This window comes from Bubalus bubalis, chromosome 9 (assembly GCF_019923935.1).
Source record: "Bubalus bubalis isolate 160015118507 breed Murrah chromosome 9, NDDB_SH_1, whole genome shotgun sequence".
Taxonomy (NCBI): Eukaryota; Metazoa; Chordata; class Mammalia; order Artiodactyla; family Bovidae; genus Bubalus; species Bubalus bubalis.
The window spans coordinates 7,602,377-7,890,734 of record NC_059165.1 but is presented as its reverse complement, the minus strand read 5'-3'; the positions used below and the strand labels follow the sequence as shown (position 1 = coordinate 7,890,734).

The following is a 288,358-nucleotide window of genomic DNA, read 5'->3' as shown; positions in this document are numbered from 1 at the left end:
TACATGTTCAATTATTTTTTTTTACATATTGTGGATGAATTTATACAACATTTCTTTCATATTTTATACCTTCTCCTCATTTTCACTTTATATGCAATATTGTGGTAGACACTATTTTTTTTAATGTTCTCAAGTTGAACTGTAGTGATTTATCTTCATAAATAGGCCAAAGTCATAAAGGCATGATTTAATACATTTTCTAAATAACATATGACATTGTATAGTTATATCTGAAGTAAGTTAATGCATAAATAGTGTGATTCTTGTGTGTTACAGAGTCTTTTATGTAAAACAATGCAATAAAGACTTATTAAAATCTATATAGTTTAGTTTGGTTCCAAGTGTCTTAAAGCCCAACATTTATTTTACAGTAAATATACTTAAGATATTACTTTTGAAAGAAATTTAGACATACTTAATATTCCAAATAGTATCCAGAGTTGGAAAACAGGTGTTTGAAGTTTGGGGATTGTTGAAGTCTTGAAACAAGACTTAACACACACTTGGGCACACAAATTCCACTGTCTCATGCTCCTTATTTTATGACAGATGATTTATTTGTACTGGGGATGTTTATCACGTGCCGCTCTAATAAAGGATAGACAGTATAGGGAATAATTAGAGGGAATGCTTTTCTTGTGGAAAGGAATTATTAGGGGGAAGTATGTTGATAGTATATCAAAAGGTTCCTATTATTTTTGGTGAAGTTAGATTTGAAAATAACATATATATCTTGGATTTAGAGCTTACCTTGCATGTTTGGATTTACAAATAAAATAGATTATATCCTCATCATAGACAACAAAATTAGAGTTGTGTTCCTCAGTTTCATTTAATTCATGCTTCCCCTTATTGTCTGTGTTCCCCATTTATGATCATATAATTCTGATCCACCAGATTCTGCTACACCCGTCCAACCTATCTTGTGAAATACTAATTTAGAATGTGACTCTGAAAACAGTGACTCAGTTTTTCTTTTGGGAACCACCTTTCCTTCTTTTACTTTATGCAGTTTAGCTGATTTGAATCTAACCTAGCGAGTCAGGAGCGGCTCATGTGGGTTTATTATTCCTCATTGCAGTTCAGAGATTGGTACATGAAGATGGTGGATGCACACAATTCAGTTCCAGGAAGAACTCTGCCATGAACTAGAATGAAGAAGCTGTTTTATTTATTTATTTTTGTGGGATTGCTTTTCACAGGGATAATGCAAGACTAGAAGTGTCAGTACTCGGACAATATAGAAAGGTCATGCTTAAATTACTGCCACCTCGAAGCAAAACTGAGTCGAGAGAGGAAAATGATGAACTACTGATCATATCGTTTGAGCCTCTGGGTCCAACCATGCCTGAAGCTAACATCTACTCTGAAATTTTCAGTCACAGAAAATTGCAAATTAGTGCCTCCTCCATTTTTTTCTTAGGTTCAGGAACTGAGTTGACTTTCTTTCCATTGCAAGCAAAAACATCCTAATACAGAAATGACTTGTGGGAATATGCACATTCCACTAATTAATTATTTACTTATCATGTGGGTATAAAATGCAATATAATTTTCCTCCAGCTCGTTACATCTCTTATCCACAAATGCCCTAGCACCATGAATACTGATTACATATTCAGTAACCATAATATAAATTATACTTGGAGTACAAACAATCACTTGCTTCAGGTTGGATGCTAATAGTCATGAACTCTTCAACCAGTGTAGTTAGCTTATTACCCTGTTCACCTGCAGCCTCTTTATCATTGAAGCTGGCACTGTTCTTTGTGCTGTTTATGTTTCTCCTTTTAATTAATAGTGTAACTGTGGCTTGACTATTTTATTCCTTATTCTTGCTCTCTCTTTTTTACAACTGGGTTTCTGATTTTGATGTGTTTTTTTTTTTTTTTTTTTTTTTTTTTTTGCTTATAGCTCCCTTTCTTATATCCACTGTAGCCCTCACTGGAAAAAGTGAAAGAAAATGTCACCGCTGCACTTTTCTGATCTCCTTCCTCCTTTTTCTTTTTCCCTCAACCGGTCTTGAAGCATCTATAAGGAGACACATGTATTGAAGGAGTTTTGTGCATTAGGCATGTTTGAATTTCCTAGCATGGTCAGCTGGAGAAGGCAATGGCACCCCACTCCAGAACTCTTACCTGGAAAATCCCATGGATGGAGGAGCCTGGGAGGCTGCAGTCCATGGGGTCGCTGAGGGTAGGATACAGCTGAGCGACTTCACTTTTACTTTTCCCTTTCATGCATTGGAGAAGGAAATGTCAACCCACTCCAGTGTTCTTGCCTGGAGAATCCCAGGGACGGGGGAGCCTGGTGGGCTTCCGTCTATGGGGTCGCACAGAGTTGGACACAACTGAAGTGACTTAGCAGCAGCAGCAGCAGCAGCAGCATGGTCAGCACACAGTAGACATTCAGTGAATGTTATTGAGTTGGTATAAACTAGGCTTCCCTGGTTGCTCAGAGGTTAAAGCGTCTGCCTCCAATGCTGGAGACCCGGGTTCAATCCCTGAGTTGGGTAGATTCCCTGGAGAAGGAAATGGCAACCCACTCCAGTATTCTTGCCTGGAGAATCCCATGGACGGAGGAGCCTGGTAGGCTACAGACCACGGGGTCGCAAAGAGTCGGACACAACTGAGCGGCTTCACTTTCACTTTACCTTATTAAAATAGCATTGTAGAGTTCTACGACAGTTAAAGCTGTGTCATAGCTGCCTGATTTATGCCCAGAAGGCAGATTAGACAAGGAGAGAACTGAGTTAATAATCTTACCTGTAGCATATTGTGAGTTTTGATGCCTGTTAATTACTCACTACTGTTTGGAAGGTAGCAGACACGTCTCTTTTTTAGCGAGGTTAGGTCTCCTAACAAATGCTCTACGAGCTAAAAAGTGAGACTCCAAATGGTGGTAAGCAGTTGTTTATGTTTCAGTACAAGTCCCTGTATTATTTCATTCATTTTTTAGAGTTTACATGACTCTGGGGAGATTATTAAGAAGAAAAGGCAGCCAGCCCCTTGTATGGTAAGATGCCTGCGCTCGGTGTTTTAGATCCTCTCCCCCACTGTTGACTGGGTTCTGTCCTAACACCTCTGATGGCCCAGCTTCTCATTTCCCTCAGTCACTGTTCATTCTGCCTGCACTTCAGTCCTGGCTCAGGTGAGAATTTTGATCAATCACCTTTATACAGTCCTAATACCCTAGCTTCCATTGTACGTTAAAACCTATAGCCAGATCTGCTGTGTCTGGATCAACCCCTGGCTGATTTATTGTGTTTTATGCTCCCAGGCTAGCAAACAGCTGTGTTGATTTGACTTGCTGCGGCCTCTCATTTACCTTTAAACTCATCATGAATACCAAGACTTTTTATTCATGTATCACTTTTCTAACCAGACTTTTCAGCAGTTTCTGTTGCTTCAGTCCTTTCAACTCATTTCAGACCCAATCCTGTCAGATAATCTTACCCGCAAGTTTCACAAGAAGGACAGAGGTCACCACTTTAGCCACGACTTTGCCCGTCTACCCTCCTTCCTGCTCATCTTTCTTCCTTGCATCCTCCCTTGTCTGTTTGAGGAAGATGTGCTCTGTCTTCTTTTTTTAGGGCTAGTGACAATGCATTTGCTCCACAGAGACCCTGCTCACTTATGATCTAGGGCAGCAGTCCCCAACCTTTTTGACACCCAGGACCAATTTTGTGGAAGACAGTGTTTCCATGGACCAGGGGCTAGGGGAATGGTTTAGAAATGATTCAAGTACAGTACTTTTATTGTGTACTTTATTTCTAATCTACTGCTGCTGCTGACCTGACCGGAGGTATCCACCAGTCTGTGGTCTGGAGGCTGGGGACACCTAACCTATAGCATCTTCAATCTTTCTACCTCCGAACTTTTCTTCCCTATAACCACAAATGTACAAAGGTCTCACCTCCCTTTCACCATTGCCAAAATTTGGGATTCAGAATTAGCAACCATTGTCTCTTCATACTTACAGTTAGTACTCTAAGCCCCTGTTTATTTAGCTTCACTATATTGAGCCTACTGAAACCCTTTCCTTAATTTGCTGACAGGAATCCTGTGCTCCTTCAACTAATTTGCTCACTTTGCTAAGGTAGTTCCCATGGTTAGAATTCCTTTTCATCACCTAAAATTTCTGTGACTGGCTAAAGATACCCAAAAGCTTCTGCTAAAATTTCCAAGCACCTGTGAGGAACAGAAATATTAACTCATTCCTGCCTCCTTTAAAAAATTTCCTGCCTTTGAAGGGGTAAAGGTGATATTCATTAACTTCTAGATGACATATAACCAGTGTATTGGTTTGTGCTATTGAATATTTAAAGTGTGTCAGAACTGAACTAGGCTGAGGCATCGCCTTAATGAAAAACTGTGTCTGTTCAAAAGGTCTCACAGCTAGCCTGTGCATTAGGGCATTAAACTGAGCTTCAGCTCATATCTGAAAACTTTAGTTTGAATTTGGTTACTTTTTTAAAAAAAATTAAAATACTCCTACTCATGAAAGTTAAGTAGTTGTTTTATTAGTATTTTAAAAATCATGGCAAGCATTTTTTTTTAAACCAAAATCACTGACTTGTGACTCAGCATGTGATATTTAATCATTTTCCAGATGTGTTGTTCCTTATCTAATTCTAGAATATGGAAAAATTCATGTTAGTGAGTTTATAATTACCGTATGCCTTACTAATATACTCAATCAAAATCATATGCATTCCTATTTAAAGGTTTTCAATAAGAGAATCATGTATGCTATAAGGAAAATATGTTAGATAAATATTTATTTACCCTAAGCCTGATGAAAGTGCAAAACACATAGGATCCTTCAGGTGAAGTGTGTTTATCCAAATGTACAGTTATCCTGTTTCTATATCTTTAATAGATTATTGTTGGTTACAGGTATTATAGTAGGTTAAATATGTAATAATATCATATTCAGGGCAGCATATTCATGGAAAAACAGGAACACTAACTGTGTATGCACCAGACACTGGACTTTTGTTATAAATGCCACGTCTTGTATACCTGTTTAAAATATGTATGTGCTGTCATTTATGAGTTCTCCATATATTGTAGTTTATAACCAACACTAAAATAATTACAGTGAATAGAGAGACAAATTTAATTTTTCCCCTTGTAATTCAGCTACACTTAACTTTGTGAAGAATTATTAGTAATTTATCTGTTTACTTTAGTTGATTTAAAAAGCTATTTTTGGTATAATAATATTTTATACACAACAAACTAGCTGTCCTAAATTTTCTTGCATTCAAGCAGGGATATGAAAATACTGTTTTTATATATTATATATTTAAACATATATGTCTATATAATTTGCTTTCTCTTATATTACTCTTTAAAGTTATGACCAACATAAACAGCATATTAAAAAGCAGAGACATTGCTATGTTAACAAAGGTCCATCTAGTCAAGGCTATGGTTTTTCTTGTGGTCATGTATGGATATGAGAGTTGGACTATAAAGAAAGCTGAGCGCCAAAGAATTGATACTTTTGAACTGTGGTGTTGGAGAAGACTCTTGAGAGTCCTTGGACTGCAAGGAGATCCAATCAATCCATCCTAAAGGAGATCAGCCCTGGGTATTCATTGGAAGGACTGATGTTGAAGCTGAAACTCCAATACTTTGTCCACCTGATGCAAAGAGCTGACTCATTGGAAAAGACCCTGATGCTGGGAAAGATTGGGGGTAGGTGGAGAAGGGGACGGCAGAGGATGAGATGATTGGATGGCCTCACCCACTCAATGGACATGAGTTTGAGTAAACTCCGGGAGTTGGTGATGGACAGGGGGGCCTGGCATGTTGCAGTCCATGGGGTTGCAAAGAGTTGGACATGACTGAGTGACTGAACTGAAAAATTGTCAAAGTTAGTTTTAATTTTTTAAAGTATTCATATATTGATTAGCTGTGTTGATCTTAGTTGCGAGGTATGTGGGATCTTCCGTTGTGGCTCATGTGGGCTTCTCTCTGGTTGTGGCTCTTGAGATACGTGGTTGAGACATGCAGGCTTAGTTGCCCTGCAGCATGTGGGATCCTAGTTCGCTGACCAGTGATGGAACCCATGTTCCCTGTATTAGGAGGCAGATTCTTAACCACTGGACCATCAGGGAAGTCCCTCTAAGTTAGTTTTAAATGAACTATGTTCTCCCATAGGAGAGTTTAAGAATATTAGTCTGTTTTGTAACTCAACTGAAACACTTTCCATAATAACCCCAAAATGAATAAAATTTGAAGAGTTACAATATTATGGATCCTAAAGAATCCAAAATATGGGTTCTTCTTATTTCATACTCTTTTGAGAGTGATGTGCGTTAACGTACAAGTCACAAAGCTTCTCCATGGTTAGGATTCTTTATTACCACTTAGTGAGAATGTTTGTGGGAATAATGAAGTCATATCTTCCACAAAAATCTTCCACTGGTGTTCATTTTAAGATTGTGAGGCGTTGTCATTGTGGTTGGGTTTGGACTTGGAACACATGCGAACTGTGGCCTTTATCAAGTCTAAGGTTTCAGTACTTAAGCCTTCTTTACTAGTCCGCGGTCCTCTGGGGTATAAACCTGACTTCAAAAATAGTTTGGCACAGGAGTAAGGCAAAGTCTTTATGTACTGCAATAGTAACTCTTGCCTGGATGTCTCTGCCTCCCTAGAAATCTGATTACTTGCCTTGCATAGTACAGAAATGTTTTTTAAAAATTTTAACTGAGTCACTTTCCTTTGAACTCCTTTGGACAACGAGTCCTCTAAACTAAACCCTAATGTCATGTTTTGTATGTTTAGGGGTCGAATGAGGCACTTCCAAGATGTCTGAAAAATCCCTAGCCACATAGCATCTTTGGAAATACTGTTTCTCCCAGTATGACTATACGATTGCAAAGGCTGGTCCAGTCTTTGAGATATCTAAATGTATATGGAGGGTCGGTAAGAAAGTGGTTTTCAAGGCAAACTCTGCATTCTTCCTTGTGCGCTTAACCGGTTCACCAGGATAGCAAGCGCTCTCCATTCTGTTCACAGCATGCCGTCCTCTGCCCAGGGTTTGCAGAGCAGGGAGCGCTAACAGTCTGCTGACCTGCTCGGCTCGTCTGGTGTGTTTGTACTGTTCCACTATCAGCTGGCTTATATGCTTACCACAGTGTATTCCCAAACCAGTTGTGTCAATGATTATTATAATTACATAATTTGCTTGATAATCTGTGAATTAATGTAGTCTGAGTGTGAAAAGAGGTGTTTCCTTGATAACTAATTAGAATGCTCTGGGAAAGGCTTGATAAAGGTAAATTGCTAAAAATACTGTGTCTGCCATCAAATGAGGTATGAGCAAACCAAATATAAACAATTGGAGTAAAGTTATTATAATGTAGGCTTTTCTGATGGCATTTATAAATTCCTGTCTGAGAGACACTAAGGAATCACATATTATGGTTTATATGCTTGAGTAGTGGAAGAAGAAAGATGGGGGATTAGAATCAGACCCATGCTTTATTAAGAAAAAACCTTGTCCTATATCAAAAGTAGTAGATAATGATTGTGTCTTATGTGGCATAAAGTGAAATATTTAAGGTATTACGTGCGTTTTCCTTGATTTCCTACTTTTTCAGTTATCTGACCTATCACTGTTGTAGATAACTAACATAAGACCCTGTCTCCTGTAACTGCTTTGGTCCAAACACCTGTTTTTTTGCTGCTTATTTAACCTTGGAATCCCCAAATCCCTACAGTAGAAAGTAGATTTTTTGCTCAGTCAAGTTGAATTTCCTTAGTGTTCTGAACCCTTCCGAGTGGAGCTTCTACTCTCTTCACAGCATCATCCTTTCTCCGTACGTCTGAAGCTGCAGCCGCATCTGACGTCTGACTGTTTGCTAATCATGTCATGGACTTTTTGTCTCTGAACACACTGTTTGGGATTCCCTCAGGCTCTTCATTCACCTCATCCGTCTGCTTTGTCCACTAGCAAAGTCCTTCTCAAATATTCCAGCTCCTGTAATCACATGTGCTGTATAATCATCCCCACAGAGAGCTCCCTGAACTCTACTCCTCTAAGAGTGAGTACTTCGCTTTAGCACTTACCACTCCCATTGCAAGACGATTTTGTATGCAGCACGTGTCTCAGCCAGAGTCTAAGCTCCTTAAAGGGGAAAAGAAACCATGCATTGATTGCTCCTGTGTCCTCAAATCCTAGCAAATACTAGGTGTTTGGTAATGTGTGTAGAATGAAGTAACAAAGAGATCGAATTTGTATCAAATTGAACTAACACCTAGAAGTTTCTGAGAATAAGGCCTCCCTCAGAAACCAGTCAACTCCTTGGTCTTTCTACCCTAAATTACCTTTTCTTCTTTTCCCCTCGTTTTACCATAGAATTTATTGTCTCAACTTCTATACCTCTCATTAATCTTAAACGTGCTGTATTTCAATTTCAGTCCCTACAAATTTATGGGTGATTTTTAAGAAAATAGTAAACAACTACTGACAGGGAATTCCAGAAGGAATTAAACTATCAGATGGTGAGCTGGACCAGTTAAATTTAAGGTTCCCTCTTGCCCTGATATTCTGTGAGTTATCTTTCAGCAGGTATTCGCTCCCTCACAAATAATGATGCCCTTCACATTCCACCATATGGGCTGTCGTCTCTTCTGCTCAGTAACCAGGAGCCTCTTTTGGAGCCTCTCTTTCATCATCTCATTAGTGGTAAACAAGAGCAAATGAGTGAAGTGTCCACTTACCATTCCACCTAGCTCTTAAATCCGCAGCCAATGGGACTGGCTCTGCGGAATTGGAAGTTGACTGGGCTGAGGGCTGGGCTTGCCTATATATTTGCATGTCGTGCTCTGTTGTCTTAGATTAGCAGAATGATAAAATTGTGTGTTTGTGTGTGTGTGTGTGTGCACATGTGCATTTCTGCCTTGCAGCCATATATATATACACTTCTCTATGTATAAAGGAAATAGCAGGAAGGAAGATTCTAGAGACAGATTCAAATACTAGGTCATGTGCTACTGTCCAATGTATTCAGATGGACCGGGCTGAAGATGGTCATGCATCCATCCCAGTTATTCCTGAGCACAAAAACTGGCAATACAGGTCTGATGCGGTGAGCAGTTCTCTGGGCTTCCCAGGTGACGCAGTGGGAAAGAATCCCCCTGCCATCGCAGGAAATGCAGGTTTGATCTCTGGGTCGGGAAGATCCCCTGGAGCAGGAAATGACTGCCCGCTCCAGTATTCTTGCCTGGAAAATTGGATGGACAGAGGAGCCTGGTGGGCTACAGTCCACGGGGTCGCAAAGAGTCCGACACGATTAAGCACACAGGCATGCCCACATGAGCAGTTCTCTTGGACTAGGTAGGAATGGGAACTGTAGAATATGAAGAACTACACATTTTTTAAGGTAGTTGCTCATTCCTGTCCGACTCTGCAACCCCATGGACTGTAGCCCACCAGGATCCTTTGCCCATGGAATTCTCCAGGCAAGTATACTGGATTGGGTAGGCATTCCCTTCTCCAGAGGATCTTCCTGACCCAGGGATCCGACATGGGTCTGCCGCATTGCTGGCAGATTCTTTATCGTCTGCGCCGCCAGGAAAGCCCTAAGAGCTCAAGGAGAAAGTCCATTTCTGCCACAAGTACTGCAACAAACTCAGAGGTTTCCTTATTAGCAAAGAGTAGCAGCTTTTTTCGAGGGGTGGGCGGCCATTTAATAGGACTACTGAAATCATAGAAATTACCTATATCCCAGTATTTTTAACAATAGTACTCAGTGTCATAATGCTCCATAGAGAATTCTGCTAGTTCTGGTCAATGGGTGGATCATTTCATTTTTTTTTTGTCAATTATTTCCTGCCGCTGCTGCTAAGTCGCTTCAGTCGTGTCCGACTCTGCGCGACCCCATGTTATTTCCTGAGGACATACCGTATGATAATATTGTACCACAAATGGTTAAAAACTCTGAATTCTTATTTTTTGTGTGTCTGATTATACGTAGCTGACAAGTTTATTTCTCTAAAGTCATTTCAATTAAATGGGAGTGGTTTGGTTTAAGATTCTAGGGCAAAAGTGGGAATTTAGCCATATGATTTTCTATTATATTTACAGGAAAACAAAGTTACTAAATTACTTTATGCTGGGTTCTGAAATTTTACTCTTAGTGGGACTGTTGCCCAAATCTTGGCTCCCTGTCTACTGATGCCAAATAGAAATATGAAGACAGAGTGTGGAGGAAATAGAAAGATGACTTTATTCCTCTGCCAGGTGTGGGGGGAAGACATCGCAGTCCAGCGCTTCAAGAGCTGTGCCCCCCTCCACGGGGAAATGGAGGGAAGCGCATAGGCGGGGCTCGCAACCTGGGATATTTGATGAGGAGCAAAGTACTGAGTCTTGTGTTCTTTTCTTGCGTTATTTCAAGACAGTCAGAGCTGGTGTCAGGTAGTAGGGTTATTGGGTCTGTTTCTTGTTTATCAACCTGTGACTTTCTTTCTGAAATTAAAAAGCTACAAGGGCTGTCTGTTACAAGGGAGTGCAGGGAATGTAAGCACCAGGTACAGGATGTATTTTGCATGAAGTTAAGGGACAGTAGGTGCAGGATGTCATTTACATAGTGTCAGGGAGTGATAATTAAACCAAGGAGTACAAGTCCACTTACAGACTCTACAGATTAGTAACCAGTAAAATAAGTGATTAATTCTTTTAGACCCATTTATGTTTCCTCTCTTGCCTGTTCACTGCTTCCTTTACTTTCTTTGTTGGTAGTAGAGGAAAAACCTAATTTTAATTTTTGCTGTAATGGGGCTAGAAAATAAACATTTTTTTTTTTTTTTGAAAATAAACATTTTGAAGTAGTTTTCTGGAAATCTGTTTAATGTGATCATCACAAATTGTGTGTGTGTGTGTGTGTGTGTGTGTGTGTGTGTGTGAAGGGGGAGATATAAAAAGAAACAAAATGTAGTAGGTGAACCATCTACAAAGTGAAACAGGAGCACTTTCAAAACTTAATAAAAGACCCAATTGAGAGTATGTGGGCTAGAGGTACAGTTATATCTTTTAACCCCATGAAGTTGCATTTCATTTCAAGTTCTTGTCTAACAAGGCTACATATATCAGACACTTAAAAAATGATGCTAGCAGCAGCTGTTGGGTGAAGGTATGAAACCATCCTTCTTGTTAAGTTTGGCTGTTAGCTATGTCTATAACCTGCAGTTAACTGTGAGTGATTCAGTGTCCTTGAGTTAAGAGACTGAAACACCCTGGTAGGTAAAATTATTTGATTAAATTTAGGTTCACGATTTAATGCACCAAAAAATAAGTCACAGGGAAGATAGAAATTAATATACATTTATAATGAAATTACCCCTTGGCTCATTGATGGCAGGGAGCAAAATAATTCTGGAATCAAGGGGAATTCAGGTTAGAGCTGAGGGAATTTGCCAGTTACACAATTATCGTGTGGCCTCGAGGGGCCCGTGTCTTGCCCTAGGCAATACTGTCACTCTCAAGTATTCGAAAGCCCTAAGCGGCTCTCTCAGTTCTCTCCCCAAATTGTATGCGTAGATGATAATCCGGGGGAACTGGAGATCTCCAGATGCCCTATGATTAATTTCTGGCATACAATATTTCATTCATAAAGTAATGACTTTGGTTCCTTGGACCCTCAGCAAGAAAGTAAAACAAATGTGACTACACTTTATACTAAGTGACAAATGTCTCCATGCTCCCTTTTGGTATTCACTGTGATGTCATTAATCAGTGCTGAGCTCCTGATAATAAATCTTGACGTTCCAAGAATGCAAAAGTGCATTATACCTCTGTTGTCCAGTATTCTTTGTTAAAATCAACCCGGAGGTTCTAGGAAAAACATTTAGTAAAAACTCAGATATTCAACTATTTCACTTTAGACACCATCATGATTACCTTGGGATCTCATTAAGAACTACGAAGATTGCCTTGTTGTTTGTTTGTCCCTGGAAGGAAAATAAAATTCTTTCTTTTAGATTTTGAACCTGTAGTCTAGCAATATTTACTTTTTCAATCTATGTGTTATGAATATAACACATTCTACTATCTATTGCAGATGATGGACATAAAAAGGGAGAAAAAATTATGTCCATTTGATCCACTTCCTAATGGAAACATTATCCATCTGTTCTTAATAAACTGTAATCAGCTCTGCTTATTTTCGATTTTTTTTCCGAAAGGAAACTGACAAAGACAAAATAAAAGATGCATTTAGGATTTGAGAAAAATAGCTTCCTCATTATGAATCTCTACTAGATCAAATTTGTACAATGGCACAGATCACATCATGAAAGCAGTATCAACAGATTAAAATAACACTTGCACAATCAGCAATCAAAGCAGGAGCACTTGGTATTTAATGTCTAACACTCATATTTACCAAGTGTATTTTTAAATCTAAATAACAGAAACATCTACTTGCTAAAAAAAAGTCAAATGGGTTTATAAAATAGAGTTTAGAATGAGTTGTCTCTTGTACCACACCCCAAATCTTGTTTTAAGAGAAACTACGTTCAGTTCTTCTAGCTGGTTTTATTCTAAAGTATCACCCCATATTACTTAATTAAATGGATGTGTACATATATGTTCTTTTTCTTTTAATATTGTCCCAGCAAAACTATATCATGGTATTTGATGTGACTAATATTCAGTCTTCACTTTAATGATTACATAAATACTGTTAACCTACACGCCAAGTAACACACTCTACTTGTACATTCTTGTTGTTCAGCTGCTCTGTTTCCGACTCTTTGGGACTCCATGGACTGCAGCACGTCAGGCTTCCCTGTCCTTCATCCTCTCCCGCAGTTTACTCAAACTCATGTCCATTGAGTCGGTGATGCCATCCAACCATCTCATCCTTTGTCGTCCCCTTCTCCTCCTGCCTTCAATCTTTCCCAGCATCAGGGTCTTTTCAAATGAGTCAGCTCTTTGCATCAGGTGGCCAAAATATTAGAGTTTCATCTTCACCACCAGTCTTTCCAATGAACACCCAGGACTGATCTCCTTTAGGATGGGTGAGTTGGATCTCCTTGCAGTCCAAGGGACTCTCAAGAGTCTTCTCTCTTCACCAGCACCACAGTTCAAAAGCATCAATTCTTCTGTGCTCAGTCTTCTTTATGGTCCAACTCTCATATCCATACATGACTACTGGAGAAGCCATAGCTTTGACTAGATGGACCTTTGTCAGCAAAATAATGTCTTTGCTTTTTAATGTGCCATCTAGGTTTGTCACAGCTATTCTTCCAAGGAGCAAGTGTCTTTTTATTGTACATGGTGCTCACCTTTCCAGCAATACACATATTCTTGGTTTTCCTAGAGTTGAAAATTGCCTCACTTTGAAAGCTTTCTTTCTAATGATCACTAATTCCTTACAGACTCTTTCGTGGAACTGTGAAACACCATTGGGTACTTTTTTCTTTATGGTAAGATCAGATCAGATAAGATCAGATCAGTCGCTCAGTCATGTCCGACTCTTTGCGACCCCATGAATCGCAGCACGCCAGGCCTCCCTGTCCATCACCAACTCCCGGAGTTCACTCAGACTCACATCCATCGAGTCGGTGATGCCATCCAGCCATCGCATCCTCTGTCGTCCCCTTCTCCTCTTGCCCCCAATCCCTCCCAGCATCAGAGTCTTTTCATAATTTTAATCAGTTTCTTTCTTTCTTCTTTTGACCAGGAGGCATTTTATTTGGAGCCCTTCCAAGCTTACTGATGCACAAGGTGACTTGTATCACAAACCTCCAGGTTTGCATTTCCACTGAGTGTGATGTAAAAGGTATCCGTTGCCCCCATTCCAACCAAAGTGGACAATGCAGTAACTCTCAGTTCTCTTGTATACTTTATTATTGTTCCAAATTACAATAGCTGTTCTTTAGGCCTGAAGCACGACTCACGGGGGTCTTCTCTTTGTCTTTATTCTGAATTTTCCCTGTATCTCTCAGTAGTTGTCCTGTTTCCTCAATTTTAGACTGTCCTCATTCTTGGTTATCTGCCTCATTTTAGTGAACATTTTAGGAATCATGTAAAGACTGTAAAGCTTGCATGCTTAACAATACTTTCATTCTACTCTCAGACTTGCTTGATAGTTTGATTGGTTATATACTTATAATTTGTATTGCTTTCTTCAGAATTTGATGGCATTTCTCCCTGTTGTTGCTGAGAATTGCTATGTCATATTGTATATTGTGTCATCCTCTGTGTATATTCCTTTAAGTTTTTCTATAGAAGCCTATTATACCCAGTTTTTTAGACCTTTATGATAATATAACTTAGCGTGGGCCTTTTTTCAATTCATTGCACTTGGTATTCAGTGGTCCCTTTCAATGTGGTTTTTCCCTGGTGGCTCAGAGCTTAAAGCGTCTGCCTGTAATGCAGGAGACCTGGGTTCGATCCCTGGGTCGGGAAGATCCCCTGGAGAAGGAAATGGCAACCCACTCCAGTATTCTTGCCTGGAGAATCCCATGGGTGGAGGAGCCTGGTGGGCTACAGTCACAGGGTAGCAAAGAGTTGGACACGACTTCACTTTCACTTTCACTTTCAATGTGGTAACTAACCTCCAGTTGTTGGAAGTATTATTTTTTGTTGTTGTTGTTTTTAACTTAGAACATTGGTTAGGTGAGTATTTCACTTCCTGCTCTGATCTTCTAATTTTCCTATCCTTTCTTCCTATTTTCCCACTCTTTTCTTCATTTTTTTTCTCTTTCCCCAAATTTTATTTATTTATTTTTTAATATAAATTTATTTATTTTAATTGGAGGTTAGTTACAATATTGTATTGGTTTATACTAAAGCACATATATGGAATTTAGAAATATGGTAATCATAACCTTGTATGTGAGACAGCAAAAGAGACACAGATGTATCAGATCAGATCAGATCACATCAGTCGCTCAGTCGTGTCCGACTCTTTGCGACCCCATGAATCGCAGCACGCCAGGCCTCCCTGTCCATCACCAACTCCCAGAGTTTACCCAGACTCACATTCATTGAGTCAGTGATGCCATCCAGCCATCTCATCCTCTGTCGCCCCTTCTTCTCCTGCCCCCAATCCCTCCCAGCATCCGAGTCTGTTCCAGTGAGTCAACTCTTCACATGAGGTGGCCAAAGTACTGGAGTTTCAGCTTTAGCATCATTCCTTCCAAAGAACACCCAGGGCTGATCTCCCATTAAAAAAAAAACAACAAAAAAAAAAACAAAAAAACTGTACCTTGTTTTTTTGTTTTGAGGATAAATTAACTTCTTTTCTATCTCATAAAATATTTTTTGTCTATTTGGTGAACTTTCTTTAATCTGTCTTTTTTGCATGCTGAAGGCCTTTTTTAAAATCTCTTTTGGTTCTTGGCAGCCATTCAAGTTTCAAAGTGAGGACTAAAGACTGATGGGGAACTTTATGGTGTGTGTGTGTGGAGTAGATTTTATTTATACAAAATGAGTCTAACAGACATTCAGAAGATTCATTCTGGGATCCCTGAATGTCTTGTTGGCTTTTCGTCTGATCTTTTTCTCCACAGATTAATTTATTCCACTGTTAGAGTATGTGACTTCTAGCATAATGAGAATTTAGGTGGGAGAGAAGGCTGGAAACTCATTCTTCAATACATAGAATTTAACTTTATTATCCTCTGCACTGCCTCCCCGAGTTTTTATCCTGTCTAGTTAATTTCTTTAAAGACTAAAGCTCTCCATCTCTTTCCAAAGGTAGTTGTTCCTTGTTTACCTGTAGTAGGAGTCTGGGTTTGTCTGAGGGGAGGTTTGTTGTGATGGTTACTTCTGCTTCTAGCCTACCATTCACCAGGTTCTTCACTTGGGGAGGTGTTTATAAGGCTTCCTGCCTTCATCTCACGGGTGTGCCCCACTGCACATGCTGACATTTTCGCTTTCTCTGCACATCTAAGTGCGTTACAACTTATTCACTTCCTTTCCATATCCTGACATTTGTTGACATGGATTGCCCACTTTTTTTTTTTCTCATTTCCCTTGTGGTTTAAAACTATATTATCTTGTTATCATTTTTATAAGGAGGTAAAACATAAATACATACATATGTAAAATGTGTCATTTGGAACAGAAGATTCTCTAAGAGAATGCAATGTATCAAAGAAATTGCCCTATTGAAAATATCTATTTGTTTATGAAAATAGGAAAGTGTTAGTTGCTCAGTTGTGTCCGACTCCTTGCGACCCCATGGACTGTAGTCCACCAGACTCCTTCATCCATGGGATTTCCCAGGCAAGAATACTGGAGTGGGTAGCCTTTCCCTTCTCCAGGGGATCTTCCCAACCCAGGGATCAAACCTGGGTCTCCTGCATTGCAGGCAGATTCTTTACCATCTGAGCCACTAGGGAAGTCCATCTGTTTATATACAGAGTACTTTTATCACCCTAAAAATCCTCTGTGCTCCGTCTATTCATCTCTCCCCATCCAAACTCCTGGAAACCATTGATCTTTTTACTGTCTCCTTTTCTGTGTCGTAAGACCCAGTATTGCAAAAGGAAAGTGGTTTTGACAAAGAGTGGCCCAGAACGGGGTGATTAGAGCATGCTCAGTTCTTTTTAAGCATATCAGGTTGATAAAGTAGTGACAGTTAGTTGCATAGAGTTGTAAACTTAAAGTCTATGGAAATATGAGGCGTGAGAGAGAGTTATCCCCTAGTAGTTTTTATTGAAGCGGGAATGTGACAGTTATTCCCACCTTACACTCACTATTCAGTATTGTATTGGAGAACCTGGACAATGCACTAAGATATCAAAAATAAATGAGGTTTAAAGAATTTAAAAAAAAAAGCGACAAAGAACTTTTCTTATTTTCAGATAATAAAATTATCTAAATGCAAAATCAACAAAAGTCTGTAAAGTGTCAGAACTTTTAAGATAACTCCACAAAGTTGTTGGATATAATACTGACATTTGAAAAAAAATGGAAGAGACTTGTAAAAAGGCATGAAAGAAAATTTGATAAGTAGAGAAATATATTATGTTTATTAATGAGATTGTGAATTTTCCAGGATGGGTGTGTTTTCTGGGTTAATGAAAAATATAAATAGTATACTGGCTTGAAGTGAATCCTAGGAATTGTCATTTTGTAGTTCAAAGAATAAGTATAAAGAGAGATGTTGTGGTAAGCAGAATAATGGCTTCCCAATGATGCATATGTCCTGTTACACGAAATCCGTGCATATATACTATGCTGCATGGCAAGTGGGAATTAAGAATACAGAAGGAATTAAGGTGGCTCATCAGTTAGACTGCCTTTGATTACCCAGTAGGCTCAAGGTAATCACAGGAGTCCTGTAAACTCTCGGAAGGAAGCAGAAGGGGAGTCAGAGTCAGAGAGACTGTTGAAGATGCTGTGCTGCTGGTCGTAAAGATGGAGGCAGGCTGTAGTCAAGGACTGATGGCAGCCTGTTAAAGCTAGAAAAGGAAAAGAAACGGTTCTCCCCTGGAGCCTCTCTAAGGAATGCAGCTCTGTCAGCATCCCGAGTTTAGCCCAGAGACCCTTTTCAGACTTCTAACCTTCAGAACTTAAAGATAATAAATCTTTGTGGTCTTAAACCATTATGCAGAGAAGGCAATGGCACCCCACTCCCGTGTTCTTGCCTGGAAAATCCCATGGATGGAGGAGCCTGGTGGGCTGCCATCTATGGGGTCAGACACGAGTGAAGCGACTTAGCAGCATCAGCCAACCATTATGTTTCTGGTAAGTTTCTATAGCAATAATAGGAAACCAATGCAGACATATAATTCACGTAACACGAAAGATTTTTAATTCTCAGGCTACAGTTTCTCTCTTCCAAGATACTGTGTTGGCTTGGTAGTTTGCCTTTGAGCCATTTTTTGGGGCTTATTATATGTGAGTACTTTGCTACTAAGTGCTTTATGTATTTCAATCTTATTTCTTCCCCAATCAATTAGGTCAGTTATTATTATACTCTCTTTATGTAAGAGACTGAACATCAGAGAAATGAATCGGTTTGCCCGTTTTTGAAAAGCGAAATAGATCTATCTGAATTTAAAAGTTCTTAAGTATCATATTATACTTTATTTTCATTAATGCAAATACCTGATGTGTGAAATATGCACACAGTTAAAACGAGGTAAGTAACTTTTTAGTGAGGAGGAACAAGTGGTTCTTAAGAGTCGGAAGGTTAAAGAAAGCAATGGGAGAACCCCGAGTTAAGAAAAGTTTGCTTGTATCATTTATAATATTAGTGCCTGGGTAGACATTTTTAAAGAGATATTTTACATATTTTCTGATATGCTAGTGCTAAAAGAGAAATATTTTACATGGACTCAAAGTTGTGACTTCTCTTGCTTCATGCTAATGTTGGCATTTTGCTACACATTTAAAAATTTGTTTGATATTAATTCAAGTTGTGACCTTAACTTATGTTGGTTGTACTTTGGGGCCTGATAAAAGTATGAATCATGAACATGACTCTAGATGTAATATTGTTAGAAGAGAAATTGATAAGTGTTCTAAGCAGTTCAGAGGAGTAGCCATCATATTGTCCCAAATGAAATAAAAGTTACATTTGACCAACCTTAATTGTGTTATCAGGGCTTGCTCATGGAACAAAAAATGTGGTACAATCTGCTTTACTAGTTAATTCTAAAAGTCTCTGATAGTATATTTTTACTTTGTGTTATTCTATTCAAGTTTATTTTGAAACAATCAGGGACCACAAATAGAATGTCTTCTGTGTTATTTTTTGCCTTATCTCCTTTTTGAAGATAATCCCTTTGAGTACTGGAAATATGTCCCATCAACTCTGTCAGGAAAGAAGATGAGCCTTTCTTCCTCCTGTTAGACTCTGCTCTTATTGCAGGGCATGAGAACTCTCTCTTTTGGTCTCCTGACTCCATCTAGCTAAGGTTTAAATATTTGTGTGTGTGTGTGTGTGTGTGTGTATTATGTCAATGATCATGTAAAGGACATCATATCACAGGAAGCAGGGATAGATACTTGGCTACAAAGCCAACAAATAATAATAGATCTTAGTTTTCTCAACCTTGCTTTGCAACCTAAATGTCTAAGTGACAGAAAGCAGTCATACTTCATTATTTTGACAACTGGCACTGCATACTCTCTTTGTATGGTTAAAGTAAGTTGAGTTTAGTATTTCCTTTGAGGATTATCCAAGTGACGTGACCTTCCCAAGAATAAAAGGAACACTACTGCCATCGGCTCAAATGAAACTAGTTCTCTATGATTAAGTGAGAAGTTGCTGAGCAGTGTCCATTCCAAAAGCAGATTGTATTGAAAGATGACGCACAGAATTAAAGTAGCTGTTGATTTTAGATTCTAGTTTCAGTTATAAGAAAGAACTTAACTAACTTCACTTTAGGTAGATAGCAGAAGAGAACATCCACTTTCTTGATCTACAGGGAGTTAAAAATCAAAGTTTTGAGCTGTTAAAATAGAAGGGCTGGGAATCCTGACTGAACTTTATAGCAGAGGAACAAATGTAAGAGTCTTTTGTATTACTTTTCCAGAGCTCCCGAGGTGACTAGCTTGAGTTTTTTTGGACTGGCTTGACGGTAGAGTGGGTTGGTTATTAATCAAGTAAAACCCTAAACATGTTCAGCTTTATGTATAAGTGCCATGTCATTTAAAATTATGAGTGACCGTCTTAGAAAAAGATGTGAGGAAATCAAGTTTAGTCACTTAGGTGACCAAGAAAGTATATGTACTCACTAAAGTGAACTCTTAATCAATTTTTTTTCAATGACAATGACATTGGAATCCAAGGAAATGAATCTCACTTACTACTCATCCTACTAATTGGATGAGTAAGCTTTTGGTGCTCTGATGTGCTTAGCTCTCTGGTTTGACTTCTAATCCAGAGAACTCATTGATATGGCAACACACTTCACTGAGAGTTCAGCTAGCTAAGAGAAAAATGATACACAATGTATAAGACACTCCTCTGTAATCCAGTTCAGTGAAAAACAGCGTCTGAGGCTGCCTGAATGAATTACAGCAGGGAAGATACTGCTATAAAAGCAGCAAAACCATTAGCATAGACAGTAGAGATGCTAGGTTGGAATGCTTTTATATGCCAATTTAATGTTTGTGATTATGCTACACAGATTCAGTCCTTCATAAACCCATTTCTATGGCAACAGGGAAATGTTGAAAGCCCATAGTGTATAACTAAGACTTTTGAAAATTCTGACTAGTCTAAAGAATACATTATCTTCTTTTAATGCACAAATTTTGAGAAATTGAAAATTACTGAATAACACATGAAGCAGAAGATCTGACATCTTATAGTTAAGCCTGCTGAAAGCCTTATTTGATAGTTTATTAAATGCAGCTGGTATGTTTAAAAGTATGACTAGAGGGGGGAAAAAAGAGATGAGTCTGTAAAATGCTTTAGTCCAAATAGGCCTTCAACACTTTGGTGATAGTAAAGAAATGCAACCAATCTTTCTGCTGGAATTTACTTTCAGGATTCCCTTACTGGTTTTGAATGGAATATTGTGAGATGTAACACAGAGATCTCAACAGCAAATAGAAGATAACCCATGGAAACTTTTAATAATGTGATAGCCTTGTAAATGCTTTCTTCAGAAATTAACTTTGGGGACTTTGACATTTATTTTCTTATAACAAGGGTGAATCGATTATTGAATGGTTGAAAGTACACAGTGCATATTGATTTGTTCGTGCGTAGCCACTCTCTCCCAGTAGGCACCTTGCTGCCTGAAACATATTTTTAAAGAGGATTGCTGCTCATTAAATTACAATGACCTGAGGCAATGGTCAACAAAATGAGATTGCCTCAGTTCATCATGGTTTGGAGCATTACCATGGACTCTATGTGGCTTGCTTTTCCTCGTGGAACTTGACCTGAAGAATATACATGGTTCACTGCTTTGATGTCTAGGATTTAGTTACTCTAAACCCCTTGGACTGCAAGGAGATCCAACCAGTCCATTCTGAAGGAGATCAGCCCTGGGATTTCTTTGGAAGGAATGATGCTGAAGCTGAAACTCCAGTACTTTGGCCACCTCATGCAAAGTGTTGACTCATTGGAAAAGACTCTGATGCTAGGAGGGATTTGGGGCAGGAGGAGAAGGGGATGACAGAGGATGAGATGGCTGGATGGCATCACTGACTCGATGGACGTGAGTCTGAGTGAACTCCGGAAGTTGGTGATGGACAGGGAGGCCTGGTGTGCTGTGATTCATGGGGTCGCAAAGAGTCGGACACGACTGAGTGACTGAACTGAACTGAACTGAAACCCCAAATATGTGCCAGTGACTGCAACTTAAGTATGGCCAAAGTTTCATATCATTATGAAATGTAGTTTTATGGAATCTTTATTAAACATGACACATTAATCAAATTGCTGATGTTTTGTATAGCAATCTATGGGATACTGATGCAAGAGATGGAAGTTTAATTTAAGGAAAAATTTTCCCTTATGTTTTTTGCTTCTTTGAAATGGTGGTTGTTGTTCAGTTGCCAAGTCGTGTCTGATTCTTTGTGACCCCATGGACTGTAGCACATGCAGCCTCACTGTCCCGCCATTAAAATGTTCCTGCCAAAATGGTCAAGCATAATATATTATCACTTTAAAAGGATGTTAATGGAAGTGTCCAGATTAGATGATTGTAGGAGGATGGGAAGAGATATGATGTGGACGTATAAACGTCTTCCCCCAAGTTGTGTATTATAAGTCATTCTTGACCATTAGAAAGAAAGATAAGTGCCTCATTATTCTCCTTCTGTCTGTATATTATTATTCCATGATTTAACCTATATTTATACTTTATACTCTAGCTCATAACTTCTGTCTTATCAATTCATTTTCTGATACATGGGCACTTGGTATATGTATCAAATCTTTCTCTGAGAAATTCTGAGAAATTTAGGGCCCAGGATATGACAAAAAATTTGGGGAGTCCAAGGCTTTCTTTCAGCTATCTTGTAACCCTATATCTACCAGGCCTCCCCATTATATACATTTAGGCTTTGAGGGTTTGCTCTTGGTATAAAACTCGTGTAATCTCTTCATTTCCTCTGAGAAATTGGGGCCAAGACCCCAAAGCACCTGCAGCAAAGTGTTGGGACCAGAAGATCAGTCAGACGCGCTGAATTTGCCTTCCTTTTAGGCATTGTGTATAGCTGCTGTTTACACTTCCACATTTAATTATAGGTCTACTGTCTCTCTTAAATTCCGTTTCTTGCCAGATGTCTTTATTCTGGCCTGGCCCTGACTGTTTTATATCTTCTTCAACTATGGTGACTCTGGAAATTCAGCGATGTCTTCACAATTTAGTTAATCCCTTGGGGCTTTAGGCTTGGATGGTTAGAAGGTTAGAGTTCCATGATGTCTTACTTTCCAGGCATGGTCTTAGTGTTTGCATCTTGTCTCTGTATCCAAATTATTGCTTTATACTCACTACCTCTGGGGTTCCATAATACTACCCCAAGGATCATCCTGTATAGATTGGCCACTTCTCGCTCCATTGCCCAGCCCACTCCAGTATTCTTGCCTGGAAAAATCCCATGGATGGCAGAGCCTGGTAGGCTACTGTCCATGGGGTCACAAAGAGTCGGACACGACTGAGTGACTTCACTTCACTTCACTTCATTTCTCCCACATTGCAGGCAGATGCTTTACTGTCTGAGCCACCAGGGAAGCCCCTATAAAAACTTTATCTTTTAATTATTTTCTCTCTTTTTCTCTTTAGTCGCTAAGTCGTGTCTGACTCTTCAACCCCATGGACTGTAGCATACAGGCTCCTCTTCCATAGAATTGTCCAGGCAAGAATACTGGAGTGCGTTGCCATTTCCTTCTCCAGGGGATCTTCCTGATCCAGGAATCGAACCCAGGTCTCCTGCATTGCAGGCAGATTCTTTACCAACTAGGCTATAATTATTTTAGCTGAACAGTTTCATGTTTGTACCAGTTCTCCCATTCTGATAATTTAGCTCTGCATTAACAGATAATGTCTTCCTTCCAAAGAAACAGGAATAAGTGAAAGAGGAAAACTTGTTTCTAAAGAGAAAGATGTCCTTTTGGAGAGTTGTGTTAGGTAACACAAGTGACTAGGAATAATAGCTTTGCCTTATTCCTGTGCTGAATTCACTTCTCTTCTCCAGTGGTGTAAGTATTGTTTAGGTACAAAATATCAAGACCTTGATAATGTAATATTTAGAAAACTTAAAAAAAAAAAGAAAACTTAGCATTTTTTTTAACCATAAATCCCAGGAGAAACTAACTCCTGGCAGTAGGTCCCATGCAGACTCTCTGCTGAGTAAATAAATAACATAATCACTTATCAGAAAGAACTGTCACCATAAAAGGGGGATCATTGCTCAGTCAGGGTGAATTTAAGGACTGGAATTTAAAATGCAACAAATAACATCAGCTGTTTAGAAATAATTGGTCAAATGGAACATTCAGTCTCACATGAACGATTTTAGATTATGAGACACGATTTTATCTCAGAAGTTAAATATTGCAAATCTCTGTGAATTTTAAAGTCTGGTAAATAAATCTTAAAAAAGGAAAACTAAGCTGGTTAGAGTATAAAAAGATGTAAAAAATTAAAGTTCACTTAAGGATATGAGCAGAAATAACATTCTGGAAAATATCTGGACTTGATTTTTCATTCCTCTATGCTAATCATCATTTCCTTCTAGGAATTGTGTTGTTGTTCTTCTTGGAATTTGTCCATCCCAAATTTTTTTTATTCAAGTCATACATACTGAGGGTCTTGTCTAGGACACCTTCTGTGTCAGAATTTATGCTGAGAAATCTCTTCTATAAAATCTGGGAGACTTATTTACATGTCAGACCTCGAAGACTGTAGTTATTTCATTCCTCAATAGGATTGTAAGTAACTCGGGGGCACCTTTTCTTTCTCCTTCCTTGGTTTTCCTTCCTCCTCCTCTATTTTATTACGTTTATTGAAATGCAGTTGACTTATGCTTCCTTCTCCTCTTTTTCTTTTGTTTTCTTCTTCTATTTCATGTAACTGTTGACCTAGATAGAGTTCAATATGTTTTCTGTTTTAAGGTGCTTAATACAGTTTGGGAAACGTGGTAAAGTCAAAAGGTTTTGAGGCAGACAGACTTGGCTCTTAATTTTCTGCCACCTGCTAGCTCCTTGACCTTTGGCTAGGTTCTTCTCTTTGTTCTTCAGTGACCTCTTTAAAACAATATACCTTTTAGTGTCATTGTGAAAATTAATCTTGATAATATATGCAACCTGTCTGTCGTATAGAATGTGCCCAACCACATACTATCTCTTCGCGTCATTAGCTTTACTCATTTGACCTTGAAATGACCCTAATCATTTGTTTGGGTCATGTAAACGTCCATGGAGATTCTAAAGGAGAATTTTCTGTCTGATCAGTGTGGTGCTTTCTAAAGGTGTTTGGAGAAGTGGAAGATAAAAAGAAATAATATTGTCAAATGAATGGTTTTCTGGAGGATATGAAATGTTTTTATTTCTTTCTAGTTTCTTTTTTTCACCTCCCTTCTTTATTTTTTTCTTCTTTCCTCATTTTTTTTCTTGCCTTCCTTTCAAAAGTATAACATTTATAATTCAGGGTTAAAAAGCATGTAAAATCTTTAATATAGTAGTTTGTAAAGGTGAAATAATTATACAAATTAATACAATTTTATGATATCTTATACCAAATAAGTGATGATATTTCCTCTCTTCAATCCCTTCCTTTAGTGTGGCAAAGAGTAGTCAGTATACACATAATAAATTCTTTGACTGAAAAAGTATATTTCTTAGAAATTCAGGTTTGTGAATTTGAAACTGTACTTGGTGCTTATTATGTGTATCTTGCGATCATCTCAAATTTTTATCTAGTTCTAGTGCTTCAACTTGGCATTTATTTCTTACATTTCCTGCTGATTGTTTACATTTCAGATAATGTGCAATATTAAATTTCATTTTTCTGGATTGAATATAATTTTATTTATTGCCCATATTTCTTTTCACTTAGGTCCATTTGTCTAGTTTCTCTGTCCTTACTAGATTTTGCAACACTATCGAATTTATCATGAACTGGAAGTTTAATAATCTTTCTTCCAAATAATTATTTGATAGTATTAAATAAGACAGATTAATTTTCAGTCTTTTAATTTCTTCCTCAGTAGACTCTGTATAGAGCTTCTCCATCTTTGGCTGCAAAGAATATAATCAATCTGATTTCAGTACTGACCATCTGGTGATGTCCATGTGTAGAGTCATCTCTTGTGTTGTTGGAAGATGGTGTTTGCTATGACCAGTGCATTCTCTTGGGAAAACTCTTAGCAAATCCCCTGGTTTACTTTGTACTCCAAGGCAAAACTTGCCTGTTACTCCAGGTATCTCTTGACTTCCCACTCTTGCATTCCAGTTCCCATTGATAAAAAGGACATCTTTTTTTGGTGTTAGTTCTAGGACGTCTTGTAGGTCCTCGTAGAACCGTTCAACTTCAGCTTCTTCAGCATTCACCGGTTGGGGCATAGACTTGTATAAATCATAGATTTGTATAAATTTGAAATGTATTTTATTATATATTATAATATTTTTTGGAGAAGGCAATGGCACCCGACTCCAGTACTCTTGCCTGGAAAATCCCATGGATGGAGGAGCCTGGTGGGCTGCAGTCCACGGGGTCACTAAGAGTTCGACACGACTGAGCGACTTCACTTTCACTTTTCCCTTTCATGCATTGGAGAAGGAATGTTGTTGAATGATGTTGAATGGTTTGCCTTGGAAATGAACCAATGTCATTTTTGAGATTGCACCCAAGTACTCTATTTCAGACTCTTTTGACTCTGACGGCTACTCCATTCCTTCTAATAGATTCTTGCCCACAGTAGTAGATATAATGATCATCTGAATTAAATTCACTCATTCCAGTCCAGTTTAGTTCACTGATTCCTAAAATGTCAATGTTCACTCTTGCCATCTCCTGTTTGAGCACTTCCAATTTACCTGATTCATGGACCTAACATTCTAGGTTCCTATGCAATATTGTTCTTTATAGCATCGGACTTTACTTTCACTACCAACAAATGGGTGTTGTTTCTGCTTTCGCTCAGCCTTTCTGTAGCTATCTCTCGGCTCTACTCCAGTAGAATATTGGGTACCTACGACCTCAGGGGTTCACCTTTCACTGTCATATCTTTTTACCTTTCCATCCCATTAATAAAATTCTCAAGGCAAGACTACTGAAGCTGTTTGCCATTCCCTTGTCCAGTTGGCCATGTTTTGTCAGGCCCTAACTAGCAGGGACATGCCCTTCAGCCACTCAGCATAGTTGGATGACATGCCCGCTGCCCTGGCTGTCCCACTGCTGGTCCTCGTTGAGCACTTAAACCTTCACTGGCCTCTGGGTGTCGGTCAACCTGTGTCCAGGGCTCGAGGCAAAGGCCCTGCTGGAGTGGCTGGGAAGGGGGTCCCGGGAAGGCTGGGACTGATGCTGGGTGATGCCCAGGAGCGGAGTGCACTGCAGCCTCTTATTTATATTATTCTTTCCTTTTTTTAGTAGTCCTCGAAATATATTTTATTATATATTATAATATTTTTTGGAGAAGGCAATGGCACCCGACTCCAGTACTCTTGCCTGGAAAATCCCATGGATGGAGGAGCCTGGTGGGCTGCAGTCCACGGGATCGCTAAGAGTCGGACACGACTGAGCGACTTCACTTTCACTTTTCCCTTTCATGCATTGGAGAAGGAAATGGTAACCCACTCCAGTGTTCTTGCCTGGAGAATCCCAGGGACGGGGGAGCCTGGTAGGCTGCCGTCTATGGGGTTGCACAGAGTCAGACAAGACTGAAGTGACTTAGCAGCAGAAATAATATTTTTTGGAGGCCAATTTAAATTAATTTTTGATTAAATTCCATGATGCACAAATAAAATGTTACTAGAATTGGAATGTGCTATATTTCCCTTACTCTTTTTTTAAACAAAATTAAAATATGAAGAAATTGCAGATTTCTTTCATAATGGATCAGTGTTGCTTTGTCTTTTTATAAAAATAATTAATATTTTTCATTTTTTCTTTTGCTTTTCATTTGATCACTCCAGAAATGAAAAGTTTTGTACACCAGAAAGTATGGATAGGATTAGCCTAGCTTTATTTCAGTCTTCAGCAATATGTTTAATACTATGTTTCTTGAGAAAAATTTACTTGGTTGATTTTAAGAATAACTACTTGAGTATGAGAGAGAAAGCCCTGTACTTTTGGGACCCTAAAATAACCTTGGATAATTTAGAAACAGTGTTTCTAATTACTGAACTTTTGTAACTTTGACCATAATGCTTATATTTCTAAACTTTCTTCATATTCATATGAACATATTTGTGTTTATTATTGATCCTGTGACCTAATTTTTCTCTCTGGGCCATTATTTTCCATTAGAAAGAAGATGCATTTTCAAAATACCTAATGACCAGAATAAATTAAAAAAATATTTCCAGCATTACAATTTTAGTTGCAGCTGCAGTCACCTTTCTTTTGGACCAAATGTTTGGAATAATCTTGCCTAAAGCAAACTCTTTTTTATTGCTTTCTTACTTGGTACTTAAAAAATATTGCCATCTGAAACTGGCATCCTTCCTTCAGACTTAATGTACGTGCTTAAGAGTAACTGTAAAATCTCAGTTTAAAGTAATTGGGGATCTGCTTCCTACACCAACAAACTCTAATGGAAATGAAAACATTTGAAAGGGGGCATACCCAAGAATGATTTAAATATAAAGATTTATAGTTTATATGAAATACTCTGTATTTATCATTTTAATTGCTGTATGGTAGATTTCAACCACTCTTTGCCAATACTGATTATTTTTTCATTTGGCTTCTTTTGGTACCAATTTAAGAAAGGTTTTCTAAGAAGTAAATCACTTTTAGGATATTGTGCTTTTTAATGATAAGGACAACAAGTATTCAATCACAGACTTATAGTCAGAGATTACTTTCAATTTTTTAGTGCCTTACTATAAATGGGTACTTGCTTTTATTTAATAAAGCTTCTATTTCCATTGCTGAGAGCTAGTCTTTTCAGAATTTAAAATTAAACCAAGTTTTCTTTAAGATGTCTATCCTCTATTTAAATTATTCCTTTTGGATGTTTAACAACTTAGTAACCAGCTACTAGGAGTGTTCATCTCTTGTATTCAGTAAATCTGGGAAAGATTCTAGATTGCTCCAAAATTTTCCTTTCTGCAAGAGTAAGACTTTCTTGTGTTATCTTCCTTTGGTTACTTGAACCCTAACTATAGTAGATTGTGTTAAATTATGTGACCTGACTTATACTAATGTATAAACTAGCCAATATATTGTAAATTTCTAAAGAGTTCTTCTGGTGTCTTACCAATAGGGAGAATTACAGAAAATGTGATTTAATGGTAAAAGAGGTAAATTTGGCCATATTTATATATATCACATCTCCCATATCATAACATCTTTATCTGCCATTTTTCCCATAAGTAAAATCAGTTCTATTGAGTAGATTTCTGTATTAGGGGCTCATCTGGGTTAACTCAACCTGATCATGTTTATCTCATGAGATTTTAATTGGTTTTATGTAAGTATGATGCATTATGCATTCAGTCCAAAGTTAATGACAATCTATCTATGGAGTACAGTATAGTTATTGATTGACTTTATTATGTTTTATACCAGAAACTCAATAACTATTTCTAAAATTTTAAAATTTAAAATTTAATATAGTTTGAATAGGGAATCATTTACATGGCTCAGACATTCAAAAACTGTAAAATAAAAGCAGTGAAAGTTGTCTTTAAACCAGTGTTTCTCAGCCATCTGATTTTCCTCCATACAGGCAACCAGAGTTATTGCTTTGTTCATATCCATACAGAAACATTATATGCATATATAGACAAGCGTATAAATACACACACTTCCTTGTTTATCTTTTTAAAACAAAGGGCATTCAGAGAATATTAGAGTCATTTGTATCAGAGATCGTTATTTCATATTAGTACAAAAAGATCTTGGTTATCTTTTTACTATGGACGCAACGTTTAAATGTACCACAGTTTATTTAATTAGTCCCCTATTAATGGATATTTAAGTTTTTTCCTAAACATGCTAATACAAATAATCCTTTGTTGGATAATCCTGTATGTAACTTATTTTTACCCATCTGAGTTGAAATAAGAGGCTGTTGAATGAATGGTGTTCTGTTTGATGTCTTGCCTTATTTAGTTAAGTTCAGTTTCCTCTTAACTGAGTCAGATTTTTAAGCATTTCCAGTTAAAACAACTTTTTGTCACTAAAAACAATGGGAAGTTATACTTTTTCTGAACTGCCTTTTAGAGAATGAAGTGTTAAGTGGTTGATTTAGTTAAATTGAAGAATAAGGAAAACTCATTTGATGTTGATTTTACCAATTAAACAAGTGTAGCATGAAAAAATTAAAACACAAGAGATTTCCAGGGCAGTTTTCTGTAGTAAACCAGAGAATCAATGAATGGGGAATAAAAACTTTTCTTCTTTGTTCTCAATCCAATTATAGTAGTTGTGAGTCTGAATGCGGCAAAGTTTCTGGTTTTCTTGCTTCCCCGATTCGGTGTGTATTATGAGAAGGAATAGGAGGAGCCCATTTGGGGTTGATCACTTTATGGATATAGGGACAGAATCGCAGCATTTCTCTTCCTGTGATCACATTTTCACCTCCTCATGCGGTGCACACCTGTGCCTTGTTGGCAGTTGTACTCAATGGGAAGTCACACATCACCTACTTTCAGTAAGGGAGGAAATTAGTTTTTTGCGATGTGTGTCCTTTCAGATGACACTGGGTGTTTCTTACTGAAGATTTGCAAAGTAAATAAATAAAAAGTCAGAAGAGAGGCTTTGAACAGATTTCAGTGCAAAGAGAGTCTGGCATGATGGGTACAGATTTGCATGCCGTGGGTGATGGAGTCATAATGACTTCAGTAAATGCTCATGTCTCAGTTTATTTAAAATTTAATAGCAATTCAAGGAAGAAAGCGTTAGAATAAAATTATGTGTACTCACTCTGCACTTTACACGAATTTTGAGGCTGGCTCAGCTGAACAATAGGCTGTGGCTGTGCATTCGTTTGCCACATGAGTTCAACATTGCCTTCCCCCACCCACCCCCTGCCCAGCCTGCTGTGAAAATGTTTTGCAGCTGTGTGACTTTTCCATTGTTGGACTCTGTCTGCATTCCTCCTCTGTTGATTTTATCTTGGATTCTTGAAACTCTTCTTTTCCCTGATATATTTCAGCTTCCTAGATATTTAGTATTTTTTTCACTTTGTCTTAAAAATTATTATCAGCTACATTCCATATTGTGGCATACCACTGAGCAATAAAAAGGAACAAATGTGATTCATGCAAAATTTGGATGAATATTTAGAAAATTGGGCTGAATAAAAAGAGCTAATGTCAAAAGTCATATGATTCCATTTGTATAACATTTGTGAAAGGGTGAAATAATAGAAATGGAAAATAAATGAGTGATTGCTTTGAGCTGAGAATGGGAGTGCATGTGAAAAGTGAGTTTGGCTGTAACAGGACAGGAGGAGGGGTCTTTGTAGTGACGGAAATGCTCTGCATCTTGACTGTGTTAATATCAATATCCTGGATGTTGTATTATCCTGGCGTTTCATAACATGTAACTATTAGGGAAATAGGGTAAAGGGTATACGGGACCTCTTAATTGCTTACAACCTCAGTAAATCTACAGTTATCTCAAAACTAAAAAAATTATAGGAAATGAATTTCTGTGTCCATAAATAATGGATAGTACCTTGTTTAGGATTTTTTTTCTTTCAACAAATACTTATTAAACAACTATTATTCTAGGGGAATAAATAGTAAACATACAAAGCAAACAAATAAACAAGATAATTTCAAATAATAAAAATTGTTGTGAAGAAAACAAAAACCAGTGTGAGAAGATAGGGAGGGATAATATGGATGGTTGGACTCAGACCTGTCAGACAGATATTCTATCTGTGGAAGGGACTGCTTCACGGTGCCGCCTATGGGAAGGTAGGAGAAAATCCTGGGGAAGAGCATATCAAGCCTTTTTTCTAGCAATTACTCAAGGCCCAAGTTGCTGTCTGCTTATAAAGTTTAGCTTGATTGAACCCAGGAACGTGGCTAGTGTGGCTGGTGTATGAGATGAAATTAAAGAGGTTACAGAGGCCAGGTCAAATGGGGCCTCATAGGCCCTGATGACCTTGAGTTTAGATTTTACCATAAATGCAGATAAACCATTGGAAGGCTTTAAGCAGAGGAACAGAATTAACTCATTTACGTTTTTAAAAGATCACGTCGACTGCTTTATGGAGAAATGGAAAATTTAAAGCCAAAAAATTAGCAAAGTCACTCTTGTAATAATTTGAACAAGAGATGGTGATGTCTACCCATACCTCTTCAAACTGAATTAATTAAAAGTGCATGTTAAGCGGATAAAGGGATAGAATATTGAAAGTAAGTGTTGGAAGTGGTTGCTTATTTCAGAAATTCTCTGTGGAAACAGAAACTTAAGTCATGGAGTCTTAGCTCATAGTCGTTTCATCTGCTGAGGTCTGAGTATCCTGGGAAATCAAAAGGAGAGAAAGGTTCACGCTAGCGTCAAATATCAAGGTTTGCTTCCAGCGTAGTATGGTGTGTGGTGTGTAGTATACTTACCAGTCAGGGTTCTCTAGAGAAACAGAGTCAATAGGATATATATTCATATTTATATTCATAGTCATCTTCATACCTAGAGAGATATGGAGAGAAAGAGATTGATTTATTTTAAGAAATTGGTTTACAGAATTGTGGAGGCTGGCAGGTTCAACTCTGCAGGGTGAGTGGGCTTCAGGCTGTAAACTCAGGGAAGAGTTGTTGCCGTAGCTTAAGTCTAAAGGAAAATGGCAAGCCGCCTTCCTTCTTACTCAGGAAAGGTCAGTCTTTGTTTTATGGCCTTCAACTGATTGGACGAAGCCCACCCACATTATAATGCTGATTTAAATGCTTATCTCATTTAGAAAAGTACCTTCACAGAAACATCCAGATGTATTTGACCAAATATCTGTGTACTCTGGCCTAGCCAAGTTGACACATAAAAGTAAGCATCATAGACCAGTTGGATTCTACATAACACTTCCTTGAAAAGAAGGTGTATGCCATGCATAAGAACCTCAGCAGTAATCAGTTCAGTTCAGTTGCTCAGTCGTGTCCAACTCTTTATGACCCCATGGGCTGCAGCATGCCAGGCCTCCCTGTCCATCACCAACTCCCGAAGCTTACTCAAACTCATGTTTACTGAGTCAGTGATGCCATCCAACCATCGCATCCTCTGTCGTCCCCTTCTCCTCCCAGCTTCAATATTTCCCAGCATAAGGGTCTTTTCAAATGAGTCAGTTCTTTGCGTCAGGTGATCAAAGTATTGGAGGTTCAGCTTCAGCATCAGTCCTTCCAATGAATATTCAGGACTGATTTCCTTTAGGATGGACTGGTTGGGTCTCCTTGCTGTTCAAGGGACTCTCAAGAGTCTCCTCCAGCACCACAGGGATTGAACCCAGGGCTCCCGCATTGCAGATGATTCTTTACTAGCTGAGCCACAGGCAAGCCCTCAGCAGTAATAGGTGGAGACAAATAAAAATGATCAGGGTAACGCAGCTTGTCTATGGGGCTCCACAAGTCTTGCCACAACCTTTCTTAAGGTTATGGATAGAGCCTTGGAAATAACTAAGACTAGATTTATCAACTGCCTGGAAAGATGAAGGCTTATAATTGGCCTTAAGTTGATTCGGAGCAAATAAGGAAATGTGATTCATTTTCTAAAATCAACTTTGTGGACTAAGTGTTAAACATTATGCACAATGCCAAAGAGAGTAAGACTAGTTCACAAGTTAGGTTTTAATTTTATGAGAAAATGCCCATTTACAAAGGCACAAGTAATACCTCTATTATTTGTCCTGACAGAATTAGGGTGTGTGGAGGTCTCTTGTTGCTAATTCTAGTCAACTTGGTTCCTATTTCTCCTCTGAGACTTAGGGCACTTGAGAATCAGAAAATAAAGAAAATGATTCTGAGTTTTTTCTGATTGTCAGAGTTCTCACCGCAACAACTATGCATGGACCTTCACTATTCGTACAACACTGGGCTAAGAAAGCGTGCAGGGCAGCACAGAGAGATAGTTTCTGCTCTGGAGGAATTAACGCCATAGGTGGGAGGTGAAAAAGCAGGCAGTGTAGCTTTTCACCACTTTGACTTTTAGGTCAGACCAATAGGGGTTACAATTGCCCACTTTAACTAATTGCTAGCTATATGTCCTTGGGCAGATAATTTATGCTCTTTGAGACCATTTTCTGACCTGTAAAATGGTAATAATACAGTGGATCCACATGTTACACTGAGTTACTTTCTAAAGTAAAAGGTAGGATGATAACCCCATATATAATCAACATTATGCTTGAAAATATCCCATCGCTTATGAAATACTACACCCCCAATTTTGCATGTATATATACGTATATATTATATGGCTGTATGATACCTCTTATACACTAAAATTTGACAGTCATTAAACTGGAGTAAATGAAGAATTAAAAGAAGGCCTGTATGCAAATGTTTGGCATTCAGCCATTTATTATTTTTTTTAAATGACTATGAGTTCAGTACAGTCACTCAGTCGTGTCTCACTCTTTGCGACCCCATGAACCGCAGCACGCCAGGCCTCCTGCTCTATCACCAACTCCCAGAGTTTTACTCCAACTCATGTCCATTGAGTCAGTGATGCCATCCAACCATCTCATCCTCTGTCGTCCCCTTCTCCTCCTGCCTTCAATCATTCCCAGCATCAGGATCTTTTCCAGTGAGTCAGCTGTCCGCACCGGGTGGCCAAAGTATTGGAGTTTCAGCTTCAACATCAGTCCTTCCAATGAACACCCAGGACTGATCTCCTTTAGGATGGACTGGTTGGATCTCCTTGCAGTCCAAGGCACTCTCAAGAGTCTTCTCCAACACCTCAGTTCAAAAGCATAAATTCTTCAGAGTTCAGCTTTCTTTATAGTCCAACTCTCACATCCATACATGACGACTGGAAAAACCATAGCCTTGACTAGATGTACCTTTGTTGACAAAGTAATGTCTCTGCTTTTTAATATGCTATCTATGTTGGTCATAACTTTCCTTCCAAGGAGTAAGTATCTTTTAATTTCATGGCTGCAGTCACCATCTGCAGTGATTTTGGAGCCCAGAAAAATAAAGTCAGTGACTGTTTCCACTGTTTCCCCTCTATTTGCCATGAAGTGACAGGACTGGATGCCATGATCTTCGTTTTCTGAATGTTGAGCTTTAAGCCAACTTTTTCACTCTCCTCTTTCACTTTCATCAAGAGGCTCTTTAGTTCTTCTTCACCTTCTGCCTTAAGGGTGGTGTCATCTGCATATCTGAGGTTATTGATGTTTCTCCCAGCAATCTTGATTCCAGCTTGTGCTTCTTCCAGTCCAGCATTTCTCATGATGTACTCTGCATAGAAGTTAAATAAGCAGGGTGACAACATACAGCCTTGACGTACTCCTTTTCCTATTTGGAACCAGTCTCCTGTTCCATGTCCAGTTCTAACTATTTCTTTCTGACCTGTATACAGGTTTCTCAAGAGGCAGGTCCGGTGGTCTGATATTCCCATCTCTTTCAGAATTTTCACAGTTTATTGTGATCCACACAGTCAAAGGCTTTGGCATAGTCAATAAAGCAGAAATAGATGTTTTTCTGGAACTCTCTTGCTTTTACCATGATCCAACAGATGTTGGCAATTTGGTCTCTTGTTCCTCTGCCTTTTCTAAAACCAGCTTGAACATCTGGAAGTTCACGGTTCATGTATTGCTGAAGCCTGGCTTGGAGAATTTTGAGCATTACTTTACTAGCGTGTGAGATGAGTGCAATTGTGTGGTAGTTTGAGCATTCTTTGGTATTGCCTTTCTTTGGGATTGGAATGAAAACTGACCTTTTTCAGTCCTGTGGCCACTGCTGAGTTTTCCAAATTTGCTGGCATATTGAGTGCAGCACTTTCACAGCATCATCTTTCAGGATTTGAAATAGCTCAACTGGAATTCTATCACCTCCACTAGCTTTGTTCGTAGTGATGCGTCCTAAGGCCACTTGACTTCACATTCCAGGATGTCTGGCTCTAGTTGAGTTATCACACCATCATGATTATCTGAGTCGTGAAGTTCTTTTTTGTACAGTTCTTCTGTGTATTCTTGCCACCTCTTCTTAATATCTTCTTCTTCTTTTAGGTCCATTCCATTTCTGTCCTTTACTGAGCCCATGTTTGCATGAAATTTTCCCTTGTTATCACTGCTTTTCTTCAAGAGATCTCTAGTCTTTCCCATTCTATTGTTTTCCTCTATTTCTTTGCATTGATCGCTGAGGAAAGCTTTCTTATCTCTCCTTGCTATTCTTTGGAACTCTGCATTCAGAGTTCCAAAAGTCTTTCCTTTTCTCTTTTGCTTTTATTCTTTTCACAGCTATTTGTAAGGCCTCCTCAGACAGCCGTTTTGCTTTTTTGCCTTTCTTTTTCTTGGGGATGGTCTTGATCCCTGTCTCCTGTACAATGTCATGAACTTCCATCCATAGTTCATCAGGCACTCTATCTATCAGATCTAGTCCCTTAAATCTATTTCTCACTTCCACTGTATAATCATAAGGGATTTGATTTAGGATGACTATCAATTCCCAGTAATAAAGGGAAAGTTAGAGAATTATTAAAGTTGCTGCTTGATTCAAGTATTTTCTCCATATTAAGTCTTTTTACTTATATATTTGTACTTATAGATTTGTTTTTATTGTGAGAATTAAATGAATAGTAGAATAGCTACTTTTATTAAGAGGTTGAAGGAAAAGAGGTTTGTGAGGAATATGTTCTGAATCAAGGTGAATTACATTGTCAGTATTGTATGACTGTTATACAGAGTAAATAAAATACTTAGATGAATCACCTATTATCACATCTGACACAGGATGAGCACTCAGATGGTAACTTTTTTATTAATTAATTTTTTGTTGTAAAAGTAATTTGATCATCCCAAGGCTAGTTGGACATGTTTATAGCCCCATTCACCCTTAAATTCTCTTATTTTAAACATTCTGAATGTATCACACATGATATATTTTGTCAGTTTCTACGGTTTATAGAGTATTCTGAAAAAGGAAAAAAAAAATAATTCCTGGTTTGGAAGTCAGGAAGGACCTCATGGCAGAGGGAGTGTTTGACATGAACCCTTGAAGAGCTAGTGATTTTTTGATAGATACAGAGAATGATTTTGGGAGCCAGCTTTTGTGGTATAGTTACTCCTCTCCTCAATCTAGCACTTCCCCACTTTTGCAAATCAGAAGCAGAAACCTGATTCCCAGATCAGGAGCCCACTTCCCCAACTTTCCTTGCAGCTAGGTATAGACATGTGACACAATCCTGTCCAATGAACTGCTGAGTGACTTCTAGGAGCTCTTTCCTTCCAGATTATAAGAGAGGAAGGAGAAGGAAGGAAGGAGAGAGGGAGAGGGGGAAGAGAGAGAAAGGAAGATACTAGCTTTCCCCATGAGCACAAAAATAATAGAAAGTATTTATGTAATGCTATTTGCTAGGTTCTATTTTAAGATTTTTGCAATTTTTCATATTAAAATAGTAAATCTTCACTTTGTGTATATTAAGTCATTAAATCCTATATACTATTTTTACCTACATGTTATAGATGAAAAAACTAAAGCTCAGAGAAATTATATACATTCTGAGCATCGTAAAACAGAACTAGATTTTTGAACTCAGTCTAATCCCGGTAGCTGCTTCATTTGCTATTATTTTCTCCCATTCTGAAGGCTGTCTTTTCACCTCGCTTGCAAACAACTAATCTCAAAAGTATACAAGCAACTCCTGCAGCTCAATTCCAGAAGAATAAATGACCCAATCAAAAAATGGGCCAAAGATCTAAATAGACATTTATCCAAAGAAGACATACAGATGGCTAACAAACACATGAAAAGATGCTCAACATCACTCATTATCAGAGAAATGCAAATCAAAACCACAATGAGGTACCATTTCACGCCAGTCAGAATGGCTGCAATCCAAAAGTCTACAAGCAATAAATGCTGGAGAGGATGTGGAGAAAAGGGAACCCTCTCACACTGTTGGTGGGAATGCAAACTAGTACAGCCACTATGGAGAACAGTTTGGAGATTCCTTAAAAAACTGGAAATAGAACTGCCATACGACCCAGCAATCCCACTGCTGGGCATACACACCAAGGAAACCAGAATTGAAAGAGACACCTGTACCCCAATGTTCATCGCAGCACTGTTTATAATAGCCAGGACATGGAAGCAACCTAGATGTCCATCAGCAGATGAATGTATAAGAAAGCTGTGGTACATATACACAATGGAGTATTACTCAGCCATTAAAAAGAATACATTTGAATCAGTTCTAATGAGGTGGATGAAACTGGAGTCTATTATACAGAGTGAAGTAAGCCAGAAAGAAGAATACCAATACAGTATACTAACACATATATATGGAATTTAGAAAGATGGTAACGACAACCCTGTATGCAAGACAGCAAAAGAGACATAGATGTATAGAACAGTCTTATGGATTCTGTGGGAGAGGGAAGGGGGGGATGATTTGGGAGAATGGCATTAGAACATGTATAATATCATATAAGAAACAAATCGCCAGTCCAGGTTCGATGCAGGATATAGGAAGCTTGGGGCTGGGGCACAGGGATGACCCAGAGGGATGGTATGGGGAGGGAGGTGGGAGTGGGGTTCAGGATGGGGAACACGTGTACACCCGTGGCGGATGCATGTTGATGTATGGCAAAACCAAGAGTTGGACTGCGAAGAAGGCTGAGTGCCGAAGAATTGATGCTTTTGAACTGTGGTATTGGAGAAGACTCTTGAGAGTCCCTTGAACTGCAAGGAGATCCAACCAGTCCATTCTGAAGGAGATCAGCCCTGGGATTTCTTTGGAAGGAATGATGCTAAAGCTGAAATTCCAGTACTTTGGCCACCTCACGCGAAGAGTTGACTCATTGGAAACGACTCTGATGCTGGGAGGGATTGGGGGCAGGAGGAGAAGGGGATGACAGAGGATGAGATGGCTGGATGGCATCACTGACTCGATGGACGTGAGACTGAGTGAACTCCAGGAGTTGGTGATGGACAGGGAGGCCTGGCGTGCTGCGATTCATGGGGTCACAAAGAGTCGGACATGACTGAGTGACTGAACTGAACTGAATACAATATTGTAAAGTAAAAAAAAAAAGAAAAAAAAAATCCCAGTACTGTGTTCTTAACTATTACACTATGTAATGAACCCCATTGGTGATGATGTAACTGAAAGAAGTAAAACACTAGCTCCTTGAAAATTTTTGTGTCAGAAAATTAACCAAAATGTGAAGCTGAGTTCCTCTGCATTTATAGAATTTTGGAGTGTTTAAGGTCTTTATTGTTTAGCTCACTGTTAGGGGTGGATTTTCTATTAAATGCAAGTGATGAAAGATTACTTCAGGATTGAGAAAGGAGTATGTCAGGGCTGTCTGCTCTCACCCTGTTTGTTTAACTTATGTGCTTAGCACATCATGAGAAATGCTGGGCTGGACGAGCTATAAGCTGGAATCAAGACATCAGGAGAAACATCAACAACCTCAGATATGCAGATGATACCACTCTAATTGTAGAAAGCAAAGAGGAAGTAAAGAGCCTCTTTTTTTTAAACTTATCTAGCTATGTTTATTTTTAATTTTTTACTGAAGGATAATTGGTTTAGAATTTTGTTGTTTTCTGTCAAACCTCAACTTGAATCAGCCATAGGTATACATATATTCCTTCCCTCCCTTTTGAACCTCCCTCCCCATCCCACCCCTCTAGGTTGATAAGAGCCTCTTGGTGAGGGTGAAGGAGGAGAGTGAAAAAGCCGGCTTAAAACTAAATATTAAAAAATCCAAGATCATGGCATCTAGGCCCACTTTTCATGGCAAATAGAGAAAAGGTGGAAGTAGTGACAGATTTCCTCTTAATGGGCTTTAAAACCACTGCGGATGGTGACTGCAGCCATGAAATCAGAAGATGTTTGCTTCTTGACAGGAAAGCTACAACAAACCTAGATAGTATTCTGATAAGCAGAAACATTACTCTGCTGACAAAAGTCCGTATAGTCAAGGCTGTGGTCTTCCCAGTGGTCACGTACAGTCGTGGACTGTAAAGAAGGCAGAACGCCAAGGAATTGATGCCTTTGAACTGTGGTGCTGGAGAAGACTCCTGAGAGTCACTTGGACTGCAAGGAGATCCAACCAGGGATATCAACTCTGAATACTCATTGGGAGGATTGATGCTGAAGTTGAAACTCCAGTATTTTGGTCATATGATGCAAATAGCTGATTCATTGGAAAAGTCCCTGATGCTGGGAAAGATTGAGGGCCAAAGAAGAGGGTATCAGAGGATGAGATGGCTGGATGGCATCACTGATGCAATGGACATGAACTTGGGCAAACATTGGGAGCTGGTGAGGGACAGAGAGGCCTGGTGTGCTGCAGTTCATGGGGTCACGGAGTTGGACACGGCTGGGTGATTGAACAATAGCAACAGATTATAATCTTGGGATTTCTTAACCACTGTTGGTGGTTTTGGAGTTAGAAATGAACATTTTAGTCAGGGAGAACAGCATGAACAGATTCAAGGATGGGTTGTGTTTAGAGGATAGCTATTAGCCTCTTTGTTGGACCAGTGTCCATGTGATAGAGTTGTAGGCTTTGAGTCCTGAAATACAGAAAGAACCCTAAGGTAACAACTTTTCATCCCAGTTTTCACTAATTTTAGGCAGAATTTCTCTTTAAGATCATTGATCTTGAGAAAAATAAACTTAGAACATTGCTTTAAGAAAAGCAACCAGTTAATACAGAAGGTTTCTCCTCCTAGGGGTATGGACAAACTGAAAATTACATTTCATAAATGTGGCCAGAAAGAAATTTGTATGGCATCTATAACTGAAGAATTATCTCTGGCTTTGAATTCTAGTTACAGCTTTGCAAATCTCTAAGGAAAAAAAAAGTATATTAGGAATATGTGGTATCCATTATGTTTACATGGAGATGTTTGATTTCTCACTATTAGCTCTTTAATCTGCTGCAAAATATTTTACAGCAAAGTTGCTTCCATTTTCAAGTTCTCAAATCGTTTTTTTCTGAGAAACTGTGTAAAGCACTGCTTCATAGGACCCTGTCTAATGAAACACGACAGAAAAGACTCTATATCGAACCCATGCTTTACTTCGGTCAACCTTTTTTGGGAGGACTGAAAGACAGAGCACATGTATCATCACAATCGGCTGTTTTCTCTTTTTAACATTGCTTCTCTTCTCCTGAACATTCTTCTAATGCCAGAGGTAGTGTAGTGTGAGGATTAAAGTAGAGGATTTGATTTAAACAGAACTCGTTTCTAATCTAGCTCTAACTTTTCTAGTATATGTCCTTGGATAAATTCTATTTAGGCACTCCAATCTTCAGTTTTTTTATTTATAACATGGAAATAACAACCCTACCCTTGTGGGGCTTGTGAGGAATAAATGAGATAATGCACATGTTCAGTAAATGCTGGACTTTTCCCATTTTCTGAATCCTAATGAAAAAGCAGAGGTAATTACTAGGGTATTTTGGAAAATATCCTTGTAATCTAAAACAGAATTATTTAGAAAAAAAGGAACCGAGTCATGTTGAGGCTCTTTAAATGTTATTTTTGACTATGTTTCAGCATCAAGTGTTTGCTTCTTTTGAAAATCTTTGTGTCTTTAAAATTCTTATATTATGTTGATTTTAAAAAAGCTTAACCCATAGTTTTTATTTCCAAAAAAATAACTGTTTCTGCTATATTCTTCTGCTGCCAAGACAGCCACCATCAAATGGTAGCAAAATGGAAAACCACATAAAACATGGAAGACTTTCGTTGTGTTCCATCAGTACTTATTAGTTCTTTGAAAATCAAAGATTTCATTATAAGTCCTCAAGCAGATTCTTACTAAATTTGAGTTTATGTCTACAGATTGATAATATCAAATTTCTACCTTCTTTGGATGAAAAGCAACCACGACATTTAACAGTGATCCACCTGAGAGAGGATCACACAGACATGGAGCAATTGATGAGATGAAAATTAGTCATTGAGTCAAATATAAATCAGATTTACTGTGATACTTAGCTTTCATTTAATTTTCATGAGTATCTTTATGTCTGGAATTTCCAAATGTATCTCCTGAAAGCCTATGCTTTAACAGTTCTAAACTTAAGATATTCTAAGCATGAAAGTTCTGGAACTAGGGAGAACCATAGGCGAAGTTATGAGATAAATAAATGTACCTAGGAATGTACTTACTAATGTACTATTTTCATAGGACTGATAACTTCTAAAGAGAGGAGCAAAACTAAAATTAATCTTTGGAAATTTAAAGCTGTGTCATAATTTCCTGCTAAATAGATGTTAATAATAATTTTGACATTGGGTGTCTAAAATTGGTTTCACCATGTCTCATTCACTACTAAATTCAATACTAAAATCAGATTGATTATATTCATTGCAGTCAAAGATGGAGAAGCTCTATACAGTCAGCAAAAACAAGACTTGGAGCTGATTGTGGCTCATATCATGAGCTCCTTATTGCAAAATTCAGACTTAAATTGAAGAAAGTAGAGAAAACCTCTAAGACATTCAGATATGACCTAAATCAAATCCCTTATGATTATACAGTGGAAGGGACACATAGATAGATTCAAGGGATTAGATCCTATAGAGTGACTGAAGAACTATGGATAGAGGTTTTAATATTCTACAGGAGGTGGTGACTAAAAGATTCTAAAGAAAAAGAAATGCAATAAAACAAAGTGGTTATCTGAGGACCCCTTACTGAGAGAAAAAGAAGCAAAAGCCAAAGGACAGAGGGAAAGATATACCCCACTGAATGCAGAGCTCCAGAGAAAAGCAAGGAGACAGAAGAAAGCATTTTCAAGTGAACAGTGCAAAGAAACAGAGGAAAACAATAGAATGGGAAAGAAGAGAGATCTCTTCAAGAAAATTAGAGATACCAAGCGAACATTTCATGCAAAGATGGGCTCAATAAAGGAAAGAAACGGCAAGCACCTAAGAGAAGCGGAAGATACTAAGAAGAGGTGGCAAGAATACACAGAAGAACTGTATGGAAAAGCTCTTAATGACCCTGATAACCACGATGGTGTGGTCACTCACTTAGAGCCAAACATCCTGGAATATGAAGTCAAGTGGGCCTTAGGAAGCATTACCATGAATAAAGCTAGTGGAGGTGATGAAATTCCGACTGAGGCATTTAAAATCCTTAAAGACGATGCTTTAAAGTGCTGCACTTCATGTGCCAGCAAATTTGGAAAACTCAGCAGTGGCCGTATAACTGGAAAAAGGTCAATTTTCATTTCAGTCCTAAAGAAAGGCAATGCCAAAGAATGCTCAAACTACTGCACAATTGCACTGATTTCACATGCTAGCAAAGTAATGCTCAAATTCCCCATGCTAGGCCTCAACAGTACCAAGAAGTTCCATACATACAAGCTGGATTTAGAAAAGGCAGAAGAACCAGAGATCAAATTGTCAATATCTGTTGGATCATCAGAAAAGCAAGAGAGTTCCAGAAAAACATCTACTTCTGCTTTATTAACTATGCCAAAGCCTTTGACTGTGTGGATCACAACAAACTGTGGAAAATTCTTAAAGAGATAGGAATACCAGACCACCTGACCTGCCTCCTGAGAAATCTTTATGCAGGTCAGGAAGCAACAGTTAGAACTGAACATGGAATAACAGACTGGTTCAAAATTGGGAAAGGAGTATGATAAGCCTGTATATTGTCACCTGTTTATTTAACTTATATTCAGGGTACATCATACAAAATGCTGTGTTGTATGAAACACGAGCTGGATTCAAGATTGCCAGGAGAAATATCAACAATCTCAGATAGGCAAATGTGTGCTTAGTAGCTCAATTGTGTCCGACTCTTTGCGACTCCATGGACTGCAGCCCGCCAAGTTCATCTGACCATGGGGATTCTCCAGGCAAGAATACTGGAGTGGGTTGCCATTTCCTCTTCCAGGGGATCTTCCCAACCCAGGGATTGAACCCAGGTCTCCCACATTTTTGGGATTTTTTTACTGACTGAGCCACCAGGGAAGCCCCAAATATGCAGATACTACTACTCTAACGGCAGAAAGTGAAGAGGAGCTAAAGGACCTCATGATGAATCTCGGGGATAAATCCCCACTTGATCATGCAGTATGATTCCTTTAATGCATTGTTGCATTTGGTACTGGTGTTCTGCTGAAGTCTTTTGCTTGTGTTCATCAGTGATATTGGCATATAATTGTCTTGTTTTGTGCTGTCTTTGCTGATTTTGGTATCAGAATTATGGTGGTCATATAGAATGGGTTTGTAAGTGTTCCTTCCTTTGCAGATTTTTGGAGTAGTTTCAGAAAGATAGACATTAACTCTTCTCTAAGTGTTCTGTAGGATTCATCTGTGAAGCCATCTTGTTCTGGACTTTTGCTTGTTGGGAGCTTTTTAATTACTGTTTCAATGACGTTACTTGTGATTGTTCTGTTCATATCTTTTATTTCTTTCTGGTTCAGTCTTGGGAGAGTGTCCCTTTCTAAAGATTGTCTGTTTATTCTAGGTTGTCCACTTTATTGCTGTACAGTTGCTTGCGGTAGGCTCTTAGGACCCTTTGTGTTTCTCTGTGTGTCGGTTGTACCTTCTCCTTAATTTCTGATTTTATTCATTTGAGCCCTCTCCTTTTTTTTTTCTTGATGAGTCTGTTTAAAGGTTTATTAATCTTTTCAAATGACCAGCTTTTACTTCTGTTGATCTTTTCTATTGTCTTTATTCATTTCTATTTCACTTTTTTTCAGCTCCAATCCTCATGATTTCTTTTATTTTACTAACTTTGGGTTTTGCTTGCTCTTTTTTCTCTAATTGCTTTAGGTGTAAGGCTAGGTTACTTGGGACTTTGCTTGTTTCCTGATGTAAGTTTGCATTTTGCTGTCAGCTTCCCTCTTATCACTACTTTAGCTATACCCCATAGGTCTGGGATTGTCATGTTTTCATTTTCATTTTTCTCTAGCTTTTTCTTTTTTTTAATTTCCTCTTTGGTGAAAAGCATTTTAGATTCAGCAAATAGCAGAGTTTGAAAGGGATTGACTTACCCTACTCCTTTCACAGAAACAGAGACTGAGTTCGCCACAATACCAAGTATTATAAAGGTTGTCCAAATTAGATAAGCAATCACTGGCATCAAATTAGTTACGTATGAACATCAATTATAGGGAGAAACTTGATGATAATGCTTTTTTTCAAATAGTTAACACAGAAAAGACAAGAAATGAGAATGTAAAGAGAGAAGGATGGTTGGCAAATAAGCATATGAAACGATGCCACACATCATATATCATCAGAAAATGTAAAGTAAAACAGCAATGAGATACCGCCACACACCTATTAGAAGGCCCCAAATTCAGACCACTGATGACACCAAGTGCTGGAGAGGATACGGGGCAACAGGAACTGCCATTTGTTGCGGATGAGAATACAGAATGGCACAGCCATTTTGAAGACAGGTTGGCAGCTTAGAAAACTAATCATATACTTACCATGTGATTCAGCAATTGCACACTTTGGCATTTCCCCCGAAGAGCTGAAAGCTCACATTTCCACTAAAACATGCACACAGATATTTTTAGCAGTTTTATCCATAGTTGCCAAAACATGAAGCACCATGAGTCTTTCAGTAGATAAATGGATAAACAAACTAGGATCCATTCAGATGATGGAGAATTATTCAACACTAAAGAGAGGTGAGCTATCAGACTGTGAAAGGACATGCAGAAATCTTAGATGAATATTACTAAGAGAAAGAAACCAACCTGAAAAGCCTGCATACTGTTTAATTCCAATTATATGACATTCCAGAAAGGGCAAATCTATGGAGACAGTAAAACCCAGACTGCCCAAGGTTTGTGGGTGGGGTGGCGTGGAGGATGGGAGGGTGAATAGGCTGAGCACAGAGAAACTTTAAGGCACTGAAAATACTGTCTATGTATGATACTGTAATAATGGGTATATGTCATTAGACATGTCTCCAAGCTCATAAAATGTGCAATAACAAGAGTAAGCCCTAAAGTAAACTATGGGCTTTGAGTTATTCTGTGTTAATGTAAGTTCATCAGTTGTTAACAAATATACCTCTCTGCTGGGGGATGTTGATAACAGGGGAGGCTTTCAGGTGTAGGGGCAGGGAGTATATGGAAAATCAGGAAATTGCCCCTCACTTCCATTTTTTGCTGTGGACCTAAGCCTGCTCTAGGGCTTCCCTGATGGCTCAGCTGGTAAAGAATCTGCCTGTAATGCAGGAGACCCCTGTTCGATTCCTGGGTCGGGAAGATCCTCTGGGGAAGGGGAGTGGGAATACCCACTCCAGTATTCTTGGACTTCCTCCGGGGCTCAGCTGGTAAAGAATCTGCCCGCAATGCGGGGGACCTGGATTCGATCCCTGGGTTGGGAAGATCCCCTGGAGAAGGGAAAGGCTACCCACTCCAGTATTCTGGCCTGGAGAATAACATGGACTGTGTAGTCCATGGGGTCACAAAGAGTCAGACACAACTGAGTGACTTGCACTTCACTTAAGCCTGCTCTAAAATATAATCTCCATTAAAAAAAAAAAAAAAGGCTAGAAAAGTTTGAGAGAGGTTGTCAGGGATTGTTAATCTGATCCAGATTGTCTTGGTGGAGTTCAGTGAGCTCAATTCAAAGGGTCAGTATCTTCACTCCTATAATGTGCTGAAGAAAAATTGCCCTGGACAAGGTAAACTGGCACAGAAGATTTTATTCAAGGCTATTGTGGGTGTGCTTACTGCAGTAGGGGAGAGACTGAGTTCAGTTCTGCTAAAACAAAAGGTGGAAAGCTTTTAAGGATTGGGGTGAATTAATGGAAAAGCTCTGGAGGACATTGGCAAAGGTGACGAGACCATCCGTGCTAAGTATTGCTTATCGGAGTCCAGCTTCTGCCTTCTCACAGAGGCTTGGGGATGGGGCACTATCTTTCTTGACGATCACATCTTGAAAGGATGTGTCCCAGGGCCTAGAGGAAAACTTTCTTGGGTTTTAGCACAGAGAAGATTTAGTTCCCAAAGGGGTGGAGAAAAAGCTTACCATTGAAACTTTTCTAAAGGAAACACTCTAAGGAAAGAAAGATCAGGCATATAGTCAGGAAGACCCTTAGCTGTTCAAGCTGAGGAGAAAGTTAAGGCTGTCTTGGCCTGTTTCTGCTCCTTTAGAGGTAACTTTTTGTCTATATTCACACATACGTTTTACAGTTGTTTAGATGAGTTATGTGATCCTTATAAGAGCTTCCCTGATAGCTCAGTTGGTAAAGGATCCGCCTGCAATGCAGATGATCCTGGTTCGATTCCTAGGTCAGGAAGACTGAGAAGGGATAGGCTTGTTGCCATCAATTTGCCATGAAGAATGGGACATTCAGGGAAGTAACTGTTTACCCAGAGTTCTAAAATAAGGACTTGAATGGGGGTTACATTTAAGTTTTTGGCTGTTAGACAACTAGACTCATTCTCCCATTTAGTTATTTCTTTTAAATAACAACTAATATTTGGGTAATATTTACAGTTTCTACATCACTTTCATGTAGATTATGCAGTTTGCATTTCACACCACGGAAGAAGTAGAAAGACTATTTTCAGTTTTAAACTCTGAGAAATTAAATGACTTTCCAGATAATGAGATTGGATCTCAAATCTCATTTCAAATAATAAGATCCAATCTCCTGGTCACAATAACTAATTAATTAGACATGTATTTAGACAAATACACAATATATGTTCAGATTCTATGTCAAGAGCTAGGGATTCAAAAGGAAGCAAGGTCTCTGCCCTCATGGAGCTTGAAGCCTAATGACAAAAAGAGTGAAAAGAAAGCAGCGTAAGAATGAGATAACCATGGAGCAGTGATGACACGGAGAGAAATTGTCACCTGTCAGAGTGGGTGGTTTGCTTTGGATGAGGTATTTGGGAAAGGCTGCTCTTAGCAGTAGACATTTGAGCTCAGTACCGGCATAATATGGCTTCTCAGGGGGTGCTAGTGGTAAAGAATCTGCCCGCCAGTGCAGGAGATGTAAGAGACGTGGATTCCATCGCTGGGTTGGAAAGATCCCCTGGAGAAGGGAAAGGCTATGCACTCCAATATTCTGGCCTGGAGAATTCCATGGACTGTATAGTCCATGGGGTCTCAAAGAGTCTGACAAGACTGAGGGGCTTTCACATTCATATGCATATATATATATATATATATATATATATATATATGGTCCATTAGTTTTTACAGTTTCAAGCATCCACTGGGGATCTCAGAGTGTACCCTTCATGGATAAGGGGGAACTTTTTGTACAGATAAAGCTGATGTGGAAGAGGGGCACTGGAGTCAGACCCCTCAAGGTTTCTGAGCCGTTAGAGGGAGCTGAGATTTTACTCTACAATCCATGAAAATTCACTATAGTATTTTCAGCTGGAATCTATAAGATGTGACTTACCTACACCTTCTGGCCTTTTTCCTCCTAATGTTTGATATTCATAATTAGGAATTGCTTCTGTGGCCTGCTACCATCAACCTTCTACCTATGAAAATAGATGAAGGGAGAGAGGAGACGAGCATGGTTAGGAAGTCTGGGACTGAAGCTATCCCACTCATTGTTATATGGAAACACTCCTTGTTATGTGGAAACACTCCTTCAGAATGCCGGGGGAATGTGATACAGCATCAGTATTGACAGATGTCTGTGTCCTGCCAACAGGGGAGATCCACATGGGATATAAACACCACTGGTACCTTGCTATTCAAAGTTGTTGGCATGTTGCCCTGCAAATTTATTTCTTTTTTGAGAGATCATGTTTATTATTAGTGTGTCAAGGTAGTATATCAAGACCAGATTACAAGTGAAAACAGCCAACATCCTGCACAGGAGATTCAGGAGGAAAGTGGTGATTCTTTCTTGAGTCTGAGCACATGGAGTCTTAGATTTAAATTTAAGATGCACTTGGGGAAGAATGTGATGAATATATCGAAAGTTAATGGGAATAAAAAAATAAAAGGTGTATGACCCACAGTATTACAAATGGATTTTTAAAACATTTTTTCAGCAATTTGTATCATAGATTTTTTAATCCCTTTAACATCTTGAAAACAGAACTTTCACAGAGATTGAGTGACTTTCAAGTCAAGCAAATTAGTAGATGAAAGGTGATCATACAAGAATATTTTTTCTGATGGGAAAGGCTGAGATGAATAAAGACCCTTAAGATCAAAATGCTAAAACGATTAAGCCAATTGAGTAGCAATCAGCATACTTTTCTGTATACAGAAGAGTATTTTCAGCAGTGTTCAATGAGATTAAAAAAAAATGCTATCTGAATGATGAAGTGACTATGCAACTATTAGAATATGGGAAGGAAAGCTGATGGCACTTCTGTCCCCCGTGATTTGCAGCACTTCCTTCTGTACGGTTGGTGGTCTTGTTACAGGCAGAAGGGCCCACTCAGCACCTCCAGTGTTAGATATTTCCTACTTAAAAAGTAACATCTGGGAAAGATCAGCGATGAATGTGTCAAGAGCTCCTAGTGTCGCAGGATGACGCTCACGTGAGTACAAGTGCGAACATGTTTTTTTCCTGGGAGTAAACAGCCTTTTCCTTTTCTCCCTAGACTTTAATAGAGTATATTCTCATGAACATCTAGATGAGTTCTGTCCTTGCTTCACAAACCCTGCTTCTAGGCTGTCTCTTTGGTAGATGCTCACAGAATCTTCATCCTGCCAGGCACGTGCGGCTGTTTTTGATTGTCAGCTATGAAAGGTACCTCCTGACCCTTGCCTATGAGGGTAGCTTTGGCAGAATTGTAAAGAAGGAAGAGAAGGTGATTCTGTGATGTAGCAACATTTTAATTGATACAGTTCCTTTCCTGCTCATGTAGGTCTTAAAACTCTGCTGGTGAGTCTTCCCTGGGGAAGTCTTGGGCATTTATTCTCTAGAAGTTCTTGGGGCTCTGGTATATTCATTTGACACTGTTTCTCTTTGGTGTGATTTTATGTTTATAAATTAATGGGTATTTTTTCCCTTTGTAATGAGGCACAGGACCAGTTACTAGGGAAGAAAGGAGAATAATTTGTGGGGAAAGAGAAATACAACAAAACTTTCTAGTTTCCGTGGAGCACTGGGATCCACTGCCATGATGTGGAAGCATTTTGTGAATCTGCAAAGATCTTCAAGACTAACTGTAGTTTACCATGGTTGTTTCTTAATGATTTTCAGCAATTTCAAATGCTTGAGGCTTAGCTTAGCATGCATTTCTGGATTTTTAAAATTAGGTCTGTATATATCAGTCTAATGGATTGATGGAACTTTTATGACTGGTTTTAAGATTTAGGCAAAGGAAAAAGTACTTTATCCTTTTATTTGGTAGTCATTTTCTTGATGGAGAATGAGGTGAATACAAGGGAAATGTTTACTGCTAGGGTATTTTGAATATTTTTGAACTTCTTTGTAGTACTGGGCTTTGAAGACTTAGATTCCACTGTAAGAGTTAGATCTTGACATTTTCTTTATCCAGTGTAAAAATAAACTTCATGAAATAAAGAAAAGTTAAGATTTTATGTTGTTTTAGAAGAAATGTATGCGTTTTTCACTTAATTTTATCTGCTGATAATTTGGTTACTAAGAGGTCCATAAATTCTCCTTTTATAAACTGGAAAATTATATTGCCAGTGAGTCTTCTCTGTGGAAGTCTTGGGCATTTATTCTCTAGAAGTTCTTGGTGATCTGGTATATTCATTTGAATATATATGAAATATATTAAAATTATAGGATGATTTACTGAGGGCAATATATTTGGAACAACATCCAAAGGTTTTATAATCTCTACCTCTTCAGTGAGAAATATGGTTTAACATCCTCCACCTGGATAATTTTGTTTCCTGTATCAATCAGACATGTCATCTTGTTTCCACTCTCATTGTTTTTTTTTTTTTTTTCAAAGTTTTGCGCTTTTAATGCAACTGAGAAACATTTCATAAAATTTTTAACTTAATATGCCTTAACACATCCCCACTTTCATTGTTTTCCTCTGGGATGCATTTAAACCCTCCCTGACTTGTCTCTTCACCTTTCTCAAATGCCACACCCAGCTCACTGCTCATTTCAGGAGAAGGCCAGCTGCGCTTTGGTGAAGACTTGGCCCTGAGTCTGGTTTTTGCAAATAACACTGTGATTATGGTGAATTACTTTGCTAATAGTCTTTCCTCTACATGTCTCAGAGAGTTTGTGATGGGGAGAGGAGATACAATACCCTGAGGTGCTTTTCAGGATAAAGTACCATGTAGAAGTAAAAGCATCATGATTTCTGAAGGACAGAATGTATTATATCATCCCCTTCCCTCTTTTTTTGGCTGTGCCACAAGGCATGTGGGATTTTAGTTCCCCAACCAGGGATCGAACGTGTGCCCCTGCAATGGAAGCACAGAGTCAACCACTGGACCACCAGGGAAGCCCCATGTCGTTCTCTTACTCCAAAAAAATATTCATTTATTCATTACTTAAATAATCAATTTAAAGTTTCCTATGTTTCAAGGACTCCAGTGTCCTGCCTTAACATAGTCCTCACTTACCTTTCTGATCCTGTTTCCCCTTTCGCTTTCTCATGCTCTCTTGATTCCAGTGACGTTTTTCAAATTCTAAGGTTTATGGGGGTCCTTCCCCAGATATTCAAATGAACTGTTTCATTTATGAGGTCTTTCATGGCACCATTCTTCTACATACGGAAGCAATCTCTCATATATTTGAAAAATGATATCTGTTTTTCTTTATTTCTTCACTTTCTACCTTTTTTATAGACAGGCCTTATCTCCTATACTATACGGATAGTATAGTATAGTTCCTGAATCAGGTCTTCTTATCCCCAAATGCCTAGAACATCCCTTTGCACATTCTAGCTGCTCTGTAAATACTGGAATAACTATTTTTAAAAAAGCCTCTTGTTTTTCTTTGAAAAAAAAAAAATCTTTTCTAACTTCACTGGGGTATAACTGACAAGATTTTAAGATACCGAATATTGACAGTGGTTTTCCAGGTGGCACAGTGGTAAGGAATCTGCCTGCCAGTGCAGGAGACACAGGGGATGGGAGTTTGATCCCTGGGTCAGGGAGATCCCCTGGAGGAGGAAATGGCAACGCACTCTAGTCTTCTTGCCTAGAAAATGCCATGGACAGAGGAGCCTGGCAGGCTACAGCCCGTACCTTTGGGGTCAGTCATAACTGAGCGACTGAGCAGGCCGCACGATTTGATGTACTTACCCTCTTTGTGAAGACGCCTACCGTTGAATTAATGAACACATCTGCCACCTGACACATTTACCCTTTTGTGTGTATGTGTGACACATTTTAAGTTCTATTATGAAATTTCAGATACGTGATACAGTACTGTCAACTATAGTCCTTGAAAGATCCTTGGATCTTTTGTTACACTTGAAAGTTTGTACCTTTCTAGCAACATCCCCCTGTTTCCCTGTCCTCAACCCCTGACCCTGTCATCTTTTAACTGAAGGTTTGTTCCCCTGTAGCAGCACCCTTCTAGAAATCTTCTCCCATTGCCCCCCAGCCCCAGCCCCTGGCAATTACTCTTTTACTTTCTTTCTAGGAGTTTGACTTTGCTGTTTTTTAAGATTCTACATGCAAGTGATATCATGCAGTAGTTGTCTGGGTCTGGCTTGTTTCACCTAGCATAATGCCCTCCATTTTTATCTATAATGTCATAAATGATAGGATTTCCTTTTTTAAAGGTTGGATGATATTCTTGTCTGTGTGTGTGTAAAAACATATTCTTGATCCATTCATCTTTTACAAAAACTTAGTTGGTGTCCATACCTTGGCTATTTGAGGAATACTGGCACCCCACTCCAGTACTCTTGCCTGGAAAATCCCATGGATGGAGGAGCCTGGTGGGCTGCAGTCCATGGGGTCGCGAAGAGTCAGACATGACTGAGCGACTTCACTTTCACTTTTCACTTTCATGCATTGGAGAAGGAAATGGCAACCCACTCCAGTGTTCTTGCCTGGAGAATCCCAGGGACGGGGGAGCCTGGTGGGCTGCCGTCTATGGGGTCGCACAAAGTCAGACACGATTGAAGCGACTTAGCAGCAGCAGCATCAGTGAGCATGGAAATACAGATATCTCTGCAAGATAATTTTTTCATTTCCTTTGAGTATACCCAGAAGTGGTATTGCTGGATCTTGTCGTAGTTTTATTTTAATGTTTTCAGGAAGCTTCTTACTGTTTTCCAGAGTGACTGAAATAATAGTTTGCATTCCTATCGGCTGTGTACCAGGGTTCCCTTTTCTCTACGTTCCTGCCAACATTATCTCTCACCATTTTTTTATACCAGCTATCCCAACAGGTATCAGGTTATATCTCATTGTGGTTTTAACTTGTGTTTCCAGGATGATAACTGATGTTGAGCACCCTTTCATGTACCTATTGTCATTTGTATGTCTTCTTTGGAAAAATTTCTATTCAGTTTCTTTGTCCACTTATTGTTAATAATTTGGTTATTTGCTTCTTTTGCTGTTGGGTTGAGTGAGTTACTTCCGTGCTTTGTGTATTAACCTCTTGCCGGTTGCATGGTTTGCAAATAATTCTACCATTTCATGGGTTGTCTTTTCTTCTTGTTAATGTCTTCCTTTGCTGAGCAGAGCATTTTAGTTTGACTTAGTCCAACTTTTTAATTTACTTTTTTTTCCTTTGTTTTTAGTATCAAAAAAAAAAAAAAATCTTGCCAAGACCAGGGTCCAAGGAGCTGACCCATATGTTTTCTTTTAGGAGTTTATGGTTTCATGTCTTACATTCAGATTTTTAATCTACTTGGAGTTGATTTTTATGTATAGTGTAAAGATAGGGGTTCACTTTCATTCTTTTGTATGTGGCAATCCAACTTTCCTATCATGGTGTATTTCAGAGACTATCTTCTTCCCATTGTATATTTTTGGCTTTGTCATAAATTAATTGACCATAAATGTGTCGGTTTGTTTCCGGGCTCTGTAATCCATTCTTTTGTTTCACATGTCTGTTTTTATGCCAGTACCATAGTTTTGATTATAGTAGTTTTGTAATACAGTTTGAAGTCAAGCAGTATGATGTCTCCAGTTGGTTTTTTTTTTTTTTTTTTTTCCTGTCTCAAGATTGCTTTGACTCTTAGGGTCCTTTTGATTTCTTACAGATTTTAGGATTGTTTTGTCTATTTATGTGAAAAATGTCATTAGAATTTTGATACAGCTTTCTTTGAATATGTAAGACACTTTGGATAATATGGGCATTTTAACAATATTGATTCTTTTAATCCACGAGCATGGGATGTCTTTCCATTTATTTTATCTTATTCAATTTGGTTCATCACTGTCTTTCACTTTTCAGTGTATAAATCTTTCACTTTCTTAGTTAAATTTATTCCTACATATTTTACTCTTTTTGATGCTATAGTATTGGATTGTTTTCTTAATTTTTCTTTTTGAAAGAGAAATTTATTTTCTCATTCCCTTGAGTTCTTTTTAAGAGGTTTTTGTGCTTTATTAGTTCAGATCAGTTCAGTTCAGTTCATTTCAGTTCACTCAGGCATGTCTGACTCTTTGTGACCCCATGAATCACAGCACGCCAGGCCTCCCTGTTCATCACCAACTCCTGGAGTTCACCCAAACTCATGTGCATCGAGTCGGTGATGCCATCCAGCCATCTCATCCTCTGTCGTCCCCTTCTCCTCCTGCCCCCAATCCTTCCCAGCATCAGGGTCTTTTCCAATGAGTCAACTATTGGCATGAGGTGGCCACAGTCTTGGAGTTTCAACCTCAGCATCAGTCCTTCCAATGAACACCCAGGACTGGTCTCCTTTAGGATGGACTGGTTGGATCTCCTCGCAGTCCAAGGGACTCTCAAGAGTCTTCTCCAACACCACAGTTCAAAAGCATCAATTCTTCGCTGCTCAGCTTTCTTCACAGTCCAGCTCTCACATCCATACATGACCACTGGAAAAACCATAGCCTTGACTAGACGGACCTTTGTTGGCAATGTAATGTCTCTGCTTTTGAATATGCTATCTAGGTTGGTCATAACTTTCCTTCCAAGGAGTAAGCATCTTTTAATTTCATGGCTGCAATCACCATCTGCAGTGATTTTGGAGCCCCCAAAAATAAAGTCTGACACTGTTTCCACTGTTTTTCCATCTATTTGCCATGAAGTGATGGGATCAGATGCCATGATCTTCGCTTTCTGAATGTTGAGTTTTAAGCCAACTTTTTCACTCTCCACTTTCACTTTCATCAAGAGGCATTTTAGTTCCTTTGTGCTTTATAGGTCCTAAAAAATCTTTCTGTTACTATGATAACAGTGGCAAGTATGTAAAGATAGCAAAAATATACAAATTTGATTAGATGTCAACCTTCTTTTTTTAATTGAAAGCTAAGTACTGAGCAAATCCTTCATTTAAAACTATTCTTCCTTTCTGTGAGGAGATTTTCCAGTGAAGGTTATCAATTTCCTTTGACAATCCCCTCAAGTTAGTAATTTGTCTCGCTTGGAGTTTGTCAGGGACAAAGTGCTGTAATGTTGGAGATGAGAGGTGAAGAATAAGAGAGGTGATCTGGCTTGTTATTTGTTTAATCCCTTGGCCATATTAGAATTAATGTGTATGTGTTTGTAGGGGTGGAGATGAAAGTGTCCCAGGAAAAGTGGGCAAAGGATAGATCTTTAGAACTTAATTGGGAAAATTTTGCAAGTTTTTCATTTGATCTTTCTGACAGTTCAGAGTATTTAATAGCCATCATATCTTTGTGTGTTTGGTGGGACATGATATTCTCTTATTTCATTAAAAGAATCTAATCTGATATAGAAGTGTTCCACCATTCCCAAAAGATAATAAAGATGGAGGGAAGAGTCAGATTCATTAAATGGAACATTTTCTACAAGTTCAGTCTGTACTTCTCGTATGTAGGTTTTTCAGTTCCTGTAGTTGTGTAATAAAACATCCTGAAAATTAATAGCACAAAACATCATTTATTATATTCACAGTTTTATGGGCTTGTCTCTGCTCCACAATTTCCATGGCCTAAGCTAGAAAGTTTGAAGGCTGGAGCTGGATTATTTGAAGGGTTCTTTGGGTGCCTCCCTCTGCCTGTGTGGTCTCTATATGTGAACTTGCCAAATTTGGGGCAAGACCCTAGGGTAACTGAAGTCTTATAAATTGGCAGAGTGCTGCTCCCAAGGCTCATGCCCAGAAACAGATGGAAAGCCAGTGAAAGCCAAACTGCCTCTTTTGACCTAATCTTAGAAGTCACGCAGCATCTCTTCTTGTGTTGTTCGTCAAGGTGATCACAGTGTCCTACCCAATTTCCGGAGGAGTGAAAATAGACCACACTTTTTGGTGGGAGAGAGGCAAGGATCTGGGAAGCTAAGTGGGACCATAAATTTTATCATGACCGTTTTTTGGAAAATCCTACCAGTGCCTGTCCTAAAATTTCAACTTAAACTCTGATTTAGGAATAAAATTTAACTTAAATTGCAGTGCTAAGTCATGGGTTGAGAATCTAAGTCTATTTCAGATATTACTATTCTAGCTTTATTGTTACTTTTTGAAGGAACTGGAATTTAAAAATTTTTTTCCTTGGTGAGTTGCCCCAGGATTGCTCATATGCTTGAGAGCAAGAAACAAAATTAAATGGACATACTTAAACAAGTATATGCTCCTGGAATAATTTCCCCAGAAGTAATGACCATTTTGAAATAATTAGAATTTCAAATTGTGTTAAAATGGGTTTCATTTTGCTGACCTGCTTCAGCAGATGCTAACCAAGCTTGGGAGGACTGCTCTAATTTCAGCATATGATATCCAGAAATGTGAGCATGGACGACATCATGACCTTGAGGGATGGAATCATGCCCTTTCTAGCAGAGCCTTTTATTTCTAAAATGTGTTCTACTTCCAGCAGACCTGACTCATTAGTGCCTGTCCCCTTTCCATGTTGTTCTGGATGGCCAAAGCATCATTACTGAGAACCTCTCCTTTGTGCAGGGCACACTTTTCCCCTAATTGCTTTGCATAGAGATGAGTGCTTTTTTAAGGTTGAAGGCTTTGGATCAGATAAAGACTGCTATTGAGCTAATCAGAGCATGTGTGGGAGGGTAAAGGGGTCAATGTTTGTCTCAAAACAGAAATTTTTCTCTGCTTTTTTCTCTTTTCAAATACGGATCTATTCTACAAACCTGAACATTTGCTTATTGTTGTTTTGCTTTATTCCCTTCTGCATATTTGCTTCCTCTTTCACACGAATACCTCTTAAACACACATATGCATGCATGCACACTCTCACACACATTAATTTTAAGAAATAATAAGTCAGTATCTTTATGATATGGGCTGTCTTTTAGAAAATGATTTATTTTGCAAGGTTGTAAATACTGCAATCATTTGGTATATTTCTGTTAACCCACTCTAAATTTATACTTTACAGAGCTGAAATCAGAGAATATATACTTTGTCGTGCAACTTTATGTTTCTGGAATAGTCATGCTTCTAAAATATATCATAATTTATTAGAGCATAATGATCGGCCCCTTTTTAACAGATTTTACTGATAGGTTGATAGCTTAAGCTTATACTTTAAGTGCCATTTTATTATCCACTATAGTTGTTTTTGTGATTTTGATTTAACTTATTATATTTTTGCCTTGAGATAATTCATGCAAAAAATGCCATTCAGGAAAGTAGACTACAAACCTGTATAATTCTTTATGCATTTCTTTTTATATAGATGAGGAGAACTAAAGTGCAAATGAATCAATACTGTAAATTTAATTTGTTTTTTTTGCAATCTTCTATTTCTCTTAATGTTATTTCCTTTCAGAATCTAAGGCTCTGAAGACATAGGCATCTTTCTCTGAGTGTTTTGAACTTTCTTCTGAAGTCTAGGCTATATCAAACATTTAGTTGTTTGCTATGAAATTTAGGTGACTTAATAATCTTTTTATATTCGACAGTAATATCAACAAAATGTTAACTATCTGCTCTGAACCTAAAATGCTACCATATATATGAAAAACAGGTAATTTCTACTTTATTATATATATAGTAAAACTTTGTTTCAAAAAATGATTTTTAATGGGCAGACTCCAAACCACATCTTCTTCATAAAAACTCTGTTTTTTTTTGTTTTTTTTTTTTCCCATACTGTCCTGTCAGTTCTGTTGGTCAGAATTAAGTCATAAAATTTAGAATAATAGTATTTTTATTGTGACTTCTGCTTAGTTCAGTTCAGTTCAGTTGCTCAGTCGTGTCTGACTCTTTGCGACCCCATGGATCTTTCCCAGCATCAGGGTCTTTTCAAATGAGTCAGTCCTTCGCATCAGTGGCCAAAGTATTGGAATTTCAGCTTCAGCATCTGTCCTTCCAATGAATAATCAGGACTGATTTCCTTTAGGATGGACTGGTTTGATCTCCTTGCAGCCCAAGGGACTCTCAAGAGTCTTCTCCAACTCCACAGTTCAAAAGCATCAATTCTTTGGCGCTCAACTTTCTTTATAGTCCAATTCTCATATCCATACATAACCACTGGAAAAACCATAGCCCTGACTAGATGGACCTTTATTGGCAAAGTAATATCTCTGCTTTTTCATATGCTGTCCTGGTTGGTCATAGCTTTTCTAATAGCATAGAAGCATAGCATCTTCTAATTTCATGGCTGCAGTCACCATCTGCAGTGATTTTTGGAGCCACCCAAAATAAAGTCTGTCATTGTTTCCCCATCTATTTCCCATGGAGTGATGGGACCAGATGCCATGATCTTAGTTTTCTGAATGTTGAGCTTTAAGCCAACTTTTTCACTCTCCTCTTTCACTTTAATCAAGAGTCTTTTTAGTTCTTTGCTTTCTGCCATAAAGGTGGTGCTGCTTCCAGCCATAAGCGTGGTGTCAAGACTTCTGCATAACAAGAGATAAAATTATATGTAACTCTGGACAAATTTTTAGAAGCCATTCCTTTGTAAGTTGAAAAAGGCTTGAGCTTGTGTTCAGATAGTTGTTCAGTGCTGTTATGCTTTTCATTTGGTTCAGTTTTGTCATCTCTGTTAGAAACTATCATCTACATCCTTTGCCTCACTAGCCATGCTGTAGTGAAAAAGGCCTTTGAGAAGAGTACATTACAGATCAGAAGTTTATGATATAAGCAAAATCAAGTGGGAATTTAATGGTTACTTTAACATGGATAGCAAACAGGTTGTAACCCATGTGTTTCCTGCTTCTCCCATCCTCTGCCTTTACCAACCATTTGTATTTCACACGGGCCCTGTCCTCCCACTCTCACTACTCAGTTGTCAAAATCCCACTCAATGCTGAAGACCTAATTCAAATGCAGCTTTGTTTCCAAAGTTTTCCCTAATACCTCTCCTGCTTCTCCAAATGAAGGAACAGTATTCTATTTTCTGTTTTCCTGTAACACTTTGCTTGACTCTTATAACACAAGAGTAAGTTATAGTTGATTAGTTGTTTGCTACTTACAAAGTCTCTTATCTGTCTTTTAAGAATAGCCTTAGTATCCTCCTAGTATCCTGGTGACTGCAGCCATGAAATTAAAAGACGCTTACTCCTTGGAAGGAAGGTTATGACCAACCTAGACAGCATATTAAAAAGTAGAGACATTACTTTGCCAACAAAGTTCCATCTAATCAAGGCTGTGGTTTTTCCAGTGGTCATGTATGGATGTGAGAGTTGGACTGTAAAGAAAACTGAGAGCCGAAGAATTGATGCTTTTGAACTGTGGTGTTGGAGAAGACCCTTGAGAGTCCCTTGGACTGCAAGGAGATCCAACCGATCCATCCTAAAGGACATCGGTCCTGAGTGTTCATTGGAAGGACTGATGTTGAAGCTGAAACCCCAATACTTTGACCACCTGATGCAAAGAACAGACTCATTGGAAAATACCCTGATGCTGGCAAAAACTACCACACAATAGCACTCATCTCACAGGCTGGTAAAGTAATGCTCCAAGCCAGGCTATAGCAGTACACGAACCGTGAACTTCCAGATCTTCAAGCTGGTTTTAGAAAAGGCAGAGGAACCAGAGATCAAATTGCCAACATCTGTTGGGTCATCAAAAAAGCAAAAGAGTTCCAGAAAAACATGTATTTCTGCTTTACTGACAATGCCAAAGCCTTTGTCTGTGTGGATCACAATAAACTGTGGAAAATTCTGAAAGAGATGGGAATACCAGACCACCTGACCTGCCTCTTGAGAAATCTGCATTCAGGTCAGGAAGCAACAGTTAGAACTGGACATGGAACAGGAGACTGGTTCCAAATAGGAAAAGGAGTATGTCAAGGCTGTATATTGTCACCCTGCTTATTTAACTTATATGCAGAGTACATCATGAGAAATGCTGTGCTGGAATCAAGATTGCTGGGAGAAATATTAATAACCTCAGGCATGCAGATGACACAACCCTTATGGCAGAAAGTGAAGAAGAACTAAAGAGCCTCTTGATGAAAGTGAAAGTGGAGAGTGAAAAAGTTGGCTTAAAGCTCAACATTCAGAAAACGAAGATCATGGCATTTGATCTCATCACTTCATGGCAAATAGATGCAGAAACAGTGGCAGACTTTATTTTTCTGGGCTCCAAAATCACTGCAGATGGTGACTGCAGCAATGAAATTAAAAGATGCTTACTCCTTGGAAGGAAAGTTATGACCAACCTAGACAGAATGTTAAAAGGCAGAGACATTACTTTGCCAACAAAGGTCCGTCTAGTCAAGGCTATGGTTTTTCCAGTGGTCATGTATGGATGTGAGAGGTGGACTATAAAGACAGCTGAGCACCGAAGAATTTATACTTTTGAGCTGTGGTGTTGGAAAAGACTCTTGAGAGTCCCTTGGACTGCAAGGAGATTCAACCAGTCCATTCTGAAGGAGATCAGACCTGAATGTTCATTGGAAGGATTGATGTTGAAGCTGAAACGCCAATACTTTGGCCACCTGATGCGAAGAGCTGACTCATTTGAAAAGACCCTGACACTGGGAAAGATTGAAGGCTGGAGGAGAAGGGGACAACAGAGGATGAGATGGCTGAATGGCATCACTGACTCAATGGACATAGGTTTGGATGGACTCCGGGAGTTGGTGATGGACAGGGAGGCCTGGTGTGCTTCGGTCCTTGGGGTTACAAAGAGTCAGACAAGCCTTAGTGGCTGAACTGAACTGAACTTAAATATCCTCCCTAGGTGGGCCAGGGAGGAGGGGACTTGCTTACTGCTTGATCCTTAACAGCATTTCAACAAGAAAAAAATGCTGGAGAACCTAAATAAACATTGCCATTTCTGTGTGACTTCCTTCTCATCCTCATGTAGTCATTTAATTATGTTTTATTGGTGTGGAAATAGCAAATAGCTGATTTGCATTTTTAGCATGTGCTTTGTACATCAGCAGAAGAATATTTTAGAGAAAATTTATTGATGGAAAGTTTGAAAAATAGTACAAGTAGTCATTTTGGGAAAAAAAAATCCATCTCTAGAATAATTCTTCATATCAAATTTATAATTATTTGTGAATAGCATATGTATAAGAGTGCAAGTGAGGGTTGGGGATGAGACCTTTTATGCTTCTAAAACTACTAACTCCTCCCTGATTTCCGTTCACGGATTCGCAAGCGTCCATTTAGTTTATCTCACCGTCAGACCACTCACTCTCTCTCCTGTTTGATTTTCGTGTGGGTTTTCTCCCTCTGCACCGTGAACAAAATAAATGACTTTATTCAGTGAATCCTTGTCCTGTGACATGGCGTTTATTTCCATGTGTTAATCTTTACAGCTGGCTTTGTCCAATGCCAGGGTGCCGGGCGGTTAGATGTAGTTTGGTTCTCTAGCATAGAACTGAAGTGGCCCTGTTGCTGAGGCAGACACGTGGAATGACCTGGTACAGAACTTGTGGGTGTTCTCGCAGGGAGGCAAGTCCTTCAAGGGTGTACCATCTTCTCTCTAGTGTAGGCCCTGCGCTTGCTATTTGAATCTTGCCACACAGCAGTTATTCTTTTAAACATATTGATATTTACCATAACTCTTGTATTTTTGAGAAAGACTGACAAATATTTCTGTCTTCTATAGTATGTTTAGTTATAATTTTAGTAGGGAAAATACCTTAAATAATTTAATTTGGGATACACAGAAACTAAATGAGTAGGGACAGAGTTTGAAAGGAAAGTGGAGAGCTGCTATATTGGGTCTTTATTCTTTACGAAGTTGACTGTTGACATGTGTGTGAGAGAGAATGTGTTAGGATCCCCTGGTGCCTATTAAGGGCTTTCTAAGTAACAACCTGACTTCACTGGTCACTGAGTGCTCAGGGTGGATAGATGGCTAAAGCTCAGATTCAAATGCTACTCCTGCCTGAGGCCCTGGTGTTTTGAAATACTGAGATAGTTTGTAAATTCACTGAATGCAAGGGAGGGAGAAAGTGACTGCTATTCACCAATTAAAATCTTTCCTCCCAGTGGGGAAATCAATCCTGTACTTTAGTCAATGGGGGCAATAAAACTCTAGGACAGCAACCAGCTGTGGTGGCCGAAGGAAATGCAACGAGAATTTAGAGGCAGTAGCCATGCTTGGCTAAAACAGGGGAGGAAAATGGGCTCAAATTGGCATTGGTGTTTGCTCAAGGGCATGTATACTCCATCCTTGGCATAAACGGATAGAATCGAAATAGACCACATGGGGCAAGGAGCTGACTTGAAAAATCAGTTCAGACAGATGGGTTGCCTCCTAGAGATGTGAAGGAGCTTTCTGTGGTCACATCCCAAGGGTGGACAGAATGCAAGTCAGTCCTCACGTTGCTGGCAGTGACTGATAAAGAAAGGAGTGACTGATAAAGGAGATGGCTGTTGGAGTAATGAAACGGGCATATTATGGGTGAGTGGTGGCCAGTGGACTGGGAACATTGTGAACTGAATGCAAAGTGCAATAGAATGAATAACCAAGGCAGTGATTATAACTGAGTGAGATTAAATTGGAAAGTTTTCAGGGACAGTGACTAAAGCATCACATTGCCCACTGGGCTAGAAGAGAGCATAAGTGTAAATTCATTGAGCAAATGTAGGCTAGAACATCTTTGATCACAACATCTGTATTTCAGAAATGGTCTTTATGGACAATTACATCTTTTGTGGATGCTTCTCCATTATTGGTGATAGAAAGAATTCTTTCCCTGTTCATTAGCGGAAAAAAAAAAAGCAACCCAGGAGTATTGCAATAGTGAATTGACTCTGGAATTTTTCCAATGTCCAGTTTCCCTTTTTGCTGGAACTCTGCCTTATGGAAATGGGAGCTGTGATTTATCCCTGCCATGGAACGTGATGGCTCTAGGTCCTCCATTGGAACTGAGCAATCTCTGATGGTCTTGTCTCAGTCTCAGTGTGCTTGCCCATGGATTGGTAGGTCTTTCTGGGTCAGCAGTAGGAAAAAAGCAATCCCAGAAATTCCTCCTTTTAAAATGGTATTCTTAGGAAAATCCAATGTTTTCAGTATTTTACATCAAAGGCCAGTGCAAGAATAGCTCACAGGATTGCAGCCTTGAAGAAGCATGGGGCTGAAGCTTCAGAGGCCCCCGGCTTACTTTGAGTCCTTTTTTGTAAGGCTCTGAATAAGCCGTACACAGGGAACATCACAGTGGTAACGGTGGCTTAGTGATCACAATTTCCTACTTTGTATTTTTGAAAAGTTTTACTTCTCAAAGGACCGAGATCAGTAAGGCCTTTAGATCAGACTTGAGCAGAGTTTTTGAAACTTCATTTAACCACAGAAATTGAAAGTTGTCAATGACAGTGGTATGTGCATTATCTCAAAATGAATTGTTTCACATGTTGCACGTTGGAGGAGAAAAATAGTTTTCTCTATACCCATTTAGGTTCTTGACTGAGACACACCCTCCCTCTGTAAGACAGAATAAAATAAATGCTTTAGGAGGCTAAAGATTAGTGATCACCAGTTGCTTTTCCCTCAGGCATATGGAACAGAAGTGAATTACTGCCCTTCCCTGGATCTGAGTGCTGAAAATTTATCAGGCCAAGGACACATTCCAGGAATTCCAGACAGAGGGTATAGGTCTAGGTTAATGGAGCGACATGTTTACTGAAAACAAGACCGAAGTCTCAGAGTCCTAAACTGACTGCCTAGCAATTTCTACCTCAACCCCTTAGGCTGTAGTCGGCCAGGCTCCTCTGTCCATGGGATTTCCCAGGCAAGAAAGCTGGAGTGGGTAGCCATTTCCTTCTCTAGGAGGTCTTCATGATTCAGGGATTGAACCTGTTTCTCCTGCATTGCAGGCAGATTCTTTACCACTGAGCTACTGGGGAAGCCAGTACTTTATACATATTTATTGATAAAAACATCCATGTGTAAATAGACTCACACAGATTATCCACATCATCTACCTTTAATATTAAAGGGGAACAGAATTTGCCTTCCCTTAATAGACATGTTTGGAATACGAATTATCTTGAGCTCATTATTTTTAGGAAGCTGCAGACCCAGGGGAATTCTGGAAGCTGAAGGGAAGTTACCTTTCTATAAGAGGAATTCACGTTTATTAGGAATCTCTATTTGTCAGGGTGTCTCCCTTGCAGTTCCAGGAAGAGGCAGATAGCCGAAACTCATTATCACTGGAGCAGGCAACTGGCTTAAATCTGTGTAACAACCATACCTTTGTTTGCTGTGCTTTTCTTCATAGCCTCCTGTAACGGGCTCCCCACCTCACAAAATCTCTTTTGTCTTTAACTGGAGATGGTATGTAAGGTGGTGGCTTCAGCCTTTTGGAAGAGTTACTCACTTTTCCTGGGTGTCTCCCATGTGCATTGGAGATATACATACTATTAAGTTTCTGTTAGTTTTTCTCCTGTTATTTCAAGGGGTTTCTTAACCGAGAATCTAGAAGGGTAGAGGAAAAATTATTTTTCCCTTTTCCTGCATATAATCTTTCATTCATTCCATTCAAAATTCAAAGCCCAGCTCTCCTTCGCATCTTCCTTCCCTCTCTCTTCCCCTTCCTTCCTTCCTTTCTTTTATCACCCCCATTGCCTTGCTTTCCTTACTTAGGTTGAAAATAGAATAATAATGAAAATAACCTTATCAATAAAAATAATCCTTTTTTTTTTTTTTTTACTGCCCTTCATTTTGCTTGTTTCTTCTTTACGTGTACCTCTGCAAACAGGCTTGTGCTCAGGAGGCTTGTAACTGTGAAGCAGGTTGCATCAGGAGTCACATAGTTGACTATGATCATCTGTTCCTTCTTACTTATTTCTTAGGCTTCTAAGCATCATGGTCGTACCTGAAAACTGGGTTTGCCTCTTAGTGGGTGTGGAGCCAAAAGATACAATCAAGTCAAAGAGCAAGAGAAGAACCAATTTATTACTTGCAGCAAGTAACGGTGAACACCGTTGATAGATCTTTCCTAAAGCAATGTTTCCCCAAACAGCAAAACTGCTAAGTTTTAAGCTAAGGGTATATGCATATTTATTAGGTGGCTTAAACAGAGGAGAATTCGGCAGTAGAACTGGGGCAGAGGTTGACAGAGTTCACACTCTAGTTAAAGTCATAAGGATTAGAAAAGGTCGACAATAAACAGTCTACAATCTTAGGTTCCAGTTGATCTGGTGGTTGAGTATTCCAAGAGTCTGAATTCTGTGAAATAGCTCAAGAATGTCCTTCAGGCTGATCTTCACTATAGAAACAGAACTGGGAGTCTTTATAACTAATTTATTATCTTTGTTATTATTAAATTATCTCCTTAGCCTGATAATAACTGTTTTTATCTTCTTTTGGCAGATCATAAACCACGGGGACCTATTCTTCTGCAAGGGCAAGCACTGTGGCCAGGTTTAATTACCTATTTATTTATTGGCTGTGCTGTGTGGCATGTGAGCTCTTAGTTCCCTGACCAGGGATCAAACCTGTGCCCCTTTGCAGTGGAAGCCCAGAGTCCTAATCTCTGGGCTGCCAGAGAATTACTTGTGGCCAGATTTAGATCACAGAATGGCTTAGACCTAAAATGGCTCCTTTTATGTTAAAAAAGTTATGTCTGGTCCTCTTCCTCTGGGGTCTCCTTACCTTATCTGCTTACAGTGGCAAAAAAATAAAAAGAAAACCTGATATGTAATTTATTCCCTTCCTTGGACATAAAGCCCCTGTTGCAGTAACACAGATTTGATTGTCTCTAAATCATTCAAGATTACTGGATGTGAAAATTGTTTCCAAATTTTATTTTGTGTTTTAATTTCCTTTAATTTTTTTGACATGCATGCTGTTAAAAAAATTTGTATAACTGCACAAATACATACACATAAATGTTTATTTTCCTTTCTTATTTACTTAAGTTCTTGCCCTTTCTGAAATCAATTATATAAGTCCTTATTTTTCTGATAGTGCTTTTTATTCCCTTCACCTCAGATTCATCTGAGATTTGTATTGCAGTAGGCTTATAGTGGGGCTTCCTTGGTGGCTCAGGGTACAGAATACGCCTGCAAAGGAGAAGATGCAGGAGACATGGTTTCCATCCCTGGATTGGGAAGATCCTTTGGAGGAGGGCATGGCAACCCACTTCAGTGTTCTTGCCTGGAGAATTCCATGGACAGAGGAGCCTGGTGGGCTACAGTCCATAGGGTCTCAAGTAGTCGGATACAACTGAAGAGACAGCAGGCATGCACACGTGCTCTGTAGTGGGGCTTACCGGGGGCACAGTGGTAAGCAAAGAATCCACTTCTCAGTGCAGGAGATGCGAGACATGGATTCCATCCCTGGGTCGGGGAGACACCCTCGAGTGGGAAATGGCAACCCACTCCAGTATTCTTGCCTGGGAAATTTCATGGGCGGCGGAGCCTCATGGGCCATGGTGTTGCTGAGTCAGACACCACCGAGTACACACACAGACTGCAGATGCTATATTCTGCAAACAAGAATTTTTTTTTTATAAATAATTAAATGTTCCTACCTTATCTTGAATAATTTATCACTTTATTATTGGTCTCCATGGTCCTTTGTATCACATATTAAATTCTTTTTTATACAAAGATCTGTTTCAGGAATAGCTTTTTTTTAATGTATGTAAATTTTCCTGCCAATATAACATTTTCTTATAAATGTAGATTTCTAATTGTAAGGGAGGATAATTTATACCCTTAAAATGCATCTCTGGCATATTAATTGTTTTAAGCTGGTTATTTTTCTAAGAAATAGCAGGCAGGGGGAAACTCTGAAAACCAAGTAGGGATGTTACCTTTTTTTTAAGAGAGATTTATCTTTATAAGGGAAATTTCCATTTGCTAAGGTGTCAGCTTCCCTGGTGACTCAGACTAAAGAATTTGCCTACAGTGCAGGAGTCCTGGGTCCTCTGGAGAAGAATAGTTACCCTCTCCAGTATTCTTGCCTAGAGAATTTCATGGACAGAGGAGCCTGGCTACAGTCCATGGGGTTGCAAAGAATTGACATGACTGAGCAACTAACGCACACTTCTTTAAACTAATAGAAGAAGATGACCAAATCTCTAGAAACTCTTAACAATGGAGAAGACAATGGCTTAATTATGCATAACAATCTTATCCTTGTTCACTGTGCTTTTCCTGGTAACCTCTCATAACCACTTTTGATTTTAGCTGTGGATGGTATAAAAGTGAGGGCTTCTGTCATTTCAGTGAGTCACTTGGTTTTCCTTGTTCTTTCCTGTGTATACGTATTATCAGGCTTTTGTTTGATTTCCTTCTGTTAGTTTTTCTCAAATCAGTTTAATCCTTAGACTAACCAGATGAACCTAGAAGGGTAGAGGACCTTTCCTTCCTGCCTGACATAATATATGTCTTAGTATTTAACACAACAAATTTTTCTCTATTATTTTTCTTTATCAAAAATATATTACCTGTTAGATATGTTAACTCTTGTAAACTTGAGTCATTCTTCTAACTTCAGAAATTATCCATCTGAGTTTTGTTGGCGTGGCATTAAACTTAGATATTAGTTTGGAAGAATCTGCATTTTTATGTAAATCATCTTCATGATTTATAGAAATGGAATGGCTCATGATTTACTCAAATCTTAATATTTTATATGTTTTTCATAAATATATGAAATACTTAAATTGTGTTTCCTATATGATTGCATTTTTTAAGTTATAGTTTATAGTTTAGCAGAGCAGAATTTGCCACCCTGCAATATGTCACTTTTGCATATTTTTTTATTAAATTTATTTATTTTTAATTGAAGTATTACTGCTTTACAGTATTTGGCATATTGTTTTAAGCTGGTTATTTTCTGAGAAATAGACATGGAAGGGCTCTAAAAACCATATAGCAGTTGCCCTTTTGTAAGAGACATTTGTAAGGGGAATCTCCATTTGTAAGGTTTTTCCTTCTCTATACCTGGAAGTGGAGGATGACCAAAACTCTAGAAACATCTGTGGAGAAGGTAGTAACTCAAACCTGCGTGCCTCATAGTCACCTTGCTCACCGTGCTTTCCCGGCATCACCCTTAACTGACGCTCTCCACCCTCAAGTCCGCTTCTGTCTCTGGCTAAGTTGTGGTCTCTAAGACGTTGTCCTTTTGATGAGTTCCTTAGTTTTCTTGTATCTCTCCTGGGTGTTCACGCAAGTTCGTGTGCCTGACGCACAGTGAGGCCCAACAAATGAAACGGAGTTTGGAGCAGAGAAAGGTTTATTGCAAGGCCATGCAAGGAGATGAGGTGATGCATTGCCCTCAAAAGCTCGAGCCCGCCCCCCTCAAAGGGTTACAGCAAAGCATTTAAAAAAGCCAGATGAAGGAGGGGGCCCACAGGGAATGTGATCAGACCGTGCACAGTTCTCTGATTGGCTGATGATGAAGGAAGAGGATGGTGTCACAAGGGATAACTACATAGGTCCTTAGACTCCAGGAGGCCTGGGGCTATGTGCTCATGGTCATCAAGTAGGAAACTTCTTCCATTTGGGGGAGGGGAGGTTTATATCTGCAAAACAACTCACGAAATTTGTATCCAATACTGTTATCTAGGGGCTTCCCAGGTGGTGCTACTGATAAAGAACCCACCTGCTGCTGCTGCTAAGTCGCATCAGTCGTGTCCGACTCTATGCGACCCCATAGATGGCAACCCACCAGGCTCCCCCATCCCTGGGATTCTCCAGGGAGGAACACTGGAGTGGGTTGCCATTTTCTTCTCCAATGCATGAAAGTGAAAAGTGAAAGTGAAGTCTCTCAGTCTTGTCCGACTCTGACCCCATGGACTGCAGCCTACCAGGCTCCTCCGCCCATGGGATTTGCCAGGCAAGAGTACTGGAGTGGGTTGAAAGAACCCACCTACCAATGCAGAAAGCATGAGGGATGCAGATTTGATCCCTGGGTTGGGAAGATCCCCTGGAGGAGGGCATGGCAACCCACTCCAGTGTTCTTGCCTGGAGAATCCCCATGGACAGAGGAGCCTGGTGGGCTACGATTCAGAGGGTTGCAAAGAGTTGGACATGACTGAAGTGACTTAGCATGCACACACTGTTATCTAGGTACTTCAGAGAGAAGCTAAAACAGGGGATATGGGGGAACCTGTCCACGGAAGGCCCCATAGGTCCTGCTGGGTTACATGTGTATGCTTCTTATTCAATTTTTATTTGATTTTCTTCTGTTAATTTGCCTTACATCAGTTTAATTCTTAGACCAACCAGGAAAACCTAGACAGGAAGAGGAAAATTGTTTTCCTCCGACAGTGATAACTAATTATTTGCTTTTACTACTTTTCTTATAAGGCTACCCTGCTTAACTTAATTATTGATTATAGTTAATTTGGGCTTCCCTGGTAGCTCAGCGGTAAAAAATCACCTGCAGAAAATGTGAGTTCGATCCCTGGGTCGGGAAGATCCCCTGCAGGAGGGCATGGCAACCCACTCCAGTATTCTTGCCTGGAGAATCCCTTGGACAGAGGAGCCTGGTGGGCTACAGTCCATAGGGTCGCATGTTGGACACAACTGAAGCAATTTAGCATGCACACATAATTAATTTTCTGCTATGTTTTAACGATGTTACCAATAAAGAATAATGCCAATGAGAATATTTGTTTCCTCCTTTCCAATTGCTATATTTTTCTTTCTGTGCTACAGATTTATGTATAACACTCAGAAAAATGTTAAATAGTATTGGGAAAGCAGTATTCTAGTCTCCTTAATAAAACTTTTAGAATTTAACTGCCAAAAATACTGTTTTTGATACATAATGGTGAATTTCTCATTTCTTAAAATATGTATAAGAAATAAGTATTGATTATCACGTGCTTTTGAAGTGTATCAAAATTGTAAAAAGTGTTCTCTTATTTGAATACATTTCTGTTAAAAGAGATTTCCTATGATTATAAAATTTTTGTATTCCTAAATTAAAACCAACTTGATCATGATAGATGCACTGTTGAGTTTAATTTGCTTATGTCTTATTTATAAATATTCATGTCTCCATTCATAAGTGAATTTCCTCTAAGCCTATTTTCATGTATCAATATGTAATATTAATCAAATTGAGGGTAAATTTAAAACTGACTCGTAAGTGAGCATAGAACACTGGCGCATTTCAGACTCCTCCTGTGCCTTTCTCTGCTAGGCATCTGACTGTGCTCATCTCAAGGTAGAATAGCTTTGAAAAGTCACACGTTTGCACAATATCTTTCCTGTTGTTCCTTTGTTCTTTCAGTTGTACCTAACTAATTGACTTGCAAGGTTTTTCCCCCCAATTCCTCCCACTGGTAACATTAAGGTAAATGAGGCTCTTCAAAGTTAGAATCAGGGACTTGATAGTAATGGTGTACATCCTGGAACGTCCAAGAGCAAGGCCAAAGACTGCTAAGAAACATAACATCAAAAACTTCCTCCCACCACCCCTTTGGTTAATGTCTGTTCTGATTAGAAAGGAATAGGGAGGGATGATGAAACTTTGACATCTGTACCCTGGTGCTGAATTGGATCTCAGAGACAGAATTTTGGGTGAAAAGAATAACTTTATTGCTTTGCCAGGCAAAGGGGCACATGGTGGGCTAGTGCCCTCAAAAACTCTATGTCCCAACCCACGGATTTCGTGAGAAGTTCCGTAACAGTGGTTCAAGGGCAGGGGTGCTGATAAGGGTTGGGACGTGTGCAGGGCCTTCACTGCTTTCCTCTGGCCTCGGGTGGTCTCTAGGTGAGCTTCTCTGGTCCTCAAGATTATCAGATTGTGACCCTCTCTGAAACGAAGAATGCTTCATCAAGTGGTTAACATCTTCCATTTGTGGGGGTTTAGTACTGTAGAAGAGCTCAAAGACATTGTCCTGTGTATCCCTTGAGAAGGGGCCAGGACCTTACCCCAAGGCTGCACTGGTATTTTTTGACTGCTGCATCCTTTTCCCTATATTACCTCTTTTCCCCAGTCAACAACTTTTTGAACCTATCCTTTGGACTTCCCTGGTGGCTCAGATGGGAAAGCGTCTGTCTACAATGCGGGAGACCTGGGTTCAATCCCTGGGTCAGGAAGATCCCCTGGAGAAGGAAATGGCAATCCACTCCAGTACTATTGTCTGGAAAATCCCATGGACAGAGGAGCCTGGTAGGCTACAGTCCGTGGGGTCGCAAAGAGTCGGACATGACTGAGCGACTTCACTTTCACTTTTCACTTTCTTTGGAACCTAGGAAAGGTCATGGAGGCCGAAGCCTATTTGCTAAAAACTAGAAACAGGACAGAAAAAGGCTTCTGTGCCCAAGAGCCCCACCGGGTCCTCGTTGGTTTCAGGAGGGAACCAGGAAAAAGGCGATATTGCTGCTAACAAAATCTTAAGGGAAGGTATTCCTTCGAGAATGGGTTTGGATGAGGACACTAATTTTCACAAGGAAGTGACATCAGACCATCAACAAACTCTCGTAAGATTCTTCCATCCAAAGTGGCTCTTTCCTGTGCCTTTAATGTGTTTATACCAGTTATCTGTTCCTTGAGGATGTGGAAGAAGTTTCTGATAAAATTTTCTGAGACTGAGGGAGAGTTCAGGGCAAACTGAACTCTCTAAGATGTGCTGCTCTGGCATGTGGATTATTTAGAGCTGAAAAGAAGCAGGACATAAAAGACTCAGGAAGAACCTTTGAACTTTACCCTCACCGCCTAAAAAAAACTTAGGGTAGAAAACCTGCTCCAGGAAGGAGTTATCACTGTGGATAACTATATTAAAGCATCGAACTGAGTGTGTTAAACAGGGATGGACCTAGCAACGCCCATTTGATCAAAGTCCTCTCTGCGTTCTAGCGTCTCTAGGTGGCCCAGCAAGCATCTGTTTATGAAACATTAGTTATTTTCATCTTTCTGTGGATTACTGTATTTCCCTTTGAAGTCACAGACCACTACCTTCTTCTTCTTAGTCCAGAATAGTATATATAACCTCATCTTGCCTTACTATCTTTGAGATTCTTCATGTTTATGTAGATTCCCCAAATCTAAAAAATAAATTTATTTTTCTCTTGTTAATCCACTTTGTGTCACTTTAATTGCCAGCTAAGAGGGAAGAGGGGCAAATTGTGATTTTTTTTTTTTACCACAATTATTTTTTTTTTCCCTATAACTTTTGGTTTCTTCAGGTTTTCTCCTTCTATTTGAACTAAATATAACTATTCCCCCCCCCCTTTTTTTTTCTGCCATTGGGGTGGTGTCATCTGTGTATCTAAAGTTATTGATATTTCTCCCTCCAATCTTGATTCCAGCTTGTGCTTCATCCAGCATTTTGCATGATGTACTCTGCATATAAATTAAACAAGCAGGGTGACAATATACAGCCTTGACATACTCCTTTCCCGATTTGGAACCAGTCTGTTGTTCCATGTCCAGTTCTAACTGTTGCTTCTTGACCTGCATACAGATTTCTCAGGACACAGGTAAGGTGGTCTAGTATTCCCGTTTCTTGAAGAATTTTCCGCAGTTTGTTGTGATCCACACAGTCAAAGGCTTTGAAGTAGTTAATAACGTAGAAGTAGATGTTTTTCTGGAATACTCTTGCATTTCTATGAGCCAAAAATAGAGCCTCTTGATGAAAGTGAAAGAAGAGAGTAAAAAAGTTGGCTTAAAACTCAACATTCAGAAAATGAAGATCATAGCATCTGGTTCCATCACTTCATGGCAAATAGATGGGGAAACAATAGAAACAGTGAGAGACTTTATTTTCTTGGGCTCCAAAATCACTGCAGATGGTGACTGCAGCCATAAAATTAAAAGATGCTTGGTCCTTGGAAGAAAAGCTATGACCAACCTAGACAGCATATTAAAAAGCAGAGACATTACTTTGTCAACAAAGGTCCGTCTAGTCAAAGCTATGGTTTTTCGAGTAGTTGTGTGTGGATGTGAGAGTTGGACTATAAAGAAAGCTGAGCACCGAAGAATTGATGCTTTTGAACTGTGGTATTGGAGAAGACTCTTGAGAGTCCCTTGGACAGCAAGGAGATCTAACCAGTCCATCTTAAAGGAAATCATCCTGACTATTCTTTGAAAAGACTGAAGCTGAAACTCCAATACTTTGGCCCCTGATGTGAAGAACTGACTCATTGGAAAAGACCCTGATGCTGGGAGGAATTGGGGGCAGGAGGAGAAGGGGATGGCAGAGGATAAGATGGTTGGATGGCATCACAGACTTGATGGACTTGAGTTTGAGCAAGCTCTGGGAGTTGGTGATGGACAAGGAAGCCTGGCATGCTGCAGTCCATGGGGGTCGCAAAAGTCGGACATGACTGAGTGGCTGCATTGGACTCAACTGAACTGAACTGAAATATTTCCCCAGAAAAGAGTGCCTCTCATTGATGCTTTCACATTTATCATTGTAGAATTTTTCATACATAATTAAAAAATCTTCTTGGTTTTTGCTTGCATAGGTCCTTTGAGAATTAATCATTAATTTGGTAAATCATTTCAGGTGGCTCCCTTTGGGCTGTTTTTCTACTCTGAAGGTTTTGTTGAGATTTTTTTCCGTTAATTTCTAATTACAACGTTGGAATTAAGTTCTTTTTGTGATTTTTCTTGTGCTATATATGGCAGTTATAATTTGGTACCCTTTTTATCTCGCTTGAATTTCTGTGTCTGGCCGCTGTGTGGGCACGTATCTTTTCTTCATTCTGAGTTCTAAATTTGCCCTTAGCTGTGAGCTGTCTGTGTTTTATGACATGCTGATCTACGAGCTATGTCTCTCCTTTGTCTGTTGCTATAAACAAACCTGAGCTGACTAGGAGTATTTCTCTAGTGAATCAGTAGTCTGCTTAACATTCTACAGTTTCCAGCACGACAGAATAAGAGACTCATAAATACCCTGGTTGTCTCGCCTCATCCTCGACTTTCAGGAAATCATATTTAATTTCATATCTTTACTTGGGAATGAAACTTTGGAGGTCTTCTGAGAAGGCTGAAAACAATTTCACTGAAAAATGGTGAGATTCTTTGTATTAGCCAGTAATGCACGTGAAACATGTCTGTTTGTCTTCTACTTTTCGATGTTCTTAATATGTACCTTTATTGGATATGAGATTTAATTCCCTCTGTCTCCCTAGTGCATACGGTAAATGATTAAGAACCAGTGATTTCATGAATTTTGGAAAGAGATCATCTGGAAATGAGAACTATTTTTTTCTTTAATGTAATGATTGTCTTAAGCTGCCTTTCCCCCTTATTATCAAAGGCATGGATCCACCAAGGGGCTCATCTCTCTCTTCCAAAAGAGCTTTTCTCTCCCAACTGGTGATTAAAACCTGATTGATTGCTTCCTCTTGAATGGTTCTTTAGTTTACATGTGTAGACATTTTCTCTCTCAGTTTAATGTATTTAAAATAACCCTACTCATTGTTACACTTTTATTTTTTTGATATACTTCTTCAGTGACTGAAGTAATTTTTATCCAAATTTAAATTTATGAATTCTACCAAGATACAAGCTACGTGACAGCAGTGGCTTGCTTATCTTTGTTGTTGTTCAGTTGCTAAGTCAGTTATGTCTGATTCTTTGCAACCCCGTGAACTGCAGCACACGTAGCTTCCCTGTCCTTCACTGTCTCCTTAAGTTTGCTCAAACTGACATCCATTGAATCAGTGATGCCATCCAACCATCTCATCCTCTGTTGCCCCCTTCTCCTCTTGCTCTCAATCTTTCCCAGCATCAGGTGGGAAGTGAGTCAGCCAATGAGTCAGCTCTTCACACCAGGTGGCCAAAGTATTGGAGCTTCAGCTTCAGTACCAGTCCTTCCAATGACTATTCAGGGTTGATTTCCTTTAGGATGGACTGGTTTGATCTCTTTTCTGTCCAAGAGACTCTCAAGAGTCTTCTCCAACACCACAGTTAGAAAGCATCAATTCTTTGGTGCTCAGCCTTCTTTATGGTCCAACTCTCACATCCATACATGACTACTAGAAAAACCATAGGTTTGATTATACAGGCTTTTGTCAGCAAAGTAATGTCTCTGCTTTTTAATATGCTATTTAGGTTTGTTATCCCTATTTCAAGGAGCAAGCATCATCTAATTGTGTGGCTTCAGTCACCGTCTGCATTGATTTTTGAGCCCAAGAAAATGAAATCTGTCACTGTTTCCATTGTTTCCCCATCTGTTTGCCATGAAGTGATGGGACTGGATGCCATGATCTTTGTCTTTTGAATGTTGAGTTTTAAGCCAGCTTTTTCACTCACCTCTTTCACCTTCATCAAGAGACTCTTTAGTTCCATTTAGCATTCTGCCATTAAAGTGGTATCATCTGCATATCTGAGGTTGTGGACCTGATCCACCACCCAGAAGTCAGTCTGCCCTGGGGCCTATCCACTGCCAGCTCCATGCTGGGAACTGGGGCCTCTGTCACTACCTGTGTCTCTGGGGAGATCTTTGCAAAGCTGCTTCCCAGGCCACCAACACCTCTTCAGGCTGCCATGGCCCAATATTGTTTATCTTACTTACCATATCTCTGTTGCCTAGACGTGCCCAGCAATCAGGAGTAAATATTTCCAAATTTTCTGACGTACTTGCCCTTTTTATTGGTATGTATTACTATTGGGCTTCTCTGGTGGCTGAGAGGGTAAAGAGTCTGCTGTAATGCAGGAGACCCAGGTTCGATACCTGGGTCGGGAAGATCCCCTGGAGAAGGAAATGGCAACCCACTCCAGTACTCTTGCCTGGAAAATCTCATGGATGGAGGAGCCTGGTAGGCTCCATGGGGTCGCAAAGAGTCAGACATGACTGAGGGACTTCTCTTTCCTTTCCTTTTCCTTACTATTTATATTTTAAATTGAACAGTCACACTTATATGTATGTAAAGCTATAAGCTACCTTAAATGTTTTAAAAAACATAGCAGAGTATCTATAAATAATAAATAAAAAGCCAACCAACATAATGTAATTGCAGATAAAGTTTGAATTTTCTTTTCTTAAATTATGTTGTTACTTAAATGATGTCAAGAGAGAGGGGAGATAGATACTCACATGAGCATGTGAATTGGTGTAATTTTTTAAAGGGAGATTTGGTAGTATATATAGCCCAGTATATCGAGCTTCCCTGGTAGCTCAGCTGGTAAAGAATCTGCCTGCAATGCAGGAGACCCTGGTTCAACTCCTGGGTTAGGAAGATCTCCTGGAGAAGGGATAGGCTACCCACTCCAGTATTCATGGACTTCCTTGTGGCTCAGACAGTAAAGAATTTGCCTTCCCATCTCTGGGTTCAGAAGATGCCCTGAAGGAGGGCATGACAGCCTACTCCAGTATTCTTGCCTAGAGAATCCCCATGACAGAGGAATCTGGCTGGTTACAGTCCATGGGTTCACAAAGAGTCAGACATGACTGAGCAACAAAGCACAGCACAGTATACAACAGTGACATCTTGTCATCAATGTGAGAAATTCCTCGAGTCATGCCAGTGTACAAAGGTTTTTATAAATGAATATGTATTTCAGTTTGATTTTAGTAACAAACAAAATACAGAAAAGTGATCCCCCTAACCCCATGGACTATACAGTCCATTGAATTCCCCAGGCCATAATAGTGGAGTGGGTAGCCTTTCCCTTCTCCAGCTGATCTTCCCAACCCAGGAATCAAACCATGGTCTCCTGCATTGCAGGCAGATTCTTTACCAGCTGAGCTACCAGGGAAGCCCTTAGTAACAAACAAAATAAAGAACAGTCCCCCTCCCAAAAATCTGGAGAAAAAAATCTGATGATTAAGATCCAGTGAAAATGATCGTGGGCTATCATATGATATAATACTATGCACTTGTTTAAAAGGTTTTTGTTTTCATAGGTATGTAAGAATAGTTTACTAACAGCAGTACCAAAGTAGCTATATTCTGTGTTTTAAAATGATCAAGACTCAGTTTGTCAGAAATATAAGCCCATTGAAAATACATGAAGAGTGTGATGACTTCACTTTGGATGAGTGTATCACAGAATTGCAGATGATCTGCAGGTGAGGATCTCAGAAATCATCCAGTGCAGTGGATGGGAGCTTGACTCAGGGGCTGTAGACAGGGCTGATGTCTAGCTCCGACCTTTGCTCACTATTGCCTTAGGGTTGTTACTCAAGTTCTTTGAGTCCCACTTTTCTAACCTATAAATTAAATCTAATAAGAATAGTTCACGTGCGTTAAGTATTTATTGTATGATTGGATACCTTTTCTGATTTAAACCCCACACTGCTAAGCCCATAAGGAAAGTAATATTATTTCTATCTTACAGTTGAAGAAACCAAGACACTGACAAATTAAGTAACTTGCTCAAATTATATGATTAAGGAAGTACTAGCCTTGACATTCCAAACCCAGCAGACTGATTCTGCTTCCTAACCACTAAACCAGCACTCCATACTGCTTCTTGTCCGTGTTAATAGCTTGGTTTTCTAGAAAAATGAGTAGTGTAACTGACTATCATAGCAGAAAACCTGACATTCTGTTAGTCACTCAGTCGTGTCTGACTGTTTGTGACCCCATGGACTATAGCCTGCCAGGCTTCTTTGTCCATGGAATTCTCCAGGCAAGAACACTGGAGTGGGTAGCATTTCTTCTCCAACGGATCTTCTCAACCCAGGGATCAAATCCGGGTCTCCCAAATTGCAGGCAGGTTCTTTACCTTCCGAGCCACCAAGAAAGGCCAGTAAGGTCTCACTAAATGTAGTTATTATTTTCCTTTCCCAGGGATTATTATACTATATTTCACTGCTAGAGAGCAGTCAACATCCAGGCTTCTGTTTAAAATATTGGACTTGGCCTCGGATTCCTTTAAACGTATGGTTGAAAATAAAATTGTACACAACAAGAAGGCTGCGAAAGTAAAGTTGAAAACAAGGATTTACATGTTATGACTGAAGGAAAAATTTGACACCCAGGCAGGTAAGCTTTCTCCCATAATTAACCAGGTGAAGACAGAGCTTTTCCTTCCTTCCTTCCTCCCCTCCCTCCTTCCTTCCTTTCCTTTTTTCTTTCCTCCTTATCCTTTTCCCTTCCTTCTTCTTTCTTTCTTTCAGCATATAGGGATGTTAGGATGGTATATACCCACAACAAGGGTATATGCTACCTTTAACATTAAAATTAAAACACCTAAGTTTATGAACTGTTATTGAAGCTGCTGCAAGTTTGGTGAACCAGTAAAAATAACAACATGATTTTGATTTTGAGCTTGGTCATAGATAGCTGGAGGGGTTTCCTGATGACTCAGATGATAAAGAATCTGCCTCCAAAGCAGGAGACCTGGGTTCCATTCCTAGGTCAGAAAGATCCCCTGGAGAAGGCAGTGGCAACCCACTCCAGTATTCTTGCCTGGAGAATTCCATGGACAGAGGAGCCTGGCGGGCTACAGTCCATGGGGTCACAAAGAGTCAGACATGACTGAGTGACTAACACTTATAGACAGCTGGAGGTGAAGATCTGAGTGTAGAGAAACATCACTATATGGCTGCCAACTAGATAACTGTACATCTATGATGAAGCTGAGTGCCCAGTAAGCTAAGATGCAATCCTGGTAGTCAGGGGTGGGAGATAGAACAAATCCCGAACTAGAAATGCACAGTTTAGAGACGGTTACACATTGACGGTAAACTTAAAGTTGATGGTGGCATGTGAGACGGCAGTGTGTTATGGTTATCATACCTCATGACTAAAGGAGGTTAGCAGAGCTGTCTTGCACTGGTTTAAGGATGGAACATCGTAACTACTGGGGATAGAGTTTCTAACAGCCCTATGCTAACATAAGCTATTATGTAATAAAAAGTAACTCTGAGAACCCATGCTCGTTCTTAAACTTTGCCCAGTAGGAGAGGTGAATGACTTCTTGGAGTCCTTCAAAAATGCCTTAAGAATTCTCCAGCATGCAGGAGAGTGGTCAGTGGTCAGAACATGGGGTAGTTAACATGGTGACTCTCACATGGTCAGTGCTGGACCGGAGCAATCGGACTTTATGTTCTGATTCTTATGAAGCAGATGGATGATTGTGCACAACTTCGTGTGACGGTGTGGTAAGCCTAAATGATGTTTTATTTCAGTTTGGTCCTCTCAGTCTTCAAAACCTTGATATTGTATTATTCCTTTGCCCATGGTTTTCCATTATTTTACTTTTTTGTAATGTTAATACTACTTATGCTTCAGTTCAGTTCAGTTCAGTCTCTCAGTCGTGTCCGACTCTTTGCGACCCCATGAATTGCAGCACGCCAGGCTGCCTTGTCCATCACCAAATCCTGGAGTTCACTCAGACTCATGTCCATCGAGTCAGTGATGCCATCCAGCCATCTCATCCTCTGCTGTCCCCTTTTCCTCCTTCCCCCAATCCCTCCCAGCATCAGAGTCTTTTCCAATGAGTCAACTCTTCACATAAGGTGGCCAAAGTACTGGAGGTGCAGCTTTAGCATCATTCCTTCCAAAGAAATCCCAGGGCTGATCTCCTTCAGAATGGACTGGTTGGATCTCTTTACAGTCCAAGGGACTCTCAAGAGTCTTTTCCAACACCACAGTTCAAAATCATCAATTCTTTGGCGCTCAGCTTTCTTCACAGTCTAACTCTCACATCCATACATGGCCACTGGAAAAACCATAGCCTTGACTAGACGGACCTTTGTTGGCAAAGTAATGTCTCTGGTTTTGAATATGCTATCTAGGTTGGTCATAACTTTCCTTCTAAGGAGTAAGCGTCTTTTAATTTCATGGCTGCAATCACCATCTGCAGTGATTTTGGAGCCGCCCAAAATAAAGTCTGACGCTGTTTCCACTGTTTCCCCATCTATTTCCCATGAAGTGATGGGACCAGATGCCATGATCTTCGTTTTCTGAATGTTGACCTGTAAGCCAACTTTTCCACTCTCCTCTTTCACTTTCATCAAGAGGCTTTTGAGTGCCTCTTCACTTTCTGCCATAAGGGTGGTGTCATCTGCATATCTGAGGTTATTGATATTTCTCCCGGCAATCTTGATTCCAGCTTGTGCTTCTTCCAGTCCAGCGTTTCTCATGATGTACTCTGCATATAAGTTAAATAAGCAGGGTGACAATATACAGCCTTGACATACTCCTACTTATGCTTAGATGTGTATTTTCAGCAAATTGTTAACTGTAAATTATATATATTTCCTTTGAATCTTTGTAGGATGCATTTTGAGTTTTTTAGGTATATTTTGGTTGTTGTTAAATCATTGTCAAAAGTATTACCAAACTGTCAAACCAATTTGTACTTAAAAAAATTCCAACAAAAAATAAAAAACACAGAAAAACCAAGGTAGTAATAGTTGTTTGTTTTAGTAGAAAAAGTTTTAAAATACCTGATTTGTAATTGAATATTTTAATGCAGTTTAGAACACTAATTAGCTTAGTCTGTGGGCTGTTGCTCAGGTATCAAGAGTAAATGTTTCCAAACACCAGGATAAAATAAAATATTGCATATTTGCATTAGAATTCATTTTATTATAGGCTTAATTTCTGTGCAACTTCTTTTTTTCAGAAAGGCATAATAATTTGCTTAGCTGATGATGGAAGGCTTGCTGTGCTTGTTTTCCTTATGTGACTTAATTTTTGAGTTGTGTAGGAAAACAGTAAAGCTTTAATATATCTATTTCAGCTTTTTAAAATTGAAATAACATAAAAATAGTTTCCTAAATATTACAAGATTCAGTCTCTTCCAAGCACAGGTGGGTTATCAGACTTTTACAGTAGATTCTTTTGTTCCTGAGGTTTCTAATGAAGACTGGACAAAGTCTCCTTTACCCAGGTGAGGCTGAATGCTATTTCTAAATAAAACATCTGCTTCCTAGTGCCTAAGGGTCCAAAGGTCTAAAGGTATCATGTTAACTGATGAAAAGTATAGAAGAATTAAAGCTAAAAGCTATGCAAATGCAGCAGGATGCCTCTTGTTTGAAGTAAAACTAATATATTAAACAATTAGCGAACACGAATAGAATCCTCTCCCAAATTAAATGTTTACCTAAATTTTAGTATCAACCATGTTGACATCATGAAGAGCTGTCAAGAGAGCTGACATTCTTAGAAGACAGATCTTCACCTGTAACCTTTAAAGAAAGCTGCTTTGTGAAAGCCCCGAAGGCAGAGTGGTCAGACTGGCATTTGTATAGTGTGGTGGGAGATGTTAAAATAGCAACGCACAGAACCCTTTCAAGCAATTTTTATGTCATAGAGAGACTTTTGGAAAGAAATCTATAAGTAGTCATTTGTCACCGCTTATGTAAAGTGGAATAATTTCAGACTTTTTTTTTTCCCCCCAGATCAGAAAGTGCTATACCCAAAGTGAATAATAAATCAAATTTGAATCTTTTCGTCTTGATATATACATCTCTGAGGATATTATTTTCAGAGCTAACATTTATTTCTTCATTCTCCGTAGAACTGAAGTCCAATTTTATAACTTTGCAAATTTTTTTCAATCACTTTCTTTGGTGTAACAATTACAAGTGCAACATATTTGTAATAAAACTGTCAACCACGGTTCAATTCAAGATGTATCATGGGGAAGTCAGACTTCTGAAGGGGGAAACATGTCTGGTACTTTTCTTTGAGAAACAGTAAAGGTGGACTCTCGGGATGCTTAAGAATCAAATAGTAATTTCTCCCACATCAAGGAAGTTTGGAATCCAACTTTTTATAATTCTAAAACAAAATCTGAGGGTACTTCTAAACTGTTGTCTCCCCCTTTTAGAGCCAACATTAGTGTGCAACTTCTTTTCCTAACTGTTGTCTACCCTGAAAAAAAATATTAGTTACTGCATGCTGGAGAAAGCAGTATTTAACCCTAAATCAGTTGTGGTTTTCTCATCAGTGGGCCTTTTGAGATCATTGTGATTCTTATGGTTATTTTTGTATGTGTGTTTGTGAAATATAAAAATGAGCCTATCTCCCCACCATCCAAAATATGTCTGGAAGATTTGTAAGTCCTCTATTTTTATATACTTAATAATTCTGAATATGCACTATAATTATTTACTGAGACTGCCCTCTTGAGCTTATACATCAGAGGTTTAACCTTGTTGGGGTCCTGGATAGGCCAACCCAAAGTATTTCTCAATGGCATATTGATTGTTGTGAATTAAAATTACTTAAGGAACAGTGGGTGCAAGAGGAACACTTTTGATTCTTCTCTGTCTTCCTAAAAGCAGCAAATAAATCCCTTATATTTAAAGTTTCCTCCCACACGAGGTACAAGGGTGCCCTATGGCCAGAGAGTGGGAATTTGGGCTGAGAAATCTGTACATGCAAAATCACCTTGTTACTTCTGTAATTTACTATCCAAAGCCCAAGCTCTGTTTTGGGTCTTCAGGAATTATTAATTAATTAATTATTTTCACTTGAAGCCCAAGTTATTTTGTCTTGTTAATTGTTCACGAATTTTTTCTTTGTCCAGAAGTATAAATGCTGCCCACTCTGCCATGTCTTCTGTTCTATTTCTGTGCGATCTTTGTGTGCATGCATTAAACTTCGTTTCTTTATTGCCTTTCAATCTTTCTTGTGTCAGTTTTATTATTATTCCAGCCACAAGGTCTCTAGATAGGTAGAGGGAAATTCCCACCTGCCCCACCCCTGCCCATCAATCTCATTGCCCAAGTTTTTGATTTTGTTTATGGGAGTCAAGATTTCCATGATCCATAAGTAAATGTTTGATGATCTGTAGTGTTCATCTTGTTCAATGCTTTCATCCCAGTAACACTTTATAATGTAATTTGAGGAGATATTGTCTCAGAGGTTTCAGTTTTCTAAGAGTCAACATTTTATAAGAGGAAAGCAGTCTGAAATTACTGATGATCCTTTTCTACGTAAGCCAGCAAAATATTGTACTTGAATACCCTTAAGGTTAAAAAAAATTATGAAGAATTTCGGATACAGTAATTTAATAATGCATATTGGCTAGGGTTGCAATCATTGTTTACTTAATATATGGATAAAGGTTTACTGTTTGAATGCTGTCTCTTAAAACAAGCTTATATTTATAATTTTCACATTTATGTCTTCTCTTAATTACATTTTAATTCCTAGAAGGGTAAAGGTCTTATTTTCTGCATGCTTGAATAATTCTTAAAACAGGTTTTGTTTTTTTTTTTTTTAATGTAGTAGGCATTCAATTGCCAAAGTAAAGCTCTGCTTCTCTAGTGATTCTGAAGGTTAACTAAGTCATAGTGTGGGTATTTTGGTAGGGTATTTGGAATTCCAGAGTTTAAATGTCAGGATAGTATGAGATTAATTGTAATGACCTCATGCCTTCTGAAGCAGCCAGGTGGTGGTGACCCCATGTAGAGATTTCCCTGGTTGAAAAATCTGTCCATGGAGTAGAAGTTTAATTACTGATTCTTCTTTGCCACTTTGATCAGTCTAAACCTCTGACTTACATGTAATTTGTTATGAAGATATATTATCTAGGAAGTTTCACAGATTCATCTTTAAAGAACTGAACTTTTTAGTATATGATTCTGTCGATTATCTTCTTATGTTGGAAATCAGCAGTATATTAGTGCTAAAAAAATAGCGTGAACATTATTTTATATTGAAATCCTTTAAGAATCATATTGCGACTTCTTTTAAGTGAAAAGTATGAAAAATACTGTGTTTTCTATTTCTAACTAATGTTTTATTAAAGGAAATTTATTTATTGATCTTAAGTCTTTAGTTCCAATAAGGGATTCTGTTTCCTAATAGCAACATAATGCTTTGAAACATACATTAAATCACCTTATGTATTTCCACAACTAGCTTGTTCAACATCAAAAATAAATCATTACATATTAGGAAATTCTTTCTCCTCCAAGGTTGGAATAATGTAGAATGTCATCTCATTCTGAGATAATGGTGACAGAACTCTGATCCTTTTAGTTTTCTTGGCAGAAGGAAAAAATCTATTCTGGAGTTTACACATTAGTGAAGTTACTTTTCTGAGATAGGATTATGTAACAAAGAACAGCCTTTACTTGAGATATTTTAGGCAATGCCTTCTTCTTACAAGTAAGAAATAGACACGTGTGTGTGTGTGTGTGTGCATGCATGGGCATTACTTTAGAAAGTATGTATGGAAACTGTGGCAAACTTTTAATTCACTGAGTTACTTGATTGGTGAAGTTCATTATGACCATCCTGTGTAAGAGAGAGTGATTGTTCATAACTGACTTGGAGATGGCCATATCCTTTTTGGGGGCATGGGAATTAAATATGAAACTTAGTGAGAACCAACTGGTCTGATATGCTTTGATGTTTTGTATTCTAGATCTCAGTCTTTCAAACCATAAACCTTTGATCTGATCACTATTTCTGGTATATCTGGACATACTTCAGGCATTTAGTTGCATTTCAATAATTCTAATTATTGCAAACAGTGCTGTTTTCCTCCAAAAGAGGGGTACTTAGCCAAGAGCAATTTGTTTGGTCAACACAATGCTTTGTTAGAAAATAAATATTCCTAGTTCCAGGGTTTTTTCAGGCTTAAAAAAAATTTGTATTTCATATTCTTCCTTTAATTATTTACTTTTATCTTATACTCATTTTGATACTGAAATGTTGTGGTTCTGAAATATACAAATGGACTAATTGGAAAAATTTATTGGAAAAAGAGTAGATGCAAATATTTCATATTAAGAAAAATATCCTGAAGAATGTGACTTGTGTGTGTGTATGTGCATAGAAGGTGGTAACATGGCTGGATGGCATCACCGACTCGATGGACGTGAGTCTGAGTGAACTCCGGGAGTTGGTGATGGACAGGGAGGCCTGGCATGCTGCGATTCATGGGGTCGCAGAGTCAGACACGACTGAGCGACTGAACTGAACTGAACTGAAGTTAGAGGAGTTATGGTTGTTGGTTGTAGACTTTCGTACTTCCTTGCGCAGGGGCCATGCTAATGTTCTCTGTATCATTCCAGTTTGTGCATAGGTGCTGCTGAAGCTAGCTGCTTATCTGTAATTCTTGATTTCTCTTGAAGGAGCCTATCTTGTTTTCGTAAAGTGAACTCTGCTTCCATTTCTTATGTCTCAAGAAAAAGAGGGTCTAGTTCTAAACTTTGTAAGATATGTAAAATGAGAGTTGAAAGACAGAACTGGGCCTAAGAAAGAGACTGAAAAATACCACAGGAAAAATGCCAGTGGGCAGGTTACACAGATGTGAGCACATGTGCGTATATGTCCATGTACCCACACATACACACAGAGTTTTCTTTTCTCAGTTACTATTCTGATCACATATTAAACGAAACAGGTGCTTTGAGGAAAAGACTTGACTAATAACACTGAAATGCCCTATAAATATTCACAATGGGCTGCAAGCTAGGTGCTGGTCCATTCCGCCTAGTATTTTATTCCCCCTGTGACTCCTTTTCAGTGCAAGGAAAAAGATACTTGACTGAACAGACAGGATCAGCATGATACAGGTTCTGGTAAGAGATGCATAAAAGAGTGTTGCCTTGAGAACAAAGTCATACCTCATTGCAATTTCAAAATATTTTTAAACATTCTGTAATTTTGGTCAGTGTGTGGTTTCATATTTGCAGTTATAAAGCATTATATTTATGCATAATTTGGAGACTCAACATTTAATGAGACTGTGGCTTATCTTAAGACATCGACAGCATTGTAGAAAGCGTATGTGTGTGAAAGCTTATGTGTGTGTAGGGAGCAAGCACATTTAAGGGATGGGTTTCTGAAGACCTAGCATAGTTTAAAATTATCATAATTCAAGAGAATTTCTTAGAAGAATAAATATAAGTAGTGGATGCCTCCTTCAAATGCACATATATTCACGTTTCTAGCATATTTTAAAAATCATTTTTCTTTTCTCAGAATTTTTTCTAAGATATTTGCTGTGATATAATATTAACATTATGGACAATCAGGATGGTTCAGTCATAGTTTATATCAGTTAGAGTCCATTTGGAAGGCAAAATCCACTGAGTGATTTGAACAAGGAAAGCTGTAATAAAGAATTAGCCATGACAAGGGACTATAGTTACTAAGAGTTGGCTAATAGAAAATTCTAAAGAATATAGGATCAGATGATGTAAAGAGGAACCCCTATCCCTAGGGGTGAGATAAAGCACCCAAAGAGGAACTGCCTCTTCAAAGCTGAGATGCAGGTCTTAAAAGACACAGCCCAGCTGTGGCTTGCTGAATGACAGATAAATCGTTGTGTTGAGGCTCTGGAGGAATTTGTTAGAAATCTGTCCCTTGGAACTTGTCAGGCACCTCCCTCCGAGGGGGCTGGGGAGTGCTCTCGCCATGATGTCTTCAGTTACAGACGCCTCAGGCAGATGACCGCGGAAGCTTCTGGACTCCGGGTGCAGCCCCTACCACACTTGCACGTGAAGCAGCCAGGTGTTCTGGAAGCTTCTGTGCTGCCAGGGCAAGTTCGTGCCCCTGGAGAAGCTGCCTGTGCTGCAGGAGCCAGCCTGGGAGCACCCCAGAACCAAGAAGGAAAGGCTTTTTCCCATGCTGTGTCCTTCCTGTAGTCTCTCGACAAATGTTCACATCATGCCAGCTAGCAAAGGAAGAAGTACTTAAAGGGTCCTTCTGTTTTTCACGGAGCAGGTGATGCAGGATGCATTTGAATCCAGCAGACAATAAGTTGGTAACAGGCACAGCCTTTGTCTCAATATTTTATTGCCTTAAAATTTTACGACCAAATAATTGATTCCAGGATTTTTTTTTGTAACTCCCTAGTACTAAGCACCATTATGGCCACTTAATCACTTGAAAAATAAAGACTATAAGAAGATTTTAAATCATGTTGATGGTAAACGTTAAAATGATGATATAACATGCACCCTGAATCACATATGTATACAAAACATAAAAATGTGTTTCTCACATAGGAAGAGTATTTACCGATTCAAGGAGGTGGGAGGGAGGTTCAAGAGGAGGGGACATAGGTATACCTATGCCCAATTCATGTCGATATATGGAAGAAACCAGCACAATATTGTAAAGCAATTACCCTTCAATTAAAACTAAATTAAAAAAAGGAGTATTTAATGATTCAAATGAATTTATAATTCAGCCAGCTCATCATCATCTTAGAAATTAAGCAATTTGTGAGGTGTTTAATTTTTTATATTCATATTATTTTCTACTTTGCATAAAATGAGTTATAAATATATTTTTAATCACATTATTTCAAAATTTCTAAGTCAAGTTCATGTAAACTGTGCTTGGTTGAACCATGATCTTACTTTTTGCTATAGGGAGAACAGACAGCGCAGAATGATCGCTTTAAAGCTGTCACCGCTATAAGGGAAAAAAATTTGCTCATTCTTCCAGTGATGATTCAGTCATTTTCCAGCATCCTAAAATTGTTCATTCAACCTGTGCTTGACTCATTCTCAATGCAGAGTTAAAATTATATTTTGAGGGGAATTTCCTCAACATTTTAGCCATTTCATTTTTCAGAGTTGTACATTATTTTTAGAGAACAGTAATTTGGTGTTCTGGTCCCAGAGCCCAGCATCTATATCCAAACCTCTAATTTGAATTAGTCACTCTGTAAAATTCTGCATGTCGTTTAAGTCTTCTCTTTATCTTCTCAACCTCTGAATAAGAGGCACCATTTTCACTGATCATGCGGAAACCAATATCACTATTTTTAAAAAATGTTTTCACAGCTAGGCAAAATAGGCTTAAGTGGTATTTTGTGAGCATTTTTCTTCAAGTTGAGTTTTCCTTCCGTAAAACCAGTGCTAATCCTACAAGGAGAAAAGCATTTTCCAAGATGGGCACTCAGTCGACATTCCTGGCTTGCGAAAAACAATGATTTCATGTAAGAGGCTGCCAGGTATGCCGTTGGGCTTTATATTAATTTGTGAGACATTCCTTTCATTATGTTCCCTGTTCAAAAATTATACACATTTGAATCAAAGCCCAATGACAGTGTCTAGTAACTGGAAAATATTTATTTCTCCTTGGAAATCTTACCTGCTTAATTACCCAATCTTTTGGGAACACAGCCAAAGCCTGGAGTGAGTCTTTTGTTGTAGGAAGAAAAGAGGAGAATAATTTGGTGCCGAGGGGAAGCAGGTCCCTTACAGCTCTCGTGGGCCCTCTTGTCATGTTTGGAGTTCCCTTGCAAGGCGGCCGTTGTCATGCGGTTCTGTGTCATTAGAGTTCACATCATAGGATAATCCCCAGATAAATCCCCTGTACTACCCTACTTTTTTTTCTTCTGCTCGCAGATATTCATCTCCAACTTGTTCTGACTTGTTCATATTCTGGGAGTAATGGGGTGAAGTTAATATAAGACAGTTAACTCTCTCAATTACTCAGAGGCTAATTATCCAGGCTATTGATTGCACAGTCCAGCCTCTGCTTTTCCTGCCTTTTAAAGGGTAGTTGACTGCCCCTTAGCACTGAAACCAGACAAGAGTAGGGGGTGGAGAGGTAAAGTCATAAAATTCAAATCTATCTATTTTGCAGCTTATTAGCACTAGCTAAGAGCTTAGGTGATTGGCAAAAGTGTGGTTTGGAGACACCTGTATATTTAATTTAGCTTTACTTTTCTTTGTCATCTCTTACCATGGATAATTGAGTTGGCCACATTACCTTATGTTCACATGGTTAATTCTCAGAAGTTGGGTTTTTATTGCTTTGGAGCAGTGACTTAATTGGTACTTAAGACATCTGAAGGAGGTAGGGTTAGCTATACAAATTTCGTTTGTTTTTTTTTAATAAAGACACCGAGACTAAGTATTCAAACTGAAAAATGGCAGTTGGAATTGTGGGCTAGAGGTAGAATTGTGGGCTAGAGTGCTTTTTTACTCTTTGGTCTGAGTTCACAGATATACAGATATGGAAGAACCACCTCTTGATAAGTCTTCTTATCTAGTGGTTCCCAGCAGTGGTTTGTGAGTCTAGTATAATACAGCCATGAGGAGTTATGGTTTCAGAGTTGGCTTGGGATGTCTCTCAGTTGTGCTACTTAGGGCTGGTAGAGCTTGATATATATATTTCACTTCGCCAAATGTATGAAATACAGTAAATGCTCAATAAAGAGCCTTGGACTACAAAGAAGGCTGAGTACTGAATAATTGATGCTTTAGAACTTTGGTGCTGGAGAAGACTCTTGAGAGTCCCTTGGACAGCAAAGAGATCGCACCAGTCAATCTGAAAGGAAATCAACCCTGAATATTCATTGGAAGGACATCAACATTCATTCGTGGCTGAAGCTCCAATACAGCACCTGATGAGAAGAGCCAACTCATGGGAAAAGACTCTGATGCTGGGAAAGACTGAAGGCAAAAGGGGAAGGAAGCAGCAGAGGATGAGATGGTTGGATGGCATCACCGATTCAATGGACATGAGTTTGAGCAAACTTTGGAAGATAGTGAAGGACAGGGAAGCCTGGCATTTTGTAGTCTATGGAGTTGCAAGGGGTTGGACACAATTTAGCGATTGAACAGCAACAATACAGATTATCTGTCTGTTCGTGCTGCTCAACAACAACAATAAGGAGCCATTTTAATTCAATTTGTAGTAAATATAGTTTTACTGGGAAGAGTACAAATAATAAAATCTCTGAGTTATTTTTAATATTCCAAGAATAAATGGAACTATACATTTACCATTGGTAAGACCATGAGTTGATTCATTAATGCAGGCTTATGTCGTAATTTTGGAGAAGGCAATGGCACCCCTACTCCAGTACTCTTGCCTGTTGGAGGAACCTGGTAGGCTGCAGTTCATGGGGTCGCTGAGGGTCGGATACGGCTGAGCGACTTCACTTTACTTTTCACTTTCATGCATTGGAGAAGGAAATGGCAACCCACTCCAGTGTTCTTGCCTGGAGAATCCCAGGGACGGGGGAGCCTGGTGGGCTGCCATCTATGGGGTCACACAGAGTCAGACACGACTCAAGCGACTTAGCAGCAGCAGCATGTAGTAATTTAATCTCAAATTATGGTTTATGAGGTTGTCCCTAGTACAGTTCCCTTACTTTATAACTGCAAAAACATAGGCTCAAAGAGCAAAACTGTTTTTTATTTTTTGAGTTTACCCAACAGTTAAGGGAAGAGATGCCAATGGGATAAAGACGTAGAACCAGTGGCTCCCAGCTCAACCTTTTCCCCACAATTGTACTGATGTTAGATCATCAATGACTTGATCCCTAGGATCAGGAAGTGACCTCCACTTGCCTTTCCCTCACTGTCCTACTCAGTCCTCAGTGCCTGTGTTCTTAATTTCTGAATAGAAAATGGGACACAAGAGTAGCTTTTGTGAATTTTATGAGCTAAGGGACCTGGGAGAAAAAGTGCTGGCAGGAAATCCTTAGGCTGTAGTCAAACAAAATGCAGTGGAATGGAGCAGAAATAACGTGAGGCAAGCCTTTTAAAAATAGGTACGCCATCTCCATATTCTTTCTTTTTCTACTGGCTGGGTAGAGAATCGCAAAGCCCTTTGGGGTAGAAGACCTACAAAGTAGGTGGATCCTGAATCCCTGAATCACTGCATGGAAGAAAGCAGCTCTCTGCACAGGATTATCAGCATTGAATTGCAAAGTGAATGAGAAACTTCTGTCATTATAAGCTAATGGCATTTGGGGGCATACTAGTGTGACTCTGAATAATATTTGCATTGTTTTTCATAATAAATGTAATAAACTGTCCATCTCTGAACCATAATATATATGTACATAGGTATTATGCTGCTAAGTCACTTCAGTCGTGTCCGACTCTGTGCGACCCCATAGACGGCAGCCCATCAGGCTCCCCCGTCCCTGGGATTCTCCAGGCAAGAACACTGGAGTGGGTTGCCATTTCCTTCTCCAATGCATGAAAGTAAAAAGTGAAAGTGAAGTCGCTCAGTCATGTCCGACTCTCAGCGACCCCGTGAACTGCAGCCTACCAGGCTCCTCCATCCATGGGATTTTCCAGGCAAGAGTACTGGAGTGGGGTGCCATTGCCTTCTCCGACATAGGTATTATATTTTCTTACAAAAAAGAAATCTCAGTTTGGCATAAATATTTATTTTGAAGAGGCTTCTTATAGTTGATTGATAAAGAACTCATGTTAATACTATCAGTAGAATTGAAATATACATTTTCATTCTTCCTAAATAATGTAATGTCAAACAAAACAAATTACATTTCAATTATTTGGGCTAAAAACAATAGTGAGCAGAGCATGCAGCAGCGCTCATACTAATGCAAGAATGCATAAAGTCAAACAGGCAGCAATAATCTAGCATACTTCTAATAAGTATAATATCTTTTATTTGACACAGCAAAAGGCCATCAGTGCTATGAAATTTATGTGGATTTCTGTAACTAATATTTCTTTTTCATAGTGAAATCAAATTTGTGATTTCCTCTTTTCTCTATCACTTGATCAGTGTTTTAAAACTGTGTTAATGTTTGCAGTTCCTCCTATTACCAGTCACGATCTAATCATCATCTATTCACACTCAGAGATGTGAGTAAACTTTACAAGAAAAAGTTCTTCATTTGACTGTCAGCATACTCTGGATCCCCACGCATTTGTCTTCAGCGCTTTAGCTGAAACCTAATGCCAGCGCTTCATGACTCTCTCTTCCTGCCATCTTATTTATTCCCTGCCATGCTGCTTTTCATTTCAGAGATTCTTTACGATCATCACCAGGGGCTCCTTTCCCAGAAGTTCCAGTCTTAAAGGACTGAGGTGTGGAGCTGACTTGAGCTAAGAGTCTCTGTGTCAAGAGCTGATGGGTGCTCCTGTTAAATCATTCTGCTAAATTGAGACTGACAAACCAATTCTTAGCAGGGTGGCTTTCGGATTCCTTGGCCATAAGTGAACAATTGTGTCAGTCGCTCTGCCCAGTAAAGTTGCATGCAGCATAATCTGAGACGGTATTCTACTTTCACTCAGAGTCAGCTGCAGCTTGCCCCTCGTAGTGGGCAGTAATCCGCCTGCGCAACTGGAGGGAGCAAAACAGCTCTGGATCTGTGTTGAATTTAGTGAACTGACATCAATGAACAGAATTCTTGATGGTAGATTTTATGTGATTTTCAGCATATAAGCAGACTTGAGCACCTAAATTCTGAGTAAGACATGGGCATTAGAGTCCCCTAGGATGGGAATAAACAGACGATGTTTGCATGTGCTTTCTTAGGTCCATAGCCCCTTGCGGGGGATCCTTTTTCTTCCCCTCCCTCTTTCCCTTTCTCTCCATTCCTCCATTCCTTTTTTCCTTTTGAATGGGAGCAGCTGAATAAGGCTTGTGGAATTGTGAGAATACGTGGGTGGACCTACCTCATGTTGATTCTTTCTGTACACAGTTTCCTTCCATTTCTCTGATACAACAGAACATGCTTGCCTTCAAAACTGATTCTGAGAGGTGGCCAGTACAATTTTTTGGCGAAATAAAAGGTTCCCTCTTGAGCTTCTTCCCAAATGTATCTTGTTCCCCCTCTCAGTTTTATCTTTTTTCATTGAACGCTATCTTTTACCTCCCCCCACCCTCTCACTGGAGATGTTTTTTAGATCTCACAAACAGAAGTTTAGATTAAAATGCAAATATCTCAGGGAAAGTCATCTCAACTTAGAATCATTTTTGTTGGGAGTCAGAAATTGCTGTCAGCCTTTGACCTGAAGCAAAGAGCTAGGTGAGTTTGAGGTATGTGCCTATGTTTTAATGTGTGTGGTGGTTGGATGGGGTTGTGGAGTCTGGGGGTAATTCATAATTTAGGAGGAATTAGACAACACAGAAAGAAGCTGGGCTTAGATTTCCAGCTTCATCTTTTTGCCCAAGGTCAGCTCTGTTCCTCAACTATGTGGATGCAAATAAAAAAGAGAGGCATTGAAAATAAGCTATTGGTGCAATTTACTTTTCCATATGCCTGTGTGATGTGGTTCTCTATCAAGTTACAGGTCTAATGAGAAATTGCCTCTGCAACTATGGAGTGTGTACCAGTGTTTTGGAATAATCCTGCTGAGAATGCAAGAAAGATACAAGCAATGGACAAGAGTGTTGCAAATCAACTCCTCTGAGTTTTCTATTGTGGGTGGGGGAGGCAAGCCTACTCCATTCCTGCTGACAGGACTCTGGCTCAGAAATAATTATTGACAACATCCCTTTTGTATCAAATACAATGAATAATTTTTTTTCAGTATAAATGCCATAATAAACTTGCTCCGTGAAGAAAGAACAGAGATGAATAAAGCTTGGCGTTCCCTGGTTTATACTCAGAGAACAGCCATTCATTGTGTTTTCATTCTCCTGCTGCAAAGTTAAATATGCAAGTTTATCTTTTAAAATTGCTCAGGAAATGACAGTGAATTGCAAAAGATAGCACAAAAACATGGAGGGGAGCAAATAGAGGAAATACTATTTTTTACTAATCAACCGAAATGTCTTGTTTCCCCCCATTGGAAACAAACTAAAATATATAAAATTTTTCCTTGACATAAACCTTTATTAATGATCAATAATTTGATACCTTGTCTGTTTGTGTTTTTAATGCTCAATTCAATTTCTGGTAGTTTTGCCATCCTAAGTCTGAGCCTGTTGTCGTCATTCAACTAAGGTGGTGGAAGATAGAGTTTTGCTTTGCCCATGGGTCTAACAAACCTTCCTTCCCTAGTTTTCTATCAAAAGACTAAAGACAATCAGTGGCTTTTTTGTTTGTTTGTTATTGAGAAAAATTTGTAATGGGAAAAGTGACAATTCTGGAAAGAACAATTAATATATTTACTACTTTATTCAATTAGACCTACTGTTTTCTGATGGACACCCATGATATGTATTAACACTCTAAAATTAACATCAAAGACACACAAGACCCCCAAGACATAGTTTCTGCAACAACAAAAGCAAGAAAAAAATGAGCAAAGAAGCAAAATGTGACCTAAGGAGACCCCTTAGTTTGAGACTAGTATGTTAGGAGTATGAAAGTGAAAGTGAAGTAGCTCAATCGTGTCCGACTCTTTGCGACCCCGTGGACTGTAGCCCACCAGGCTTCTCCGTCCATGGGATTCTCCAGGCAAGAATACTGGGGTGGGTTGCCATTTCCTTCTCCAGGGTATCTTCCCGACCCCAGGGTATCTTCCCGACCCAGGGATCGAAGCCAGGGATCGGACCCGGGTCTCCCGCATTGGAGGCAGACGCTTTAACCTCTGAGCCACCAGGGAAGCCCTATGTTAGGAGTGTGTCCAGTTTCAAATCATACGAGGTAGGATATGTACAGAATTCCACTGGTAGAACATCATCCAAACTGAACTTTAGCACTCTGCTTATTCTTTCTCTCTGAAATGCAGTACGAATGGACTCATCTTTGTTATACTCTTTAAATAATTATTAGGCTTAATTGCCACAGTTCATAGAAATTTTAAAATTAGCAAGTGGTGCTTATCTCTCTGCTGTGCTCAGTGTTAATAAAACATGCTGCTCCATAAACACATTTCACATCATATTTGTCCATGATTATTTCATTGTTTTTCCAAGTACAGATGCCAAGAGACAAAGTGTTGCCGAATTCCTGTAATTACCAGCATTTCTCTCCATTTGGGGCCTCGAAGTATGTAGTCAATCTCTATTGTCTTCTGCCTTCGTTTTGAATCTGTCCCCAGTGCAGGAATGTCAAAAACACCATTTAGCTACACAGCCTGCTCAATTTAAAAAAGGGAAAATCACATTCGAGCTACTAATTAAGAAAAGAAGAGAAGTGAGCTATGAATAAAAAGAACTGCCTTCTAAAAAGGCTTTAAAAGGGAACGAGCAACTATGCTGCATTCAGAAAAGGAACGATTCTTAGTTATCAAAGCTAAATTCTAATACAGCAGTTAGAAGCACAATTTTACTAACTCCTTAATATTTTAAAAGCATCCAAGTGAATGAGAATTCAGGTAATGTTCATTCCTTTTCTACCTTTAAAGGGGAGCTTAATTAATTTTTTTTCAGTTATCAGACACTTCTTTTCTAGAAGCTGCTTCTAGCCCTTTAAGATCATTTTGACAGTTTTAAAAAATATGCATTCCTTTGAAAAAAACTGTACCAGTGTCCTTTGACGCACAGATGTTTGGCAATATTGTTAATAGAATTGTCTCTGTGGTATAATAATTCTTCCAAATGATTTATTTCAGCGGCTGCTTAGAACTATTTAGAATAAACTGTGATTGAGTACCATAGACATAGGGCGAATGATTTAGGTGGTTGGGTAAGTGGCAAGCAGTGAAAAAGCCTCCCTTCATTTAATGTTATTCTACAGAACTGTTCCTACAAGCAGGTGATTAAAAATGCCAGGTGTAAATATGGAATAGAATCTAAGTCGGCTGAATAACTGCATCTGCCTCGAGAACAGAAAATGCGTCATATGCTGCTCTCTCACAATTCTTCATTACTCTAATATCTATATATTGATTGATCAAGAATATGAAAAGATCAATATGTTCAGCCATACTTTACAGATTCTTGCCTAACTGTGCAGGAAGAAATACAGTTATACAAAACTCTTTGGACATCTTATGTTCCTTTGTGTTCCCCCCACAAGGCTTTGAACATGGTGGTCTAGACAGTTGCCCTCTTCCCACTCCTATTCTCCCAGAAATAAGACACCCATTAAAGTCCATCAGTAGTTCACCATGTTTATTTAGGATCTCACTTTTTTCTATCTCAGGACCTAGGTCTGGGGGCACTTACATAGGCAGACCACTAGATGCTGCTAGTATTCTTTTTATTGTTCAGTATTCTGCAAAGAAGTCTTCTTCCCAGGGTGAGAGTCAAATTGGAGCCATTTGGCTTCCAGTGAGGAGGAGCTTCAGACTCTTTCTTATCTTGGGTAGGAGAAATTTGAGAAGGTTCAGTTTTTGACACCATCAAATGACCTTACAGAGTATTATCCCAAGACTTAGTCCTTACCCAAATTCTGTGTTTCCCTCACGCCTGCATTTCTGCCTTGGGCCTAATGCAGCGTCCCTGAAGAACTGGATTCTGGGCACTTTTCGCTCTCTCTTTTTCCTTTGCCCCTGAAAGACAAGAGTTTTACTTCTCAGCTTGATTTTGACCACTGGGTCCCAGCCACCTTTTGAGAAATTGCTCTGCCTTTCAGTTGCTGATAAGTATTTGAATTTCCTGGTGGTTAAATTACATGTTCTATGCACACATTCAAAGTTAGTTCAGATGGAAAGGCATTATGGCTTCTCTTTGGTGTCCAAAGCAATACACGAGTTTCAAGTGTTAATCTGGCTACCTGGGAGAGTGTCCTTTTCTTTTCTATAACCACTGCTTACCCTCTACCAACCTATTTAATAGAAAAAATAGAATGAGGCAATGTTCTTAGATATAGGAGATTGTTCTTTGCTCAAGGTTATATAAGAAGTATCCCCCTTTCTTATAAAAACATTAAAATTTTTATTTTGGGTCTTACTTGAGTGAGTTATGTTCCCTCAAAATTAAAACTTTAGTGTGTTTCTTAAAATAAGATATTATCTTCTAAAATAGTAACATTTTGAGGTTATTTTAGTTAATGTATTTTGTTTTTGAAACTTCAAAAAGAAATTGAAATAAAGATAACTCCAAAACTTCAATTATCTTTGTTATTGTATGATACTTTTATTTTTAAAATATCTAGACCTTTTAATTATGTACCTGTACTCTACTAAACCATTGATAAGCAGTATCTCTTTTAAACCGCATTACCTTATTAGGTAGGAACAATTATTTACTTTATCTTTCAGTTGAGAAAATACAGTGGTTACCTTTGTTGCCCTGTGTCTTGCAGTTGTTAAGTAGTGGGTCATGAATTCAAATATAGGTTTGATATTGGAGTTCAGTCTGATAATGTGATATATACCCCTTATTCTACTTTATTGATCAAATTTGTTTGGAAGAATTAGAATAGGTCATAACCCTTTATTTAAATATATTTCTGTGAAAAATTATGAAAAATGAGCTTTGTTGAATTATATTCTTTAAATATAAACTTATTCTTTCTGTGTGGGGTCAGGCCGTTACACAGTCTCTTCTCATACATTTTTCATTGGAACTACTTGCTATGAAATGTCTATGAAGTTCCTAAAGCAAAAATCCATCTTTAAAGAAATGTTCGTATGATGTTGGCAAAGTTGTTTTTCCACATTGGATTTCTGACTTCCTCAGGGATCTGAGTTTTGTTTAGATGAGTGGTGGAGCTTCAATCAGGCAGATTGATCACCTTTCACGTGTGATGCTTGCTGTCTGTCATTTGGGGGAGATACACAGATCCATTTTGTTCAACGTGGTCTCTAAAGGACAAGTTTGATATGGAAAACACTGAAAAATAATTGGGTGTAGTAATATTTATGGCTTTTAAAATTGTATTCTCTGTAATAGTTGGGTTTGATCTAAAGAGCGCATAGAGAGGGTTTTCCCCCTAATTCTGATGATAATGATTATTTTTATACTTGTTTAGTTAAGAGGAAAGATAAATCAAGTTCTTACAGCTCAAAAAAAATAATGATAACTTTGAAATGTATTTTGTATCTGTGCAACAGCTCCATGGGCTATGAAGATAGGAGCACATCCTTTTGCAGCAAATGCTGAGTTTTATTGGGTGGAAAGGGATTGCCTCATATCACTGGTTGGAGAAAGATGACTCAGATGTGGGTGCTACTCTTAAGAATCTTTTTTTCTTTTTTGAGTAAAAGAGGCAAGCCATACATAGAATTTGAGGCAGAAAAATGCTATGTTCCATGATACTTAACATACTGTGGTGTCAGAAAAAGAAGACATATTTCCTACCTGAGATGATTTTGCAAAATGTATCAGTGGTTTTGGACAAGGCTTTAATAATCCCCTCTTCGTCAATGGAAGGCTTCCCGTGGTGGACATCCCCACTTCAAGGAAAAGACTTTCTCCAAGTCTGTAAATATCTTTGACAACAATCACATGCGATGTTTCTTCTTCATCTGATGACATCTACCAACCCTAAAATGGACTGGTGCAACACTTTGTACTTTAACTATGGACATAATGTGACTTTTAATTTCGATTTTAACTTGTTTTAATGACTATGTTGCCTACATCTGTAATTGTATAACTGGATTTGTTCTAGCCGCATGAAAGCTTTTAAGTTACAAATGGTTGCTCAAACTCCTGCTACTGCTGTAGCTTCCTCCAGCTACTATTTGGGGCCCCTGGATCAGATATCCTCAATATGAGGATTAGGAGAATATGTTGCCTCACCAATTTAGGGACAACGCCCCTTGTCAGCTCGGAAGCAGTTATGGAATGAGAATGACGCCCCTTTTCCCTAGGCAACATAATTCTCCTAAAAGAAAAGGGGGGAATGAGAGAGTCAGTTCCTAGGCAAGTTGATAGGGAGTCTAGTGGTCCCCAAGGAGAGAGGGGTCTGGAATTCTCAAGGAGGAAGAAAGGACAGTCTTTGGATTCAACCTTTTGTTATCTTAAAATGTTAATTATGGGAGTAGACCTGGTCTTTACAAGGATGTATCCTGCCTAAGGACAGTCTTTGGATTCAACCTTTTGTTATCTTAAAATGTTAATTATGGGAGTAGACCTGGTCTTTACAAGGATGTATCTTGCCTGAGGACAGTGTTACCTTAAGATGTAAATTATGGGAGTGGGTCTCCTTTTGTTATCTTAAAATGTTAATTATGGGAGTAGACCTGGTCTTTACAAGGATGTATCTTGCCTGAGGACAGTGTTACCTTAAGATGTAAATTATGTGAGTGGGTCTGATGAAGTCTTTACAACCTCCAGACCTTCTTTGGATTATATAACCTCATTGTTAACACTAGCAAGCGGGTACTCTTTCTGCCCCCTTCTGATGCCTATGTCAGAAGCTTTCTCTATCTCCTTTATACTTTAATAAAACTTTATTACACAAAAAAAAAAAAAAAAAAAAAAAAAATAAAATAAAATGCATGCATCTTTGTTGCAAAGAACTTAGAGAAAAAATATCATACATAGCAGGCACTATGGTGATAGATTTTAAAGACTGATGATGTATTTCAGTATTTCTGTCTTATTTGGTGAAATCTGAGCCTGATTTCTTAAATTTGTATTAATCAATGTAGCTTGGTTGTCCACAGTAGATATCAAGAATCAGGCTCTATGTTTCGACTTAACGTTAACTTATTATAATGTTGTTAATGATCTTTGTGTCTCAGTTATTTTATTTCTAGATGTGGGATACAGTTATTCCTCAATATCTCAGAGAGAAAATTGTGACACTTTCTAGGCAAAAGTTAAGATGAATTGTTCACATGGGAAGAAAATCTACCAGGGAAGAATGTTTAGGAAGTGAGTGGAAGGGCAAAAAGAGAAGTAAGGTGATTAAAACAAACGGTTGGAATAGATAGACAAAGAGGGCAGAATAAAAGTTGTTCTCAGAAGAATTAAAGAGGAAAGGGAAAAGTTAGAGTTTCTTAGGGGTGGAAGACAGATCCCATCTTTCAAAGGACAATCAGTTAGGATATGACCAATAAAATATATGCAGTTCCTACATGAGTATCATGTTTTAGAGGCCTTGACTATGAAGTTAAGAGGATGACCCTGGAGTTTTCAGTGATTCAAATACCAAATGTAAAAACCATAACTTTAGTCAAAATTATATGAATTATTACTTTCAAATTGATGCCTGGAAAAAATATTAAAGCACTATTTATTTAAGGGACTACTTTTAAGCAGACAAAGAAAGAAATAAAAAAATACGTTTATAAATTATATGATTTCTAGACATCTTTTAATTGTTATAAAGACAGTAAATATTTTACAGTTTTCTAAATATAAAAGTGGTTGATTTCAAATGTTCAAGACTTAGCTCCCACATATATAGTGAGGCTCTTCCATTTAAAAAGAAAGAGAGCAAAGAAGATAGTCAGTTTACATATTGAGATAAAGCATTTGAAAAAATAAGTAATACATACTTTAGGAAAGAAGCTGGTCACAGTATAACAAAAGGATTGTCAGAGAATACTTACGATAGGTCAAATCCATTTCACAAGAAGCAAATAAGACACTTTGCTGATACTGATAAAAGCCTGGTAAGAGGAAAGGATCCTTGGTTTCTAATTGTGGCCACCTAGCTGAATCATGACAAGCATTCCCTTCATCCCTCTGAGTCATCTCTAAGGGGGAAGGGCAAGAGGATATTAACCTCAAATATTTGGTTAGAAAGCTTGCTACTCAAAAGATGTCCTCTAAATGGAAGGAAGGCAGTCTGTAAATATAGCAGCAATACTGCTGAAATTTGCCATTACTTTTCAAAAACATCTTTGTTAAAATATAACTCGTATATCATACAATTGACCAACTTATACATTGTGTTGTTTAGTATAGTCACAGACTTATGCAACCATCTCCATCATAGCTTTTAGAACACTCCTTATTTTCTAGCCACCCTCTCTTTCAATGCCATACCTGGGCGGCCACTATTATCTTTCTGTTGTTTTGGTTATTTTGAGCATTTTATGTGGATGGAATCCCGCAACATTTGGTCTTTGGTGACTGGCTTCTCTAACCTAGCAAAATGTTTTCAGCGTTCAGCTCTTATGTGGCATGCAGCAGTAGGTATTCCTTTTTTGTACGGAGGCCACATTTTGTTCCTTCATCCATTGATGGATGTTCAATTAGTTTCTACTTCTTGGCTATTATGAACAATGCTTCAATGAACATTCCTGTCCAAATTTTTTGCATGTAAATATGATTTTATTTTCATAATTACTTTTTATATTAGAATTTTAAGAATTATCTGACTAGCTTAAGTCAGATAGATTAAAAAGTAGGACAAAGATGAAGAAAGGTGATAAACAGTCTACATTTACATTTAAGAATTATCTGGTTCCTACATTGTCCTTTAAGAAAAATAGTTTCTCCAGAAAAAAATTTACAAAGACATGAAATAGTTATAAATGTAGGCATTTTTGGGGACTACTTAAAGGTTAGATATTACTCTAAGTTTATGGTATTTGTTATTGTGACTCTGGACTGGAAAATGATGTTGAGGTTGAATTCTATCATGGAGGGGACAGGTAGTATAATTAAAAAGTGTTTTGCCAGTAAAGGAAAACTTCTGTCTGATTCGAGAGCATTTGAATTTGTTACACTCGATAGTCTCTGTTGTAGAGCTCATCTTGTAGAGATCATCTGGCATTGTGTCTTTTAGGGAAATTTGGTCTCCCCAACACGAGGTGAATTTTCAACATATGGTACCTCCCTTTGGAGCAAATTAACTGGGAGTAGAAAGCTGTGGGCACGTATTTTCTTGTCACTGAGTGATTAGTGAACATATACAGGGTAGTGATTGCTATAAATAAAAATAATAAAAATAAATAGCCATATTCTGTTTAGATGTGGAAGACATATTGTTAGAAAAAGGTTAAAAAGATGATTTATATAGCTAAGGATATACTTAATAAATGGATTACTAAATTTATGACTTTTTAAAGTCAAGGAAATAACTGTTCTAATTCCAACATGAATCCAGCTTGAACTTAAAGCTAAATGCTGTGATGCTTGGAAAATCTCTGAAAAAAAATTTTTTTTAAACCCTCATTTAGGAAAAAAATATTGGTCTTACCTTTTCATGCTTCTTGCAGATTTAGGCTTTGTTTCCAGATAATTATAATCACACAAAATTCACTAGCATGCTGAGAACTTCCTGGAGAAGTCCTAATAAACCAATAAACACATTTGAATGTAAAGCAAAACTATGAAAGGCACCGGAAGTCAAATTTGGAAGATCTAAATGCTTTTAATGGAACTGGGTTTTGAGTAGGTAAATTTACTGTAACTTTTGTAATTCTAAGCACGAGGTAATTTAATTGTCTTTGGCCTTCATTTGTCAACTGTTCTCAGACATAGAAAGTATTTAGATAATAATGATTGTTTCTTAGCAATTCATTTTTCCTTAATATTTTTTTTTTCAGGGGGGAGGAAGTATGGAGCTGTTTGCAGCAAATCAGTAAGGAATGCATGGAATGACACAATTTGTTATATTTTAGAGCTTTGATAGAGTATGTAAGTCTAATAAAAATAATAAATAGTAGTTTGCATACTGGTTTCTTTTACCAAGTAAGTTCAGTTCAGTTCAGTCACTCAGTCGTGTCTGACTCTTTCCAACCCCATGGACTGCAGCCACACCAGGCTTCCCTGTCCATCACCAACTCCTAGAGCTTACTCAAACTCATGTCCATCAAGTTGGTGATGCCATCCAACCATCTCATCCTCTGTCGTCCCCTTCTCCTCCTGCCCTCAATCTTTCCCAGCATCAGGGTCTTTTCAGATGAGTCAGTTCCTCTCATCAGATGGCAAAAGGATTGATTTTCAGCTTCAGCATCAGGCCTTCCAATGAATATTCAGGACTGATCTCCTTTAGGATGGACTGGTTGGATCTCCTTGCAGTCCAAGGGACTCTCAAGAGTCTTCTCCAACACCACAGTTCAAAAGCATCAATTCTTTGGCTCTCAGACTTGTTTATGGTCCAACTCTCAAATCCATACATGACTACTGAAAAAACCATAGTTTTGACTAGATGAACCTTTGTTGGCAAAGTGATGTCTCTGCTTTTTAATATGCTGTCTAGGTTGGTCATAGCTTTTCTTCCAAGGAGCAGGCATCTTTTAATTTCATGGCTGCCATCACCATCTGCAGTGATTTTGGAGCCCCCCAAAATAAAATATTCACTATTTCCATTGTTTACCCATTTATTTGCCCTGTAGTGATGGGACTAGATGCCATGATGTTAGTTTTTTGAATATTGAATTTTAAGCCAACTTTTTCACTCTTCTCCTTCACTTTTCCTCAAGAAGCTCTTTAGTTCCTCTTCATATTCTGCCATAAGGGTGGTGTCATCTGCATATGAGCATAAAATAAGCATATAATCTTATTTTTTCACTTTTTAAATTTTCACTTTTTATTTTGATTGCCTGATTTTATGGATTTATATTCTAGTGATGTATCTAACTTGTTCCATATGCGTTAGTATAATGATAATCATAGCTGGAATTTCTACCTTGTGTTGACTACAAGTTTGGCACTAAGTACTTTCAAATATATTATTACAATGCTTATCATCAAAACAAGCTATAATGGAGATTGGTTTTTCTCATATAAGGAACTGAAGACACAGAAAAGTTAATCATCATAGAGTATTGTCAGAATATTGAACTCAGGTAGTGTGATTTCAGAGTTAATATGTTAAAAATTTGTATATGCATTTGGTTTTGTGTATGTTAATATAATAAGCAGTCTTGATTGTTTTGTGGGTATAAAAACTAACCTTAAATATAGATTCACTTATTTGCCACATTTGCATGCTTGTGCATGTAACGCACCTTTTCCTTAAAATTATTTACCTATTTGAAAAATAACAGGCATTAAGGTCACCTGTAAAGTACATGGTTATTCTGATTTTACCTGAGGCAGAGGAAACCACTAAAGGAAAATGCACAATTCTATACCAGCCTTGCCAGCACCAAAGTTGGATCTGGGAGTGAATTTAATACTCCCAGTCCTGTTCAAAACATGGCACTTCCTTCTAGGAATTAAATACAGCATCCTTTAAATTTGTCAAATCTATAGTTATGTTGTCCACATCTTCTAGGAAAATACTAACCTTCATGAGGCAGAGAAAACAAAGATGTGTCATTTAAAAGAATAGGTATTACAATATTTTAAATACAACATAAATGTCATGTCAACATTTTTGAAGGAATAAGGCAAAAATAAATCATTAATTAGGTAAATTCTCCATAGTACTTCGGCATCAATGTCCTTTAAGTACATTTTTTGTTAAAAGCTCTTCTGAAGAAAATGTCTTTCATGGCTTCAGTGTGTAGCTTAATATTAAACATTATCCCTCCTAATATGAAATTCCTTTTAAAATTATATCGGGAATTCAGATTTCATTTTGTTTTCTTTTATTCCAGGTCAGGATGTAGTGACTTTAGCAATGACGAGAAGAATGTGGCAAGAGGCTGAGTTATACTGTTTGCTTCCGCCTTTGCTGGTCTGATCACACAGGTTAAGCAGGCCCCTTTATGGCATCCCACTCCAGTACTCTTGCCTGGTAAATCCCATGGACGGAGGAGCCTGGTGGGCTGCAGTCCATGGGGTCAGGAGTCAGACACGGCTGAGCGACTTCACTTTCACTTTTCACTTTCATGCATTGGAGAAGGAAATGGCAACCCACTCCAGTGTTCTTGCCTGGAGAATCCCAGGGACGGGGAAGCCTGGTGGGCTGCCGTCTTTGGGGTCGCACAGAGTCGGACATGACTGAAGCGACTTACCAGTACTTACCAGTTAGGTAACCAAGACTCCTAACAATAAGGTTTGGTGATTATATGAATTCAGCAGAATCAGTGTCAAGTCATAATTATAATACGGTGCTGTTTTTAACTCTTCAAGGCATTTTCCTCCCTCTTTTAGGAAAAAAAAAAAAGACTTTGATGTGTTGTGATAGACTACTGGGTATTGATTCAATCTTGAAAGAAACAAGCCTACTTTAAAATAGAAAGATACCCAGCTGTAACAAAACAACAACGAAGAGAAAACGAGAAAGCAGGTTAATTTAGTCACTCGCCTATATCTATTTAGGAACCTGTCAAGATGACTTTTTTTTTTTTACAATTTTATTTTATTTTTAAACTTTACATAACTGTATTAGTTTTGCCAAATATCAAAATGAATCCGCCACAGGTCTTTTTAAAATCCAGTAATTAGGAATAAATCCTCTATCTATATAAAATATACAGTGAGTAAATATTTACACTTAGAGCAGTGAATGGAGTATGCCCAGAAACCTGGGAACAGTTTTCTCAATTGTGATTTGGGATTTAGTGATGATGCTGTAGGAAATATTTTTTTGTGGGACTGGGTGCACCAGTGTGGGGTTTCTCCAGGAATCTTGGTCAAGGAGTTTGATTATGCCATCTGAGACTTCACCAGTGTGTTGTGAATATGCAGCCATCTTGCTGTGCATTGAAATGTTGCCATTGAGGTGGATGATCATGGTTCTTAGCATAGCCATACCATGGAACCAGTTTGCGTTTTACCAAAAATAATAATAATAAAAGTTGAAAATTAAAAACATGATATTTTTATTAAAAACGACTGGAATATAAGGTCTCAGGACAAAGGGATTATGACTTGAAACGGTGTTTTGTATAGTTTTGAAAAAAATGTAACTACTCAAATGCAAATATGTGACTGATGTGGTAATTCTTTTATCTGTATTTATGCTCTTTTTCTCTCATAATGCTTTTAATATTCTGCTCTTTGACACAGCAGGCAGCTGAATTGCAAGAACTTTGTCAAAAGCACTTTGAATATTATTCTGACAACCTTGGTGGCTAGATTTTTTTTTTTTGGCATTTTAAGAAGACAGGTGAGTAACCTAGAGAGTTAAGGGGGAAAGAAACCCTTTTAGGCAATAGAAGCTACAAGTTGCCAGTCACAAATACCACAATACGTATGCACATTACTTAACCAAAAGTAACTAAGAAAGGAAGAAAGAGAGAAAGGGAGAGAAAATATTTGAATTTGATTCTAATCTCCTATAAACCAGATGACATGCTTTTTAAGGACGGTGAGATCCACAGCTTTGCAGTTCATCTGAATAACAAATATCAATTAGGAGTGCTTCATGAATAATACATTCGTGTATTTAAGGTATACAGTGTTAGGAAGCAAGATGTCTGTAGAGGTAGCTGGCAGGTGTTTCTGGTATGTGTGAAGTTACTTAAAATTGGGCTGTTGGAAAACATTATTCTTTTGTAACTATTGATACATCATTATTAGGAATTTACTATGTTGTCTGAACAACTTCCCAACGTGTAAGTTATGTGGCAAAACTTAGATGTGGTCAAAGATAAGATGGATTTGAAGGAGACTTTATATCTTTAAAAGAGAAAGATGTTCAATTGTATTGTCAAAGGAGCTATACTTATTTGAATTAACGGTTGCTAACTTTTGCCTGGGTTTTTTTTTCCCAGATGTCAACTGATAGGATAAACATAATCCTCAGTTATTCTCCTTGCATCTGCCAAGCACCCAGGCCAAGTTCAGGTGAATAGCACAGGAGGCTGAGGGGAAAGGAGTCCTGCGGTCCCTTCACCATTCCTGGAAAGCACAACTGAAGTGAAGTGGCTCAGCCATGTCCGACTCTTTGCAGTCCCATGAACTGTAGTCTGCCCGGCTCCTCTGCCCATGGGATTTCGCAGGAAGAGTACTGGAGTGGGCTGCCATTTCCTTCTCCAGGAAAGCACAGTTAGTGTCATGCTAATTGAAATGGTTTCATTTTGTTTAGAGTGTTTCTTGAAAATTCTGGCACTAGGAAATATCTATTGTTATGCTTTAGTTGAAAATGGATTTTAAAAAGTATTTTAAATAGTGTTGTATTGATCTTTTTAAAATGACAGCCGAGTACACTGCCCTAAATAACAAACATAACAAAACTCCAGTTTTTATCCATTGAAATTTTAGAGCCCAGTGAGGATGAAGCATCAGGATTCCTTGGTCACTCTTTTGAGAGTGCTCTGGGGAAGCAAATGACAGGAGGAAGGGTAGTGTCTTTCTAACAGTGTGGTACCTGATACTGGCATGATAATGTAATAACATGGACCGAGCATCAGGCTTCACAGGTGTCAGTTACCATTTGTGAAACAGAGAAGTGTTAAGGTCCTTTCAGGCCCTTTCTGGCAGGTCTCTTCACCACCCGAGAGGGCCACATCTCTGCAGGTTCAATCCTACTCTAAATCTGGGTGATGTTTGTGGATTTTGCAAGAAAATGGTTGAATAAACTCCCTTCCCAAGTGAAAGAAGAAATACCTTCAGTTCATTTTTCCTTTTTACTGCTCTTACTGAAGTGTGTTCTCCTTTGCCCCTCCCTCCCTTTCTTCATCCTTCTGTGTCCTTCCTTCATCTCTTCCTTTCTTTTCTCTTTGCTCCCTCGTTCCCTGGCTTCCTTTTACCTTTATTTCTGTTTTTGGTCTCAGATGCTTATTAAAATCAATAAAAACTACCGAAACATCTGTTTGAGTTAAGATGCTTATTGGTTTACTTAAAAGTTCAGGTGTATTCTGGGTTCAGCTGGTAGTTGATCAAAGACACCCTGAGTAGCTAGTTTCTTTCCATTTCTCTACTTTACCTTCTGCAAAGTCACTTCTGAATCCTGACCTGTCTTTAAAGATTATCTTTTTGATAGCTTTCATGGGAAATTAGGAAAAGCTTTTGTTCCAGAATTCATCCTTTCTCATAGCCAGAATGGAACCTGACACAAAGCTGAAATCATTGTTATCCAAGGAAATGGAGTTTGTGATTTGCTGAGGCCAAGGAATTTCAGTTTGGGCTCAGTACCAACCCCATTTTAGGCATGGCCTAAAAAGAGGAATGTGATTCACTAGAACGAATATGCCTGCTAAACTTATTCTCTAGGGAATTTCACTTGGTCCTGAGACTTTAAATTTAACTAAACACTAGTGACTGTATTTTATATTACATAATATATAATAACCAGTAAATTATATATATGTGTGTGTTTATCTCCTGCTGTGTATATGCATATGTGTATGCATATATGTGTGTATGTATGTGCTGCTGATGCTAAGTCACTTCAGTCGTGTCCGACTCTGTGTGACCCCATGGAGGGCAGTCCACCAGGCTCCTCTGTCTTTGGGATTTTCCAGGCAAGAGTACTGGAGTGGGGTGCCATTGCCTTCTCCAGTGTATGTTTGTGTGTGTATGTGTGTGTGTATATATATATATATGTAGGTATGTATGCATGTGTATATGTATGTATGTATATATATACATGTATCTCCAGTGTGGGACACTCCTCTTTTATTTTATTTTTTTTTGTGTGTGTGTGTGCATCCAGTTTCCTATTCAGCACTTCTACTCTGACGTCTAATTGTTGTCCTTGTTCAGTCGCTAAGTTGTGGCCAACTCTTTGTGACCTCATGGACTCCAGCACGCCAAGCTCCTCTGTCCTCCACTAGCTCCTGGAGTTTGCTCAAGTTCATGTCCATTGGGTTGGTGATGAAATCCAACCATCTCATCCTCTGCTGTCCTCTAATCCTTTTGTCTTCAATCTTCCTTAGCATCAAGGTCTTTTCCAGTGAGTCACTTCTTCTCATCAGGTCGCCAAAGTATTGGAGTTTCAGCTTTAGCATCAGTCCTTCCAATGACTATTCAGGGTTGATTTCCTTTAAGATTGACTGGTTGGATCTCCCTGTAGTCCACGGGACTCTCAAGTCTTCTCTGGCACCACAGGTTAAAAGCATCAGTTCTTTGGTGCTCAACCTTCTTTATGGTCCAACTCTCACATCCATACATGAAAACCATATAGCTTTGACTATATGGACCTTTGACATCGAACAGACCCTTACAGTTTAGCATGTCTCAAACCAAACTCCTGAATCCTGCCCACTGTAGGCTATTTTTCCCTTCTATTCTTTCCTATCAGTAACAGCTTACCCAGTTGCTCAGTGCCAACAGTGAGGAGCCATCTTCTTTTCCCTCCTACTTCGGGTCTCTGGCTCCACACTCACTGAGTATCCTGCATTTCCCTCCCTGCACTGCTCTCGTGAAGCTGCCATCATTTATTTCTGTAATGACCTGGTGACTCTTCTTAGGGCTTCAGCTCTCACCCCCTTACTCTATTCTATTCTGTCTATAAACAGTGATGCTTTAAAAGCATTAGTCAGATTTTCTGAGACTCGCTAGTGACATCCTATCACACTGAGAATAATTTCCAAATTTCTCAGTATGACATGAAAGGTCCTTCATAATCTGACCCTTGGATATCTCACTACCTTCATGTTTTTCCCACTAATAATCTGCTCCAGACACATGCCTTTCTGGCAGTTCCGCACCCACATTAAGCGCTTCTACTGTTCTGAGCTTCTTCATTTGCTCTGCCTGAAATGCTCTTCCCTAAAGTCGTGTCATAATTCAGCCTAATTCCTCACTTCTTTTTCTTGGTTTGCAACTCAGATTTTACTGTTGGAAAGAAAACTTTGCTGACACTGCCACTGCCACCTAAAATTTCGTACGCTCTCAGTATCTCTAAGTATCCTCTTATCCCACTTTTGCTTATAAAAATAATTTTTCAACTTTTCCCCAAGTTCTACCTAGTATTATGTGTATGTATGTGTATCTTATATCCTGTCCCAGCCCATCTTACCCCACTGTATCATCACTTATCACACTTGCATGTAGCCTCTGTGAATTCAGAAACTTCATTTTGGTCACTTCTGTATCCATAGTACATGGAACATTGGTTGGAGCATAATGAGTGCTCAGTAAATATATAATGAATAAAAGTCTATAATGTAAGTTTTCAAACTAAATTCTCATTTGAACTGCAGTTTGAAAGATCAGTGGCTGAAAAAGTATTTTCTAACATTTCCGCCCCCCCACCCCGCCCTGTATAATAGCTAAAATACTTGTTACCCATTCTGGGCACCGCTATTCATTCTTCTTTTTCTCTTCTTTTCTTTGAGTGTTTGTGTGTGTGTGTGTGTGTGTGTGTGTGTGTGGCTTGTCTTTAGCTCTTCAGTGAGTGCATAAGAAAAACAATGATTAGAAGAAAATAAGAAATTATGTATTTGGGAGACTCTTTGTAATGATTAAGCATCCATTCTTCTGTTAAAGATAAACTCTTTTTCTTCTTTGGGTGAAGTAGTGTTTTCTGAGCAGAAATGAGAGTCTGCCTAAGTTGTAGGTGTTCACGTTCGTGTCAATGCATTGCTTTTGCTGGATGCCTGTGTTTTATGTAAGAAATAGTGGGCTGATGCATTTTGTACTTCAGCTATTGCACCTTTTCTGGTTGCTATGTTAAACATGTTCAGTCCTGGTGTTGGGAAGATCCCCTGGAGAAGGGAATGGCAACCCATCCCAGTATTCTTGCCTGGAGAATCCCATGAAGAGAGGAGCCTGGGGAGGGGGCTACAGTCCATGGCGTCACAAAGAGTTGGATACGACTGAGCAACATGACACTTTCACTAAACATATCCCAGTTTGTGGGACTTTGTCATTTGTCTTTGAAACAGAAATGTGTCTGTGGGAAAGCACTTTTAAAAGGCCTCATTATGCATCATTTGTTTGTTATGTTTTACCAGTACTTTACTGGGCCTTGTCTGTTGATAAAGGATAAGTAACTATAGGCAAAGTCCAGATTTGGGGATTCTTTCATCTACCATTAGAATAAGAACTTGCATGCACACCATTAATTATATAGATTCCAAAGCATGGCTAAAATATGACCTTGTTAGGATATTATCTTATTATGTACAATAAGAAATGCATGGTTTAGGGAAAGTTTATATTCTTTCTTTTCTCTTTTGGGAACACAATTTTTAGAATGATTACAAATTTATTAAAAGAAACAAACTAATGCTCTCTGATGGATTAAGTTTTAATATTTTTTCCCTCTTTCAAGAGGTTAGAGTAGTTGGATTTGGGTGAAAAAGTGGAAATAAGTTTTTCTGAAATTCGTCCAAATCCTTCAAATTAAAATATGCAGGGCTTACTGAAATTGCCTTTTGTATGTCTGTCCCTGTATGTAGCACAGAGGGACCACCACATAAGGACACAGTGGAAAGGTGGCCACCTGCAAGCCAAGGAGAGAGTCCTCAGGAGAAAACAAACCTGCCTTGAGCTTCCAGCTTCCAAAAATGTGAGACAATACATTTCCATTATGTGATTGACTGAGTCTGTGAGATCTGGCAGCCCTGGCAAACTAAACACTTTTTATCCTGTGTATCTTTTTAAAAATTAGTATCTCTTCACATGACTAATTGTCTTAGTGAAAGGTGATCCAAATTATTTTTAAGCATTTTAGTTCAGTCCACTCTTAAGGCAAAGAGAACGGAGCTTTACCTTTTGAAGGTAGGATTATCAAAGAATTCACAGTCATATTTTTAAACTGCAATATTTTTGGAGAGAAGGGAGGAAATAGTTACTGGGAAGGAACCTGGAGTGAGGCTTTTGTAGGATACTCTATAATCTATTTCTTGATTGAGTATTGCTTCCATGGATATATTTCTTTTGTGATAATTCCCTGTGCTCTATCTACACTTTTGTGAATTTTTCCATATGTGTGTTATATTACCATGCTGCTGCTAGGTCGCTTCAGTCGTGTCCGACTCTGTGTGACCCCTGAGATGGCAGCCCACCAGGCTCCCCCGTCCCTGGGATTCTCCAGGCAAGAATACTGGAGTGGGTTGCCATTGCCTAAGAGTTAAAATGCTTAATGCTAATTTTGATCATCTTTCACTAAAACATTTAGCCATTTGAAGAGATACTTTTAAAGAAGATACACAGGATTCAAATGTTGTTAAGTGTAAACAGGCTAATTAATCATGTAGATGTGCCATTTCTCTGTTGCAGCAAATGGTGTACAATAAGTTGATATTTTCTACATCTACCAGAACACCAAATATCCTAGCATAAACTATCATAATATATGATGGCTCAGGGTACCTCTAGTACTTAGAATTCATGAAGGCAGTCAATTTTTTTTCTGTACTCAATTCCGACTAGTTGTAAGATTAAATATTTTTTGTTAAAGTCATGGTTATGTGGCTTCTCAGGACAAAGACAGATCCTGCAGAGAAGGTGAGTGCTGTGCACCATTTGTACTGAAAGGTTGTGGCATTGTCGCAAATATTGGAGATGCAGGTGTACCTTGGATTTACTAAAGGATTGCATTCTCCATTGCATTTGACTCTGTGTTAAATGCTGCTATGAAAAAGGAACAGATAAGTAAGAGATTCTCTTGGGTGTATGGGAAGGGGCATCTCAATCAATTCATTGATCATTGTTAATGTCAAACCCCTCAATCTCACTGAAACGAGGCTAACACACATGTTTTAAAGACGTAAAGATAAATCCTGCGTCTTTAAGGCTCACTCACTGCTTTTTTAAACCTCTGAAATTACTTCCGTGATGATGAATTCTGGTTCTACTGATAGGTGACATTAGAAAAGTGAGAGGGGACCCTTGATAATTATGGCAGAGTGTGCTTTGGAGAGGTCCCGTTTTCTATATGTAAAAGCCACCAGGTTCACTCTTTATATAATTCTGAACTGAAATGAAAATTAATATATGGTAATCAGAGTTCACCTCTTGAGAATACTTACCTTGAGAATACCACTTTTATCTAAGTGTTCATTAGCAAAGGTAATAAATCTAATATTCTCTCCCAAATAATCATGCATTAAAAAGCTATTTCCAGAGCCAGAGTATAAATGTGCACCATCTGAATTAACAAAGAACAATTTTAAAGAAACTTAAAGATGAGTTTTAAGCAGGTGCTGGGATTTTATTAACTATTTTTTTGTGTGCCACAAAAGAGAGCCATCTCTCTTTGTCAATCAAGGCTCCTAGGCTTCATTTAGAATTTTTGACATTTGTAGATATAAATAGAGCATCTGAATAAGAGCAGGATATTTAGGTGACCTTTTAGCCGAGTTCTGAAGGATGGGGTTATACACACTAATAATGTGATTATCAAAATTGTTTTTGATGAAGTACAGGATTAAAAAATGGATCTGATGATTTCTTAGTCTGCACTCTACCTAAGGGAAATGGAAATAGATGAAAAGATGTACAGCAGTTAAAAAGATCAGAATACTGAAAGAGCAGTTATTATTATTACAGTAAATTTGGTCTGGAACATTTGAAGATGAGCCTGAGCCCTTGGTTGATAACCATTGCCCTGAAGAAACCTAGAAATTATTTCCCTTGGAAGTAGGCTAAGGAGGATAATTCCAAAAGGACCTTCTTGATTACAGTTAATAAGCTTTCAGCCTGTAGTGATGTTCATGCACACAGAATGAACAAAATTTCTGATGTGGGCTTCTGAATACTGGGGCCTTCAGGATTTTGGTTAGAAAAAAGTAGTTCTTTGTTTGTGCGTCTTAGCAGTGGCGGTCTCTATGTGTAGGTTCATTTGTACGTGGAAATTGGAATTCACATGGATGGTCTATCTAGAGAATATGCATTCTCACGTTCATGAATGCTCCGTTATTTGCAGCGTGGGTGTCTGGGAGGTTAGATATTATCCAGTGGGAGTGGCATAGTAATTCTCATTTCATTTACATTGAACACTTTTGTAGGAGTGTCGCTTCACGTGTAGTACTTATAACTCAGAAACAACTCCATTTTAAACCTGCACTTGTGAGTATATATGTGTTTGGTAGGTTTCTATTTTAAGAATATAAAGGTGCTTCTCTTCACCTGAACAGTGTTTTTCAAATGGGGTATTGTGTGGGGCAGCCTAGGTCAGAGAAGAATATGAATGCCATGGTAACGGAAGAGGAGAGGAAGGCTTTGGAGCAAGACAGCTTGACTCTGAATCCTGCTCTCAGTACTTTAGTCCCTAGCTTCTTTATCTGTAAAATAATGGTAATAATACCCTACCTCATAAGATATTTTAAAATTAAATGAGCTAAAGAATGAAAAGCGCCTGTATGTTATTTGAAATACACTGAACCATGAGTAGCCAGCAGACATTATCGCATTTCTTTCTAGATCAGTGAACTTCATGAAAGGGTGGTGATTGTGGTAGAACTGCCTTCTGTTGTGTTTCCAGCACAACCAGCTGTCTCACCATTATGTGCTGTGGGCCACAGGAGCAAAGAGACTACAGATGGCCTGGAACAAGCCATTCCCTCTGCCTGAGACATGATTTAGAGTGAATTCTGAGGTTCAGTCTTCACAATTCATCAATAGTCTATCATTTAATAGACAGAATTAGAAGGCCAAAAGAGGAACAGCACATTTTAAGGCTTCAAAATTTGGTATTCCAGGGCAGTTTGGAAGAATTTATTCAAGATAGATGTATGTGCCAGGATTGAAGAATAAAAATTAAGGGCAGAGTTATTTAGAGTACATTCACCATTCCAAAAGGCAATCTAGGTAATTCATAGCAGATAGTGGCAGCTTTATAAGACATCATCATCAATAAACATTTATAAGCATCCACCAGGGCCAAGACCATACCTGGCACTAGAAATTACTGAATAATTGCTTAACTCCAAGTTTCAATTTGGTTCTGGAGACATGGTCATGCATTGGTGCATAAGGCAGTGTTCATGATGGTGATGATCACAGTAAGATTCTATCATCACTATTGAAAAGCATGCCACATATGATTTCCAATTTTTGATGGAAGCAACAAAAATATGGTATGTTCAAATATGTCATATTATGAAGACTTTATTTAATGTATAAGTTATTCCAATGAAAATTTTAAAAGCCTTGTAAATAACACTTTCTTTGATGCTTTTTCTTTTATCACTTTGTACTAGTCAATTTTTTGATGGTTTTACAACCATTGACACATACTCCTGAACACAGTGAAACCTCACACGAAGGGAATTCTCTCAGAAAAAAAAATGTTTAAAGATTGGAATTTTATTTCAGGCCACAGCAGAATGCTTTAGAGTAGATAGAGATCTAATGAGTTATCCATTGGCACCAAGACTCTAAACTCTGTCTTACAAATGGACTTGATCTAATTCGTGTTAGCCTGGCACGAACAAATTAATAATGGGAAGTGTGGGCTCGCTCATATATTGTGCTGGTTTATTGACATTAGTGTACCTTGTTAGATAAATCTACACATTTCATCATCGGAGGCTCTACAAATGACATTAACATTATCTTTGAGTTTCAGAAAGGAGTCCTTAATTACTACATAGTTACATCTGTCTTTAATAAAATGCCCCCCCCCTTTTTTTTCCTTTTGTAGAAGAGAAACTAAGAGAGAAATGCCTTCGACCAGAGGGCTCCTCAGATTCTGTTAGATACATCACAGGGATTCATTCTCTTAAAATGCGGATTCTGATTCATTAGGTTTGGGAGAGATCTGAAAAATTTGCATTTCTAACAACTCCCAGCTGATACTTTTGCATGTAGTTCATGCACCACATTTTAGGTAGCAGAACCTGAGCTAACTCATTGGCATGACTTCATTTTAAATGGAAATAGCTGAACTCTAGGGGAAAATGTGCTTTGGTTATTACTGGAATTTGGTTGCTTTGAGTTCCAGCCACATTGAGGAAAGACATTCTAATCATCGCCTATGAACCTGTGACAGCAAATTTTGTATCCCAGGATACTCCTTGTTTTATGTAAGAGTCCTTTCAGATTTTCTAACCTGTGCCAATAGTGAAGCCGCAGTTTTGTTTCTGTTGTAAATTTATGAAGATAGCATATCAGGAAACCTTCCTTCCGTAAACAAAGTCTGAAATCTTTTATTTCTATTCCTTTGCAAATTAACATAGAAGATTGTTTTCAATCTTGGATGTTATGACCTATTATCTTGTTTTAGTGTCTCATTTATTATGTATTGGTTTAAAATTTTAAAAGAGTATCAGATATAGTTTACCTTTTCTTTATTCTTTACATACTGGAGCATTTCTCCCAATAAAACTAATTTGAGAAAGTGAGGAATATTGCCCATTGAAAGAAATGCAGAAGTAATCTTAAGGGAATGAATAGTCAAATTCTTGGGTTTTTGAGCTCCCAGATAGACTTTAAAAAATCTACTGCAAAGTCAGTCATCTGAAAGTCAAAGCTCTTTTGAGTTGGAATGGGTCTGAATATCAAGAGCAAAACCTGGAGGTCTCCGGGCAGAGGTTTTATGCGGTGACCTCAGAATGGGGACGAGTATATGAATGACATGAAAGCATTGTGCCCACTGGAATGGAGCTGGCTTTGTTTTGATCGGTGATTAGAAGATCAGAGGGACTGTAGTCTCAGAGGCTGCCTGGGATCACGGTCTGGGTACAGGGGAAGGTAATGGGGTGGAGAGTACGTATAAAACACAGATCTGTTTAGGGCATCATGGGAGCAGGGAGAGAAACATGCCCTGCCTTGCAGAGTACAGTTGCTGAGACTAGAATCCTCCCTGGAACACTTGTGTCTAGTGGGTTTTGGAGGGATAGAGCAGCAAAGACTGAGAGGAATACCTCCGACACTTGGCCTTGGCGGGCTCTCTTAAAGTCCTGTCCTCCTAAGTGAGGAAGGAGACCTTTCTGCCTGGATCAGAGTGAGGAGTAGATACATGCTTGGACTGGGTATGACTGAGGCCTTCAGAAGAAAATGGCAGTATCTGATGAAGGAGCCTAGACGAGATGAGTTACATGCAACGTGGAGAGTTCAGAGTCCTGGGCCAGATGTCCAGCAATACAAACAACCCTTTAGAACATAGCTTACTGGAAAATCTCCAGTAAGAGAGGAAGGGGAAGTCAGATGGGGATGGGAGTGCTGGAAGAATCCTAAGGAGTGAATGCAGTTGAACTAAACAGAGATCAACTTAAAGAAGTGACTCTGCTTAACTTGAATTGCAAAGTCTGAGTTATTCTTTCACTGTTGAGGCTCATGAAGTAAATTAAATATAACAGTCGAAAATGGGGAAAAAAAAAAAAAAAGCACAACCTTAAAGTTGAGAGTTATGTTTTATTCAGTGGGCGAAACTGAGGGATTAAGCCCAGGACACAGCATCTCAGATAATTCTGAGAGACTTCTACAAAGAGGAAGAGGGGGAATATAGGAGTTTCCATAACAAAACCAGGTCTTTGGAACATCAAAAGATTGCTGTTACTAAAAGAAGACCGGATATCTCAAGTTAAGGCATTTAGCACTTCTCTGTGTATGAGAAGATGCAAGAGTCGGAGTTCACTGAGACCATTCCCTTCCAGAGGCCCCTGAGCTGGCGGGGGCCAGCCCTCTGTGCTTTCGCACCCAGAGTCTTTTCAGGGTATGGCAGTTGACTGAGGGGGCGGGCACTGTCTGTTTCCACCCTGAGTTCTCTGGGCTCGCTGCTGGGGCAGCTGTAATGTGATGGCTTGATGGCGGCAACACCCTTTGTTCATGACAGGCAATATTTTAGTTCTGAAGTGTAGTAATTCAGTTACAGTTTATCCATCTGAGTTCTGTGCCTGTGCCAACTCATAATCTCTGCAGAAAGATGATGATAATAATGCCAGCCCTGCTTACTTTAATTTTAAATAATAGAAAAAACAAAATTCCTATAGAATTTTTAGAGTATTAACTTCAGGGTTAATTAAATCACGTCATCGCCCTTCTTACATTATTTGAACTCATCTCCTTGTTCCCGGAACAAAGCCCTGCACCCTTCCCCTGGCCTGAGAGACCCACCGTGTCTTGCTGCTCACCAGCTCTGCAGCCCAGGCTTGTTCTGTTGCCCCATAACAATGTTTGTTCCAACTTCACGTTCTTAGAATTCCTTAAACTTGACTTGCACTTTTCCACCTCAAGGCATTTTCAGATGTTATTCTGTCTCCTTGGAAGACCCTCCCACCGGTAGGTCAAGTTTCCTTGCCAAATACTTTTATCACATACTGCTTCTTTACAGTCTTGATCACAGTTGAAATAGATTTTTGTTGCTGTTGTGGATAATGTCAATCTTCCCTCACAGGTCTAAGCTTCAGTAGTCCAGTTGAGTTCAGTTCAGTTCAGTCACTTAGTCGTGTCCGACTCTTTGTGACCCCATGAATCGCAGCACGCCAGGCCTCCCTGTCTATCACCAACTCCCCGAGTTCACTCAAACTCACGTCCATCGAGTCAGTGATGCCATCCAGCCATCTCATCCTCTGTCGTCCCCTTCTCCTCCTGCCCCCAGCCCCTCCCAGACTCCCTCAGAGTCTTTTCCAATGAGTCAACTCTTCGCATGAGGTGGCCAAAGTACTGGAGTTTCAGCTTTAGCATCATTCCTCTCAAAGAAATCCCAGGGCTGATATCCTTCAGAATGGACTGGTTGGATCTCCCTGCAGTCCAAGGGACTCTCGAGAGTCTTCTCTAACAGAGGCCGTGTCTGTCTGCTGATGTAGCCCCAGTGTATAGGATAACCCAACATGTGATACTCCTTAATATTTGGGGGAACACTCAAAATGAATGAGTAAATGATATGATCTGATACTCTCATTCTACCTAAGATGTAGGGTCTGATGAAAGTGAGTTTTCTCCTTGCTTAATGATAATCAAAGTTGTTTTTAATGATAGAGGATGGGAAAAAAAATTCAGATATACTAAAAATACATTTAAGAATATTGTCTCATTTAAGAAATCATTAATTACCCCACTCCTTGGTGTTCTAGTCTTTTTAATATATATTATGTTTATTTATGAAACCTTCTCTTAAAAGAATCATTGGTTGTACTTCTATTGTATTTCAGATAGGAGGTTATGGTTAGACCATCACACTATCTTATTTATTAAAAGAAACTTGGTCACTTTGCCTAGCTTTTTAAGTTCTGTGTTTTTTTTTTTTTTTTTTAATGAATAACCATGGTTGGCCCCTGTAGATATTTTTTCCCTATGTTAACTGGAAAGCCATATGATATTTTGAAAAGATGTTTGCTGTATCTGCAGGAGTGAAACAGTAAAGACCAATGAGACAGCCAAGACAGTCAAAAATGTCACCAGATAAATGAATCCCAGCTTGTATTCTTTTATACAAGATTACACAATTTTAAATTGCACTAAAATGGTACTAATTTGGCAATCTTGTCTTTGATATGCTTCGAGTCTTAAAATTCTACTAACTGTAGACTTGAGGGGCCCTCACCCCAGGTTTGAATGAAATGTATTTACAGCACAGTGGGAGAAAATTTTATTTTATTCCTGGTTTTCTCTATGCTTCTTAGTGCAGAACCAGTGGAGCCAACAAAACCGTATCAATATTTAGCATCTCTTCTTTAAAAACGACAAGCTTTAGAAAAATAATTCAATATCAAGGTTAATAACCATAGCTCTGACTGCCCAGGTATGTTTTAAACACTATTTGAGGAAAGAGAATATTTCTCCTAAGAAAACTGTATGAATGTCAGACAACTATTTTTTCCATAAGACCTTATAAATAATAACTAATATTGTACGAGGACAATAGAGGATTTTCTCAATATCCTCTGGGTGCCAGGTAGAATACTGGCTGTTAGCTCGCATTTATGACAAAGTATTATTTTTCTGCTAAAACAGATGGATTTTGAATTGACATTTTGGCATCACAGGAAAATACATGCTGTCCTTTCAAACACCCCTCTCGGATACATCAGGAAAGCAACTATTAAGTGAAATGTAGGACAGCAGGACTTCATTCTACTTTTCTTATTTGAGTGTTTATTTGTTTGAATTGGCCACAGATAGGTTCCTAAGAATTGGAACTGTATCAGAAGTGATTTGATTAAAGTCAAACAACAAGCAGAGTTATACCTTATCAAATGACTTCCCAAATGACTTTTTTGTGGGAGGGCCACCTTCATGGGCAAAATGTGGCAAGTTCAGAAAAGCTTTTCTGGGCATTGTTTCATTTGCAAGATGTAGTTAAAGCTGGAAAATGACAGGAATATTTGCCAAATACCGATAATTTCCACTCCCATAAGTGTGGAAGTATTTAGCATTGAGTCCTGTGTGACAACTTGAAAATAACATATAAATATTACTGAATAGAGATATTTCCAGAATAATTCTGTATATCTGTAAATGTAGACTAACAGAAATGTTAAAGTTGTGATTATAGAAATGTTTACTCAGGGAAATTATCATGGTGATGATTTTATTGTAATTTTATGTTTGAGATTGTGCATGCATGCTGCGTGCTCAGTCGTGTCCCACTTTTTTGTAGCCCACCAGGCTCCTCTGTCCCTGGGACTCTTCAGGCAAGAATACTGAAGTGGGTTGTCATTTCCTACTCCAGGGGATTTTCCCAACCCATCTTCCCAACCCATTTTCCCAACCAATCCTTTCCCAAAGATTGAACAAGCATCTCTTGTATTGGCAGGTGAATTCTTTACCACTGAGTCACCTGGGAAGCCGGTATGTGAGATCGGGTCAATAAAGTAAGACTTACTGATTATTGCATTTTTTTTGTTGTTTTTGTTTAGTTGCTAAGTTGTGCCCAACTCTTTTGTGACCCCATGGACTTTACCTCGTCACACTCTTCTGTCCACGGAATTTCCCAGGCAAGATTATTGGAACGGGTTGCCATTTCCCTCTACAGAGTATCTTTCTGATCCAGGGATTGAATGCATATCTCTTGCATTGCAGGCAGATTCTTTATCACTGAATCACAGTCAGAGGTGGATTTTACTAGGTAAAATTAGTTATGTGCAGTGGAATATTCAAATATATTTTATTTTTATATGAGCATTTTCTTTTTTCCTTCAGCTTCTTTAAGTGTTCACACATTTGATAGATCAGATTTGTTTTTTGAGCCACTTAATTGCTTTCCATTCAAATATGTGACTGTTTCCAATATAAAGCTATACCAGGAGCATTTTGACAACTCAGCTGAAGACTTTCCTTCAGTCATGCTAGCCTTTGAGGGCAGGAGGAGAAGGGGATGACAGAGGATGAGATGGTTGGATGCCATCACCGACTCAATGGACATGGATTTGGGTGGACTCTGGGAGTTGGTGATGAACAGGGAGGCCTGATGTGCTGCGGTTCATGGGGTCGCAAAGAGTTGGACACAACTGAGCGACTGAACTGACCTATACACACTTAACCCTGCTCATGTGAACCATTTTAGTAAGCTACAGATAGTTGTGCCTTTACTTCACTTCCTGTAACATAATTTTCAATCGTTTTGATGAAAGCTGTCAGTTTATTCCTTATTCATTTCTATCTTTCAAAAAGACTCGGAAGGCACTGCATTGTCATCTGCATGTCCAGTCGTTCCGTTCAGTCCTGAGTTATTCTTAGCAGTGCATTTGCTTCTCCACCATGAACTTCAGACTGTAAAATGATACTGTATTGTTGAGACTATCAGTAAATATCTTTATATGCAAAATATTATTATTATTAACATTCCAGACATTTAGTTGTGATTTTTTTTTTACTAACAACTTAATTTGTAAAGCTGTTTAAAAATTATGTTTAGTTTATATTAGCCTTAGCCATTAAAAATCATGTTTCTAAAACTTGTGGTTAATACACTAGTAGAAGAATGTTTTGAGGTACCTTTTCCTTTATATGAGACCAGTTCAATTAGCAGAGGGAAAGAGCATTGCCTTCTTCTTAGAGTTCTCATTATCTGAATGATCTAGTTTTTGCTGTAGTGATCACAGTGAATCACTTGAAAATGAATATGCCAAGGGAAGTATATGTTCTAGAAACTTTCGGTATGTTTAAATTGCCTATTCATATAATTTAGACTTCAAATTCATATGAAGCTTATAATTTAATCAAAAGGATGATGTTGTCAAGCAATTATTTTGAATTCCTAAAGTATGCCAGATACAAACAGTTTGTCATTTCAATCATACAGATGGAGAGGACTCCACACACATGAAGACACTGATGCTCAGGAAGGTTGAATAACTTGCCTAGAGTTCAGTTTAGTTCAGTTGTTCAGCTGTGTCCAACTCTTTGTGACCCCATGGACCACTGCACGCCAGGCCTCCCTGTCCGTCACCAACTCCCGGAGCCTACTCAAACTCATGTCCATTGAGTCGGTGATGCCATCCAACCATCTCATCCTCTGTCATCCCCTTCTCCTCCTGCCTTCAATCTTTCCCAGCATCAGGGTCTTTCCCAGTGAGTCAGGTCTTTGAATCAGGTGGCCAGAGCATTGGAGTTTCAGCTTTAGCAGGAGTTCTATTCAGGACTGGTTTCCTTTAGGATGGACTGGTTACACCAGTCAATTGACTGGATTGCCTAGTGTTACACCTCTGAAAATGGCAGAGTGGGAGTCAGATCTGAGTCCTTCTGATTCCAGAGATGGTGATCCACTTAATCACTGGATTAGTGTCTTTCATGTTTGCTTCTCTTGCCTACAATGCTAAAGATATTCCTTCAGACTCTTGGCTAGTGAATCTGTCTTGGATAGGGTTTTCTTTTCTTCTTCAGCTGCATTTTAAAATGGTTTAATAAGAGAAATAGTATCGTTGAAACTTAAAATTTAAGATGAGACTCAACATTTCTGAATTTCAAAATTCACACCTTGTCCCCATCACAAGAAACTATCTCTCTTTTAAGTTTAGTTTTTATTGATGTATAGTCCTGGAATGTGAAGTCAAGTGGGCCTTAGAAACCATCACTATGAACAAAGCTAGTGGAGGTGATGGAATTCCAGTTGAGCTATTCCAAATCCTGAAAGATGATGCTGTGAAAGAGCTGCACTGAATATGCCAGCAAATTTGGAAAACTCAGCAGTGGCCACAGGACTGGAAAAGGTCAGTTTTCATTCCAATCCCAAAGAAAGGCAATGCCAAAGAATGCTCAAACTACTGCACAATTGCACTCATCTCACACGCTAGTGTCTATGGGGTCACACAGAGTCGGACACGACTGAAGTGACTTAACAGCAGCAGCAGCACATGCTAGTAAAGTAATGCTCAAAATTCTCCAAGCCAGGCTTCAGCAATATGTGAACCGTGAACTTCCTGATGTTCAAGCCGGTTTTAGAAAAGGCAGAGGAACCAGAGATCAAATTGCCAACATCCGCTGGATCATGGAAAAAGCAAGAGAGTTCCAGAAAAACATCTATTTCTGCTTTATTGACTATGCCAAAGCCTTTGACTGTGTGGATCACAATCAACTGTGGAAAATTCTGAAAGAGATGGGAATACCAGACACCTGATCTGCCTCTTGAGAAATTTGTATGCAGGTCAGGAAGCAACAGTTAGAACTGGACATGGAACAACAGACTGGTTCCAAATAGGAAAAGGAGTACGTCAAGGCTGTATATTGTCACCCTGTTTATTTAACTTCTATGCAGAATACCTCATGAGAAACGCTGGACTGGAAGAAACACAGCTGGAATCAAGATTGCCAGGAGAAACATCAATAACCTCAGATATGCAGATGACACCACCCTTATGGCAGAAAGTGAAGAGGAACTAAAAAGCCTCTTGATGAAAGTGAAAGTGGAGAGTGAAAAAAAAGCTCAACATTCAGAAAACGAAGATCATGGCATCCAGTCCCATCACTTCATGGGAAATAGATGGGGAAACAGTGGAAACAGTGTCAGACTTTATTTTTGGGGGCTCCAAAATCACTGCAGATGGTGACTGCAGCCATGAAATTAAAAGACGCTTACTCCTTGGAAGGAAAGTTATGACCAACCTAGATAGCATATTCAAAAGCAGAGACATTACTTGGCCAATAAAGGTTTGTCTAGTCAAGGCGATAGTTTTTCCTGTGGTCATGTATGGATGTGAGAGTTGGACTGTGAAGAAGGCTGAGTGCCGAAGAATTGATGCTTTTGAACTGTGGTGTTGGAGAAGACTCTTGAGAGTCCCTTGGACTGTAAGGAGATCCAACTAGTCTATTCTGAAGGAGATCAGCCCTGGGATTTCTTTGGAAGGAATGATGCTAAAGCTGAAACTCCAGTACTTTGGCCACCTCATGGGAAGAGTTGACTCATTGGAAAAGACTCTGATGCTGGGAGGGATTGGGGGCAGGAGGAGAAGGGGACGCCAGAGGATCAGATGGCTGGATGGCATCACTGACTCGATGGACGTGAGTCTCAGTGAACTCTGGGAGCTGGTGATGGACAGGGAGGCCTGGTGTGCTGTGATTCATGGGGTCGCAAAGAGTCGGACATGACTGAGCATCTGATCTGAGATGATCTGATCTGATAGTTGATATACAGTGTTGCGCTAACTTCTGTTGTACAGCAAAGTGACTCAGTTATACACATATATTCCTTCCTTTTTGAAATATTCCTTTCCATCATGGTTTATTGCAGGATATTAACTATAGTTCCTTGTGCTATACAGTGGGACTTGATTGCTTATCCATGAAAATATCTCTTAATAGGCCATGGTATTTGAAGATAGCATTTAGAGAATCTCAGTTTCTCAAGTTACAGACACATTTTACATGATTATTAATTCTTTAAATATTTTACTAACAATTTAACTGTTTGGTTTACTCCTCCCACTTGTAAGGAGAAGCTGTGAATAGCTATCTTGTGGCATGTCCTGGTTACTTTGCTCTTTTTCTCAGGGAGCAATTTTGTGATAGTGGCTAGAGTTTGTTCTGAATTTCAGATGATGATTAAAAGTGAAATAATAATTAATAGTTGTAGAATTTCCATAAGGTATGTGGTGAAGATGGTGAAAAAAGGAACACACGTCAAGATATTTGCTAATATACAGATGGCCTGTTCAGATCCGACTTGTATCATCGAGTGATAGAGGTCAGTGAGTGTGAAGAGTAACCATCCTTCTCTTGGTTGAGGAGAGTGAACTCTAAAGGAATGATTAATTGATCTTAGAGTCGGGAAAAAGCCTGTCTCTTCAGAGTCCATCAGCAAGGGGGCCGTGATCTGAACTCAGGCTGTTTGATGCTCTGTCCTGTCCTGTCGGGCAGCCCAGCGGGTCTGGGTGTTTCTCTGGGAGGCCGCAGAGGCAGAGGCCTGGATCACACAGGTCCTTCCAGAGGTCATCGGGTCTCTCAGGCAGAGGTTGGGTAAGAGTCGGCCCCCGGGATGAGCTCGTGTGGTGTCCACCATCGTTGTTGAATTAGCTGCCTTGACACGCACAGCCCCTCCGCCAGCACTGGCCGGTAGTCTGGGCTGCTTCTGCAGAGTCACTGGCTGGGACATCCAGCCCAGGACTACCGTGCCTGCTTGTGGAAGCTCTGTGCAGGCAAGTGCGAGTTTCTCCTCCTTGATAAGTTCCTGTCTTTCCCCAGGGGTCGCAAGATCCCTACAAGGTCCGTGCCACACCTGGTCAGGTACCAGGTTCAGGGTTTTCCCTTTTTCTACAGCTTCACACGAGGCAGAGATTGTGAGACTCCTGGGAAATATTTGATGAGGACAGAGAAAGGAAGGGGCTTGCTTGCTTTCATACTGTTAATATTTTAGAGAAGCCATGAGTTACATTGATAAAGGGATTTAAACCAAAGGGCCATCCACAAAGCAGGGTCAGATGGAAACCCCACAGGTAGAAAGAGTGTGTTAAGGATAAGGTCCCCGAGACTGAGACTTAGAGGCCTGACAGATAGAGAGAGTGGGATGTAAGGGGATGTGAAATCAAATGTGCCTATTCAGCTGCTGATCAGAAAATGACAGATGGATTCACTCAGCAAGCTGAAGAGGCACGCACCCCAGAAGAAAACAATACTATTATTTAAGATAATGGGGACATTCTTCACGGATTGTTTCTGGAAAAACCAGCAGGTAAGTTTATCCCTTGATTGAGGCACTGACTTCTTCTCAATCAAAGCACACTGAGTTGACTGTACAAAACTTTTAAAGCAAAAGTAAAGAAAAACAGGAGACATTATAAGCAGCGAGCATTTTACCTCTGTGCAGTTGGCTGTGCCGTTGAGCAATCACATTAGCCATCTCAAAGCAGTGCTTCTCCGTGTCCTTTCAAGGGGTTCCGTGAGGTCAGACGTTTTTTGGAATAATGCAAAAATATTATTTGCCTTTACTGCTAAAGGCATGGGTATACATTAAAGCATTTCCAGAGGTTACATGTGATATCATAACAAATCGAATGCAGAAGCAGATATGTGAAAGTAAGTAGCTGTCTTCTGTTTAATAAAGATTTCCAAAAATAATAATTAAAAAATACCACTTCTCAAATATTTTTTGTTTCATTTGGACATATATTTTTCGCTAAAAATTATGCTAAAATATGATGGATGTATTACTTTTCTCTTAAAATGAATTGATATATTTTAAAATTCTCAGCTTTAATTTCAAATGTTAATAGACAAAACCAATATCAAAAATAGCTCTTAGGGGGAAAAAAAAGCTCTGAAGGGACTCTATTAGGTTTCCCAGGTGACTCAGTGGTAAAGAATCCACCTGCCAATGCAGGAGATGCAAGAGATGCGGGTTTGATCCCTGGGTTGGGCAGATCCCCTGGAGCATGGCACGGCACTGTATTCTGGCATTCTTGCCTGAAAATTCCCCTGGGCAGAGGAGCCTGGAAGGCTTAGTCCAGGGGGACGCAGAGTCAGACAGGACTGAGCCCAGGACACACACGTACACACATGCATACTCACAGCCCTCTATAATTTATGAGTATATAGAGATCCTGAAAGTGACAAGTTCAGAACCTTTGTCTTTAGGGATATGAGAACGTTTCTTCTGAAAAGTGCCTGAGGATGACACTGTAAAGGATCATTGTGTCCATTTCTTTTTTTCCTTTGGGAAGCCTGGGAGGCATACACCTCCTCGTAGCCCTGCGATAGGGCCAGCCTGTGTTACTAGTTCTGGCGGTGTGTTGTGGGTGGCAATGACTGTGTCACTGTCTGTCCCAACGTTTGATATCGGATAAGAGATTCTTAAGAACTCTGCTCTCCTGCTGTTGTGACTGTGGAAGCGTGTGTTGACATGACGGTGTCAGAGACTACGGCAGCTGGAGTACTGAGCCAACTCTGAGCGGAAAGCCACTCTGGAGAGCCACCGGGACTGGCAGTGGGCCTAGCAAGAGCTCGAGGCAGATGTTATTGCTGATACATCTCTGGGACTTGAAGGCTGGAGACCACTCTTGCATAAACTAGTCTTTTCTGGCTTGTACATGACTTTTCATGGGAAAACCAGCATGGGCGGACAGTTTTTGGGGTTATACACTGAGAGCTAAGGGAAAGTCCTCATACTATTAGAATAAAAGGTGATTCTGAATAGTTTTTTTTTTTTTAATGTCATTTGGTATTTTTCAAGAGGTGATTATCCTAAAAAATGACATCAGGCTCTGTGTATCTAATATGTCCAATATGGATAATATGTACATCCTTACTCTGGAGGAATACGTGACCTAAATAGTCTTCTGTTATATTATTACCTCTTATATTTACAGAGAGCAGTGTTCCCCCATGTATTTATTAACTCTTTGGATAATAGTTATTAAATGACAACTATGCTGTGTGTTGTTTGTTGGGAATGGTGCAGTGATAAAGACAGTCTTCAGCGTCACCACTTAATTTATAGGCAAGAAATTGAGGGAAGGCTAAGGGCAAAGTCGCCATGCCTGGTGGGTTGGCACATTTCAAGGACTTTCCAGGAAGTCCCTCCAAAGACTTAGGCTTACATCTTGTTGAGCTCTCTGAGCTGCGAGGGAAGCTGGAAATCAGAGTTTGTTTTTTTTTTTTTTTTTTCCTCTCGGGCACATGGACAGCCTGAAGAAAATAGGTTCTTGTTAACAGGGTGGAAGAGTCAATAGATATTGAGGAGACAGTCAGACATGTCTTCCACACTGGCCCTCGGTCCTTTTGAGAATCTCTCCACCTCAGTCACACCATGACCATCTGGACTCACATGCATTGCCAAGGCATGAAGTCCTGAGTCCCCAGTGCTCCGAAATATCCCTGAGTCACCTGCCAATCTGCCCCAGTGGGGATTTCAGGTCCAGCAGCACTCTGCCTCTTGTGTTACTTTTGGGGTAAGGCTGTCTGAAAACTGCAGACACGTACCACACAGTTATTCAGCCTCCTGGACTCTGCTCTGGGAGCCAACCCAAGTCCTCTCTGCTCTTGGCCCATAGATCTCTGTTCTCTAACCCCTCCCTGCCCCCATGATGGAATATTTTCTTTCTGTTAGCAGGGAAATCTGTTTTCCTTCATGATACAAACCTAGTTATTTTGCCTCCACCTAGAAATCCCCTCCATCCTTTGGAAGTCAGAAGATTCATGGAATATTTTTCCTGTCTACTCTGATGCAAATGGCAACCCACTCCAGTATTCTTGCCTGGAGAGTCCCATGGACAGAGGAGTCTGGTGGGCTATGGTGCATGGGGTCACAAAGAGTCAGACACAACTGAGCAACTTAACACACACACACACACACACTCTGATGCATCTCTCCCTGAAGCACCATTTACATCACCAACTACCTATTTGAATTAAAGAGAGGGAGAAGAAAATTCAAGTTAATATCATAAAGTATCATTCTATCATCTAAGTGATTGTGTTTTCAATATAATGTAAGATTTCTCATATGCATACACACAATATGTGCTGGGAAGCCCTAGAAGCCAGTTCCAGGGAGTCTCAGGCATCCCTGCAAAAGGTGGTGTCTAAATTGAAAAGTTAGTAGAATTTACCCAGCTGAAAATAAAAGAGGCAGGGAAGAGAAGAGGGAGTAAGGGGAGAATGAGAAGTACTTCAAAAAAAGGAAATGGTACATGTAGAAGTAATAAAAAGTATGACGAAGTCAGGGGATTGTCAGTAGCTCAGTGTATGGCTTGAAAGTACAATGTGAAATAGAGAGAGATGTGATGGCGAAGAGGAGAGAGGAGAAAATAGCTTGTTTGGACGTTATGCAGACGGACCTGAGCGCCCTAACAATTGTGCATTAGTAAGCTCTCTCTCGCTGCAGTATGAAAAATAAATTCAAGCTGTGCAAGACTGGGGCTAGGGAGACCTTTTAGAGGTTTGTTGTAATTATTCTGGCAAAAGATAATGTCAGGCTGACCTAATGTCATAGCAGTGGGAAGGAAACAATTGAATGAATTGGAGAGTTATTATGGATATAGAATAATTGCAACATTGAACAGCAGTCTTTGTCTTTGGATTGGTGGTTGAGTGTGTGTTGGTGACATTCTGAGACCACAAACACAGAAAGAGGATCCAATTCTTCAAGACGACCCCACTGTCTAAAACTCCTCCCCGTTTCCTGCTCTGATTTTTTTAGAATTTATATTATCAGGTATATTTCATTTTCTCCTACTTTGTGCATATGCAATAGAATATAAACTCCTTGTGTAAGACATTTGTGAAAATTTTTTTCTCTATCATATAGCCAACTTCTAGAACAATGCCAAGCGCATAGTAGCCACTGAGTAAATCTTGGGTAAATAATTGTCCAAATGAGTAAGAATTGGCCAGTAGTAAAATAAATAAGGTCAGTATTTGGACCTGCTGAGTGTGAGTTGCCTTTGGGATGTGTAGTAGACTTTAGAGATATACATATGAGGTTCAATTGAAGTCTGATTCAGAAATAAACTTTGGGAAGTCTGCAGAATATAGCCAGCCTTTGAAATTATGAGAGTGAATGCAATGTTCACCCTGTAATTAAGATCTTGATTAAAGAAAATGCCCTGTCAGTAGATATTCTTCTTTGCAGCTACAGTTGCTCCTGATGTGAATTTCTTTTATTCTCAATGAGGACATGAACGATTTGTCTTTGTGGTCACCTTCCCTATACTTCACTCCTTTAATCACTTCCTCAGCAGGAATGCAGTCCCTTCATTGAGATGTAACAATTCTTTTAATTTATAACTTACAAATCATCTTCTCTCTCAGGGCTTAGGTTACTTGGTACCTCTGGAACCTTATAAAAGTTGGTGATTGATAATCAGGTAGTTCCCAGAGGCAAAGGATACTTATCTTCCATTCTTTGCAATCTTATGAAAATACTCTTGAAAAAAGTTATACTCACCTAAGTATTTTCTTAACACTTTCCATTTTCTTTCTTTCTAATTATTCCTCTTTATGTTACTTTGGCCACTTGATGCGAAGAACTGACTCATAGAAAAGAGCCTGATGCTGGGAAAGATTAAAGGCAGAAGGAGAAGGGGACGACAGAGGATGAGATGGTTGGATGGCATCACTGACTCAATGGACATGAGTTTGAGCAAGCTCCGGGAATTTGTAATGGACAGGGAGGCCTGGCGTGCTGCAGTCCATGGGGTTGCAAAGAGTCAGACATGACTGAGCAACTGAACCGAACCGAACCTTCTTTAAATGACCTATACCTAAATGATTTTTCTCAGAACAAATTTATGATATTAGACAAATATTTTTTTTTCCTCTTTTGCTGTGAGCATGCATATAAGTTGCTTCAGTCCTGTCCAACTCTTTGTGACCCTATGAAATATAGTCCACCAGACTCCTCTGCCCATGGGATTCTCCAGGCAAGAGTCCTGGGTTGGGTTGCCATTTCCTACTCCAGGAGATCTTCCCAACCCAGGGATCAAACCCGGGTCTCCTGCATTGCAGGCAGCTTCATTACCGTCTGAGCCACTTTTGCTGTGTAGCTGGCCTCTGGTTTGCCATCATTTGTAATAATAGGGAATACAAACATCTGCCCACTAGTCAGAGACAGAGCCAGATTTTGTGAATGAGTCCTGTAAGGTAGAGTTTAGTGGCAGTTCTCTGTAATGGTTGTTTTGGAAATGGCTTAAATTTTTTTTTTTTTTCCTTCTTTAGGGTAAATATGAGAGGAGTTCTGAGATACGGGAGAAGTGATGATGCTCATAAAAGCAGGGTGTGTGGCTGAGAAACTGGTGGGGGGCAGGAATCACTAGTGTATTGTAATATTTTTGTTCCAGGCAACAAGCTGCACCACAGGGGTCTTAGGAGGCTCGGGGGAGGGGGGTATCAAATTGGTGATTTTGGTACCAGAAGACGTATTTCCAGATTTCATACAATAGAGTAATTGCTTTCTTATAACTTGGAGTTAGTTGAAACCTGTTTCTCTGTAAGCTCTTAAAAGAGCTTAAGGGTGAGGAATGTGAAAAGGCAACTATTTGCCTAGTACTGTCTTTCTCAAGAAACTAGGTCATGTCAGGCTGAGCTTCCTTGAAAGTCACCCGGCCTCCTGTTTCTGCTCGTGCAGTGTGAGGGGCGGCTGTGAGGCTGTTAGGAAATGGTTCGTGGTCCATCTGTAAATGACTCTGGAAACCTGAGTGAAGCCATTAAAAACTTGGTTTTGGCTTTACCATATATATTGTGACAGAAAGATCCCCTGGAGAAGGGAAAGGCTACCCGCTCCAGTATTCTGGCCTGGAGAATTCCATGGACTGTAGAGTCCATGGGGTCGCAAAGAGTCGGACACGACTGAGCAAGTTTCACTCTCACTTTTCTGTATATTGTGGCATTTGTGAAGTCAGGGACTATGCATTCTCAAAAAGAAAAATTATTCATCGTGTATCATAGTGCTCTGTATACATAAAGAAATTATGTTGATCATTCATTTAGTAATTATACAAGTAATTTAAAATTGTGCTTTAATATACGATTTTTTGGTAGAAACTCAGCATTTACTATATGCCAGGTATTCATTTTTAGTGTTTAAGTACCTAACTTGAACATCTTATAAGTAAAAAATTGAGGTACAGTGTACATCACCCAGAAAATTATCAGTTGAGTTTTAAATAAAACCAAGGATATTATACTCTCTGTCTTTGCTTTAGACAATAGAAATGATTCTTAAAATGTGTTCTCCTTGTGATTAGAATAATCTTGCCTTTACAGAATCAATTATTCTGCAACTGCAAAATGAATGGTTTTCTCCTCTTCTCTTAAAAGCTCTTTAGAGATCGGCAGGTTTTCATTAAGAGGAAGTTCTGGGGATGGAACATGGATCCACCCATTTCTAATTCAGTTCGTAATAGTTGCTTGAATCTCTCTATACTCCACATCTTACCCTCCTTATCATAAGAAATTCTGACATAGTTATAAAAAGCTTTTAAAGAAACAATTTAATCTTCTCATACCTTTGGGGATAGGTAATGATGAAGTAATTATTGTGTGTAGAAACAATACCAGCTTTTCGTTGAAAATCCAGTGACAAATTGCAAATGAAGCCTAATAAACATCATTTATTACCTTCCAGTTTAAAAGTCCCATGAGTTCCAAAGGCAGATTGTTCTTTAATCCCTATTTGTAAAACATTTTTTTTTTTTTTTTTTTATCCCTAGCACCAGTCCCTACTTTGAATAACATGATTTTAGATTCAAACCCATTTCCTACCTCAGGCTTAACATTGAAAATCACAATTTTAATAGAATAATTCATTTCAGAGAGGTATGCAGCCAAGCAATCATGTTAGCTACTGCTATTTATTAATAATAAATGTAAAATACTAAGAGAAAATATACATTCTAAAGTTAATCAGACAATGTGGCTTTAGGAATTACAATGCAAAATCTTTCAACTGTTTCTTGAAAACATTGGAGCATCAAGTTCAATACTGATTGAAAAAAAATCTGTAAGCACAGGCATGGAATACACAATGAATTCTCTTTGTAGGGTCTACTCAGTGAATGCATTTTATGTCAATGTATGTACATGTATGGTACAAGGAATCTGTATCCAGGAAAGTTGGACTTGTGCTTAAGGACTTGCTCGAGTGAGCTAAATTACTTTCAAGTACCTGGCTCTCAGTAATGCCATAAGATTTAATGTTGCTCCTCCTGATCCATTCACTTCTATGTGACAGAAACTTCTAAGGAAGGTCAGTGTTCTATCTAAGAGATTATGACAGCTGAGTTATGGTTTCAAACAGGTTTGGCTTTTACACTACCTTAGAAAATGAAATAGCTTTTGATTTATAGTCATTTTACATTAATATGCATTTCTCTCCTGTATTTCATTTGAAATTGGGCAGGCCAGGTTTATACATTCCTCATTACTTCTTGAGGTGCCTACTGAATTACCTGTTTTAAACAAATCATTCTGACTGAGTTGACACCAGGGGCAAACAGTGAGAGAATAAGTAAGAGGTTCTGAATTTCCTGGCTATTAATAGCAATGTTAACGGCATGGAGATCTCTGCACAACACGCTAGTCCAGGTATATTTCTTTGTTAATAATATTGCACCCAAAAAAGTTTTAAAAAGTATGCCAGATTAGAGATTCTATGATATCAGATATGGGATTTTTTTTCCCCTAAACTATGATTAAGTAGGGAGATAAAATTTTCAAGTTTCTGGGTCTTTGGTGGCAGGAAACCAAATCCCCCATTTTATAAACATATCAGTTGTAGAAAAAGAATGCATTTTCTTCTACATACTAAAATGTACTATGTCCATATCTGGGTGATCTTGTGATTTTAATTATTTTCAAAATTATGCATGGTTTACTGGATAAAAACTTCACATCCCTCTGTACCCTCTTATACTCTGGAATATTTTTAAGGACACTGTAGTCCAGGATTTAGAGGGATAGGAAGAATGTCAACTGATAGTCTTGGCATTGTGGTTGACTGCAACTTTTGAGCTGATAGAGTATTCTACTCTGGATTATCTGAAGTCTAGGTTATTGAGTGAAAAAAAATAATATGTTTTATAACAAGAAGACTAACGTACATTGACTTTTATTGTATCCTTCACCGTCTCCTGGAGCTTGCTCAAACTCATGTCCGTTGAGTCAGTGATGCCATCCAACCATCTCATCCTCTGTCGTCCCCTTCTCCTCCCACCTTCTATCTTTCCCAGCATCAGGGTCTTTTCCAATGAGTCAGTTCTTCCCATCGGGTGGTCAAACTATTGCAGTTTCAGCTTCAGCATCAGTCCTTCCAATGAATCTTCAGGATTGATTTCCTTTAGGATGGACTGGTTTGATCTCCTTGCAGTCCAAGGGACTCTCGAGAGTCTTTTCCAACACCACAGGACAAAAGCATCTATTCATCTGGGCTCAGCCTTCTTTATGGTCCAACTCTCACATCCACACATAACTACTGCAAAAACCATAGCTTTGACTGGATGGACCTTTGCTGGCAAAGGAATATGTCTGCTTTTTAATATGCTGTCTTGGTTGGTCATAACTTTTCTTCCAAGGAGCAAGCATCTTTTAATTTCGTGGTTGCAGTCACCATCTGCAGTGATTTTGGAGCCCAAGAAAGTAAAGTCTGGGGTGGGGGAGGGGGAAAAAAAAAAAAAAAGAAAGTAAAGTCTGTCTGTTTCCATTGCTTCCCCATCTATTTGCCATGAAGTGATGGGACTGGATGCCATGATCTTAGTTTTCTGAATGTTGAGCTTTAAGCCAACTTTTTCACTCTCCTCTTTCACTTTTGTCAAGAGGCTCTTCAGTTCTTCTTCACTTTCTGCCGTAAGAGTGGTGTCATCTGCATATCTGAGGTGATTGATATTTCTCCCGGCAATCTTGGTTCCCACCTGTGCTTCATCCAGGCTGGCATTTCTTATGTGCACTCTGCATATAAATTAAATCACCAGGGTAACAATATAAAGCCTTGATGTACTCCTTTCCCAATTTGGAACCAGTCCTTTGTTCCATGGCTGGTTCTAAATGTTGCTTCTTGACATGCATACAGATTTCTCAGGAGGCAGGTGAGGTGGTCTGGTATTCCCATCTCTTTCAGAATTTTCCACAGTTTCTTGTGATCCACACAGTCAAAGTCTTTAGCATCATCAATGAAGCAGAAGTAGATGTTTTCCTGGAATTTTCTTGCTTTTTCTATTATCCAGTGGATGTTGGCAATTTGATCTCTGGTTCCTCTGCCTTTTCTAAATCCAACTTGAACATCTTGAAATTTTTGGTTCACATACTGTTGAAGGCTGGCTTGGAGAATTTTGAGCATTACTTTGCTTTGCCTCATTCTGTTTATTCTAAAGAAGAGTAGATCTAATATTATTAATTCATGGGTTTATTTAACAAATATTTGTCATGTGACTGGTTTTCTAGACCAGTCTTGTTCCAGAATTTGGGGATACACAGGTGATTACAGCAATGTCCATGACTTTATAATGCTAACCTTTTGCTACCTGTTTAATATGTTATTGGTATTATATATTGAATTAGACTCCAAAATTTGAGTTTCTGTTAACAGGTGAAATCCTCCAATTTCTTATTCATAAAAAGAAAGGAACGTTAGGCAAGAAGGAATAGTTTTATGTGTGAATAATAGTAGATGAAAGGAAGGGAGAATGTCCTCAGGAAGCACTTGCTCATGCTTCATTCATCATGAATGGGCTCTCCTTGATGCAGGGATGTTTTTTCTTAAATTTTAGTTCAGAGAGGGACTCATTACTCACTAAACCTCATGCCTGATATAATTATTTAAATTATGCGGAGTAAACCATTTTTTTATAGTATTCAGAATGCTTAGGTTAAAGGAATTATTTTAAAGGACACAGAAAAATTATGTGGTTTTACAGAGGAAAGAGATATGAGACTCTAATAATGATAAAATGACCTGTAATAAAGTTAGTTCACCTTTTAAAATTTCATGAAAATATTCTCACAATCACCTGAAAATATTTAAATGCAACGTAGTTCTTTTTTAAATAGAAAGCTTATAGTTACATTGGTGTGTTAGAAGCTTTTGATCTTAGAGGAATGACAACCAGAAGCTTGTGATCCCCTTTTCAGGAAGCATTTCCTCTACAGTTTTATGCCTGAATACAGGAAGCAGTTTGTTCTGCTAGAATGGATGATCCTCTCATCATTCTTGTCTCTTCAGCCAAGTCTTCCTTAAAGATCAGGGATATACAGGCCTCCATGGGTTGTTGATTGAATCCTGATTGATCTCCCAGCTCAACCTGTACTTCTCTATATATTTCTTCTTCTTTTTTTTAATTGGAAGCTAAACACTTTACAATATTGTGGTTGTTTTTTGCCACACATTCTATCTTCATCATCATCATTGATACTTTGGACTATGTTATATGCTTCCCTAAACATTGCTCTGTGTCTGCCATGTGTTTGAATCCACAAGTTGTAGGCAAATAAGCAAGAAAAGCTCTTTGGCACTGAGGAGTTTATGGTTTAGCTCAGTTAGTCTTAGCTCTTGATGAGCACTTTACTTGAGGACTTCACAAAAATATATAGACAGTTATTCCTCACCAAGACTGGATGGCAATGATATCAGTAACTTACAAACTTTCTCCGTGTGATTATAATGCATATTTGCAGTTGATATCTTGAAAGTGGAAGTTTTGGTCTTGACAACCAGTAATCATAGAAGAATGCAACAAATATCATTGTCCAAGTACCATAAACAGTGAAGTTACAGATGAGAGAGTGCCTAGCTTTGTGTGCACAGGTCACCTCACTGAGGAAGTAACGTTTGAGCTTAAAGATGATTAGAATTATTGAGTGAAGCAGATGTAGAAGTTCAATATATGCAAAATGCAGAGAGGCATAAAGTAACTCATACTATAACTATTTTAACGTATAGAAAAATTCCAGGAGTAGGATAATGAATACATATATTATCTCCACCTGTATTCAAAAATTGTTGGCATTCTAAAATAACCTTTTGAAAAAACAAACCAAATCAGAACCAAAACCAAACCAAACCAAACAACAACAAACCTTTAATTTCTTTATAATGCACATGTCTGGGAGATAAGGCAGTTGATGTCTCAGTCATGATTTTTTGATTCATAAATAATAGGCTTATTAAAAATTAATATTCCCCTACCTAAAATAATCTTGTTGTCTGTAGGAAAAAACAGTCTAGTTTATCTGCTCACTTTCTTCTAATCCTAAAAGTTTGATTCTGTGTGCATATGAGGGGGGATATGTTTTGCCAACAAAATACAATAAACATATGGTTTGCTTTGCGTGAATGAGTGAGTGAAAGTCTCTCAGTCGTGTCCGACTCTTTGTGACCCCATGGACTATACAGTCCATGGAATTCTCCAGACCAGAATACTGGAGTGGGTAGCCTTTTCCTTCTCCAGGGGATCTTCCTAACCCAGGGACTGAACCCAGGTCTCCCCCATTGCAGGCGGATTCTTTACCAGCTGAGCCACAAGGGAAGGCCAAGAATACTGGAGTGGGGAGCCTATCTCTTCTCCAGGGGATCTTCCTGACCCAGGAATCGAACCAGGTCTCCTGCATTGCAGGCGGATTGTTTACCAACTGAGCTATCAGGGAAGCTTTTGCTCTATATAAATATATCTATTTTAAGATAATGCTTTATGCAAACCTCTCATACTCACAGCAGTCCCAGACTGTGACAATATGTTGCCATATTTCTTTGGAAAACCATTTGATAAATTCTAGTACTGAGCTGCATGCTTGTGCTCTGTGAAGACCTATGGTGACACTGAAGATGGAAAAAGAGGATTAGCAGGGAGGTATTTGAGATGCAAATATACAGCAGTACGTTTCCCATTAGAAGTTTGGAAATTAGAGACTATTGGAAAAAAAGACCCAGAGTTAATGTTCAAAGTGAGTTGTTTTTTTTTTTCTGGTCCCCCAAAAATGAAATGTCAAAAGTAGACAGTGTGTTAGCTTTCATAACCTTTTTTTATAGCCATATATTTCTGATATTCAGGAGCCTGCTGATTATTGTCCAGACCCAATCTTGTTTTCTGGGTTGACTTGTCTGAACTATGCAATATACATTATTAGAGCATTGAGAATCTAATGAAATAATGTTTGGGCAAAGATGTTTCTCAGTTACCTTCTAAGAAATATGTATGTAACATGCTTTGGAAGTTGTATCAAAATATCATCTCTGTTCATAAATAAAATGATTTAAAGTTTTGGGGAATTATTTAAACTTGTTCATTGATTTTTCACTATATAAGAATTATTTATTAAACAATGCAGAATATACATTAAAGATAATGCTCATATCATAAAGATTTATTTGCACTTAGACAATTATATTAATTTGGAAAATATATAAGTTGTTGGGACCACTGATATGGAATTTAGAGTTTTACTTGGTGTTAAGCATTATTAGTCATCACATTAAACTGAAGCTATTTGATTCTTTTCTTGGTGGTTTATTTTTGCTCAGAACAGATAGTGCTTCATGAAGGTAGGTATATGAAACTTCTACAACACTAAATGCTACCAGGGTTTAATGTTTATGACTGTCAGATCAAAACTATCTGATGCAAGTTTCTCTCAGGTGCTCATGCAGTCAGAACTTACTTTCAGGATTTTCATGCTAGTCTGAAGCATGAATGAAACGATATCTGAGGTGATCCTTCTTTTCTTCCTTGGGCCAGGACATAATGACTATCTCCACAGTATACTATGGTGACTCACCAGATGTATAAATATAGTTTGATTTGTGACTCTAGACACAAATAAATAGATTGTTGGTCCCACAGGCACTCAGACTGCTGGTGGTAAACAAAGACATTCATAAACATTATCACTTGAGGGGGGCACTTGTCCCAGATTTTCAGTGTATCCTTTGCTGTCTAGGTATTGGGAAATTTTAATAATGTATACATTTTCTTGTATGTATGATAATAGGCATATTTGCAAAGTGAAGCACTTAGAATAATAGGGAAAATTTGAGGGCAAAAGGAAAAGGGGTGACGGAGGATGAGATGGTTGGATGGCATCACTGACTCAGTGGACACGAGTTTGAGCAAACTCAGGGAGATAGAGAGGGGCAGGGAAGCCTGGCGTGCGGCAGTTCGTGGGGTCACAAGGAGTCGAACATGACTTCACAACTGAACAAACAGTAGTAGTAATAAAATGCATTTTTTTTCCCTTTCATGATCAACACTAGGAAGTTTGACTAGAGGGGGATAGGTTTTATGTTTTTACTGTCCAGAATCAATTTCCATTTCTTGTCAATACCTTCACTTTTTTTTTGAAAGGTGATCTCTCTGCTATTGTATGTAGTCTGGAAGGTGGAATCAGTTAGTTTTTTTGTTTTTGTTTTTGACGTACTGAAGCTGAAGGGATTTCCACATCTGAATTCACAGTTACAATCAAGGGGTATGTGTGAAACCTAAGTTTATCCAGAAAGATCCTCTCTTTTAGAATTTTAAATCTCCAGTGGAATGAAACTGGATGGAATAAATAACTGGAACTCAATTATTTCAGCGGTATTTTCAGTTTTTCAGAAAAGCAGTTCCAATGCGTTCTTGCTTTGATTCTAATCCTGGTTTTTCCAGGATTGGAATGCATCCATTTACTAACACCCTGACAGCCTTCTAATAAATTTCTTTTTATTAAGTTGTCTAGAATAGATTTCTGTGGTTTGCAAACAAATAACTCTAATGTAGGATACACTAAAGTTAAGTTGCATTGGTAACTGACATGAGCAACTTCAGCAAGGAAATAATATGCCTTTTAAGCTGCTAGTCCAGACTTTTTTACCGGTGTCTGGAGTCTATCAATTAGCTGCCACCTTTTTTGAATCTTTTTTAAACTTTGAAAAGTTCTTTTGCTCTTGACCTTCAGAAATGAACAATTCTAATAAAATATTAAAAGATATGGACCTGATTTATTTTAACAGAATGAAAATGAGAAGAGAGAGGTTTTGTTTTTTTTTTCAAGCGTGACAATATCGATGTCTGCTTGCCTCAAATTTTAACGCAGAAGCTGCCAGTGTACATTAGAGACAACTCAGTACATCTTTACAGAGAAGAGACATTGAAAAATATTCTCCTGATTATTTATTTCCCTCTTGAGCCCAGAGCTACACTGCACAAGATATACAGTATGTCTCAACCAAAATGGAAAATATAGCTAATTACCATTTGAGTCAAAGGGATTTTGGGGGAAAAAAAAGGTGAATATGGCCTCTTTCTAATTATCCAGAGCAAGAAACTTGAGTCTGTGAGTGATGCATTTTCCTATAGCTTCTTCTTATCTTCGTCACTCTTCTCTGTTTTTGTCTTCCTGTCATTTGTATCTCTGTGTATGCATGTTACACGCACATGTGTGTGTGTGTTATGACCTATTTTAATTTTTCTGTTGCTCATTTGCCACACAAAAAGAATGCATGAGAAGGATTTGCAGCCCACAGTACTTTTGTAAAGGGTAGGTGGAAAGAAATCCCTTTAGTTGAAATCATGGCTGTTTTACTAATTTCCCTGATACACATACTTACAGAAATAAGCTAGGAAAAGTCTTTACCATTCCAGTGGTTTTTCACTATTGTGGAAGAGTTTGATCCTGGCAAGCATTGCAGCTGCTTACTGTCCATATGATGTTGAAAACACATAACCTGAAGAGGTGTTTTTCAGGACTTGCTTTTTATGCTGTTTGATGAAATGCTTACGTGATATCTAAGGACTTTCCCCCTAAAATGAGAATAGTAGATATTCTTGCACGTTATTGTTAATATACGCATCCCTAGGAACAATTTCTTCAGCAGAATGAAGTCAAATTCCGGTAACTACTTTTCTGTGGAAAAAGCCAACAATAAAAATTGTGTATAATTTGCTGTATTTCCCCTGTGTTCATTTTAGGTTCTGATAGAGAGTCTCTTCACCATGCAATGCAGTCCTTACTTAAAATATCCCATAAACAGGATGACTCATCTAGTTTTAGAATTAGATCTTGCTGGCCAAAATATAGAGGGCTTCCCTGATAGCTCAGTTGGTAAAGAATCCGCCTGCAAAGCAGGAGACCTCAGTTCGATTCCTGGGTCGGAAAGATCCCCTGGAGAAGGGATAGGCTACCCACTCCAGTATTCTTGGGCTTCCCTTGTGGCTCAGCTGGTAAAGAATATGCCTGCAATGCAGGAGACCTGGGTTTGATCCATGGATTGGGGCCAAAACATGGTATTTGAATCACATACTCTTGAGTTTTAACTTGAAATTGAAGGCTTATAAGTTTGCTGTTGCTTTTGAATAGTGTATGAACTTGGATATAGGACATTTATATTCTGTCTCCATGTAGAAAGCATTTTACAACATAGACACTATATGGTTTATTTCTCAATTTAATACAAAATTCTATTTGTCTCAGAATAAGTTTAATTTGACAAACATTTACTGAGTGCCAAGCATGGTGGAAGATGATGAAGGTACAAAACAAAATTATTGCTATCTTATACCATAGTAAGTTATGAGTCTACTTACTGAATATATCCTTTCGTTAAATTTAAGAGAACTCTTAGTTCCTTAATTCTCTAATTTTCTGTTTTTCCGTCCTGATTTCATTTTCCTCTGCATTTAATCTTGAAACTGTGAAACTTTCCCTTCGTCCTTTTCCTTCATGTCTTTCTATATAGCTGCACTCAGAGGCCCAGTTGTCAACTTGGAGCATCGTTTACTGTGACCAGGCAACTGAATACTGGTAAAGGAAATCACATTACTATGGGAGTGTTGGAGAGTGCTCCCTGACTCAGGTTTGAACCTGGGTCTCCTGCATTGCAGGCAGATTCTTTACCACCTGAGCCACCGGGGAAGCCCATTAGAGAGAGCAGATTTACAGCTTCTAGCTTCGATTGGGTACTTAAATCTTCCTAGAATTCTTATAAGCTTTTCATCAGTCTCCTGTGCATTATTATTCTAAGTGCCCACAATTCTTCTCAGATTCCCTAAGCTACTCGTATTCTTTGACTCCCAGAAGTAGACTGTGGCTTGGAATTAATAAGAGAAAACAGACTAGACTAGGAGGAGTCTTCTAGTTTCTCAGCCTTTCACCTGCAAGATATCTGCATTCACTCGAGTAGCCTTTTATCCACTCTTCTCATAAGAAGCAGTCACTTTTTTTCTGAAAAAATATCCTCCTACTTTGCCATGAATCCCACATCATCCCCATTTCCTCAGGTACTTCATCAAGTATCATGGCTGAATCTCCTAACTTGAATGTTTCTTTCTATACTGACTCCTTTTAACAAATTTCTACCTCTCCAACCTAATACAATTAATAAATCCAGAACTTAATCTTGTATACTGTTGCAGGCATTACATCATATCATTCTGTCCATTAACAACCAAAAAGTAAGAAAAGAATATCCTTGGTTCTTATTCTTGCCTCGTATACGTAGCTTATTGTAATTAGAATTCCACTCTTGGAAATCAATGAAAGGACTTTTGCCAAAGTTTTGCAAAACTTCTAATTGTAAAATTGAGTTTTTATGGTTCTTGTATGATTAACTTCTGAGTAGTATTTGATAGTCGACTTGACTCTTTCATTTTTTTCCTCATTGAGATGCTCTCCTCTCCCGGCGTCTTCATTTTCCATTTTCTGAGCTGTCTTTCTTAGCCGCCTCTTCAGACCTGTATCTTCCACCATCCTCCATGTTTCTGTCTTTTCCATGGTTCCATCCAAAGCCCTACTGTCTCCTAAAAAATATACTGAGTGACCAATATGTGAATTCTCCCAGATTTTCTGTCACCTCAATATGGCCTTTAGATACCTCTGTGATCTCCCCTGCCTCAGAAAGGAGAAACTGGGAACTGTGTTTCTGAGGAGACCCATGGCTATAGCAAAGGCACAGTTTAATGATTCCACAATCCTGATTTGAAGTACAGTTTCCTCCCAGGCATCGTGGCACATCTCTGACTCCTAAGAGAGCTCCTTTTGGCTGTCCGGTGGCACCTCAGCTTGAGGTTGTATAAGACTGACCTCTTAATGTCTGTGTCCTAAATCAGGTGTTTCATTTTATCCCTTTAGTAAACGGTCCTTCAGTTTGACTTGGTTTCATAAGCTAAACCTTGGGAGGCATTCTGTATTGTTCCAGTCCTGCTCTTTCCTACTGTCCACAAACCCTGTCTGTTCCTAAATGCCTCTTTGGTGAATTCTGGCCTCTTTGTACTCTTAGACTCTTTCTTAGCTCTGTCCAGCATGATTCTCAACTGTTATCATGTTAATAGTCTTACACTAATGTTTCTGCCTCTCATTTAGCTTCTTTCAGTTCTTAGATATCTGTTTGTTCAGATTCTCATGTGATATCTTCAAACTGTTTTTTCATTACCTTCATGATAGAACTCAGACTATCTTGGGTGTAAAAGAAAAGGCCATCTTTTTTGGCCTATTTTCATCTTGTCCTGTTTTCCCCAAGTCATTCTCTGCATGGGCCCCTGTTTGGACCAAAGCTTAATGATGTTGTTTGCGTTTTTGCACTGTGACTTTGCACTATAATGACTTAACCCTCTTCTTTGCTTCAAGAATTACTATAAATATAATCTCCTTTCAAAAGCATTTTGATGGTCCTCAGCAATCCATTCTCAACCGCAGTTGTTAAATTCTTTTGCACCTGCCCTCCTCACACCTTGTTCTTATCTTCCAACATATCCCTAATTATGCAGTATTGTATATACTTTTTAATAGCTGTAGAACTTTTACCTAGTTTATGAGAGTGTGAGATATTTGAGGACAATGATTATATCTTTTTCTGAGGGTCTAGTGCCTTGTGTACTACTTACCAAATATAGTTAATACAGAATAAAAGATGGATAAATGAATGAATTCAAGTGGCTTCCAAAATCCAGTGAGAGTACAGATCTATAAAAGTACTTTATACATTTTAAGGTGAGTGGGATTTTAAAAGTGAATTGGTCAGTCATGGACATGGAGTTCTTATTTTTAACTTCTTTTTACCATAAGCTTATAAGTGACACAGACCTTCTCTAATCTCATTAGTGAATATTTACCCATATCAGAATAATGTGAACCAGGTCAGTGATTAATGACTTCAAAGGAAAATACATAACTTTCACTATTAGGATAGTATAATTTCATTGTCTGGATAGGTAATCAGGTTTCACATAGGAGGAGCTAGGACGATATTTATTCCTAGTTTTTTCAACTTGGAATGGCTTGTTCAAGTTATCTCCTGAATCCACTTTCTGCTAATGATCACAAGTCATAAAAACTATTCCACAAAACTCCTCCAGTCTGCAATCATGACTTTCCTGTCCCCTAACTTTATTCTATCTCTTGATTGATCTTATTTGCCCTTCGGAGTCAGTACAGTTTTCTTGCTACCAGCTTGGATGTAAATATTGTGGTTCTAATTCCCAGTTACATGGCCTAAGGCTTCCTTTTTAAGAGTAACCCTTCCCTGGTTAATCCAGGTTAGTGTTTCCCACCATAGCTGTATAGGATATAAATATCTGTAGAGCTTAAAAAACACAGATTAGCAGTTTGGAACCAGGCCAATTAGAGAAATCCCTGAGTGTAAGGTTCAAGCACGAACATTTTTTAAAAGCCAGGAGTGAGTGTTATTGACAGAGACCCTATGGCCTTCCACAGTGACACTTACGTATTCTTGAACCGGAATAAAGCCACCATCCTCTGTTCTTTGGAATAGGGAGTTGAGAGAGTCTATAACTCAGTGTAGAGGTATAGGTTTCGATCGAGGCAATGTTCTAAAGGAATTCACAGATAAGGTAGGGGAAAATAGGTTTTAGAATGGTACAATAAACAATTCACAAAAATTACACGGTTACTGATTCAATTTAACTGTGTTCTGAGACACACCAGATGCCCAAAATTTTGCCTAAAACTTGTGTTTTGGAAATGAAGCTTTCTAGTATTACATAAATTTTTTATTCTTCTCCTGATTACATTGAGTAGTAGATACAAGATTTTAAGTTTTCAGAGATTCAATTAATTTGTTTCAATGCAAATTTTAAGTTTAATCTGATTAAACTTCAATTTATTTTTATTATTATTACTACCATTGTCATCATTATTTTAGTACCAAGCTATTAAAAAGCTGTTAAGGACATATACTCAATAGTTTCCAACAATGGCATCAGTACTGTAAAAATTTGTTTCCAACATTTTTGTTTCTGGGAAGTTCTGAAATCTGAAAAGCTAAATCTCTGAATACATTGTTTTTATTTGCAGGACAAAATGAAATAGGTTCACTTTGAAATTAGAAATTGCTAATCCTATTTCCAGGGTTGTTAGCAGTGAGTCACTGTTTACAATTGGATTATCCACTGAACCAAAGGCTGTATACCATGTGCGATGGAAATTGAAAAGGCCTGTATGACTGGCTGCCATTGATTTTCTGTTACTGCACAATAGGAAATGTGCCATCTCTTTAGCACTACACTCTATAGCATTTTTAAGTTCACTCTCACGATTAGAAGCACATGAAAATAGATCATTTGGTGAGGAGAAAATTAAAAATACAATTATTAATGGAACTCACTTAACTTTTTTGTACCTCAATAATAATCATATTTTTTAAGGTAAGCATTTTATTAAAAATGTGCAGACATTATCAAAGGCACCATGTTGTGCTGGGAGATAACTTTTTTAAGTTTAATTCCCATCTCTGGATAACATACAAAGCATGAACTGATATCTTGGTGCTCATGTTATGATGGAAATGTTGCCCTCTGTCCTCTTATATGTGTTTTAGTTGGAGCACTGCAGAGCAACAGAATGTGTGTGTGCATATAATGGTAAACATTTGTTTCTAACATTTTTGTACATCTATCTGTCTCTCGCTCTCTCTCTCCCTCTATATATATATATATATTTTTTTTTTTTTTAAGGGAACAAAATGCAACCTGTAATTCTAAGCAGAGTGACCCCTCCTCCCCATCGTTATCATATGCATCATGCCCAGGCTTTGGACAGTAAAATACAGACTCAGAGATCTCTATTTTTATCTCTATCTATATAGCCATATCGACATATAATTATATACAAATGCATATTTGTAAAGCAGAAAAGCTGGGAGTGTGATTAAGGTAGGGCAGAGAGTTAGGTGAGATATAGTGTGAAGGAGTAGAGCCCCAGTAAATTGTGTACTTTAGGTTTGAGTATGAGTAGGACCTGGGAGCCAGGACACTCAGAAATGCTCCTGTCGCCAGGCCTCTCGATACCATCCAAGGGGGTCTGAAGGCTTGGGTTCTGCCCATGATTTGGGCTGGAACTGGAAGGTAGAATTGTAGCTGATATAGCCTGGAGACTAATGGTGAGCAAGGGTTTGGTTTACGTGACATCTCCACTCTAAGCCAAGGTTTTAGGGGGAGCCACAAGTTCAGAGTAAGAGTCTTTGAAGCTTGGGAGGTGCAAGTAGTTCAGTTCAGTTCAGTCACTCAGCTGTGTCTGATTCTTTGCGACCCCGTGAACCGCAGCACGCCAGGCCTCCCTGTCTATCACCAACTCCCGGAGTTCACTCAAACTCATGTCCATTTAGTCGGTGATGCCATCAAACCATCTCATCCTCTGTTGTCCCCTTCTCCTCCTGCCCTCAATCTCTCCCAGCATCAGGGTCTATTTAAATGAGTCAGCTCTTTGCATCAGGTGGCTGAAGTACTGGTAGTTTCAAGTTCAGCATCAGTCCTTCCAATGAATATTCAGGACTGATCTCCTTTAGGATGGACTGGTTGGATTTCCTTGCAGTCCAAGGGACCCTCAAGAGTCTTCTCCAACACCACAGTTCAGAAGCATCAATTCTTCAGTGCTCAGCTTTCTTTATAGTCCAGCTCTCACATTGCAAGTAGAGGACAAGGCAAACTAGATAGACAGGCAGAGCGGCCTGCCTTTTTGAGGTCTCCTTGAGCTGGAGTTTGCTCTTGCTATACAGTCTGAGAAGCTAGAGGTCCAGGTGATGGGGGAACTGTAAAAGGTGAGGTGAGGAGGGGTGCTTGGGGGCACACAGGCTTCTGGAACTTTCTCCGCCTGTCTGGCTGCTTCTCGCTATCACCCTCCTTATAGCGCTAAAGGTTCTAGCCATCCAGTTGTCAAGACAGCCAATAGATCTGACCTCTAAGCGTCATATTTATTTTTCCTTAGTTTCTTCTGGGAATCTTCACTTGGGAGTAGAGACAGGGAGAGGTCACAAACATAAATGCTGTGTGTGCTTGAGTCCAGACTGGGTTTACCCTGTACAGTGAGTGCCAGGGATGAGAGGAGGAGGACTGCTCCCTTATTATGGGGAAGAAAGCCCATGTCCCACAACCCCAGGGCTGCAGGAGGCATGGAAGATACCCATGAGAAGGCCTCTGCTGACAAGCACCTGTCAGACCTGGAGGCAACTTGGTTTGCCCTTAACTGATCACCAGCAGTATTTCATAGGCATAGATCTGGGGGTCTGGGCTTCCATTCTCATGCCTTACAAGCTAAAGTCTGAGAATTAGTGTCAGCTCAGAGTGGTCCTGCCATAAGTAGAGAGAGAACAGTTAGACCTTCCATGGTACAGGGAAGTATGCAAAGGGTGTCTGGTCCAGTATGGACTGGTACCCTCTGGAAAGGTAGTAATTTCTCCATCTCTTCTTTTTTAAGACCATCTTTCCCAAGTTGGACATTGCCTTACTGAGTTTCTCTCTCTGACACTTCTTTGAGAGCCTTCATTTTTTCTCTGGAGTCATTATCTTGCTCCTCTTCCTTCTCTTCTTCTGCCTCCCTGTGAGATGTTGTCTGCTTCCTCCATCCTGTCTCCACAATGAAGAGTCATGGGGGGCAGACCAGAAGGCAGTTTTGATCTTGGCCCTTTGATTGGAGTCCGGAGCCTGGGATGCAGGGAACTTAGATAATTTGGTGATGAGTTCCTCAATGAAGGGCTTGCTCTGAGGGCTGCCTCCCATGAACTCTCTCTGTGTGTAGATGAGTGACTTCTTGTAAATGTTGGAATCTGGGTACATGAGCTTGGGGTGATAGAAATGGTACAGACTGGTTCTTGGAGCTAAAATCTGAAAAGTGGTTCCAGGGGGCCAGCTCTCGCCCACACCTCCAGGATGATGGAGATAGTAGTGGGTGTAGGTTTGAGTAACAGTGAACTCTTGGCTTCTGGGAAGCTCTATCTGTTCCATGAGGGAAAAGAAAGTAGTTTATGAGATCAGGCTGCCCCATGTCCAAGATGGCTTTATCCTTGAGGTTGGCAAGCCAGGTCCTTGTGCCCAGCATGTGATTGTCCATTGAATTTGTGTGCTAGCTCTATTTTTCCAGCTGCCATTAAGATAAATGTGTAATTAATGCATTAAAAAATTTTTTTTATTTCTGTTCTTTGTAAGATAAACCAGGTTATCATCTGCAGTTTGGGAGGGATTAAAGTTTCTCGTGATTATTTTCAAAGGACTATGATACCAGCCATCATTAGGAAAGTTTAAAGCAGCTATTTTTAATTTTCTAAATGCCTATGAAATAGGCTATCTGTGGGGGTTTTGTAAACTAGATGCTGCATAGTAAGAAAAATCAGTGGTAAATTTGATTACATAACATTAACAGTAAATCTAGTCCCAAATATATGGACACTTATGAATTTATAAATAAATTTAACATAATATATGACATTACTGTAATTTTGTGAGTTGGAAAGCACACATTAAAATGAAAGTTTTAAAGTATGGTTATATAAACATGGTTAGAAATACATGTATAAACAGTTTCCCCCACTCTTCAGCTAATAGTCTCGAGTAGTCCTTAGTGCTTACACTCCACTGAGTCAGGTCTGTGACTCAGCATCAGAATTTGACTGATCAATCAATTATATTTTTAAAAGACTCCATCTTTTGCCTCAATCTCTGAGATTATGTTGTATTACCTCCTCTCCACAATATCCAATTATTTGGATACTTTTATTTTTAACTGTGTCTTAGTGGTAGCAAAGCAAAACAGCAAGTCATGAAATCAAGAGAACAGCTGAAAGACCAATGCAAGCAGACTTAGGTCAAATTAGTGATATTCAAGAAAGCTGAACATAGATGTGTTTTCTAGGAAACCTATAGCTACAGCCAAAAGCAAAGCATGGATAGATGAATTGGCAAAGAGATACTTTGCAGATTGCCAACTCAGTATTGTGTTACTTCCCAGTTGTCCTTAAGGACAAACAGGGCTCCTTCAGGTTTTGCTTATGAAGACAAAGGGGAAATCATCTGTTTTAAGTAGCATGTGGCTTACAGAAGCATCTTATTAAAATGACATTCTCCCTGTGGGAATGTGCATTAAGAAACAGTTCACCCAGTCTAAAATCAATTACTTCTGCCTGTGGCAAAGAAAGTCTGAGTTAAACATAATTCTCAGAGGTAGTTAGCATTCTATTGAAGGTTACTGCTTCCATCCAAGAGAGGAGTTACCCAATTTAATCAATTCTCTGAATGTGAAATCTCAGATAGTAAACAACTTAGATTACAGACAGTGCAATTATTAAGTGTAACAGGTAAGGCACTGCGTTTTAACTCGGTAATTCAGAGTAATCAGTGGTTAGCTAGTGAGTTCTGATTGTTTAATACTTACTTGAACTTTTATGGATGTGAGGGTTGGACTGTGAAGAAAGCTGAGCACTGAAAAATTGATGCTTTTGAATTGTGGTGTTGGAGAAGACTCTTGAGAGTACCTTAGACTGCAAGGAGATCCAACTGGTCCATCCTAAAGAAGATCAGTCTTAGGTGTTCATTGGAAGGCCTGATGCTAAACCTGAAACTCCAATACTTTGGCCACCTGATGCAAAAAGCTGACTCATTGGAAAAGTCTCTGATGCTGGGAGGGATTGGGGGCAGGAGGAGAAGGGGACGCCAGAGGATGAGATGGCTGGATGGCATCACTGACTCGATGGACATGAGTTTGAGTGAACTCCGGGAGTTGGCGATGGACAGGAAGGCCTGGCATGCTGAGGTTCATGGGGTCACAAAGAGTCGGACATGACTGAGTGACTGAACTGAACTGACCTTTTATTCTGAAGTAAACACAGAACAAGTTTGAATATTAACTTATTTCCATGATTCTAGACCCTCCCCCTCTCGTATGTTCTGCACACTGCAGTCAGTTTTCTTTCTCAGGGAAAAACTTAGGTCTCTGTCCTGCTTCAGTATTCTTCTGTTCATCTGTGTTCTCTTGGGAGAATTCAAACAACCTTACATGGCTTAATGGGCCCTTGATCTGACCCTTCTTTACTTCTCTAGTCTCATCTTTCATCTCTGTACCTCTCAATCTCCTTTCTTTTTCTTCCACTTTATTTCTATATTGTGGTCATCCTGGATTTCTTTAGTTCTGAAAACAATGTAATTTGACTGCATTCATGATCAGTCGCTAAGTCTTGTCTGACTCTTTGCGACCCCATGGACTTGTCTTCCAGGGAGCAAGCGTCTTTTAATTTCATGGCTGCCGTCAAGGTCTGGAGTGATTTTGGAGCCCCCCAGGATATAGTCTCTCATTGTTTCCATTGTTTCCCATCTATATGCCATGAAATGATGGGACCAGATGCCATTATCATGATCGTAGTTTTTTAAATGTTAAGTCAACTTTTTCACTCTCCTCTTTCACTTTCATCAGAGGATCTTTAGTTCTTTGCTTTCTACCATAAGGGTGGTGCCATCTGCATATCTGAGGTTATTGATATTTCTCCTGGAAATCTTGATTCCAGCTTGTGCTTCATCTAGTCCAGCATTTCTCATGATAAAATAAACAGGGGGACACCATACAGCCTTGATGTACTCTTTTCCTGATTTGGAACCAGTCTGTTGTACCATGTCCATTTCTAACTGTTGTTTCTTGACCTGCATACAGATTTCTCAGGAGGTAGGTCAGGTGGTCTGGTAATCCCATCTCTTTAAGAATTTTCCATAGTTTGTTGTGATCCACACAGTCAAAGGCTTTGGCATAGTCAATGGGTATATGCAGGTATTTATTAGGCCCCAGTGTTTACCCAGATAGCATGAATTTTAAACTATAGGTGTGTAGCTATGGTCCAATAAAAGGTTTTGCCAATGTATTTGCAATAAAAATAAGTTATGGATATTAGTAAGATGTTTAGAAATTTTTTTAAAAAAGTGATTTTTGGAATTATCAGTTTTTAGGGGTAAAATGGGAGAGGGCTTCAGGTTTCTCTTACATTAGTCTTAATCCTTGACATGATTGCCTGAAGTATTCAGGGAAGCATACAAAGAAAATGCTTTTTTTTTTTTGCATTGATAATTTGAATCTTTAAACTCAATATTAAAAAACTAAGATGATGGCCCCTGGTCCCATCATTTCATGGAAAATAGAAGGGGAAACATGGAAACAGTGACAGATTTCCTCTTCTTGGGTTTTAAAGTCACAGTGGGTGGTGACTGCAGCCATGGAATCAGAAGACAGTTGCTTTTTGGCAGGAAAGCTATGACAAAACTAGACAATGTGTTAAAAAGCAAAGACAGAGGGTGGGAAGATTTGGGAGAATGGCATTGAAACATGTAAAATATCATGTATGAAACGAGTTGCCAGTCCAGGTTCGATGCACGATACTGGATGCTTGGGGCTGGTGCACTGGGACGACCCAGAGGGATGGAATGGGGAGGGAGGAGGGAGGAGGGAGGAGGGTTCAGGATGGGGAACACATGTATACCTGTGGCGGATTCATTTTGATATTTGGCAAAACTAATACAATTATGTAAAGTTTAAAAATAAAATAAAATTAAAAAAAAAAAAAAGCAAAGACATCACTTTGCTGACAAAGGTCCGTATAGTCAAGGCTGTGATCTTTCTAGTAGTCATGTATGATGTGAGAGCTGGACAGTAAAGAAGGCAGAGCACTAAAGAATTGATGCTTTCTAACTGTGGTGTTGGAAAAGACTCTTTTTTTTTTTTTTGGAAAAGACTCTTTAGAGTCCCTTGGACTGCAAGGAGATCCAACCAGTGGCTCCTAAAAGGGATCAGTCCTGAATGCTTTTTGGAAGGACTGATGGTGAAGGTGAAGCTCCAATACTTAGGCCACGTGATGCGAAGAACTGACTCATTTGAAAAGACCCTGATGCTGGGAAAGATTGAGGGCAGAAGGAGAAAAGGGTGGCAGAGGATGAGATGGTTGGATGGCGAAGAGTCATACACGACTTGGCGACTGAATGACAACAACAAATTCGTTTTTTCACTGAAGTATAGTTTATTTACAGTGTTGTGATAATTTCTTCTGTACAGAAAGTGACTCAGATATACATGTGTGTGTGTGTATTTTTTTCTTTTTTCTTATTTTCCATTATGGTTTATCCTGAGACATTGCATGTAGTTCCCTGTGCTACACAGTAGGACTTGTTGTCCATCCATTCTATATATAATAGTTTGTACCCCAAATGACTTGGAAACCACAAGTCTGTTTTCAATGTCTGTGAGTCTGTTTCTGCTTCATATATAAGCTCATCTGTGTCATGTTTTAGATTTCCCATGTAAGTGATATAATATGGTACTTATTTCTCTTTCTGATTTACCGTACTTAGTATGATAATCTCTAGTTCCATCTGTTTTGCAAGTGACTTTCTTTTGTTCTTTTTTATGGTTGAGTGGTATTCTACTCTGTATATGAACTACATCATCTTTATTCATTCATTTGTCAATAAACATTTAGGTTGTTTCTATGTCTTGGCCATAATGAACACTACTGCTGTGAACATAGGGGTGCATGTATCTTTTTGAACTACACTTTTGTCCATATTCATGCTCAGGAATGGGATTCCTATATAATATAGTAATTCTGTTTTTAGTTTTCTGAGGAATCTCCATACTGTTTTCCATAGTGGCTGTACCAACTTACATTCCCACCAACAGTGTAAAACAGTTCCCTTTTCTCCACACTCTCTCCAGCATTTGTTACTTTTAGACTTTTATATTCTGGCCATTCTGACAGGTGTAAAGTGGTACCTCACTATAGTTTTGATTTGCATTTCTCTAATAATTAGTGGTTCCAAATAGGAAAAGGAGTACATCAAGGCTGTATATTGTCACCCTGCTTATTTAACTTATATGCAGAGTACATCATGAGAAACGCTGGATTGGAAGAAACACAAGCTGGAATCAAGATTGCCAGGAGAAATATCAATAACCTCAGATATGCAGATGACACCACCCTTATGGCAGAAAGTGAAGAGGAACTAAAAAGCCTCTTGATGAAAGTGAAAGAGGAGAGTGAAAAAGTTGGCTTACAGGTCAACATTCAGAAAACGAAATCATGGCATCAGGTCCCATCACTTCATGGGAAATAGATGGGGAAACAGTGGAAATAGTGTCAGACTTTATTTTTTGGGGCTCCAAGATCACTGCAAATGGTGACTGCAGCCATGAAATTAAAAGACACTTACTCCTTAGAAGGAATGACCAACCTAGATAGATAATATGTTTGGTAAAACTACCTGATGCGAAGAGCTGACTCATTGGAAAAGACTCTGATTCTGGGAGGGATTGGGGGAGAAGGGGACGCCAGAGGATGAGATGGCTGATTGGCATTACTGACTTGATGGACATGGGTTTGGTTGGACTCTGAGAGTTGGTGATGGACAGGGAGGCCTGGCGTGCTGCGATTCAGTTCAGTTCAGTTCAGTTGCTCAGTCGTGTCCGCCTCTTTGTGACCCCATGAATTGCAGCACCCCAGGCCTCCCTGTCCATCACCATCTCCCGGAGTTAACTCAAACTCACGTCCATGGAGTCGGTGATGCCATCCAGCCATCTCATCCTCTGTCATCCCCTTCTCCTCCTGCCCCCAATCCCTCCCAGCATCAGAGTCTTTTCCAATGAGTCAACTCTTCACATGAGGTGGCCAAAGTATTGAAGTTTCCGCTTTAACATCGTTCCTTCCAAAGAACACCCGGGGCTGATCTCCTCTAGAATGGACTGGTTGGATCTCCTTGCAGTCCAAGGGACTCTCAAGAGTCTTCTCCAACACCACGGTTCAAAAGCATCATTTTTTCAGTGCTCAGCCTTCTTCATGGGGTCGCAAAGAGTCAGAGATGACTGAGCAACTGAACTGAACTGAATAACTAGTGGTATTGAGCATCTTTTTATGTGCCTATTGGCCATGAGCATATTTGGTGAAGATGTTTATTTAGATCATCTGCCCAGTTTTTTTAATGGGTTCTCTTTTTGTTATTGAGTTGTGTGAACTGTTTGTACATTTTGAAAATTAAGCCCTTGTTGGTCACAATGATTGCAAATATTTTCTCCTATCTTTTGTTTAGAATTTCTTTTGCTATACAAACGCTTATAATCTTGATTAGGTCTAATTTTCTGATTTTTGTTTTTGTTTCTATTTCCTTGTGAGAGTGACCAAAGCAACCATTGGTATGATTTATGTCAGAGAATATTTTGACCATGTTTTCATTTAGGAGTTTTATGGTGTCTCATCTTCAATTCTTTAAGCCATTTTGAGTTTATTTTAATGCATATTCTAACTTTATTGATTTACTTGCAGCTGTCCAACTTTCCCAGCATTATGTGTTGAAAGACAGTCTTTGCCCCATTTTATATTCTTGCCTCCTTTGTTGAAGGTTAATTGATCATAGGTGTATTGGAGAAGGAAATGGCAACCCACTCTAGTATTCTTGCTTGGAGAATCCCTTGGACAGAGGGTCCTGGCAAGTTACAGTCCATAGGGTCACAAACAGTTGGACATAACTGAAGCAACTTAGCACATACTGGTTTATGGGGCTTCCCTGTTGACTCAGCAGTGAAGAATCCACCTGCAGTGAGGAGCCGCAAAGGTACAGGTTTTTTCCTTGGGTCAGGAAGATTCCCTGGAGGAGAAGATGGAAACCCACTCCAGTATTTTTGCCTGGAGAGTCCCATGGACAGAGGGGCCTGGTGGGCTACAGTCCATAGGGTTGTAAAGAGTTGGATATGATGGAGGCAACTTAGCAGGCAGGCAGGCAGGCAGGCACTGGTTTATTTCTGGGCTCTCTCTTCTGTTCCACTGATCCATATGTGTGTTTTTGTGCCAGTACCACACTGCTTTGATTACTTTAGTTTTGTAGTATTGTCTGAATTCTGGAAGGGTTACATGTCCTGCTTTGTTCTTTTTCCTCAGAATTGCTTTGACAGTTGAGTCTTTTATGATTCCATATAGATTTTAGTATTATTTGTTCTAGTTCTATGGAAAATGTCATGGGTAATTTGATAGGAATCACATTAAATTTGTATATTGCTTTGGGTACTATGGCCATATTAGCACTATTTAATTCTGCTAATCAAAGAGTATGGGTTATCTTTCAATTTCCTTAACTTATCTTTAATTTCCTTTATTAATGTATTATAGTTCTCAGCATATATCTTTCACCTCCTTTGTCAGGTTTATTACTAAGCATTTTGTTTATTTGTTGTAATTTTAAAAGTTATTACTTTTTACTTTCCTTTTCTGATATTTCATTATTAGTGTAAAGCAATTAATACACCAATTTCTGTGTATTAATCTTGTATACTGCTACTTTGCTAAATTTATTTATCACATCTACTAGCTTTTGTGTGGAGTCTTTGGAGTTTTCTGTGTATAGTTATCAAGTCATGTGCATATAATGGCAACTTTACCTTTTCCCTTCCTGTTTGGATACACTTTAATTCTTTTTCTTGTCTGGTTGCTGTGGTTGTTCAATACTGTGTTGAAGAGAAGTGGTGAGAGTTGGCATCCTTGTTTTTGTTCCAGATTTCAGTGGGAAGGCTTTCAGTTTTTCCTCAAAGCAATTGTGTTGGTTGTGGTTTTGCCATAAACAGCTGTTATTATGTTGAGATATATTCCCTCCATATGCACATTGGTTAAGAGCTTTTTGTCATGAATGGATGTTGATTTTTGTCAGTGCTTTTTCTGCATCTGTTGAGGATGATCATATGGTTTTGTCTTTTCCTTTGTTGTGATATATCACAATGATTGATTTGTGTACATTGAACCATCCTTGTGAACTTGGGATGAATCTTTCATGGTGTATCATCCTTTCTGAGTGTGGTTGGATTCAGTTTGCTAATATTTTGTTGTGAATTTTTGCATCTATATTCATCAAAGATATTGGCCTGAAATTTTCTTTTTTTTTCTTTTTAGTAGACTCTACTTTTATTTTTTTTATTATTTTTTCTTTTTTTAATTTTATTTTGTTTTTAAATTTTACATAATTGTATTAGTTTTGCCAAATATCAAAATGAATCCACCACAGGTATACATGTGTTCCCCATCCTGAACCCTCTTCCCTCCTCCCTCCCCATACCATCCCTCTGGGTCGTCCCAGTGCACCAGCCCCAAGCATCCAGTATCGTGCATCGAACCTGGACTGGCAAGTGAAGTAAGCCAGAAAGAAAAATACCAATACAGTATACTAACGCATATATATGGAATTTAGAAAGATGGTAACAATAACCCTGTGTACGAGACAGCAAAAGAGATACTGATGTATAGAACAGTCTTATGGACTCTGTGGGAGAGGGAGAGGGTGGGAAGATTTGGGAGAATGACATTGAAATTTTCTTTTTTGATGGAGTATTTGTCTGGTTTTGGTATCAGGGTGATGGTGGCTTTATAGAATGTCTTTAGGAGTGTTCCTTCCTCTTCAGTCTTTTGGAAGAGTTTGAGAAGGATCAGTAAAAATTTTCCTTTGTTTGTTTGGTAGAATTTTCCTGTGAAGCCATCTGGTTCCTGGACTTCTGTTTGTATGGAGTTTTTTTTTTTTTTTTTAATTATATATTCTGTTTAGTTTCTAGTGATCAGTCTGGAGAAGGCAATGGCACCCCACTCCAATACTCTTGCCTGGCGAATCCCATGGACGGAGGAGCCTGGTGGGCTGCAGTCCATGGGGTCGCTGAGGGTCGGACATGACTGAGTGACTTCACTTTCACTTTTCACTTTCATGCACTGGAGAAGGAAATGGCAACCCACTCCAGTGTTCTTGCCTGGAGAATCCCGGGGACGGGGGAGCCTGGTGGGCAACAGTCCATGGTGTAGCAAAAGAGTTGGACACAACTTAGTGACTAAATAACAAATGTTTCTGGAAAGTTGTCCATTTCTCTAGATTGTCTAATTTGCTGGCATATAATTGTTCATAGTATTCTCTTATGGTTTTCTGTATATCTGTGGTAAGAGTTGATGTTTCTCTTTTTCATTTCATTTGGGTTATCTTTTTTTCTTTATTGGTGAGCCTAACCAGAGGTTTGTCAATTTTGTTTACCATTTCAAAGAAGTATTTCTTGGTTTTATTGATTTTTTTTCTATTGTTGTTGAATCTCTATTTCCTCTCTGATCTTTATTATTTCCTTCCTTCTGCTAACTTAAACTTGTTTGTTCTTCTATTTCTAGTTCTTCTAGGTGATCTGTATCGCTATGAACTTCCCTGTAATAACTTCTTTTGTGGCATCCCACAGATATTATATCGTTGTGGGAAAATATTTTAACGAATTATTTAAAAAAATTTTCCACCATATATCATAGAGAGCAAATGCCTTTGTTTTCTATGTTTGTGAGTCTAAAGTGTAGTTAACATTACACTATTACATTAGCTTCAAGTGTATAGCTTAATAATTCAGCATGTGTATACAAATTATCACCATTATAAGTCTAGTTACCATCTATTACCATAAAAAATTACAACTTTCTTTTGTGATAACTTTTAAGATTTACTTTCTTAGCAGCCTTCACATTTGCAATACACTGTTAATGATGGTAATTGCCATACTGTGTACTGCATCCTCAAAACTTGTTCATTTTATAACGAGAAGTTTATACCTCTAGATCACTTTTACCCATTTCACCCACTCCTCAATCCTTCTCCCTCTGGCAACTACCATTCTGTTCTCTGTATCTATGCATTTTCTTTTATTTGTTCACTATTCTCTTTCTCTCTCTCTCTTTCTTTTAGATTCCACATATAAATTAAATCATAAGGAATGGTATTTGTTTTTTTCTGACCGACATTTTTTGCTTAGCATGATACCCTCGATATCTACCCATGTTGTCACATACGCTGAGCTTTCATTCATTTTCCTGGCTGATGAATATTCCACTGTGTGTGTATGTACATCTTTATTATCCATTCATCCATGAAAGGCCACTTAGGTTGTTTCCATATCCTGGCTGTTGTAGATATTATTACAATAAACATAGAGATACATATATCTTTTTGGCAGTATTTATTTTGTCTCCAACCTTTATTTGGGTATAATTGACAAATAAAATTATATATATTTAATGTGTGCAACGTGATGGTTTCGTACACCTATATGTCATAGAATGACTAGATTGCATTATAAAAGTGCTTGATGTCATTATATTCCCATGTCTCCCAAAAGCACATATACTAAAAATGGGGAAAATATAAACTTAAAAATATACTTGATTTTAATGCAAATTCAAGAATATAATTTCAAAGTTTGTTGTAAACAGTCAACCATTTCTTTTATTCTTTTCATTTCCCATGAGATTTATTGTTTTATTTCTGATTTTACAAGCAATACATGTTCATTGTAGTCAACCAGAAATACATAAAAGCATCAGTTAAGCTCATTTCAGTCGCTCAGTCATGTCTGACTCTTTGAGACCCCATGGACTGCAGCACACCAGCTTCTCTGTCCTTGACCAACTCCTGGAGCTTGCTCAAACTCATGTCCATCAAGTCGGTGATGCCGTCCAACCACCTCATCTTCTGTCATCCCCTTCTCCTGCCTTCAATCTCTCCCAGCATCAGGTGTTTTCTAAGGGGACAGCTCTTTGCATCAGATGGCCAAAGCATTGGAGTTTCAGCTTCAGCATCACTCCTACCAATGAATACACAGGACTGATTTCCTTTAGGATGGACTGATTGGATCTCCTTGCAATCCAAGGGACTCTCAAGAGTCTTCTCCAACACCACAGTTCAAAAACATCAATTCTTTGGCACTCAGCTTTCTTTATAGTCCAACTCTCACATCCATACATGACTGCTGGAAAAACCATAGCTTTGACCAGATGGACCTTTTTTGGCAAAGTAATGTCTCTGCTTTTTAGTATGCTATCTAGGTTGGTCATGACTTTTCTTTCAAGGAGCAAGTGCCTTTTAATATTATGGCTACAGTCACCATCTGCAGTGATTTTGGGTCACTGGCAGTGATTTGGATCACCGGCATTTCTCATGACGTACTCTGCATATAAGTTAAACAGCCAGGGTGACAATATACAGCCTCAGAAACGTGTACGTCAAGGCTGTATATTGTCACCCTGTTTATTTAACTTATATGCAGAGTACGTCATGTGGAATGCTGGGCTGGTTGAAGCATAAGCTGGAATCAAAATTGCCGGGAGAAATATCAATAACATATAACCACAGGTAAAAATAAACAATCACCCTTAATCCCCACCCCCAGAGATAATGATCATTAGCATTTTGATAAATTTTCTTACTTCCTATATATTTCAAGTGATATATATATCTATTTATATATATATTTTTGATTGAAGTATAATTGATGTCCAACACCCTGTTAGTTCCAAGTGTAAACATAGTGAGTCAATATTTCAATATATTACAAAACGATGATTGTGAATGTACGTTTTATCCTTGTGACTTGTTTATTTTGTGATTGGAAATTTGTACATCTCAATCTCTGCCTATTTCACTCACCCCCTCCACCCTCTCTTTTCTGGCAGCAACCTGTTTGCCTTTCTATTCTCAGTGTCTTTTAGTCTATTACTGTTTTGGTTATGTTTGTTAATTTTTTTTTGAATTTTAGATTCTGAATATAAATGAAATCATGTGGTATATTTTTTTCTCTGCCTGACTTGTTTTACTTATTTCACTTAGCACAATACAGTCTATGTCAATCCATGTTACTGAAGATGTTATATATATATATAAAACACATCATCTTTATCCATTCATCTACTTATCAATGGACACATGAACACTTAGGTTGTTTCTGTATCTTGGCGATTATAAATAATGGTGTCTTTTCAAATTACTGTTTTGTTTTTTTTCCAGTAAGTACATAGGAGAGGATTTGCTAGATCATGTGATAGTCACTTTTAATTTTTTTGAGGAACCTCCAAATTCCTCATATTTTGAGGAGCTTCCAGACAAGCCGAAAGAGTTTACATTACCACCAGTAATGCATGTGGTTTCCCTGTACTCTGTAACCCCAGCAACACATATTATTTCCTGTTCTCTTGATAATAGCCATCTGAACTATTATTAAGTGTGAGGTAATATCTCATTGTGGTTTTGATTTGCATTTTCCTCATGATGAGTAATATTGAGCATCTTTTCATGTGCCTGTTAGCCATCTGTAAGTCCTTTTGAAGATATCTACTAAGATCCTTTGTCCATTTTTAAAATTTAGTTGTTTGATTTTTTTTGATTGTTGAGTTCTTTATATATATTGAGTATTAATGTGTTAATAGATATCTGGTTTATAAATATCTTTTCCCATGTAATAGGTTGCCTTTTAATTTTTTTCATAATTTCCTTTACTATTCAGAAATATTTTAGTTTGATATAGTTTCATGTGTTTATTTTTGCATTGGTTGGATTGACTTCAGAGTCAGATCTAAAAATATCTTGCCAGGAGAGATGTCAAGGAGCTTACCTTGTTGCTGTCTTCATGTCCTTTGCATTTTAATGAGCTACATTCTCTTTAAGTACCGTTTGTTTCAGGCAATATGAGCCCCTAACCTATCTCTGATAGTTATTTTATTATATGTATTTTCATATTCCTTAAAATATTCTCTTTTCCCCAAAAGACAAAGTCTTTTGGGGAAATTCTTCCATTGTTCTGTGTCCCAATATTACTTTCAGTTTTTGAAAGCGTAATTTTTAATTAAAATTTTCTATCACTCCAATTATTTTATATACTTATGGCAATTAACTATTTATTTGTGTTTTTCTAAAGATGCAATTTCCACTCATAGAATACGTTTTTTGATAATATGGACTAATGTCTATTTATCAGTTTACACTGTATAATGAAAAGCAAGACATCTTGAATAGAACTGGAACTAGGTTTTTTTTAAACTACTGTTTTATTCAGTCTAAGTCAGTGTTTTGTTTCATTTTACAGTAATTAATATGTCAGTAGTCTTATTGGATCACACATGCAGGTGCCATATTAAGTGTAATTTTGAAGCTAGCCTGAGTAAGAGATTTGAAACCAATGCCCAAAGACGTTTTTGTGATTTTGTCTAACTTACAAATATCTGAAATCTTTTCAGCTAATCCATTTGAGAATATAAGACCAGAAAGTTTAGATAAGCATCTTAGGAATTATGGCTGTGTTTTCTCAAATGTGGCAGGTGTGCAGCACTTTATTTTGGCTTTCATACCGAATCTTAATCCATGAAGGAAGTATGCCACTTTATCTGTCTCAGTCATTAGTTCTACTGACACCGCTAAGTTGTAAGATCCAAAGGCAATCACGGATAGCAGACGTCTGTTTAATACTTAACAGCTCTTGTCATGGTGGCCATTTAAAAATAAGGTGATTCTAACTGCATCCTTATTCTCCGGGCGAGGCGTTGTCCGGTTGGCAGATTTCCCCATCGAGATGCTTGTCCGACATGGCCTCTGCGTCCATCATATCCTTTCATCCCTCTGTTAAGAAGCAGTCATTCAGATGGGAGTTCTCTGTTGCCTCCACTGGACCCTGAAAGCTCTCTGAACTTACCAGTACTCAGATGCTCCAGGACTGGATCTTTTGATTTCTTTTTTCCAAGAATGGCCAAGTAAATGTGTGTTAGACTTGGGTTTATGAGAGAGTCAAAACAAAACAGCTTGCTCCACAGCTAAAAACAGAGAAGTCTCACAATGAGTTGTCCCAACTCTCTGAGCTGGGGTTTAAACAGGACTGATTTATTTTAAAAGCTTTTTTGCTCAGATTTCACTACAGAGCTGAAGAGGCTGCCCCAGTGTCCTTAGGTTGAATAGGAGAGCAGAGTACAGCCCAGGGAAAGGATTGAGCACAGCCTTCCTGAAGAGATCAGGCCTTTTTATTATCAACGGCAACAACAATAACAGAAACCACCACCACAGAAAGACAAAGTATTGTCTGTTTTTTACTTAATCCCACAATGCCTGCCTCATCAGGTCACACATTTGCCTAGAGAATACCGCTGAAATCCTTTCAGACCAGGTTTTGATGTCATTCTTGTCATTATGCTCTAGTGTCAGGGATGCGATCTTGGATATTTTAAATATGTAGTTGTAATTTGCTCTTTTTTTCTTTGTTTTCAAAGGTCAAGCATTTTAGCAGTTAGGAAAGTGTTTCAGGGTTTCATTTTTTTTTTTTTAAGGTGAAGACAATGTGTGCCTGCAGCATTCATCATTTAAGAAAATGGTGTTTTTCTCTTTCAGACCCCAATTTCCACTCATTATCAGAGAGCTGAATTCTAAATCAACGATTGTGGAGAAGAGATGTGCAAGTTGAATAAAACATTTCCAGAAGAGCCTGAATAATGGTCCTGAATAAAGGGAACTGAAATGTTCTTGAATTGTAATTGGAAAAAAATCAAGTGTGTGTACTCAGGAGCATATCTACTAAGAAGAGGTTAGTTATTATTATTCTTAGTGCTATTTAACGTTTACGGGCCTCAATGGTATTTTTAGTTCTGAATTGAACACAAGTGGTCTGATAAGTGATCTCCCATCCAAATTATCCGTGTGGAGATTCACCTGTAATCATTCTCTGTGCAGAGCGAGACGACACTGATAAACAACCCCAGAACAGGGGGACTGTTAATGCAGCAATATAATCTAACTCAGAGCAAAAGAGAGGGACTAGTTCAGACAAATATGGCATTGGACAGCGTCACTTGGCACTTTCCCCTCTGACCTGGTTTCTCCATGGCTGGACATTCAGAACTTACTGAACACATTTGCTGGACTCATGCAAAGTTCTGAGACACTGAAGAAGGCAGTAAGTGTAGGTTGAGGAGGACTGAAGATTAGGGTCAACGTCTGATCACAAGGATTTTATGCTCCGTGGATAAGTAATGGAATGTCTTTTCCTCTTTGTCTCATACTGATCATATAGAAAAACAGTGATGCTCTTTTTGAGAAACTATCTCTGATACTTGACTCTGAAAAACTATAATAGAAACATTTCTGAAGTAATGACTATTGTCGCCCAGAGGAAATTAAAAATAAGAGAGCGTATTCCTATAATTAAATGTTAGATGGAATTGAGAAAGGTAGATATATGAGTCATAATGGAATGTGTAAGAATGAATACATGCTTCTATGTGTAAATTTCTGTGCCAGTTACTTACTATGTACAAAGGAAAAACTTGTTCCAGTACCTAAGATGAAGCTAAATATCAAGCAATTATTATAATAGAGGAGACAGTTTGAATTTTAAGCTAAGAAGTATAGACTTTAAGCATTGGCAAGCTGCTGAAAATTCTGGAGTAGGTGAATGACATGCCCAGAATTGCGTTTTATGAAGATTAACCTGATGGCATTTTCAGGATTGATTAGCGTGAAGTCTGTATTGTGACAGAACAGATTGTGATAATGCAAGTCTGAAATATGGTGCTGGTGAAGAGAATAGAGAGGAATAAATTGATTTAAAAGATCCATGACAGTGGAACTTTAGGACTTGATTATTAAATATGGGACCTGAAGTAGGGAGATGTCAGAGACGACTCCAGACACTTTGAGCCTGAGATGAGAAATCAAGAATGTCTTGACTGTCAATGGTTTATTATTATATCCTGGATGCTGTGAATCATGTAGTCAATTGCATTTTAAAAATCCTGGGTCCATATCTGTTCCACATCTACTCAGTGGCCTGTGTCATCTTGGCATCTGTTTTCTGCACAGTGATCCATGGCCAACCACAGATTTTACATTACTGAAAATTAGAGTGTGTGAGAAAACTAAAGTTGACTGGACCAAGAAATTCAGAAAAAAAATTGCATTTAATATATTTTAAAAATTAAAGCTCAGTGAATAAAAATTATAGTAAAAATCCACTTTCTAAATGAGTCTGAGTTAGAAATTTATATGAATTTATTGAAACCAAGGCACTAGTTAAACACACACCTACACACCCACACACACACACACACACACACACACAAGAATGAGAGCAAGCTTTTCTCTGGCTTCACTTTTAGTTGTTCAGAAAATATTGCTGAAGTAGTGTAATCTGCTGAGGCAGATTTTCCCAGAAGTTTTATATTATGCAAAGTGATTTCTTTTTAAAGTTTTCAAACCAACCCTTACTGACTTGAGATTTAATATATCTTATACTTAAATTCTCTTTTGCATTTTTAGTAAGTCTCAGGCAAATGCTTGCAATAACTGCTTGGCATGTTCACAAATTATGAAGATCCTAAAGGACATGTATTTATACTTTCTTAACTGCATTTTGAGAACATGAAGTTTAAATAGATGCCTTATACCTGCAGTATCCCCTAGACACAATTAAGTGGTCCGGAGAAGTGGGAAAGTAATCATTCCAGTAGACTATTTTGCTTACAGAGATTCTAATTCTTCTAGGTAGAAATATATGCATGCAGTTTGAAAACTTTATGTGGATATATATAACCATCCTATAGAAAAATAAAAACGTGATTGCCAGAGCCACAAATAAGACATTACTGTCCTATCTTTATTTATTCATGATTTCAAATGTTTTCTACCTTTATTTTCTTGTTTTGAATTTCTCATCTTTATTGAAAACTTTATTTTCTTTTATAGTATGTGGTTTTGTAATTCTCATATATCACTTAGCTGACATTCTCAAACTATAGAGGTATCACAGAGGAAAATAAAGCCAGAGGATAAATGTCAGCATCTTCATGGAAAGTGTGAAACTGTGTGTTGTTTTTTTTTTTTGAGAAGTTTTTCAAAGCTTTAGCATTACAATAAATATTTACTTCTGTTGTTGTTTTTGAGTAAAGACAATTCACAGGATTTTAAGTGATAAAGCCAAATTTTGTCAGGTTAAATGCAAACAGCTTTGCACTCCCCACAATTCTCAGAGGACTTGCTCACAAAGTGATGTGCAGCTTTGGTGTCAAGACAGACAAGTCTAGCTTAAGTTCTGAATCCATTATTAACTAGCTGGAACACTTGGTAGTTTACTTAATTTTTCTAAACCTTAGCTTCACTGTAAAAATGGAGAGAATCATAATACTAATTTCGTAGGGTTGCTACAAAGGTGAAAAGATATGTTGTGAATATAATGCTAAAGACCTGTCACAGGGTTAGTGGTTCATATGTGGTCACCTGTATTAATTCATGGCTGCTATTAGCATCATATGGTAGTCTTCAGAGGAGATACCTATGTGATACTGTGCATTTTAAAATACCTTCCTAGGACATCTCATAGTTGGACAATTGGCTTTTCTCTTTACTGCTGTATCAACCTTGTCCCCTTTCCTTCATTACCACATACATTTCTATATTATTGTGATTTAATAGTTTTTTTTGCCTTTGTGACTCCAAGGAAACCATCAGTTCAGTTCAGTTCAGTCACTCAGTTGTGTCTGACTCTTTGTGACCCCATGAATCGCACGCAGCACGCCAGGCGTCCCTGTCCATCACCAACTCCCGGAATTCACTCAGACTCACGTCCATCGAGTCGGTGATGCCATTCAGCCATCTCATCTTCTGTCGTCCCCTTCTCCTCCTGCTCCCAATCCCTCCCAGCATCAGAATCTTTTCCAATGAGTCCACTCTTCACATGAGGTGGCCAAAGTATAGGAGTTTCAGCTTTAGCATCATTCCTTCCAAAGAACACCCAGGACTGATCTCCTTCAGAATGGACTGGTTGGATCTCCTTGTAGTCCAAGGGACTCTCAAGAGTCTTCCCCAACACCACAGTTCAAAAGCATCAATTCTTCAGCTCTCAGCTTTCTTCACAGTCCAACTCTCACATCCATACATGAACACTGGAAAAACCATAGCCTTGACTAGACGAACCTTTGTTGGCAAAGTAATGTCTCTGCTTTTCAATATGATATCTAGGTTGGTCATAACTTTCCTTCTAAGGAGTAAGCGTCTTTTAATTTCATGGCTGCAGTCACCATCTGCCGTGATTTTGGAGCCCCAAAAAATAAAGTCTGATGCTGTTTCTACTGTTTCGCCATCTATTTGCCATGAAGTGATGGGACCAGATGCCATGATCTTCGTTTTCTGAATGTTGACCTGTAAGTCAACTTTTTCACTCTCCTCTTTCACTTTCATCAAGAGGCTTTTTAGTTCCTCTTCACTTTCTGCCATAAGGGTGGTGTCATCTGCATATCTGAGGTTATTGATATTTCTCCTGGCAATCTTGATTCCAGCTTGTGCTTCTTCCAGCCCAGCGTTTCTCATGATGTACTCTGCATATAAGTTAAATAAGCAGGGTGACAATATACAGCCTTGATGTGCACCTTTTCCTATTTGGAACCAGTCTGCTGTTCTATGTCCAGTTCTAACTGTTGCTTACTGACCTGCATATCGGTTTCTCAAGAGGCAGGTCAGGTGGTCTGGTATTCCCATCTCTTTCAGAATTTTCCACAGTTTATTGTGATCCACACAGTCAAAGTCTTTGATTATTTACTTTGACTTAGATAACACAAGAATTGACTTTAAATTGTAAATTGTCAAGAAAGTTAGTCAGTTTTATATAGGATTCTTATTCCAGCTTAGAAGTTTTGAGTATCTAGAGAGTACGTGTTGGGTAGATCTGCTTGCGTATTTATTCTTTATTTGTACATTCAGCAAATATTTAATAAGTTTGTATCATCTCTTTCAATTAAATATAAAATACTTATTATAATATTCATTTCAAAAAAATTGCTAGCTTGATTTTTGTTGATAGCAACAAAAGGAGAAATTACCACCATTTTTAGGTTAAACTATCTTAGATTCTTGGGGATTTTTTTTTTTTTTTTCATAAAAGAATCTAAAGCAGTATTTTGCAAGTTGTGGGTCCTACGCCTTCTAAAGAAAAGTTTCCTGAGATACTTTCTAAAATGTAAGTTCTCTAGGAGTGCGGTCTGGGAGTTCACACTTTTAACAAGATTTTAGATGACTTCTATTTGTACTTCAAAAGGCTGAGTGCTACTCAAGAAGAAAGTAATGATTGAGTCTAGAGTTTGTGGAGAATTTCACTTGTGAATGAATATTAAACACACTCCTTACATTATTCATAAACATGGGCCCATGCTTTGAGGAATAGTGGATTGCTTCTTTTTTTGTTGTCCTCAACTCCCCTCTGCTTCTCCCTTCTCCTTCTTGCTTCAACTCCCTCCTAAAGCAAATACATATAGGTTTCCAACTTTTTACACACAGACTACTTTGAAAAATCTGACTCCTCCACCATTATCTCTTAAAATAGTCTTGGAAACCACCCAAGTGCAATGTTTTGATTCCATTTTCAACAATGCTTAAGAAGTGAACTTAACTCACTCATAGGTTCTAATAATGGAACCTGAAAAATTGCCTTGTTTCACAGAATGCTACAACTTGAATACCTGACTATGCTGTGAGATATTTTCATTGACTAATTTTATGTTGAGCTGATCAGAAATTGTCAGAGCAGTTGTTAGTTTTAGGATAATTTTTCTGCTACCTCTAACTGTACCCTGGTGAGAAAAAAAAAAGGCGGGGGTGGGGGGGTGGGGGGCGGGGAGGAAAAGTTAAACACATCTTGTCCTAATGCAGAGATGAATAGCACTGAAAGAGTCCCAGTGTGGCGCTTCTGGCCTTGGTCAACAAAGCTGAGAAGCAACATGGGACAAACACGGAAAAATGGCAATGTGTGGAGGGGAGGGGGATGTGCCCATAAATTCAAAATTAAGTTCCTCCTTCAATTTCCGTGAAACAAACTCCCTGTGGTGAACATCTGGCAGGCCATTAACTTTGTTACTTTATTTTATTAAAAAATCTTAAGGTGAGAGAAATTGCTCCATTTGGAGACTGGAGTTAGCACTGAGGCTGAAGTCGGGGCCGTTGTGGTGTCCTTTGCTGAGTACCCACGAGCCAACAGACCATATTGCCCTCACAGCCTTTACCAAGTTTTCCACCAAAGCTTGCAGTTCTTTGTCATTTTAAGAAATCATTACTCCTGAGAGTTATTTTTTAAATATATAAATCAGCTGTTCAGTGGCCTGTGTCTGCTGGGGGGAAAGTGACTGCAAGATTCTTTATGCTTTATAGCTTCTTGCTTGCATGTTTTTTACTGTATTATTTTCTACAAGAGCTTGAACATCAAAACTATTTACACAGAGCTTTTTCAATGATCCATCAAAGGGATGTGAACTGTTGATTGCACCATTTTCTTTATTTGCACAGCTGCTGTAACCTTCAATCTAAATCATTTTCTTACCTTGTCTTCCCTTTCTCTTTTCTTTTTCTTTTTCTCTTTCCTGAGCTGTCACTTTCTAAAGTAAACATTTCATATTCCACCACCAAAACTATTTCTGTATGTTAGCTTCTAAGCCAGGAAGTTACTTATTATTTATCAGGTTATTTTCTGTTAAAAATTCTGGTTATATGTTAGAGAAAGGAGTGCAAATGGCTTATTTTTTGTTGAATTTAATGTAATTTTTGAACTTGCATCTTTATGTTTCTTTGATTGTGTGCATACATCCATACATTATATTTTATCAGTCTATAATATATCTATCTTAATTATTCAACATACGATTTTTTCAAACCAAAACAATTTTTAGCTCAAGTATTTATTCAGTTTTATGAATGATTCTAATCGAGTTTTCCAAAGTAATACAGATGTATAGTTTCTGTTTATTACAATTAATTTGTCTCTGAACATTCAGACAATAATTGAAACAAACTGCTAACAAATTCTGAATGTTTCACTGAAAAAATTTTAAATGTTCTTTTAGTCTTACAGACCATTTTTGATTATAAGCTTATAATAAAACTTCTGAAAACAATTGGCTTTTTTCATTTTACAAACATTTTTTGATGATATTATTTTTGAGATGTAAAAGATTAAATACAAGTAGCTGAATCTTGAATTTTCTTTCTAGATTCTAGTATAGCTGTTTAGTGACTTATGTTAAAAAAGTATTAGTTATTACATATTTTTGTCTAATAGCCTCAGTTTAACTGAATATCTTCATCTACCTCTATCAATGTATAAAATGCTGTGATTTTCCAAAGTGAATTTTATCAAATTCTTTTGCCTTTGACAGTAGCTCTAGAAGTTGAGTTAGAGTGGATATGATTATGGAGATGAGAAGTCAAGTAGGAAAGATATGATTTTGAGAAAGGAAAACAGGTTCAGATTTCAAGGACTTAAGTTTGTATGAAGAATAAATGCAAAAGTTCTATGATTCTAAATGTAAGTTCTTTCCTATACAGAGGGATTCACTGTATTTTTTTTTTTGAAAATTTTTAATTTCACTGAGTCATTTTTAAACACATGTGCATGGGGGGTATACAAAGTCAAACAAACAATTTTATGTGTAAAATTGGGTCCTGTAAGTCCTTGAGAGAAGTATAGAACCCACGAATAATTTCATATTTGCATGTTTTTAATTACATGAGTAGTACAGAAACACTTTATAAATTATTTCAAAACCCAGAACTATATGGAATTAAGACTGGGATAGCCTACTTTTACAGTCTCAGCAGCAAATCCCATTTCTTTCTACCTATGTAACGATGCAATTTTCTTATCTATTTACCACTCTTAGTTTTTTCTGTTCTTAAAGTGGGTCTTAGAGCGCTTTTCATATGATTTATCTTGTTCTTTTTAATTACTTTTTGAGTTTCCATAGTATAGGAGCAATATGATCCAATTTTATTTATAGTTCCCCATTGTTGAGCAATTTGTTCATGTTTTTGTGATGAAGTTGTGCTCATTTGTTTCTTTTTTCATATGCATGAGTACACACGTGAGTATTTCTTACAGATATTTCTACAAACAGGATTAATGGTTCTCCGTCATGCTCACTTCAGAGTTTGATTCATCCTGCCATAGTACCTCCGCCATCAACAACTTATAAGTGATCTTTTGTCTCCACCGGTGCCAAGTCAGATTAGTCAATTACTATTTTCTACAAATGATAACATTATTATTTTAATTTCCATTTACTTGATTATTAATAGTGTTGATCAGGTTTTCAGATATTTGATGTTTCCCTGGGAATTGTCTATCCATATGCTTTGACCATTTTTCTATAAAGTTTCGTTCCTATTGGTATGTAGAAGTATAATCCAGTTGAAATCCAAACATAAAGAAGACAAAAGAGTGAGAGAACTTTCCAGTCCCACATTCTGTCATCTGCAAAATGGGGACTATAAGACACAGTCCTCATAGTAAAGGCTGAGTAGTTGTTAGATGTTTTTATTAACTTTCTGTGACTATGAATCTAAATCTACAGTGTGCTTTATAAAGAAGTCTATTAAGACTCTTTATGAAGCACAATGGTAGAAAATAGGGTAGACAAATTCCCAAGATGTTAATTGTATGTATTTCTGTTACCTAACTTGCAGATTCCTAAAGGGAATCTTTAAGAGGACCTGCTGGTATTTGTCAAATATTAAGTGGAAACCATTGTCTGATTCATTTAATCAATACTGACAAAGGGAGTTTACTCAGGTCCCCTCTCCAAATATGTATCTATCTGATTCATCTGTCTTAACTTCTTATATTAAATAATTTAGTCAAACACTTGGTGATCTCTAATTAATATATTATTTGTAGATATAAATAATATTACTCTCAGGAAGTTCAAATGGTAAAGAATCTGCCTGCAATGCAGGAGACCCAAGTTTGATCCCTGGGTTGGGAAGATTCCTTGGGGGAGGGCATGGCAACCCACTCCAGTATTGTTGCCTGGAAAATCCCATGGACTGAGGAGCCTGGTGGGCTACAGTCCTGGGTCTCAAAGAATCATACACAACTGAAAGACTAACAAACACATAAATAATATTGGAGAAGAGAATGGCAGCCCACTCCAGTGTTCCTGCCTGGGAAATCCCATGGACAGAGGAGCCTGATGGGCTATGTCCGTGGGGTTGCAAAAGAGTCAGACATGACTGAGCGGCTGAAGCAACAAGAATAAATAATATACATACAAGATTTATGATAATTCATTTCATACTTAATTTCATGACATTCCACCACCATTAAATCTGCTTTATTTGACTCTGAATTTTTAGTTCCACCCTTTATGTGTAAGTATGTAAGTCTGTTTGCATATTTAATCAAGCAGAGAAAGAGTATTTAGCAAAATGGCAGAAAGATGAATCCAGATCTAATCAGAAGGCATATCTTGATTCTGAAGAATAAGAACCTAATTCTGTTGTCCAGGCAGAGATATTGACAGGTGATTTTTCTTTTATGAAAGACTATGTAAAGACTTTTTACCATGTCAACTTTCTTGTAATTCCCTAAAATTCTTAATAACCTCCTAAGACTCTTGCATAGTTTTAATACTCTTCGCTCTTCCTTGACATTGCTTATCCTGTTGCTTTTTTTAATTCTGAAACTTATTTTTTACTTCCTTAATCTGCTAATTGGGGTTTTCCCTTCGGTGTGCTCTCAACATGTTTCTTTACTTCACCCTCTGCCTTTTCATCTTTCAATTTATATCATCCTCTCATTCTCTTTTCAGCTGCATTGAGCCTGTTTTATTGTGTGTTCATAGAGAAAAAAAATGCCCTCATGACAAGAAATGTTACCGCTAATCTTATTTTCCATTTCTAGTGTGTATTTTATTAATTTTTTTCTCATTTCTTAACCTACGTACTGACACAGTGCCAGGCTTATTTCAAGATTTTTAACTCAGCCAACACCAACTGGCATGTGTTAAGCGAGGAGAAAAAAAGAAATCACACAAAGTAAGAATTACCCAAGAGCAACTGCACTTTCTGGATGAAGAACTTTGGTAATTGAATTGTTACATAGCCACTAGGTGAAGGGAAAGGAATACAAAATGCCCGAGATAAAACTGAGGAAAATTATTGAGTCTGTTCAATTAGATTTGAATAATTTGCTCCTGTGATAGAACCTATTCCTGGAGGAGAGCCTCATGTGACTGGACTTGAGAATGAAATTACCATCAGACCTAGAGCTCATTTAACAGCACACAGCACTGCCAGATACGTAGCCCTTTAAGTAACATAACCACGGACCTGCTCATGACTGACCGTCAGCAACAGAACACAAATGTCCTGCATATGTGTTAGGTTTAGAGTAGCTTCTTTCTTTATATGTATTATTAATAATGAACATATTGAAAGATTTAAAGTTTTTTCTGTTTCTCACATTTTACTGAATATATTGAGGCTAGCTTGGAATTTTAAAATCTATTGAAAATATGTTTTTCAGTGTTTCCATTACACACCCTTTGCACAATTTGGTGTAAACATTTGTTTAAATAACCCTACACATGTGAGGGTGTACCAGCAGGTAAAGAAAAGACAAACAGAGTATCAAATAGGATTATTCTGCTGCAGAAAAAACTGTTGGTTTATAATGATGAAAATGACATTAAGTATTTGATACAATGAGAAATACTGATTTAAGCTATATGACAACAGCAGATTGCAATTATCTTTTCCAAAGGCAGAAGTCATCCTGGCAAAATTCTAGTGTTCCCGAAGAATTACATATACCTTAGAAGCTTTCAAAATAATCTTCTCCTCTTTTTGACATTTGCAGAATACCCTCTACTCATTCAAGTGCTTGAAAACAGTTTTTGAGGGCCAGACTGCTTGTTTTAGTTATAAGGATGGGTTTATTGGTCTTCCATAAGAACAACAGTTTTGGATTAACTTTTAATATCTTACCTCCTAAAAAGAAAGTTTGGATTTTCATTTTTTTAAATAAAAAATATGGTAGCCTAAAAAATGAACAAAGCACTGAGGTGGGATGAAATTCAAATACGGTCTTACATAATATGGATAGGTTTTTATGAGTAGATCACAATATTAATCTTTTTATCAGTCTGATGTAGATACATATCTCATAAAAATGTTGCAATTTCCATTTCCATATATTTCAGTGTAATTTTACTACTTTCACTTTAAAAACCAGTTAGCTGCCTGGTGAGTTTTGCTTGTTAGAGCTTGTGAAAAAGGAGAATTTATGCTAAGCCCATTCCAGTTTCCCTTCATTTTTTGAGGATTAGTAATTCTCTGGTAGATAAATGACACCAATGGAAAGTTAAGTGCGCTTTGCACTTAGAAAGTTGTTTTTAGAGTGTTAGGCTTGCATCGAAGGCCTGATATGTCTGCTTCCAGTGTTTCACACTTTATCAGTATAATCAAGAAATACTCAAGGCTGAAATAGCAAGTGATGGGTCAAGCCCTTAGTTCTGGTGCAGTTTTGGGGACGTAGGTGAAAACCTCTGCTTGCTTGGGGCCCGCTCCAGCTCTGCTCTCACTGTATTTCCCCAAACGTTGGAGTCCAGTCGGAATGCCGTTCTGTGCGGGCGTGCACAGGGAGACGGTGTCAAAGCTGGTCATATGTATCTTATGATGAAGTTGAAGGAGCAGTAGTAGCTAAAGAAAAATGACATGTAACGTTTATTATATGCTGAGTACTGAGAAAAACAGGGCATCTTCTTACACATTCTGTCACAGAGGCAGAGATACAGAAGACTTTTGAAGTCCTTACTGTTGTTGGCATGAAGCAAAAGGTGGTGTTCATATATATATATATATATATACATTCATCCAATCCCAAAGAAAGGCAATGGCAAAGAATGCTCAAACTACTGCACAATTGCACTCATCTCACACGCTAGTAAAGTAATGCTCAAAATTCTCCAAGCCAGGCTTCAGCAATACATGAACCATGAACTTCCTGATGTTCAAGCTGGTATTAGAAAAGGCAGAGGAACCAGAGATCAAATTGCCAACATCTGCTGGATCATGGAAAAAGCAAGAGAGTTCCAGAAAAACATCTATTTCTGCTTTATTGACTATGCCAAAGCCTTTGACTGTGTGGATCACAATCAACTGTGGAAAATTCTGAAAGAGATGGGAATACCAGACCACCTGATCTGCCTCTTGAGAAATTTGTATGCAGGTCAGGAAGCAACAGTTAGAACTGGACATGGAACAACAGACTGGTTCCAAATAGGAAAAGGAGTACGTCAAGGCTGTATATTGTCACCCTGCTTATTTAACTTCTATGCAGAGTACATCATGAGAAACGCTGGACTGGAAGAAACACAGCTGGAATCAAGATTGCCAGGAGAAATATCAATAACCTCAGATATGCAGATGATACCACCCTTATGGCAGAAAGTGAAGAGGAACTCAAAAGCCTCTTGATGAAAGTGAAAGAGGAGAGTGAAAAAGTTGGCTTAAAGCTCAACAGTCAGAAAACGAAGATCATGGCATCCGGTCCCACCACTTCATGGGAAATAGATGGGGAAACAGGGGAAACAGTGGAAACATTGTCAGACTTTATTTTTGGGGCCTCCAAAATCACTGCAGATGGTGACTGCAGCCATGAAATTAAAAGACACTTACTCCTTGGAAGGAAAGTTATGACCAACCTAGATAGCATATTCAAAAGCAGAGACAGTACTTTGCCAACAAAGGTTCATCTATTCAAGGCTATGGTTTTTCCTGTGGTCATGTATGAATGTGAGAGTTGGATTGTGAAGAAGGCTGAGTGCTGAAGAATTGATGCTTTTGAACTGTGGTGTTGGAGAAGACTCTTGAGAGTCCCTTGGACTGCAAGGTCATCCAACCAGTCCATTCTACAGGAGATCAGCCCTGGGATTTCTTTGGAAGGAATGATGCTAAAGCTGAAACTCCAGTACTTTGGCCACCTCATGCTAAGAGTTGACTCATTGTAAAAGACTCTGATGCTGGGAGGGATTGAGGGCAGGAGGAGAAGGGGACGACAGAGGATGAGATGGCTGGATGGCATCACTGACTCGATGGACGTGAGTCTGAGTGAACTCCGGGAGTTGGTGATGGACAGGGAGGCCTGGCGTGCTGCAATTCATGGGGTCGTAAAGAGTCCGATACGACTGAGCGACTGATCTTATCTTATATATATATATTCATTTTTTTTTCATTTTCTCCAAACTGGTGTTTCTTATCTTTTCAGCTGACACTAATACTATCTTTTAGATGATTGAGGATGTCTTCCTTTAAGGATTTCAGTTTATAATATAGTATTTATGTAAGACCTTGAAGTTTGCAAAAATTTTTCTCATTCATCAACTACTTTGTGTGGGCTTTATTGTTTGTGTTTAAGGACTAAAAATGAGACAGATTGTTTAATGTACTCTAGTATTCTCCAACAGTATTTCATGCTCTTTTCTGTAAACCAGATTGTTGATCCCTTGAAATACTCCAAAGCTAGAAACCGTAAAGAAAATAAAAGGACTAGTCAGTTTGAATAGAAAACAGTATTTTTTGACTGGGGCAACATAAAACCCAATGGAATAATGAGGAGAACAGTGATGTGATGCCATTTTTTTTAATTTGTATCTCTCTATATATTTTTAATTTCTTTCTCCTAATAAAGTTTATTTATTTTTTTTTTTTGGTAATTTAGACAGCGAAGCATTCAGTGCTTTTTCTTTAGGAAAGGGATGAGGTTACAGAAAGCAGAGAACACAAAGTACATGAATTCTTGTGTTTTGATATTCAGATTGCCAATTCAAATTAATGGCCAAGAATTATGGTTCCTGTTTACATCCTGTACTCCAAAAAGAAGAGCAGAATTGGAACAGAAATGACTGTGTCATAAAAGAACTAATTAATAGATGGATATATAAATGGCAACCTACTCTAGTATTCTTGCCTGGAGAATCCCATGGACTGGAGCCTGCCAGGCTCCTCTGTCCATGAAAATTTCCAGGCAAGAGTACTGGAATGGGTTGCTGTTTCCTTCTCCAGGGGATCTGAAGTTTGTGTAGTCAGAGAGAAATACATGGAGTAAAAAAGTATGGTGTTCTCCAGTGTCGTTGCTGGAATGAACTATATGCCTGTGGCCAAGTTGCCTTAGTAAATGAGTGAGGCGTGGCTTCTGAAGAGGTGGAGTCGGGATGTGAGATGGTTTAGCGTTGACCTCTTGTTGTTGTTTAGTTGCTCAGTGGTTTGGACTTTTTTGCAACCCCATGGCTGTATGTAGCCCGTCAGGCTCCTCTGTTCATGGAGTTTTCTAGGCAAGAATACTGGAGTGGGTTGCCATTTCCTTCTCCAGGGGATCTTCCTGACCCAGGGATCAAACCTACGTCTCCTTCGTTGGCAGGCAAGTTCTTTATCACTGTGCCACCAGGGAAGCCCCAGTGCATCCTCAGGGGACAGCTGCAATCCAGGCCAAATTCACGTTCAGTCCGTCACTTAGTTCTTCTAATCTGTGAACACGTACTAAGGGTGGTGAGTGGGGAAACGGAGGGATGGTGGTGACTGCCTAATACTCAACTCTACAGCAAGGAGGAGTGTAAGTTCAAAAGTGAAAAATGAGTTATTCTATAGTCTTAGTTGCTCAGTCATATCCAACTCTTTGTGACATCTTGGCCTGTAGCCTACCAGGCTCCTCTGTCCAAGTCATTCTCCATTCTCTGGAGTGGGTTGCCATTTCCTTCTTCAGGGGATCTTCCCAACCAGGGATGGAACCCAGGTCTCCCACACTGCAGGCCAATTCTTTACTGTCTGAGCCACCAGGGAAGGCCCATTATTCATGGAGAATAGATCATTTGTGATTGTTATAGGAAAGTTAATGATTTCTCGATCAACTGAGTTTATGGAATGTGACTTTAATTTCTTTTATTTACACATCATTTTATACATTTCACAGCATATTCTTTTTTAATTAATTAATTTTTTATTGAAGGATAATTACTTTGCATAATTTTGCTGTTTTCTGTCAAACCTCAACATGAACCAGCCATAGGTATATACATACATCCCCTCCCTTTTGAACCTCCCCCCACTCCCGATCTCCCTCTCCACCCAACCCCTCTAGGTTGATACAGAGCCCCTGTGTGAGAGTCCTCAGCCAGACAGCAAGTTCTCATTGGCTGTCTATTTTACATATGGTAATGTAAGTTTCTGTGTTACTGTTTCCATACATCTCACCCTCTCCTCCCCTTTCCCCATGTCCATAAGTCTATTCTCTATGTCTTTTTCTTCACTGTTGCCTGGTAAATAAATTATTCAGTACCATTTTTCTAGATTTCGTATATATGTGTTAGTATACAGTATTTATCTTTCTCTTTCTGACTCACTTCACTCTCACAGCATATTCTTTAACTCCAAATGCATATCAAGCAACAGCAAGTTTTAGACATTTTATTTTACCCATGCTTCTAAAATAGAGTCTTTAAAATTAAAGCCTTCTTAAATTAGTACATTTCAAATGTCAGGAATTAGAATTTCTGTTCTTTCTTTTTTTAAAAGTTTAGAAAAAGTCTAGTACCTGAAAATCTATGTAAACCTTAACTTTTTAAATTTTTTTTTTTAATTGAGGTATAGGTGATGTACAATGCTATGTTAGTTTCAAGTATACAGAATAGTGATTCAGTATTTTGGCATATACTCTATTATTACAAGATAATGAGCATAATTACTGGTGCTACACTTGTATAGCACCCAGTGTATCTTTGTTGCTGATTTATCTTATATATATATTTGTCTATGTCTGTTAATTCCGTGCCCCTAATCTATCTCTCCCCACTCCTCCCCCCTTTGGTAACCTCAGGTTTGTTTTCCATATCTTAAGTCTGCTTTTGCTTCACATATACATTTGTTTGTATTTTTTTTTTTTAGATTTTGCATGCAGGTTATATGATACAGCATTTGTCTTCCTCTGTCTGACATATTTCACTAAGCACAATATTCTCTAAGTCTATTCTTACTGCTGCAAATGACAGTGTTCCATTTTTTATGACTAACATTCCGTTGTATATATTTGTTGGTGTTTTTAAGTCACTCAGTTGTGTCTCACTCTTTGCAACCCCATGGACTGCAGCATGCCAGGCCTCCCTGTCCTTCATCAACTCCTAGAGCTTGCTCAAACTCATGTCCATTGAGTCGGTGATGCCATCCAACCATCTCATCCTCTGTTGTCCCCTTCTCCTCCTGCCCTCAATCTTTCCCAGCACAGGGTCTTTTCAGATGAGTCAGCTCTTTGCATCAGGAGGCCAAAGTATTGGAGCTTCAGCATCATTCTTTCCAATGAATACTCAGGATTGATTTCCTTTAGGATTGACTGGTTTGATCTCCTTGAAGTCCAAGGGACTCAAGAGTCTTCTCCAACACCACAATTGAAAAGCATCAGTTCTTCAGCATACAACCTTCTTTATGGTCCAACTCTCACATCCATGCATGACTACTGGAGAAACCATAGCTTTAACCATATGGACCTTTGTAGGCAAAGCAATGTCTCTACTTTTTATACTCTCTCTAGGTGTGTCATAGCTTTTCTTCCAAGGAGAAAGCATCTTTTAATTTCATGGCTGCAGTCACCATCTGTAGTGATTTGGGGGCCCAAGAAAATAGTCTCTCACTGTTTCCATTGTTTCCCCATGTATGAAGTGATGGGACTGGATACCATGATATTCATTTTTGAATGTTGAGTTTTCAGCCAGTTTTTTCAGTCTCCTCTTTCACCTTCATTAAGAGGCTTTTAGTTCCTCTTCACTTTCTGCCATAAGGGTGGTGTCATCTGCCTATCTGAGGTTGTTGATATTTCTCCTGGCAATCTTGATTCCAGCTTGTGCTTCATCCAGCCTTGCATTTTGCATGACATAATCTGCATATAAGTTAAATAAACAGGGTGACAATATACAGCCTTGACATACTCCTTTCCCAATATTGAAGCAGCCTATTGTTCTGTATATGGTTCTAACTGTTGCTTTTTGACGTGCACACAGGTTTCTCAGGAGGCAGGTGGATGGTCTGGTATTCTCATATCTTTAAGAATTTTCCACAGTTTGTTGTGATCTACACAGTCAAAAGTTTTAGCATAGTCAATGAAGCAGAAGTACATGTTTGTTTGTTTTTTTCTGGAATTCTCTTGCTTTTCCTATGATCCAACAGATGTTGGCAATTTGATCTCTGATTCCTCTGCCTTTTCTAAATCCAGCTTGAATATCTGGAAGTTCTCAGTTCATGTACTGTTGAAGCTTAGCTTAGAGAATTTTGAGCGTTACTTTGCTATCTTACGAAATGTGTGCAACTGTGCGGTTAGTTAGAACATTCTTTGGCACCGCCTTTCTTTGTATATATACCATATCTTTCTAAACCAATTTTTTGTTGATGGCTTGCCCTCCTGTCCTGACTATTGTAAATAATGTTCTGTGAGCATTAGGGTGCATGTATCTTTTTGTGTTAGTGCATTCATATTTTTCTCTGGATGTATACCCAGGAGTAGAATTGCTAGATCATATTGTAGTTCTGTTTTTAGTTTTTTAAGGAATCTCTGTTAGGTTTTCAGTAGTGACTATACCAATTTACATTCCCACCAACAGTGTAGAAGGGTTCTCTTTTCTCCACATCCTCTCCTATTATATTTGTTATTTGCAGACTTTTTCATGATAGGCATTATAACAGGTATGAAGTGATATCTCACTTCTCTAATAACTAGCCATGTTGAGCATCTATTTATGTGCTTGTTAGCCATGTGTGTTTCTTCTTTGGAAAACTGTCTATTTAGGTCTTCTGCCCATTTTTTTTTTTTTTTTTTGCATTGGTTTTCTTTGGGTTTTGGTGTTGAGTTCTATGAGCTGTTTGTATGGTTTGGATATTAACCCTTTGTTGGTCCTATCATTGGTAAATGGCCATAATGTTTTTTAGACTTTTCTGATTAATGACTATCCCTGATTAGAATTACTTAGAAAATCATTACAATAATGAAACAAATTTAGGAGCTAGACATCAGAAGTTAATTCTGGCTGTTATATTGCCATTAAACTAGCTTTAAAAATAAATTACCATAAACTTGCTTGGATGCTTATCACTATGAAAAAATTTTAAATCATAAACATAAATCATTTTTTCATAAAGACTTGCTGTTTCACCTTTTTTTTTTTTTTTTTTTTTTTTGCTTAAAAGAAGCCTATTCAGTCCTTTGTTGTTCAGTTGCTTAGTTGTGTCTGACTCTTTTGCAATCTCAGGTACTGTAGCCCACAAGGTTCCTCTGTCCTTTGGATTATCCCAGCAAGGTTACTGGAGTGGGTTGCCATTTCCTCCTCTGGGGGGTTTTCCCAATCCAGGGCTCAATCCTGCATCTCATGAGTCTCCTGAATAGTCAGGAAGATTCTTTACCATAGAGCCACCTGGGAAGCCTTAGATAGAAGGGTAGTTTGTTTATTTGAGACTTTTCTTGCCTCTTAAGGCAAGATTGTATTGCTATAAACTTCCCTCTCAGAACTGCTTTTGCAGCATCCTATAGGTTTCAGATTGTCATGTTTTCATTGTCATTTGTCTCTAAGTATTTTTTATTTCCTATTTGATTTCTTCAGTTATCCATTGGACATTTAGTGACATTATTTATCCTCCATGTGTTTGCATTTTTTGTATTTTTTCCTGTCATAGCATTGTGGTTAGAAAAGATGTTTGATATGATTTCAGTTTCCCTAAATTTTCCTTTAGAAAAAGCATATATATGGGTCTAGTTTTTGTATCCATTGGGTCAGTTTGTGTCATTCTGTTGGAGTGTCTAATCTGTTTATATTTAAAGTAATTATTGATATGTGTGTTTTTACTGCTATATTCTTAATTGTTTTGGATTTTTGTGGGCCTTTTTTCTTCCCTTCCTCTTTTGTTTTCCTATTTGATAACAATCTTAATTGTTGTGTTTGGATTCATTTTTCTTTTTTGTGTGCATATCTAGTCTTTCCCATTCTATTGTTTCCCTCTATTTCTTCGCATTATTCATTTAAGAAGGCTTTCTTATCTCTCCTTGTTGTTCTCTGGAACTCTGCATTCATGTGGGTATATCTTTCCCTTCCTCCCTTGCCTTTTGCTTTTCTTCTTTCTTCAGCTACCTGTAAAGCCTCCTTAGCAATCACTTTGCTTTCTTGTGTTTCTTTTTCTTTGGGATGGCTTTAGTCAATGCTTCCTATACAATGTTATGAAACTCTGTCCCTAGTTCTTCAGGCACTCTGTCTACCACATCTATTCCCTTGAATCTATTCATCACCTACACTGTATAATCATAAGGGATTTGATTAAGGTCATACCTGAATGGCTTTGTGATTTTTCCCTACTTTTTTCAATTTAAGCCTGAATTTTGCAATAATGAGCTCATGATCTGAGCCACAGTCAGCTCCAGATCTTGTTTTTACTGACTGTATGGATCTTCCCCATCTGTGACTGCAAAGAATATAGTCAGTCTGATTTCGATATTAACCATGTGATGATGTCCACATGTAGAATTGTCTCTTGGGTTGTTGGAAATCTGTTTGCTTTTTACTCTGCTTCATTTTTTACTTCAAAGTCACTTTCATGTTATTCTGGGAATCTCTTGACTTCCTACTTTTGCATTCCAATCCCCTATGATGAAAAAGACATCTTTTTTTTAGTGTTAACTCTACAAGGTGTTGTAGAGCTTCATAGAACCAATCAACATCACCTTTTTCAACATTGGTGGTTGGGGCATAAATTGGATTACTCTGATGTTGAATGGTTTGCCTTGGAAATGAACTGAGATCATTCTGTCGTTCTTAAGATTGCACCCAAGTACTGCATTTTGGTTTCTGCATTTGTTGACTAGAAGGGCTACACTATTTCTTCTAAGGGATTCTTGCCCACAGTCATAGATATAATGTCATCTGAATTAAATTTTCCCATTCCCATCCATTTTGTCCACTGATGCCTAAAATTTCAATGTTCACTCTTGCCATCTCCTGCTTGACCACATCCAATTTGCCTTGATTCATGGACCTAACACTCCAGGTTCCTGTGCAACATTGCACTTTATAGCAGAAGACTTTACTTTTGCCAAGAGACGCACCCACAACTGAACAGGGTTTTCACTTTGGCCCAGCAGCTTCATTTTTCCTAGTGTGCATACGTACTCAGTTGCTTCAATCATGTCTGACTCCCTGTGACTCTATGGACTGTAGCCTGCCAGGCTCCTCTGTCTATGGGATTCTCCTGGCAAGAATACTGGAGTGGATTGCCATTTGCTTCTCCACTGGACCACATATTATCAGAACTTTTCACTTTGACTTGTCTATCTTGGGTGGTTCTGCCCAGCATGGCTCATAGCTTTATTGAGGCAAGCCCCTTCACCACGACAAGACTGTGATTTGTGAAGGAGATATAATAGATACACACATACACACACACATAAATCCTTGATGAGTTGATCACTCACTTAGAGCCGGATATTCTGGATTGTGAAGTCAAGTGGGTCTTAGGAAGCATTTCTACATGCAAAACTAGTGGAGGGGAAAAAATTACAGCTGAGCAATTTAAAATCCTAAAAGATCCTGCTGTTAAAATGTTGTATTCAATATGTCGATAAATTTAGAAAACTCAGCAGTGGCCACAAGACTGGAAAAGGTCAGTTTTCATTCCAATCTCAAAGAAGGACAATGTCAAAGAATGTTCCAACTAGCACACAACTGTGTTTATTTCACAGTCTAGCAAAGTTATGCTCAAAATTCTTCAAGGTAGGCTGCAGAGGTACTTGAACTGAGAAATACCAGTGTACAAGCTGGGTTTCAAAAGGGCAGAGGAACCAGAGATCAAATTGTCAACATTCATTGGTCATGGAGAAAGTAAGGGAATTCTCAGAAAACTTCTTATTTCAGTTTCATTGACTATGCTAAAGCCTTTGACTGTGAGAATCACAACAAACTGGAAAATTCTTAAATTGATGGGAGTACCAGGCCACCTTACTTGTTTCCTGAGAAACCTGTATGCATGTCAAGAAGCAACAGTTAGAACTGGACATTGAACAGTTGACTGGTTCAAAATTGGGAAATGAGTATGACAAGGCTGTGAATCGTCACCCTGCTTATTTAACTTATATTCAGAATACATAATGTGAAATGCTGGGCTGGATGAATCACAAGCTGAAGTCAACATTTCTGGGAGAAATATCAACAGCCTCTGATATGCTGATGATACCACTCTGATGTCAGAAAGTTAAAAGAAACTAAAGAGCCTCTTGAGAGTGAAAGAGCAGAGTGAAAAAGCTGCCTTAAAACTCAGCATTCAAAAAACCAAGATCATGGCATTTGGCTTCATCACTTCATGACAAATAGAATGGGGAAAAGTAGAAGCAATGATAGATTTTTTCTTGGGCTCCAAAATCACTGCAGATGGTGACTGCAGCCATGGAATTAAAAGATGCTTGCTTCTAGGAAGGAAAGCTATGATAAACCTAGAAAGCCTATTAAAAAGTAGAGATATCACTTTGCCAACAGAGGTCCATGTAGTCAAAGCTGTGGCTTTTCCAGTAGTCATGTATGGATATGAGAGTTGGACCATAAAGAAGATTGAGCGCTGAAGAATTAATGCTTTTTTATTGTTTTTTTAGAATTGACGCTTTTGAACTGTGGTGTTGGAGAAGACTCTTGAGTCCCTTGGACTTCAAGGAGATCAAACCAGTCAACCCTAAAGGAAATCAATCCTGAATATTCATTGGAAAGAATGATGCTGAAGCTCCAATACTTTGGCCTCCTGATGCTAAGAGCAGAGTCTTTGGAAAACACCCTGATGCTAGGGATGATTGAAGTCAGAAGGATAAGGGGGCCACAGAGGATGAAATGGTTAGGTAGCATCACCGGCTCAATGGATAAGAATTTGATCAAACTCTGGGAGAAAGTGGAAGAGCCTGGCCTACTGCAGTCCATGGGGTCACAAAGAGTCAGACACAATTTAGCTACTAAACAACAACAGGAACAGCAACAGTAGCCAAAATATCATATATTTTTGGCTTACATTTGCCATGACCTATTGATATAGCTGTCTATATAAATACATGATTGTTTTGATTTGTTGAACTGTTAAAATTAAATGCATTTCAAATATCCTGCCTTTGTCCTATCCTCCTCTCACAGTTACTGGTTTTGATACTGTATTATTTGTGGCTGTTCTCCTACCCTTATTGTGTGTTTGCCTTTACCACTGAGCTTTCCCATTTGTGATTTTCTTGTTTGTAGTTGTGGTCTCTTTTTAACCCTGTCTAAAGAAGTTCTTTTTAGCCATGAAATTAAAAGGCGCTTACTCCTTGGAAGAAAAGTTATGACCAACCTAGATAGCATATTCAAAACCAGAGACATTACTTTGCCAACAAAGGTCCATCTAATCAAGGCTATGGTTTTTCCTGTGGTCATGTATGGATGTGAGATTTGGGCTGTGAAGAAGGCTTAGCGCTGAAGAATTGATGCTTTTGAACTGTGGTGTTGGAGAAGACTCTTGAGAGTCCCTTGGACTGCAGGGAGATCCAACCAGTCCATTCTGCAGGAGATCAGCCCTGGGATTTCTTTGGAAGGAATGATGCTAAAGCTGAAACTCCAGTACTTTGGCCACCTCATGCGAAGAGTTGACTCATTGTAAAAGACTCTGATGCTGGGAGGGATTGGGGGCAGGAGGAGAAGGGGATGACAGAGGATGAGATGGCTGGATGGCATCACTGACTCGATGGATGTGAGTCTCAGTGAACTCCGGGAGTTGGTGATGGACAGGGAGGCCTGGCATGCTGCGATTCATGGGGTCGCAAAGAGTCGGACACGACTGAGCAACTGAACTGAACTGAACTGAGAGAAGTTCTTTTAGCATTTGTTCTAAGACTGGTTTGGTGGTGGTAAATTCTCTTAGCTTTTAGTTGTCTGGGAAGCTTTTGATTTCTCCATCAAATCTGAATGAGAACCTTGCTGGTTAGAATATTCTTGGTTGTTAATATTTCCCTTTCATAGCTTTAGGCATGTCGTACCTCTCTCTTAAGAAAAATTTTTGCTGAAAAATCACCTGATAACCTTTTAATATTTTTTCTTTGTATATGAATTTTGTCAGTCTGATAAATTTGTGTTTTGGCCTGTTCCTCCTTGGGTTTATCCTGTATTGAATTCTATGTGCCTCCTGAACTTGGGTGACTGGTGTTTTTTCCCCCCCGTATTAGGGAAGTTTTCAGCTCGAATCTCATCCATAATAAAAAAGCAAACAAACAAACAAACAAAAACCCTCCTTTATGTAGGAGTTACTAAGAGCTCTGTTTTCTGTTTTTCTGTCTCTTTATACTTTCTATCCCAGAACATCCACTCATGATTTAGGTACAAGTTCAAGAGCTCTTGATCTCCAAATTCATTGCTCTGATCTTTGAGTCTCAAATTTTCAAGTCTTTCATCTTTTTTCTCTTTTCTTCATCTCTGTCTTCAGGATTGATGGGAAGGAAGGAGTTAGGAAAGAGAAGTTGAGCAGAGGTGCTCAAACATTCCTCTGAAAAATTCCATATTTATGATCCTCAGAGATTAGGTGACAGGACATGCTCGTTTCAACCATGAGATCTAGGACCTCCTTCCTAATGTTTCATATCCTGATGTAAATGAGTGAGAACGCATAAAGGCAGAAAGGGGTAGATTAATGAGTCTATTAAGGTACTTAGAAGCTTGATGGCAAACATTATATCACGGGGTCTTTAGAATCCATATGTGAAAAAAGAACTTGCAATTTTAATATTTTTTATTTTTTAGTTTAAGTTTCTTTCTCTTGCTTAATTCACCATGCCATGAGAGTCCCAACAGATTGCTTGGGAAAGCAGCGGCTTGGAAACTGAGGTATTCTGACCCCATCCCCTGCTGGGTTTTTAATTTGCTGTGTAACCTTGAACATGCCTCTTAATATCTCTGTGCTGCAATATCAGGATCTGTTTAAAAAAAAAAAGTATTAAACTTCAGGCATATTTGTGAAGAAAAACTAGTAAATGTGGTTGAGAAGCACTTTGAAAATATAAGGTCTTCACCTTAACAAAAAATAAATCAGTCAGACTCTAGAACAACGGAGGATGGCCTTAAATGTACTTAGCCGTTGATGTAGAGATTTCAGTTTAATGTGAAGAAAATTTTCCTGAGAGTGAGTTGTTAAAATAGATTACTCCTTTGGCTTATATTTTCCTGCTGTTTCACATTTTATTATGTCAAAGACAATCTTCCATCAAGGTGTATGTGGAAAATATAAAATAGAAACCAACCATGGCCAGTGGTATGAGACCTGGTCAGGCTTTGAATACGCAGCCTTCAATAGTGGTCAATTTTTATATGTTCTTTAGAAAATCACTAGGCTGATATCAGCCAGAATTTGTCAAGTAAATGATGCTATTTGGAAGCTTTAGAATTTCATAGCTTAAAGCATTGCTTTTTCTAAGAATGCTTATTATTTATAGAATTTCAACACTTGAGAAAAGGGGAAGGGTATCTTATTTATTTACTTTTTAGGCAAAGAGTAATTCTTGGGGCTACAGGAACCACATCCAAAGTCGTCATTTATTCTCTTTTTATTTCTAAGTTTGTTACCATACCTGTTTAATGTCTTCCTGGAGTAGAGGGTAAAGACTTGTCATATGATATGGGTTGACATTTGGGAGGAAAGATTAAACTAGTGATTTAGGAATTAAAATGTATACATGAAATATTCTTTAAAATGATTTGAAAATACTTGCCTTTAGAGATCATGTAATGAATTCATTAAAACACATTAGTTTCTGGAATGCTAATATTCTCTTGAACTTAAATATTAAAATTTTTAGACCTACTTTTTTATGGTTGGAGTGGCAGTCTCTTGAATCTTTGCTTGATCAAAAATCCCAGCTTTGAAATCAAAGTTTTTGCAGTGGTGTTTGAGCAAGATTCAGATGTTGCTAATACTATTGGAAGTTTCAATTAGATATAAAATCCAATGTAAAATTTCTTTACATTATCATGTGGTTAAGAGGTTTGCTTTGCATTTTTGAAGATTGCCCTAAATATGTTAATCAACTCTGATGGGTATGTATAATGTTTCCATAGGTTTGTCAGAAGTAAATCTTATGATTCTCACATAGAAGAAAGGAGATTGAAGATTGTGAGATCGTTTGGTTTACCCACAGATTTTAAATTGAAATTTTATCTAGCTTATTTTAAGTTTCAGTACCTAACTTGTCCATCCTGGATGAAGAACTGTCAAAGAATTTAGAAATATGATTCTCAAGAAATCACTAAATCTGTGGTATTTCCTCATTGAAATCTAAGGTTTTAGACATTTAGCTTTTAATTGTGACTATAGTATGTTGCCGGAGAAGGCAATGGCACCCCACTCCAGTACTCTTGCCTGGAAAATCCTGTGGATGGAGGAGCCTGGTAGGCTGCAGTCCATGGGGTTGCTGAGAGTCCAACACGACTGAGCGACTTCACTTTCACTTTTCACTTTCATGCACTGGAGAAGGCAATGGCAACCCACTCCAGTGTTCTTGCCTGCAGAATCCCAGGGACGGGGGAGCCTGGTGGGCTGCTGTCTATGAGGTCACACAGAGTCGGACACGACTGATGCGACTTAGCAGCAGCAGCAGCATAGTATGTTGCATCTGATTTTTTAATTGTTGAAAATACATACAATTCAGGCCGTTTTAAACATAATTTCATGTACAACTTTCAGCTTCTGAGCTATGCTGCTGTTGCTAAGTCACTTCAGTCGTATCCGACTCTGTGCGACCTCATAGACGGCAGCCCACTAGGCTCCCCCATCCCTGAGATTTTCCAGGCAAGAACACTGGAGTGGGTTGCTACTTCCTTCTCCAGGGGATCTTCCCAACTCAGGTATTGAACCCGGTCCCGCATTGCAGGCAGACGCTTTACCGTCTAAGCCACGAGGGAAGCCCCCCCAAATTTACAATATACTTTTAAAATAAAATGTTAGTTTGAATCCTGCTTTACCGTATATTTTCATATGTTTAATGTGAACTCGGGGACTCATTTATTTGGGGCAAGCTCATCTTACCTGCATCTTTACCAAGTAAAGTAGCTACTACATATAGGACATGAAGGAAAATCAGTAACATATATGTCACTTCTGTGAGACTAGTTGAATCTTATCGACTTATCACAAAACGTTTGCTTTGTATAGTATGAAAAGCACTGGTCACTATGTTAAGACTTGCTGTATGTACAATAAATTCTATTGGTCATTAATAATATTAAAACTTTAATTCCCATGATTACTGAAATTGGAGTTATATTCTCTATTACAATGGAAAATGGAGAACTGACAAGTACATCCTGAAATATATTATTTTGGCTGAAAATAAAACAACTAGATAAACATCTTGCCTTCAAATTTAATCTATAGGAAAACTCTTTTCCTAAGACCTATTTTACATAGACCTCACAAGTACATCAAATTTTACATAGTACATCTTTTTTTTTTTTTTTTTCTTTCTTGGTGAGGATTGATTAGTTAATGTTTACAAAGTATTTTGAAGGTATAAAATGCTATGCAAGTGCTAAGCTCAATAAAATGTATTTTATACCGAATCTGAGAGCTGACTTGTGCAGCATCCAGCTTTGTGAGTGAATTGAGCAAAGATGATTAAAATCAACATCATTTGTAATTTAAAATACTGTGAACAACAAAGAAGATCCAACTATGGCTTTCGTTTTGGCAGGCTGCAAATATAGATTGCTGAACAGCAGTAGTCTGTCAATATAAAGCATTTAGCACTTCACTAAGCAACTTGAGAGTTTTCTACTTTAAGCAGAAAAATATATATGAAATCTGATTTGGTGTAATGTTATTTTGATGGATTGGCTGTGTCATTATTAAAAAGAAAACTGCAACTCAACAAAATCTAAGAAAGAGTCTTCACTATAGAACTTATCAGTGTGGTGAATGTTCAGAAACAGGAGACCGTCCCCATGAGGTTACTCCACATTCCCATCCTGAATGTTCAGAAGGCTGATGAGAGTAATAGTTGCAGAGTAAAAAGGCATAGTAATCATTCAGAAAGATTTATAATAGATAAAAGATTGACAGCCAATCATATGAGAAGTAGCTTTGAAATGCATTTGGGTCATTTATACAATCTAATTCCACAAAATGCAAAAAATATTTTTTTATTGAAGTAATAAATGTTGATTGAGTCCACAAAATATTCTCAGAACTTTAGGGGCACGGTTCAATTTATTACACTTTTATAATGCCAGTCTTAAAAATAATTTAGTTCTGCTCTCAAGGGATATAAAGTGAGTAAGACACAAATAATGAACTCACAAACTAACAGCCTGAGAAGTATAATAAAATATCTAAATAAATATCTTTATTAAAGGAGAGAATGTGCAAGTTATATGATTAAGATAGCAATTTGATATTTTGGGTATTCAGAGGAAGAAACTTTGTATCCATTAGGGGAAATCAAAGAATAAAATGATAGAGTTCTGCCAATTTATCTATCTATTATCTATTGATTTTTGGGGAGGAGAAGTGTTTAAGGTAATAACAATTAAAAATTAATTTGGTTCATTAATTCTGTATTTATCCTGAGTCTTATATTTAAAAACAAAGGTCTTAAATTTACAAAATCCATTACTTCGTTAGTAAATCAAGGTTGTGTATGTATATGGTTCATTGATTTTTTTTTTTTTTCTATTGTGAAACCTTAACAAGACTGGTATGTTTAAGGACAATCCATACATTATTTTGTAAAAAGTTGCAATAAGATTAATTTCCATATTTTTATTTAAAATTATGGACAGATAGGCTAAAATCATTATACTTTATTCACTCCACTGGACAATGCACTTTCTCAGTAACAAAACTGGAGCTGTGAGTTGTCCCAAATATAAACGTAGCTAGATACTATAATATCTATATCTGTATCTTTAATATCTATATCATTCTAATCCCTTCTGCGGTTGATCTTATTCTTCAGTATGCATCTCTCAAATACCTAGAACCCTTACTGCTTTTCATAATTACAAAATTTCTTTTCATCCTAGGTACCCATAATTTCATAATCCTGGGTCCCCTGGCTTCCCTGATAGCTCAGTTGGTAAAGAAACTACCTGCAGTGCAGGAGACCTGGTTCAATCCCTGGGTCAGGAAGATACGCTGGAGAAGGGATAGGCTACCCATGCCAGTATTCTTGGGCTTCCCTTGTGGCTCAGCTGGGAAAGAATCCACCTGCAATGCTGGAGACCTGAGTTCAATCCCTTGGTTGGGAAGATCCCCTGGAGAAGGGAAAGCCTACCCACTCCAGTATTCTGGCCTGGAGAATTCCTTGGGCTGTACAGTCTGTGGGGTCACAATGAGTCAGACACGACTGAACAACTCAACCCACTCATCTGTTTCCTTTCTCCTATTAGAGTTCCTCTGTGTGTTTATCTCTTTTACATGCACACTCATTAAGAAGTATTTCAAACATTTAAAAGTGTAAGTGAAAGTGAAGTCGCTCAGTCGTGTCCGACTCTGTGTTACCCCATGGACTGCAGCCTACCAGGCTCCTCCGTCCATGGGATTTTCCAGGCAAGAGTACTGGAGTGGGGTGCCATTGCCTTCTCCGTAAAAGTGTAAGGATATCAACAAATCTCTCATGGTCCTACCACCCAGAGATATTCATTTTTTAAATTTTTGTACGTGTCTTTCAAAACATTTTTTCTACCTCAAGTACTTTTAAAAGTTTGTATAATATTACATAAATACATATTAAGCCTCACGTCATCAACTTCTTAAATATTTCTTCTGGAAGATGGCAGTGGTGTCTTTCAGCATCCCTTAAAGCCGAAGAACTAGGAAACCCCAGCATGTGTAAAATCTACTCCAAGTTGAAAAGAAATTAATTAATACAGTGCTTCAAACCAAAGAATTCTGTGAACAGGTCTGCATTAGCATCAGTCAACACGTATCGAGTGCTCACTGCCTGCTTTGGAGAACATTGTGTTCTAGGATGGAGTGTGGTAGAATGAGATGGCAGGAGGCTTGCCCTGTGAAACCCTATCTGTACGAAAGTGGAGCAACTGCTTATGTACCTGTAAGCTTTTCCACTAAGCATAGGGTGTCTTGGAGCTAACACAGCTTAATTCATTTTTAGTTCGGTAGAACCTAGCACGACACACACCACATATTGAGTGGCTAATGGAGGACTCTTGAATAGAATGACACGGCTATACTGGATAACTTTAAGACCACGTATAGTCTATTTTTGATCAACGATTTCTAAGCTATATGTGAATCCCTCATAACTAGACAAATTAGTTAATTCCAGTGTTTCACGTACGTGAAGTCCTTAATCTATTACAGTCAATGTTCTTTATATATGTGGGCTAATATCACTTTCACAGATCTTAAGGAGAAAGTAACCTTTTTTTCATCATTTTACAATGACAGGTTCAGAATCTTGTAATTTTCTGAAGGCTATATAGTGAGTAAGTGAGAAACAGCACGTGAGCACAGTTCCGACACCAGAGTGACTATGAGGCTGGTCCGTGCCCCTAAGGGAACCAGCTAAAAGAAGGCTCTGAGGATGAGAGGACCAGCACTTTCAGAACTTAAAATCACCAACAGCTCAGAAGTGATCTGAAAAGTTCCTTAAATTTGTTTGCACTGTTTTTTTTTTTTTTTGGCTAAGAATTATGACATGCTATTCTTGATGAAATAATCAAATTTTGTTAATAGAGATAAGACTTACTAGGGTTTTTTCTAGTACTGTATTAATTTCTCAGCTGAATTTTGATAAGGATATTTTCAAATTAGGACTATCCCAAAAGAGGGTGAAGAAATTAAAACACCATTTCATTAAAGAGTTATAGTAACAGGGTTTTAAGAGCTCAGAGGAGAAAAAAAATGTGTGTATGCTTTTGAATAAAGGCTATTTGTAGGACTCAGGGAGTTCAGTGAAGGTTTGGGAATGGATGTTAAAGTGAGTGTTCTGAGTTGACCAAAAGGTTCGTCTGGTCTCTTCTGTAAGATGGCTCTGGTAGCATAGTCTTTAACTTCATTTGGAAGAATCTTGTGTCTTGTCATGTTGTAGATTGTACTGAGGCAGTTCTCATACCAATGTACACTAAGGAAAACATCAAAATCAGCGAACTTCTGTGTGGTCATTTTAATATTGAAGAAGGAAGAAAAACAGCAACATTTTCGGCATATTATGCTTTATTATTTGAAGAAATGTAAAAAGGCGACTGAAATGAAAAAAAAAAAAAAAAAAAGGATTTGCGCCCTGTATGAGAAAGTGCTGTGACTGATCAAATGTGTCAAAAGGGGTTTGCAAAATTTCATGCTGGTGGAGACTTCTTGCTGGATGATACTTCTTGGTCAAGTAGACTAGTTGAAGCTTATAGCGATCAAATCAAGACATTAATTGAGAAAATCAAAGTTATATTATGTGGCAGATCGCCAACATACTCAAACTATCCAAATCAAGTGTTAAAAAAATCATTTGCACCATGCTTGGTTATATTACTTGCTGTGATGTTTGGGTTCCACATAAGCAAAAAAAAAAAAAAAAAAAACAAACCTCTCTTGGCTGTATTTCCACATGGGATTCTCTACTGAAATGTAATGAAAACGTTCTGTTTTTAAAACAATTTATGATGAGTGGTGAAAAGTGGATATGCAATAATGTGGAATGGAAGGGGTCATGGGGTAAGCAAAATGAACCATCACCAATCACACCAAAGGCCAGTCTTCATCCAAAGAAGGTGATGTTGTGTATATGCTGGGGATTGGAAGGGAGTTCCTAGTATGAACTCCTTCCAGAAAACCAAATGATTAATTCCAACAAGTCGTTGCTCCTGATCAGGCCAGATGAATGCTGCACTCGAGAGAAAGCATCCAGAATTAATCAAGAGAAAAGGCATGATCTTCAATCATAATGCAAAACCACATGCTTCTTTGTTGACCAGGCAAAAACTGTTAAACTTGGCTAGGGAGTTCTGGTTCATCTGCCAGAGTCACTAGACGTTGCACCGTCCGTTGTCCATTTATTTCGGTCTTTACAAAATTCCCATTTCCTGGAAGATTGTAAAAGGCAAGTGGAACAGTTCTTTGCTCCAAAAGATGAAAAGTTTTGAGATCGAATTATGAAGTTGTCTGAAAAATGGCAGAAGGTAGTGGAACAAAATGGTGAATAAGCTGTTCAATCAAGCTCTTGTAAAAATGAAAAAAATGTGTCTTTTGTTTTTACGTAAAAACCAAAGTAACTTTTTGACCAACCCAATAATACTATTTGAAATATTCCAGATTGGAGGGTGGCTTTATGAAAGTCTGAATGGAAATCTCTCCCATGTGACTTTATACTTCAGACTTAAGAAGAGTGGGTGAAAATCCCTAGGAGACCAAATCTAACTCTTTGCCAGAAAGCTCATTTTAGTAGTTACAACGGTCTCTCCTATTAGAGGGCGGGTGACTTTGCCTTTGTTGTTGTTTAATCAGTGTCTGGCAGCATGCTTGATTTGTAGTCAGCTTTCAGTGTTGATTTACTAAAGCCATGAGTGGGTGTTCAAATAAACAGCATACAGGGCTACATGACGAGGAAGTGTGTTCCCATTAATGGAGGGTTTATTTACAGTCTTGACAGGCACTGTCTGGTATACTGTGGAAGGATTCCTAGAGCTGGATAAGAAAGAAGCCTGGCATTGGGCAAAAGGCAGAGGTTTCTGCTACTGAAACCTGGTTGCCAGGTCAGAGTGGAGCTGCAGGCTGGACAGTGAGCTCTGGGTTCCTGCTCAGAGGCCTGATGGGTCCCAGGGCTTGGGGTGGAGCTGAGGCTGCAGACCCACACTAAGAGGTTCCAGCTGTCAGGGAACAGGGAGGCTTTTTACATGGCAGCTTTGATATAAAGGATTTTAGCATTTTGATGAGTTAAGATTACTCGAACACTTGGAAAAATAAAATTGCAGATCTTTTCATAAACTGTTAGTAATTACTAAAAGAAATCATTTCCAGAAATAGTATGTTCAAATCAGTGGCTCTCAAATATGACAGCATAACTTCCAACTCAGAGCATTAATTCTGATTTAGGAGTGGGATGAAATTATTTCCAAGTTAACTTTTCTCTTTAAAAGAAATTAATCAGCCCCCTCTTGTACTTCCCCCACCAAGAGGATTATAATTACACAGTTTTGAAAAGTTTTGTATGTGTCTGATACAGAGAAAGATTTCTTTACTTACATTTATGAAAGTCAGTGGATTATTCAGTTCAAAATAAAATTTAACTAATTTTTGTTTCTATTATGGGTTTCCTTGTGGCTCAGATGGTAAAGAATCTGCCTGCAAGCTGGGAAATGTAGGTTCGATCCCTGGGTCAGTGTTCTTGCCTGGAGAATCCCATGGAGAGAGGAGCCTGGTGGGCTTCAGCCACGAGGTCGCAAAGAGTCAGACAGGACTCGGCGACTAACACTTTCACTTTTTTTATGTTAAGGCAAATAACAGTTTGAATATTTTCATTTTAATTATTTGCATCATCTAGTAGGTTTTTTTTTTTTTTTTTTTTTAATTTCCTCCTAGGAGGCTAAGGGTCTGTTTTATAGTTTCTAAAGTAAGAGAAAAAATTGTATATACTCTCAATATCAGTTTTCCTCCTTTGCCTATTAATAAGAACCCCAAATTTTAGCTGACTACCTTAGCTCAGCTGGTAAAGAACTTGCCTGCAATGCAGGAGACCCCGGTTTGATTCCTGGGTGGGGAAGATCTGCTAGAGGAGGGATAGGCTACCCACTCCAGTGTCGTTGGGCTTCCCAGGTGACTCAGCTGGTAAAGAATCTGCCTGCAATGTGGGAGACCTGGGTTCGATCCCCGGGTTGGGAAGATCCCATGGAGAAGGTAAAGGCTGCCCACTCTAGTATTCTGGCCTGGAGAATTCCAAGGGATGTATAGTCCATGGGGCTGCAAAGAGCTGGACATGACTGAGCGACTTTCACTTCCACCTTGCTAGCCAGCTCAGAACTGATTTTTCCTTTCATTGGTTATGACCTTGTAAATACATTTTGACTAATGAAAGCTGTTATGTGTAAGTCTCAGGAAATATCCTCAAAGATTATACGATTTCCATACTTATTCCCTCTAATAATTTTTCCTGGGATATGGACATGATGACTAGCATACAGACAACCATATTGTGAAAGGAGGCAGCGCAGTAAAGGTGGGACCCTTACCAGGAAACTACGAAACACGCCTGGTTTTCCTAAATCTGTCACTCAGTGACGATAAATGTTGATCTTGTTTGTCATCTTTTGTTGGTGCTGCTATTGTTATTGCTATTGTTACTGTTATACGTAGCTCAGCTTGACGCTGATACACCGGAAAAGGCAATAGTCAGGGTCACACACGTGCAGCCCCTCACGTTTGCACAGCGCTCTTGTAATTAATCTGTGTCAGAGCTGCGCGGTAACCTTTAGAGTTGTGACAGTGATTAAAGTTTACCAAACACCTTTGGCAATTTGAACTGCCACAGACTGGCACGAATGACTGATGCATTTCTAGATCTTGCCTTTTTGCGGAAAAGAAAAGCTGCCCCCAAATTCCTATCCAAATACAGTACTTTCTGGGTTGTTGACATACGTATTTGGAAGGTCAGTCATACATGGAAAAGAGAATTTACAAAAACATAATAGTAAGGTTTTGTTTTTTTTTAGTTAAATAAAATGCATTCTTGGCACTTTGAAGTCTACAATAATATAACAAGATTTGTGATAAATGTTATTCTGTTTAAAAACACTGCAGTTTAGGCTGTTCATTGAAACAATGTGGAGTAAGGTAGAGGGATTGAGTCCTAGCTTGATGCTTCTGCCCTGTATTCTGGTCCGTTGCTTACCCATGGGTTTCTCTTCAACACAGACTTGACTGCAATTCGTTAACTGAAGTTTTTCTGAGCACTGTTCATGGACCCTCTAGCTGTAGGCTCCTTCCTGGTTTGGGGTGCTATGGGCATTGTGTTGATATTTTGATTTGAGGTCATGTTTATTCCTTTATTCATACTATTCACAATGTGGCTGCTAAATGTACCCCTGTGCTAAGAATTCCTGCTATTGGCATAGGTATAGCAAACAGAGTCCAAATTATGCATAAATGCTCTATAGAGGAATTGGGCAAGGTCTGTGAAACTGTTTTTGTTTTTTTTTTTTTTAGGCCCTGAGACTGTTTTAAGAACATCTTTAGTAGAAGCATCTAAATTACATTTCTGTTTAAGTCTTGTTTTAAACAATAGTTCATCTGAGGCAAGAGGAATGTGTAAAGATTTTTGTGACTCTGAGAAGATCTATGAAAGAAAGTAATTGAAGAAACGCTTTACACCAAAAGTAATTTGAGCCATTGTTCTTAAAGCTTGTGTGTCAAAAATAACTTGTGGAAAGAGCTGTGTTTCTCAGAGGTTTGCAATCCACTGCTGTGCAAAACTGCTATGAAAATGCACTGCCACCAGGTAAACGATGCGTGTCTGTCCTCCTAAACGTTTGTCGACACGTATGGACGGAAAGAGAGAATGAGTTTTCCAGTTCTATTTCAGCTGATTCTTAGGTGAGACTGAGCTTTGAAGAAATTGACTTTTTAAAAAAAATGACAAATAAAGAGCTCTTATGTCATACATCACAACACTCAAGCATATAGGGATATATACATTTGTTACTCGCTCATTGGATGGAGGGGCCTGGAAGACTACCGTCCATGGGGTCGCTAAGAGTCGGACACGATTGAGTGACTTCACTTTCACTTTTCACTTTCATGCATTGAGAAGGAAATGGCAACCCACTCCAGTGTTCTTGCCTGGAGAGTCCCAGGGACAGCCTGTTGGGCTGCTGTCTATGGGGTCACACAGAGTCGGACACGACTGCCGCGACTTAGCAGCAGCAGCAGCAGCATTGTTACTCTTTTAACCTGTCAAGTATAATATGCCTACATAAATATGCATATATTTATGTACATGTAAGTGTACAGCTTGATAGATTTTCATTAACAGAAAATACCAAGGGAATAGGGACTTGCATTAAGTAAAAGAAAATTTCTGACCTTCCAAATGCCTACTCTTGTTCCCTTCCAGTTACAAGCTCACCAAGGGTGCCAGCATCCTGACTTCTAAGAGTATAGACGAGTTTTGCCTTTCTTGCAGTGTTTTTATGTGTTTGTTTTTTCATTTTTAAAAAGTAAGGAATAAAACATTTTCAGTGAAGGAAAAGAAATACAGAAATTTTAAGAATTCAACTGAATACATGTCTACACATGTCTATACTTGTGTAACCATCATTCAGATCAAGACAGAGATTTCTATCATGCCAGAAGCTTTCCTCCTGTGCAGTCAGTAGTCAACCCCTCCTCAAAGGAAACCACCACTCTTAACTCTGTTTCTTCAGTGAGGCTTCTTTGGTTTTAACTGCTAGCCTGGTTGCTCAACCAGTCCATTCTGAAGGAGATCAGTCCTGGGTGTTCTTTGGAAGGAATGATGCTAAAGCTGAAACTCCAGTACTTTGGCCACCTCATGCGAAGAGTTGACTCATTGGAAAAGACTCTGATGCTGGGAGGGATTGGGGGCAGGAGGAGAAGGGGACGACAGAGGATGAGATGGCTGGATGGCATCACCGACTCGATGGACATGAGTTTGAGTGAACTCTGGGAGTTGGTGATGGACAGGGAGGCCTGGCGTGCTGCGGTTCCTGGGGTCGCAAAGAGTCAGACATGACTGAGCGACTGAACTGAACTGAACTGGTTGCTCAAAGTGAGCAACCTAGTCTGCGCTTCCAAGGAATTTATTGTAGAAAATCTAGATCTATAAGCAGGAACTATTAATACTGTATGCTACAGGCTGTGATTAAGAAGGGAGCACTCTGGAAACTCCCAGGAAGGGCAGCTAAATCCAGCACAAATGTTGGGTAAGGCATCCCAGTGGGAGGGACACTAACCAAGAGTTCAAAGATGGGGAAACATCAGCCAGGTAGAAGAATTACAAAGGAACCACAAGGGCAACCACTTCTACTGGTCTGGAGTTCAGGACGACTGGATCATAAAATATTTGGTGAAGAGTAACAGAACATGGCTTAGAAAGACAGAGACCAGGCTATGTAAGAAATGTGTCCTTTGTCCTGAGCTTATGGCAGATACGATATGATCAAATTGGAACTTCTGAAAGTGCGCTGACTGTGATTTAGAGATTTGGATTGAGGAGAGGATTCCCCCTCGGCAGTCCAGTTTTGCGCTGAGGGCGGGAGATTGTTTCAGTATTCTGAAAGAGGAGAACCAGAAATAGGAGTAATGAGAACCGCAGTGAACAGCGTAGCCACATTAACTAAACCAAGGGTAACTGACAACCTGTGGATTTTCAGCACAGCAATGGGAGGTAGATGTTACCAGCTCCATGCTATTGATGGTAAAACTGAGGCATAGGACTGAGCAACGTATCGAAAATCACACTATAAATGATGGAGCCAAAAGTCAGATTCAGAAAGTCTCTCTCTGGGATGTGCCTCCCTGTACTGGGAGTTCAGTTCAGTTCAGTTCAGTACTGGGAGTGACCTCTTCAGTTAACACCATCAAGTCACTACTAGCATTGCAAGCCTACACGGTTTTCCCCCCATGGGAAGAAACCTATCGATTTTCCTTTTCTTTGACTGGTTCTCAATCTCTACCCCTACATATATGAAATTTTCTCTACTGGGATCTAAGGTGTTATAATAATAAACCTCTGGCAACTTTCTGGTTGATCTGCTGATGTCGTACATGATAACCTAAGGATATCATTACAGGTTTCCTCTACCAAAAAAAAAAAACCCACACAAAACGAAATAAAAAAAAAACCCATTTTTACTCTGTGCTCTAATTGCCATCTGAATTCAGTGCACACTTCTTAACATAGAACTCAAAACCCTCTGAAATCCCGAGACAGTCTGTGGTTACACTCATTCTTCTTACTCCAAAATCCCCACATATTGTGCATCAAACTCCACTTGAAACTCTTGCTTTTCCTTGGGCTGCCCTGCTCGCTCATCCTTGTTTTTATTCCTGTCTTGAATGCTTTCTGTCTCTGGGTTGAAATCCAAGATACTGTTAAGGGCTCAGCTCTGGAAAACCTTTCCCACCCCTCACCCCTGTCCCACAGCCTCCACTGAGGCTCTTTCCTCTGAGAAATCATAGTACTTTCAGAGTATTGCAATTTTTTTTAATACCTTTATAGCACTCAGTGAGAATTCTACTTGGTGCACTTTCAAGGAAATTAGGAAGGACTCCTTGTCTGCTAAAGTGATCTCACCATCTGGCTCCTATTGCCTGAAGTTTTACAATTAAAACCAGAAGTGAATTCGCCATGAAGCTAACAGTGCTTCAGCTTTGGTACCCTCTACCTGAACGGGCCTCTGTGAGTTTTGGGAGATGTAGAATGTTCTAGGTAGAGATCAGAGGTGGACTGCTGTCAGGAAGCATGTTTATATAGTCATATTTGTAAATTTTCTAAAGAGATCTAAAAATATAGACAGACACGAATCTCCATGGCTTCAGTGTTTCATTGGCATTGACTTTCTCATTCCAAAGCAATGATCACTTCCATAACTGGCTCCGTATTGATAACTCTGTATTCTTTTTCTTAGTGAGCCACACAAATCATACAGACCTCAAGCCTCAACAAAATCTGGATCTACATCACATCATTCCACTGACTTAAGTTGTTCAGAGTATTGCCTTGCCTGGTTTCCTCTTCCAGCTTATTTCGTTTTTACTGCTGGGGATATTTAGCCATCGCTAAGAAAAACATTAGGCCTGGTTAGAAATTAGTCCTGTTCCCAGTCATGAGACTAAAAGCAGTAGTTCATTCTGTCTGCAAAAGCCAGTGATGTATGATCCTTTTCTGGTCTTGTCTGGTTCCAGGAATTGTGTACCTTTTCCTGTTTCTTGGGCTTCCCAGGTAGCTGAGCGGTAAAGATTCTGCCTGCCAATGTAGGAGATATGGGTGTGATTCCGGGGTCGAGAAACTCCCCTGGAGAAGGAAATGGCAACCCACTCCAGTATTTTTGCCTGGGAAATCCCATGGACAGAGAAGCCTGGAGGGCTACAGTCCATAGGCTCACAAAGAGTCAGAGATGACTGAGCCACCGAACGTCCATGCCCCTGTTGCTTACCATGGCTTGGCCTATTCTAATAACTTAAGTCCCTTTCTGGTTTCCCTATGTCTGAGACCCTGCCTTAAATATCTGTCAGGGAATATAGTCTCACAGCTGGGGAAAAGGACATTCCTCTTGGGGAAGCTTTGACTCAAGCCTGTAGGAAGACTAGACACTGGATTGGTTAAACGTACACATAGTAACATGAAACCACAACATCCATGGCAACAAAGAAGGCAATGTTGCAAGAATAGGGAATAGCATGGGTGAAACCAGCAAGGAGGAAATGAAAGACAATAAGGGAGCTGATTTGCTAACGGATGGGTATTTGTGAAGGGTAGAAGATGATCTGTTAGAAAGGTACGAAGACATTGGGAGGGCCTTGATAGCTGAAATTGAGATTTACCGTTTATCATGGCTTGTGCTGATAATAGAGAATGTTTCTGTTTTTTTTCCCCAAGTTGACCCTTCAATTCTGTTTTGAGATATTCTGAAGCATAATAAAAAGATTGGCATCTATTTGCAAATCTATTTGTGGGTAACAGAAGTACTGTACATAGTATTCAAAGTATATTGATTGTATCAGTATATGTATAAAATTATCAGTACATTCTTTTGGCTAAGATTGTGAATGATTTTATTACATCCTTTTTTCCTCTCCCTTAGCCAATTTTTTTTTTTTTTTTTTGCATCAGGCACTTAGTAATTTTGTATTTAGGGGAAAGCAAAAGTATTACTGTTAAAATATGTTTGGAGAAAAATACATAAAATAAATATTCAAAAATGAAGTCAAAGGATATATGCCAGTTTATTTACAGTGATTAGATGATTGCAATATGTGGTTTTAAAAACATCAATTTATTATTATTATTTCTTTTATTATTTTGTGTCAGTGAACTGATACAAGTTTTCATAACTGACACTATTTTTGAGTTAGGAAAAATAAATATATTATAGAAGGAAAATATGGGAAGAACTATTCTGAAATATTAATGTTTATCTTTAGGTGGTAACATATTAGAAGATTTTTTCTTTTGACATTTTATTTTGAACAATTCTATAATAGAAGCCATTAGCAATTAAATTATATCTAAAATAAGTTAAGTATAGTTTTATGTGTCACTGTTTCTAGAACTAGTTTCAGAAAGCTGTATTACATTGCTATTTACCATATCCCATATCTTCTAAATAAAAACTAACATATTTCCTCTTACAAATATCTTGTTGGCAATAAATATTCTGAATATCTCAGAAAACTGTTTTAAATGTTGGATGGATTCATTTTTTCATGCAGTAAACATCAAGTCAAGAATTAAATGTTTACTTCTGTAACAGTATTTCAAACTTCTTTCTTTTTAATGCTGGCAACGTCATAATAGATGAAAATATTTTCAAGACTGTTTTTATCAGAAGTCACTCTAACACAAGTGATTAGATAGAAAAGCATAGTCTGTAGTTACTAAATGGTAGTTTTAGTTTCTTCAAAATAGTTTTTGATCTGGGTTGGCTGCTCTTGCAGAAATTTGTTTAAGACTTTAAGACTTGAATTGGAAGGCAGATGTGACTTAGTTTTGCTTTAAATTCTTCTTAATATAGTACACAAAGAGAGGACAACTACTCAAAGAACCAGAAAGTATACATCTTAATCCTAAAAGTACTATCACTTCAAAGTGAATCACAGCACTATTTGGAAAAAGGCTTGCATTGTTATTTAAGTTCATCCATTCATTTCAACAGGATTAAAATAGATGATGCGCTTACCTCACATGGCATTGAAATTCGTGGTGATGAAAGGAAAGGGTGAACTTCAGAGATGCAGTGTGCAAGATTTAAGATTTGATGGAGGGATTTACTTCTCAAATTGTCATTGCCATTGATTGGATTTACTAATCAATGAGCAAGAATTGACTAAAATGAGAAGCTGTGCCTAAAACTGGTAAATCTATATTTCATATTTTACTTCTGCTTTTTGAAAGACAGAACAATTCGATCAGTGGCTGAGGTAACATTATATGTGAACTGGCTAAACTTATACTCTGGATCCTTACTTACAGCTAGCTATTCCAAAAGATCATCTAAATTTTCCTTCAACTTGAATTATTAATTTGGAAATGTTTTGTTAATACTAATATATTAGAATTCTAGATTTAATCATATTTTGAGTCTTCTGGCCTGACACACTCATCTTTGTAATTTCACATTTTTAGCCTTTTCGTCACATCTGCTTTTTTAATTTTTATCATTAAGCATTTTTTTTCATTTATTAGGATGATTATCTACGTACCCAATCTTGATCAGTGAAATTCTATATTATATAAAAATGCCTGATCAGTTAGATGAAATTAATCAAAACCACAGTATGGATCGTACAGGTGACAGTGGTTTCACACTTTCCAGATAATTATTTTAGGCTAATTCATTTCCTTTTAGAAAACACCTATATAACTACTTACTGTAATTATTTTGAGACTGTGTTGAGCACAACTTATGGAAATCAGGATACCAAAAGCATTCTTTAAAAACATTATATTTTTAAAAATAGAGTTTGTGTAAGGAATGATGAAAAGGTTTTGGAAATGATGATGTTTGCACAGTGCTGTGAGCATAATTAATGCCATTGATTTAGACACTGAAATAGCTAAAATGATGGTATCTTATGCTCTCTATATTTTTTACAGTAAAAAGTTTAAGAGATACAGAAGAAAAATTAATTGTATGTTTTATAATCAAAAAGTAACATTAGGTTTAGGGCAGTGCAGATGATTGAGGTTTTTCATTGGAAATTTTAGAAAAGAAGCAATTTGTCAGGGGCTCGCGTAAGGAATGTTGTACTGCATTCAACATGGTTAAGTATCAACTTGATTTTCAGAGCCTGCGGAGTGAAATCTGGATCTTTGAACTGATGAAGTTTGGAAATTTTCTGTGTGATTTAGTCAGCAAGGGGTTTGAGAGTGTCCCTCTCCAATGTGAAGTGGAGGTTGAGGTGGCTGGCAACTTGATCCTTTTATGGTTGTTGGCTACTGCCTCATCCCCCACCCCAGCCTCAGCAGTGCCCTCCAGCACTCAACACCACTCCAGCACCTCCCTCCAGTCCCCAGCACCCCCCCAGCACCTCCCTCCAGTCCCCAACACCCCCAGCACCTCCCTCCAGCCCCCAACACCCCCCAGCACCTCCCTCCAGTCCCCAACACCCCCAGCACCTCCCTCCAGCCCCCAACACCACCCCAGCACCTCCCTCCAGTCCCCAGCACCCCCCCAGCACCTCCCTCCAGCCCCCAACGCCACCCCAGCACCTCCCTCCAGTCCCCAGCACCCCCCAGCACCTCACTCCATCCCCCAACACCCTCCCAGCACCTCCCTCCAGCCCCCAACGCCACCCCAGCACCTCCCTCCAGTCCCCAGCACCCCCCAGCACCTCACTCCATCCCCCAACACCCCCCTAGCACCTCCCTCCAGCCCCCAACACCCCCCAGCACCTCCTTCCATCCCCCAACAACTCCCAGCACCTCCCTCCAGCCCCCAGCAGCCCCCCAGCACCCCCCAACACCTCCATCTCTCCACAGCTGAGTGCTGCTTAGAGGCATGTGGGGAACCCAGGAGTGCGACCTTCACATCTTCTTAAAATTCTGTCTCTCTGTTTGGACTTGTCATCCCAGTCCTTAAAAACATCCCTGAGAAATGGAAAGGGAAAGGCTTGAGAAGGGTGAGAGAAGTGGGATATTTCAAAGTTGTGCCAAAAACAGCAAAGTCGGAAAAGCCTTGGCAAAACAGAAGAGCTGGCTACTTTAACACCTTTCTCATTCCTGGGATCCCCGGTTAACAGCAAGTGCTACTGTCCCCAAAGGTTCTGTTTTTGCAGGTGGAAAAGCAGTTGGACCAGCACCTTCTCTCCAACCCAAACATTCTTTTCCAGCCCTCCAGGAGCAGCCTGCTCCAGTGAGCTCAGCGTTCAGCTGTCAAATCCCAGAAGGCCCATTAGCCCGTAACCAAATGACAGGTTGTAAAGTTCCTTGGAGTGAAGAATTAGGCTAAGCCGTTAACCTTCCCCATGCAAAGGACAACAAAGAAATTCTAGTAAGAGGTAAAAAGACAGACACTCAATTTACTGTTTCACTCTCAAATCCTCATCCGTTGCTCATGGAAAAAACATGGGCTTTTCACAAGCATTTTCCTTGGGCAGTTGGCATGGGAGGCTCCCTGCAGCAGCGGCCTCTTTGCTTCTCTGCCATTTATTTTCCCATTCCCACTTGCTGCCTACTCCACTCAAGCACTTTGTATGAAGTGATGCCACTTCAGCTGAAGTGCTAAAATCTGCCCGCCCTAAATGGGATATGGAAATGTGGGAATATTAGCCCTTAAACAGTAGGATAAAAATTCTTTCATCCATCTATCCCTAAGGCGAACTGGGTTTTAAAGCCAAAATCACAGGTTGCCTTTTGCTTTGTAAATCAACAGTTGGATGTGTAATTGGGATTTATTTTTTTTCTTTTAATGTCAAAGTGACTCTTGGGTGTTGATTTGGCAAGTGGAAGTAACATAGAAAGGCTGTATAAGTAGTTTTAGAATGGCAGTTAAAATCTCATAATCTAACTTTAACAATTGATTTTGCTCCAAATTTCCATATTGGTATTATTCAGCTTTTGGCTGGGGTTCTAGAAATGGAACTTTTCCCAGTGAAACTCAGACTAAGTCTAATATTGGACTTATCGTGTTCATAGTTTGGGTAGGTTGATTTTATACATCTAATTTGCAGACTATAGTAACATGAGATGAAAGGACTATTTCTTTTATTCCCTTGGTAAGGTAGAACGTTTTCTTCCAATACATTTTGCAATTTACTTTTGAAATTTATGGAGGTTAAGAAAAGTACCATTCCATTATCTAATAGGTCTTGCTAATAGGCAGTTTTCTTAAATACTCAGCTTAAATTTTCCATTGCTCATCAGACTTCATATCTTCATAATTTTCCAATCTTACGGATTTTATAACTTAATGTTTGCACAGAGTTAAGAGTGATTCTCCAGATTATGATTTTTAAAAATGTACATTAGGTGGTTTGCTCCCTAGAAATTCTGTAAACTACTGATTGATTGAATGTGTGAAACACATTTAGCCCTATTTCTAAAAGTAAAACTTTGTTGACAAACTATCATTGAGGATAGCAGGAAATGGGCTCATCTGTCTAGCTGAAATATTGGTTTTGCTTACCTTGCTGCTATCAAAGTATTTTTAAGAAGGAATAAGTTGTGAGTTGATCATGCTTGTGGGTGACTTTCTGAGGTTGTGTCAAGATTGGTATATATGGAGGGACACAGCAGAGCTAGAGAGTAGGACTGTTTTTCAATCACTAGTAAACTATGGGGTCTTCAGTCATTGATTTACCAGTAAAAGGCTGTATCTTTCATCACCAGATCCCTGTAACATTTGGATATTTTAGTATATTCACATTTCAAATCTTATACTAGATATTGAAAGGCTGTCCCTAACACTTGTCAGTTTTAGTAGAGTAGCTCAGTTGTGTCTGACTCTATGCGACCTCATGGACTGCAGCACGCCAGGCTTCCTTGTCCATCACCAACTCCTGGAGCTTACTCAAACTCATGTCCATTGAGTCGGTGATGGCATCCAACCATCTCATCCTCTGTCATCCCCTTCTCCTCCTGTATTCAATCTTTCTCGGCATCAGGGTCTTTTCCAATGAATCACTTCTTCGCATCAGGTGGCCAGAGTATTGGAGTTTCAGTTTCAGCATCAGTCCTTCCAGTGAATTTTCAGGACTGATTTCCTTTAGGATGGACAGATATGAACTCCTTGCTGTCCAAGGGGACCCTGAAGAGTCTTCTCCAACACCACAGTTCAAAAGCATAAATTCTTTGGCGCTCAGCTTTCTTTATAGTCCAACTCTCACATCCATACATGACTACTGGAAAAACTACAGCTTTGACTAGACAGACCTTTGTTGGCAAAGTAATATCTCTGCTTTTTAATATGCTGTCTAGGTTGCTCACAGCTTTTCTTCCAAGAAGCAAGGGTATTTTAATTTCATGGCTTCAATCACCATCTTCAGTGATTTTGGAGGCCCCCCAAATAAAGTCTCTCACTGTTTCCATTGTTTCCCCGTCTATTTGCCATGAAGTGATGGGACCAGATGCCATGATCTTAGTTTTCTGAATGTTGAGTTTTAAGCAAACTTTTTCACTTTCCTCTTTCACTTTCATCAAGAGGCTGTTTAGTTCTTCTTAGCTTTATGCCAATAAGGGTGGTGTCATCTGCATATCTGAGGTTATTGATATTTCTCCTGGCAATCTTGATTCCAGCTTGTGCTTCATCCAGCCCAGTATTTCTCATGATGTACTCTGCATATAAGTTAAATAAGCAGGCTGACAATATACAGCCTTGACATACTCCTTTCCCAATTAAAAACCAGTCTGCTGTTTTATGTCCCTTTCTAACTGTTGTTTCTTGACCTGTATACAGGTTTCTCAGGAGGCAGGTCAGGTGGTCTGGTATTCACATCTCTTGAAGAATTTTCCAGTTTATTGTGATCCACACTGTCAAAGGCTTTAGCATAGTCAATAAATCAGAAGTACATGTTTTCTTGGAGCTCTCTTGCTTTTTCAATGATCCAACAGATGTTGGCAACTGGATCTCTGGTCCCTCTGCCTTTTCTAAATCCACCTTGAACATCTGGAAGTTCACAGTTCATGTACCATTGAAGCCTGGCTTGAAGAACTTTGAGCATTACTTTACTAGCGTGTGAGATGAGTGAAATTATGCAGTAGTTTCAGCATTCTTTGGCATTGCCTGTCTTCGGGATTGGAATTAAAACTGACCTTTTCCATTCCTGTGGCCACTGCTGAGTTTTCCAAATTTGCTGGCATATTGAGTGCAGAACTTTCACAGCATCATCTTTTAGGATTTGAAATAGTTCAACTGGAATTCTATCACCTCCACTAGCTTTGTGTGTAGTGATGCTTCCTAAGGCCCATTTGACTTCACATTCCAGGAGGTTGCCATTAACCTCACCATAGAGCCACCACAACTTACACAGGACTGGGGAAACAGACTCTTTGAGGGCACAAACAAAATATTGTGCACACCAGGACCCAGGAGAAAGGAATGTGATCCCACAAGAGACTGACCCAGACTTGCCCGTGAGTGTCCAGGAGTCTCCAGGAGAGGCGTGGGTCAGCGGTGGCCTGCTACAGAGTTGGCGGTACTGAGTGCAGCAGTACATGCTTGGGACCTTTTGGAGGAGGTCACCATTATCTTCATTACCTCCACCATAGTTTTTCCTCAGGTCAAACAACAGAGAGGGAACACAGCCTGACCACCAACAAAAAATTGGATTAAAGATTTACTGAGCATGGCCCTGCTCATCAGAACAAGACTCAGTTTCCCACTCAGTCAGTCTCTCCATCAGGAAGCTTCCATAAGCCTCTTATCCTTCTCCATCAGAGGGCAGACAGAATGAAAACCACAATCACAGAAAACTAACCAAACTGATCACAGGGACCACAGCCTTGTCTAACTCAATGAAACTTTGAGCCATGCCGTATAAGGCCACCCAAGACGGATGCATCATGGTGGAGAGTTCTGACAAAACATGGTTCACTGGAGAAAGGAATGGAAAACCATTTCAGTATTCTTGCTTTATGAACCCTGTGAAGAGCATGAAAAGGCAAAAAGTTAGGACTTAAAGATGAACTCCCCAGGTTAGTAGGTGCCCAATATGCTACTCAGTGGAGAAATAACTCCAGAAAGAATGAAGAGATGGAGCCAAAGCAAAAACAACACCCAGTTGTGGATGTAAGTAGAGATTGAAGTAGATTCTGATGGTGTAAATAGAAATATTGCATAGGAACTTGGAATATTAGGTCCATGAATCAAAGCAAATTGGAAGTGGCCAAAGAAGGAGATGGCAAGAGTGAACATTAACATTTTAGGAATCAGTGAACTAAAATGGAATGTAGTTTAACTCAGATGACCATTATATCTACTATTGTGGGCAAGAATCCCTTAGAAGAAATAGAGTAGTCATCATAGTCAACAAAGGAGTCCAAAATGCAGTACTTGAATGCAGTCTCAAAAATGACAGAATGATCTGTTCGTTCCCAAGGCAAACCATTCAATATCACAGTACTCCAAGTCTATGCCCCAACCAGTAATGCTGTAGAAGCTGAAGTTGAACTGTTCTATGAAGACTTACATGACCTTCTAGAACTAACACCTAAAAAAGATGTCCTTTTCATTATAGGGGACTGGAATGGGAAAGTAGAAAGTCAAGAAATACCTGGAGTAACAGGCAAATTTGGCCTTGGAGTACAGAATGAAGCAGGGCAAAGACTAATAGAGTTTTGCCAAGAGAACACACTGGTCATAGCAAACACCCTCTTCCAACAACACAAGAGAAGACTCTACACATGGACATCACCAGAAGGCCAACACTGAAAGCAGATTGATTGTATTCTTTGCAGCCAAAGATGGAGAAGCTGTATACAGTCAGCAAAAACAAGACTGGGAGCTGACTGTGGCTGAGATCATGAACTCCTTATTGCCAAATTCAGACTTAAACTGAAGAAAGTAGGGAAAACCACTAGGCCATTCAGGTGTGACCTAAATAAAATCCCTTGCAACTATACAGTGGAAGTGACAAATAGATTAAAGGGATTAGATCTGATAGAGTACCTGAAGAACTATGAATGATCAAGACCATCCCCAAGAAAAAGAAATGCATAAAGGCAAAATGGTTGTCTGAGAATGCCTAACAAATAGCTGAGAAAATAAAAGATGGAAAAGACAAAGGAGAAAAGGAAAGATATATCCATTTGAAAGCAGAATTCCAAAGAATAACAAGGATGAATAAGAAAGCCTTCCTCAGTGATCAATGCAAAGAAATAGAGAAAAACAATAGAATGGGAAAGACTAGAGTTCTCTTCAAGAAAATTAGAGATACCAAGGGAATATTTCATGCAAAGATGGGCATGATAAAGGACTGAAATGGTTTGGACCTAACAGAAGCAGAAGATATTAAAAAGAGTTGGCAAGAGTACATAGAAGAAGTATACAAAAAAGATCTTCACAACCCAGATAATCACAATGGTGTGATTACTCACTTAGAACCAAACGTCCTTGTCAATTTAGGTGCTTTGTTGTTCAGTCACTCAGTCATGTATGACTCTTTGTGACCCCATGGACTGCAGCATGCTAGGCTTCCCTGTACTTCATCATCTCCTGGAGCTTGCTCAAACTCATGTCCATTGAGTTGGTGGTGCCATCCAACCATCTCATCCTCTTTTGTCCCCTTCTCCTCCTGCCTTCAGTCTTTCACAACATCAGAATCTTCTCTAATGAATTGGCACTTAACATCAGGTGACCAAAGTTTTGGAGCTTCAACTTCAGCATCAGTCTTTTCAATGAATATTCAGGACTAATTTCCTTTAGGATGAACTGGTTGGATCCCCTTGCAGTTCAAGGGACTCTCAAGAGTCTTCTCCAACACCACAGTTCAAAAGCCTCAATTCTTTGGCGCTCAGCTTTCTTTATAGTCCAACTCTCACATCCATACTTGACTACTGGAAAAACCATAGCTTTGACTATATGGACCATTATCAGCAAAGTAGTGTCTCTGCTTTTTAATAGGTTGTCTATGTTTGTAAGAACTTTCCTTCCAAAGAGTAAGTGTCTTTTAATTTCATGGCTGCAGTAACCATCTGCAGCGATTTTGGAGCCAACTTTTTCACTCTCCTCTTTCACTTTCATCAAGAGGCTCCTTAGTTTGTCTTCACTTTCTGCCATAAGGATGGTGTTATCTGCATATCTGAGGTTATTGATATTTCTCCCAGCAGTCTTGATTCCAGCTTATGCTTCATCAAGCCCAACGTTTCTCATGATGTACTCTGCATATAAGTTAAATAAGCACAGTGACAATATACAGCCTTGACATACTTCTTTCCCAATTTGGAACCAGTCCGTTGGTCCATGAGAGTTCTAAGTGTTGCTTTCTGACCTGCATACACATTTTTCAGGAGGCAGGTCAGGTGGTCTGATATTCCCATCTCTTAAGAATTTTCCACAGTTTGTTGTAATCCACACAGTCAAAGGCTTCCATGTAGTCAATGAAGCAGAAGTAGATATTTTTCTGGAATTCTTTTTCTGTTTCTATGATGCAAGAGATGTTGGCAATTTGATCTTTGGCTCCTCTGCCTTTTCTAAATCCAGATTGAACATCTGGAAATTCTCAGTTCATGTATTGTTGAATCCTAACTTGGAGAATTGTGAGCATTTCTTTGCTAGCAGGTGAAATGAATGCAATTTTGTGGTAGTTTGAACATTCTTTGGCATTGCCTTTCTTTGGGATTGGAATGAAAACTGACTTTTTATGGTCCTGTTGCCACTGCTGAGTTTTCTAAATTTGCTGGCATATTGAGTGCAGCCATTTAACAGCATTATCTTTAAGATCTGAAATAGCTCACCTGGTATTCTATCACCTCCATTAGCATTGTTTGCTAAGGCGCACTAGACTTCCCACTCTAAGATGTTAGGCTCTAGGTGAGTGATCACATCATCATGGTTATCTGGGTAATTAAGGTATTTTTTTTAATATAGTTCTGCTGTGTATTCTTGCCACCCCTTTTAATATCTTCTGTTTTGGTTAGGTCCACGCCATTTCTCTCCTTTATTGTGTCCATCTTTGCATAATATGTTCCCTTGGTATCTCTAATTTCCTGAAGAGCTCTCTAGTCTTACCCATTCTATTGTTTTCTTCTATTTCTTTGCATTTTTCACATAGGGATGCGCTCTTTTCTCCCCTGCTATTCTTTTTAACTCTACATTCAGATGGATATTATTTACTTTCCTCCTTTGCCTTTTGCTTCTCTTCTTTTCTCAGCCATTTGTAAGGCCTCTTCAGCAATGATTTTGCCTTTTTCCATTTCTTTTTCTTGGGGATGGTTTTGATCACCACTTCCTGTACAATGTTACAAACCTCCATCCCTAGTTCTTCAAGTACTCTGTCTACCAGATCTAATACCTTAAATCTGTCACTTCCACTCTATAATCCTGAGGGATTTGATTTAAGTCTGAATTTGGCAATAATCAGTTCATGATCTGAGCCACAGTCCTTTCCTGGTCTTGTTTTTGCTGACTGTATAGAGCTTCCCCATCTTCGGCTGCAGAGAAGAAGCAATCTGAATTCGGTATTGACCATCTGATGATGACCATGTGCAGAGTTGTCTCTTGTGTTGTTGGAAGAGGGTGTTTAGGTGCTACATGGACTAAAGTTTTTACAAATATTATCTACATGTTTCTCTTTAATTAAGTTGAGTATTTGGTAATAATAGTTATTTTTATAGTTAATACTTCCTGAGTATTGATATAAAAAATTATTTGAAGTGCTTAATCAGAACTAATTTACCTAATCCTCACAGAAATCTTGTCAGGTATGTTTGCTATTTCCATGGCACAGGTGGAGAAAGTGAAGCGCTGATTAACGTGATTTGCCCAAGCTTTCGCCACCACAGTGAGACAAAGTCAGGATTAGTTTCCATGTATTCAGTCTCCAGAGTCCATCCTTTTAACCACAATTCTACTGCTGTCAAAATGTAAATATTTATACTATTAAAGAATCCTTCACAACAGCACTTATGGAGTATTCTTGCCAAAAATATTAAACATGTGTTTGATTAATCCTCTCGATCCAGTTTCCAATTTATAGGAAATAAAGAGTCTAGAGAAAATATTGAGGAGACACAGGCATCCTGTCAGCAAAATCCAGGCTGTGAGAAACTGGAAAGTAGAAGAAATCCAGTTTCTTTTAGTATTTATGCTGCCAGAATGAGCACAAGAAATCTAGTTTGTTTGTTTTTTTTTTTAACAAGTGAATTGCAAGGAAGAGAGGGAGAATGTGCATGTGAGAAGAGGGGAAGCCTATAGATTTAGGAACATTAAAATACACACCCTCGTGTTCATTGCAGCGTTGTTCACAAGAGCCAAGAGGTGGAAACTGTCTAAATGTCTATACTTTGATGAACAGATAAAGATAATATAGTATATACATACAATGAAATATTATTTGGCCTTAAAAATATGACAGGAAATTCTGCCATTTGCAAAAAGATAGATGAACCTTCAGAACATTATCCTCAGTGAAATCAACCAGAGGGACGAATGGAATACGACACTACTTACATGAGGAGTATTAAGTAGTCAAACTCATATAAGCAAACTCATACAACGACTCGTATAAGATTGGTTGTTGCCAGGGTCTGGAAGCAGGAGGGGACAAAGAAAGTAAAAGGTACCAAGTTTCAGTTATACAAAATGAATAAATTAATGGGATATCCTGTACAAGATAGAGTCTGTAGTTAGTGGTTCTGTTTTGTATTTAACAGTATTATATTAAAAATCTGCTAAGAGAATATATCTTATGTTAAGTGTTCTTATAACACACAAGTAAATAAATATAAATAAATAGGGTAGGAGGAAACTTTTGATGGTGAGAGATATGTTTGTGACATCAATTGTAGTGATCAGTTCACTGGTATATACTTATATCCAAATTCAAGTTGTATACATTAAATATGTACCATTTTTTATATTCAGTCATACCTCAACAAAGTGATTTTTTTTTAAAGTCGGAGGTTTTGTAAAGTTAAGCCTCCAGTAACAGCATTAATATGCTTTAAAATAAAGAGAGAGAGAGAGACTTAAACAATTAGCAGCCAGTAGTAATGTGTGGATTTTATCTAGATTCTTACACAAGAAAAATAATTTTTAAAATTACATGATGTCTAGGATTTTCTTCAAAATATTATTGGATGGGACACACGAATAAGAGTATAGAATATGTCTGATTGGCCATAAATTTAAAATACTTGAAAATTTGTGATAGAGATATACAGATGTATTATACTTTTGATCTCTTCTTATATATTAAAATTTTAAAGAAATTAAAACTAGAAGAATAATTAATATTAGTTTGATGCAAAGGTAATTGCAGCTTTGCATTGTTGAACTCTGCCATTTGATATTGGAATACATTCTTAATAAATGTGGTTATGTTATGCATCATTTTAATGCACATTTACCGCTTCATTTTTTTTTTTTTGGCTAATGGCTTATTACTTGCATGTATTTTATATTTATTTTAGACTAGGGAAATGGTGTTAGACAAATAGCAAACTTGAAGGATTTTCTCACTTGAGGTCAGAGTGGGTTATAAAACAGCAGAGACAACTCACAACATCAACGAAGCATGTGGCCCAGGAACTGCTGCGGACGTACAGTGCAGCGGCGGTTCAAGGAGCGTTGGGAAGGAGGGAAGCCGTGATGAGCCTTGGTGAGGACCACAGTGGCGAGCCACCGGAAATGCATAACGACCAGCTGAGAGCCATTGTCAAAGCTGACCTTCTTAGAACTACAGGAGAAGCTGCTGAAGAACTCAACGCTGATCATTCTACAGTCACTGGGCATTTTTGAAGCAAATTGGAAAGGTGAAAAAGCTCAATAAGTGCGTGCCTCATGAGCTGATTAAAAATTAAAAAAAACCAACAACATCATTTTGAAGTGTCTCCTTCTCTTATTCTACACAACAGCAACAAACCATTTTTCTATTGGATTGTGACATATGAGGACAAGTGGATTTTAAATAACTGGTGATGACCAGCTCAGCGATTGGACCAAGAAGAAGTTCCAAAGCATTTGCCAAAGCCTAACTTGCACCGAAAAAAGGTCATGGTCACTGTTTGGTGGTCTGCTGTCGGTCTAATTCACTACAGCTTTCTGACTCCTGGCAAAACCATTGCATCTGAGAAGTGTGCTCAGCAAATCAATGAGATGCATGGAAAATCGCAATGCCTGCAGCCAGCATTGGTCAACTGAAAGGGCTCAGTTCTTTTCCATGACAACACCCGACCACACGCTGCACAACCAGTGCTTCAAAAGTTGAGTGAATTGGGCAACAGGGTTTTGTCTCAACCTCAGTATTCACCTGACCTCTCACCAACTGACTACCATGTCATCAAGCATCTTGACAACTTTTTGCAGGAAAAAGGCTTCCACAACCAGCAGGAGGAAGAAAATGCTTTCCAAGAGTTGGTTGAATCCTGAAGCATGGATTTTTACACTACGGAAATAAACAAACTTATTTCTCATGGGCAAAACTTTCTTGACTTTAATGGTTCCTATTTTGGTTAATAAAGATGTGTTTGAGCCTAGTTATACTGATTTAAAATTCACAGTCCAAAACCACAATTATGTTTGAATCAAGCTAATAGCAATTGCAATAACTTGAAAAAATTGTGTGATTTATAACAACATACGAAATTAGTTACTACGTAGAAATAAGCCAAAAAGTTTCAAATGCTTATAGTTCTATGTAATGAGCTGCCAATTTGTATATTTGAATTAGCTTATGTTTTCTTTCACAAAGAACCCTGCAAAGCATCACTGTGTCTTTAAGAGTGAGACTATAGTGGGAAAATTTATTTTCAAAAAGAATTGACAGTAAATAAAAAGATTGCAAAAATCCTTCAGAACAGAGAGAACAGAATATGAAAAGATTTACTGTAAGTGGTACTCATTTACCAAAATTGATTAAATTAGAGTCAGGATGTACCCTGAAGTACCCACTTTGGTAGTCAGGCTGGAAAATGTTTAGGAATATAGAATACTGCACCATCTCTATGCTTCATCTTTCACAAGACACACTTGTGTTTTTATGACTTGGAAAATATTGATACTTATGTATGGATGTGAGAGTTGGACTGTGAAGAAGGCTGAGTGCCAAAGAATTGATGCTTTTGAACTGTGGTGTTGGAGAAGACTCTTGACAGTCCCTTGGACTGCAAGAAGATCCAACCAGTCCATTCTAAAGGAGATCAGCCCTGGGTGTTCTTTGGAAGGAATGATTCTAAAGCTGAAACTCCAGTACTTTGGCCACCTCATGCGAAGAGTTGACTCATTGGAAAAGACTCTGATGCTGGGAGGGATTGGGGGCAGGAGGAGAAGGGGACGCCAGAGGATGAGATGGCTGGATGGCATCACTGACCCAATGGACGTGAGTCTGAGTGAACTCCGGGAGATGGTGATGGACAGGGAGGCCTGGCGTGCTGCGATTCATGGGGTCGCAAAGAGTCGGACACGACTGAGTGACTGAATTGAACTGAACTGAACCTGTATTTTCATTGGTGCTTAGGACATGGCACTTGTTGCAAAGAAACACCATGTATTTCTTTTAAAATTGACTAGATTTAGTTAAACCAAAGGTATTATGTGCACTGTGAGTTTTTCCTATAGATAAAAGAAGATAAACATCACCAAAAAGGGAATCCCTGACTTAAAAAAAGGTGGTATAAACATAAAAGCTAGAAACTGCCACAAATGGGAATAGCACCAGGCATAACAGGAGTGCTAACTTTTGTTGGTGATGCATGACTGATTTCCTTCAAGCAAGTTTAAATATATGCTTTGAGAAAACCATGCCCTAGTGGTTATTGGATGTATTTCCCTTAGAAATAATTGCTCTTAAAATTAACTGTTCAAAGTAAGAACTCTAAAATACATAAATTGTCAAAAGTCATATTACAGCTTTGGATAGCCAGAAGGAAATAACTGAATTTATAGGGTTAGAGTCATAAATATGTAGCATCTGCAGTATATTATGCTTTTGAGAACTACCTCATCTGCTAGATTTACATGATTGCAATCGAGTATAGTGAAGCAGAGTACTTCTAAACCTAGTTTTGCTCTAGTTTCACTTTTCCACCATGAGTCATCACTGTTTGTAACTAGAGGGGACAGTTTGAGAGGTGTGGAATTCCAGATTCTCCTGCTGATTTGAACTGAGCTGAACTTTGTTACTTATTTTGGACACACTGATGCTCTTCTACAAATTCTGATTTTTTCTCATCAAGAAAAGTATTGTTTAAAGTAAAACATAATTATTAATTAATTTACATTATGACACTTATGATTTGCTGAAAATCATCTTCCATTATCTGTACATGTCTATGAATGCACAATTAGCAAATTATGGAATAAAAGTGTTTATGATGATTTCAGGTATCCCTCAGTTCAGTTCAGTTCTGCGACTCAGTTGTGTCTAACTCTTTGCAACCCATGGACTGCAGCACGCCAGGCTTCCCTGTCCATCACCAATTCCTGGAGCTTACTCCAACTCATGTCCATTGAGTTGGGGATGCCATCCCACCATCTCATCTTCTGTTGTTCCCTTCTCCTCCTGCCTTCAATCTTTCCCAGCATCAGGGTCTTTTCCAATGAGTTGGTTCTTTGCATCACATGTCCAAAGTATTGGAGCTTCAGCTTCAGCATCAGTCCTTCCAATGAATAGTCAGGACTGATATCATTTAGGATGGATTTCCTTACAGTCCAAGGGCTTCTCAAGAGTGTTCTCCAACACCACAGTTCAAAAGTATCAATTCTTTGGTGCTCAGCTTTCTTTATAGTCCAACACTCACATCCATACATGACTACTGGAAAAACCATAGCTTTGACTATAGGGACCTTTGTTGGTAAAGTAATGTTTCTGCTTTTTAATAAGCTTTATAGGTTGGTCATAGGTTTTCTTTCAAGGAGCAAGCATCTTTTAATTTCATGGCTGCAGTCACCATCTGCAGTGATTTTGGAGCCCCCAAAAGTAAAGTCTGCCACTGTTTCCACTGTTTCTCTATCTATTTGCCATGAAGTGATGGGACCGGATGCCATGACCTTAGTTTTCTAAATGTTGAGTTTTAGGCCAGCTTTTTCACTCTCCTCTTTCACTTTTATCAATAGACTCTTTAGTTATTTGCTTTCTGCCATAAGGGTGGTGTCATCTGCATATCTGAGGTTATTGATACTTCTCCCAGCAATCTTGATTCCAGTTTGTGCTTCATCCAGCCCAGCGTTTCTCATGATGTACTCTGCGTATAAGTTAAATAAGCAGGGTGACAATATACAGCCTTGACATACTCCTTTCCTGATTTGGAACCAGTCGATTGTTCCATGTCTAGTTCTTACTGTTGCTTCTTGACCTGCATACAGATTTCTCAGGAGGCAGGTCAGGTATTCTGGTATTCCCATCTCTTTCAGAATTTTCCACTGTTTGTTGTGATCACACATTCAAAAGCTGTAGAGTACCCAATGAAGCAAAAGTAGATGCTTTTCTGGAACTTATTACATTTTTGATGATCCAGCAGATGTTGGCAGTTTTATCTCTGGTTCCTCTGCTTTTCTAAATCCAATTTGAACATCTGGAAGTTCACTCTTCACCTACTGTTGAAGCCTTTCTTAGAGAATTTTGAACATTACTTTGCTAGCATGTGAGATGAGAGCAGTTCTGCAGTAGTTGAATATTCTTTGGCATTGCCTTTCTTAGTGATTAGAATGAAAATTGACCTATTCCAGGCCTGTGGCCACTGCTGAGTTATTGAAATTTGCTGGTATATTGAGTGCAGCATTTTTACACCATCATCTTTTAGGATTTCAAATAGCTCCACTGGAATCCCCTCACCTCCACTAGCTTTGTTCATAGTGATGATTCCTAAAGCCCACTTGACTTAGCATTTCAGGATGTCTGGCTCTAGGTGAGTGATCACACCATCGTGGTTATTCCTCAGAGTTACCCATAAAACTGCAAAAATGAAAGGTTGAAACAATTGAAGATTTCTTTCTTACCTTAAAATAGTTTCAAAATGAGAATATATCATTAGCTTATTTACTAAGTTCTGAGAGATAATATCATTTATATAATTTTACACAGTGTCCTAAGTTTGTGTCTCTGCCATGAATCCTAAAAGCTGGAAAAAGCATTACTTTCTCACTTTTCAGTTGTTCTCAGTTCACAAGTTCCCTTGAAAAGCTGATCCCATTTGAAATGTTTCTGTACATACGAATGAGATATTTTGCTTCACAACATTTTGCTTATGCCAGAGTGATGATACTTCCTTCCTGGGTTACAAGTTTGCTAACTGCACTTTCCAGGTGATGCATTGGTAGAGAATCTACCTGCCAGTGTAGAAGCTGCAGGGGACATGAATTTGATTCCTGGGTTGGGAAAATCCCTGGAGAAGGAAATGGCAACCCACTCCAGTATTCTTGCCTGAGAAATCCCATAGACAGAGGAGCCTGGTGGGCTGCAGTCCATGGGGTCACAAAGGTTCAGACACGGCTGAGCAACTGAGCACACATTAGCACCTGTTTTTGCTCTAAAATAACCTGATTAGAAAATAACTTGTATAGTCAGTATATTTCATATGTGTGTGTTTGTGTGTTAGTCACTCAGTTGTGTCTGACTCTTTGGGACTCCATGGACTGTAGCCCACTTGGCTCCCCTTGTCCATGGGATTCTCCAGGCAAGAATACTGGAGTAGGTTGCCTTACCTTCTCCAGGGCATCTTTCCAACTCAGGGATTGAACATGGGTCTCCTGCAATGCAGGCAGATTCTTTACCATCTGAGCCACCAGGGAAGCCCCAGTTTAGCTCATACCTGTATGAATAAGTAATTTGAAAATTATAGTTGATTTTAGAATTCCACCCTGTATGAAATTCTGCCTGCAAAATATATGACACTGAAAGATGAACCACCCCCCAGGTAGGTAGGTGCCCAGTATGTTACTGGAGAAGAGTGGAGAAATAGCTCCAGAAGGAATGAAGAGGCTGAGGAAAGAGGAAACAATGGCCAGCTGTGGATGTGTCTGGTGGTGATTAAAGTCCAATGCTATAAAGAACTATATTGCATAAGAACCTGGAATGTTAGGTCCACGAATCAAGACAAATTGGACGTGGTCAAACAGGACATGGCAAGAGTAAACATTGACATTTTAGGAATCAGTGAACTAAAATAGACTGGAATGGGTGAATTTAGTTCAATTTAACATTATATCTACTGCTGTGAGCAAAAACCCCTTAGAAGAAAAGGATTAGCCCTCATAGACAGCAAAAGAGTATGAAATGCAGTACTTGGGTGCAGTCTCAAAAATGAGAGTATGATCTCTGTTCATCTTCAAGGTAAACCATTCAGTATCACAGTAATCCAAGTCTAGGCCCCAACTACTGTTGCTGAAGAAGCTGACGTCAAATGGGTCTATGAAGACCTGTAAGACCTTCTAGAACTAACGCCAAAAGAGATGTCCTTTTCATCGTAGGGAACTAGAATGCAAAAGTTGGGGGTCAAGACATACCTGGAGTAACAGGCAAGTTTGCCCTAGGAATACAAAATGAAGTAAGGCAAAGACTAACAGAGTTTTGCCAAGAGAACACATTGGTCATAGCAAACACTTTCTTCCAACAACACGAGAGATGACACTACACATGGACACCACCAGATGGTCAGTACTGAAATAAGGTTGATTATATTTTTTTGCAGCTGAAGATGGAGAAACTCCATACAGTCAACAACAAAAAGACCAGGAACTGACTGTGGCTCAGCTCATGAACTCTTTATTGGAAAATTCAGACTTAAAGCAAGTAGGGAAAACCACTAGGTTATGCAGGTGGGACCTAATCAAATCCCTTACGATTATAGTGAAAGTGAGAGATAGATTCAAGGGATTAAATCTGATCGAGTGCCTGAAGAACTATGGATGGATTCATAAGTCTATAGGAGGCAATGATAAAAACCATCCCCAAGAAAGAGAAATTGAAAAGGCAAAATGGTTGTCTGAGAAGGCCTTAAAAATAGCTGAGAAAAGAGAGAACTGAAAGGCAAAGGAGAAAAGAATACCCGTCTAATTGCAGAGTTCCAAAGAATAGTAAGGAGAGATAAGAAAGCCTTAAGTGAGCAAAACTAATACAATATTGTAAAGTTTAAAAATAAAATAAAATTAATTAAAAAAAAAGAAAGCCTTAAGTGAACAATGCAAAAACATAGAGGAAAACAATGGAATGGGAAAGACTAGAGATTTCTTCAAGAAAATTAGAGATACCAAGGGAACATTTCATGCAAAGATGGGCTCAATAAAGGACAGAAATGGTATGGACCTAACAGAAGCAGAAGATATTAAGCAGAGGTAGCGAGAATACACAGAGAAGAACTATACAAAAAAGCTCCTAATGACTCAAATAACCACGATGTGTGGTCACTCATCTAGAGCCAGATATCATGGAGTCTTAGGATGCATCGCTATGAACAAAGCCAGTGGAAGTGATGGAATTACAGCTGAATTATTTCAAATCCTAAAAGATAATGCTGTTAAAGTGCTTCACTGAATATGTCAGCAAATTTGGAAAACTCAGCAGTGGCCACAGGACTGTAAAAGATCAGTTTCCATTCCACTCCCAAAGAAGGGCAATGCCAGAGCATGTTCAAAGTACCACACAATTGCACTCATTTCACATGCTAGCAAATTGATGCTCAAAATTCTCCAAGCTAGGCTTCAATAGAACATGAACCAAGAACTCCCAGATGTTCAAGATGGATTTATAAAAGGCAGAAGAACAAGAGATCAAATCGTCAACGTCTATTGGATCATAGGAAAAACAAGAGAATTCCAGAAGAATATCGACTTCTGCTTCATTGGCTACTCTAAAACTGTTGCGTGTGTGGATCACAACACACTGTGAAAAATTCTTAAAGAGATGGGAATACCAGACCATCTTACCTGCCTCCTGTGAAACCTGTTTGCAAGTCAAGAAGCAACCGTTAGAACTGTCATGAAAAAATGGACTGGCGCAAAATTCGGAAAGGAGTACCTCAAGGCTGTATATTGTCACCCTGCTTAACTTATATGCAGAATGCATAATGCAAAATGTGGGGCTGGATAAAGCATAAGCTGGAATCAAGATTGTGGGGAAGAATATCAATAACCTCAGATACGCAGATGACACCATCCTTAAGGCAGTAAGTGAAGAGAAATAAAGATACTCCTGATGAAAGTGAAAAAGGAGAGTGATAAAGCTGGCTTAAAACTCAAGATCAAAAACTAAGATCATTGCATCCAGTCCCATCACTTCATGCCAAACAGATGGGGAAAAAAATGGAAACAGTGTCAGACTTTATTTTCTTGGGCTCCAAAATCACTGCAGATGGTTACTCTAGCCATGAAATTTAAAGACATTTGCTCCTTGGACGAAAAGTTATGACAAACTTAGTATATTAAAAAGCAGAGACATTACTTTGCCAACAAAGGTCCATCTAGTCAAAGCTATGGTTTTTCTAGTAGTCATGTATGGATGTGAGGGTTGGATCATAAAGAAGACTGAGCACTGAAGATTTGATGCTTTTGAGCTGTGGTGTTGGAGAAGACTCTTGACAGTCCCTTGTACTGCAGTGAGATCCAACCAGTCACTTCTAAAGGAAATCAATTGTGAATATTCATTGGAAGGACTGGTGTTAAAGATAATACTTCAGTACTTTTGTCACCTGATGGGAAGAGCCAAATCATTAGAAATGACCCTGATGCTGGGAAAGATTGAGGGCAGGAGGAGAAGGGGACGACAGAGGATGAGATGGTTGGATGGTATCACCGACTCAATGGACATGAGTTTGAGAAAATTTTGGAAGTTGGTGATGGACAGGGAGGCCTGGCGTGCTGCAGTCCATGGGGTCTCCAAGAGTCAGACTCAGCTGAGCCACTGAACAACAACCTTGAAATGAATCTTATGCAATTATAATCTGAGTTGTGATCTGTAATGGAGTTCAGGACACATACCCCCCAGATATGAGGCTTCCTTCATAACTCAGTTGGTAAAGAATCTGCCTGCAATGCAGGAGACCCCAGGGTCAATTCTTGGGTTGGGAAGGTCTCTTGGAGAGGAAATGGCAACCCAGTCTAGTATTCTTGCCTGGAGAATCCTATGGACAGAGGAGCTTTGCAGCCTACAGTCCATGTAGTCACAACTTAGCTACTAAACCACCACTGACCCTCAAAATGTGGTACCTTGGCATATTGAATATTTTAAGCTGAAGGAGTTTATGAAAATATTAATAGCAAAAGCAGGAAGGTCGTTTGGACTTTTCTCCCACCCTTCTCCTCTGAAACATCTTAGTAAGCCTTCATGGGAGACGTTTCTTCCTTATTCCTGGAGGCATGGAGCACCCTTGGTCAAAGAAGAAGAGATACTGAGAAAAATCCTAACAAACAGCTTTCCTCAAGTTGAGTACACTTGCCTTATACTCCATCATGTATCATATTTCTCCATGAGTGTCTGTTCTTCTTCAAACCTAGCATAAAAAATACTCAAATATGTTCTTAAGTCTTCCTATTTTTTTGCAGGCTCCCATGTCACATAGAACTTACATTAAATACATTTGTACAGCTTTTCTTCTGTCAGCCTGCTTTTGCTAGTTTAATTTTTGCACACAGCCAGGGACTTGAGAAGGAGAAGAACTTTTACCCATTTTATATTTGTGCTGCTTTTTCTATCAGTGTAAAGAATAACATAAGAAATAATGAAAATTTAAAGGACTTTAAATTATGATTTTTTTATCAGACTAGAAAATATGAATTAGAAATTACTATGTTAAACATTCATATTTTATTAATTTTGGTGAAAAAGTAGAGCATAATAAGTTGTAAAAAAATACAGTTGTGCAATAATGCATTAATACCTAAGCATATGGACAGAAATCTCTCAACTAATGTGCATTAGTCTGACAAATACTTCAACCAGTATTTGCTCTGAAGCAGATTGTTCAACAATGTCATTGATACAGAATATTAAAAGGAGAGAGAAATTAAAATATAACTATGTATTATGTAAATTCTGTTGGAAAGTTAACTTTGTGCATATATATTTTTCAGTGGGTCAAGAACAACACCTTAATTGATCAATGGGGAAAGCAGCTTATGGCATTTAGATTCACCCATGACCTCATGTAAAAATAAAGGGATTGTTTCTTATGCATTTTTTTAAGGACATTGGATTGGCATCAGTTATCTCCAGGGGGATGGAAAACCCTGAACTGACACTTTAAAGGATAAAGAGCCTTGTGGGCAACCTCTAAAGCATGTTTGAGTAAACCATGCAGATTGGTGCAGTAGAATCCTGAATGTAACTTTCAGAATGAAATCTGGATAATAATTAAGTAAAATGTTATTCTGAGATTTTTATTCCCAGATGGTTCATCACTTTCATATTCTAAATTCTAGTGCCCTTGTAGGTCCAATTAAGGTGCTTAATTGAAAAATTCCAAGTAAGCAGACTGTCCTGGCCCCCAGAGTGGATGATACCAGTGATGATACTTCTGAACTACAAAGAAAGAATGCTCACAGATGTTAACAGAGGTACGGATGTTTAATAATGGAGCATTTATTCTTCAAGTGTAAAGAAAAATCAAGCCTAGGAATCAGGCCTGCTATGGTAACTTAGAATGACCTTGTTTTCTTTTTTTCATGTCTAATTTCAGACTATCCATCCCTCATTCTTTCCCTCACAATCCTTTGATTCTTAAATAGAGGGTAAAAATACAATGTGTAGTGGCAAATTTTGATATTTTAGTATCATTTCCCAGTTACTATCTGTAACGTTTTTTGAAATGCAAGACGAGGCAAGCCATTCTATGACTGCCAGTTACTCCTTCAAGTAGAACTAGTAAAATAGTTCCACTTTGGTTTTAAAATGCACATTAGCACCCAGTTATGCCTTATGGTGACTGCAGCCATGAAATTAAAAGACGCTTACTCCTTGAAAGAAAAGTTATGACCAACCTAGATAGCATATTGAAAAGCAGAGACATTACTTTGCCAACACAGGTCCGTCTAGTCAAGACTATGGTTTTTCCTGTGGTCATGTATGGATGTGAGAGTTGGACTGTGAAGAAGGCTGAGCACTGAAGAATTGATGCTTTTGAACTGTGGTGTTGGAGAAGACTCTTGAGAGTCCCTTGGACTGCAAGGAGATCCAACTAGTCCATTCTGAAGTGCCGGGGTCCAGCCCCAGCTGATCCAGGGTATTCGAAGGAGAGACGGCATAGGCGAGGGTCAGGAAACAACTGCTTAATTAAACGTTAATTAAGGATATAAAGAGTAATAGAATGAGGATAGCTCAGTAGGAAAATTCAGTGGAGAAAAGAGGCTGAGTAGCTTGGTTTACGCGGGGGACCAATAAAACTTCAAGACAAGAAGCTTGCACCACTTACGTAGGCCGCAGGCGTCCTTCCGTTCTCCCGAAGGAGAGGAGACACTGAGGCCTCCCCGGTCGGATCTTAGAAGCCCAGGCAAAATTAGTAAGCTTGGTGGGTTCCGCACTCCAGATGGAGACTCAACCAGAGTGAGAGAGAGAGAGAGACATGGGGAGACCAGTATTTCGAGAAACTGATCCCAATTCTTTATTTTCCATGGTCTACTTTTATACACTGAGATGTTATGCAAAAGTCACGTGGGGTCAGCAGTCCTGACTTTTATCAAAGTCAGGTGCTTCATACAAAAGTATACAGAGGTCTTAGGGGTGTTACATCATCTTCTGGCCGGGGGGCCTGCTGACAATTTACGACCCTCTCCTTGTGACAGCGGTCAGTCAACCAGGACACTTATTTCTCCAGGGGTGATTATTCTTAAAACAGACGCCACCCAAATAAAGTTACATTCCTATAGGGTGAGGGTGTAGTGGGTTTTAGTTAAGGAAAGAATTTACTTAGCCTAAGGTCTAACGTGATTTATATCAAAGGTTAATACTTATTTCTTCTATATATTCATTAATGTGTATAAGGGCAGGGGATGTGGAGACTTAGCAGTAAACATCAGCTCAACAAATGAAAAACCCTTCACCAATATGATTTCTAATCAGCCCATTATACTTATACTAATAATTTTCTAACTTTTCTAAGGAACCTGTTTTTAGAAGGTTTAAAGCATCTCGTGCCTCTCATGGTTGGGAGGCTGTGAGCAATCACATGTGGCCGGACAAGCCTGTCAGGCAGGCTAGAGAACCTTCAGAGGAGTTTGTAGGTTAAAACACTCTTGTCACACCCAGGGGTTTTTATTAACTGGAGCTCTAGGTTAACTCCTTCTCCGAAAGAGGTGGTGGGGGACAGCCCCCCGTAAAGTCAGAGGTGTAGGTGAGAGCACAAAGTAGTAAGGTAGGCAGGCTCTGGTCATGGGGGTAGATGCTCGAGGATTTCCAGGGGGACTCCTGAGGCTCGATCCCGCCTTTGCGTATGTCGAGCCTCCTTCCTCATGACCTTTGCCATGGGCGGAGTGCCTCACACCGGCCCCCAACACTGAAGGAGATCATCCCTGGGATTTCTTTGGAGGGAATGATGCTAAAGCTGCAACTCCAGTACTTTGGCCACCTCATGCCAATAGTTGACTCATTGGAAAAGACTCTGATGCTGGGAGGGATTGGGGGCAGGAGGAGAAGGGGACGCCAGAGGATGAGATGGCTGGATGGCATCACTGACTCTATGGACATGAGTTTGAGTGAACTCCGGGAGATGGTGATGGACAGGGAGGCCTGGCGTGCTGTGATCGCAAAGAGTCAGACACAACTGAGCAACTGAACTGAACTGATGCCTTATACTGAGATACCACATTTTTATGATGCATTTTAATTCTCTATAAGGACTTTTGTTTACTGTTTTATTTGTCTATGTCACATGGCATGTTTTCTGCACTGTGAATGAATAGCACGTAAAACATGACAGAAAGTGAATTACTTGTGTGGTATTTACATTTCTCTGACATATCATATGGAAATAGTTGTGTTGTGTCTTTAACATTCTCTTTTATGGTTTAATTTACATCTTATTTGTGAGTCATTCCTAAAACAGGAAGAAAAAGTAATCAACAATAGAGTATCATTAATCTTAATTTAGAAAGTTTAGAACTCTATCAATGATATATTATAAGAAAAAGATGAATAAAATATAGGGTGCAAAGGTATTTCAGTAATATTTTTGCAAATATAATTGACTCTGATCATTAACAAATGATATGATGAGAACCAGTATTTGTGTTTCCTTATAACGAGAGGAAAGCTAAACCTGGATTATAGACGTTTTCTTTGTATTTCTATCTAAAAATGATTTCCTTTTAATATTTGCTTTTTGTGAATTGCAAATAACTGTGAATAATTTCCTTGCTCCCACTGCCTTGCTCTCCTTGGCAAACCCTCCCCTTCTATCTGAAGGTCATTCTTTTTTTTCATCCATTGGCATGCTAACCCAGTACTCAGACAAACCAACTTCTCTAATTTCCATACATTAATTTTCTGTGAGTGTGGCAACAATAGTGCTGATGCTCTTCTCACTGACCAGCAAATATTGGGAGTCCTTAGTCCCCACCCAGAAAGAGGTCCTGCAACGTAACTCGCATAGAGAATTAGTGCCCTAGCTCATGGGGCAAAGGACGACACTGAAAGGCTATTTATATCGTTACAGGGCTGTCTGGCGGTCAGATCCTCTTTTTTATTGCGGGTTTCCAGATTTGTCTTCTGATGTAACACATTTCAGCATCATCTCTCTGGGTTAGACAAATACTGCTCACGTTCAAGTATTCTATATTTGTCAAGAAGTTAAAAAATGTTGGAATTAAATTGCTCCTTAGTCTACATACCTCTAGAGGAACAAGAGCTAGAGAAACAATTATCATGGTTTTGAAGCCAGTTTATACACATCTTTTTTGCTTAATTGTATGAGGACTTGAAACAGGTCTTTTCTTTCTAGAGGTGATATGTTGTGCATCTTTAAAATATACAACCAAGAGAAAATTGCTAAGAATATAGTTCAGTCACAGTTCAAACACTTCCTGCTGGAAAAGCCGCTTCATCTGACATAGGTGTTTATCTTCTGTGTACTCTGGGAGAAGGAAACTGGATGTAGTTTTGCTTCCAACAGGAGTCATGACAGAAATTTTCAAAACTGTGTGTCCTTTGTTGTATATACAGCTTTCACAATTTGTTTCAGTCTTTCTGCCTATTCCTCTTCTTGATAATTGTATCCTTAAAAGAAAAAGCTTCCTTAAGCCTCCTGACTTTTAAATGATTGGTTAGTTAATGACTGCTGTCAGGTATTACTAAGACTCCTGGAAACAAACTTGGTTAAACAGAATATGAAAATTATGGAAAAAGTAGAATGCTAAGAGTACGGTGCATACCAAGTGAGAATGTTTCATCTCAAAGACGTTGCTTTAGTTTGCGGTTGGGTGATTTTCCCTGGAGAAAGCAATGGCAACCCACTCCATTATTCTTGCCTCGAGAACTCCATGGACAGAGGTACAGTGCATGGGGTTGCAAAGAGTCGGACATGACTAAGCGACTAACACACTTTAGTTGATTTTGGTCCTGGAATACATGATAAGGTGTAAATAGGATGTCTCAATTTTCATTGAGAGTAAACAATGCTTATTAAACATGATTTTTATTTTGTATGAACTTGTGTTTAACTTCCTTATTTCAGAGACAACAAAGTTTAGCACATCTTTCCAACCTGCCAGAATTTTAGTCCATTGACATATTTATTTGCTATCCAATAGGAGTGAGAAAGTCTTCCAGGTGCTGCCTTATCAAGAGGGCATCATTACAGACAATTTTTGCCTCTTATCACTATTATTCTCAAAGTTAAGACAAAATATAAGCAGTTGAGAAATTCAATATCTGCCTGGAAGTTAAATTTGAATTGAATTGTTTCTTATGCAATACCATTGTACCGTGGTTTATTTTTTTAATGATCACACCCATGCAAAGTGTATGTGTGAATGTGTGTGTGTGTGTTGTGCTTGATGAGGAAATGTAGTGTATCAGTTCAGTTCATTTGCTCAGTCGTGTCTGACTCTGCAACCCCATGAACCGCAGCACGCCAGGCCTCCCTGTCCATCACCAACTCCCGGAGTTCACCCAAACCCATGTCCATTGAGTTGGTGATGCCATCCAACCATCTCATCCTCTGTCGTCCCCTCTCCTTTGGCCCTCAATCTTTCCCAGCATCAGGGTCTGTTCAAATGAGTCAGCTCTTTGCATCAGGTGGCCAAAGTATGGAGTTTCAGCTTCAACATCAGTCCTTCCAATGAACACCCAGGACTGATCTCCTTTAGGAGGGACTGGTTGGATCTCCTTGCAGTCCAAGGGGCTCTCAAGAATCTTGTCCAACACCACAGTTCAAAAACATCAATTCTTTGGTGCTCAGCTTTCTTTATAGTCCAACTCTCACATCCATCCATGACCACTAGATAAACCATAGCTTTGCTAGACAGACCTTTGTTGACAAAGGAATATCTCTGCTTTTTAATAAGCTGTCTAGGTTGGTAATAACTTTTGTTCCAAGGAGTAAGCATCTTTTAATTTCATGGCTGCAGTCACCATTTGCAGTGATTTTGGAGCCCCCAAAAATAAAGTCCACCACTGTTTCCACTGTTTCCCCATCTATTTGCCATGAAGTGATGGGACTGGATTCCATGATCTTCATTCTCTGAATGTTGAGCTTTAAGCCAACTTTTTCACTCTCCTCTTTCTCTTTCATCAAGAGGCTCTTTAGTTCTTCTTCACTTTCTGCCATAAGGGTGATGTCATCTGCATATCTGAGGTTATTGATATTTCTCCCAGGAATCTTGACTCCAGCTTGTGCTTCCTCCAGCCCAGTGTTTCTCATGATGTACTCTGCATATAAATTAAATAAGCAGGGTGACAATATACAGCCTTGATGTACTCCTTTTCCTATTTGGAACCAGTCTGTTGTTCCATGCCCAGTTCTAACTGTTGCTTCCTGACCTGCATGCTTCAATTGATGCAATACTAGAAATGTTTTAGGGTTTAATTTTTCAGTATTTAAAGGCTATTTATACCTAAGTTTTACACTGCAAAATAAATTTATGTTTAGTATAATTAGATCAATAACAAATAAATATCTATTTAGAGCAAATTGTTTATAACTCTTATAGACAAAGCTTTGTTTTCATTTACTTTTAACATCTTTAAAAACACTGTGAGTTAATAGTAGCAAATAATAATAATTCCTGGAATTTAAATTGAATTACTATACTGAATTCAACACTTTTGCATCTGGAAAAAAAGCAAAATACTAAATGATTCCTTACATAATGTACAAATCAGTTGCATAGATATTTACATTTTTATCTTTAGAAAGTGCTAAGTCTCTTATTCTTTGCAAATTCTTATAATAAAAAAGAAATGTGTAGTATCTTTTATTCAAATGTGTGTTAGTCACTCAGTCATATCCAACTATTTGTGACCCCATGGACTGTAGCCCCCCAGGCTCCTCTGTTCATGGAATTCTCCAGGCAAGAATACTGGAGTGGGTTGCCATTTCCTTCTTCATTTATTCAAATGGCTGTAAGTAAAATAAACAGTTAGCCTGACCTTAACTACTTTAACTCCTGCATTAACTTTGTACATACTTGAGAATTATAGGCACAGCTGAGTAAATTACTGGAAGAATAATAAGAAAAATAAGAACAACAGGTGATGATTTGATCAGGATATGAAAATCCTAAGTTATTAATTTATTTATCTATACTTTTCCATTTCACAGTTTTCCTCTTGTTATTGGATACTGTGATCACTCCCTATTGCTCATTTTAATGAATATTTAACAATATGAAATATTTGTTCATTTCAACAAAATTCCCTCTGGTTTCCAAAAAGAATGCAAAAGCCATTTCAGAGCTTAATTAGGGAGACTTGGAACCTCTATGCTAGTTCATTCAATTTTATCACAAGTAAAAAGCATTTTAACTATTCTCTTTGTCTATACAATCATTTGCAACCCAGCAGAAAATTCCATTCCTTCCACAGTAAGCTTAACCAAGCAGGACAGCCAGTTGGAGTGAGGTCATCCTGGAAAGTGTTTTTTAAAGGGCTTTCTAAACCTTTTAAAAATTTAAGTTAGGTTTTAATGAGCATTGCAGGAGAGTTAGATCCCCAGGGGGCAAATCAATTTTGAGTGTTACACTGCCTGTTCCTTTTAGCCTCTGAAGTACCACCTTAACTGACTTCTCCCTGGTTATGTTGAGCCAGATATTCAAGATGAAAGAATGCAAATATACAGCCTGTGAATTTCTGTCTCACCCAGGGGTCACCAAATCCTTCAGCCAGTTTATTTTTTCAAGTGGCAAAAGGTATAGGGCAGATGGAACAAAGTGGTTGGCTGTTTCAGCCACTAAGAGAAGTGTGAGTGGTCAGGCGGGCTGAGGGTTTGGGAGCCTTCTAGGGTGCACTTAGTGACTTTCCCCCATTGGGTTTCCATCAGCTCCTGATGTACAGAAAGTTTAAATTTCAGCCTGGGACTCCGAGGATTTAACCTGACTGCCTACTGGAGGATAAGGAAAACCTGCCCATGAAGTTCAGATCCACGTTTGCTTTTGCTTTTCCCCTCACGGGTGTATTGTTTGGGGGATTTGGGAGTCATCATGCTAGAGATGTAGGCGTCTCCCCTACACAGTTGCACAACTGCTTCTTTTTCATATATTACCTCAATATACTAACACCACGCGTCTTCCTAAAAGGGCATTATGCACCAGAGTGTACTGCTCTGGGCCTATTTACTACATTCTGCTGTCTCCCTGCAGAAAGGAAATTATGTATTAAAGAGTAACTGAGCATATCATTTCCTCTCTCCAGGCTGCCGTGAAGTAAGTCTCCACACTGCTGCTCAGTGTTTTTGCAGCTTACCCCCGTGAAAGAAAAATTTTGAGACTGGATGAGCCACATGTTCTTCATTCCATCCATGAATCAATATTTAGCGCCCTACAAATGCTAAATAGTGCACCCTATTGAGCCCTTGTTCTAGAAGATCATTTTATTGCTGTGTTTACCTCATATCTTTTAAAATTTTTGCTCCAGGGTTTTTTCAATGAGGCCTCCCTGCATGAGTTCTGTCAGTCGTGTCTGACTCTTTGCAACCCCATGGACTGTAGCCTACCAGGCGCCTCCATCCATGGAATGTCCCAGGCAAGAGAGCTGGAGTGGGTTGCCATTTCCTTCTCCAGGGGATCTTCCCAACCCAGGGATTTGAACTCAGGTCTCCCACATTGCAGGCAGACGCTTTACCCTCTGAGCCACCAGGGAAGCCTCTGACCATCAGGCCTCCCTGACCATCCTATTTAAATTTGCAACAAGAACCACACTCCACTCTTCATTCTCCAGCGTTGCTCCGTGTTTTTTTGTTGTTGTTGTTGTTGTTGTTCTCATGACCTTTCTTATCACCCAGCATAGTATATCCTTTTTCTTATTAATGAAATTGTAATTGGTAGGTACAGAGACAAAATATAAATCTATATAAAGTGAGAGCGTATAATACTGTACTCATTTTTCATAGCTGCATTTCACATGATTTCATATTTATACCAAGCCTATGGGTAGCCTAAGTCCCATTTCATTGAAGAGAAAATAGGTTAAATAACTTGTTTCAGATCATGTAGTTTGTAAGAGGTCAGGATGGTAGTTAGACCCTTTACATCTGACTTAATTGTGTATGTTCTTTATACTTTATTTTTTACTTTATTTATGTACAGTTGTGTCCACATCTCTTAAGGTTTCATTTTTTGCCATTTCAGTTACCTGCAGTCAACTGCAGTCTGGAAATATTAAATGGAACATTATAGAAATAAACTATTCATGTTTTTTATTTTATTTTTATTTTATTTATTATTATTATTATTATTTTATTTTTTAACTTTACATAATTGTATTAGTTTTGCCAAATATCAAAATGATTCCGCCACAGGTATATATATGCTCCCCATCCTGAACCCTCCTCCCTCCTCCCTCCCCATACCCTCCCTCTGGGTCGTCCCAGTGCACCAGCCCCAAGCATCCAGTATCGTGCATCGAACCTGGACTGGCAACTTGTTTCATACATGATATTTTAGATGTTTCAATGCCATTCTCCCAAATCTTCCACCCTATCCCTCTCCCACAGAGTCCATAAGACTGTTCTATACATCAGTGTCTCTTTTGCTGTCTTGTACACAGGGTTATTGTTACCATCTTTCTAAATTCCATATATATGTGTTAGTATACTGTATTGGTGTTTTTCTTTCTGGCTTACTTCACTCTGTATAATAGGCTCCAGTTTCATCCACCTCATTAGAACTGATTCAAATGTATTCTTTTTAATGGCTGAGTAATACTCCATTGTGTATATGTACAATTGCTTTCTTATCCATTCATCTGCTGATGGACATCTAGGTTGCTTCCATGTCCTGGCTATTATAAACAGTGCTGCGATGAACACTGGGGTACACGTGTCTCTTTCCCTTCTGGTTTCCTCAGTGTGTATGCCCAGCATTGGGACTGCTGGATCATAAGATGGTTCTATTTCCAGTTTATTAAGGAATCTCCACACTGTTCTCCATAGTGGCTGTACTAGTTTGCATTCCCACCAACAGTGTAAGAGGGTTCCCTTTTCTCCACACCCTCTCCAGCATTTATTGCTTGTAGACTTTTGGATCGCAGCCATTCTGACTGGTGTGAAATCACATGCTATTGCAAATAGTGTGATGAACTCTTAATGCTATCATACTACTTCCTGCCCAGAATCCCCAACCATCAACATCTTCTGCTCCTGATGTCCAACCGCTGACATCATGATAGCTGGATGATTCAGGATGACCTGAAATAGATGTGTAGGCGCAAGGAGACTAGTAGTGGCCTAATGCTACATCACAGTGCCTATGTCACTCAGCTCCCTGCATCTCACCACGTAGGCGTTTTGTCATCTCCTAGTAGGGACGGGGTAGCCTGCTGGGCTGCCGTCTGTGGGGTTGCACAGAGCCGGACACGACTGAAGAGACTTAGCAGCAGCAGCAGCAGTACCACAAGAAACATGAGTGTAGCACAAGATATTTTGAGAGAGAGAAAAAAAAATCACAGTCACATAACTTTTATTACAGTATTGTTATAACTGTTCTATTTTATTAGTAGCTCTTGTTTTCGCTTATTTTGCCTAATTTATAAATTAAGGTTTATCATTGATATATATGTGTTGGAAAAAATGTGCTATATATATATAGGGTTTGGTATTCTCAGAGGTTTCAGGCACCCAGTGGGTATCTTGGATCATATCCCCTGAAGATAAGTGAGAACTACTGTAATCATATTAATGTGATTAAACCTTGAGTTCTGAATGGATTTCTATTGATTAGAAACTTGCTTTTTTCCTATCTGAATTTGCTTTGGATGTTTTAGGTCCACTACAGTAGACTGAATAATCTCCAACTTTGGGTAGCTGGATTTTTCTCAAAAATAGAGTCTAATCACTGGCCAAAATTCAAAGCTGAATTTAAATCTGTTGGCTCCTTAGCATTTATCTGACTTTTATGTCATCTTTAGACTTCTGGTGCTATGTGACACTAAGGATGACTGACATCTTATTCTGATACTTAGATATTTTGTAAACATTTTGTAGCTGCTTCATAAGAAATTGCTTGCAAGTATAAGAAGCCTAAACAACAAAAATCATAGCCAATTTAATGTAATTTTCCCTGGGTGAATTATTTTAAACATCTTTAGAGTGAAGGTATAATTTCTTTTAGATTTTGTGATTGCATCTGTCCTCTGGTTCGGAAGCACCATGAAGAACACATGCTATTTAAAATCTCATCAACAGGGGAAAAAAGATTAAAAGGTTGGGCTTATTCATGTGACTTTTTCAATGCATTCTTCCATCAGACAGGGTAGGTTAGATTATGCTGAGGTAACAACCTGAAAATGTAAGTGGTTTACAACAAAACATTTCTGTCTTTTTTTAAAATATAAATTTATTTATTTTAATTGGAGGTTAATTACTTCACAATATTGTATTGGTTTTGCCGTACATCAACATGAATCCGCCACAGGTATACACTTCTGTCTTATGTAAAACATCCTTCACTGGTCAGCTGCAGTTCTGTTCTAACCTATTTACTCTAGGACACAGATGACTGTCTAGAACATCACCACCCATTGTTTCAGAGAGAGGAAAGAGACTTGGCAACTCACATGCTGGTTCTTAAACCTTTTTGTTTAGAAAGCACACTTCATGGGCCTAAATGAATCACCGTGTTCATGGGAGTTCAACAAAGCAAGGAAACAGGAGTCACATATCACAACCCAAGGGTGGTGGGGAAAGGCTGTATAATAATTTTGAAGGGATATGAAATAATTTTAAACATTAATGAGATCTACTTAAATAATCTTGTAAAATTTGACTCACAGAGTTTTAAAAAATTGTCGCTGTCCCGAAGCAATATGAGAATACTTTCCCTTAGTTTTCACTGTACTTTAAACATAGCTAGTGGGCTTCCCTGGTGGCTCAGATGGTAAAGAATCTGCAACGCAGGAGACCTGGGTTCTATCCCTGGGTTGGGAAGATCCCCTGGAGGAGGGCATGGCAACCCACTCCACTATTCTTGCCTGGAGAATCGCCATGGACAGAGGAGTCTGGTGGGCTGCAGTCCATGGGGTTGAAAGAGTCAGACACGACTGAGTGACTAAGCACAGCACAAACGTAGCTAGTACTCTAAGTGCTATGTACACACTTGTATAACTCTCCAAGATTACCAGTGCTTTCCACTGATGGTCAATTCAGTTAAAAAGCAACATTCCCTACTACATGTTTTGGAAGTGCCTACATTTACATTGATAAATCTTCTGTGTTCTGAAAGTTCTCTTGTTTGAGGAGCCCCACTCCACTTCCCCAGTCTTCACTGTCACCTCACAGGCTTACACACACACGTTTGTTGGCATACTTCTGTCAGAATGGAATAACCCATGTCAGCCATGCTCGCCAAGCTATCGTGCATTCTACATAATGAGAACCCAGCTGGCACAGTGGCTTGATTCCATACACTCTGAACATATGGTTTAGGGAAGGCCAGAGGCACTCTGATCAGGAAACTTGATTCCAATTAGGAGAGATGTATTAGAGTCCATAGTCCTGTGAAGAAAAATACTGTTTTATAAATACAGGCTTCATTAAGCACCTGTCTGCACCATTTACTGAGGTTATTCAAGTTTAAAGTAAGAATAGCAATGAGGGATTATGCTTCAGTTTGAATATCAAAATTTATTTTGACTAAGGTCAAGACTACAAAGTGAAGTAAAATATAAACCTCTTTCATGCACCTCTAACTCCTGGCAGTCTGAAGATTGTCTTTGGTCTCCCTTTGGGTTTCTAAATCACTGAGAGGTTACTATTTTTCCTCTTTGTTCCAAGAAACATTTGGGCAGCATTTGTCCTCTTGCTGGAGGCATTCAAACAGTAAAGGTTACATTCTTATTACAAATTATTATGTACCCCAAGAATGGGCAAGGGGTAGGTAGGAGGGATAGAAACATGCACAGTGCCCTGTGGGCTTCAAGCCTTTCTTAGTCCCAGCACAGAATCAGGTGACTCCTGTGTTACACCTTTAATTCCAGGCATCATTGGCTGCCCTAAGCTTTGGGTACTTTGTTACACAAATGTTTCCCTCAGTGTCAGAGCCAAGTATCAGAGTTTTGTCAACTGCTTCCAAAGGCTTTCCCATGTTAGTCTAAAACTCCCAATATCCTTAAGAGAAAGCTATTCCAAGGGACTACTAGCCAATAATTGTGTGAACACTTTTGAGAAGTAGCAAGCAATAATCTTGGGGTTTGATTCTTCCTCTCCCTGGTTAATGGATTGCTTTATTCATCAGTTTTACCATCTATAGTGCCTTTTAGGCACTACGTTGCTGAACATTATTTCTTCAGGCAACAGCTCCTTAGGAAGCATTTTTTTTTATTAATTTATTTTTTATTGAAGGATGATTGCTTAACAGAGTTTCGATGTTTTCTGTAAAATCAAACATGAATCAGCCATAGGTATGCATATATATATATATATATATATGCATATATATGCATATATATATATATATATTTTATCTCCTAGAATTGCCTGGTAAAGTAAGATTTTGAAAGCAAGCATGAGATCCTTGTATTTTTTCTATAGCCCAATAGTTAAGGTGATTTCCAAGACTGAGTGCCTGAGTGTATATATTGAGTATGGGGGTCAATCACTCCCTCTCTTCAGTGTCTCCCTTTAGAGATTTGAGATCTAGAAATATGAGGTCTTGTGCACAGAACTTGTTGATGGCTCAAGGAGTGGCTCTCAGTTTCCTACATCTTATGAGAACATTCGGAATACTAAGATCATGGCATCCGGTCCCATCACTTCATAGCAAATAGATGGGGAAACAGTGGCTGACTTTATTTTTCTGGGCTCCAAAATCACTGCAGATGTTGACTGCAGCCATGAAATTAAAAGATGCTAACTCCTTGGAAGGAAAGTTATGACCAACCTATGCTGTCTAGACAGCATATTCAAAAACAGAGACATTACTTTGCCAACAAAGGTCCATCTAGTCAAGGCTATGGTTTTTCCAGTGTTCATGTATGGATGTGAGAGTTGGACTATAAAGAAAGCTGAGTGCCGAAGAATTGATACTTTTGAAGTGTGGTGTTGGAGAAGACTCTTGAGAGTCCCTTGGACTGCAAGGAGATCCAACCAGTCCATCCTAAAGGAGACCAGTCCTGGGTGTTCATTGGAAGGGCTGATGTTGAAGCTGAAACTCCAATACTTTGGCCATCTGATGCAAAGAGCTGACTCATTTGAAAAGACCCAGAGGGATGGGATGGGGAGGGAGGTGGGAGGAGGGTTCAGGATGGGGAACACGTGTACACCCGTGGTGGATTCATGTGGATGTATGGCAAAACCAATACAATATTATAATTAGCCTTCAATTAAAATAAATTTATATTTAAAAATAATAATAAAAAAAAAAAGAAAAGACCCTGATACTGGGATAGATTGAGGGCAGGAAAAGAAGGGGACAACAGAAGATGAGATGGCTGGATGGCATCAGTGACTCAATGGACAGGGGTTTGGGTGAATTCCGGGAGTTGGTGATGGACAGGGAGGCCTGGCATGCTGTGGTTCATGGGGTCACAGAGTCGGACATGACTGAGTGACTGAACTGAACTATGAGAAGACAAATCATATGTCCTAAAGACTATCCAGGGATTCTCTATTTATCCTTCCAGATCCATCAATCTCCTCCTTGTTCCACAACCTGAGAAGTTGTCATTTTGGACTATATGAGTGGGTACCCTTGACCTCTGGCTTCCGATTTGGCCAAGCATGTCACTGGCAGGACATTTGAGGGAGAAGGTGATTGAGACAGGGACACTGAACCCCACAGCGCACTCCAGCGTTCCTTTACAGTGGCTGCTCTCTCAGTCCTAAAGCGTGCATGACTTTTCACGTGGGCCAGCGCTGGTATTATGCATCACGTCCTCTCTTCTTGATTTACTTTAACACTGTCCACAGTTTGCAAATAGACCCTTAGGTAAGTGTGCCTCCCTTACTCCTTTTGTTATAGTATCTTTCCTTCTGTGACTTTGACAGATACAAGGGCATTTTGTAGTCATATGATTGCAGTTGAGAATAACTGATTCAACCCATATGCGTCTTTACCAAGTATGATGCATTCCCAAAATGCTTTCTACACTCTGTGGATGCAACGGATACTGTTTGTGTCTCATCAACTTTTGTTCTAGAATCTGTTCTTAGTTTCTTGAGATAAGACATCTCCCTTCCCTTACTGCACAGTCTTCAGTTTTGATAATGTACGTTCCTAGATTTGGAATCCGGCAGTGTATGGGCACTAATCTTCCACGACACTGAGCAGATGTCACTATTTGTTTCCAAGAGAGCTGGGGGAAAGGATTAGAATGTGAAAAGGGTCAGCTGGTTCTCTGATTTTGTAACGCTGAGCCAAACTTCTAGCATCTCTAGATTTTAATTTCCAGTTAAATGAAGTAAGAAAGCTGGGTCCAGTGAGTACTTGTTTCTGTGAATGCAGTTTTATTCCTTTATTAAGCCTTGTCAATATGCCTGGTACTCAGAAGACTGATCTTGGTGTGTTAAAAACCCAGAGCAACTTGATGGAGAATCATACTAGGAAGTATCATTTTTACCCCTAAATTATGTTCCTTGATTTTTACATTTCCTCACTTGGGATCCATTCTTTTTTTTGCAAAGTTCATGGATAGTCTCTAGGCAAGGTGTATAGTCCCTTGATTTTATGTTGGAAGACTGGCTGGGTCCATGTACGTTTCTCTGGGGTGAATGTCCATATCTGATACCGGATGCATAATTTTTTCCTTTCCAGCAAAAAAAAATTAAAGATTACTGTCCTATTCCTTTTCCTCACGCCTGTTTCTTGAAGACATGGGGGTGCTAAAGTTCCAGGCTGCCAAATATATAATTAATACATGACCTACTGCCTTCATACATGCATTTATCAGGTACCATGAGCCATCTTCTTTTCACAGGTTTTCATATTTCTTTAAAGTATTCAGATGTATTTTCAGATCAACCTTTGACTTGTAGAAATGATAAAGAGGCTTTTTGTCTATGTGACTTTCTTTTTAACTATAAACAGCAGGCATATTCAAGGATTCTTTTAGGATAAAGAGAAGAAAGAAGAAGGTTGCTCTCACAGAAAGAATCAGATTAGGAGTCTTTCAGATTCAATGTCTAGGTTGTTTTCTGGGTGTTTTTCCTTCTCTGAAGCACTAACTTGTCTGATGGAATTCTCATTGAAGTTTCTGTCTCTATCACACTGTTCTATCAAGCCTTTAGTTTCCCTTTCATTGATTTTTTTCCCCTCCTGTTTCTCCTTATAAAAGATGTCGGGTCACATCTATAGGATAGTAAGTGGGGGTAATACTTTAGTATTTTCATACAGGATCAAATTCTAGAGGAGGCAGAAAATAAATTTGCCTATGGGTGATGTTTGTGTTTCCAAAATATATCCCTCCCTCCAATACATTTCAGTCTGGTTTCCATCCTCAACATTTACCCAAACCACTTCCGTTAACTTAATCAATTATTGTGTATCTGTCTCTCTACCTGCCTATCTCTCTTTTATCTATCTAATCTAATTTTCTGTCATCTATCTCTATCAACTCATAAAGCATTTTGAGACAGTGTTCTAAGTGCTTTACAAGAATTACCTAATACTTCTTAAGAATTACCTTATTTTGTTCTAAAAACCCATGATTCTTAAAATCAATTTATACTCTTAAAATTATCAAAGATATCAAAGAGCATGTGTTTACATAGGCTTATTATGTTGACATTTTTCATATTCTAAAATAAAATTGTGGCTACTTGAAATATTTATTTAGTAGTTAGTTTGATAATAATAAAGCCATTATAAGGAATGTGACAAATTTTTTATGAAAATAAAAATATTTTCCAACACAAAAGCAATGTAATGAAAAAAGTGGCACTCTTTGATATTTTTCAATTTTTAAAAAAATAACTGATTTAACAAAAGACAGCTAGACTCTCATATCTTCTTTTGCATTCAATCTGTTGTGATACGATATTTTGCCAGAAACATATAAAGAAATTCCAGCCTCATTTAGATATCTAGTTAGGAATAGAGAACTGTTTGTTATTTCAATGTTGAATTCAAAATCATGTCAATACATTTTTCAGTCTGTTGCATTTGAACACTGGAGTGTTTTAAACCTCAAATGGATATTTTTGCTTATGTGGAATTTTGGAACATTATACATTAGACATTTGGTTCACTGAGATACACAGGTGTTGGCAGTATTTACACATTTCATTATATAATATGGAAGATCAAAATACATTAAAATGAATATTTTTACTGATTCATCCATAACATTCTTTTACGAAATTGACTTTTTTTTCTCTTTTACCTGAAAATCGACTATGGAGAAGAATACAATGGCGATAATATATTTTAGTGCTGCTTTCTTGGCTTTGCAGGTCAAATCATTCAAAAAGGCAAATAATGTCTGAGCATTATTATGAAAGTAGTTTTGATCTCATGAATCTCCTGAAAGGGTCTCCAGAATCTCCTTGTGTCCACAAGTATGCTTTGATAAAACAGCTGTTCAAAACAACTGTACTGCAGATGAGAAAACCGAGGCAAGGAGAGTGTAGGTGGCTTCCTCTGGGGTACAGAGCGAGCAAATGAACGAGGTGGGATTCTCACTGGGGGGATCTGCTGAAGCCCTGCTCTTCAACTCCACTTTAATAAATCGAGCATCTTTTCCGGCTGTCACTGTATTTTATCAGTGTCGTTTGTCATCACTGCCGTTGCCTCTCTCAGCTGCTTTCTTACCTCAGCTTTCGCAGTGTCAGCCTCTCCTCATTGTCCTATACTACGTAGGCGGTTCTTTTACTGCCTTCTTTGCAGTTACTTTCTCCTGTAACTACATCCTCAAGCTGAAGTACCCTCAGGTTTCCTCTTTCCTCTTGTCTGTTGCCCAGTTTAAACTCCCTCTAGGCAGTATCCATGGGCCTGCCTTCATTACACTGATATGCAAATGCCTCAAAGCTTTACATCTCCAGCTCTCATTTCTCACCAGTAAAACACTTTTATTTTTAACTCATTTTGCATGATGTCTTCCTTCAAATATATTCTAAATGCTATAGGACCATAAGTAGAACTTGGCACCCTTTTCCCACTCATGACCTCAGCCTAAAGCTGCTTATTTTCTATATCCTACTGAATAAAGTTCTTACCATCTATCCAGTTGTAAGACAGGAGCCTAAGACTTACTGTTACTTTTTTCCTGTCTCATGCCACCACCCCTTTAATACTCCCATCCTCGAGTTTGCTCCTGTGTCTTGTATGGTGACTGCAATATTCCCTCTCTTAAACATTTTCAGCAGTGGGGACAAAGTATCATACACATTCAGATCTGTTTCCTTTCTGCTTAAAAATTCAGGGTCTCTTCACTGCCTTTCTGATAAAGCCTAATACTTTAGGGTAGCCTATGAACAGAATGACTATAGGCCTCCTGTCACTCAGTAACTGGTAAGTCATCTACGCCTAATATTATTAGTAAAAACCCATTTCACTCTGAAAAGTGCCTTGGTTTGCATGAGGAGTGTATATCATCACCATGCCTATGAGTGTTCTGCATACTTGGATCTCTGATTTCATCATGTACAAAACTCTTCCTCACTCTAAACTTCAACAGAAGGCTTTCTTTAAGTTCTTGAACTACAAGCATTTTAATCCACTTACCTCCTAGTGTTTCTTCAGATTTCATTTCAGTCTTCACATTTTTGGGGAGACTTCCAGATTTTACCTGATTCAGTCCCATGGCACCATCAGCATTCTCTTTATAACTCTTGTTTCATTCGCAGTGAATAGTTCTGTGCTGAATTTCCATATCGTGTTTTAGACTATAAACTGCAAAGGCACTGAGTGTGCCCTCTAAGCACACTGTTGTGTCCTCAATATCTTTCAATATTTGAACAAAATGGGCATTCAGTAAAACTATTTTGAAGAAGCAATCAATGCCTGAGATAGTAATTCATAGATTTTTACTAACATCTGTGGAAAAAATCAATATTTCACTATTTTTGAACACTCTTTAAAATGCAAATATGAATAGCTTTAAGCGTTGTTATGCTCTCCTTTTTCTGAGTTTGTTCATCAGAGAACTTTTCATCTTTTATAGGAAGAGCGGAGGCGATGAAACGAGTGGGGTCACAGAAAAGATAACTCAAGAATAGTGGAGTGGCAGGAGCTAAGAGTGTGCATATGAGTGTATGTGTGTATTTGTATGTGCGTGTAGAGTTTGTTGGTGGGATGAAACTATTGGGAGGTGATTATTTTTCTCTGTTTAACTGCTGCGTGGCAACCTTGGGGGACAAAACCTCACAACAAATCTATGAGCCCTGCCATGCAGGATCACCCAAGACGGGCGGGTCATGTTGGAAAATTCTGACAAAACGTGGTCCACTGGAAAAGGGAATGGCAAACCATTTCAGTATCTTTGTGTTGAGAACCACATGAACAGTATGAAAAGGCAAAAAGATAAGACACCGGAAAATAAACCCCCTCAGGTTGGTAGGTGTACAATATGCTATTGGGAAAGAGTGGAGAAATAATTCCCGAAAGAATGAAAAGGCTGGGCCAAAGTGGAAACAATGCCCAGTTGTGGACGTGCCTGGTGGTGAAAGTAAAGTCCGATTCTATGCAGAACAATATGGCATAGGAACCTGGAATGTTCGGTCCATGAATCAAGGTAAATTGGTCAAACAGGAAATGGCAAGAAACATTTTAGAAATCAGTGAACTAAAATGGATGGGAATGGGAGAATTTAATTCAGATGATCATAACATTTACTACTGTGGGCAAGAATTCCTTAGAAGAAATGGAGTAGCAAGAGTCCAAAATGCAGTACTTGGGTGCAATCTCAAAAGCAACAGAATGATCTCACTTCATTTCCAAGGCGAGCCATTCAATATCACAGTTATCCAAGTCTGTGCTCCAACCTCTAATGCTGAAGAAGCTGAAGTTGAATGGGTTCATGAAGACCTACAAGACCTTCTAAAACTAACACCAAAGAAGATATTCTTTTCATCATAGGGGATTGGGATGTAAAAGTAGGAAATCAAGAGATACCTGGAGTAACAGGTAAGTTTGGCCCTGGAAATGAAGCAGGGCAAAGGCTCACAGAGTTTTGCCAAGATAATGCACTGGTTATAGCAAACACTGTCTTCCAACAACACAGGAGATGACTCTACACATGGACATCACCAGATGGTAAGTACCAAAATCAGCTTCATTATATTCTTTGCAACTGAGGATGGAGAAGCTCTATACAGTAGGCAAAAACAAGACCTGGAGCTGACTGTAACTCAGATCATCAGCACCTTATTGCAAAATTCAGGCTTAAATTGAAGAAAGTTGGGAAAACCACTAGACCATTCAAGTATGACCCAAATCAAATACCTTATAATTATACAGTGAAAGTGACAAATAGATTCAAAGGATTAGATCTGTTAGACAGGATTCTTGAAGAACTACAGATGAAGGTTTGTAACAGCATACAGGAGTTCATGACCAAAACCATCCCAAAGAGAAATGCAAGAAGGCAAAATGATTGTCTGGGAGGCCTTGCAAATAGCTGAGAAAAGACTAGAACCAAAAGGCAAAGAAGTAGATGCAGATAACCATGTAATTTTACCCTTTACCATTCAATTCAGTTCAGTTCAGTCTCTCACTTGTGTCCAACTCTTTGCAACCCCATGGACTGCAGCATGCCAGGCCTCCCTGTCCATCAGCAACTCCCGGAGTTTACTCAAACTCATGTCCATTGAGTCAGTGATGCCATCCAACCATCTCATCCTCTGTCATCCCCTTCTCCTCCCACCTGCAATCTTTCCCAGCATCAGGGTCTTTTCCAGTGAGTCAGCTCTTCACATCAGGTGGCCAAAATACTGGAGTTTCAGCTTCAACATCAGTCCTTTCAATGAATATTCAGGACTGATTTCCTTTAGGATGGATGAGTTGGATCTCCTTGCAGTCCAAGGGACTCTTAAGAGTCTTCTCCAACACCACAGGTCAAAAGCATCAATTCTTCAGTGCTCAGCTTTCTTCACAGTCCAACTCTCACATCCATACATGACCACTGAAAAAACTATAGCCTTGACTAGATGGACCTTTGTTGGCAAAGTAATGTCTCTGCTTTTTAATACGCTGTCTAGGTTGGTCATAACTTTTCTTCCAAGGAGTAAGTGTCTTTTAATTTCATGGCTGCAGTCACCATCTGCAGTGATTTTTGAGCCCAAGAAACTAAAGTCTGTCACTGTTTCCACTGTTTCCCCATCTATTTGCCATGAAGTGATGGGACTATTAGAGTAAAATATCTTGATTGAGGCAAGCCAGTGGACCTTCCTTTTTTTAAAAAAAAAAGTTTTCCTGCACTCTGTATAATAGGCTCCAGTTTCATCCACCTCATTAGAACTGATTCAAATGTATTCTTTTAATGGCTGAGTAATACTCCATTGTGTATATGTACCACAGCTTTCTTATCCATTCATTTGCTGATGGACATCTAGGTGCACTGGGACGACCCAGAGGGATGGTATGGGGAGGGAAGAGGGAGGAGGGTTCAGGATGGGGAACATGTGTATACCTGTGGAGGATTCATGTTGATATATGGCAAAACCAATACAATATTGTAAAGTTAAATAATAAAATAAAATTTAAAAAAAAAAGAAAAAAAATTTTCCTTGGTGAGAGAGTTCATTTTTGGCTCACTGGACCCTCTGGCACCATGGCATTTATTGCAGTTCACTGAAGGAGAGGCAAGGGAAAATAGTGCAGTTGTGTGCCAAGAGGGTAGTCAGAGAGGTTACTGTGTGTAGATTTGTTTAATGAGCACATGGAGGACACTGCCTCTGTCCCCGAGTTATCAGAATTTTCCAGAAGCTGAATGCTGGTTTAATACTGTGAGTCACAAGTAGTTTGAAAATGACCTCTGTTATAAATGCCTTCAAGAAGTCTTCTTCAAACAGGGCCACTCTGGGAGCCTGCTCAATTTGGTAAATGTGCCCACATATTTTACCCAATGTTTGCTAGTGGATTGAAAAGTGTAAACCCTGATACTAATGGCAGGGACTTTATTTTTAGCTAAAATTATGAAAACACCTAGTGATCTCTGTTCTACTGCTGAGTAGGAATCATCACGTTGCATTGCTGACTTTCAAAGTGGCACATGACTCCTGTAATTGAATGAGCCCAGGCTCCTCCTAAGCCACTCTGCTTCTACCTTGAAGACAAATGATGTAATAACTACATGTCAAAACATCTGAGACTATGTTAAAGGTCTATGCTACTGACTATAGTTAGCCCCAAGGTGTGGTATGTAATCTAGTCCCTTAGAAGGTATCAAACACAGTTGAAATAATTTTTTGTGTTGTGCATTTTCTGTGGTTTAGTGATAGTTTTTGGTTAGCAGTTTGTAGAAATCTTCTCAATGTCTAGGGCTCAGTTATCAAGATGATGACTAAAAGTGAAGAACTGACGCTTTTGAACTGTGGAGTTGGAGAAGACTCTTGAGAGTCCCTTGGACTGCAAGGAGATCCAACCAGTCCATTCTAAAGGAGATCAGCCCTGGAATTTCTCTGGAAGGAATGATGCGAAAGCTGAAACTCTAGTACTTTGGCCACCTCATGCAAAGAGTTGACTCATTGGAAAAGACTCTGATGCTGGGAGGGATTGGGGGCAGGAGGAGAAGGGGACGACAGAGGATGAGATGGCTGGATGGCATCACTGACTCGATGGACGTGAGTTTGAGTGAACTCCGGGAGTTGGTGATGGGCAGGGAGGCCTGGTATGCTGCAGTCCATGGGGTTGCAAAGAGTTGGACACGACTGAGCGACTGAACTGAACTGAACTGTGCAATTTAAGTAAAATGTTAAACTTTGCGTTACTTTGCCTTACTTGTTGGGTTTCCCTGTAACTCAGCTGGTAAAGAATCTGCCTGCAATGCAGGAGACTCCGGTTTGATCCCTGGGTTGAGAAGATCCCCTGGAGAAGGGATGGGCTACCCACTCCATTATTCTGGCCTGAAGAATTCCATGGGGTCACAAAGAGTAGGACATGACTGAATGACTTTCACTTGCCTTACTTGTTATTTTTGCTTTATAAACAAAGCAAAATTTATTTATTATTAATTTATTTGTTTTTATAAATTATACATTCATAAAATTTATACAATTATAAATTTCATTTATTATAAATATATTTATTATTTATTTATTTTCAGAAATAAATCTATCTTCTAGAATTAAGACTAAGAAATAAATAAGATAATGTACATGTAAAAACTCAAAAATCTGATCATTTTGAAACTTTTTGCTTAGATTTTATAAATGTTATATTTTCCACTTAGACTATAAATTGTATGCCACCTCTGAACATTTTTTGAAGTAGATAATTCATGTTTAAGTTTCACTTTTATTCTATACATTGGTCCATGTATTCTAGAATAAATGTTCTATTAATATTTCTTTAATAAGCATTTATTAAACACTATTAATGTTGAGAATCATAATTAAATCATACATCTTTTCCAGTCAATATCATTAAATAAACATTTTGACTTTCCTTTATTATAGAATGTGACATGCTAATTATCATTATTTCTTTAGGTCTCTCCTCCTATCAAGTATAAAGACATTTTTTGGAATAATATTGTGATTTATTTAAATTTGTGTCTACCAAACAGGAACAATTTCTGGTCTATGGCCAGAACTCAGTAACAGCTTGTTAGATGGGTAAATATCTATAAAATGCACATGATCGTTAAGTGCGCAAACTTACCAAAGAGGGACTTGACCACTGAAGACCCAGATTCAGACAGGTAACCCCGAGACAAATGTGTCAGCAAAGAGGCTGCTGACATGCTGCGGAATCAGTAGACTTGATTCACTGCCTCTTGCTTCATGGTGTGTGTGTGTGTGTGTGTGTGTGTGTGAGAGAGAGAGAGAGAGAGAGAGAGAGAGAAAAGGGGACTGTCATCACTCTAGGGCAGGAAAAATGGAGTCTGATCAAGCCATATGATTTACGAAATTCAAGATAGACTTAATTTGAGAAACATCATCCTAAAAGTTCATCAATTCATTCAACAAGTATATATTGAGTGCTTGCTATATGCACTATTTTTAAATCATGAGAAAACAGCAGTGGACAAACAGAGCCCTACTCAGAGTCCACATTTTAGTTAATAAAAAATAAAAAAATATTTGGAGGATAAAGAGAGTTCTTGTTAGAGAGACAGTAGAAAGTTCTTCTCCTTGTAAATCCAATATTTTAAATCATGTCTGAAAAAGATATGGCTAAAGAAGAGTTCCAGGGTTTCCACCCAGTTCTTTCACTACTCAGGAGATCTCTCTGGAAAGAAACTATTCCCCTTGGTTTACTTAACCCCCACATGCTACAACTTAAGCTAGTTTCCTCAAAGTCTGTGTCCATAATGGGAATGAAGATAAAGAAAGGATAAGCACTAGGATGAAATAAAAGTCAGGAGAGGCATTTTTAACAGGAAAGAAAGTGTGAAAATGAAAGCCGTAGTCACTCAGTTGTGTCGGACTCTGCGACCCCATGGACTGTAGCCCACCAGGCTTCTCTGTCCATGGGATTCTCCATGCAAGAATACTGGAGTGGGTTGCCATTCCCTTCTTCAAGGGGTCTTCCTGACCCAGGGACTCCCACATTGCAGACAGATTCTTTACCATCTGAAAAATGAACAAGAAACTGTATTGAGGTTTATTTCTAGAGCAAGGGGAAATGAAAAAAGATGTTTGGGAAAACACCATCCCTACTTGGCTAAGATCCCAGATAATTATATTTAGACCTAGATATTAATTTTCACAATCTCTCATATTTATTTTACTCAGTTTGGTAAACAGATATTCTTTAATCTATTTTTATTATTTGTTTCTCTTTAAACTTAAACATATAATCTTCTTTACTATTTAAGGGTAGATTTCATTGACTATCTTATTTTTCTTCTGATATGTAAGTCCCCAAATAGACCATGGTCATCTATTTTGCAGAAAATTGTATTTCTTACTCTGTCTTATTTGTGCTTCTTAGAAATAATCTTTCTGTTTTAGACATTAGACGTAGTATATTTTATAGTAAAGGAGCATTGAGATGTCATTGGCAGCTTTCTTGAAATTATCTCTTTATGAAACTCTGTCTTGACATATAATTGAAGAAAAGACACTTGCCCATATCAAAACTTGGGCACGAATGGAGAATGCAGGAGGGGTTCATCTTCGCCAGGTGACGTGACCAGTATACAATGCCTGTCTCAGTAACGTAGCTTTGGTGATTGATCACTCTGGTTTCTGTATCATTCAACATCATTCAAAAAATATTTTCTTGTGCTGTTTAATTTTATTTATTTGATTTCCTAGTTTTTTTCTTTTGTTTCAAATGCATTTTAATGAATTTCCGCCTTCTCAAAATGTCCTTCTAAAACAAGGTAAACATTCACTATGACCTTTTCTGTTTCTCATGATACTTCCAGTTCACCTGTTGGTTTCCATGTACAATGGGTTCAATTAAAATTTCCTGCTTCTGCCTACACACCCAGTCTTCTCTCTGCATAGTCTAGTTTTATGAGGACAACAACTTTTTCTGTAGGTAAAATCATCAATTCACTGAAAGCGTGCAATTTATTAGTCTCCAGTCTGTGTGAATTTAGGCACTGAGGTATTCTTAATCTCAAATCCAGCTGATTAAGCCTGAGGATTTAATAGTTAATACAAGTTACACATTTGCACAGCCATCCCTAATGTTAATAAAGGTGTACATTTTACATAACATTTGCATTGCTCTTCTTGTCAATCAGCTTTAGCTATTCTTAGTCTGATGAGGCTAGACAGGTGGTTGGGGTATGTACACAGTCATAAGGGTATAGGAAAAGCATTTAAGCATATTTGGTCACATAGATGTGTAGAAAGATAAAGAGGAATGCAGAGAGAGAGAGGCAAGTGTGGTTTCCTTCGTGACCGTAAACTTACTGAACGTCAATCTTTCACTTTAAAACTATTGAGGGCTGTGAGTCCAACTCTTCATTTTCTTCATAGACTTGCATGTTTTAACGAGAGTATTTTTACTAACTGTGGTTCTACTTTGCCCTTTTAAAAAGCTACCTTCCTATGTAGTTACTGTCTTCCTTTTCCAATGATAGCGCCCAAGAAAACAGTTTAAACCGTAACCTCTAAAACCACTCATGCAGATCTCACCTATAAAATGGAGTGTGTATCCTCACCACAGTACATTCACATTGGCATTGGAAAAGTAAAACCTTAATTTTTAGAGTTATGGAGTTGAAAGGCTACCACCACAAAAATGTGCATGATGACATTTACACAGCCTCAGTGACATGACACTTCAGAATGGGAGCTCCAAGTCTCCTGACTGTGGCCCACCTGCAAGTCATTATAGACCATCATACATTTCTCAAGTATTTATAGAGCTTGACCAACCTGTCAGAGAATAATAACAGCATTTTATACTTCTGGTGTGCCCTACATCTCAATGTTCCTTACTAACATGAATAAATTCCTGTATCACTTCTGTGCGATATTGGATAAATATTATGACATCAAGTTTTACAGATGGGGAAGTTAGAAAATGAAGCACAGATGTTACATAATTTTCTCCAATCCCGAGTCAATCTGTAGCACTTTTCTACAGGCTGCATAAATAATACCAAGGATCAAAACTGATGTCCAGGGAAGTAGAGATGGTGGCGGGAAGTGGGGCTCATTTAAGCCAATTGAATGTGGAAAAGCCACAGTGGGAGAAGTTAAACTAAGAAGGTGATTAAAAAAAAAAAAGAGGTATTAAGTCACTATGATTTATTTATAGCTTCTAGCCTAGTGACTTCCCAAATGAATTTCCAGTTAGAGAATTAGGATTCTCTTCTCCTCTAAGGTATTTCTGCAAGAAAAAGAATGAGAACAGACACTAGGAAGAAAATTGCATTAGACTCCTAATGAGGCATTATTGTTCAGTTGGTCTGGACTGATAATGAATTTCCTTAGATGGACTAAGGAAATAATTGATCGAGAACTCATATTTGTGATATCTTTAGCACTAGAACTCTCATCTTTGTTCTTTTCTGTCCCCTTAATCTTTATCCACATCTACTCATGGTTACATACTTCCTCTCTTTGCACAAAATATATTGTATATGTAATGTATTTATACATATCTACATTATTCAATATATATTGAGTACAAATTGGATGTATTCTTCTACATATAGAAACTGTTTTTTTGTTTTGTTTTGTTGTGGGTCATTGTTTTTTGTTTTTTAGACACCACTTTTATGTTCTTAATAGTTTGATTTTCTCAGGATCTCAGATTAAATCAAAGTTTCTTGTCCATGCAGATTCCACAGGATTAAAAGAATCATTTGAATAGTTATGTCTTTAATATCCATCTCCCACTGTAAACTCCTTAAGAATAGCAACCATCTGTCAGGTTTCCACCCTTTCTTCTACCTTTGGCACATACCAGAGGGTCTGACATATAGTAGGTGCCCATTAAAAATTTCATGAAAGAGTGATTGAATAAGTGAAAGAAGGAAGCAATGAAATGTTGCATTTGAATGGATCTTGATCAGAGTCTAAGGAAACCCCCAAGACTGGAGCCATGACTGGTTTGTGAAATTCCCTGCAATTTCAAAAGCTTACTAAGGCTCCCAGAAGGATAGGGTGTAATGTGCCAGTGGACCACATAAGACACTTGTGGAAAGTAACTTTAGGATAAGAGTTAAAGGGATTAGCTTTTTTACCTGTGGAGAACGTAGGCTTGGAGTGAATAGTCTAAGCAGTTTGAGGGAACCACTTGAGAGCAAGCTCTAAAATTAAGTTAAAGAAGTCTGTCATCATTGTAAAAAATAAATTAGATGGGCATTTTAATTACCCAATTTTCTAGTAAGCAAAGGATTAAGTGGGGATAGTTATTGCACACCAAAGAATGTAGGTGCACTGAATTGTGAAGATGGCATTTGGTTCTATTAAAACACTACAAATATTTTCTTGATTACTCTACAATATCATGGATACTTTTTCAGTTACTTTGTTTTTAGGCAGTGGAGATTCACTGGCAGTCAGGATCCCAGTCCTCCTCGAGGCTATATACAATCACATAGAACCAGACATTACAAACATAAACATATAAATATGGTCATTTATATCATGGTAAGTGTTACAAAGAAAATAGCATAGTGTTTTAGGGATTAGAGAGTGACTAGAGTAAAGGTGGGGGTGGATGGCTTTTTTCAATGGCACCCCACTCCAGTACTCTTGCCTGGAGAATCCCATAGACGGAGGAGCCTGGAAGGCTACAGTCCATGGGGTCGCTAAGAGTCGGACATGACTGAGCGACTTCACTTTCATTTTTCACTTTTCACTTTCATGCATTGGAGAAGGAAATGGCAACCCGCTCCAGTGTTCTTGCCTGGAGAATCCTAGGGACAGAGGAGCCTGGTGGGCTGCCGTCTATGGGGTTGCATAGAGTCAGACATGACTGACGCGACTTAGCAGCAGCAGCAGCAGCAGCAGCAGCAGCAGGGTAAAGGTAGAGGTGGGTGGCTTTTTCAATCCAGTTGCCTGAAACAGTTTCTATAAGTACATCAAAGATGAATGTGAAAGGATAAAAAAGGAGTTATATATGTTAAGAACTGAAGGAGGAACTCCCTGGGATGGAGGGTAGGGTGGAGACTCTCAGCCATAAAGGCAAAGGCCCTGAGGTGGGAAAGAGATTGGCAGAGCATATGTGAAGAAGGCAATGGGAGCTCAGTGTCATTGTGAACATAGTTGGGAGAAGGAACTGCTACAGAGGAGTTTGGAGGTACAGGCAGCAGGCCTTGCTACTCAAGGCATGGCTCATGGAAGAACAGTGACTTTACATGGTTTAATTTACTTTTATAAAGATTCACTCTGGGAGAAATTTTATTTGTATGAAGACCATAGCAGAGGGTGAGTTTCTGGCAGAAGTCTGGGTGACATTGTAGTGATTAGGAGTAGGCAGATGGAGTTAGAGGTGAGGATACAAAGAAGTGAGTATCAGTAGAATTAGGGGAGTACTGGTGGGCTGTTTGGCTAAGAAAATGTTTAAAGAAAGAAATGTCCCATAGACACTTGGCGTGAGCAATGGATAGATGGTAGTATCATCTGCTAAGATGGGAAAAGACTAGAAGAGAAACTGATTTGGACGTTACAACCACAGATTTGAAGTTGGACATACAAAAATATCAAATTGGTCTTTTTAAGTCAGGATTTCCTAATAGATAACTGTCCTGGAGATATATCCTATTTAAAGCCAGTGGACTATGTGAAAATATCTAGAGGTGAAAAGAGAGGAATGTACCAGACTTAGGCCCTGAAACACCCTAGCATTTAAAGATTCTGTAACTCATAGTTACTCAAACTATGCTCCGTAGACCTATAGCATCAGCATCATTTAGAATCTTACTAGAATTGTTCAATTGCCAGATTTACTGATTTATCATTTGAATTTCTATAAGAAGTTCTATTGTACAAGATTATATTATAGTAAACAAAGAAGACAGAAGTGGTGTAATGATTGAAATAGAACATTTGTAGCATGTGTTATCAGAAATATCAAAAGAGGTAAGTGCTTTAGGCAGGAAGGTTTGGTCAAACCTATGGAATGCCCTGGTAGGTCAGATAAAGTAAGGACAGAAAATCATTCTTTGAATTTTATCACAAGTTATTTTCTGGCAAAATCTGTTCTACATTTATCCACATTATTATTAATAATCTCCATCAGCATAAAACATACTCTATTGGCTTCCTTTAAGTCATTTTTAAAAATCTCACACCCATGTCTCCTACTAACTCATTATTTTTGTTCTTTTTTATTGGAAAACTTATCAAAATAACTGATACAATTAATATGATTTGTGTCTTCATTTCTTATTTCCTCTTCAATCAATTCCAGTGAGGTTTCTGTCTTTATTGTACCAATTATGGAAAGTAGAATTACTTAACAGCTGGACTGGTACAGTTAAATGCTTTTATCTAGGAATTCCTAGGTATTTTATTTAAATATAAAAATATTTTATTTTAAAATACTTAAATAGGTACTGCTAGATAGGCCAATTTTATGTTCATTAGGGGAATAAGTTCCATTTCCACAGACCAGTCATATCTGGTATTAAATGGAGCGTCCATGTACAGAAGCATATAAAAATGAGTTGGAACAAAAACCTCCATGGTGAAGTGGATAAAATTAATACTGCGCCAAGGGATCTGTCAAGATAAATAAAAAGAGGAAGGTGAAGATGTTGACAGCTATATCTATCTGGGCCATGTGTTGATGGAGCATTTAGCAGAAGGAAAAAGCTAGAGTGTGTAAAAAATAGTCTTCATCATTAGGTGAAAAGCTGCCCCCCAAAAAAAAGAGGAAAGAAAAACTTCAGAGAGCCATGTAATTCTGCCATTCTGTCTCCAGCTGTACAAGTGCCACATGTCTGAAAGATACAACTAAATGCTGGTTGAGAACTCTAGTGAAAGGATATAATCTTTAAGTAACTCAAAGTGCAATGGAACAGAAAAGGCACTCAGCGCTACTGACCTATTAAACAAGGGCTGAGTTACAATCAGAATATGGCAGTTATGGTTACAGGATAGGTGATGAATAATTCAATTGAGTTTAAATCCTTTCTTCAGGTTACAGAGCTAGGTACTATTCTGGCTACCGAGATTTTTAAATCTGTGGGATCAAATTTAATGGCAGGGAAAAAAAGTGAAAGTGAAGTCGCTCAGTCGTGTCCAACTCTTTGCAACCCCATGGACTGTAGTCTACCAGGCTCCTCCATCCATGGGCTTTTCCAGGCAAGAATACTGGAGTGGGTTGCCATTTCCTTCTCCAGGGGGGGTCTTCCCAACCCAGGGATTGAACCCAGGTCTCCTGCCTTGCAGGAAGATGCTTTACCATCTGAGCCACCAGGGAAGCCCATGGCAAGGAAAATGTCTTTTTATCAAAACATTACTAGAGACAGCAGCAAATACAGTTTCCCAAAGGCAAGTGCAGGTCGAGTCGTGTGTGTGTGTTGGGCATGAGCTGGTTAGGGAAATGATCATAATGAGGAATCATAAGGAATAATCATAATGAGTCATGGGGCTGAGGAGACATTTCCATGAATCAGAAATATGCAATTTCATGCACCTCCAAAACCAGTCATAAGACATGCTATGTAGGCACACACAAAATAGAGGTTGAGTGCATATCTGAATGAGCTAAAAGTTAGGAAAGTTTAAGAAAGGCTCCAAAATATGGAAGTGGAGAGGAGAAATGTTAGTAGGGCACCAATGTAGCCATTCATAGGGGTTACTCTGGAGAAGAGCAGATGATCCATTTTAACAGGGACATTCAGTGTGCACGCACAGGGATGTTGAGTGCATGGTTGTGAGCCTTGCGATGGCCTGACAAGCTCTTCTAGAGGAGCCATGTGCCCTGGTGGATGGTGTGCTCATCTAAAGGAAGGGACATTTTTCTTCTTGCAAAGGCAGTCATGTCCTCTGCCTGAACTTTTACCTTCAGGCTTTTATCTTCCCAGAGATGGTATCTTTTTTTTAATTTGAACAAACGTGCCCTGTAGGCTCGGGTGCTCTTATATAAGAAGATAGTGTGGGATTGGTCTGGCAAGAGAAGTTAAGGCCATATAGCAGAGGATCCTGAATGTTTCTAGAAGGGATGTTCTTAATTCAGGAGGCTAATCACAATTAGTATGTGACTAATCACAAGTGTTTTTCAGCAGAGATGGGGCCATGTTTGGAGCTTTAAATCAGACCTTAGCATGAGTAGGATGGGAAAAAAATGGGAGTGGTAAGACCAGAGGAGTAGATCACAGAGCTTTATTTAATATTAGAAGACAATGTATTTCATGAAGTAGACAACATAGATTACGGTAAGTATGTGATACATGAAAGTGAAAATGAAAGTGACCGTTGCTCAGTCGTGTCCGATTCTTTGAGACCCCATGGACTATACAGTCCATGGAATTCTCCAGGCCAGAATACTGGAGTGGGTAGTCTTTCCCTTTCTCCAGGGGATCTTCCCAACCCAGGGATCAAACCCAGGTCACCCACATAGCAGGCAGATTCTTTGCCAAATGAGCCACAAGGGAAGCCCAAGAATACTGGAGTGGGTAGTCTATCCCTTCTGCAGTGGATCTTTCTGACCCAGGAATCAACCCGGGGTCTCCTGCATTGCAGGCGGGTTCTTTACCAGCTGGGCTATTGGTGAAGCTCCTGTGATGTATGAGTTTGGTGAAATAAGAAAGTACATCTGCATTAGTAAGCAGGAAATCAATGTCTATGACTAATAGAAAAAATCAATACACTAATATATATCTTCTCTTCATGTTTTTGGAATCTAATTATTTTTAAGTTAAATGTTCCCATATTGATGGCAAGATAAGAGCGTCTTTTAATCACACTCAGTTCCTAATTTTCACTGTTATTTTACTCTTTCAGTTTTGCATGAGAAAATCAACTCCATCAAAATTGTATGTTGGGAATTCTCATAAGAATTAGATCTAAATAAATAGACATTAACCTTTAAATCTTACATATAAACATTAGAAAAATTTATGAATATGTTGCTCTTGATTCATAGACTGGAGTGCCTTTAGTCGTTAGTCTACCACGTTGTCAATGGAAACATACGATTGAAGGAGACATGCATTGAGACATGTAAGTCACTACATTTTATGTTGTTAGTCCAGGTGAGGACCACAACGGTAGGCCCTCTGTATTCCAGTAGGGTGCAGACTATGGGAAGGCTGTATCTTCTCCTGACTTCCTCGTTTCAGGCTTACTTGGGGTTTTCTACATCCCTCACAAGTTCTCTGTTCTTCCAATAGCAAACTTCTCTGCTGACCTTCATCTTATGGACTGTGGTAACCGTTTCCCTCTCTTGATCCTGTGGACTTTCTAGGACAGATAACAACCCTGCTTTTACTAGCCTAGGAGAAGGGGACAACAGAGGATGAGATGGCTGGATGGCATCACTGACTCGATGGATGTGAGTCTCAGTGAACTCCGGGAGTTGGTGATGGACAGGGAGGCCTGGCATGCTGCGATTCATGGGGTCGCAAAGAGTCGAACACGGCTGAGGGACTGATCTGATCTGATCTGATCTGTTATGTCACTATTACTTATGGTGTTCTGAAATTTTGTAAATATTCTCTGTATTAAACTCTTTTCAAAGTATCCTCATGTGAAAATGACATCTGTTTCCTTTTGGGGACACTAACTTAGGAAACAACTCTAAAGCTGGAGGTTGTAACAGTGTGTGCAGTATGGAGTGGAGGGTACACCCAGATATTGCCTGGAGGACAATATCAAATATTAATGTTGGGAACACAAAGTTAGGTGAAGGAATGGTTCCTTGGAGAACAAAAGTTGGAGATTAGAGAAAATAAGCTGATCTAAAGTTCTAGGAACATATCAGAAAATAAAAATTAAAATATCAGGGCAAAACATAAAGTAAAAGAGACGTGGCATCGAAAAACGGGATAGTATGGCTATTACATTATTCCCCATTTACCTGAAAAACTGCAGGAATGGGAACAATATGTATTCATACATATTTGAACTCCTGATTCAAAACACATAGCTAAACTAAGACAGTGGAGGTTTTGAAGATACAACAACAACTTTCTTTTATATTGGCAGATCAAAACAATAATTTTCTCTGTCCTTTAAATTTAATGAGTTTTAGAGGAAAGATTGAAGGTGGGAGGAGAAGGGGATGATAGAGGATGAGATCCTTGGATGGCATCACCGACTCGATGGATGAGTTTGAGTAAGCTCCGGGAGTTGGTGATGGACAGGGAGGCCTGGTGTGCTGCAGTCCATGGGGTCGCAAAGAGTTGGACACAACTGAGGGACTGAACTGATACTGAGATGCATATATGCTGAAAGTGAAGTGAAAGTGTTAGTCGCTCAGTTGTGTCCCACAATTTGCAATCCCATGGACTGTAGCCTACCAGGCTCCTCTGTCCATGGGATTCTCCAGGCAGGAACACTGGAGTGGGTTTCCATTTCCTTCTCCAGGGGATCTTCCTGATTCAGGGATTGAATGCAAGTCTCCTGCATTGCACGTGGATTCTTTATCACCTGAGCCTCCAGGGAAGCCCCCATATGTATGATGATTCCCCCAAATATCTTCCAGTTCTTATACCAAATCTGAATCTTCACTTTTTGTAATGATCTGAAGACAAGATATTTTGTCATTCAGTTGCTAAGTCATGTCCAATTCTTTGTGACCCCATGGACTGCAGCATGCCAGGCTTCCCTGTCCTTCACTACCTCCCAGAGTTTGCTCAAACTCGTGTCCATTGAGTCAGTGATTCCATTCAACCATCTCTTCCTCTGTCACCCCCTTCACCTCCTGCCCTCAGTCTTTCCCAGCATCAGTGTCTTTTCCAATGAGTTGGCTCTTTGTATCAAGTGGCTAAAGTACTGGAGCTTCAGCTTCAGCATCAGTGCTTCCAATGAATATTCAGGATGGATTTCCTTTAGGATGGATCAGGTTGGATTTCCTTGCAATCCAAGGGACTCTCAAGAGTCTTATCCAATACCACAGGTCAAAAGCATCAGTTCTTTGGTGCTCAGCCTTCTTCATTTTCCAACTCTCACATCCATACATGACTACTGGAAAAACCATAGCTTTGACTAGATGGACCTTTGTTGGCAAAGTAATATCTCTACTTTTTAATATGCTGTCTTTGTTTGTCATAGCTTTTCTTCCAAGGAGCAAGTGTCTTAATTTTATGGCTGCAGTCCATGTCCACAGTGATTTTGGAGCCCAAAAATAAAATCTGCCATTGTTTCCATTTTTTCACCATCTAATTGCCATGAAGTGATGAGAATGGATGCCATTATCTTCATTTTTTGAATGTTGAGTTTTAAGCCAGCTTTTTCACTCTCTACTTTCACCTTCATCAAGAGGCTCTTTAGTTCTTCTTTGCTTTCTGCCATTAGGGTGGTATCATTTGCATTTCTGAGGCTGTTGATATTTCTCTAGGCAATCTTGATTACACCTTGTGATTCATCAAGTCTTGGATTTTGCATGATATACTCTGCATATAAGATAATTAAGCAGGGTGACAATACACAGCCTTGACGTACTCCTTTCCCAATTTGGGACCAGTCTGTTGTTCTATGTCCACTTTTAATTGTTGCTTTTTGACCAGCATACAAGTTACTCAGGAGACAGGTAAGATGGTCTGGTATTCCCTTTTCTTTAAGAATTTTCCACAGTTTGTTTCACACAGTTTGATTCATAAGGTCAAAGGCTTTAGCATAATCAATGAAGCAGAAGTAGATGTTTTTCTGGAATTTCCTTCCTTTTCCTTTGATTCAACAGATGTTGGCAATTTGATTTCTGGTTCCTCTGCCTTTCCTAACTTTTGAAGCCTAGCTTGAAGGATTTTGAGCATTATCTTGCTAGCATGTGAATGGGTGCAGTAGTTTGAACATTATTTGCCATTCCCTTTGAGATTGGAAAACGGATCTTTTCCCATTCTGTGGCCAGTGCTGCATTTTTCAAATCTGCTGCCATATTGAGTGCAGCATTTTAACAGTATTATTTTTTAGGATTTGAAATAGTTCAGCTGATATTCCATCACCTCCAGTAGCTCTATTCATAGTGATGCTTCCTAAGGCCCACTTGACTTCACACTCACGGATGTCTGGCTCTAGGTGAGTGACCACAATATCGTGGTTATGTGGATTATTAAGACCTTTATTGTACAGTTCTTCTGTGTATTCTTGCCACCTCTTCTTAATCTCTTTTACCTCTGTTAGGTCTTGGCTGTTTGTGTCCTTTATTGGTAAATCATAGCAAATGAGATTTGGGAGAATTATTCAGATGATATGGTATGAAATATGATAACTTCCAAAGATGTCTACACCATAATCCACAGAGTCTGTGAATATGCTTCCTTACTTGACAGAGGGACTTTTTAGCTGTGATGAAGCTTAGAATCTTGAGATTAGGAGATTACCTTGATTATCTGTTGGGCTCAGTATATTCACCAGAGTTTCTGAGAGTAGAGAATCTTTCCTGACTATGGTCAGTGGAAGGGATGAGAAAAAAAAAAGAGAGATGTGAGGTTTCTGGCTTTGATGATGGAGAAGAAGACCACCAGCCAAAGAATGTAGGATGCAAGCAAGGAAACAGATTCCTACCTAGAGTCAACAGAAGAAAATACAGTCCCGCTAAAACCTTTAGGCTGATAAGACCCATGCTGGGTTTATGGAATCATAGATAATACATATGTTAAGTTTAAAAGTTAATGAGTATTTGTCAAAATAGCAATAGAAAACTTATACCATGATGGATTTACAGGTCATAAAACTTGAAAATTTTAGATAAAGAAATAAAATACAATAGCTAATCCCAGTTGACTTGGTACTAAGTTGATAAGAGTAAATGCTTATGGAAGAAAGACCCTATACAGATGTGTGTGTTGGGGAGTGGGGTAGGGGGCAACTTAAAAAAGAATAATAAGTCAGCAGGTTAATGGTCAGTTCTGCCAATTAGCTAACTACATGAAAAGGCAATAATTTATGCATAGAAAGTTTGGTATTATTCCCAAACTCAAGACTATCTACTCTTTTGACTTCTGTAGAATATGATAGTGATGGAGAGAGAGAGATCCCTTGGAGGAAGGGATGGCAACACACTCCAGTATTTTTGCTGGCGAATCCCATGGACAGAGGAGCCTGGTGGGCTGCAATTCATAGGGTCGCACAGAGGGGAACACTACTGAAGTGATTTAGCTTGCAGGCACACCTGGAGACAAAGACCAAGGAACTTAGAGTTCACAGCTGAGCAAAAGCTCACTTCTGCCACCTGAAGTCACCCCAAACATCCACTCTCCTGCTCACTTCTGTGTGCTCTTCTGTTGAATAGCATACCTGTTTATATTTCTTAATTGCTGTCTCTAGGGGTGAGCATGCACATTTGGTATACGATTTCCAGGAATGAAACTTAGGCTTGCATTGGGAATGATTATGGAGATTTTGATCACACTCTCAATATTTACTTTGGTTTTGATCCTATCATTTTAATACTGATTTCTCAAAAATTATCATGAATTTACTTCTGCATTTATGAAGAAATAAAACATTCTGACACCTTGTTTTGCCTGTTTCAGAAGGAATGACTACAAGAATCTTGATATGCTGTAGAGATTGATTTTAAGAAAGTGACCCATAGGTTCTTTATAGCCAGTGATTCCAGGAGAGACTAGAGAGTTGGAAATGAGATTCCTCCCTCATTTAGAGAGAGAAACCAAGTAGGTTTCCAACACTTAAAGGAAAGAAAGGATAAGATATGTTAATAAAATAAATCCATGCATGCAGTTCATTTCAACAGGTCATAACTCAATTTGAAAAGAAGTTATACCAGAAGAGAAAGAATTTTAAAACTTCTTCTAAAGGCATTCAATATTTTTTGAAAATTTGATGCTTTTGATTTTATGATGAGGATGCTTTAAAAAAACAGAAGTCAGCTGGATAATTCAATGCCTGGAGATTTTTCTCCCCACATTGTCATGTTTCAATACAGTTCACAGCTGTATAAATAATGCCATTCATAAACAGAACTCAGGCAAATTCAACTCTATTTCTATTAATGTGGAATGTGCTAAAATTTTCCATTTTTGTTTGCTTAAAGGGCATGTAAGTCTTGGCACACAAAAGCTCTCTTGTGTTCACATAATTGTTTCAAAAAAAGTTAAAAAGCCACCTCAAAATCCTAAGGGCACCAAGCAGTCATCCTTCCAAAGAGGTCTATATTTTCAGACATTACGTGTATTACTGATTGTGGAACAAAATCCACTGCACAATTTCTGTGGTTGTATAAAACTGACAAAACAGCTGGGAGATAAAAACTTACTGGTTGCTCTTTGCCCAGATTTTCTTTCATCTCCCTCTGAAGAATTTGTTTTCAGAGCATACACAACATAATCTGAAAAGGGAGGCTTTTTTTCTGAATGAAACATTTTCTGTCTTAAGCAAGTTCTAAAGTGGTCTAAATGAGCAGCTTTAGAATCTGATGATACCTACTCCACAGAGGCCTGACGGTAAGTCATGTAATACGTCGATGAGTTTATGGGTTTCTCGGTTAGTAATTCCAGATGGTGAGTCTGTGCTTCAGCTGCGCACTCTGTGTAAATCATCTCACTCACAATCAACAGATATCCAGAAGCACTTTAAATGGAAACATTTATTTTTACCGGTTATTTATAACTTTCAATAGCATCTCCTTCAAGAACATGGAGCCCCTTGTTTTTCCTAAAATTGAGCGCTTTCTCTGGACAGCAGGTTTTGGCCTGGTATGTGCTGCCTGAAACAAAGTTTTTCCTGAGGTTTTTGTGCATTCAATATATTTGTGGTTTAATCTGAAGAAATACGGCTTACTGAATCTTCTGTGTCCCTCAACACTACCTTCTTGCCAACTCTTATTTTGGACTGGAATGTACTTCAAAAGGAAAGCGTGTTTGCCACAGTTGAAAAATGATTGCTGTTAATGCCAGGGTCTTGGTATCAGCTCTTCAAACCACTATCATTAATCTTAATTAGAAAACTAAAGCAAAGGTTTTTACCATTTGCAATTAATATGGGACCTAATTTGGATTCAGATTCCAAGCTGAACTCACTTGTCTGCCTGTGTTGGAGAGCGTGTTTTATACCTGCCAGTACCAATATTGTTTTAGTGACCGAGGAGAGAGCAGTGCCTTGACTGACATCAGAATAATCTGTGTCGACCGTAAGCATTAATCTTATTTAGAAAGTAAAGCTAAACTTTGTCAAAGAAGAAAGATCTAGGGGGAAAAAAAAAGAGGAGAGAAATTGACTTCAAGGCTCCACATAGTATCAAAGCACCAAGGTTTCATCTTTGACTTTTTTCCATGGGAGAGGTGGTAGATTTGGCCATTTGTAATGAAGGTCTTGTCCTTCACTCTTTCGTGTGTTATTCCTCATTCTTCAGAGGAGACATGTGACACTTGAGCTCTTCATGGGAAAACTGTTCTTTTTAGATAGTATTTTAGAGAAAATATCTCTAAATTCTTAGAGGCATTACCTCCAACTTGGTACACATTTCAAGTCACTTTGAATTTATCTTAATTTACTAAACACAGACATATCTGTAAGAAGCTATTAGCCTAGACTATTTATTATATATTTATTATATTAAAATCACCATTGAGCTCACCTTTAATGTGAACCTCTAAACATGGATGGACTATTCTTTCCTAAAGGTCTGTGAGTGAGGCTGTGAGTTTCGTATCTTCTCAGGAGTGTAGTGGCTGGTTGGAAACTGAACTGTGGTGCTTAAAATTTAAATGAAAATTGTCTGATATTCAAAAGATTTTATTTTCAAAAATTTTACCAACTGCTGTAGTAAATTGATGCTTGTATCTATGTAAATAAGCATACATATATATACATATATATACATACATACATATATATATATATGCTGCTACTAAGTCGCTTCAGTCGTGTCCGACTCTGTGCGACCCCATAGACGGAAGCCCACCAGGTTCCCCCGTCCCTGGGATTCTCCAGGCAAGAACACTGGGGTGGGTTGCCATTTCCTTCTCCAACGCGTGAAAGTGAAAAGTGAAAGTGAAGTCGCTCAGTCCTGTCCAACTCTTAGCGACCCCAGGGGCTGCAGCCTACCAGGCTCCTCCGTACATGGGATTTTCCAGGCAAGAATACTGGAGGGGGGTGCCATTGCCTTCTCTCTCTCTCTATACACACACACATACACACACACACACACACATATATATATATTTATATGTATATAAATTAAGTTTATCAAAGCCTGTGTGGATATACATGTCACATGATTTACACATTTTTTGAATATGAAAAAAGATTAAAAAAGGGTATATAGTAGTAGTCAAATCAGGATGATATCCTTGTACCTAATTTTTAGTAAATTGATTATTAACTTGCTTTTCAGTTTTAAAACACACAGACAAAGCTAGGATCAATATCTAAATGTTTTATCTAAGTTTTATTTGACTGGAAATATGGAGTCGGACTGCTAAACATTCTTATAAAAAGGTTTTAAAATAGTTCTCATATTGTCTCTATTTAATTAAACTTTTTATGCCTTGATCGTAGTAAATAAAGAGTACAAAGCATTAACATGACTGAAGCTGGGTGTTCATATATGGGTATTTATCATATGAATTTATGTATATTTTACCCATATTTGAAAATAAAACATTAATGTGGTCAATAAATATTGATTGACAGAGAACAAAATTAAATAGAAACTTAAACATGCCCTCTGACTGTACTGACTTCAAAATATATCTCAAATGTATACCCCAACATAAACCTTTCCTCAAAATTCACCCTTCTTACTACTTGTTTGGACCCATTAGCTTACTCTAACCAAACAGCTGAATTTCAGCCACCACGAAACACCCTGGAAGTAGCATTAAGGGAGATTGGCGACTGTCAAGAATTTTTACTTGTTCAAAGTGTATTCACTTTTGCCTGGTCAGTTTCATCATGGGAATGGTGTTTCCGTTTATATAATCTGGTTTTCTGTGTGTATACAAGTGACTTTTCAATGTTAGAAATTTCCCATCAGAATGCTCTTAAATAGTGCTATTCTGGCTCTGAAAGATGGTGGATGAATTAACATGGGAACCTTTGCGTAGACAATATTCATTATTCTTAGTTAGAAAGTCATATTTTCTGATGGCCATGAAAGGGTTTTATTTTGTTTCTGAATTCTCAGCTGGCAACTAAATCAAAAACCCATTTCCAGTAACTGCCAGTACATAGCTCACATATTCCTATGCTTCATTTTCTCCAGCTATCCTATAAGGTGTAAATGTGATACAGCTGCTGAATATCTTCTCTTGCAAAGGGCATTCGTAGACACCTAGTTTGCATTTTCTTATCACTCAGTTTCTCACTAAAGACAGCTTTGTCTTTATCTTCTAATCTCTAGTTATAAACACCTTCATTATAACCTGAGGGAAACTGTGCTGGTAAACATGGTGAATTGGGAAATGTCTTTAAAATCTGTAGTGTATTAAATAATCCCAGCAACAGGGAAATACTTTGTAATATATTTGAAAATACTTTAACTGTGGAATATATTGCCTTCTTTCAGAGTTGTTTTTTTTTTAACTTATTATTTGTAAGGTTTTAAAAAAGTGAAAGGACCATATCAGAGGTAATTTTGACAATCCCAGAGGTAGTCCCTGTTCTGCATATAGTACCATCTGTAGAAAGATACCAATGACAAATTGCCTATTAGGGCAAGTTGTACACTTTTGTTATTTCCTGGGGTCCCTTTCAAATCAATACTATCTTTTCTTTAATCATAATAAGGAAGAGATCCAATGGATTAAAGTTGAAATAGCATTACATTTTGAAAATGTGAACTAACTAGTCCAGTCTTTCTTGAAGAATACATCATTAAATTGGCTCATCAGCTTAATTACTTTTTTTTATTTAAGGTCTTTGAATATACAGTGACTCTGGACCACGATGTAAATGGCAGGCTTTCATACTGAGCTAAGTATAGTGAGATTCATTTTGGCATCTGTCCATCAGCTTATTTATTCTGCCTAATGTAGTGTTATGATATGTATGTTTCAGAATTTTAGGTGAAAAACCCAGGTAATCTAGAAAAAATACTTTCTAAATTAAATTATTTAAAATTTATTTTTGAATTAAAGGTAAAAAGCTTATAACACTCTTAAACAAAAATTTCTGTATTTTATTATGTCCTTTTGAAAAATATATCATTGACTTGCAGAAATACTTTCTTATAAAGTCTAAATATTGATACTGACCTCTGGTGGGGGGGAACAGCAACATGAAGAAGAGAATAAATGCTTCCATATCATTTTCTTATAAATTTATGTTTAGAAATAGTAACTTTGAAACAAGTAGGGCCAAAGTCTAAAATTGTCAAATAAGAGCATTATATTAACTCAAAGGGCTTCTCTTGTGGCTCAGCTGACAAAGAATCTGCCTGCAATGCGGGAGACCTGGGTTTGATCCCTGGGTTGGGAAGATGCCCTGGAGAAGGCAACGACTACCCACTCCAGTATTCTCCCTGGAATATTCCAAACTGTTTAAGTTAGAATAATACTCAGCATTTTGAGTTTTCAGTCTCAGGAGATAGATTTGTTCAGTCTTGCAATATTTTCATTGTATGCTTTTTCTAGACACCACTAGAGGCCACACAACTCCAAAAATATGTAAGTGATAACATGGCTTGCTAATGAAAGCATAAAAGAAAGTAGAAAGCTAAGTGGAAGGATTACCACTGTCTGCATGGTAAGATTTTAAATTCAGATTTTCCCTGGAAGACTTTAGATGGCCCTTGTGAAGTCATTAACACTTGTGCACCTTTTATCTCCTTCTCTATTGCAACATATTCTAATGTTGCACATCTCTTACACACATCCACTTACACAGAACATATATGTATGTGTGTGTGTGTTAGTCGCTCAGTTGTATCCAACCCTTTGGCAACCCCATGGACCTGTAGCCTACCCCATGTAGCCTGCCAGGCTCCTCTGTCCATGGGATTTCCCAGGCAAGAGTACTGGAGTGGGTTGCTATTTCCTTCTCTAGGGAATCTTCTTGACTGAGGGATCAAACTGAGGTCTCCTGCATTGCAGGCAGATTCTTTACCATCTGAGCCACCAGGGAAGCCCATAAATTTATATATGTGACTGCCCACAGCAAACAGAGTCTTGAATGAAATATACTTCTGAACCTTCTGAATTATCCATTAGATAACTGAATTTTAAAATGTACTGTATTATAGATTGCTAAAAAGTTGCTTGCTTTCTTTTTATGTTTATTTTTATATTAGGAAAAAAAGACTTCAAATAGCAGTTTATATTTGTGACAAAACTATGGCCATTCTTGGTGTCAAAGTTTACATTATGCCACAAACATATTTTTATAATAATTATGTGAAGACCCGCGGTGACAAGCTGCCTTCTTTCTCCAAGACCACACCTCCTCCCACACGGTCTGAGAACAGTGTGGGGATAATGTTTCATTGCCAGTAAACAGACCCGTCTTCTGGATCTTTTCTTACATCCTAAGTAAAATTAAATGTAGCATTTTCAGCCTGGTTTCTAAATGTTGTGTCTGCCAGTCGGCAGCTTGTCACCTTGAGCAGACTTAACCAATTAGTTCAGTTCTCTGGTTCCTGGCTAGACTTGAATCGTAGGAAGCTTTCACGGCATCTCTGCGGAAGTTTAAAAAGTGGCCTTTATGGTGAATAAGCAGCGTCTAGGCTCTGGGAATTTGTTTTGTGAAAAACCAGTAGCACCTGGGCTGATTTTTATAGAAGACATAATATTTCCAGGCTTTTCTCTGAGCACCTTTCATTGTGCGCACCTATGTTTCCCGATGAGTAAATGTAGTTTCCCCTTCTTTTTCAGCTAGAGAAAGAGCATAAATGACATCATGATAGCAAAGTAATATCTAAGGCAGAGTTCCCCAGATTTTAAACTGCAACTGCTCACACTGACAATTACTAAGTGATGGTATTTCAAAATGAACAGATCTGAATCCTACAGGACTTCTCTTCTGTCCAGAAGGATGTGAAGACTCCTCAGGGGATATAGAGGCACATGAGGCCCAGTGTTTCCTCCCAGGAAAATAACAATATAGATATAAACTTTCGAGTTTATCTTTAATAACAATCTAACTGCATGCTCTTTTCTGAGATACATCTGAAGTAGTTAGAATAAAAATATAGTAAGAGATAGAGAATTATCACAAGCAAGATAGGAAAGCAGAATGGCAATACCATTCTTGAAGAATTCAAAGCAGAACGTGTTAAACAAAAAAATAAGTGCCTACTTTATATCATTAAAAATGACTATAGCATTTAGGAAAGCTCAAAAAATTAATATTTGCCCTCTAAACAAGATAGCTTTGTGACACAAAAATATGTTATGAACACACTGAAATATAGACAAACACTATTGATAAGATTCTTTGAAACAACTTTATCAATGTTTGAAAATTAAATGAGCTAACATTAAAGAGGTATAATGACTCAAGTAATTTAAGTAATTTTGAGATATGTATATATCTTTGAGAGAGAGATATATATGTATATATATGTGTTATATATAATTGTCTTTGGATATGTGGCTGCTTCTCATACCTAATATATTTAAGTATATTTGTGTTATATTTATACATCATATAAAATTATATTTTTATATATTATATAAAAATTATATTATATTATAGGTATCTATACCTTTTTTCTAAAGAAAAAAGCCTACATGAGATAAATCAATCAGTTCCAAAATTCAGATAGTAAATGTTTTTGCTTTAAACACCTTAAAAATGACTGTAAAGTATTAAAAACTTTAAATATTGATAGCTTTTGGCACTTATAAAAATTATCATGCCAAATAACTCTTATATAATGGAGAAAGAAATGGCAACCCACTCCAGTATTCTTGCCTGGAAAATTCCATGGACAGAGGAGTCTGGTGGACTACAGTCCGTGGGGTCACAGAGAGTCGGACATGAGTGAGCGATTGAGCACAACTCTAACATGAAGACATAATTGAAGAGATATTTAGTGTTCATGTGCAGGGGTGAAGGAGCATTTTACGTTTTAAATGTGTCTATACTGCCTAAATCTAGACTTAGTGTTGCTCAGACAAGCTGCTTCTTAAATGAATATAAACTGTTTCTAAAATCTATATAGAAGTAAAGGGCCAAGGATAGTCAAACCTTACCAGTAAAAGAAAATAAAATAGGGAATCAGATTGACAATCTTAGTATAAAATGGAAATATTACTGTGTGTAGGTCATTCTGAGATAAGTAATTGTCAATAGAAGAAAGTGGAGGATTATTAAAAAGACCCCTGCAAAATGAGAAATTTTGCTTTATGACAGATGTGAGATGGTAGAATTTTGGGCAAAGGAATGACTGTTATCTAAGTGGACTTGGAAAATTCAGGTTTCTGGACCAAACAGCAATAAAACAATGATACATCAAAGACTGTCAGATTTTATTGTATACAAATTAAGAACTTTAGCTTGTGAAAATATGTATAGTGAAAAGACAGAACACAAACTGGCATTAGATATTTGCAACATATGTAAACAATAAAATATTAATTTTTAAATATATAACTCTTACAGGACAATCAGTAGACAAGTGAACAAAATTGAAAAAGTATTTAGGCATGAACAGGTATTTTTCAGGAAAAGTAATACAAATGCCTGAAAGAGGTGTGAAGATGTGTAATAATCGCAAAATTACAAATCAAGATAGCTATAGGATGCTATTTTAGATAAATTCATTAGGTAGAAGTTAAGTCTGACTCTACTGAGCTTCACATGTGATGTGCATCAGGGGGTCAATTATGCTGGTAGAGAATAAATTGTGTAATAAGTATGGGAAACAATTTGACTTTGTCTTGTAAAGTGAACTTTTGTTTCCCCTATAATCCAATAATTTAACTCCTAAGTATTTACATTGTACAGGAGACAGGGATTAAGACAATCCCCAAGAAAAAGAAATGCAAAAAAAGCAAATTGGCTGTCTGAAGAGGACTTACAAATAGCTGTGAAAAGAAGAGAAGCAAAAAAGCAAAGGAAAAAAGGAAAGATATACCCATTTGAATGCAGAGTTCCAAAGAATAGCAAGGAGAGATAAGAAAGCCTTATCAGTGATCAATGCAAAGAAATAGAGGAAAACAATAGAATGGGAAAGACTAGAGATCTCTTCAAGAAAATTAGAGATACCAAGGGAAAAAGCAAGAGAGTTCCAGAAAAACATCTATTTCTGCTTTATTGACTATGCCAAAGCCTTTGACTGTGTGGATCACAATAAACTGTGGAAAATTCTGAAAGAGATGGGAATACCAGACCTCCTGACCTGCCTCTTGAGAAACCTGTATGCAGGTTAGGAAGCAACAGTTAGAACTGGACATGGAACAACTGGTTCAAAACAGGAAAAGGAGTTCGTCAGGGTTGTATATTGTCACCCTGCTTATTTAACTTCTATGCAGAGTACATCATGAGAAACGCTGGGCTGGAAGAAGCACAAGCTGAAATCAAGATTGCCGGGAGAAATATCAATAACCTCAGATATGCAAATGTCTTTGCTGCTGCTGCTAAGTCACTTCAGTCATGTCTGACTCTGTGCGACCCACTAGACGGCAGCCCACCAGGCTCTTCTGTCCCTGGGATTCTCCAGACAAGAATACTGGAGTGGGTTGCCATTTCCTTCTCTGCCGAGGTCCAGCCCCGGCTGATCCAGGGTATTCGAAGGAGAGACAGCTAGGCGACCTATTCAAATGTTAATTAGAGATAATAAAGAGTAATAGAATGAGGATAGCTCAGTAGGAAAATTCAGTGGAGAAAAGAAGCTGAGTGGCTTGGTTTACGCGGAAAATCAATATAACCCGTGACACCAGGTTAGCTCTGACCACGGAGGCCGCAGGCGCCCTCTCGAATAGCGGAAGGTGCCCCACCTTAGACACCTTCTCGAGTGGGTCTTAGAAGCCCAGGCAAATAAATGGTCGCAGAGGATATCCGCGCTCCAGATGGACACTCAGCTGGAAGTTAAAGGGAAGAATGACATGGGGAGACCAAGCGTTGGTGAGCAAGGCCCATAGCTTTATTTTCAACAGGGGCTTTTATACCCTAAGTTACACATAGAGGACAATAGGGGATGCAAAATCAGCAGTCTTTGATGCTTATCAAAAACCAGGGTTTCTTTCCTGCAGATTTATCGTATACAAATGGTTTAGGTGATTTACATCATCTTCTGGCCAGAGGCCTATTAACATTTTATGACTCTTGACAAGGACTTATCAACAAAGACTTATTTTCTCTAAGAGTAATTATTTTAAGGTTTGGCGCCATCTTCCGAAGATAAGATTACGTTCCTATAGGGTGGATGTGTAATGGGTTTACAAAGGAAAGAATTTACTACCTTAAGGGTCTAAAGTTACTAACACTAAGGCCACTACTTATTTTTTCTACATACCAACTATATTAATTAATGCACATTCAAGGATACAATTCAGGGGATGTGAAAACTTGGCAACAAACATTGGCTCATCAATGAAATCTTTTACTAGTTTTATTCTGACAGTTTCTAATTCTCTGAGAGGCTCTAAGCTATTTGAATATCTTAAGCTTCCCGTGCCTCTCGAGGCTGGGAGACTGTAAACAATCGTATGCATAGCTGTAGGTGTCCGGGTAAACTTGTCAGGCGAGTTAGAGAGCCATCTGAGGGGTTTGGATTTAAACACTCCTAATTGCCCAGGAACTTTATTAATTGGAGCTGTAAGTTAACTCTTTGACAGAGAGAGTGAGATGGTGGTGGGGGACAGCCCCCAGTAAAGTCAGAGGTGAGAGCACAAAGCAATAAAGTAGGCAGACTCTGGTTTTTGGGGGGTAGATGCTCGAGAATATCCGGGGGCACTCCCGAGGCTCGATCCCGCCTTTGCGTATGCCGAGCCTCCTTCCTCATGACCTTTGTCACGAGTGGAATGTCTCTCGCCGGCTCCCGGCACTTCTCCAGTGCATGAAAGTGAAAAAAGTGAAAGTGAAAGTTGCTCAGTCATGTCCTACTCTTCGAGACCCCATGGACTGCAGCCCACCAGGCTCCTCCATCCATGGGATTCTCCAGGCAAGAGTACTGGAGTGGGTTGCCAGTTACTACTCCAAGAGTTACCACTCTGAGAGTTGCTTGTGGACAGGGAAGCCCGGTGTGCTGCAGTCCTTGGGGTCACAAAGAGTCAGACATGACTGAGCAACTGAACTAACTCCAGGGGATCATCCTGACCCAGCGATTGAACCTATATCTCTTGCATTTACAGGCAGATTCTTTTCCACTGTACCACCTGGGAACCTCTCCCCCCTCAAAAAAAAACAACTCTGAAACATCATAAATGCTTTAAATAGATGAATTCAATAGATAAATAAAAAAAATAGTAAATAAATAAATTTTAAGACAATCACAAAATGGAATATTATGCATCAGGAAAATTAAATGAATTATAGCTATATGCCATAACATAGGTAATTTTGATATGATAGTAATGAGGTGGAAAAATGACATGCAGTATGATAAACTTTATATAAAATTCAAAAAAGGAAATGTAAACTGATTTTTTCATATGCGAAAAGACTTTCTAGTAACAGTGGATGTGAAAAGGTTGTTAATATAAGAAATATGACTAGAAAAATAAAAATGAAAGTTAATGAAGTGCTTAGTTGAGCAAAAGGTGTGTGGTCAGATTAACAATGTATTCACTTTTGATTAAAGAATAAATGAACACATTCTCCCTGAAAAACAATTTATTAATATCTAAAGACATTTTAAAACCTTTTCTTGGAGTGGTGATTCTTAGAATCAGTTCCTAGAAATAATCAGTGTACAAAGTTTTATAGGTAAAGATATCCATCACATTATGATTGACAGTAAAAATTAGAAATAAATGAAATGTAAATTATTATGATTCAATAAATTATAGTGTATACATAAAATGGATGTTAAGCAACCATTAGAATGATGTTTTCAAATTTTAGAATAATCATTTAATTATTTTATAGAAACTAATATATATATAATAAAATTATTTTAAGAATCAAGCAGAAGAATCAAGAAAAAGAACATACTATATCATCATCCACAAATTATGCCTTGGGCAAATATCACTCCTAGTTTGTGTTTCTCTCTCTCTCTTCACATACATATGCACATATATGTGTATATATCTTATATTTATTTACATAAAATAAGTGAGTGTTTATATTTTATATGTGTATATTATACACAGGGAGATCCCCTGAGTTTATTAATTTACAGGAATATCTTTCTGTTGCCATTGTGTATGTGTGTGCTAATGTGTTCAGTTGTGTCTGATTCTTTGTGATCCCGTGGACCGTAGCCTGCCAGGCTCTTCTGTCCATGGGATTCTCTAGGTAAGAATACTGAAGTGGGTTGCCATGCCTTTCTCCAGGGGATCTTCCCACCTCAGGGACTGAACCTGCATCTCGTACATCTCCTGCAGTGGCAAGTAAGTTCTCTACCACTACTGCCACCTGCATTGTTTTGGAAATACAGAAAAAAAAATCCTCAATTGTATAAGCAAAGAAATAATTATTTGCGTTTTGCCATATACAGTTATGTTTTTTTTAAGTTCACGAGTAATACGTGAACCTTGTTTATGGTAGAACCATATGGTAGAACTTTGTTTATGAAGTCTACTAAATATATGGTATAATGAAAGGTTAAATACAGTAATGTGCAAATGTGAAACTTTTTGAGGTCCAGAGGATGGTTTAACCTTAAATGAGTTTCATAAAATCAAAATTTATTCCGTTTTATATCTCGCACTCACTGCATAGGAAGTAAATTCTTTTTAATCGCCTTTATTTTCTGAGTCTCCATGCTTGAAGATAGCGATGTGTTAGTATCTTGCAGCACTGCTTTTGTTTACCACTATGACTTCTGGTTCCCAACGACAAGGCCCATTTCAAAACCAGTGCTGGATTTGGCAGAATGTTGCCACCGTTTTGTTTTATCAAGCTCCAAAAATGAAACAAAGATATGAGTAGCATCTCTTTTCACTTTCTTAAAGAAAAGATTGTATTCATATATACCTGAATCATCCCAAATAACTATAGGGCTCTGAAACACAAGAGCCACTTATCACATTTGGTTTCCTTCACTTCAACAAATGCAAAACAGGACACTTTAAGGATCTCCCCAGAAATTTAGAAAGTTAAAGTTTCAGTATTCAAAAGTGAAGTTACTCATTTAAGATTAAAAATTTGCTGACAGTAAGTTCGGGAGTCATGGTGGCTTCAAATACGTATAGTTTGATCACAGACTATTGGCTTGTGGAATAACTACAGCAAGAAAGATTGGGCTTTTGAGTCTGTTCCAGTGTGAGGTATATTATATATAACACACTACTCTTCGCATTAGGAGGTGAGAGGTGTATATCTTGACTTAATTGGAAATATCCTTCTCCCCTGGACGAGATGATTCACAAAGCCCAACTCGGGCAAGGACATTCACAATTCAAAATACAAAGCAGACTAGTGGAGTCATGGGAACAATGAGGAACTGAATGGACTGCAGGCACATCTCTTCAGTTCATTGCAAACTGAGTTAGGCCTGGACTATTTCATTTTGGATTGTTTTTTGCAACCTCATAATCTCTTTAATGGCAGTAATTTGTTAATAAAACAGTGGTAATGAAACAGAAGTATCTGTTTACTGCAGTGCCCATGTATTTCTTGTGCTGAAGCCTGCTTTCATTATTTACAGGGAAAGGTACACATTGGCTCTGGCATACATCAGTAATAGAAAACCACTTTATAGGAGGATAGGAAAGGACTTCACCAGTAGCGTATAATGTGTGAATCTGCAACCATTATTGCCCCCTTTGGAGTGTTTTTTCAACCCTAAAGCAATAGATCTTCAAGCAAGCTAAAAGCTGCAATACAAACATAGCTTATCTTTAGTCCTTAAACAATATTTCTTTGACCTGAATGGGCTTTCTGCATCAGCAGTTACCTCTTCACTCTTTCTCATTTCTTGACTTGGGAACCTACACTCTAGTCTGAACCAATAGTTATTCTAGAAACAAATTATATTTCAAAGATATTTGAATTTTATTTTTTTCTTCTGTTTCATGTCTATTGATAGCACAGTAGGTTTGTGTCTATAATCTGTATAAAATACTGAGGACTCTTGACAAAAACATCAAGAAAACAATCACAATTCTCCAAATCTAAAATACCAATAATGAAAAATTCAATTTGTTGAAAATAAGTAATATAATTTTTAATACTCTGCAGAGAAAGACCAGCTTTTTTTTCAGTTTTGGAAAATTTATTTTAGTTAAATTTAATAAATAAATTCAAATATAATATTTTAAAGACATTCATTATTTAAAATATATTTTGCATTTGATAAATTTTTCTCAGTATGACAGCACAGAATACTGTATGAGAAGAAAGGCTATCTAAAATGCAGTTCTTTAAGTCTACTGTAAGCAAAAATCCCTTTATAATACAGTTTATGTTGCAGTACTCTGTTATGTCTTTCATAAAAATCTGAATTCTTTGAAAGTTGGTAGACAGTTACAACAGAAGGTTATAAAAGCTTTATCTATTATGTCAAAACATGTTCTATTAATTAATAATGGATTGGCAAGAAAAGTCTTCTCATTTTAATGATTCCAAAATCACGGATTTTCTGTATCCTAGGACTTGCCTAAAATGCCAATCTGTATATGTCATTTTGCCATATATCAACCATGATGCAATTCTCAACTACACCCCACTGCATGGCCGGTGGCATAGCATAACCCTTTTTAGTCAGCTTCCTCATATGTAAAAAAGGAACAATGACAATTCCTGCCATAGATGGAATTTATTCCTAAAGAAGATCTTGCATCAGAACACAAAGTGGAAATAGAGGAAACATCTATTTAACATTAGCTTATCGATAGTATATTTCAAGGAAGTAGTGAAGTCATTATTTACACTGGTGTTTATTGGGCTGTACATTCATGGCTTAAAACTGAGATTAAGGGATGGGGGATTTTATGTGCCTATTAAAATTATTTTCCTGCGACTAATACTATAAGATTGTAAAACAAACTGTGAAATAATTCATGAAAACTATGAAGTCAGGGTACTTTGGAGAAGTCGTTCTGTTCATAAATGTTGCTCCTTTCCCGTCACCAGCCTTACGGTGCCACAGGCAGGCACAGACACAGGACTATATCCACAGGAAGGGAGGAGGAGATGTGTATGTATGGAAGAAAACTGGAATGTTCTTATGAACCTCCTGCAGAATCTGCCAAATGCACATGAGTGGTTTCACCTCTTCAGATCATCTCCTGCAGCTAAGCGCTGAGAGAAAGATCAGCTACCTAATTTTCCAGGCTTGGTGCAAGATGAAAATGTAGGACCGCTTTCTTCAAATAGCGGCAAACAAATGCTAGCCAAGGTATGTCAAATAAAATCCCTTTCTTCTGCTCTGTGTGACAAGTGTGCAAGGCCCGCCCCCTGCCCAGTGCCCACCTCCTGCCAGACACCAGACCAACACTCTGACTCTCATAGTGAGCCAGGGGGTCAAGCAGGCTCAAACCAGGGAGGACAGACAGCCTCAGGGGTCACTGTGACCTCTGCCCCGGGAGGTATCAGCTGCCTGGATTGCAGGGATGAGGGATGGATAGTGAGAGGTTGGGGGCGGGGGTTGGTGGAAAAGACTGGCCCCTGTGTGTCTCCTGCGGGTTGTGCCAGGGAGAGGGACAATCACCCCTCGATCTCACCAGGACCAACCTCCACCTTCTGGGCACTGGTGACCAGCCCAGGCTGGCAGGGCAGGGCGGAGGCTGCGGCTCAGAGAGGGAGAAGGGGTTGAGTGTCTAAGTCTTCGGGGGGGGCTCCCTTGCAAATCCCACTTTCAAAGCTAAAATTCTTCAGAATTGCAAAGCAGTGACTGAAGATGCTGGAGAAGGAAATGGCAACCCAATCCAGTGCTCTTGCCTGGAAAATCCCATGGATGGAGGAGCCTGGTAGGCTGCAGCCCATGGGGTCGCTAAAGAGTCAGGCACGACTGAGCGACTTCACTTTCACTTTTCACTTTCGTGCATTGGAAAAGGAAATGGCAACCCACTCCAGGGTTCTTGCCTGGAGAATCCCCGGGACGGGCGAGCCTGGTGGGCTGCCGTCTATGGGGTCGCACAGAGTCGGACACTACTGAAGCGACTTAGCAGCAGCAGCAGCAGCAGACCGAAGATGCCTTAAATCCCAGGTGTGGGCGCGGGGCTCCGGCAGAGTTTCTGCCGCTGCTCTGGTTGCGGGCGGGTGAGGACAACCCTGGCCCAGAAGAGGCACAAGGTATGGAACCCGTACTCCCGGGCTTCTGAGCAGATCGCTCCAGAAGTTCAGGACGTGCCTTCCCGAAGCATCAAGAAATGTTGAAATAGTGGTATTTCAATTAAAATTATTTATGAATCAAGATCCAAGCAGCATCCTCTGAGTGAGAGTCCTGTGGAGTAGACCGCCTCTGGAGCTGTTGCCTGGCCTGCCCACGACCTGGCTTCCCAGCCAGTCTAACTGCCTTGGGGACCTCCCCACAGTGGGGGTTATGTTTATTACCCAACTGATCCTCCTGCTTGCCTCTCCCACTGCCTTCCTTGACTAGGGTCACTAAATGTTTTTCCTCCTGTTTCAATAGCCCCTATTAGGATTCTCTGTGTGATTTAATTAAACAAGGTGCTCCCTGGAATTCAGAGGCAAAGTCAGAAAACGCTTTCTGAAATGGAAACAGTTAGGAATACCCGTGAAATATGTGAAATTAGGTGGAAAGATCTCAAGGGTGCTGTTTCTATTACTTTTCTCTATAGAGAAATCTGCTTATTCTCTCACCCCTCCCTGCCTCAGCTTCATCCCGAGAGTGAGGATAGGAATGCGTCTTCCACTCTTGACCAAAAGGCCTCCTCCTTGCCTGCTCTTACCTGCTCAGGACATTGCTTTGTCCCACCCACTCGAGACAACTCTTGCCATATCGTCTTTTGAGAATTTGGCAACCAACTCAGGGTCCTGTCATTACTTCAGGTCTCCCAGGTGATCCTGGGAAACTCAAGGGCTGTTTGCGTGATGAATCCAGCTCCAGGGCCATTTGATTTTCAAGGTGAAAGCACCATATCTCTTCCGAGGCCACCCACACCTTAGGTTATCAGCGCAGCTAGTCTTCATGACAGCTGTTCCAGATTTGGAGATCCCCCTGCTCCCATCTTACACAGCACCCAGTTTCTTTAGGTATCTCACCAGCTTGCTCTCCTAACATTTGCTCTTCCACACCCATCACAACTTGCAGAGCCTTGCCTTCCCCCCACTCCTGAAGCTTCTAGGGCCCTACTGTGGTGCCCTTTTTTTTCATTTTGCACTCTCAAATCCTTGGGCTCTCACCTAATTCTACTGTGGTTTTTTTTGTTGTTGTTGTTGTTTTCAATACAGCCACTTAGCAAAATTTCAACTTTGATTCCACTCACATCCTCCTCCTCTGGTTCTGTGCCTTGTAAGTGACATAATGAAGGGGGGAAAATCTTAAATTTTGCTTCAAATCTATGATTTCAAGCCTTCATTTGAGCCAGACCTTCGTTGTCCTCCAGAGTTTAGCGTTTGTAGCCATAGCCAGCTTTTGCACACATTCCCTGGGTATGCACTCACTTTTTTGCCCCTTTCCTCCTGTACCGGAGTCTATCTAAGTAGACCCAGCAAACGACTTTCCTACTTCACAGAAAAGCTGGAAGCTGAACATTTCACATATTTATCTCCTCTTCCTCTCAAAACGATAAAGATATATGTATCTCTGCTAACTCCACTCCTCTACATTCTGACTCTGTGCATGAACAGAAGGGATACCTGGTCTCTCTTTGGGGAATATGCGTCTCTTAATCATCTTTTCTTTCTTATATTTAGAAGCATCTTACTGTTTGTCTCTTTTCCTCCAACATATAAGCAATTGCTAATTTTTCCCACTGTGTGTGTGAAAGTGAAAGTGAAATCGCTCAGTCGTGTCCAACTCTTTGTCGACCCCATGTATCAGAACCCCATGGGATTCTCCAGGCAAGAGTACCGGAGTGGGTTGCCATTTCCTTCTCCAGGGGATCTTCCCAACCCAGGGATCGAACCCAGGTCTCCCACCTTGCAGGCAGCCCTTTACCCTCTGAGCCACCAGAGAAGAGAGAGATATATATATATATATATATATATATATATATATAAATAAATAAATATATATATATAATATATGTGTTATATATAAAACAAAAATTATTTTTCCCATATCATTTTACTTTATCTCTATTTCATAGTTAACATTTTTGAAAGACTATTCTATATTGGCTGTCACAGGTCCTCACATCTCATTTATAAGCAAACATTCACCCCCAATTCGTTTCTAAACATCCTGGGGACACCAAAGATATTCTAAAGACACTTTATTCTCTTATCCAGTCTAACTTACTTGAAGTGATTGGTATCATTGATTATCCTTGCCTTCTTGATTCTACCTTGCATATGTGCTAATTCACATAAACATTCACTATTTACCCTTCTCTTTTAAACAATTTTCTTCTTCCTTCTGTGACCGCTACTGCTTTGTCCCTTTCATAGGCTTTTCTCTCTCTCTCTTTTTTTTTTTTCTGTTTCAATTTGGGAGAAATTGGGACACATTTTTTTCCTACAATTTCTAGGTGAAATTATCCAAACATATGAGTTTTGGGCTCTTGCTTCTGACTAAAATGGAAAAAGAAAGATGGAGTTTGTCCTCCTGCCTAAACAACTAAAAAAATATGAATAAGTCTATGAAACTTTTATTTTCTTAACACTGCAGATCAAACAATCAAAGCCAGCGAACATGAGAGATAGGAAATAAGTGAAATGAGACTGATTGTCCCAGTTTAGTGCTTCAAGGACTTTCTAGGTCGTAGTTCAGTAAAGTGGGCAACCAGGAGGGATTCAGCAGACTCACTGGGATGAAGGAGCAGTGCTGAGAAGAGAGGACAGAGGAACCGAGGAGATCTGCAGAGGCCCTCTAGTCTTCAGCAGAGTAATGACGGGCAGAATTTTTGAGGGAGCTATTTGAGGCAGGAAAAAGATCACCCTAAAGGGTTAGAAGAAACAGTATCTAGAGCTCACATATGGCTGGGGAGAGTACCTGTTCCCCATTTTTAATGAACAGCTACATAATATGTGTGACATTTAATACAGTTCTCAGAATGCCTTTCTCAGTATTGGGGAATTATTATCCCAAAAGTAAATGCTGCTTTGGTCCCACTTAACAAGTCTTAAGAGGAAGACTGAAAGGCTCTAACCATATACAAGTAAGTTAACTGTGTCCCAGAGCAAAGCTCAAGAATAAATATAGTAACACAAAAATATCTACTACTCAGCAAGGTAAAATGTACCATGTATAGCATATCATAAAAAATGTAAGGCATCTTATGAAGCAGAAAGATATGACCTATAAAGGGGAGAAAATCCATTAGATCAAAACTAACCTGGAAGTGATGCAGATATTAGAATTAACAGGTGACATAGATGTTAACTGTATTCCATGCATTGTAATAGATGGAAGAGAGATTGATAATGCTGTGTAGTTAAATGGAAGATTTAAAAGACCCAAAACAAACTTACAGAAATAAAAACTACAGTGTCGGAGAAAGAAAATCACTGAAGGAAGTTAATTGATTCTGTATTACAGAGGATAATATTAGTAAATTTAGCTATAAAAACTCTGCCAAAAAAAAAAAAAAACTAGGGAAAAATAAAACTAAAAACAGAAACATATACACCTGTGGGTTGACTCTTCAAGTGGCCCATTATGTCTATAACTAGAGTTCCCAAAAGAGAGTAAGAAACAGAAAATTCATTTTTGGAAATTATCGCCAAAAAGGTTCCTAACATGATGAAAATTGTTAACTCACAAATCCTAGGAGCTTAGGAAGCCCCAAACACAGACACGTTACTTTCAACTTCCAGATATTTGTGGCTATCAACTAGGAAAGACATATCTCCTAGATTAACTCCTTTTTTACATAATCAACAACCTATTAGACAGCCTTAACTGGATGTCCTATATATATGGATACTTTACAGGAAACAGGGCTAATGGTTCACCTATTTGTGAACCAGTTTTTACTGAGGCACTTATATGTTCCCAACAATGCAACAGAGATCAAAATTAGACAATGGAAAAGAAACTGCCTTTAAGAGTCCATATAAAACATATATATGCATATACACACACACACAGAATATTTAAAATACAATATGTTAAGTTTCATTACGGTGATGACTAAAAGATGAAAATACCATGGATCAATTCAGTTCAGTTCAGTTGCTCAGTCATGGCTGACTCTCTGTGACCCCATGGACTGCAGCATGCCAGGCCTTCCTGTCTATCACCAACTCCCGGAGTTCACTCAAACCCATGTCCATTGAGTCGGTGATGCCATCCAACCATCTCATCCTCTGTCATCCCCTTCTCCTCCTGCTCTCAATCTTTCCCAGCATTAGGGTCTTTTCCAATGAGTTAGCTCTTCATATCAGGTAGTCAAATTATTGGAGTCTCAGCTTCAAAATCAGTTCTTTGAAAGAACACCCAGGACTGATCTCCTTTAGGATAGACTGGTTGGAGAAACCAAATGTGACTGAGAAGGTCAGCTTAAAATGTACTGTTATTTCACTTAAATGCTGAAAGTGGTACCTTGACACTTTTAATTGAGGTATTTTATAACAATGCAGCTGCCACTGCCTGGCAGATAGGAGGCCTCACGACTCCAGTGCAACCCCGGTGGCCTCTCCACCAGGTGATGCTCCTCCTCTGCCCAGAGATCTCCCTGCTCAGATAAACAGATGACACCACCCTAATGGCAGAAAGCGAAGAACTAAAGAGCCTCTTGATGAAAGTGAAAGAGGAGAGTGAAAAAGCTGGCTTAAAGCTCAACATTCAGAAAACGAAGATCATGACATCTGGTCCCATCACTTCATGGCAAATAGATGGGGAAACAGTGGAAACAGTGGCTGACTTTATTTTTCTGGGCTCCAAAATCACTGCAGATGGTGATTGTAGCCATGAAATTAAAAGACGCTTGCTCCTTGGGAGGAAAGTTATGACCAACCTAGACAGCATATTAAAAAGCAGAGACATTACTTTGCTAACAAAGGCCCATCTAGTCAAAGCTATGGTTTTTCCAGTAGTCATGTATGGTTGTGAGAGTTGGACTATAAAGAAAGGGGAGTGCCGAAGAATTGATGCTTTTGAACTGTGGTGTTGGAGAAGACTCTTGAGAGTCCCTTGGACTGCAAGGAGATCCAACCAGTCCATCCTAAAGGAGATCAGTCCTGGGTGTTCATTGGAAGGACTGATGTTGAAGCTGAAACTCCAATACTTTGGCCACTTTGGCAAGGAGATCCAACCAGTCCATCCTAAAGGAGATCAGTCCTGGGTGTTCATTGGAAGGACTGATGTTGAAGCTAAAACTCCAATACTTTGGCCACGTGATGTGAAAAGCTGACTAACTGGAAAAGCTGACTCATTTCCCACCTTGATGCTGGGAAAGATTGAAGGCAGGAGGAGAAGGGGACTACAGAGGATGAGATGGTTGGATGACATCACAGACTTGATGGACATGAGTTTGAGTAAACTCCGGGAGTTGGTGATGGACAGGGAGGTCTGGCGTGCTGCAGGCCATGGGGTTGCAAAGAGTTGGACATGACTGAGCAACTGAACTGAACTGAACTGAAGCCTGTGGCTCTTTGCTTTGCAATATTCCATGTTGCAGCCGTTTTTCAAAACCACAGCTTCTAAATTCTTCGAAGGATTTGAAGAATTCCATTATAGGTTTTATTGCAATGTATATTCTTGTTACTTGCAGTTACTGTAGACAGTTCCAACAGTCTCTAGAGATAACTTTCATGCAGATGCCCGTGGGATGGCTGTAAAGACAGGTGAGCCTCTCACACTGCCCTCACCTGGAGCCCTCCTCCCTGCGGGCCACAGCACCACAGCCCTGGCTGCTGTCTGTGAGTCTCTTGTGTCCAGATTCCAACTGGTTTTACTCACAGGGCCCCCAAAATCTTGACTGCCCCACATGTGCTAGTTGCTGCCATGCACATCTTTGCTCATAGACCTGCTCCATTGTTCCATAGGACTTCATTCACAAACGCAGGTCCTAAGATAAAATTATTAAGAATGTCAAGAAGGCGACATGAGGGCATTAAACCAAATTTGAGGAGGGGGGGTCCCCTTTTGAGATAGGACTCTGTGGGAGGGCACAGTTGCGTGACTGTGAGGCAGTTGTAATCCCAGAAGTGGTTCGGGCTTAGATGCCCTTTGATCCAGAGGTGCGTAGTGTCAGGGTCTCGTTTTCCTTTCCTGGGGTTTCCTCTGTCTTTTCATTCTGTATGTCTTGGTCCTTATGTATTCGCTCCATCCTTTGACTGGTTTCCTACATAAAAGCAAAATGGCTACAGGCATTCCAGGTCTTTTATCCATATAATGCACACCATATAGCAAGAGATTTCACTAGTTAGTCAAGCGTGGGTTCCATGTTCACGTGCCCACGTGTTTGGCTCCCCGATGGGCTTAGTCTAGCTCATGTGTTCCCCCACTAGTGAGGTTTTCTGGAACCATGTGGCTCCTAGCATGGAAACTGAGGACTATTAGAAAAGCAGAAATTGCTACTGTGAACAGAATCACAAATGTCCACTACAGAATATTTCTTGATTTAATGACTGACTGAAAGATTGAAGTACTTCATCCTGGGAAAAGATTGGTAAATATGCCTCGTTTCCAAAATGTTAACTGAAGTTGTAACTAATACCATATAAACTGATGTCCAGATAATTATAATATGATAATTGTTAAAAGAATATTGTGATGAGAAAAAAGTTTTGTTAAGAGATACTGCCTACTTAAGCAATATTGAAAAAGAAGTTGTCTCAAGGCTTCCAATGACCAAGACTGATTATATTCTTGGTAAATGTGTCTCTGAAGATATAATAGATAAAACACTAACCCGATGGAACTATCTTTAAAGCAATAGCAATTATCCCTTTTTCTGTGATTAACGAGCAGCTTCTCTTATGTAATTTGGCTTTTGTGATGAACCTACACACCAGGAGGATGTACACAAATGTATGGTAGCTACTAAGAAATTATCAATTGAGCTTAAATAAATCTTTACAAAAATTTCTTATGTGTTACATTTCCCAAGAAATTTAATATCATTCAAGAGTTGAACAACCTAAAAAAAAAAAAAGAATAAAGTTAAAACAAGGAAACCGCAAGCAATACCTTGGTGATGTTGTCAACTTATGTATCTGAGGATTTGACCCTTGGTAACTCCATATATTTGTTTGTCCATTAATTAATTATAATTAATTTAGATCACAATTACTGGGCACTCTAATGTTCTCAGCTTTCTGCTGAGATGCAAAGATAAACCTACTGTGGTAGACTGGACCTTCAATAATCAGCCTCGAATATCTTCTGTTTTTTAACGATCTTCACCAAACCTAGCCATTTTCCCAGATTCCTATCCTTCACTGCTGCTGCTGCTGCTAAGTTGCTTCAGTTGTGTCCAACTCTGTGCAACCCCATAGACAGCAGCCCACCAGGCTCCCCCATCCCTGGGATTCTCCTGGCAAGAACACTGGAGTGGGTTGCCATTTCCTTCTCCAATGCATGAAAGTGAAAAGTGAAAGTGAAGTCGCTCAGTCGTGTCCAACTCTTCGCAACCCCATGGACTGCAGCCCACCAGGCTCCTCCGTCCATGGGATTTTCCAGGCAAGAGTACTGGAGTGGGGTGCCATTGCCTTCTCCATCCTTCACCACCGAATTGCAAATATTCCATTGCGTAAGCTTGGCTATGGTTGTATATAATCATTGATTTTTAACTGGGAAATGGTACTGAAAGTGTTGCCTAGTTCAAACTCATATTGCTCACCGTTTGGCAGGTCAGTCAATCAAGAGACAAGGTGCTGGGGCAGGGAAAAGCAACTTTATTCAAAAAGCCAGCAAGTCCAGAAGATGATGAACTTGTGTCTCAAAGAATCATCTTGCTCCATTCTGGACACCAGTTTCTTTTATAAAGAGAGGGAGGTAAGAAGCTAAAGTAAAAAAGGAGATAAATTGTCACAAATATTTCCTGAGTCCAGCCAGACTCTGAAGGGGATGTTTCCTGTGAGCTTAAAGGAAGATATTGTAGCTTAAAGCTCAGCATGGGAGGCAGGGTTCCCAGAGACGGGCCATTATATATGTTATAAGCTGAGGCAAATCCCTTTAATGATTTATTAACTTAGCAAAAACAATAGAATTCAAAGGTTACTATAAAAGAAACAGATCCAGTATGAAGTCAGATTTGTTCTTCTCTGTTACTAAAGTACATAATTTGAAAAGTATGTAATAATTTAAAATTTTTAATAAAAATTATTAATAATTTAAAAAGTATGTACTATAGTACAGTATTTTTATATTTATCTAGAACTTTTAAGTTAAATAGGAAAACAGACATGGGATGAAGAAAAATTTACACATTTGATTTATTAAATAATGCAACATATAATTTGGTGAATTTAAAAGGCATTTATTTTTTGCTATGATAGCCACTGAATTTCACTTTGGTGGGGGCTTAGTTACTCTTATAAAATAATGATTAAAGGAGGCTGTTTCTCCTCTTCAAATCATTCTTACTATGTGTATTCAATTTGCAAGACAAGCAATTACTGCTGTTTGAATCTGGCAAGTAGCCACTATTTTTAATTGAAACAGTATTTTGCAAAATAAAGAGCATGAAGTTATATAAGGAAGTGGTGCTGATGTGTTAACAGGAGTGAGCTATAAGGAAGGACAGTTACATATTTTAGCATGTAAAAATATTTTCCAAATTAGCAGTTAGTGAAATTTCTGTGACTGTCACACCATGTTCATCTATTTCTTGGGTAAACAGGGCACTTATAAAGATGTTTTTTTTTAAAAAAAAAACCAGTGCATCATAAGGTACTATCACAGGCACTTGGTTTAAGTAGAACACAGAGCTCTTGCTTAACCAAGTTAAGCGGGCCTTCGGAATTAGATTGACCTGAATGACCCCATCTTGGACACCTTATAGAGCTGAGAGACCTTGATTAAGTACCATAAACTCTATGAAGCTTCCATTCTCTCATTTCTAAAAAACTCAAAAGTAGTTTTACATTATAAGTTTTTTGACTGTATGTGAAGATTACATGACAGATAATGTCATAAACACTTTTATCCATGCCTGGCATGTAGGTGTTCAGTAAATGGTACCTGTTATTTTTCTATTTGCTTATTGGAAGCATGTAGATAGAAATGTGTAGAAAACGGATAATTTTTATAATTTTTATGGAGATGTTTTATGTTCAACTGAAGTAGTATTTATTAATATATATTAGTATTCAAATCTAGTAATATTCTTTACTCAATTTGCTTCACGTAGATTCTCCTTCTGTTCAATTTTGTTCTGAATTTATTTAGAATGAATCCAAATTCAGTATTAAATTTTGCCAAGCCTGTGATGCTTACCCTTACTTCTGAAATTTAAGTAAAGGTTTTGGTGCTTTTTGCCAAAACAATGACTATACCAAAAAAAAAAAAAAAGATTGTTTATTTGGATTACATAATCAAAGTAACCAGAGTCAATTAATTATTGACTTATTAATTAATCCATTTATTTTTTCAACAGTTAGTTTTATCCTATGAGTACTACAAGGCAAGGATAATTTTAGGGACTAGGGGGTATAATCTGTCTAGTGAAATAATTTTCAATCATTTTTACCTGGTCTTCCTTAGAATCAATAGGGAATATTTATAAATACTTATACCTGGGATAAGAGATTCTGATTTAATTAATTTGTGTGACACTCAAATGTTTTTAAAACCTTCCCACGGCAATTCTAATACATAGCTGTGCTTGAGAACTATATATTTAAAGCAGTGGTTCTCAATTTTGTGAAAAACTATAATATTCACCTGGGAGTTTTTATTTTTAATTAATAGAATTTAAATTTTATTGATATACAATATATAAACATAAAAATGTTTATATAAAACATAAAAATGTACTAATGTTAAATGCACAGCTCAGTGATTTTTTATTTATATATCTCTGCATAGTAACTTCAATCATAATATTTTCTCTAGTCCAAAATGTTCCCTGTGACACTTTCCTTTTTTTTTTAATTGAAGTACAGTTGATTTACAATATTCTGTTAGTTTCAAATGTACAACATAATGATTCAATGCTTTGCTAGATTATAGTCAATTTAAAGTTATTACAAAACAATGGCTGTATCTCCCCATGCTGTATGCTATATTTCTGTTGCTTATTTATTTACACACAGTTGTTTGTGTCTCTTAATCTCCCACTCCATTTGCCTCTCCTTCCTTCCCTCTTCCCATTGGTAACCACTGTTTTGTTCTCTATATCTTTGAGTCTGTTTCTTTTTGCTATATACATTTGTTTATTTTTTAGATTACACAAGTAAGTGATAACAAAGTGTTTGTCTTTCTCTCTCTGACTTATTTCACTAAAACCATAATACCTACTGGGTCCATCCACATTGTTGCAAATGGCAGAATTTCTTTTATTTAATGGCTGAGTATTATTCCATTGTGTTTGTATGTGTGTGTGTTTATAGCACATCTTCTTTATCCATTCATCTGTCAATAGACACCTAGGTGACTCTCATATTTTAGCTATTATAAATAACGTGGCTATGAACATTAGAGTGTATATATCTTTTTAAGTAAGTGTTTATATTTTTTCCAGATATATAGTCAGGAGTGGAATTGCTGGATTATATGGTAGTTCTAATTTTAGCTTTTTAAGGAAACTTCATGCTATTTTCTGTAGTGGCTGGACTAATTTACAGTCTCACAAACTGTGCACTGGGCTTCCTGTTTCTCCACATCCTCATCAGATTTGTTATTTGTAAACCTTTAGATGATCACCATTTTGATAGATGTGAGTTGAAATCTCACTGTGGTTTTGATTTGCATTTCTCTGATGATCGGTGGTGTTGAACATCTTCATGTGCCTGTTGGCCATCTGTGTATCTTCTTTGGAAAAACATCTATTCAGGTCTTCTGCCCATTTTTAACTGGGTTGCTTATTTTTTATTGACATTGAGTTGTATGAACTGTTCATATATTTTGGATGTTAATCTCTTAGAGTATGTGTGTGTGTGTGTGTGTGTGTGTGTGTGTGTGTTAGTTGCTCAGTCGTGTCCAACTCTTTGGACCCCGTGGACTGTAGCCCACCAGGGTCCTCTGTCCAAGGAGTTCTCCAGGCAAGAATACTGGAGTGGTTGCCTTCCCTTCCCCAGGGGATCTTCCTGACCCAGGGATCGAACCCGGGTCTTCTGCACTGCAGGCAGATTCTTTACCATCTGAGCAACCTGGGAAGCCCCATATTTGCCATATCTTTTGCACATAATTTCCTCCATTCAGTAGGTTGTCTCTTGTCTTTTTGCTTTGTCAGTGGTTTTCTTTGCTGTGCTAAAGCTTTTTTAAGTTTAATTAGATTCTATTAATTTATTTTTCCTTTTTATTCTTTGGCCCTGGAAGACAGATCTCAAAAAATATTGCTACAATATATGTCAAATAATGTTCTGCTTATGCTCTCTCTTAGGAGTTTTATGGTTTCAGGTTTTTCCACTTTGGTCTTTAATCCATTTTGAGTTTATTTTTGTATATAGAATGAAGGAAATGCTCTAATTTCATTATTTTATGTGTAGCTGTCCAATTTTCCTAGTGCCATTTATAGAAGACACTGTCTTTTGCCCCATCGTATATCCTTGCCTCCTTTGTTGCAGATTAATTGACCATATTATTGTGAAGTCGCTCAGTCATGTCAGACTCTTTGAGACCCCATGGACTGTAACCCACCAGGCTCCTCCATCCATGGAATTTTCCAGGCATGAATACTGGAGTGGGTTGCCATTTTCTTCTCCAGGGGATTTTCCGGACCCAGGGATCGAACCTGGGTCTCCCATGTTGCAGGCAGACACTTGACCATCTGAGCCATAGGTGTGTGTTTACTTCTGGACTTTCTGTTCTATTCCACTGATCTGTGTCTGTTTTTGTCCTAATACCGTACTATCATGATTACTGTGACTTTCTGGTATAGTCTAAATTCAGAGAGCATGATTCTTGCAGCTTTTTTCCCTCAAGATTGCTTGGGCAATTTGGGATCTTTCGTGGTTTCATACGCATTTTAGAATTATTTGTTTTAGTTCTGTGAAAAGTATTATGGTATTTTTATAGAAATTACATTAAATCTATAGATTGAAACTGTGAGATAATAAATATGTGCTGTTTTAAGCTTGTGAGTTTTGGGGGTAATTTTGTTATGCAACAATAGATAACTAGTTGAGTTTAGCATATTGCTTTATAACTGTTAAACTGGTTAATGATGCTTTCATATCCTCCCTGAAATAAGTAAACAGTTGGACCACATAGACAAAGATAGGTTTTTTCCAGCCTTTGGCCATCAGACAGTATATTTGAGAGGTGGAAACTAATGAAGTCAACTTGTGCTTGCCCAGTTTGCGGCCTTGAAAGAATTTTCAGGCTATAGTGCTAGGAGGGGAGACTCACATGGCGTTCAGCAGACTCATTTGAAGAGAAAGTGCAAACATTCTGGGAAGAACAAGACAGCCAACGTCCTCAGAGCAGAGTACACAAAAGGAACAAGAACAGAAAAAGACAACTCTGGAATTTTTCAGTGGTTGAGTATGTGGCGGATGCATCAGCAAATGTTCATGATGGAACAGTGTGAAGTCAGGAGGCTTTGCCCACGTTGGAGGAGGAGGACATGGCCAGGCGTTTTCCATCGCTGGGCCTCTCAGGGGTTCCAGTGCTCCAGAGGGTCCTCCAGGAGGGGGAGACCTGGACTACCTTCCCTGGAGACAAGGACACTGGGCGGGGCCCTCCCTCGGGCAGTGGCTGGGGTGGGGCTTGGCAGCAGGGTAGGGGAATACCCTTCACTCTTCCCTTTGTTTAACAGGCTGTATGTTCATCCACCTCAATGGAACTGACTCAGATACATTCCTTTTTAAGACTAATATTCCATTCTCTGTATGTACCACAACTTTATCCTTCTTTATGCATCTCTGATGGACATCTAGGTTACTTCCATATTCTAGCTTTTGTAAAAGCTAGGGTGTATGCCCAGTAGTGGGATTGTTGGGTCATATGGTAGGTTTATTCCTAGTTTTCAAGGAATCTCTGTAGTGGCTGTATCAATGTACATTCCCACAAACAGTGCAGGAGGGTTCCCTTTTCTGCATACCTTCTCCAGCAATTATTGTAGATTTTTTTTGTTTTGTTTTTGATGTTGGCCCTTCTGACCAATGTGAGGTGATAACTCATTGTAGTTTTGATTTTCATTTCTTTAATAAGGAGAGATGTTGAGCATCTTTTCATTTGTTTAGTAGCCATCTGTATGTCTTCTTTGGAAAAATGTCTGTTTAGATGTTCTGCCCACTTTTTGATTTGGTTGTGTGTGTTTTTTTTTTTTTTTCCTGGTATTGAGCTGCATGTGCTGCTTGTATATTTTGGAGATTAATTCTTTATCAGTTGTTTCATTTGCTATCTCATTCTGAGCATTGTCTTTTCACTGTGTTTATAGTTTCCTTCATTGTGCAAAAGCTTTTAAATTTACTTAGGTCCCATTTGTTTATTTTTGTTTTTATTTCTATTACTCTAAGAGGTGGATCACAGAGGATCTTGCTGTGATTTATGTCAAAGAGTGTTCTCCCTATGTTTTTCTGTTAAGAATTTTATCGATTCTGGTCTTACATTTAGGTCTTTAATGCATTTTGAGTTTATTTTTGTGTATGGTATTAGGTAGTGTTCTAATTTCACTCTTTTACACATAGCTGTCCAGTTTTACCAGCACCACTTATTGAACAGACTGTCTTTCCTACATTGTAGATTCTTGCCTTATTTGTCAAAGATAAGGTGCCCTTAGGTGTGTAGGTTTAACTCTGGGCTTTTTGTCTTGTTCCTTTGTTGATGTTTCTGTTTTTGTGCCAGCGCCATACTATCTTGATGATTGTAGCTTTGTAGTATAGTCCGAAGTCAGGAAGGTTCATTCCTCCAGCTGTAGTCTTTCTCAAGATTGCTTTGGCTATTCAGGGCCTTTTGTGTTTCCATACAAATTGTAAATTATTTGTTCTAGTTTTGTGAAAAATACCATTGGTAATTTGATACAGATTGCATTGAATTTATAGATTGTTTTGGGTATTATAATCATTTTCACAATATTGATTCTTTAAATCCCATAACATGGCATTTTGTCTCTCCATCTGTTCGTGTCATCTTTGTATTTGAGATTCCCTAAATTGTCGTTTGAAATTTTAAGCTTTTGTTATATTGTTTACCTAAAATTTGATTTGTGAGCACAATCATTTCCTACAGTCTGAGTACTTCCCAATAATTAAGGACTTTAGGACTACAGAGCAGGTTGGGTATAAATTTTGTACTATCTTGACCTTTTTATCCATTACTGATTACTTTGGAGACATTAATTACACATTAATAATTTTTTTCATGTTTCAGGAAAATTAATAATTTTCATCTAGTGACTGCACTGGATATTCAAAAGTAAATAGGTAAATATATACCCTTACTTGAAAAATCTCATCATCTAATGAGAGAAACCGACACATGAGCATTTAAATATAATGCAGTGTGATACATGCCATGAAAGCACATGGGGAGGGAGTGGCCAAGCTTTCTGGGCTTCAAAACACATCTTAGAAAAGCCCTGATGACCCTCGTTCATTAAGGTGCAAAGTCACTGTTACTCAAAACCCTGCTGTTTTTCAAAGCTGCTGATGTTTTATCATCCATCCTTTCTTATGCCATCATCATTTATTTTTACTTAAATCATAGAATATTTATGTTGAGACAGTGAGTGAAA

General features: G+C 38.6%; 2 long non-coding RNA genes and 1 other non-coding gene across 6 annotated transcripts; 1 reads left to right on the top strand and 2 right to left on the bottom strand.

Moving 5' to 3' along the window:
• Nucleotides 1-47,694: 47,694 nt before the first annotated feature.
• On the top strand, nucleotides 47,695-282,496 carry LOC112586804. 4 transcript variants are annotated; one of them, XR_006641363.1, is made up of 6 exons: nucleotides 47,695-49,100; nucleotides 77,343-77,537; nucleotides 160,901-161,093; nucleotides 221,584-221,718; nucleotides 272,574-272,838; nucleotides 281,367-282,496. It is a non-coding gene; the product is annotated as an uncharacterized LOC112586804 (long non-coding RNA). The 4 variants fall into 4 exon arrangements; XR_006641362.1 differs by lacking the exon at nucleotides 47,695-49,100 and adding an exon at nucleotides 76,390-76,618; XR_006641364.1 differs by lacking the exons at nucleotides 47,695-49,100; nucleotides 272,574-272,838; nucleotides 281,367-282,496 and adding exons at nucleotides 76,390-76,618; nucleotides 235,427-235,731; nucleotides 253,732-253,879.
• LOC112587152 lies at nucleotides 84,461-84,564 on the bottom strand. The gene has a single exon (XR_003111682.1). It is a non-coding gene; the product is annotated as a U6 spliceosomal RNA (small nuclear RNA).
• On the bottom strand, nucleotides 95,308-99,974 carry LOC123334965. The gene is made up of 3 exons (XR_006553133.2): nucleotides 99,548-99,974; nucleotides 95,484-95,590; nucleotides 95,308-95,398 (listed from the first exon to the last, which is right to left on the bottom strand). It is a non-coding gene; the product is annotated as an uncharacterized LOC123334965 (long non-coding RNA).
• Nucleotides 282,497-288,358: the final 5,862 nt, after the last annotated feature.